We start from the raw sequence: 288,358 nt of genomic DNA on the forward strand, positions 1-288,358 counted from the left end.
GTTGTTTACCTGCTCTGTTTGCAGTCAATTCCTGCTCTTCACTTTACACTCCTACTGCATAACTTCGTATCAAATTCTCTGTTGTTTTTGAATGATGCATGAAGGCACCATGGAGATCAATGGATGCCTGATAAAGTTCATGCTGCATGTCATCAGTTTCCAAACCTTCATCACAAGACAAAGGGAGAGATGTTGCCCACACCTCAGAAAAGAACCCCCCCTTCCCAAGTTACATGCTATCTTAAATCTATATATACGTCTAGCACCATAGCTACGTGACCTGGAGATCTGGCTTCCGGTGTCTGTTTGAAAGGCTACCCTCTTTCTGTAAGGCTGATCCAGTCCAGGTCCTGCTGGTTAAAATGGGTATAATAGCATTTAAAACCTTCATGGTAAATGTAATAAAATCAATAGTGATTATAAGCCAATTAACATCACAAGCCCTGTTTTGTCCTCTTTTTATGGGGTGGGGGAACACATTCTTTCTCTCTTAAGTATGCTTTTCTTTAATTCTGGCAATGCATATGTGGCTATTATATTACTAGCTATGTTTTAAAAATATACTTTGACAAATATTTCAAAATAATAGACTTTGTGCTATAAATATAAACATCCCCAAGAATAGGACAGTATTACATTATTCATTTATTTTTCCTTTTTTACCCTACCTCTTCCAGATCCTTAAGATGACTCAGAAATTATGTAACAGAGTGTTTTCATCTTTGCAGTGCAAAAAGTTCAGTAATGTCCAGATGAAAAGTGTGTGTGGGGTGGGGTGGGGCTAGAGAAAGATAGGAGGTATTTTTATGGAATGGCATGACGTGGGGCTCATCTTTATGTCTGAACCATGGTGTGAAGATTCCTGCTAACCATTTTTAAAGGACTTGCCTCCTGATATCACTTTCACCTCATCTCCCACCCACCATGGAGGCAACATAACATTCATATTTAGTTGTTCCATGTTTATGTAGTGTTTTCCCTCTTCTCCTGACACAAGTCTTGCTGTATGGATTATCTAGGACACCTTCTTAACAATGCTGATAATGATGCAGTGGGGGTTAGGATCTTCTGAGCTTCAGTCAGCCACTTTAGCCTGCTGAGCTCAAGCCCCTCCCCTCAGGTCTCTGGGCATTGCCCTCCATAGCCACCTGGCCTTGGGCTGCAGGAGAGATGGGACATCTGGCTTCCACAGCGGCTTATGTGGAGTGCTTTCTAAGGGCTTGCTGGGCCTCATGCAGGCTCTTTAACATCCATGGGTTTACCACCCTATTGAAAGAGTGCTACACCTATTGGGAAAAACATTTAGTACTGTTTTGAAAGGACACCAGATCTGTGCTTAAAAAAGGACATTTATCTATATCTATTATCTATACCTACGTACCTAAATATCTCCATCTCCATCATCTCTATATCTCTCTATCATCTATCCATAAAATGCAAAAGCCGAGAGAAGCATAATTTTTTTCTGCTTCATTTCTCACCAGCTCCTCTAAGGAATTTCTCTGCTTGAAATTATTTGAATAAGGATGGGGGTAAAATCAATGGTTTACAATCCAAGTAATGGGAAACATTGATTTAGTTACATAATTTATATACTGAATCAGCAGCAACTAAGCAAAACTGTGTGACCATAAAATCATAGATAAAAATATACTGTAACTCAGAGAAAGAGAGAGAGAACACAGAACAGGACCCTAAAGAAATTCAGGTGCCATCAAGTTGCCCTATTCCTGTAGTGGGTAGAGGGAATGGCCTTGAAGGACAGGAGGAAGAGGCGCTACCAAAGCATGGTCAGATAAGAGGGCCTTGAGCTCAGGCCAATAAACTAGTTTGAGTGAGCATCTCAGACAGGCCCATCTCTAGTTCACATGAAGATAAAGTGAGGGATGGAGAAGCACATTCAGACTTGTAGGATCCTGGTACTACAGTATAGCTGTTGCAATAAAAGTAGTCCCGACCTATATGGAACTGGATTCTTAGTCTGGTTTACCTTGTTGGGCTGACAGTTCCTCATATTATCTATTCATTGGGACATCAAGTTAAGAAAGTACCCAGGATTATGAAATTAAGCACAATGCTGGATTTAGATATTGAGGTGTCTTGACATGAAGGTCTCAGTTGATGTTCTCCCTTGGTCAGCCCATCTCCTCCTCCTCCTCCTTGCTTGTTCATTCATTTCCTTTTTTTCCCTCTGGATCCATTCTATGCAGAGGCTCCCCCCCCCAAACATTTTGTCTTATGCAGAGCAGAAAGTGGGACCACCCACTCCAAGACTCATAGTGCCAGCAGGAAGCAGAAAAATTGGCATGCATCTATTCCCTCACTGACAAGAGAGAAAAAAGAAATCATGAAGGAGCTAAGTAGTGATTTGAAGTCATTGTTAACACACCCAAAACTTCTCTGGACTTAATGATAAGACTGGCCTCATATTCATGTCACTGAAAAAAACACGGGTTTTCAACTCTGGGCAAAGCATTCAAAGGGTGTTCAACCTTGCAAAACACATCAGCCTGAGCAAAATGCCCTTCTTCAAAGCACGAAAGGAGCCACATCCTCCAGAAGGCCCTGTGAGACTGCTTCCTTGGCTTTCCCTTCTTGTACCTGTGTGCAAGCAAAATGACTGGGTTAGTGGTTCCAGCAGAAGCAAGCAAGCAAGCAAACACAAGCATCAGAATGGCATCATAAGAAGCCTGATCTCCTGATGGGCAGCAAACAGGGTGTCATGCTAAACCTTCACCTGAAAGCCTGAGTGGTGTTGGATGGTGGGGCAAAAAGCTAAGGAGGATGAGTTGTAAACACTGGTATACAAACACTAGGACCTGGCATCTCCACCAATGGGAAGGTGACAGGGAGCCTCCTTGGGGTGGAAAAAAAAGCCTGACTGAAACTAGGACATTACACACCTGCAACTGGGAGTGAAAGGCTGCAGTTGAGTGGAGGTGAGGGTGTGTGTGGGTGTATGTGTGCATGTAATGACACATAAAAATGGCTGTCATGGAAAAGAATCCCCAAAGTTTCTGCAGTTGCAGATGTTACACCAAGGGTAATGAATTCTTATGAAAACTTGGATTTCTTCAAAGGGGAAAATTATGGTGGAAGAATGCAGTCATCAGGGGATTCACTGGCAGAATCAAAGAGTCATCTGGAAAGCCTCCATCATTTCTTTATTGGGTTTGGCAAGAGGAAAAAAAAAAGTGTTTTTACTGTCTGTTGTTGAGTTGGCAGCATCCAATTTCTTGTACTAGCCTTGCAGTTGTGGACAAAATTTTAAAAAGCAGTTGCAAAACAATATATTATTATGATATCTCATTCTCTTTTCTCTAGCAAGTTATTAGATTGTACAATTTATGCCAGGGTAAAGGTGTTGTATAAATGACTGGCTGCTATACTACAGTAAGATATATGGGCAATCGATCAAAATCCACCTCAGCAGGGATCAGCATCTTTCGGATCTTGGCTGATCTGGGAAGCTAAGCTGGGTTGGCCCTAGTTAGTATTTGGATAGGGGGACTATCTGGCAATTCCAGGGCTGTTGGCTAAACTAAGAAAGTAGTTTAATATAAGCCAAACTGTTTTCGAAATGCTACCACGAAATAGCTAGATATTGTCATTAGATGTTGATCTCGAGTGTCTTCACCTTTATCTTTTACCAGATCAAAATCCAGATGAGGAAACAAACAAAATTATGTGGAAGAGGTCATCTCTATCCAGCAGTGTCAGCTGGGGGGAGCATCAAAGGGGAGCAAGAATGACGAAAGCACTGTTGCTCCATCACACCTCCAGTGATGGAGGTACACCCCCACACATAAACTGCCCTTTTGTATGTGACATTGCATGGATGATACAAAGGAGTGCAGCCTGAGGTGCAGTGGTGTGATGCAGCCTTCAACATTTTGATGAAAGCAGCTAGAGCCTGTGGAAGCCCATGGGTTTCCTGCCCTACCAGACACTATAGTACTTCTTGTTTAAGAAGGGGAAATGTTCTCCTCCTGTCCTATTCAAAGCATCACTAAAAAAAAAAAAACTAAGGAAAACTGAACCGGCAATTTTGTAGGGACAGTTCAGCAAAAAAATCTACCTTCTTTCAGACCATGAGCCCCAGATATGGACTCACACCACTGGAGTGGGTTGACCGGCTGGAGAATTAACCTCTTTTTGTCCTAGTGCAGTCTTAATTGCACTGCTTGGACAACTTGGAGGCCTTGGAAAGTGGGGTGGGGATATTTAGCCCTAGCCTGAAACTGACCTCCCTGACAGAGGTCCCAAAGGGGTGTTGTGCCTCTGTGGGGAAAAAAAAGGATCTTCCCCTTTTATCAGGATCTGGGTGGTAGTGGGGACAGTTGGCTGTTGCAGGGTGGCAGGGTCATCCTTTAAGGCATCCACTTGCTGAGAGCTGGTGGGATGGTTGAATGGGGCTAGGATGAGAGCCTGCAACCTCCCTGCATACAGATAGGCTGGGTTTAGCAGGGCAGCAGGAACAGTGATGGGCTGGCTTGCGTGTAATAATGTCAGTGTGACTGAGAAGACATGGATTCCCTTTTTCAGCAGCTCATTTTTTTCTTAATTTGCTTTTCCATATTTTTACCCAGCTGTGTTTATCCTGTTTCTCTTCCTTTGTTTGTAGCGGTTTTCTGTGGCTTAAGGGAAGGTATTTGTGGATTGGTTAGGTGTGTTATAACTTTCCCCAATGGCACTTGTGTCCCTGGTCTAGTAAGGGGAACAGAGGGAGGTATGGTAGAAAGGGAAGAGGCAGATCTGTGAAAGGAGGCCAGGACCTATTCAGTTATGGTGAATATAATTGAGAGAACTAGATCAAGTTACCCCAAATTTACAGTCTGGAGGGTCCTCCTGGATTGCCAATCACATGTCATTGACAAGGGGGATCTTTTCCTGGTTGTGTAGCTGGTAAATCAACTGCAACTTCACTACGTTTTTGTGACTCACGTCCTGATAACCTCAAGGTTATTGAAATGTGCTTTTTGTGATCTCCCAAAGTCCCATATAATCTGTGTTGAATTTCACTTGTTCTTGGTTGCCTTTGGAGCCCAATTTAAGGTGCTCACAACAGTGCATAAAGTCTTACATGGCTTAAGGCCAAGTTAACTGCAGGACGGCCAACTCCCATGAAGTCTGTGCTGCATTCTTAGATAATCAGGCAGATACTTTTTGCAGGTCTCACTAAGCGTATCTCTGATATTGCTTAATTCTGTTTTCTCTGGGTAGGGCTCATAGCTAGCACTGTATTTCTGTAAATTGCAGTAAGCCATTAACGGAGTGAGTTTCATACACATTCTCTGAATAAATAAGTCGGCACTGAGCTTTTTTTAGTATGAATGATTTGACAATGTGGATATACATATTTCATTGACATGCTGCTCAGATACTATTACAGAATTTAGTAGGCTGGGCATTACTTCCTCAGAATCTCCATATTTGACCCCTTCTCATCTTTCGAGATACCTAATGATGTTTTTCTCCATCAACTTCCAGTTAATTCCCAGCGATGCATCATTTCCCTTTGACTGGATTTCAAATGGTTTTTAGATTATTTTCACTTTATTGTGTTAGTTATATTTATGCAAAGCACTGAAAAACAAGCTGCGAGTGATATAAATAATGAAGTTATTAATGACATGTGTGCTTTACTATTCTGCTTTATATGTTAAAAAGTATTTGGCTGCATTGAGTCTATTACTTAGCTGTTTGGATTTCTTTGGACAACACCCTGCTTTGGATAATATCTTATTTCTGTAATGAACTCACATATTGACCAGGGATGGTAAAATCCTCAGATAGTAACAAAAACAGTACGATCCTTCAGATGGCAGCCCAGGGCGCTGTGTGTGTGTGTGTGTGTGTGTGTGTGTGTGAGAGAGAGAGAGAGAGAGAGAGAGAGATTAAGAAAAGATGGCCAGGCCTGCATGAACAAAGCCCTGCCCCTTTTTTATGTGTGGAAATTATGATAATGTTTTTGATGTGAAAAGGAGTTGTAAATTCATTACATGGGATTCCTCAATGTTTAATTTTGGTGGTCAACCAAACATTTGGTCACCAGGACTCTTCTCTTCCCCAGATGATCTTGTCCTTGGGCATATGAGTTATGTAATGAATAAACCATGACTGCAGAGATGAAGTTTTTTTAGATTTGATACAGTAGGCTAAATATGTGGGCTAAGTGGTTTGGCAACATTTTTTTAAAAACAGTGAATTGATTCTAACTATAGATATAAAGAGAGATTGAGAGAGAATTACTACCATTTGGAGAAAGATGCATTCAGAGCAGCTCATATTTCCCTGCAAAGCAAGGAAGCATTTTTATTTTCCTGGGTAGATGAAGTATTTGCCTTCGATAATATATTTTCTAGTGCAGGAGCATTCAAACTTTGATTTCAGATAGGTTAAAAATAATGTGCAGTTTCTAAGTTAATCTTTTTGTTATTGCAGAAATGGAATTGTAACTTGGCCAACAAGTGCTTTGTTGATTGTTTGGCAAGATCTCTAAATTTTGGCCTGAGCTGCCAAATTACACCTAGATGAGTGCAGCATTCTCCACATTTCCAGAAATGTCTGCTGCAACACTAGAGAGAGAAAATTAGTTTTTAGTCTTCTGAAAAGCTGACTTTCCTCTCCCAAAAGTCAAAGAATTGGAGTCCCCTGTAATTCCTATTGCTAAATTAGAATCTACTTCTGCCAGACTGAAAATCAACTTCACAAGGAGCAGCAGTATGCTTTTTCCTCAAATTTCTAAATTGCTTTGCAATACAGAACATTTGATATGTTTTTGTCATACTTGGCTTGGAAATGACTGAGTATTGCATATGGTTCTAGGCAGCTACCTTTCAAGAATGGTTTTATTGGTTTTTCCTGAACATTGACATGGTGGATTGATGATCCTTGTGGTTCTTTTCACCATTCTTTGACTAGGAATTCATTAAAGGCCTCTACGGTTCCCTTACAGGAAGGATGAAAAAACATTTTTTCTTTCTCTATGGAATGCCAGATTCTCTTAGAAGGAATCTCTTGGGGATTGTATGGCAGTGGCAGATAGGGCCCAAGGATAGTGGAGTTGGAGCCATGATAAAAACTGGGTGTAACCAGCCCTTTTCACTCTGTTCTTTTCCATCCTTTCTAACTCTTCCCTACTTTTTCTTCCTGACTTACTCCCTCCTTGCTGCATGGAACCTGAGATCGCTCTTGCAAAAAATTTGAATAGATTTCTCAAAAAAAGTGTGATATCCAGCTGAGACTCAGAGAAGAAATGGACGGGAAGAAGCAAGAGTCAAGTGCCAGAAGCAGCAACTGTGAACTCCTTCAGAGATCCACTTACATAACTTGAACCAAAATCTTTTCCATCCACCTTGGCAGTGTCCGAGTTAGATTACGAAAGAACTGATGCCGTTTGTAGAAAATCAATGAGCTGAATGTTAGACTCCTTGGGAGTAATGGGTGCCAGCTATGAGTTAATCCTGTTCTAGCTGAGCTTTGGTAGAACTTGTGTAAATCGTTGGAAACAACCTCTGCAAGCTGCCACCTTATCACTCTGGACTTAGAAATTCAGGTATTTATTGATGTACATGGTCTTTTGGAATCCTGTACGGTACATCTACTGACTGTGCCAGCTGTCATAGTCCTCTTGACTTGGTATAGCACTGTTGGCTGCAATTTGTGGATGGATGGGACTTGGTTGACTCTTTTGCTTATTCCTTTGTGGTGATTACTGACTATCACCTTGGGATTGTCTGTATTCCTGGAACAGAACAGAGTTTGCTCTCTGACACTGTCTTGTTGAATAATGTTACGTTTAAAGTTACTGTTCAAACCAGTCCATCCTCCAGGAAATAAAGCCAGACTGCTCACTTGAGGGAATGATATTAAAGGCAAAACTGAAATACTTTGGCTACATAATGAGAAGACAGGACAGCCTGGAGAAGATGTTGATGCTAGGGAGAGTGGAAGGCAAAAGGAAGAGGGGCCGACCAAGGGCAAGATGGATGGATGATATTCTAGAGGTGACGGACTCGTCCCTGGGGGAGCTGGGGGTGTTGACGACCGACAGGAAGCTCTGGTGTGGGCTGGTCCATGAAGTCACGAAGAGTCAGAAGCGACTAAACGAATAAACAACAACAAAGTTACTGTTTGCCAACAACCAAACTTTCCTTTATTCCCAATCTGTAACCATTACTATTCTTCGTTTTTCCTTCAGTCAGATGTTTAAAGCTGCTAATTATAATTAAAATACAGGATACCGCCCATTAAATGTAAATTAAAACTAATGCAGATATGGAATTAACAGTTAAAGTCTCATGAAAGAACCCTGGCTGCTTTTCTAAATGCAGGAAGATTGGGAACCATTCCCACGAGACCATATTTTACAGCATAGAAGGGCCGTAGAAGGCCCTTTCCTCCATGCATCTTCAGAAGGGACAACTCTCACAGATTTTAACATCTGAACAGGCTCATAATTGATTATGCACCATCAAGTTGGTGTTGACTCTTAATGATAGATCTTCCCAAGATGGTCTGTTCCCAACATAGTCCTTCAAGTCTTGCAATGGTGCATTCATCACTGCTGGAATAAAATACTCATTGTATTAAAAGTTAACTGTTATGATCAATTTCTCAACCATATACAGTATAACCTTTTTCTTTGCCATCTTTTCTTAGCCTATCTACAATTATAGATGTTGACTTGGTTAATGTAATTTGTGTCTGACATAATATGTGAAGGGCTGTCACAGGGAAGAGAATGTGGATGTATTCTCTGTAGTGTTTGAGAGTAGGACAAGAATCAGTGGATGAAAGCTTTATAGTGAGAGATCCAAAGTTGGAATAAAAAGTAATTTCCTGTCGGGCTCAGCCCAAGAACAGCAAAGAGCCAGTACATTCAAACTCTAGTTCTTTATTTGCTTACACCATACGGACAGAATCTTGCCAGACTAAAGCTACTCTAACTAAATCAAGGGTAATCTGTGAGACTCTAAGGCGGAGCTACCTTGAACCTCTTAACTTTCCCAACAACTGCCTCAGGACTGTGAATCCTTTTATCTGTCTGGAATGTGCTCCCTCCCTCCTAGGAATCAGCAGCAGCACGGAAATCCACCACATTTCTTGACTGTAACCACTATTAAGCAATGGAACAGCCTACCCTTGGAGTCATGGGTGCTCCATTACTGGTGGTTTTCAAAGGTGGGATAGACATTTGGGATGGTTGGAGGATTCCTGCCCTTGGCAGAAGAGTAGATTAGAAGACCTCCAGGGTTTTCAGCTCTATGATTCTATGTCTAGGTTCCATATTTAGGTAGGAGGGATGTGAAATCCACTTTATCATTAGGCAGAATGAGATAAGATGAGGTTGATATTGAGGAACAGCAGCCAAGCCCTCATGTGCCATAGAAGATGTTTTTCCATGCTCATGTTGAAATTAAATGAAACTGCAAATCCAGTTGCCTTTTGTAAATGGAAATGAGAAAAGGGCACTTTCCCCCTTCATTACTGGCCCTGAAGTAAACTACTGCTTTTCACCATCTAGGTAGCTGTAACCCAAGACTCAACATCACCCTGGTCCACATTTATGTATGTTCTTTTGTGCTGATTCCATCATCAAAACTCTGAACAGCTCACAATGGTAACATAATACACAGTAAAACATGAATCATGCCAATCATATCTAGTAAATAACATAATTAAATCATAATCACATGAATGCACTGATTCAGTTTACATAATTTCTCCTAAAAGGAAACATCAGGAAGAGGAATAATAATGTGAATTAGCTTTCTGGTTGATTAAATATTCATTGTGAAGATCAAATGCACCCTGGAAATTGTTTGCATTGTGTGGATGAGTGACTGAGTTTGCCCTATCACCATGCTATTTCAACACTGGGAGACTCAGTCCAGGTGGATAACCAATTGTTCACAGTCCATTTACAATCAAACTATTATGTATTAACAATTGAAGTAAGATTTTGTATTGTTTATTGGCAGGTTTGTTTCTTTGTTAAAATTCCTAGCATAGATGTGTTGGCTGTGAGCCTAGTGTTGGGAAAAGATAGATAGATAGATGATAGATAGATAGGCCCGGGTTGTTGCTTTATTTTAGCAGGGACAGTCAAATTAACAAGTTCAAAATCTATGCATCCTTTCTAGGTACAGGAAAGAAAAATAATTACAGTACTCTTTTATTATCTCTGAATGTAATTGGAGTTTTTAAACTAAAGCTTAATTCAACTCCTGTTAAGGATGAGTAATCTAGGCAATTAATGATTGCTTATTTAACAAGCAGATATATTTTGGCTGTTTCTTTATTTGTGTGTGCCTATGCATGTATTTAGCTGCTTCTCTGAGAGTGAACCTGTAACATTTTAATTTCAGGAAGCAGGCCAATTTGAAGATAGCACAAGACCAAATGTTGCCATAAATTACTGAAACCAAAAATGTTTCTCTTCTGTCATGAAGTAGAAGAAAAACAAATTAAGAGACATAGGTTGTCTGTATATCTCATTTCCTGCTGAGGCAGCCTTTTAATTGGTAAGTTATTGACCTCTGAAAAATGGAAGTATGTAATGAAATACTGACAGATTGTAAATCAAAAGGGTGCTGCTTAGGTAGCGTGGACTGTAATTATGGGTACATAAATATTATTCTGCTATTCCTTTGCAAGAGCAGATGAAAGCAACCTGAAATCATTGTATGTCATGGAATTATCTACTAAGAGTAGTGACATATCCTTGAATTTTGGCTGTTCTGACACTACTATATGTCTTCTCCAAGTTATCAAAAAAATACTGTCTTCATTTATTGTTGCCTTGATACTTGTGTTCACATCAATAAAAATGGAATTCACATCTGAAAAACGTAGGCAGGGTATTGTCCTTCTTAAGCATTCCAGTTTCCTCCGGTGTCTTGGGCAATACTGAGGAGTGAGGGCTTTGAAGCTTGCAGCTTTCACCATCAGTCCAGATTCTCATTTCTCCTGATGATGTTGTTCTGTTGTTATGATCAGAGAAAAGGGCACCAAGACCAGATCTCCTCTGAGATCACTCTCCAGTGGTGGATGGGAACTTTTGATCCACCATACAGCATTTGAGATATTATTGCAAGTGCCATAGAGTTGCAGCAGGTTATTCATCAAATGATAAACTGGTACTATTAAAAGTTGACTTGACTTGTATGGAATATCACTACTTCTTTCACCTTCCACTCTATAGAATCCAATTTTAGGTTCCTAAACTTTCCATTCAGCTTTTAATTACCCTGCTCATCTTAAAAGTTTACCGCTAATGACACTAGCTAACTTGCTTTCATTTGGGTTTCAAAAAAACAAAGAACTCCCAACCCTAGACTTATTTTTGTCACCATCATCACGAGCTTATTTCTACCATGTCTCCGGTATATGCATGTATGTTTGTATTTCAACCAAGTTTATACCCAAAACACTAACTTCATTAATGTAGAATGTTCTTGTTTCCACATTGGAACTCTGACTGGATGCAGCTGTGAACTAGCCAAAGTTTTGAAGCACCGTCGTATCGATGTGGCATGCCTTCAAGAGACCAGATGGAAAGGTCAGAAATCCAAGGACATGGGAGAGGGTTATAAGCTGATTTATCAGGGCACGTCCAATAACAGTGATGTCATTGTCATGAGTAAGTACCTACGGACCTGCGTGCCTGAGATCCTGAGGTACTCTGATCGCCTCATGTCTGTCATTATTGACACCCCCCCCTGCCGACTCCAGGTGTTTTCTGCCTATGCTCCACAAACAGGTCTTGACGAAGATACCAAGGATCAATTCTAGAATGAATTACAGGCTAGAATCTCTGTCTGCCCTGAAGAAGAGCTTCTACTTCTTTGTGGTGACTTAAATGGACATGTGGGAAGTGCCTGGAACGGATACTAGTGTCATGGGAATCAAGGTTATGTAAGCAGCAATGAAGAGGAATTACAAATCCTTGACTTCGCCAAAGCCAATGATTTCATAATCTGCAATACGTTTTTAAAGGAACATTTAAACCATCTTATCACCTATACCAGTGGCAGAAATAGTAGTCAGACTGATTATATTCTTCTGAGAAGGTGTGATTTTCCTGTTGTATCTAACATGAAGGTTATTCCCTCTGACCTTCTTGCCCCACAACATAGGTTACTCATCACAGATTTAAAAATAACACACCATGAGCAAATGAGTGGTACCATGGGTCCTGAGAAGATCAAATGATGGAAGTTATGGAAACTTAAAGAAGTGACGATCAGGAAAATCACATTTCCACCTATTAATACTGCCTCGAGTGATACCACATGGACGGCATTCTGTGACTCTGTTACCACCATCGCCAGAGAAATCCTCGGCGTCACACAACCAGGCCACTGACATATTGATAAACAAGTGTGGCTGTGGACCAAACAAATACAGGAGAAAATGCAAGAGAAGAAGAGAGCTTTTAAAAAATGGCAGACAGATAAGACTGAGGAAAATTGGCAGTATTATATGGCTGCCAAAGGAGCAACTAAGAGGGCTGTTGCCAAAGCCAAGGCGGAACACTACCAAGACCTATACGATCATCTGAAAACAAGAGAAGGTGAGAAGGATATCTACCGCCTGGCCAAAGCACGAAAGAAGGCCACCCAAGACATCGAGCACTATACGTACATGAAGGACAAGGATGGCAAAAAGACTTCAGGGCAAGCAGGAAATTCTGCAATGTTGGCATGGTCATTTTAACGAGATCTCCAATATTGAATTCCCACACCCACCAATTCTGGTGGGCACACCAACCTATGGACCAATTTTGCCCATTAGGGCAACCCCGCCGACTGTGCCAATTACCGCCCAATTCGCCTCTTGTCCCATACTATGAAGAGCTTGGAAAAAACTTTGGACCAGCACATTTGCAACATCGTCCAACTCACTGTCAATCAATGTGGCTTCGTCAAAGGATGGACTACCAATGCCATTTTTGCAGCTTGCCAGCTTATAGAGAAATACTGAGAGAAGACCCAACCATTGCACATGGCATTCCTAGACTTGGAAAAGGCTTTTGACCATGTTCCACACCAACTGATTTGGTATACCCTTCGTGATCACGGGGTGCCTGAATTACTCATCGACTGGGTCAAAATGCTCTACAAGAACACTAGTAGCCATATGTGATGCTCAGCTGGCCTGACAGTTTTCCGGTGACGATCGGAGTATACCAAGGCTCCGCGCTGTCACTGCTCCTATTTATATTAGTCATGGATACCTTTACACGAGACCTGCAGCAAAATGCACCCTGGACCATACTCTACGCTGATGATGTCACGCTTGCTTCTGCCACTAGGAATGAACTGCAGTGGCAAGTACAGGCATGGAATGACCGCCTCAGCCATTTTGGACTCCACCTGAACCTAAAGAATACTGAGTACCTAGAGACTGTAACCACCAGTGGGAGGCTCCAAATAAATGGAGAAAACTTAAAGAAGGTGGATATCTTTCGGTACCTTGGCTCCCACCTCCAAGGTGATGGTGGCATCAGCGGTGATGTGCGAGCAAGGGTGAATGCGGCTTAGTTGCAGTGGCGAGAACTCACAGGTGTGCTTTGTGATAAATACCAACCCATCTCAAATCTAAGATCTTTAAGACAATGGTTCACCCTGTGGCACTGTATGGAACCGAGTGTCGGGCAGCAACAAAGTGTATAGAAAGCCGCCTCCATGTTATGGAAATGCATATGCTCCGTTGGATATCAGGCATCTCCTCGCTCGATCACATCACAAATGATGCCATCCGACAACAACTAGGCGTGTCATTAATTACAGAGACAATGAAAGCTGGCTTTGTTGATATGGACATATCCTTAGAGCAGAACCTTCCACTGTTGCTAAAAAAGTTTACCATCTTAAAATCGATGGCCGGCGGCCATGTGGGTGACCAAAACAGAGATGGCAAGACACCATCAATAATGGCATGCAAATTGAGGGTCTGCACCCTGAGGATGCGGACAATCGGGCAAAGTGGTGTTTCAGGATCCGAAAAGCGGGAAAATGCCAGGAAGAAGAAGAAGTTTTTGTTTCCTCAGAGATTATGCTACCAGTAATTATAATTAATTAATTTTCAGTGGTTATGTATTGCTCAATAACACTTATTCTGGGCAATTTACATATAAGAGAAACAGTGGAAGATACACATGGGAATTCCTATCTTCCATTAATGCATTCATTGATTGTGCAAAACAGAAACAATTATGTTTTTGTTTAATTTAGTGAAAAATGAGCTCAAAAAATACTTACAAACAGAATAGGAAATGCAGAATATATCTGGAAATTATTTTAATTATTATATAAATTATTTCCAGTATAGTATATCTAATGATATTTTATGTAATAAACCATGTATTTATTTATCCATACCACTTTTTATAGTGAGATGGGCAGTATATAAATTTAATAAATTAATTTATGCATTTGATTGTTTAATTTTCTACACTTTTGTAGTTGTTTCACCTTCATGGAAAAATATAACATTGATTTAATTCTTTTAAAAGTGTATTTCAATATTATTAGAGAAAAGAAAATGTAGCTTATGTAAATATTGTTATAAAAAGAAAGTTCTTTTTCCAATAAAACGACAAATATAAGCAAAATCTTGGAGCAAAGAGTTATATACAAATATTTCATCACTTCTATGTGAGAAATGTGTTTCTATTAAACACTCCAGTGATCCAGGATTCAGTCAGCTGTTATACAAGGCTTCTGTTAGCTATGCTGTTGTAATCCAGTAGCTAATGCTGCAAAATGCTTTTCTACTTTTGGAGATTATGCTATCAAAAGGCAAACTGTGGAAGGAAGAGCAGGGGAAAGGGCGCAAAAGGGCTAATAGGCCCGTATATACTGTCTTTAACTGGCTCAAGCATTTCCTTTTGTTATGGATCTCTCCCAGCCTTTTCCCAGAAGAGGTCATGCCTTGAATTTGCCTGAGAACCCTGTATGTAAAATCTAAGCTATTTCAGAAGGCTTGGACTGTCAGCAATGCCCAAACAGCTGATCAAAGAGATTTTAATATTTTGATAGTGCGTCAGGTATAGCTATAACCGATCTATGTATTCTATTTGGATCACATGCCCATATTTCAAAATTTTAGATTAAACTGTGGGATCTTTTCAATGAAAAGCTTAAAAAGTGGCATTTATATATTTATTTTATACAAATATTATTGAGTTATGAATTGCGGTGCAAAAGTGACCATGACATTTGCTGTTAAGTCAAGGCTATTAACAGTAGTCCTTTCCCACAAAAATTCATCACTACTTTCCCCACAATCTCTTCAAAAAATGTTCAGCTCCAAATATAGAATATTCATAAAAAATAAAGGTTATGCAAAGAAATATAGCAAAGTTCTGCAAAGAATAAATTAGGACAGACAAAAGTTTGTTTGTATCAAATCCTCATTTACACTTTTTAAAAAATGCCTCCCCTGGTTGGCTATTTTAAAGGCTGGATTCAGATTAGTTTAGCTTTTTTGTCAGTGGGTGAATTTAACTGCTTTTGTTTGGGAACGTACTCTTCTTTGTAACGACCTGCAACATTTCAGACCATGTATATTTCTACTCTTCACACATAAAGACACTATCAGGATTCCATTTGTTTACCTTTCTTGGTTTCCCTTGCTTTCCAAATCTGCATTAGGTGATTTGGAGACCATATGGATTAACCTTTGAGGATACACCAAAAGCTATTACGAGGGGAATTCTCCCCCTTCCAATTCCTCCAGCAGCAAGTACTTCCACTAATGAATGCTAGTTGTTGCTTTCACCCATATAATTTAATAGGCCACAGAACTGTGGCAGAGTGGGCAGAAGTTATAGTTGCTGATTTCTTGAGCTTGCACACAGTGCTTGCATACGTTGCACATCCAAAACTGATACTCTGTGATGGGCCTTCCTGTAGCAACACATGTTGGAAGCTTCCCTTCTCCCCTGTTAAACACAAGGAAGAAAAATAGTATCACAAGATGTCAGTGTTATAGAACTATATTAGCCGTTCATTCAAACCTAAGATTGCAAGTGTGAATTACTTATACCATCAGTATACAGCAGATCTAACTGGTATAAAAAAGAAGTCTGAATTGCAATGCATAGGACAATTATTTTTTAAATTAAAAATGCAGTGTACAGGTAGTCCTCGTTGAATGACCACAATGCTGGGATCAGCAACTCAGTTGTTAAGCGAAGTGGTCACTAAGTGAAACCACAACTGTGCTTACAATCTTACATCAGCTTTCCTTTGCTTTATAGACCTGCGAAGGTCATAAATGAGAGGACTGTTTGCAAAGTTACTTTTCCATCACTGTTGTAACTGCAAATGGTTGCTAAATGAGGACTACCTGTATCAAGAAAACTATTCAACACTAAACAAGAAGGCTTTCTGTTAATGCAAAGGGAGAATCCTGTCCTCTCCTTCTCTCATGTTTTTTTCCCTTAATCCAAACAGATTTTGGGGAAAGGCGGAATTGCAGGGTAAAAGAGAATCTGTACTACCTATAATATTTATTCTGCTGCTAGACATGCACCACTGATTTCCACCAATATCAGGATATTGTATTGTAATTACAAGAAAGAGCACTAAGCTTACTCTTCAAGAAGACCATCCAAGTCTGACTTTTTGCTGTCTTTAGGATAATGTTTTGTGAATATCTGCAGGGCAAGTTCTTCATATTGCTGCTTCTGGTCTGCACCAAGATTTTCTAAAGATTCCAGTTTAACAAAAGCTTTTGAACAGGTACCAAATGCTCTGTTAGCACATGCACAGAGAGCCAAAAGGGAATAGATTTCTACTGCAGGAATAATGTCTTCATAATCCCTCAAGTGAAGAGCTATTAAAGTAGAAAGTAATAGATTCACAACATGTCCATTTATTAAATTAAATAAACCGTTTAATTACATAAATATTAATATGTGAAAGGTGAAAGGTCCCCTGTGCAAGCACCGAGTCATGTCTGACCCTTTGGGGGATGCCACTTCCGCGATATTTTCTTGGCAGACTATAGAGCGGGGTGGTCTGCCATTGTCGTCACCTTCCCCAGCAAGCTGGGTCCTCATTTTACCGACCTCGGAAGGATGGAAGGCCGAGTCGACCTGAGCCGGCTACCCGAGAGAGAATCCAGCTTCCACTGGGATCGAACTCGGGACGTGGGGAGAGTTTCCGCTGCAATACTGCCGCCTACCACTCTGTGCCACACGAGGCTCAAATATTATTAATATATTTAATAACTTTAGTATATTATAAATATACCATATTATATATATAGTATAAATATATTAATATATTTAGTATAGATATTAGAGTTCTTCTGTATGTAGAGCTTTCCTGTTGCTTGTATTAAGCCACTTCATACAGTAGATCACAATAATTGGGTGCCAGCCAATTATTTTAATACATTAATACACATACGTATGACTGGATCTGTATGCAAAAATTATTGCACCATAAACCTTTGGAACAAAACCATGAATCCGAAGTGAAAAAAGGCAGTATTTCACAAGGAGTCATCATACCTGTTTTCATTGCTGTATCCACATAACCTTCATACAGCTGCCTTTGGGCAAGTATAAAAAAATGGTAAGCCTCAGCTCCTCGCCAAGCATGATCAATTAGGCGACTATCTGTGGAAAGAACATCTTCTTCTAGCAAGCTAGCTAATGCTGAAGTAGCCTGGAATAAAAGATGTGATAAAAGAAAGTAAACAAGTGATAGCAGGCCTATTTTCTGCATTAAGTTAGCATGAATTTCATGCATTGTAATAATGCAGTGCATGGTACATAACAACATAACTTGTACAGCAGCGAAGTATAAACAACAAGAAAAGCTTTTAAAGGCAAGTAGACTATTCTGATAAGCTCATGTTTATTTCTTGAACTACATGTGCATCATAAAACAAAACACATTTACTTGGATAATGGTCTGATGCACAGAACTCATTCATTTCAGAAGGTGGAGGCCACACTGTATATAACCAAGTGACAATAAAAGGGATCAAGAAGCTGTTTCACCCAAAGTTTTCCTCCTACTGAGTAGAATTTTCTTAAGAGAGATGTGGCACTGGAAATTGTGTGATTTTTCTTTTCTGTGGGAGATGTAAAGAAAGGAAAACTGTGAGAGGAGCAGCAGTGGCTTCTGCAAGATGGTGAGTATAGAGCCAAGTGTTCTGTATGTGCAGCAATTGTTACAAGCATGCAAAAAAGGGGCAGGGTCTGGTCCATCATGCTGTGTCCACCACCTTGCAGATATTGACCTCTCCCCGCAAGAATGCTCATGGTAAGAAATCTATCCTGTTTTGATATATGACTTTGACCAGATACATTTGTAAAACCATTTTCAAAAGGGTGTTCTAAATATTTTTGGATAATATTGATAGGAAACATGAACTGTCATATTACGGAAATACTTCACAACTCCATCCTGATAGGTTTTCCTTAGAGTCACACTGGTAGGTGATCAAACCTTTCAAAACTATACCTCTGAAGTCTTTCCTTTGACTTTTCCTCTCTGTGCATTTTTCATTTGTTCATGATATTGTTCAACAAGTAAAGCTGACATGACGTATAGTTTCTTAACCCGTAAAGGTTTAGCTCTCTTTTTAGCCTCTTCATCTGCAATCTTTAAAAGATAAACATTACAAATTAGATTTATTTTCTAATTACAATGCCTTATACAAAACTAAGGTTATAAAAGTATTTCGAACAACATTACAGATTTGTATCCTACTTAGACATTTGTGAAAAACTGACAATACTCCAAGCTGTTTTCCCCTTAATAATTTTCTCCCATGCCTGGAAACAAACAATTTCTTAATATAAGTTTTTTTTTTTTGCATTCTTATTAACTTGAATATAATCCATAACAAACACTGTTGCAGAATGAAAAAATAGGCATAATATGGATGCTTTTGGAGGGAGGAATATGTGCAGTTTCTCTTTAGTTGGGAACAAAATGCTAATTTGCACGTGGAAGGTAAATTTAATCAATTTTAATATCAGGCATACAATGTTAAAGATATCTTTGTAAGTTTTCATCCAGAGAATTAGGTGTCAAAAACCATACATGTGGTTAGTCTTCATGCTTGTGGCCGTGAGTTTCAGAAGAATGGAAGGAAAAACAAGCTGTACAAGCAGCTTCTAGGTCAGTACAATACAGCTGCTGCTGAACAAACAGATAAATGCTAATAATGTGCTCCAAATCTCCTCTATGCATATAAAGGCTTCAATAGATAAAATACATAGTATAACAAGAGAAATGTGTATAATTATTCCCAGGAATAAAGGGATCAATGGGTAAAATGAAAGATCTAGCATGGATGAAAACGGTCAACTTTTTAAATAGTTAGCATTAAGCTATGCCCAGTATTACACCAGTGGACTTTTGTATCCACCAAAACATGGCCCAAATCTGCAGCAAAAAGAGAAGAAAGAATCTATTCCACTGGCAGATACTAATGGATAATCACTGCTTTTACTGCCCCCCACCATCTTTCTTTTTTTTTTCCAGATATCCTATAATAATAGTACCTTGAACATCAGCTTGGCAGCGTCAAAGAAATAATTGGCTTTACGATATAGTTCAACAGCATCAAGAGGTTTATTCTTTTCCAACAATTGAGATGCATATCTAGCTAGAAGAGAACCAATCTCTTTCATGTTGTGTTCCTTAGCTAGTTCAACAGCTTTACTCCACTAGAAGAAAAAGCAACAACCATTAATCAATGCAAATCCAAATACTTAACAAGGAGCCACTCTTAAATAAATGTACTCTCTTATCAGATGAAATAATCTAGGAGGATTTAAGATTACTAGGTCACTAGTACATCTCATTTTGTAGTGATATATAGGGACTGTAGCCTTGTGGAACAGTTCCCATTGATACTGTTGTGGGAAACTAGGGCTAAACAAACTTGTGGTCCTAGTAAGACTTTAAAGCCACTGTTACTGTATGTCCTTTTACATGACTTCTTAAGATAATTATATGTCACAGAGCTACAAGAGATTTACTAAATGGTATTTTTAATTGAAAAGTCTGCCTTCCTTTTGTGATAGGGTGACAGCTTAAGTAGCATAATTCACTATTTGCATCACTGCAGCTGGAATTGAGTTTTTTATCTAAAAAAACAAAAACAGCAACTGAGGTCACTGAGAGATGGATGACTGTGAGAAAGAAAGGCTAGGGTCCTTGTAACAACCAAGCTCAGAGAGCACCAAGGACTCCACAGTTCAACCCTGAGCTACATTTATTTTTACATACATACATACACACACATCCCATTTCTTCACTGCCCATCTTGACAAGTGACTCTGGGCGAGAATATTCTCTTCTATTGAAAGGAAGTTTATTGTACATTTGTTGGTTTAGAGAAAACATGTGATAAAGAGAATAGGCTTGAATTACAGAATGTTTTGTGTGAATATAGACTTGAAGTTGGTTGCTGAATGCTAAGAGTGGTACATTATAAAATTAAATCATGTAGAAAATGAATAGAAAGCCTAGGGAATGGTTCAACACTTAGCAGAAAGTAAGACAAGTATGTGTGATGTTCCTTCAGTAGTTAAATGTATTTATGTATAAATGTTTAAGGAATGATTATGATAATATTAGAGGTATGTTTGTCAGGGACATGAATGTACATATTGAATGCAAGTCCCCCAAATAATGTCTCCTACATTATGCTCATATTTTTACCTGGTTGAGATTAACACAGACATCTACTGCATCCTTTGGTCTGTTACATTTCAGAAAGGCAGCTACAGCTTGTTCACACATCCCCACAGTAACAAACTTATGGCTTATGTCCTAAAAGATATGGAAAAGTATCATTAAATTCTAGAACAGTAGCAGCGTACAATATCAAAACTTCTTAATTTCTAACAAATTGACCGTGGCATGTGCTGGCAAAGAGCCTCATTTGGCACATGATAAATACAAAACATGATATACTGGTAACCAAGATTAATCAGGGGAATTATTATACCAATCTTTTCCAGTGTTTTTGTTCATACCTTTGATATTCTTATATAATAAGTTTAAAAAGTACATCAGGTTACACAAACATACAAAGTTATATAAATTTAAAGTGCTAACCTATGATATGCTGCTTTTGCTTTATAATATACATAGAACCATTTCACAATCACAGCCCCTTTGGGTATTCAATCTTAAAAATATGTTAAGGTTATGCCTGAAGTTATTTTTGTCCTAAAGATCATATACAGTTGTAATCGAAATTATTCAACCCCCATTGCGAATCAGGTTGATTGTCAAAACATACAGACTTTCAACTGTTTGCAATGAAAAAATCAAACAAAAGCAATTGAAATAGCTCAGCACAACAAATGCTTCAAGTGATGTCCCCAAATTCAACTGAAAATGCAACTTATAATGACTTCTCCAGTCTCAAAATTATTCAACCCCTTCATGGCAAGCAACTTCAGTACTGAGTAGAGCACCCTTTTGCTGTTATGACCTGCTGCAAACGAGATGCATAGCCAGACACCGGCTTCTGGCAGCGTTCCTGAGGAATCTTAGCCCATTCCTCATGAGCAATGGCCTCCAGTTCAGCAATATTCTTGGGTTTGCGTGTTGCAACCGCCTTCTTCAAATCCCACCAGAGATTTTCTATGGGGTTCAAGTCAGGTGACTGTGATGGCCACTGTAGAATCTTCCAGGACTTCTTCTGCATCCAAGCCTTAGTGGAATTTGAGGTATGCTTGGGATCATTGTCCTGTTGGAAGGCCCAATGACGCCCAAGCTTCAGCTTCCTTACAGATGCCATGATGTTTTCTCCTAGTATTTCCTGATACGTCAATGAATCCATCTTGCCGTCCACCACTGCAGGTTTCCAGTGCTAGAGGATGCAAAGCAGCCCCAGAACATCACCGAGCCACCACCATGCTTAACTGTAGGCAGAGAGTTCTTTTCAGTGTATGCTTCATTCTTCTTACTCCAGACATACTGCTGATCCATTGGGCTGAAAAGTTCTAGTTTTGTTTCATTGCTCCACAGAACAGAATCCCAGAACTTCTGTGGCTTATTTATATGATTTTGAGCGTATTGGAGCCGACTTTTCTTGTGCTTTTGGGTCAGTAGTGATGTACGTCTTGGAGTTCTGGCATGGAAACCTTCTGTGTTTAACCTTCTGTTTTAGTACGTGCCTTACTGTGCTCACTAAAACCTCAGTGCCTGTTGCCACCAAGTCTTGCTGCAGGTCTTTTGCAGTCACTCGAGGGTTTCTCTCCACCTACCTTCTAGAAATCTGGTTGCAGCCATTGACAGCTTCCTTTTCCTGCCCCGTCCAGGTAGTGTAACCACTCCTCCTTTAACTTTGAACTTGCGAGTTACGGTATGCTTCCAGCAGTGTCTCTAGGAACATTCAGTGCCTTTGCTATCTTTTTGTATCCTGTTCCTTGTTTGTGAAGGGCGATGATCTCTTCTCTTACCTTTTTTGGACCATTCTTTTGACTTAGCCATACTGTATTTCTAACATGCAGTCAAACGTGACGCTCAACAAACCCCTAGCCAGTTCAGGTATTTCATGTGTTCCAGCTCAAGCACACCTGGTGCAACTAATGAAGCCCTTGATTAGTTGCATCAGGTGTGCTTGAGACAACACTTGTTTTGCATACTGTATGTGTGCTGTTGTGATGGATTCTACTGAGGGGGTTGAATAATTTTGAGACTGGAGAAGTCATTATAAGTTGCATTTTCAGTTGACTTTGGGGACACCACTTGAAGCATTTGTTGTGTTGAGCTATTTCAATTGTTCTTGTTTGATTTGTTCATTGCAAACAGCTGAAAGTCTGTTCATTTTGACAATCAACCTGATTTGCAATGGGGGTTGAATAATTTCGATTACAACTGTATGATAAAAAATATCATTTTTAAAGTTTGAACGTCATGTTTTTTTCACTAGACTTTCCTTTCAACATGAGGAACAACCTGATTTTTAAATTTTCCATTTATGTCTTCAGTATTGTTATCCTCAGTACAATCAGACCACTGGTAGTAGAAGGTAGGTAGGTTTGTTTTTTTTCCAGATAAAAAACTTGCTCAAATTAACAAAATACAGAATACAACCATACACACATATACCCAGAAGCAAGTCTCCCGTAACACAGACGACATCCTTCAAGGTAAGCAGCTTACAGTGACTAATCCCAATAAGCAGCTTTTTAAACTCACTGGAAGCAACTTGTTATTTTCTGGAAGCGAGTTAGCCAAATTTTCTAAGGCTTGGTAGTCTTCCAGCATATAATAACATTCAGCCAAGCGTTCATGGTTTCTGCCCTGTACAAAATAGGGAACTGCATTTGCCCTACAAAGGAGAAAAAAAATTGAAAATCCCTGATGATTTGAGAATATTGTTAACTTGTTATGAATACTCAGGGTATAATCAAGTAAAGGCATGATTTCTGAAAAAATGTCCAGTTACTTATAATTCCGTATTGTCAGTACTTTAACAGAATGGATTTTGCATCAGAGACATTTTATGCTTCAGTTATCACAGCAGAATAATTCTCTATTTTCCTGCAATTAATTATTTTAATTAAAATTATAATCAGAGAAATACATCTACTGTTCCATTTTCATCACAAAATGCAAAAATGCTCCCATCTGAGTAAGTTGCAAACAGAATTGGTTACAACTGCAAATTACAAGCATACCATTTCTGTCTATCTGCAAAGTACTCTCCAATTTCATTGTGTGCTTGTTCAAGGAGGTTATCATCTCCATGGCCTGAGCCTGTTTGCAACAGCTGCACTACTCGAAACCCATTTCCTAGTTTCATTCGTAGGTCAACTGCAAGATCTCTGTAAATATGACAAACGTGCAACTTTAGCAAACAAAAGCAATGGTATTTACACTTAGTTAGATAGCAGAAGAACAGAGTACTGTAGCGATTCAAATCCCATCTCAACGTGTTCTTGGGCAAGTGATTTCCTTGGCCTTGGCACCATTTGCAATAATACTGGCCTGCTTTATATAGAGCAGTTTTAGAAATTATTGGATTATGGTTAGAAATGCTCTGAACTTTCTAAAGCTATGTCATACATATACACAGACATAGACATAATAGCTATTGCTATATAAAATATTCAGTTTTAAATAACGGATGATCAAGGGGGGCAAATGACAAAAGCAGTGTTGCACTGTTGAGTCATGATGTCACACACATGTACAAAAGGGGAAGGCCCTGCAGTGAAACAACATGATGCTGCTTTTGTCATTCAGACACCTCTGGACACCTCTGAAAATAACTTTACGTCAAACAAAAATTTGAATGCTTTACAAATTTAAATTAGTTTGACCTATCTCAAATTCTTCTCCATGTTTAAAGCTCTTGTTGTTTTTCTAAGGAGTCCAGTTTGGGAAATGCAGTTTATGTTGCTGATCACTCACACTTTTAAATTAATCAGTTTAAAATGAACATGCATTCCCACCATCAAATGCTATTATATATTTGGGATTTTTCTTCTTAATTTAAATTTATCTAGTGCAATTACCTTCTATCCATGTCCAAATACATTCTTTCAGCTTCTTCAAATTTTCCAAAATAAACTGCCACTTCAGCTTGCCTAAGTGATTCACTCTGAAGGTTGCGAAGGCGCTTTACAAACTTAATACCTTGATAATTTTTATAACGTACAAAAGCTTGTTCAGCAGTATGAAGATCAAGTTTTTGGAGAGCTGTTTCAGCCAGTAGACGCCTGTATAAAGTACACGTATTTTATGTCTACAGAGTTATCATCTTTATTAGGAATAAAATATAAATTGATCCTGTTACAGAATGTACCAAAATCAGAATTAAGTCAGATACAATTTCAAAGGTTCATAAATATTTCCTGGTCCAATACTGCTTTCATGAACAGGTTACAGAATAGGAATGTGTAGAGCTTTGATCTGAAAGCAATTTGATCAACTCACTCTTTCATCTCAAATCTTTGAATTGATTCAATGAGGCAAATTGATTCAATTACTTTCAAAGTGATTCAGCAGCTTGTGGATTTCTGCATTTGCATGCACACATACATCTTTCAATAAACTATTTGAATTGACAGTTCAAATCACATCTTATCTCATTTGCACATCCCTACTGTAGAATCCCTAGCCATTCCTTCATTAGAAGATTCTTTGAAATCTTATCACAGTATTCCATGAAAAGCTTCAATGCAGTATTTCAAAAAGTTTTAGTTGAAGTCTGTCTCTAGGAATGTTAAAGCTAACTGCAAATCTTGAAAAAAGAGTGGCTGCTTTAATGAGTAGCTAAGAAGAGTTGTGTGTGTAATTCTTCCAAACTAGTTTTGAAGCATGTACAGTCCTACTAAGTTTTTCCTTCAAAGTCACAAAACTGTAAGAAGTCTCAGGGATGTTCTAGTCCCAGTTTTACCTCTGAACTTGGTACTCTTTTGTTTATTCCCTTTTTTTAAAACTAGGATAACTGAACTTACTGGGAAAAAAAAAACCTGCCTGCCTGTTATAGAAGCAAGAAATGACTATTCATGGTTCATGAGGAACAAAGAGCCATCAGACTTTTCCCATAATTTCTCTATGTCCAATTCTCTATTCTCTGCTGGTAACATATTAATAATAGGAATTAATGCAAACTACCATTATGAATAATTCTACTTATAATACATAGAAGATATAGAAAAAAATGGAATTAGATTTTTACCAAAGTCTTGGATGTGAATTTTCTTCAATGAACTGGGAAGATTCTGTAATCCCTGCTTCTTTAACAATTGCCTGAGCATCTCGTAGTGATCTAATATCAAAATGAATTATGTAGTCCTTATTAGGGTGTTCAGGATTCTATTTAAATGGAGAAAAAAAATCTCTTACTCATTTCCAATCAAGCTATTATTTTGCAGATGGCATCTTCTTTAAAAGAATCTTTTACTTACCTTTAATATTTCATCCAATAAGACAGATTTAATTTCTAAATCTTCAAAGTTGCAAATGTATCCTGAAGTTTGAATGGGCTCCTTGGAATACATAAAGGTAATTAATGGTAAAAGAGTGGTGAAAAAACTTAAGTGCATTTTGGAAGCGCTACACAAAGTCTCTTTGAATCCTGCTTAAAAGACTTTTACCCATACTACTATAGTTTCAACATCTGCAATTAGAGCGCTCAAGGGCTTGAACAGTATCTGTACAAAGAAAGAAAACTAAATCATTTGAAGCTTTTCAGTTTAAAAATCAGTGATTAAGGAAGATCTATGAAATTAGAAAATACTAATCAAACAAGGTATGATTGTAACTGTTATGAACAGTTATCAAAGATGGCTTTAAAGACTATTCAGACAAATGGAGGCTATTCAATGGTGATAGCCAAAAGCTGTGAAAAGTTAATTTTTTATTACCAGATGGTTAGGATAAAAAAAAGAGCTATCACCTTCATACTCTACTTGTGACCTTCTGAAGTAATAGGTCTATTTTTTAGTGACACAATGCTGAACCAAATGTTGCTATTATCCAGTATTTTTATGTTCTTTCCACTTCAAAATTCAATTCATTTATCACTTTATAAATGGTCAGATGGAGGGCAAGGAAGTGGTGGTGGCAAAAATCGAAAGAAAGCCCAACCTTAGCTCCTTAAACTTAAAATGGAACTTTTAGTTCAGTTGTATGAATGTCACTTATTTTCTTTCTGAAATCCAAAGAGAGCGGGGATGATGGTGATAATAATTAAATTATTGCTTTTTCATTATTGTTAATTGCTCTACCTCAGGATCCAGGTTCCTGAACACATACATTCTTGTTTTCTCCATCATGGCAAACAAGTCTGGATTATCTTTGGCCCATTTCATATCCCAAACATCTCTGCGTTCCAGTTTGAGTTGTTCACCAATTCCTTGGCATCCTGAACCATCTGTTACTCGTGTATCCAAGTCAAAGAAAATCAGCATTCCTAACATGTCTATGATAGCAAGACGACTAAAAATATAATAAAGATAGAAGGAGAAAAACACTTCTTATTAACATTTCAGCATTAAATTAAAAAAAAATTCTCAGGGTACACCTTCAGCAATGGAATGGGTACAAAAACAAAAAGGATTCTACACTGAAGTTTGCTTTGTAATACAAAGATAGAGAATAGGAATATTTGTTTAAAGAAAAGGTGATATTCCCAACATAGTTGTTCTTTACCTTAGCTTTTAAAATCTTGTTTTCAATATAGTACATTGTCTACAAGCCTTCAAGACCTTTTAACCAATTTGTAAGAATTGTAAATAAAAAATTGAGAAGCAATTTAATAACAAACTTTTCTTTTCTTACCTTGACTTGCAATTCAAAGACATTTGATAGGGTCGACAGTTTAGGAGGTATTTTCGAATTAAACCAACATTGGGCAGCCTGTAACTCTGAATGGTGCCAGATTCTCTTCCCTAGACAAAAATAAGCATTAATAGTGAGGTAGTATGAAACAAAAAGGTTCCTCACTAGAGGCATTTAGTAATGCTTTTAGTGTATCATGTCATTTAACAAAACTCTGATGCAATTCAGAAGGGTTTTTGTATTAATATTCTGATTAAATTAGTAACTGGCTAAATGAGTAATTTGTGCATTCGAGTATGCATATGTCAGCCTAATAAACTGACATGGGAGATCTTTTGCCTACACATGTAGCATTCCTCTCTTCAAAATGCGTATCGATTATAGAGGATTTTTTAGTCCTAATTAAGAAAACACTGTTATCACATCTGGTATAAGCCAGATTTTTAAACTACAAAAGGCAAAATGCTTGTGCATATTTTCTCTTATAAAACTTAGGTAGTTCCCTAGCTGGGTCACTGTATTTCTCTCCTAAGTTTCCTCTAACATATTTATCTGTATACAAATAATTCATAGCTTTAGTTCTGCATGTCTGAAATCTTTTCTTTTATAATCTAGAAAAGTATTTAATGTGTAAAATTGTTTATATATGTGGTTGGACTGTTCTTTTTAACAGCATGTGATTGAATAACATGCTTCTATGTATGATCTTGTAATCTCTACCACAGTTAGGCTGAAACACTCACCCCCACCCCCAATTTTCAAATAAATTGATTAGAATGTTGTTAAAGTACTGTGCATCTGTGTGTGCATTGCTGCAGATTACCATTTCATTATCATTTTCCCCCTATTCATACCAAAATTCTGTTTGCTTATGTACAATACATAAAGTAATAGGACTATTTCCTTTCTGCTTTCTACTGGATTGTAATCTATATTGTTGGGGTTCTGTTACTTTCTGGGCTCTGAGACATCTTCAATATCCATATTGCTTTCAGAAGAACTCTCCCCAAAGTTCAACCTACACTGTCTATATTACACAAAAATAATTCATCACTATATTTCTGGGAAGGACATGCCATGGCTTGCCCTCAGAAGGAGAGCCAAGCTTTCATGATGCTTTTAAACAAACAAGAATTTTCTGCTACATTGTTAAAATGGTCTTATTAGAACAGTGAAAGCTCACAGCTTTAGAACAGAGGGAGGAAATCTTTTTATAAGATCTTTTTATAAGATGGAGGGTTGCAGCTTTAATTTCTATACATCTTTTGGCTCCTGGGGAGTCACTTCAAAAAGTTCAACTACATGGGGAGGGGTTCGAGGGGCTTAAGAGACAAAATACTCCTGAAGAAAAGAAAATGTACACCTTAGAAAATTAGTGGTTTTCTCACCAAATATCAGTGGCTGATCTGGAGTTGGTCTGGTGGCTGTAAAAATAAGACTGACATTGCTATGTGGGGCTCACAGGATGTGGTCTGCCCATCACAGAGTCTGGCTTATTGTGACTAAACACAAAAATGCTGCAAGTTTGATGAAGCAGTAAACCTGCAGGTTCTCTCTATATAATTTTCCCCAATGCTTCCAACAGCCATTATCTGGAGTCAGTCAATGTCATCAGCTCAGTGCAGGAAGGACAGGAAAAGTGTCAGGAGAAATGCCAGGTAGGTGGGGAAGAGGACCCTGAAAGGTGACTTTCTCCACTGCCTAAAGCCCCTCCTTCCCTAATGCCACTTCCAGGGTAGCTCCCAAGGGCTTAGTGAACACTGAACTGAACAGTGAAAGTAGGAGCACATCTGTCTAGGCAGAGTAAGTGCTGTGCAAACCTGAGTACAGTCAGACCAGGATATGCATCTATTTCCCATCTGAACATCAGAATTAACAACCATCATCATGGCTTTTTGTCACTCTCTGCCCCAATCTCTCTTCTTTTTGTCTTTCAGATTATTAACCTAAGGACAAGGATAGTCCAGTTGCTGGTTTCCCCCCCCCTAGATCTTTGTAGAAGCATTTTTGGTTGAAGAATGGTACATGGATTTTTAAATGTATAGACTGTACTGAAAGCATTCAAATCCATCATGGCCAGATGATACTATTTACCTTTGAACTAATTTTACTCTTATCAGCTGCTTTAAGGACCATTATATTTGAAAAGCAAAGAACAAATATTGTAAAATAAAACAAAGTCACATCTTTACTACTTACAATAATCAGTGTCTTATCAGATGCAGTTATTGAACAAATTGGATCCCTTGTTCCCTGAAACCATATAAATGATACTAATGTAATAGCCAAAATTTATTTCTCTAGAACAAGGTATATAGCAAGATCACTAGGATAAATGAAATAACATTAAAAAAATGTTGATGAGCTATGAAACAGAATATTTATTTTTTAATCATAAAAAAGTGACTTCATCCATCTTTAAGATAAACTTGGCACCTGTAATTCAGCGACTGTTTAAAAGGGGAACTCACTTGAAGGACCTTAGCATAGTCAAGAACTCCATCACCCGCTCCAGAAGGACTATCATCCACGTGGTAAATCCTGAAAGAACCAAGCAAATATTCCACCAAAGCTATACTGGAAAAATGTACAACCATTTGGGAGAACTTATTCAAATAAAATAGTTTTAAATTCCAATTATTACTCCTGGCATCTGCATACTTTCATGCATTTATTTATTTATTTATTTATTTATTTATTTAATTTATCTATCTATCTAATTTGTCCCCGCCCATTTCCTCCCATCGGGGGACTCTGGGCGGTTTACAATAGATTAAAAACAACAATCATAAAATACACAGTAAAAAATACAATAATAAATAATATAGATAAGAGTAAAGATAAAAAGTCCAATCGCAAAAGAGATCTGCTTACAAATAACAAATTATTTCAGCTGTATTAGCAATTATTCATAAAACAGCAATTTTAATTCTTTTTTTAAAAAAGATTTAAACCTTTAAGTTGCTCTTAAAACCTTTAAGTTGCTCTTGTTCTTTTAGTGACTACAGGAATGCAATCATATATGTTCTTGGCACCAATGTGGATGTGGTTTGCTACCGCCTTCTCCTGGAAAGCTTCCTTTCTTCTGCCAAGATTATTAATCAAATGTCATAAAGCCACCTGCAAGAGGTAAGATATACAGTACAGAGAAAAGAGGAAGAAAAACAATGGACAAACCTCTCCTTGCCTTCCTTTCTGGTCCGTGACACCTGATTAATTTCCATTGCTGTGAGCTTCTTGTCTACACGGTATTGCCAGATATAAAATGCTTCTTTTGAAGCTGCTATGACCTGGGTTTTGGTCATCGTAACAAACAGTGGGGCTATTATAAAATTCAGACCAAAAAAACCTAATTAGAACAGGCACATCAATACTTTGATACAAACTCATTTAGTATCAGATTGTGAATAATGAAAAGTAACACTGAACAGTGTTGTGCAAAATTGAAGTTCTTAATTAAACGTATGTAACTTAAGTTCTTTTAAAAAGCATAAATATGTTTGTAGTCTAAGGACTGAATTGCATTTTGGAAGAATAACAAGTCCTTTCATGTTATCCACCAATTCACAAGGTTAGTGATGTAAGTTACATTAGTTATATCAGAGCTTGTCTCTCAGCCTCAGTCCTACATGGACGGTAAGAATGTAAAGTTATTGTCCATCATCATCACTACCTGATCTAGCTTATTCTACACTGAACATTGTATGCGGTGTCCATTTTGGAACTGGTTCTAGGGAAATATATTTTATAGTTCAGAAATCAGCAAAAGCTAAGTAAAGCAACTTGTAACTTGCAACAAAAAGTTTGGCAAATAACTAGTGTTAATAAGGACAACAGACTGAGAATAATGATTATACAAACATACACAGATACACTTGAAATATCTGCTTACCAATATCTATATATTTTGGATCCAAGGGTGTACCAATGGAATTGCAAAGCACAAGTACATACTAGAGAAAAATAAAAACACATGCAATTGTCACAAGGGAAATCCAACACCCTCCAATGTAAGCCAAGATTCTGCATAGATTATATAAATAAGTATGTGAATAAGTAAGTATTTTATTGTTTGAAAATATAATCATGTTTTTAATCAGCTGAAGAAGGAAAAAGGAGTACTACCCATTTTTCATTAGTATCAAGTTAGAGACTTTTCAACTTAAAAAATAACCACAGAATGAAGAGACTCCTTTTCATAAATAAAAGCACCCCATATTATGTAAGGAGAGCTATCGGCCTCTTCCCTTGTACTACTATACACATTATATAATCCTACACAATGCAAAGCCCCCCACCCCCAAACTTTTATCACTTTGATAATCAAAAGTATCACAGGATCTCAAGTGAGAAAAATGAAATCTCATAAAATGTGACAATCTTGCAAAGAAATATTGGGATTCTCTGAGCACCATGCAGCAGTGCTACAGGACCCACAGGGCTCCTGACTGCCACACCACACAGTAACAACAACAAAGGCTTGGGTAACTTCTCTAACTCCACTAACTGCATAGAATATTTTGCAATAATGTGAGTGGGTTGTTCAGGCTATGACTAGAGACATACTAAGTGGAGGCTTTTTCAAAATTTTATTAATTTCAAGGTTTCCCCACTAAAGGCCTCTAGCCCCTTCGACCCCCCACCCCCAATTGTCCCTCAGGCTGCAGTTTATTCTGGACAGGGTCAACATCAACTTCCCAGTCACAGTTAGCCATCTTGGCCAGGTCACCAGTTCCTTGGTCTTCAGCTTATTTAGGCCTTTCAGGCCCTTTAAGTCTCCCAATGCTTACCTGGAGCCCAATTCTTGTCTCCAACCAAGGTTACTTGCCCACTCTTGGGGTTAGAGCAGGCTTGGCTTGGCCATCACAGAGTCTTCTGTTTCACTGTGGCTGCTTTCAAGCTGCAAGGAGTATTACTGCCAGGCTCCACACTCAGCTCTAAGCACGGTGGCTGCTGAGCATCAGCATGAACCCTCAAGCTGAGCTTCAAGCACTGCTGCTGCTTGGTGTGGCTCTTGTCCCAGCAGCTTCCGTTTAGGTCCTGGTCAGTCTTGCACAGTGGTAGCTCTTGTTGCTCAGGTCCCCCCACTGCCACCTCTACTTCCTTCATCTCTTCCCATTCTCCTCTCCACCTACACCTCCCCCTTTTTACCCTAAGAGTGGCGTGAGATGGTTATGAACACCTTCAGCTGAGGTCCTTCAACATTTATTGTCTTTACCAAAAATAAAGAGGGTAATAAACCACTTAAGCACATCTGGTTTCTACTCTGTATCTTTTTGCCACTAGGCAAAATGATTCTATTCTTCCTGATTTTATATTACCTTGTACTTTGTTTCTTGTTCATTTTACTATATTTTATTATTTAGAATTTCTATCATGAACCAGTCTAGAATACTTATTCTGAAGAATTAAAATAAAAGAAACACAAAAAGGAAACATTTTTTTTCCAGAGGACTACAGTCAGTTTGTGTGGATATATACTTGGGGAGGACTTGGCATAATTTCCCACCTTTCCCACCCATTTCACCCTACATAAGTAGATACCCATTTTTCTCATCTAGCAACATCTGTGAATCCAAAAAAAGGCAATTCCAAAAATTATAATGAACTGAGATATGATTTGTACTAATCACATACTAAGAAAATGTTCTTTTGATGGATATATTATCATATAATAACCACACTATCAGTTAAGGCAACATTTAAAATAATTGCTTTACCATTGCACCGGCAGTTTCTGTTTCATCCTCCTCCTTTGCAAGCATTGCACAAGAGATATGAGAAATACAGTAATGATTTTTTTTCTTCAGAAGGTAAAGCAGTAGCAGTTCTAGCTAAGTACACAATAGCAGAAGAACTTTCTTGTCTGAATCACTTGGACTTCTGAAGTAATTTGTATTTCCATATAGATGATTTTGCAAGGAACTAAGGGAGTTAGAGAAAATGCTTCCTTAGCTGGGAACTATTTTGTCTTCTCCTGCCCAGCCAGATTACATCAACCGAAGTAAATATAACGTTAACAGCAAAATGTTCCAGGTTGAATTCAGCCTGTGGATCTGTAATATGTTTTTTCTACACTGGATATGCAGTTTGTTTTTGTTTCTTTACTAAACAGTAATAATATCAGGTAAGGCATTCAATACTGAAGATTTTCTTTGCCATGACATGATTATAAAGTAACTCTCTGTAAGATTTCTAAATAAAAAAACGCGATTTATTTTTATGCTTAAAACATGCTTTTAATGTTTTGAAACAGGGTATAGCTGGGAAGGACTAAGAGACTGAGGGTACAGAAAGGGCAAATGATAATCACAGCACTGGCACAGTTAAACATCGTGTTTGGGTTGTCACTTTAGTGGTATCATGGTTTGCTGCAGATGCTGCTCCATGTGATAGAAATTTACAAATTTCTAAAATGTTGTCACATGCAGAAGGAGTGAACCTGTACTTTGTTGAAACCAAAGGTAATACAGAATCATGCTGAACATTAGGAGGAATTTCATGATGGTAAGAGCTATTAAGCAGTAGGACAGTTTGCCTAGAAGAGTGGTACACTCTTTGTTGGAGAAATTGGGGCAGGATGGCCACCTATCAGAGATGGTTTAGAGAATTCCTATACTGAGCAGAGGATTAGACTAGGTAACCTACAATATCCCTTCCACTTCAGGTTTTCCATAATACTAGGAACAATTTAGAATTTCATGATAAGACTTCAGTTACAGATTTAAAATAGTTCCAAAGATAGTTAATCAACTTTGTGATTAGTGGACATGTTGATCAAGTAAGGATGAACAGTTGGACTAACAGACAAGGTTATAAAATAAGCAATTATACCTGCAGTTGATTTTCATCTGCTTTAGTTGCCAGAATGCAGAAGTCCCCACAGGTTGTTATGGAGATTAAACTCTTGACAAATTTCAAATACTTTTCATTGTTTTTTATATCCCAGAAGACAACACAATATTCTGGACGATCAGGTCGGGTATATGCATACACTACTGTATTAGTGCAATATCCCCACTGTTAACAAAGACAACAACCTTAATATTCAATAACACTGTGTAATACAGTATGCACAAACAAATTGCAGAGAGCCAATACTGATGAATATTCTTCCCATACAGATAACTAATCCCATTTAAAATGTTGATTGCTTCAGATAATTATTTTTTAGTGAGAAAGGTACAGGATCTTTAAGGAAAAAAAACCCCTTGAACTGATGTTTCTAATAATCTCTAACTATTAGTTATGAGGGATGGGTCTGATGGGAAAAGTATTTCAAACATCAGGAAATATTAGGCTGACCACCTCAGTAATAAATAGTGTATATAGGCTTTCCAATGTGAGTATTCTCAAGAGAGTTTGTAACAATCATCATCATCATAAATAATAAAATTCATATACATAAAAAAAACCACAAAAAAGTACAAAGCGGTACACTAGTAAGCAGAACCTCAATGAAAACCAGTTCAGTGTCTGATGTTTTAACAGGTTCCTTACCTTGTAGTCTGGTCGAATATTTGCAAAATAAATACACTGATCAACAGCTAATGCTATTTTTAAACCTCCTCCTTCCCAAGATAAAGCTGATACTTGTTTCCCTGGAATCTTCAAAGTACGCAAATGCTGAAACGACACAATTCCGTTAATTAGCTGGACACTAGTAGAAGTACTTTGAAAATGGGATAACTGAACAGCATACTGAATATTTTCTTTGGATGTTACTGAAAGAGGTTAAGTGAGCTAAGGAAAGTTTGTGTGTTCTTGGAAAATATTTTTTATTATACTATTTTTCTTGATCCTTGAATTTCAAAAAATTGCACCTAATAATTTTACATACTCACATGAGTAAATTGTTTGAAAGTTGACTACTTCTAATCTGATCCTTACTTTTTTGAATAATAATTACAGGACTTCTGCCTGTAAAAAATCAGATCTTAAAAGGTCTGAACAACTGCAAAGAAATACTTAAACCCAGATGACAAAAATATCCTCTTAATCTTGTGAAAATTATTGAGAAGACCACACATATACTGGAATTAGATCAACATACCACAATGAAAACAATCTTAACTATTTTAAACAAAGTAACATTAGAAATGCTAATGTTAGAGGATATGAGTCATTCATAGTATCTTCAGTATCACTATAACTGTTTTATAAATTGAATTCTTGCTGCATATTCATACACTACATCTGTAAGAATGAGTGTGTTATATAAGCTGGCAGAAAGATTCAGAATAGCCTTCACCCCAACCTTGTAATATTGCTAATCTTCATAGCACAACTGCCTTACAGTATAAGAAGTATTCATTTTTTTTTAACTTTTGGAAAACACTTTCCACATTTGTTTATGTGCCAAGAAACTTGTTGAATGTCAGTTATCACTTGCATATTAAAAGGATGTTTTGTGCCCATATTTATGGGTACACAAGTTACAAAAGGCATTCCCCAGACTTTTGGACTGAGCCCCCCCAGATGTTACAGTGGAAAATTGGTACTGTGTAGCAAGTTAACTTTCAGGAAAGCTTCTCTGCCTTTACTGTTTCTGCCAACTCAGAGTTTCATGGAGCACAATTTGAAAATTTTGATTTTTCAACTATCAACATTTGGTTCATTTATTTTACACTGAACACAGGGTTAGGAAAATAAAATCCATAATTTTTACCTCACCAAATGGAGAATAGAACTGTACAACATTTATATCTTTATCTTGCACAGGTGTCTTCTGGAAGCCTGCAATTGCCAGCACATTGCCGCAGTGGTTCCACTGGATACTCACAACATTCAGAGATGCATCAATTAAGACAGGATCTGGTTGTTGTTTTAAATAAACAAACAAATACTGATATAAAGAGCATACATAAATATATTAATGGAAAGATAATCCAAGTTATATTTGCTCCTTGAATAAGATCCTTAAGCAACTGAATTTATGGTACTTCTTTACAGATCTTACCACAAGCTGTGCTTACTTTGATCATTCTCATGTCTCATTATTTGGCATCTTCCATTGTCAAAACAAATTGCAAGGCAAGGACAATCTGGTTCTACATAGCCCTCTGTTCCCGGATACCAATGTATTCCTGCAATGCTGAATGCTCCAGTTACATTCACCAAACAGTTCATTTTCATTTTCATCTAAAATAATAATTCAATACAAATATGTAAAATATGTCTTCACAAATCTAATTATTGTAAGATGGGCTCAAAATAGATCTGAAACCTGAGCCTAAGGAAGTGTATTTAAAATAAGAACCATTGGGTTTAACTAAGCTTACTCCCAAGTAAGTGAAGAAATCTGAATCACATAATAATACAGTCAGCTTAATATTAATATGTAAATCATGATGTTCTTTTTAAAAGTGAATTAAATAACTTTCTTTTTACATAAGATTTTTTACAACAGAAGTATTGTAAGAAAGAAAGAAATAGCTGCAGTTCACCAATCAAGATGACATCCCTGATCATCTTTACAAGTAGGCTAATTAGCTGCCTTATGTTGTGCTGTATTAAACACTGTGCTATACTACTTTAAATTCCTACGATGACTGAAAAACTCTTTTTAAACCCTGCAATTGGAGAAATAAAAACCATGATTTTATACTGTACTGGTAGTCCTTGACATACAACAACTGGGACTGGAATTTCCAGTCTGGACTGGAACGCGGTTGTAAAGTGCGACATCACGTGACCTCATTGCTTAGTGATGATAATCCCGGCACTCCCCACTGCTGTTGTTAATCAAATTCCACTGGTCATTAGCTAAGGAACCACCCCAATTCAAGCCATTTCGGGCTTGGTCCCTCCCAGCCCTGCACCTCTGTAAGGTAAGGGACTGCCTCCTCTTCAGCTGTCCCCACCCGCCTATTTCCCCACCCCCATCTCTGCCCTTTTAGCCGCCTTGCACTCTGCCTTGTAGGATGGCAAGTAGCCCCAGAATTGCCTGGCTCTGGGTCTGCTTGCCATGCTATGGCTCAGGGGCTTCTTGGCACGCTGCAGCTCTGTGCCACAGCCGCTCCTGGAAGCTTCGGCCGCCCCAGCCCAGCCCAGCAGTGCAGCGCAAAGGGGCTTCTTGGTGCACTGCAGCTCTGGAGCTGCAAGAAGCCCCTGAGCCGCAGTGCAGTGCGAAGCCACAGTGCCCAAGGACACCCCAACAGCATAGCACAAAGCCGCCACAACGCAGCACACCAGTCCCAACTACAGTCACCCTCGCCACCCTGCACTCTGAGGCCCCTGCCGCCCTGCGCTCTGCCACCCCAGCTGACCTTTGCTGTCTCCTTGCTCCCACTGCTGAGGCATACCCACCCTGGCCCTTCGCAAGGCAGCTGCTGGCAACGTGAGGCCATCTTCCCCAGGTCTCATGAGGAAACCGCCATCTGTGACCTTGGGAAGAAGCCTTGTGCAGCCAGCAACTGCCTTGGGAAGGGCCAGGCTGGGCATGCTTGGTCAGCAGCGGGAACACAAAGATGGTGAGGGTCAGCTGGGGTGGCAGGGGCCATGAAGTGCAGGGGGACAAAAGGGCATAGATGGGGGGAGATAGGTGGGTAGGGAGGTAAAGTCCCCTGGGGTCATAAGTGCCAAGTGCTTGAATTCTGATCATGTGACCGTGGGAGCGCTGCAACAGCTGTAACTTCAGGGACTGGTCATAAGTCCCTTCATTCAGTGTGGCTGTAACTTTGAATGGTCGCTGAACGAATGGTCATAAGTTGAGGACTACCTGTATCACTGCAGTTTAGGCTGGAATGTTTAGGAAAACTTTTGTAACCAAGAGCAACTGGATACTAAAACCATCCAAAAGGTGACTACTTAGTGGAATATATCTCTAAACTCACCATAAAAGTTCCATTTTTGTCATAAATGTGTATTTCTCCATTGGCCATTCCAAAGAGTAGAGTTTTACCATCTGGCGACCATGCAACATGGTGGAGTTGTACTTTTAAATCCTTTCCCCAAATACGATTGCCTTTTAAAGGAAAAGAAATTCAGTGTATCTCACAAGTAAAACAGAATGTGGAAAACTGAAAAAATTAAAAATGGAAACTTACAGAGGAATTTTATCTCTTATACATGCAGAGCAATAGAAAGCTTTATTTCTCTTTTCTCAATGCCTCCATCTAAGTTCTACTTCACAAAATTACTGATATAAGTTATTGAATATATCAACTTGGATCCAAATACATGATCCCTACTGTTGATAAGAATACCCTTCAGTCTTCGGCTTCCTTTTTGTGCTGCTGTTGTTACATACCATTCTGTTCCAGAGGATCATCTCACTCAGCATTAAATGTATAGAGAACATAGGGGATTGTGGGAAACAGGGAGGTTCCATTGTCTGAACACAGCTCTGTTTTTTTCATAGTAAGTAATTAGGAGACTAAGTGAATTAGGGTATTAACTGCTTTAAGAATACATGTCTAAAACTGAGATGGTATTATATGAAAATCATGTCACATATTATTTTGGCTTTATTATCTCCTGATATTGTACATACCCATAATTATACATTCATATACATTTATTCCAACCTATATTCTAATAAAGCTACTTGGGTTATTTAAAAATGATATTCATGTATTGGAAAAGCAAAACAAATATACCTTAATTTCAAATGCTGATCATTTATTATTTACAGATATTCTTAAAATATAGCAAATAACTATTTTTTTTTACTCCAGTAAACTTTCCCCCCCTTAACTTTTACTTTAATATGGAAACAAATGATAAAGTAAAATATATGGAAAATTCCTTCTCTGTAGTCAGATATTGCCAACTGAACCTAAGTTATTGCAAAATACTGGAGTCCAACAGTTCTTGTCTATAAAAACATTCTTTTTAGAGAGCTATCACTCCAGTGATGGTAATGAAATGTTTGAAGGGATATGTGGGAATGCATGGGTTAGCCTCTTCCACTCAATGATGTGTGAACCATTCATGTCCCCTGCACCTGTTTTGGCTCCTGCCCTCAGCTTTATATGTTGAACAGAAAGACCTGATGGGAAACTGCACATTTGGTTAAATAAGTTTAGTATCCTGCATGATCTAAAAATTACAGCTATTAGGAAGATCTTAAGTGCATTCAGCTGAATGTGTGGAAACATACTTTCAGTCCTTCCTACTCAAGACATGGGAATCTGGAGATGGAGCTAGTGGGGCAATGTGTGCAAGGGAATTATTTCTGAAGGGAGCTCACACTATAAGAATTATCAACACTTCAAGATACTGCGTATCCTGTTAATACAATTAGTACTTTACCGTCCACAGAACCAACGATCACAGCACCATCCTCATATATTATGCAAATTTTCTGCCCATCAGCATTCCATCTCATGCTTCTAACAACAGACTTATTTCTATTGTTGATCATCTCCTCATACCAAGCACCTAAAGCCAAAGGGGGGAAAAAATCATCCATACCTACAACACTAGTATTTTTCATCTGAACTATTTGTATTAAAAGAAACCCAAATGGAATCATTTGCAAACTCAGTACCTTCTATTGAGCTGGACAATGACTACTCACGGTTACTGTGTCACTGCCACAAAGCTGCTCTGGGGAGCATTCCAACACTGAGAGATAAGAGTTGGGGGCGGTAAGGAAGGAGTTCTTAAAAACTGCTCTTCCATTCCCTATTCCCCAGCAGAAGGAAGTTTTGACATGTATGTAATAACATATTTATCTGTTTCATTTAAAAAAAAAAAAAAAGCTCATACAGCTCTAGCTTTCATCTGGTAGTCTATGGTTTTTCACAACTTTGCTCCTAATCCATGGCCTCAGAGGCTGTGAAACTGAAGAAGCTTCCCAAATATTCTAGTGTCAGCACAACATGGTACTAAAGAAATGTATTTAGCTGGTGGGAAGAATGCCAACATGATATTAATTTAAGAATAAATATCTCAGAATAAACTGCTACATTATTATTTTTGAAATAAATAATTCTGCTTAGAGTCTTTTAGCCTGCAACTAAAGATCCAAAGGGGTACCGTAGAAATCTCTGATCCAACTAAGAACTGAAATGCCACAATTATACGATAGCCATGTCCAGCAAATCACCTACCTTTATACAGCATCCACACAATAATAAGCCCATGCTCATCACTACTAGTTAGCTTTTGATACTGTTCATTCCAAGTCACTACTTGCACAGCACCTATAAAATTGCATAATGATACTTTTGAATCACACTAACAAGAAGATAACCTGGGAAGAAAAGTAATGTATTGTTCTATTAAAAATAAGCATCATATATACATATATGAATTTATATTCATCATAATAGGATTGTGAACTCATTCATACATATACAAACACGCATGTGTGTATATGTTGATAAAATACGTGAACAATTCCATAGAATCAGACTTTGGAGACTAGAAATTAACTCTTTTCTTCCATTCACAGAAATCTCCACTGTCTTGAAGAACCTTACATCAATGGATAGACTCCACTGCATCCGGTCATTCTCATTATACACATACATGTACCATATAGAAATGTTTCTTAACAGGTTTTTTTCAATCCAACAATATTTCATTCCAGATAAAGCAAGTTTAACCATGTCCTAACTTGCTCCTAACATCATTTGGGCTACTTGTCCCAGCTTGAGCGTAACTTATTGTGCAGAAGGCTGAACTAAAATAAGAACTGAATATTCCACATTTTTCTATCTTTTGCTAGGATACCACCTTAGCATCATCTTCCTTAAGAACCATACTTATCACTTATTTCTTCTTTAATGCCTAATACAAACAAAGAAGTTCGTTTTGTTGTTTTTAACCCTTTAGAAGTCTAATTTCATTCTAACAGCCTTCCTTACAATATCATCACACAATTACCCCCATCTACCTACTCACATTGCCCTGGTATGTACTTTGCTGGCTCTTTTGTTGCCCATGATATTGTCCTAAGAGTAATTTGAGTATCTGGCTCAGAGCTTTCACCACCCATAGAAATTAGAGTAATGCTCTCTGGATCAGTTATTTAAAGTCTCTACCATTAAGGCCTTTTACATGATATTATAAGCCACAAACCAAGAAACCAGTAACTTTATTTATGTTCTGATAACCTACCTTCCTTGACAATGTCAAGCTTCAATAGTACACAGCATGTTATACTCTCCGAAGATTTCTTTTTCTGCTAGTATGAGTGGCTTGAAAGCACAAAAATTGCTCTCATATCTTGCACGCATGCCCCAAAATGATATGCCTTCCTTTGCTTCAGCAATCTCAGAGTAGCTGCAAGTATCTGCTGCTCCTCAAATGGCTTGCTAAATTGCAACCATCTATGTATTTTGTCCTTCAGCAAAGGATCGTTACCTTGTCGTGGTGCTGGAGCTTGAGCACCTCAACGATGCCATGAGCTAAACCATGAAGGGCCACCCAAGGCGGGAAGGTCATGACAGAGACGTCAGACTAAATGCGATCCCTGGGGAAGGTAATGGCAACCCACCCCAGTATTCTTGCCGTAAAAACTAAATGGATCAGTACAACCAGAGATATGTCGGTATACCATCGGAAGATGAGACCCCCAGGTCGGAAGATGGTCAAAATGCTACTGGGGAGGAACAGAGGATGAGTTCAACTAGCCCCAGACGTGATGACGCAGCTAGCTCAAAGCCGAAAGGACGGCTAGCGGCCGACGGTGCTGGTGGTGAACGGCGAATCTGATGTTCTAAGGATCAACACACCATTGGAACCTGGAATGTAAGATCTATGAGCCAGGGCAAATTGGATGTGGTTATTGGTCAGATGTCAAGATTAAAGATAGACATTCTGGGCATCAGTGAACTGAAATGGACTGGAATGGGCCACTTCACATCAAATGACCACCAGATCTACGACTGTGGACAAGAGGACCTCAGACGAAATGGAGTAGCCTTCATAATTAATAGTAAAGTGGCTAAAGCAGTGCTTGGATACAATCCAAAAAATGACAGAATGATCTCAATTTGAATTCAGGGCAAGCCATCTAACATCACAGTGATCCAAATATACGCCCCAACCACAGATGCTGAAGGAGCTGAAGTAGAGCAGTTCTATGAGGATCTGCAGCACCTCCTGGACAATACACCTAAAAGAGACGTTATTTTCATCACAGGAGACTGGAATGCTAAGGTGGGCAGTCAAATGACACCTGGAATTACAGGTAAGCATGGCCTGGGTGAACAAAACGAAGCAGGACATAGGCTGATAGAATTTTGCCAAGACTCTGCATAACAAATACTCTCTTCCAACAACCTAAGAGACAGCTTTATATGTGGACTTCACCAGATGGACAACACCGAAATCAGATTGACTACATCCTTTGCAGCCAAAGGTGGCGGACATCTATACAGTCGGTAAAAACAAGACCTGGAGCTGACTGTAGTTCAGATCACCAACTTCTTATTGCACAATTTAGGATCAGACTAAAGAGATTAGGGAAGACCCACAGATCAGCTAGATATGAGCTCACTAATATTCCTAAGGAATATGCAGTGGAGGTGAAGAATCGATTTAAGGGACTGGACTTAGTAGATAGGGTCCCAGAAGAACTATGGACAGAAGTTCGCAACATTGTTCAGGAGGTGGCAACAAAATACATCCCAAAGAAAGAGAAAACCAAGAAGGCAAAATGGCCATCTGCTGAGACACTAGAAGTAGCCCAAGAAAGAAGGAAAGCAAAAGGCAACAGTGATAGAGGGAGATATGCCCAATTAAATGCAAAATTCCAGAGGTTAGCCAGAAGAGATAAGGAATTATTTTTAAACAAGCAGTGCGTGGAAGTGAAAAAAGACAATACAATAGGAAGGACAAGAGACCTCTTCCAGAAAATTAGAAACATTGGAGGTAAATTCCAGGCAAAAATGGGCATGATCAAAAACAAAGATGGCAAGGACCTAACAGAAGAAGAAGAGATCAAGAAAAGGTGGCAAGAATATACAGAAGACCTGTATAGGAAGGATAACAATATCGGGGATAGCTTTGACGGTGTGGTCAGTGAGCTAGAGCCAGACATCCTGAAGAGTGAGGTTGAATGGGCCTTAAGAAGCATTGCTAATAACAAGGCAGCAGGAGACAATGGCATCCCAGCTGAACTGTTCAAAATCTTGCAAGATGCTGCTGTCAAGGTAATGCATGCTATATGCCAGCAAATTTGGAAAACACAAGAATGGCTATCAGACTGGAAAAAATCAACTTATATCCCCATACCAAAAAAGGGGAACACTAAAGAATGTTCAAACTATCGAACAGTGGCACTCATTTCACATGCCAGTAAGGTAATGCTCAAGATCCTACAAGGTACACTTCAGCAATTCATGGAGCGAGAATTGCCAGATGTACAAGCTGGGTTTAGAAAAGGCAGAGGAACTAGGGACCAAATTGCCATTATCCGCTGGATAATGGAAAAAGCCAGGGAGTTTCGGAAAAACATCTATTTCTGTTTTATTGACTATTCTAAAGCCTTTGACTGTGTGGACTATAACAAATTGTGGGAAGTTCTTAGCGGTATGGGGATTCCAGGTCATCTTGTATGCCTCCTGAAGAATCTGTATAACAACCAAGTAGCAACAGTAAGAACAGACCACGGAACAACGGACTGGTTTAAGTTTGGGAAAGGAGTACGGCAGGGCTGTATACTCTCACCCTACCTATTCAACTTGTACGCAGAACACATCATGCGACATGCTGGGCTTCAGGAATGCAAGGCTGGAGTTAAAATCGCTGGAAGAAACATTAACAATCTCAGATATGCAGATTATACCACTTTGATGGCTGAAAGTGAAGATGAACTGAGGAGCCTTATGATGAAGGTGAAAGAAGAAAGTGCAAAAGCTGGCTTGCAGCTAAACCTCAAAAAAACCAAGATTATGAGAACCAGCTTGATTGATAACTGGCAAATAGAGGGAGAAAATGTAGAAGCAGGGAAAGACTTTGTATTTCTAGGTGCGAAGATTACTGCAGATGCTGACTGCAGTCAGCAAATCAGAAGATGCTTAATCCTTGGGAGAAGAGCAATGACCAATCTCGATAAAATAGTTAAGAGCAGAGACATCACACTGACAACAAAGGTCCACATAGTTAAAGCAATGGTGTTCCCCATAGTAACATATGGCTGCGAGAGCTGGACCATAAGGAAGGCTGAGCGAAGGAAGATAGATCCTTTGGAACTTTGGTGTTGGAGGAAAATTCTGAGAGTGCCTTGGACTGCAGGAAGATCAAACCAGTCCATCCTCCAGGAAATAAAGCCAGACTGCTCACTTGAGGGAATGATATCAAAGGCAAAACTGAAATACTTTGGCCACATAATGAGAAGACAGGACACCCTGGAGAAGATGCTGATGCTAGGGAGAGTGGAGGGCAAAAGGAAGAGGGGCCGACCAAGGGCAAGGTGGATGGATGATATTCTAGAGGTGACGGACTTGTCCCTGGGGGAGTTGGGCGTGTTGACGACCGACAGGAAGCTCTGGCGTGGGCTGGTCCATGAAGTCACGAAGGGTCAGAAGCAACTAAATGAATAAACAACAACATGTATTTTGTCACGTTCTTTAAGGAAAGCACTGTGGCCTTTGAAACAACCACCTTCTTGCTCTCCTGAAATGGCCCTTTTCAAAACCTTGTGCTTACTGTTGTCAATAGAGTAACATCTGATACTGGCTTTTCGCCTGCAGAGTTGTACTGTGTAGGCACAGTGGGGCCTCCGTCATTGTAGAACCTTCCAGCACCAGAGGCTACAGAAGGGTATCTCTACAATCAGCAGCAAGTAATAGTGGGGCTTTGGGGAGGCAAGATTTCATTGTATTCTCTTAACCTTTTTAGAAGAACTTTAAGGTGATCATACCAAATGTGCAAAAAATCAATTTCTTAGTGCTATATTTCTGGCAATTTTTCTAACCTTTTCTATTATTAAATAGCATTGACATAACATTTTATTTCTGAGCTTCTTTAATGATCAAGTTTTATTTTTTCAAAAAGTGAAATAGGGAATTACATGTTCAATCATGAGGAATGAATCAGATATACTGAGTATTCTTGAATACTGTGTAAACATATATTCTGAACCCTGCATGTGCTATTTTGAAGTTAGAAGGAGAAATTTTTCAGTATACAATGACAGCTGAGGTGCAGATATATTTTCATTTTATTTGCACTAATTATTGCATATCCTCATATGTATCAAATAGCACTGAAATAAATTGTTTTCTTTTATATATGACAATAGAGCTTTCAATAATATTAATATTTTATTTCTAAACATGCCAATTCAAAATGATCTCCCATGAAATTCATTGGAATTTATCGAGCAGAAATTGAAAGTTCATCAGTGAAACTGTATTAGTTTCTGAACACATTAATCAGCAAGCAATATTATTTTAGTTGAAGGATAGTAACTCTTACCAGTGTGGCCCTCAAGTGTCTGATTCATCGAGAGATTGCTAGGTGCTGCAAGTCCCCTTAATTTGGCTTCTTCTAAAAACAAAAAGATTTAAGCACTATTTTAAGACATGAATCCTAAATAATATAGTAACTAGCATTTATAATTTTTACTATCTTACTCTTTCCATAAATAGTGCTCCCTTTCTGCATGTCATAGTATTTTCCTAGGCATGTCCCAACCTGCAGAAACTGATGAGGGACAAGCAAGTATTCCAAAGGAACTGAACTTCCTCTTTTGCTCATTAAAAATTAGTTAGAAAACAATGAATAATCTGACCTGTCTCTGTAATTTTTTAGAAAGTATGTTTATTATCTAATGTCGTAACAGGCAACCTCTATGGCCAGGTTTTATTTTATTTACATATTTATTTTCATCAACTGATGACAAGGCATCAAGTTATTGTGACTTCACATAAATGAGAGGGGGAAGATTTTCCTGCTTGTAAATTCTTTTATTGATCATTTTAAAGAAAATTATATATTTTACATAAGTACTTATAAAGCACAAAAGAGAACATGAAAAAGAAAAGAATATAATACAAATGAATAAACCACAGATCTAAAAATGTAATGGAAGTTATAGCTTTCTAATATATCATTAATTAATTATAAATCACTACTAAACTTGAGCTAAAAATGAATATGAAGAATCAGAGTCAGAACAATATAAATCACTGAATGGAATTATACACTATAATAAGTTCATTCCATATTACTAAAATATTCCCTTAACTGTATCTGAAATCCTACCCAGCATCTCAAGAAATAAAAAGATAATGGCCATAGCAATTAATCCTATAAAATAACATACTGCCTTGTTAGCAACTGTATTAAGATCTTATTAGCCTTTGAATGAAAAGACCTCAACATCTCTGTGACCTAGAAATGACATTTTCTTTATCAATGTCTTTAGCTGCAGGGAGGGGACGCGGTGGCGCTGCGGGTTAAACCGCTGAGCTGCCGATCGGAAGGTCGGCGGTTCGAAACCGCGCGGCGGGGTGAGCTCCTGTTGCTAGTCCCAGCTCCTGCTCACCTAGCAGTTCGAAAACATGCAAATGTGAGTAGATCAATAGGTACCGCTTCGGCGGGAAGGTAACGGCGTTCCGTGTCGTCATGCTGGCCACATGACCCGGAAGTGTCTATGGACAACACCGGCTCTAAGGCTTAGAAACGGAGATGAGCACCGCCCCCTAGAGTCGGACACTACTGGACTTTACGTCAAGGGAAACCTTTACCTTTACCTTTTTAGCTGCAGGGACCAGGATGTAGCTGAGATACTGGCTCAACTGATGTGGGCAGCTATTCCTCTTACCATTGCTTAGTGTCTTCAACTGATTCACTTGTTTATTTGTCATTATTTTGTATCCTATTGTCACTGAAGTTCTTTTTTAGCTTCCTGAATGTTATGTCTCCTATGTCTTATATTAACTAGAGCGCATGTAGCTGGAAAAGAGCAGCTATCAGTTTCAGTGTTTTGATCTTTGATTTATTTTCTATCCCACCTTTATTATTTCTATAAATAACTCAAGGGGGTGAACATACCTAATACTCCTTCGTCCTCCTATTTTCCCCACAACAACAACCCTGTGAGGTGAGTTGGGCTGAGGGAGAGGGAGACTGGCCCAAGGTCACCCAGCTGGCTTTCATGCCTAAGGCAGGACTAAAACTCACAGTCTCCTGGTTTCTAGCCTGTTGCCTTAGCCACTAGACCAAACTGGCTCTTTGGCTAATATTACAAATGGGAGGTGGGAAGATCTTTCTTCCTTTCTTCTTCCCCAGTAGAATACACTTATGATAGCTATCAACAGTCAGGCTGAACCTCATGGCATATACTAATCTGACCAAGTGCGGATTCTCAGCCTTTCTGCCAAGGGCTTTTCCCTTCAGCCCAGCTCTAGGAAAAAAACAGAAAGGGCAGCTATTGGATCTTCCTGCCCAAAGCAAGAAATACAGAACTTAATGAAACTGGAACACAAGGGTACCTATGTAATCATGCAGTCTTGTATGTGGAGAAGGCTTTAATGAGAAATCATCTCATTAGACCAACAAAGCTAAACACATCCAAAGCAAGAGAAGGCAGCAATCACACAAAATTCCAAATACGATCAATATAGTCAGCCTAGCTAAACTATAAATAGTATGCACCTTTCTTTGTATGAGCTCTTAGACTAAAGAGGTAAAACTGTTATTACATCATGCCTTCATACTAGAGATTTCATGACTCCACCACCCTGGGTAAGAGACCATTTCAATATATATTCCTGTGATTTTGCACATTACTTGACTACCAGAAGGCAGTGTATGACTGGTTTTGATCTTATTGGAGGGAAAGAAAAAAAAAAGCATTACATGCCCTAGGTTGCCAACAAATTTATATTGATACAAATGTCATTTACCTGTTTTTGTTTCTAACTTTAAAACTTTCAGTAGACCATCTTCACCTCCACAGGCTATATAGCCTTGGTCCTTGCTCCAACAAATAGATCTAAGTCTAACATTACCAGGAATTGTAATCTGAAATAAATACATTTTTTTTAAAAAATGAAAGCAATAATCACATTGACGTTAGGCTCAAACTGTGAACTGTTCCAGCAGTTAATTTAAATTAAACCAAATCTGGCATATATTTTCTTCATGTACAAAATGTTTTACAGAATAATATATAGAAAGAACAAGCTTGCAACAATTATTAACAATTTCCAGAGTTCTTGCCCTTTTAAACTATGCAACTAATTCTTGGTGCAGCATCATATTTAAAAGTAGGAAGAAATATCTGAAAAAAGTTTATTGACTGGCAAGAAGGTTTACTATATGGCAGCAGTTCTCAAAGTGTCTGTGAAGTCAAATAAATATTTTAAAATGTCTCAGATTACATGTCTCACAAATATTGATATAACCCACATAAATGAAAGTTAAGAATGTAAAGGGATCCTGAAACTGAAATGTTTGAGAATTGCTACTATATGGAATTATATGGAGTGTGCACATCCCTGGTTGTGTCACTTCAAATTGATCTGGAGTACTGTACGTAGAACCTAATGTTACGCAGAATTTTAGGCTTTGTTAGTTGTATTTTAATAAAGTTAATATTAGCATTTTAGCCTGGCATCCATGACTTTTTTTTTCTATGAGCCAAAGACATTTCCTTTGATGAAACAATAGGGCTGTATTCTGAAGTCCTTGATCAGTGTTAAAGAAACAAAAGGGGTGGGAAAAGAGATGCAACATATTTTAAGGGAAAAGAGATGCAACATATTTTAAGGGTGCTTGTCTTTTTTCATGTCTAACAAAACAAAGCCTTTATTGCACATCAATGTCTTTTATTGTTGATTTGTTGCTTTCTGATGCATCATATATATCAAATATATGTACCATTTGTTCCTGTAAACTATATAAAGACTTGATCCCTCCTTAATAAATGCTTTTTCTTTGCCTGAAGTACTTGTGGTTCATATTTGGGGGCGGGGGCAGGGCAAAAAAAACCACTTTGCAAAGGTATTGTGTGTTTCTTTCTCAATTCAGGGACTAGGTTCCTTCCAGCTCCATGCCAACTCAGGTGCCTGAGTTTTACAGGCAACACTATTTCCCCCCAGGTGGGGAGTTGCTCAGTCTCTTTGAATTCTAGTTAAAATAGATCTTATAATGCTCCTAAACAGTAGTACAATGAGTTCATAATGCTGTGACGGTAGTAGTCATGCCATAAATTGACATCAACAAAGAGAAACAAGAAATGTCTAAAGGGAAAATTGTAGAATTTTGTCCAGGTGGGAATCATGGAATTGGAATATTATGTATAATACACACATATACCTATTCTACCCATATGCATACAAATGTGTCAACATAGGTTATCTTACACATTGTTGTGAAGATTAAACGGGGGTGGCGAAGCCACAGTGAGCTTTTTGGGAAAAACACAGGAGATAAATATAGTTCATCCATACGTGAAGAGTAAAGAGAAGTATAATGCATTTATATCTACATGTACTGAGAAGAAAGTTTCACTTATTGCCAAGGATATGGACACAGATACGCAGACACAAAAGTATTCACATATTCTCATTTTAGAAGAGGCAGGGCTACGACTGGAAGAGCAAACTGTTGCAACTCCCTTCCCCTCATCGCCTTTTCGTCTCCCGTCTTGTCTACTTAAACCTGGGATGGTCTCATTTTAATCTGCACTGAGATTAATACATGCTCTTAATACATTTCAGGCAATTTAGCAATAACCAAGTCTAAACTCGGACACATCTGGAAAGAAATCGTAAGAAACACATGGCGAGTTACTGGGCTAAGAAATTCTGACCGCGTCAAATTTGCCCCTTCGGATTTAGACTGCTAACTTTTCCTGCTGGGTGGGGCGAAAAAACAACAGAAAAGCACCAACCCTACCTTCTTGCTCAAGTAGACAAACATCCTGCCCGCGTTTATCGCTCCTTATTGCTTCGCCGCCTGGTGCTCAGCGCCAGCAGGATAGGGGCTTCAACTCGCCAGGGCTGCTATCTCCATGACAACAAAGGCCGCCAAAGTGCGGCCGCCGTGGCAACCGACACTGCACCGGAAGGATACCATAAAGCGAATAGCAACGCTTCCGGGTTAAGGGAAATGGAAAGTTTTGTCCGTTCGAATCTTTAGCGCGTTAATGCCTCCCGGAACGCTGTTTCTGTGGGAGCGGGATTCCTTTCCGCGCGCTGTGAGAAGGAGGGACGGGGAGGGCGGATTCTGTGCTCTTTCCTTTACGGGTTCCCTTGGAAACTGCTGCTTCTGAACCATAGCAAAAGAGAAACATCCAAACAGGATGGATGGATGTTTGGATACTTGTGGAAGTCCTGTTCCTGCAATTTGGGCAGGAATAATAATAATAATAATAATAATAACAACAACAACAACACATTTATATGCCGCTCGACTCCTAGCAAGTCTGGGTGGTTTTCCAGCGGCAGCCACTCTCTCAGTTCGACTAGTGTTTGGACTCATTTTTTTAAATCCTGTTCAAGCTCTGAGTATCTTTAAAAAAAAACGGCGAGGCAGAATTTCAGCAGGAGCACATTAACTTGCTTCTAATATTTCTCTCCCTATCCTTCATTCCGAATTTGGAGGAAGAGAGCCTTGATTAGGAAAAAAGTGGGTGTGTGTGGGGAGGGGGTTAATATTAATTAGCCTGCATTCATCATTGCCCAAATTCATCATTGCCCCAACTCTGTTCACAGAGTTTTCCCCTTCATCAGGATTCTTTCTCCTTAGGCAGCCTCTAGCTGATCTTGAAAAGGTCAGACCTGGTTAGTAGGTGGATGGGAGACCCTGAGGAAATACCAGGGCTATATGGTTAGACTGAGAACTTGAAAAAACAGAGGCAACCAATACTGGTAATGTTGCCAGGAGCTGGGAAAGAGAGTAGGCAAGTAATAATCAGCAGAATGTGCTTTCCTCTGCACAGTTACAGCAGAATCCAGAAGTCATGCTTTGCTTGCTTGACCTCTCTTGTTTAGTATTGGACCTTGCTCTCCCCCCACCCCCCAATGAAGGTCTGTATGGCTGTGAATTTGCTAGCCTTTAGGAACATTTTAAAAATGGAGTTCTTCCAGCAGCCTTCTCATTTGAAGGATTTGCCAAAATTCTTGTGTTGTAACTCTAACCCTTTTTCCTAATCCTAATAATGAATTCAGAGAGACTTGTTGATCATTTTCAGACCTGATTATTGTTAAGGAAACCTGCCAATGTCAAGGACTAAGGAAGTTAGCAAGAAAACCCCTCTAGAACAGCCTTTCTCAACGTTCTGACCCTGGAGGAACCCATGAAATATTTCTCAGTCCTCAGGGACCCCCTGCACATTCAGGCTCAAATACAGGCTACAAGTTACAAAATTATAATATTTGTTTCATGCATAGGCCTATATATATGCACTAACAGTGTTCTTAAACTAAAAATAAAGAATGAAATTTACTTCTTTAATGTGAAGTTGCCTGAATTTAAAATAATTTTTTAAATAAATTGTGATCTCCCAGGGAACCCCTAGGGACCTCTCACAGAACCCTGGTTGAGAAACCCTGCTCTAGAAGGAAGACAAAGAGAAAGAAAAGGTCTAGGAATCAGATTGAAACAGGTTGCTATTCACTTTGCATTTTAAGTTGGAGTTGTTTTTTTTGTTGGGGGAATAGAATTTTGCATCCAACTATCCTTGGTTCTACTCAGCTATAAAAGCCAAAGGATGAATGTACTTCATGATTTTTAAAAAATCTGTCTGGAATTCTAGATCCTTCTGCTTCCCACCCATTTTTATTCTTTCCAGTTCATTTGAAGTTTGGAAAGAAATATGCAAAGGTGCTTTTATAAACAGTTGTTTCACATAAAGCACATTTGAATCCTTTGCATCTCAAATTTGAATTGCAGCTTGGCTGATTCTCATATGTTCAGTTAAACATGATTTGGTTAGGATCTAGATGGTAAATAATATGAGAGCTTCTTGTACTTAATTAAAATCCAGTTTATAAACAGTTTTAATTATTAATATTAATAACACATTCATTGATGTTAACATGACTCTTAAAATGTCTAATATAGAAGCACTAGTCATTGTGCTCCCCTATTTATAATAAATCATTTAATATTTGAATGCTTGCAATTATCAAAAATGAAATGTAGAAAATTGAATTTATAACCCTACCTGAAAGAATGTAGGTACTGATTCTGTTTATTTAGGGCCTTTATCCAACTGCACCTAACTAAAGCACAAACTATGGCAACATCTTGCTTTTAACTTGTTCTCAGCCCATGAGCGGGATAGCCTTAAGTTTGTTTTATCTGTACTCCCCTTTATTCTGACACTGTCCAGAAGCAGACAAGGTGTAAAAAAGTGATAATTATCACTCATTATCTTGGAGGAAAGTCAAGTGATTGCAGTAGGTGGGAACAAGTGTGAGGCAGGATATGGTTTGGCAATGGAGAGCAAATTTCATGCCTCCATAGTTTGCCTTACTAGTGTTCTTCAACTAATGCAATAAAGATGTTTAAGAACTACTATTTATATTTCAACTGGAAAAGAAGAATAATCAATTTTTAATATTGCAAGAGAAAGTCTCAGCAGTCACATGCAACCAGTTCATTTTCAAATTATAGTAACATTATCTCTGCATGCAGATTAACCATAAATTGCTAATTCAGATATCAAAGTAAAGTATGATTTATAAAAAACAGGAAGCAGAGGAGGCGATTACATATATATGATGTGGAGAAAGTAGATTAGCATGGAGACAATTTTCTAAAGAAAATGATCTAAATTAAACCACAGTTTGACATTCCTTCAGAATCACTCAAAGAAACTTGGCATTGGGACTTGGCGTTGTACATTCACAATCGTACATTATTTTCCTTTACAGAGTGAATTGTTTTTCTCTTTTTTGTGCTAGTGACCATGGGCAAAAATTAAAGCCATGAGTGAATGGCTGTGACTTACAGTTGATACAGTTATTCTAACTGAGGCCAAACACTGCAATTTTCCTTACCTTAAATTGGTTTATGCAACACGCTGCTTGGTCTGTTTGGGGGGTATTCTAAGTGGGGTTGTACCTAATTTAGGGGCTCAGGATATGCTCACATCCTTTTTTTCTTTCTATTCACAGAGTTCTTTTTTGGGTCCATATTGGGACTTTATGAGCTCACCCAATACCTTGGATCACCCCCTCTCTGCACTGTGTCTGCAGTAGGATTCAGTTGGTCAGTCCAGTACCTTGGAACAGTCCTTCCTGGCTTCCCACATTAGCAGTGTGAGCCCATCAGTCAGCCCTATCCTCCAAGGATATTTACCAAATTTGGCCCAAAGATATTTGTGGTACCAGATTAATCCTAAGATACTGTGAATTTGTGGATATCTTTACCAAGTCTGACCCCCAAGATATCACAGTAATAATTCTACTAAATTGGTTCCTAAGGCATCTTAAGGACATCTCTTCCACAGTCCATCACACATGGCCATACCATAAACATTCAAGTTAACATCCCTTTATGTTGCTTAAAATAAGCTATGTACATGAGGTTTATGAATCAGATCAGGTATCACCCTTCATTATGTCTTTACTTAATTAAAAGATTATTAAATTGAGCATCCAACACTTGGTAAATGATTATAAAATGTTGAGGCGGGGTTGTGCCTTCAAGTCAGTTTTGACTCCAGGCAACTGCCAGGACAAGTCCCTGCAGTTCTCTTCACAAGATTTGAGAAGAAGCTTGCCATTGTCTCCTCCCTAGGGTTGAGAGAGAGGGACTGGCCCAAGATCACCCAGCTGGCTTTGTGCCCAAGGCAGGACTAGAACTCATAGTCTCTCAGTTTCTAGCCTGGTGCCTTAACCACTACACCAACCTGGCTTTTTAGCTTTTTTAAAACTTTTACAAAGTTAATCATCCTAATTTATGGGAGGGAAGGGTGGGGATAGAGAGAAGTAAGGCAAGGAAGGAAATCTTTCTGGTGTATTCAAGCTGCAGGTTCATATTAAATTCTTGCCATCTGTTGTAAACTCCCTTAGTATTTCACTGATCTCTCAGAGTTAGGTGGAAGAAGGATGTTGTGGTAAGTGAGAATCAGTGGGATGATCCAGAATCATCATCTTCCCCATTTTTACTGGAGTCTCTCCTTTTTAAAATTAGGATGTGACACCATAAATAATAAATACATGTCATTATCTCTTGGCTTATCCTCCTTGCTTCATTAATACTAAGCAGTCATCTCAATATTTTACAAACCATCTATCAATATTTAGAGATACTGAATGAGATTACATTATCCTTATCTGACAGTAGTTATTGAAGATAGAATGAATCCGAATGCCCTGGAAACTTAACTATCAATTAAGGATATATTTCATGTACAGATTTCATAAAAATACAGTGTGAGAAAAAATATTTTGGTTTCTGCAGGGTCCATCCTGCATGGATAAAACTGATTGTATGGGGCTTTCTTAACATCTTCCTAGCTGAAATTTGGCAGTGTCATGTCAGGGTGCTTTGGGCCTCAGATGAGGGTTTGGGGGCAGAGATGGTTTCCCCTTGCATTACACCAAAATGTGGGTGGCTAGCTTGTGGCTGTGTGTTGTGTGATCCCATCCAGATGTGGGTAGATTGTGTTTTCTTGGGTTGTACGCGTCCAGACAGTTGGCTTAATTCACTCAACAATAATTTGCTTCAGCAGGGGTTAAAGCTTTGTTTGGACATACATTTATACACTTGGACCCATTCCAACACAGTTAAAGAGACATAGCTGTGTGCATGTATGTGCTTATGACTCCATTGAGATATATCAGTTTTAAGAGCCACAGCATCCTCCAATATCTAAATGAAGGTGATGCATATTGCAATCTTTGCAACAGCTCCTTCTTAACCCCCCTGACAGAAAAATGGCAGTCCTCAGGGTTCTTTGAGGGCAGGGGAACCTAATAAATGCTCTCTTTTAAAGCAAGCACATCGACCTAAACACATACTTATTTCATGGAGAACTGTAATGGTGAAGTTTTTTATCCTCCTGTCTACCTTTCTTCAAGGATATTGGCTAATGTTTCCATTAAACCTAGGGCAAAAACTCATTAACAGCTAATGTCCTGCAACATCATTAAATCATTTCATCTAAAAAGAATCATGGGCTCAGTGAAAATTGTCCATTAGGCAGGGTTGGGAGGAGAGAGCACAGAAAGACAATGTTGCTGCAGAAATCCAAAGATGCACTGTGATAATTCTTTGCCACATTTAAAATCATTATAGAGTCCACCTATTTTTCGTCTTAAAGAAAATCTTCTGAATGATCCAAACAGATGTCTAGCATCTCTACCGTATAATTTAGTTGCTACAGAGTATATTGGTTATTTAATGTATACCATCTAAAATGGTTAAGCTATGAAATCTGACAAAGCTATATAGCACCATTTATTCTCCAGGGCTTTTGATCAAGGTTAGATTTATTAACGGGGGGCTTTTGAAGTTAGGGAAAGGCTCCTATATGGCTTTGAGGCTATAGGGCTATATGTGGCCATCCTGGATTCTCTATCCTCAACACAGTCCAGGTTCTAATATTGCCACTTTTGCACAAACTGGTGTTATAAACAGCCCATCTGGGTACTTTCCATGTCTAAATTCCAGTAGAGCTATTTTACAGTTAATTGTCTTTCCTAAATAACAGCTTATTTTTATTTCGTTGTATTTTTTTATTTGTTTTTTAGATTTATATTCTGCCTTTCCTCCAGAAGCTCAAGGTGACATGCATAGTGCTCCTCCAGTTTTTTTCCAACCACAGTCTTAATGAGGTAGTTTGGGCTGTGCAAGAGAGACTGGCTCAACCTCACCCAGTGAGCTTCAGTAGCTGAAGGTGAATGTGAATGTTGGGGAGTCTCTCCAGCCATAATCTAAGACTTCTACATGAAGAAGATTATCATGCTCGTGTAACAAGATAGCTACATACTTGGTTGTAGTAGTTTGACAAATGGACTGGTTGATGTCTTCTTTCCATACTAGTTCTTTATGATTTGGGATGCATTTCTTCCTGGAGTTGAACCTTTTCTTGAAGATAATAATTTCCTTATAGCAACTCACATAACATAATAGAGTTGCCTGTGACAACATACGATCGCTATTGTGGAAATATAGGAAGCTGCTTTCTACCTTCTCAGACCATTGGGCCCTCTAGTTTAGCAGTATTTCTAGTTTAGCATTATTGGCCCTATCTGGCTTTCCAGGGGTTAAAGCCAAAGTTTTCCCTACCTGTCACATGGAGGGTTATAAAGAGGTTCTTCATTATACTTCTAGTGCTATTTGTTGGTCTTACATATCCAGGTACTCAGGAGGTGTAGAAATAAGTTTACAACTGCTATTGTTTACTTTTGGAATTAAGCTTCCAATCCTTCACACACAGACATACCCCCAACACAAAATCTAGTTGGTCATGAGTTGAGAAGAAACAAGGGAGGATGCCCATCAGGTATACCATCTCATTCTCTGTGGCAGCTCCCAAGGAGTTAAAGTTTTCATCCACTTTTATAATGTCTGACAAGGTTTGGTCAATCCCACTTTGCTACTTTTCCACCTGAGTGCCATTATCTTTTCCAGTTCATTTGAGAACAATTTCTTGTTTTGTGAACTGTCTGTTGTTAAGTTTTCTTGGAGATCTTCATCTAGTATTTTCCCATGCATAAGCTGACATCTGTCAGAACAAACTCTTCTGCTTCTATGGCTTGCTTTGAGTGGATCTCATGTATTCTATCTTTGATTGATTGATAGATTGATTATGTGCCATCAAGTCAGTGTCAACTCTCAGCAACCACATAGAGAGATTTTCTCCATGATGATCTGGCCCTAACCTGGTCTTCCACTGGTACACTCATTGCCACTCTGAGTGTATCTACCTTGCCACTGGTTGTCCACGTCTTCTTTTTTCTTCCACCTTTCCCAGCATTAGAACCTTCTCCAGAGAACTAGGTCTTCTCAGTATATGATCAAAAACTTCCACACAAATTCATGGAAGAAGGTACACAATGTGTGTAGAATCCAAACAACCACAGATTAATATATCCAATAACACAGGTAACAATGTGGTGCTATAGTAAAAGGTGCCAAAGACTGAAGCTAGCAAAGCAAAGACATAATTTCAGTCAAAATTGTCTTTTTGAGATGAAGGACAGGCATTAATCCCAAATGTTAAAACATGTTTCTCATTCCTAGAACACTCTATGTCTCTGAATCATACTTCCAACAGAGATCCATCAGGCTCCGTCATGAAAAGCCTTTATGAAAGTCTTAAATAATTATCCATTTTCTATGCCCTTCAGTTGAGTTTTGATGGAGCTCCTGGTATTAGTAAATTTAGTTGACTTTGATTTATTTTCAGTGACTTTAATTTTGATATTGACTATTATACTGTTTTATTCTGTCAGTAGTCTTGGAATGATTTCTCATTCTCCTTGCCTTTATCTCTCTCCCCCATGCCCCCCCTTTTTAAAAATATGAATTTAAACAATGAGAATACCAAAGGAAAATGGTGTGCTGTCTTTGCAAAAAGCTTAGGCTGGGAACAACCTTTGGTTAAGGCACTACTTGTTCAAAGAGCACAAATGTGTAGCACTTCTCTTAGATTTCAGTGAACAGAAGAACCCAGATCTGAAAGCTTCATATGGGAACATGGAGCATCATGATCCAAATCCTCAGAAAATACTTTCCGAAGTGTTTGGCTTGAAAACAGCAAATTACAGAAAATGACTTAGTGCATACTTTGGAGAAATTAGCATTAGTGTGAACCACAAAACCTTTTGAAATGAGCCTATAATTATGTCAGTTATATTATGCTTCTGGTTAAAAAAAAAATCCAGGGCTGCTGTTCAACTTTTTCTTTCACATCTAACCTTTGATTTAAAGGCAGTAATATCCCACTGCCCAAGAAAACCACTTCAGGAGGTGGAGGGTCCCAACCAATGCATGAATTCACCTCCTCTCCTCCTTATGTCTGATTCATTAAAGAAATGAAAAAAAATAAGCACACAGGCTGGGAAACACTGATTTAGTTCATGTGTAATAAGGGCCCTTCAGCAAAGGATCGTTACCTTGTCGTGGTGCTGGAGCTTGAGCACCTCAGTGATGCCATGAGCTAAAGCGTGAAGGGCCACCCAAGACGGGAAGGTCATGACAGAGAGGTCAGACTAAATGCGATCCCTGGGGAAGGTAATGGCAACCCACCCCAGTATTCTTGCTGTGAAAACTAAATGGATCAGTACAACCAGAGATATGTTGGTATACCATTGGAAGATGAGACCCCCAGGTCGGAAGATGGTCAAAATGCTACTGGGGAGGAACAGAGGATGAGTTCAACTAGCCCCAGACGTGATGACGCAGCTAGCTCAAAGCCGAAAGGATGGCTAGAGACCGATGGTGCTGGTGGTGAACGGCGAATCTGATGTTCTAAGGATCAACACACCACTGGAACCTGGAATGTAAGATCTATGAGCCAGGGCAAATTGGATGTGGTTATTGGTGAGATGTCAAGATTAAAGATAGACATTCTGGGTGTCAGTGAACTGAAATGGACTGGAATGGGCCACTTCACATCAAATGACCACCAGATCTACTACTGTGGACAAGAGGACCACAGAAGAAATGGAGTAGCCTTCATAATTAATAGTAAAGTGGCTAAAGCTGTGCTTGGATACAATCCAAAAAATGATAGAATGATCTCAATTCGAATTCAGGGCAAGCCATCTAACATCACAGTGATCCAAATATACGCCCCAACCACAGATGCTGAAGGAGCTGAAGTAGAGCAGTTCTATGAGAATCTGCAGCACCTCCTGGACAACACGCCTAAAAGAGACGTTATTTTCATCACGGGAGACTGGAATGCTAAGGTGGGCAGTCAAATGACACCTGGAATTACAGGTAAGCATGGCCTGGGTGAACAAAACGAAGCAGGACATAGGCTGATAGAATTTTGCCAAGACAACTCAATGTGCATAACAAACACTCTCTTCCAGCAACCTAAGAGACAGCTTTATACATGGACTTCATCAGATGGACAACACTGAAATCAGATTGACTACATCCTTTGCAGCCAAAGGTGGTGGACATCTATACAGTTGGTAAAAACAAGACCTGGAGCTGACTGTAGTTCCGATCACGAACTTCTTATTGCACAATTTAGGATCAGACTAAAGAGATTAGGGAAGACCCACAGATCAGCTAGATATGAGCTCAAAAATATTCCTAAGGAATATGCAGTGGAGGTGAAGAATCGATTTAAGGGACTGGGCTTAGTAGATAGGGTCCCAGAAGAACTATGGACAGAAGTCCGCAACATTGTCCAAGAGGCGGCAACAAAATACATCCCAAAGAAAGAGAAAACCAAGAAGGCAAAATGGCTGTCTGCTGAGACACTAGAAGTAGCCCAAGAAAGAAGGAAAGCAAAAGGCAACAGTGATAGGGGGAGATATGCCCAATTAAATGCCAAATTCCAGAGGTTAGCCAGAAGAGATAAGGAATTATTTTTAAACAAGCAATGCACAGAAGTGGAAGAAGACAATAGAATAGGAAGGACAAGAGACCTCTTCCAGAAAATTAGAAACATCGGAGGTAAGTTCCAGGCAAAAATGGGTATGATCAAAAACAAAGACGGCAAGGACCTAACAGAAGAAGAAGAGATCAAGAAAAGGTGGCAAGAATATACGGAAGACCTGTATAGGAAGGATAACAATATCAGGGACAGCTTTGACGGTGTGGTCAGTGAGCTAGAGCCAGATATCCTGAAGAGTGAGGTTGAATGGGCCTTAAGAAGCATTGCTAATAACAAGGCAGCAGGAGACGACAGCATCCCAGCTGAACTGTTCAAAATCTTGCAAGATGATGCTGTCAAGGTAAGGCATGCTATATGCCAGCAAATTTGGAAAACACAAGAATGGCCATCAGATTGGAAAAAATCAACTTATATCCCCATACCAAAAAAGGGAAACACTAAAGAATGTTCAAACTATCGAACAGTGGCACTCATTTCACACGCCAGTAAGGTAATGCTCAAGATCCTGCAAGGTAGACTTCAGCAATTCATGGAGCGAGAATTGCCAGATGTACAAGCTGGGTTTAGAAAAGGCAGAGGAACTAGGGACAAACTTGCCAATATCCACTGGATAATGGAAAAAAACAGGGAGTTTCAGAAAAACATCTATTTCTGTTTTATTGACTATTCTAAAGCCTTTGACTGTGTGGACCAGAACAAATTGTGGCAAGTTCTTAGTGGTATGGGGATACCAAGTCATCTTATCTGCCTCCTGAAGGATCTGTATAACGACCAAGTAGCAACAGTAAGAACAGACCACAGAACAACAGACTGGTTTAAGATTGGGAAAGGAGTACGGCAGGGCTGTATACTCTCACCCTACCTATTCATCTTGTACGCAGAACACGTCATGCGACATGCTGGGCTTGAGGAATCCAAGGCTGGAGTTAAAATCACTGGAAGAAACATTAACAATCTCAGATATGCAGATGATACCACTTTGATGGCTGAAAGCGAAGAGGAACTGAGGAGCCTTATGATGAAGGTGAAAGAAGAAAGTGCAAAAGCTGGCTTGCAGCTAAACCTCAAAAAAACCAAGATTATGGCAACCAGCTTGATTGATAACTGGCAAATAGAGGGAGAAAATGTAGAGGCAGTGAAAGACTTTGTATTTCTAGGTGCGAAGATTACTGCAGATTCTGACTGCAGTCAGCAAATCAGAAGACGCTTAATCCTTGGGAGAAGAGCAATGACAAATCTCGATAAAATAATTAATAGCAGAGACATCACACTGACAACAAAGGTCCACATAGTTAAAGCAATGGTGTTCCCCGTAGTAACATATGGCTGCGAGAGCTGGACCATAAGGAAGGCTGAGAGAAGGAAGATCGATGCTTTTGAACTGTGGTGTTGGAGGAAAATTCTGAGAGTGCCTTGGACTGCAAGAAGATCAAACCAGTCCATCCTCCAGGAAATAAAGCCAGACTGCTCACTTGAGGGAATGATATTAAAGGCAAAAGTGAAATACTTTGGCCACATAGTGAGAAGACAGGACACCCTGGAGAAGATGCTGATGCTAGGGAGAGTGGAGGGCAAAAGGAAGAGGGGCCGACCAAGGGCAAGGTGGATGGATGATATTCTAGAGGTGACGGACTCGTCCCTGGGGGAGCTGGGGGTGTTGACGACAGACAGGAAGCTCTGGCGTGGGCTGGTCCATGAGGTCACGAAGAGTCGGAAGCGACTAAACGAATAAACAACAAAAAAAATAAGGGCCACAAGAAGGAGGCCAAAATATTTCAAAAGGCTTCCCCACAGAAAAGTCTCTGTCCTTGGGGCTTGCTAGCCAAACAGCAATAAAGATTGAACAAAAGATTCTGAAGCAGTGAAACATTTGATTCAGTCTGACTACAAAAGTAAATTGGAGGATGAAAGTGAACACAGCAGTAAAGAAATGCTGATTCTTGAGCTCAGTGCTCCAATTCATTTGGAAACCTATTATAGATAACATCATGATCCAATGGATTTCTCACCCCTCCATCTGCTTGGGAAAAGGGGGCTCAGAACTCTGTGCACCAGGCATTCGCGGTATATGGCATCAACATGTGATGCGAGGATGGCTGGCTCTGAAGTGCTTATTAAATATGAAATGCATGAAATTAGCTAGGTGATAAAAAGGTGAAGGAATAGAATCAGGTGAATAAGCAAGGGATTTGCAAATGTGTTAAAACTGTAATTTTCCAATATTCCAATAAGTCATTAGAGATAACTGAATATATATCATTTAAAAACCTGAACATCATTATTAAACCCTACTCAGAATATAAATATCAGAAGCAATAGATAACACAATATTAGTCATAAAATGAAATTATGAACCCCAATTTTTTTTTACAAAAAAGACTATAAATATATATATATAAAAATAAAAGAATAAAAATCATAAAAACAATATTAAGAAACTACCAATTTGCAAATTATACTCTTCCTTTTCATAGTATTCTAACTGTTAATTGAAGCCCATATATTTGTAAGTATTAGGAATTATTTCTGATTTCTAGTTAGGTTCTTTCTATTTTTTCCCCTTAGAAACTGTACTTTAAATGTCTAAGTTTGCCTTGTGTTATGTAATATATGATATATAAGGGGGCCATTCTCGCTTGAATTTGTTTAAGCTTCTGTTATGAATATATACAGTTAGTTTCGCCATTGCTGCATATTCTCCAATTTTTAATTTCCCAATCTGATGTTGTCTGCAAAAATAGGCTGCTTTTTTTTTTACAACATTTAATGCTGTGAGTTTGCAATATTTCAACTGCTTCTATAAGCCCTCTCCAAGCCAAACTTCCAGTCTTCCCACAATGCAAACACATTCACAATCAGTATTTCCAGTGAAAGGGACTCAAGGATGTGGAACTGAATTCCTAGGCCCCTTTAGATCCTGTTCTAGGAGTGGGCCTAGGAATCTATTTTCCTCACCTTTTGCGTGGGACCACAATTGAACTGCCAGAATCAGTAGTCTGATTTTCCACTTTAGAAAACTGGATATTAAATGGACGAATGTGACTTTAAAATCAAGTGAATCACTTTCTTTTTAGGGTCAGTTTAAGTGGTTTGTTTTTATACCTGTTTAGCTGGGGATGGATAAGGTTACCCTTAGGTGGTTTTCCAACTTCCTGCAGTTCTAATCACAGAGAGACCTGATATTCAGGGTGCACTGAGGTGTCCATCCCATGCTCTCAGAGTACTCCAAAATCTAGAAAACAAAGCATAGTAACACCTGACTGATTGGCCAAAGATAGCAGAAAACAGGAATTTTAAGCGGCTGGCAGAGGGAAAAAACTATTCATAACATTCTCTCCAGAGTCTGTGGTAATTAAATGTTCTCCCCAGATGACACCATAATAGAGAAGTGATACTCTATTTTTTTACATTAATCTAAATGGAGTATAAACCAAAAATATATTTTAAAATTCTGGGTAGTCTCTGCTTGTAATTTATTGAACTCCAGCTGCTGCTAGCACTTCGTAAGTAATTGCTCCTTTTTTTTTCTTGGTGTCATCCTTCTGGATTGCTACCAATTTCAGCTGAGTTCTGTAATTTATTAAAGGATTTGGTGTCTAACTTTTGCTGCCTTCATTTTGAACAAACAATCCCATATAAACCTTTTTCTTCTCCTCCTTCCAGAACCATATTTCAGCTATTCTCAGAGTGGTCATAATATATGAGGCACTGAATCCCTGGCTTTGCAGTTCATACTGATTCTTGGAAATGAGCGAAGGAGAATGTGACCACTGAATATAGTCCCTGACAATCTTAACTTTTATTTATGTTTTTTAAAGCAAGTTCATAACTTTTCAGCATGCAAAGACAGGGCTGGATATAACTGTCCAGGACAAACAAAATCCCAGTAATCCACTGAGCCGGGCCTCAATATTCTTTCCCCTTCCCTGTCTTTTGTGGAAGAAATTGTGCAAATTAAACTCTCCTTTGTAAAAAATGAGAGCCAGATCGGTTTAGTGGTTTAAGTCACCATACTACTGTAAAAACTGGGAGACTGCAAGCTCTAGTCCCACCTTAGGCACAAAGCCAGCTGAGTGATCTTGGGCCACTCACTTCTCTCAGTCATAGGGAGAAGGCAACGGCAAACCACTTGTGTTACAACCCCCCCCACACACACAATTGTGGCATTGCACAACCTAGAATATATAGAATAATTCATGTGGGTTACTATAACCTGGGAAGTTGATGCATTTGTATAGATATATAGATCTGGAGTTGCTCAGACTGCAAAAAATGACTCATAATGTAAGTGATGGCTGGAACAACCAAACTCCAAGTTCAAATCGTGTCTCTGGAACCTTGCTCCAAGTTCAAATCGTGTCTCTGGAACCTTGCTCCAATCTAACCTCCTAGGGATAGCCTAGCAGTTTCAAAGTCTTGAGGATAAAATAAGGAAGTAGGGAACATCTGCCCCCCCCAATCTTTGGAGCAAGAGTAGGGTATTAATATTAATACTCTTAATAACATAAAAAGTTCCCTACATTTAGAAAGTTCACATTTCATAGAGAAGCTTAGGATCCCTGGCATCTAAATTTCTTTTCTAATGTAACTGTTTCGTTCAAGGCAGAACATTCAGATAACTCAACTTCCGACCTACAGACTGGAATGATAAAATCCAGGAATAGTTTGTGTGCCTTTTACTGTTTATGCATCACTGTCAATAGAATATCCACGTTCAAGAAGCATTACTTGCAGATATAGTGTGCCCCGAGTCAAACGCTACAGTCATGTCTTGGATAAAATGCCATGCTATGTTACTTTCTATGCCCTCTTGTTTAACACTGCTTGAAGAGAACTGGTTTGAGAAAATGATTCTTTAATAGTTTGGCAGCTGTCGAAAGAGTCAAACAGGCAATTTTGCACTCTGAAAATGATTACATCAAGCTGTGGAACAAAAAAAATATTCAGTAACCTCATCTCATACGATGAGAGATCAAAATGAAAAATAATGAAGACGTACAAATATGAAGTGAGACATTTATCAGTTTCTCAGGTACAACTGCATTGTCAATGGTTCCACTCCAGGAAAGGAAAAATCACTGAAGCACAGAACGGATTAGACTGTAGGCATCTGGCAGGTCAAAAATAGACATCTTCGGGGAAATATCTTGGGGCTGTGGGTGAAGGCACTTGCAGCCATCAAGGGCCAGAGAGTTCCTGGCAGTGGTGGACTGGGGATGGGGCAGACATTTCTGCCCTTTCTCCCGTTTTTTTGGACCGGGGATTTGTATTTATTTTGAAAAAGGATGCATTAATCCTATCAGCTGTTTAATGCACTTTAAAAAAAATGGAATGTCCTCTCTTCCTCCAAATTTCATGCAGCATTTTACTGCTTCATATAAAGTTCAAATAGCAAAAAGAAGTTTTGCAAAAGCTCCCCCTCAGCCAGCAGAAACATAACCTTTCATTTAATGGAAATCCAAACCATCTTGCAAAGAAGCATTATCAGTGAAATTGCTTGAGGGAGCTAAAACTGCTATCAAAGAAAAGAAAATAATTGACCAGTTTCAGCTGGAAAGTCTCATCGTCTTCTCAACAGTCCTGATGGTTTGGCAGATGATTGTACCACGTGTGTTACTAAGAGGTCCTAAGTTGTGCTCCTTCTCTGCAAAGCCACATACTTACTTAGTGATAAACTTCATTGGGTTCAGAAGAATATTTTTCTGAGTGGACATGCATAGGATTGCAATGCACATTAGGTGCTTGGTTGAACCGATGAAGGATGATAGTTCTCTAGCAGAGGGGAAACAGAACACTAGATGGAACAGACAAAATGTGAGATTTATCTATAAATACTGTAGTAATGGAAGTACTGGAACAGGGTAGCAGCAATTAGGTTAAAGTTTGAAAATTAACTTTAGATTAACAGAAAATTAAATCTCACTCTTACAAAGAATGGTGGCCCTATCATCTCCAAATTCTGTAACAAAATTGAGAATAACATGGAAAGTTACTGCAACATCATGGGAGGAATTTAATCTTCTTTGGCCTGAAGCTATATTGAATTCTGTTATCTTCAGTTTCTGCTTGAACTGATAAGTTGCAATGATTCAATTTAACTCAGGTGCACCGTACTGCCTTTTTTCCCATTTAAGAGGAAAAGAATTATTTTCAGATCTTCTTTCAGTTGATTTAGCTTCTGGCCCATCCTGTGCCAAATCTCTGAGAAAAGTGATTAAGGAAGGAAATAAGCATTTTTTAAAAAAAAATGTGTATCTGATATTATTTGAATGCTTGAAGTAGATTCCACGTTGGCTTAATCCTGATCACCAGGAATATGCTATAAAGATAAGTATCCCTGGTAGTCTTCAGCAAAGGGTCGTTACCTTGTCGTGGTGCTGGAGCTTGAGCACCTCAATGATGCCATGAGCTAAACCGTGAAGGGCCACCCAAGATGGGAAGGTCATGACAGAGAGGTCAGACTAAATGCGATCCCTGGGGAAGGTAATGGCAACCCACCCCAGTATTCTTGCTGTGAAAACTAAATGGATCAGTACAACCAGAGATATGTCGGTATACCATCGGAAGATGAGACCCCCAGGTCGGAAGATGGTCAAAATGCTACTGGGGAGGAACAGAGGATGAGTTCAACTAGCCCCAGACATGATGATGCAGCTAGCTCAAAGCCGAAAGGAGGGCTAGCGGCCGACGGTGCTGGTAGTGAACGGCAAATCCGATGTTCTAAGGATCAACACACCACTGGAACCTGGAATGTAAGATCTATGAGCCAGGGCAAATTGGATGTGGTCATTGGTGAGATGTCAAGATTAAAGGTAGACATTTTGGGTGTCAGTGAACTGAAATGGACTGGAATGGGCCACTTCACATCAAATGACCACCAGATCTACTACTGTGGACAAGAGGACCACAGAAGAAATGGAGTAGCCTTCCTAATTAATAGTAAAGTGGCTAAAGCAGTGCTTGGATACAATCCGAAAAATGACAGAATGATCTCAATTTGAATTCAGGGCAAGCCATCTAACATCACAGTGATCCAAATATACGCCCCAACCACAGATGCTGAAGAAGCTGAAGTAGAGCAGTTCTATGAGGATCTGCAGCACCTCCTGGACAACACGCCTAAAAGAGATGTTATTTTCATCACGGGAGGCTGGAATGCTAAGGTGGGCAGTCAAATGACACCTGGAATTACAGGTAAGCATGGCCTGGGAGAACAAAACAAAGCAGGACATAGGCTGATAGAATTTTGCCAAGACAACTCACGCTGCATAACAAACACTCTCTTCCAACAACCTAAGAGACAGCTTTATACATGGACTTCACCAGATGGACAACACAGAAATCAGATTGACTACATCCTTTGCAGCCAAAGGTGGCGGACATCTATACAGTCGGTAAAAACAAGACCTGGAGCTGACTGTAGTTCCGATCACGAACTTCTTATTGCACAATTTAGGATCAGACTAAAGAGATTAGGGAAGACCCACAGATCAGCTAGATATGAGCTCACTAATATTCCTAAGGAATATGCAGTGGAGGTGAAGAATAGATTTAAGGGACTGGACTTAGTAGATAGGGTCCCGGAAGAACTCTGGACAGTAGTTCGCAACATTGTCCAAGAGGCGGCAACAAAATACATCCCAAAGAAAGAGAAAACCAAGAAGGCAAAATGGCTGTCTGCTGAGATACTAGAAGTAGCCCAAGAAAGAAGGAAAGCAAAAGGCAACAGTGATAGGGGGAGATATGCCCAATTAAATGCAAAATTCCAGAGGCTAGCCAGAAGAGATAAGGAATTATTTTTAAACAAGCAATGCACAGAAGTGGAAGAAGACAATAGAATAGGCAGGACAAGAGACCTCTTCCAGAAAATTAGAAACATTGGAGGTAAATTCCAGGCAAAACTGGGTATGATCAAAAACAAAGATGGCAAGGACCTAACAGAAGAAGAAGAGATCAAGAAAAGGTGGCAAGAATATATGGAAGACCTGTATAGAAAGGATAACAATATCGGGGATAGCTTTGACGGTGTGGTTAGTGAGCTAGAGCCAGACATCCTGAAGAGTGAGGTTGAATGGGCCTTAAGAAGCATTGCTAATAACAAGGCAGCAGGAGATGATGGTATCCCAGCTGAACTGTTCAAAATCTTGCGAGATGATGCTGTTAAGGTAATGCATGCTATGTGCCAGCAAATTTGGAAAACACAAGAATGGCCATCAGATTGGAAAAAATCAACTTATATCCCCATACCAAAAAAGGGAAACACTAAAGAATGTTCAAACTATCGAACGGTGGCACTCATTTCACATGCCAGTAAGGTAATGCTCAAGATCCTGCAAGGTAGACTTCAGCAATTTATGGAGCGAGAATTGCCAGATGTACAAGCTGGGTTTACAAAAGGCAGAGGAACTAGGGACCAAATTGCCAATATCCACTGGATAATGGAAAAAGCCAGGGAGTTTCAGAAAAACATCTATTTCTGTTTTATTGACTATTCTAAAGCCTTTGACTGTGTGGACCATAACAAATTGTGGCAAATTCTTAGTGGTATGGGGATACCAAGTCATCTTGTATGCCTCCTGAAGAATCTGTATAACGACCAAGTAGCAACAGTAAGAACAGACCACGGAACAACGGACTAGTTTAAGATTGGGAAAGGAGTACAGCAGGGTTGTGTACTCTCACCCTACCTATTCAACTTATATGCAGAACACACCATGCGACATGCTGGGCTTGAGGAATCCAAGGCTGGAGTTAAAATCGCTGGAAGAAACATTAACAATCTCAGATATGCAGATGATACCACTTTGATGGCTGAAAGCGAAGAGGAACTGAGGAGCCTTATGATGAAGGTGAAAGAAGAAAGTGCAAAAGCTGGCTTGCAGCTAAACCTCAAATAAACCAAGATTATGGCAACCAGCTTGATTGATAACTGTCAAATAGAGGGAGAAAATGTAGAAGCAGTGAAAGACTTTGTATTTCTAGGTGCGAAGATTACTGCAGATTCTGACTGCAGTCAGGAAATCAGAAGACGCTTAATCCTTGGGAGAAGAGCAATGACCAATCTCGATAAAATAATTAATAGCAGAGACATCACACTGACAACAAAGGTCCACATAGTTAAAGCAATGGTGTTCCCCGTAGTAACATATGGCTGCGAGAGCTGGACCATAAGGAAGGCTGAGCGAAGGAAGATCGATGCTTTTGAACTGTGGTGTTGGAGGAAAATTCTGAGAGTGCCTTGGACTGCAAGAAGATCAAACCAGTCCATCCTCCGGGAAATAAAGCCAGACTGCTCACTTGAGGGAATGATATTAAAGGCAAAACTGAAATACTTTGGCCACATAGTGAGAAGACAGGACACCCTGGAGAAGATGATGATGCTAGGGAGACTGGAAGGCAAAAGGAAGAGGGGCCGACCAAGGGCAAGATGGATGGATGATATTCTAGAGGTGACGGACTTGTCCCTGGGGGAGCTGGGGGTGTTGACGACCGACAGGAAGCTCTGTCGTGTGCTGGTCCATGAAGTCATGAAGAGTCGGAAGCAACTGAACAAATAAACACATCCCTGGTAGTGGCATATATAAGAGTAGACAAGCTCCCAATCTAAAGGAAAACAGATTGCATGTCAATTTCACATGCACTCATGTCTGTGTATGTATGGACATGACTGAAATGTTCAGTAGTTCATGTCCTGATTGTTTGTCATGCAATTCCCTTCACGTTAATGAGGAAAAGGTATTAATAATTAGTCCATCATGTTTGATCTTATTCCATAAATAGTATTCTTAGGCTCTTTAGATCTCTTCATAATGAAGTAATATACCCCAGGTAGTACTGTGATGGACTCTGAAAGCTCTAAAATATCCATCAAACTGACGCAGACTCTAGCTAATTATTAGCACTAACCTATGGATGAATATAGAAACTTTCCTGGAATTTTCTTGGACTCTTGGGATTTGATCATAGATTGTGTTAATGCTGCAGCTATGATAATTATGAATCCAGGTGAAATGTTGTGATACTGTTGCAGACTATACTGCACTCTCTTGATTTGTGGGCATGATTCAGAGTATCAAGTTTGGCCTTTAGAGGCCTTCATGGTTTAGGATCAAGGTCTAGAGAGTTTGAAGGACTGTCTCAATAGGTACTTCTCCATGTATTAAAGCCTTCCCTGGAGGGCTGCCTCTATCTGTGATAAAGCAGGTATCTACCAAAATCAGGGCCTTCACTTTGGATGCGCAGAATATTCTCCCAAAGGATCATCTGACACCAACCTTACTGATCTTTGGACACCAGGTAAAAAACTTTGTATTCTCCTAAGCTTTTCAGGTACTATAATATGTGTGTGATCCTGCTTTTATAATTTTTGGGTTTTATTTTTAAAATTAACTTCTGTTTTATCCTTTTTTATATATTCTACTCAGGAAATTTTATTTCAGTACATTATAAAATGCATGAAATAATTTGCTAAATAAATTGACCAGTTAAGAAGGCTTGAGTGATGTAGCACGAGTGATGTAGCACTTATATATTCCTCCATTACCCGGCTGAAAGGTATAGGGACAATATCCTGAAATTAAGACTGATAAACCTTTGGCAAAAGTGGATATTGGATTATAATACAAATGAAGGAAGGCTGAGAGAAAAAAGAGAGCTTGTAACGTGTTAGATGAATATTTTACAGGCAGGTTGCATGAATAACAAATACCAGTCTAATGCCAAAAAGGTGCTTTTCTGCAAACACAGCACCAATCTGCAATTCTTTAAAGTAACTGCATCTTTCCCAGGATGGATGTGATCCCAGGAAATGGCATGTCATCTTTGAAGAGTTGCAGATAAGTGCTACATTTAGCTGCATCCTTGGGGCAGGGTGTGTGAGTCAAAATTGGCAAGATAGCATTGCTGTTATAAAAAGAGGAGGGCTTGCATCACACTCTTCCATCTTCCATGCTGCTGATTTTGATACCCCCCCCATAGGTGATTGATTGATTATGTACCATCAAGTCATTTTCGATTCCTAGCAACCACATAGCTTTTCTCCATGACAACCTATCCTTAACCTGGTCCTTTAGGTCTTCTAATGCTGCACTAATCCCCGCTGTAACTGAGTCCACCCACCTTGCTGCTGGTCATCCTCTTCTTCTCTTTCCTTCTACCTTTCCCAGCATTAGAGCCTTTTCCAGAGAGCTGGGTCTTCACATAATGTGTCTGAAACATTTTCCTAATTATCTCTAAGTGCTGCATGGTCCTACAAGTCATTAACAAATTGGTTTGGGGGATGAAGAGTTGGCAGCAGACAGAGACGCTGCTAGGACTCTATCTTGAGGCTGAAATCAGGGACCCCACAACTGAGAGACCCTCTAGATAACCACTTTGACAAAGTTAAGTGATCAGTATCATTTAATGTGTTAAGTTAGGGGAGCAACACATGGTCATACACATAGTTAAGTGATACTAGATTTTATTAGTTTTAATCCTAAAATATTTACTAGGGTTAGGATTTAAGACATATGCATGTCTTAAAAAAGAAGTGCAGGGGGAGGAAATTAAAGACAGTTAAATCAAGGGTTTAGAACTACCCTTGCACTGTTGAATGACCCAATGAACTATCCACTGCACTGTTGGCAGTAGAACTTACATTCTGCATGTTGAATGACCCAAGTGCAGCTAAAAATAATGTAACCTCATTTAATGTATCTGGGAAAATAATTTGTCTGGGATTTTAAGAAACCATTGCCACTTGAAGTAGGTAGTTGCTGGTAGATGCACCAGTTCTCTGAGCTCAGAGTAAGACTGATTTTATGCTTCAAGTAGAGGTGGTGTTCCCAGATCCAGATGGCTGGGAATCGTTTTCTTGGACCTTATCAGTGCAGGATTCATGCTAAGAATGACCCAAGGCATGCTCCAAATGTGGGAAAAAATATAATTGATGCCAAACTTAATGAGGAGTGAAATAAATGATAGAGGACTATCTTACTATGCAGAGGTTTCCAGGTTCAATCAGCCATGCTCAGACCAAGAACCTGGAGAATCGAAGCCATCAGCACTAGTTAGATGGACTAGTAAGGCAGCTTACAGTTACTTGCCTCTGGGGATAGGAAGTTATCAACAGAAAGTTATCAAGGGAGAAGGCTGTTGCATTTTACTAGCTTTTAGACTAAATAGCTCTTGGTTTGATCTGAGTTTTTTTAAAATGTTCTTAACATTATATCATGTATTTATTCATTTTAATGATAAACCTAATTTCAGAGGCCTGCTGGTTATGTATGCAAAGTAGTATATTGGAATGCCTTTGATTATAATCCATTTATTTGGACTGGAAATACACACTGTTGTTCAAATGTACACGACCAAAATGCTTTATCTATAGAAGGTACCAGAAATTTGGCAATAAGTAGTGGTAGGAATCATATGACTGGGAACAAGAACAAGGTGTTCTTTGCTATTGAAAGAGAACCTGTGTAGCTCTTACAAAACCTAAATACCTTGGAGAAATTCTATATTCATTTTCCTGCAGGCTTCATAAGCTTTAAGCAAATGTACTGTTGTGTCTGCCTGAGCTGGTAAGAATTCAGCAATAAAACCAATTAGCTGTGATAGAAGCTACAAATGCATCTCAGACAGCTCTAAATAATGCAGAGGACCAAAATATCATCAGCTCTATCACACAGAACAGTTTGGTTATATATTTTCATGCAAAATATACTCCCCCCCCCAAATTACACATTTTCTTCACAGTCTGAAACAAAATCCAGCCCAATTCCACTAAGTTAGAGAGACAGACAGTATATATAGACACATGCATGCACATAGAGAGAAATATAGCAAAATATTCAAATAGCTTATATCCTTATTTTATCAACCATCTGACAATGGATTGCTTTTCTGTTCTGAATTGTGAAACAATCCTAATCCCTTGATTGGCTTTTCCTCTCATCCTTTCTATGTAAACAAGTGAGTCCGCATCCTGGTGCACTCAGAAAATCTCTGGGGATGTGGCAATGCTGCCAAGTGGTACTTTCAGCCACAGTAAGGGTTAAGGCAGGAAGTCCAGGCATATGGATTGATGAATGATGCCTGGATTGATTAGTGATGCCTGTATTTGAAATTCTATCTGATCTTGTAGTACAGTATAGCAGCAGATCCAGTCTCTTCCCTGGACTTGCTCTCCTTTTGTATATAACCATTGGATGGTGGGACAAACAAGTGAACTGCCAGAACAAGAGGAGAAAACGGGCTCTGGTGATCTGCTGGACAGAATGGGAAAGAAGCCAATTAGATAGGAGAAATGGGAAAACAAGCCGAGATATCACATGAAGATGGCCGTACCCATTTAAACACCAACCTGTACAATGAGTACAACACCAACCTTACAATGAGTGAATGACAAAAAAGTACAAAATAATTCCACAAAATAGGACTATTCCTTTTATTCACAGATTGCTATTATAAAATCCACTTTTGTTCACCTAATGCAAAAATCTACATCGAAAACTTTTATGGACATCTTTTCTAAGTATTTCATTTCAACTGCTGCAAGGATTTCTCAAAATACATGGCATTTTGTTTTTTCCTAAGCTTAAAAGAGAACGACTTAAAAGAGAACAACTTAATCTACTGTATTGTATGGTACTTCCTTTTATTTTCCATAAATCATATTTATTTCATTTTGTTTTAAACAACTAATTTAGAAATGCTGCTAACTTGAAATTATCTAATTTTTTAAATCGATTCTTAACAGATCAGGACAATAAATATATATATTCCCTTACATAAACTGAATGTGTGTGTGTGTGTGCACACACATATATACAACCCCCCTTATATTTCATTGAAGGGAAATATACTTTTTCAAGCTGTTAACAATGTCTGTGGTTCCAACATATTCAGTGATTGTATCACAACCATAATAATTGAGCAATACTGGAATCCTATGAAGCTCAGCTCAAATGCAAATTGAGTAGCTTTTCTGAGGCTACCTCTATAGATCTGGGCTACCCATTTGTCCTTTTCTTTGGTGACCTGTCCCTTTTTTTGCTTTTCATTTCATTTATTTATTATTCAAATTTCTATTACCTTTTAATAAATATTTGAAAGTGCAATCAAGAAAAACCTCATAAAAAGGAATAAAAGCAAAAGGAAAAAAGAGACTGACAAGCTATATAAGACTGAACAAGAATTTTTGAAGTAACATGAGATTAATACTGCATGTAAAGATGATCTTATATCAGTTTGATACTTCAGAACCATTATTAAAATTAAATCAATATTCCATAATTAACAAGACAGCCAGTGTAATAAGAGTCATCAGTCAGAATAAATGATTTACAATTACTAATCAAAGAAAAGCTATCCTCATTTTAACACAACAAGCAATATCTAATATTTTGAAACCTTATGTTTAAACTTTAAACTTTATTTTTAGTCTCCAACTTGTCTCTTTTTTTAGTTTTGTTTTCAGATCTTCACCAAGCTTTTTGTGCAGCTGCAATGGCTTCTTCTCCTGTCCTCACTTTCCCCCCATATTTTCCTCACATTGTATATGTTTCCTATTGTACTTTTAGTACAGTGTTTCTCAACCTTGGTGACTTTAAGATGGGTGGACTTCAACTCCCAGAATTCTGAGAGTTGTACTCCACCCATCTTAAAGTCACCAAGGTTGAGAAACACTGTTTTAGTATTTTCTTATTTAGCAACTTCCTCCTGCTTAAGCTTCTTATCCCATTGGCTTCTCCTGCCATGGACTTCTTATGATTTCTCTTGATTTATTAAAATCTGCTTTCCTGAAGTCTTCAATACAGTATGTTTGCAGCTACATCCAGTCTTTTGTTTCCCTTAACATCAAGAAATCTAGTATTACATGGTAATGTTCCCCCTGTATTCTTCCCACTCACATTTCTTGACTAAATCTTCCCTATTAGTCTGCATGAAGTCAAGGAGAGCTGCTCTTGTGCTTCCCTCCACCTTCTGAAGGAGAAAGTGGTATCAACATAACCCAGGAGTTTCCTGGAATGAGCAGACTTGGCAGAGTTGCCTTGTGTGAAATGGGCGGCCATATAAACATGAACAATCAATCAGTCAAAATACATTTTCCAATAAAAGTTGCAATAATTAAAGTCCCTCATCATTAAAGTTTCCCCTGCTTAATAACTTCTTTGAAATACCTGAATTTGCTTTTGGGAAGCATCATCCACATATTTTCTTCGGCTGGGCAGGCAGTAGCAGCACCAACAACATACAGCTTTTATGTTTACCTCCACAGTGTTACAAGTACCTTCACTCATATTTTTGAGCAAGTATGGATTCTTTTAATATGCAGTGCAGCTCCTCTTTTCAGGCATTTCTGTTCTCTCTGAAGGAACAGACTTATGTTCTTCAGTTGCTGTATTCTCATCAATGGAGTCATGCCATAAAGTCTCGGTTTTCCTTTATGTCATGCTTGCCTTCTTGTACTTCAAATTCAAACTCATCTTGTCATTTCTCATGCTTAGATCATTAACATATAGGCAACAAAGATTGTGTGTTTTATGAGCCAATGTTCTTCCTGATTTTCCAAATGTAGCATAATAGGCCACTTCGAAACAACGTGGCCATTTCTTTCTACTACATACAAATCTTGCTCTGAGGTCCTTACATCAAAGTTTTCATCTCCAAGTCCTGAAAGAATCAGTTTACCACCTGAGTCCTAATTATACTTCGGTTGTTCTGTCAGGTAAGTGATTCCTGCTCTTGTCAGGCAGAACATTTTACAATCCCACTGACTGTTCAGCACACATTTGCTTCAGGTCCCTGGAGGCATCACTAACTACTATGCCTCTTTTCTTGGCTTTTTTGCTTTTTCTTGGCTTTCTTTTCTTTTCTTTCTTTCTTGCAGGGAATCACCACATCCCCCTTGCTTTTAGAACCCCAGTCTTTTCACTCCTGTTCAGACCAATCACTTGTTCCTTCCTCAGAGGCTCATTTCGTGTGAGGTTTTGTTCCTAGGTTCCGATTTTCTATCACTTGTTTCTGGTCATTCTTCTGGTCCACTGGGCTTGCTTCTTTATTTGACTGTCTACCTCATGTAGAGTTGCTTTCTTTGTTGCTCTCTGTTGTGGTCTCTTTGAAGTGATAAATTGTGTTTTCTCTTACATGCTAAAATATGGCCACTTCAGTCCTTTGCTTGTTTCTTCAAACACTGATACACAATATATCTGCTGCAGATCTGTGCCAGGTTGTTATTGGGCAGGAAAACAAACATACCATAAACTTTGCAGGTCATGACTGCAGAGGCATGTCTGTTCATCCTAGGACACATCAGTAGAACATTTTTATTTCCTCTCTTTTCCCTCTCAGGCTAGCCAAATACACATGGTTCGCTTAGAGAGAAAATTTGTTAGGAATTCTCCCATGAAAAGTCACTGTCAAACTATTTGCTTTCCTTATTAATATATTCAGTAGATTTGCTCCTTGGAAACTGTCGCCTTATATCCCTACAGCCTCTGCTTAATCATCTACAATAGGCAATCAGTAGCTCTAAGGACACACTCTTGCAATCAGCAGCTATTCAGGAGTTATTCAGGAAATAACTTGTTCACCCCTTGCAGCTGAGCATATAATCCATCAGAACACATAGTTTCTTTGGTCAGTCTCTTCTCTTTCTTGTCATTTCCTCTCAGTGAGCTCCACTGGCACACTCCTTAATGTTCACACACTGAAGTTACAGTGGAGCTGTAACTTGGAACACACTTTATACTTCTGAAAAGTTTCAAATTTAAACGATAAATGTCTCTAACCCTGGTCAGCTTTGGCCAGCAGGTTTTCCCCAGAGCCCAGCAACTTGAAGAAAGAGGAAAACTTGCTTTCTGCTGCAATTGTAGAGGTTCTATTTCTCAGTGGAGTTTTTATGCCTTCAAAAGGCTGGTGGGAGTGGGATGGGGTGGGATTTTCATTTCTTCTTTGGTTAGGAATGTCACCTTTTCCCCTCTTGTCCCCAGAGTATCCTCTCCTTCTTTCAACACCCTCCCTATCCTCAGTGGACAAGGCAATCTCTTTCAGTGGTTGAACAATGGTTTCCTCCCTTGCAACCAGTTCCTCTCTCCATTGAATAAATGCTGCCTGCTGGCACTGAAAATTGAGGAATGATGGTGATGCAGAAGTACATGAAGGGGGTGGTCCGGGACCAGGAGGGAAGGGTGAAAGGTTGGATGCATTTTCAGTGTGGCTTGAAGTGGCAAGCAAAAGGATTGCTCTGTGAAAGTACAGGGAAAGGTCTAATAAACTTGGCATACAGTTGTTAAGATCTTCACATGGAGAAGAGTAACCTTGTGGAAAGCCAGATGTGGTCTCCAACAGCAATGAAGAAGAGGACTTCCTAGTGATGAAAGTCAGCAGAGAACTTGTAGGCAGCTCTGGCACAAATCAATTGTTCTTTGATAAATTGTTGCGCAGCTTGGAGTTCCTGAAAAAGTGGGATTCCTCCAGGAACTGGAGACACTTGGGATGTATTTAGCAGCAGGCAGATGGAGCCTGAAATGGTGACAACTTGCTCAGTGGTCAGATCTCCATTACCGAGGCTTTCTAATAAGAATCTTCTCTGACACAGCACCATCCTGCTGAGGTTCGTCTGGCCCCCACCTTGGCTGTGTTTTGAAAAGCGTTGAAAAAACTTGGCTCTTCTCCCAGGCCTTGGGTTGAGTGAGTGGTGGGTCCCTGTAGCTTTTTTGATTATAATGGTTGTTTTTTTCTGGTTGTTTGGAGACTTCTATTCGTATTTTATCTGTATTTTATTAGTGTTTTTACTCTGTACTCTGCTCAGAGTCATTATAGAGTTGAGTGGCCGTATACATTTAACTAACTAACTAACTAAATAAATAAATAAGTTCTGATGGCTTTTAAGTAGAATGTGCTCTGTATTGTTTCAAAATTAAATGTGTGACTTCTCTACCCAGAAACCTCTTTGGAAGACAATCCCCTTCCTATTTTTGTCAGCCCATGACTGTGCATTTGTATTGTTTCATAATTGGTAAGATTTTGAATTTTAGCTTTTATATTTTTGGATTGTATCTTCTGCCTGTCAATATTTTAAATATTCATATTTCCATGAAGCAGAGGGAGATGGTTGAATTGGGTTTCAGAAGTCTATATAATGTCATTCACATGGTTTCTTTTCTGCCTAGGCAGATGTTAAAAGCGTTTAATGTACAAGTGATTTGATAGCCTTCCAATCTTCCTCTTTAATACATAAAACACATATTATGCATTGATTTTAATCTTTAAAACAAGAGAAAGCATTGCTCACTTCTGGAGATTGATGTAAAAAAAACCCCTATGCTTACACAATCACCCAATTCAAAGGAATTGCTTTGGAAGCTGGTTATAATTAAAATTAGTCTTCTTTCATAGCTTGTTTTAACTCTCTTGTTTATCAAGCTATGGCTTTCTAGATTTTAATGATGATGACATCACAAACTTTGTCATTTCAGCCTGAAAAAATGAAATAACATTTTTAGTTGATGTGGTTATTTTACATGGCCATTTGGCCAAAACCAGTGGTGGAGCTCCCAGATCTGACTTGCAACAATCTGGATGATTACTGGATGGCAGCCAAAAGAGTTTTCTGTATCTTTTTGCTGCAATCCACATTTTGCAGCCCAGATCTGGGAGCCCTAATCAAAAGAGAATAGGTATTTTATAGTTGGAGAGATATTCACAATAACACATATTCTGGGTGGAGCCATAAGCTTTGCCAGAACATTTTGATCCATACAATGTAAACTTAAAACAGTGGTTCTGAATCTGAGTAAATGCCTATCTGACCCATCCTCTTGTTTTCCTAGTAAAATGCTATCAGTAGAGAAGCTGATAAGCAGTTGTTCCTTGGTAATTCAGAAGCATGAATTCTAATTCTGAAGATAATACCATAATGAACAGTAGCAATCAATAATCTTTTTCTCTATTACAAGAGTATTTTCAGTTTCAATTCTGAAGGTTGTACTAAAAGGAATTCTGCTAAGAGAGCAATGTTGGGCGTTTTTGTGTTGGCAAAGTTGCTGACTTGAGCAGCACTGAAATTAAAGCATTCTTGATGTTCTGGAAGCAAAAAAAAAAGCGAAATGGAAGGAAATGGGATGCCACTCTTCTGTCTATTGTATTTTCAGTCACATAATTCCTGCATTGTCTGAAACAGCAGTTCAGCCTTTGTATTTTTGTGAACCATGTCAAAAGTTATGGCAAATCACCACGGCAACCAAGGTCAGCCAGATAATACCAGGCACCATGACACAGTAAAGTCCCAGATGTCATCCATGGCATCCCAAAATGAACTGAAGTTTCAATTTAAAGGGGTGAAATCCATCACCAAACTCTGCCTGATGTTGGTGAGGTCTGGGGCAACACAAAAGGCTTGCAAGATTTGAAACTGTGTGATGATGATGATGATGATGATGATGATGATGATGATGATTTTGGCGCCTGCACCAAGAAACTCCTACAGTAACTTAGCAAATCACCAGTAGGAGTACTTAAGAGATAGAATCAGAAACTGGCTTATCAGCAAGGCTGCAATATTTATAAGAAATTTGCTTATACTCTTGAATATACTGTATATCCTTAAACAGCTAATACAGCACATTGCTAAAGATTGCCATTTAACTTTCCCACTATACCCTAGGGTGATATTCCAATCGGAGTATCATAGGAACTTGAAATGGTGATTTCAAGCCATCCAGTGTGAAGGGCACCCAATGACAAGGCTGATGCCATATTGGAAAGGGCAGATATCAATCCCCAAACTGTCCCAGAATGCCACTGACTAAAGCTGGGCTTTCTCGCTTGGTGTCTTATCAATTGTTCACATTAAAACTTTCCACTTGGTGCCTACTACAAGTAACCAAAAGTTCTTTCACACATTTTGAGAGAAGGGGGTCAGTGATACTGCTACGTAATAACAAGAATCAATTTGAGAACCAAGTGGAAATGCTTGCTTTTCTGCAAGGACAAAAAAAGCAGACTAAGTCACCAGCATGATTAATTAGAACTGCTTTAGTTTTTCACTTTTTTGTCCAGCTGACAGGCACTTTCATTATTTCTCCTAAAAAAACAAAAAGCAAGACCAACTCATCAAGGAGAAAAGGTATACCTTGGAGAGCTGAGTTTTGGCATTCAATCATAACAATTGTATTAAAATTTAAGCACAAGATTCTTGAAAGTAAATTTGATTGGTTTCCAAGTAACAGGCAAGGTGACGGAGTGATACAGGGCAGAGGAAAAGGAAGGGCCCGCTGTTGGAAGATGTGAATTCATGGCTTGGTTCTCTTATCTGTGTTTAGATATTTTTCTGGCAGCAGATGCAGAAGGAGTTCACAATGTACAGATGCTTATAAACTCCGATTTTCCTTTTTTTAGCTGAATTTGCTTCAGTAATTTATTTCAGGAGAGATTCAGCAGAAATTTAGTGAAAGATGAGAATTTTTTTCAGTTTATTTGTTTTTTAAGTAGAACTTACCCAAATTTGCAGAGTTCTCCATAATGTAAAAATGTTTTAAAGTGAACAAAGATGAGAAAAAGTGTTTGGCATAACAGTGCAATAGATTTGATTCAGATTCCAAGACAATAAGCACACTAACAGGGAAAAGGTGAAGAGGTTTATTGACAGAAACAGAGTACTATAACAATCATGTGCAGAGCGAAAATAACCTAAATTCCCTTTTGCTTCTCAAGGATGTTAGTGAACAGATCCCTGAAGCAGACATGTGTGTGGCACTTTCCCAGAATTCAGATCTACCCTGAGAACCATCTTTGGAGGAGTGCTGCAGGAGCAAGGTTTTTAGATACGTGTATCTCTACAAAGTCTACAGTTTCTTTTTGAATTGTATTTTACCATTTCGGTAAATTGTATGCCCAATCATAACAGTCTCAATTTATTAGACCCTTTCTCTCCCAAGAGGAAGAAGCAAAAAGCATTCCAATTGAACTTGAAAGCCACAATTACTGATGCCTTTAAAAGGCTTCCTATTGTCCAAAGAAAGAAGCTGCAAGCAGCACTGAAACAGCTTCTGTTAATTTTAGCTCTCCTAATATAATTGTTGTCAGCTCTTCAAGGCAGACCAGACTAGGAAACCAAAGTTATGAAAGCTAGTACTACTTTTATTATAAGGTTGCAGTAGCAGAATCTTGCAAGTCTGAATGTGCCTCTCCACTCCCTCTTTTTATGATCAAGAGAACCAGGGAAGGTCAAGTCTAAGATGTTTTCTCAAATTACATTCCTGCCTTGGACTCAAATTTCTTTTATCTGACTGTTGTCTTGGTTGTGGCTCTTCCTCCTGCTCCTCAGGGTTATTCCTCCTGTCCATTAAAATTGCATATAAACTTGGTAGCTCGTGGACTTGGATCATCCTGGGAATGAATCCATCCAATCCATCTGGAGAGCATCAGGATGAGGAAAACTTTAATGACTCTTCCATAAGGATCTTGAGTGTTTGGGGTGGGGGCAGGGGAGGTTCAGAGCTCAGATCCTGAATATGTACATACAAGTAATTTAATCACCTGTATATGTTGTGTTTCTTGAATAAATTGAATCCACGGTGCACATTAACACTGGTATCAAACATCCTATCTGATTTGGAAAGCAAAAAAGTGTGAAGGAGTTTTTTTGTGAAGAAAAAAATAATAATCAGAATGGCTGCTGTTGAGAGAAGACAGTTCTTATTCTTTATTTTATTGTGAAGAGACAGAGGGCGTATCCACATTTAACCATTTTAAGATATTCCATGCTGGTGGGGGGAAAAAAAAACTCAGCAGCTTGAATTACATGTAAATACTATGGCTATGTATTCACAAAAATCCAATAATTCATATTTACTCCCATATTTTATATACTTGTACTATTATTTAATTTTTGTTATTTCACTAGTAAATTGTATTTTGTATCCTATATTATATTTGCATCTCATAGTTTTAATCATTTTAGAATTAATATTAATCAATTTCTGTATATGTATCTTAATGTTACAATATAGCATGTTAATCATGCTAATTTTTTAGCTTCCTTCTCATAGGGTTTTTTGTTTGCTTGTCTGTTTGTTATTTTTGGTATGACTGAAATCCTTACTGCTTTTATGTTGCTTTATGCTGGAAATATCCAAATAAAGGGTTGATTGATGGATTCGCATTTCCTCAGTTCAGTGTGGATAAAGTATTCAGTTTATTACATCAGTAATAATTTCTAAAGCTTGCAGCACTGTTTTACAGTTCTGAATAATAACACACTTTGGATCTGGTATCTTGGTACCACTCAAAATACCATTTTATATTAGAAAAAGACAGTAACATTTTTTGCATGCTGAGGCAAATATTATCTATAGTCTCCAAGCACTTCATGAAACAGATTAATTTATTTACTGTATAAACAATAAGAATAATCAATAATTGGCTTATAATTGAATAATTGCATCCATACTATAACTTCTAGTGATATCTGTGGGACTTAATTTTTACCTGAATTGCAACCAGAATTTGTGATTGATGAAAATAGCAAGTCATTAGAAACTCTAATTCAGGATGTATTTCAAGAAAAATGTGTCTTCTGCTACTTGTGGCCACATTGACGATTTTTTGTTGTTTATTCGTTTAGTCGCTTCCGACTCTTCGTGACTTCATGGACCTGCCCACGCCAGAGCTTCCTGTCGGTTGTCAACACCCCCAGCTCCCCCAGGGACAAATCCATCACCTCTAGAATATCATCCATCCATCTTGCCCTTGGTCGGCCCCTCTTCCTTTTGCCTTCCACATTGACGATAAATACATATATATTAAACATCACTTGCTAAATGTATGTACACAATCAATATCTCTTCTATGATAAATTTGGTTGGTTTATGGCTGCAATATACTATGACTGTCTTGATGATTTGGTGTGCAACTCAGGCACAAGAAAGGCAATAACTTAAAGAAATCACTTAAACAGAACACTGCTACAGCTGCCTACCTAGATAAACTGCAAGTCATCCACAGTTAAGTTCTGCATGGAATTTTCATTAGTCTCCAGATCTAGAAAATGTAAACCATGGAAAACCCCAAGTAAAATAGTTTACAAGCATTGTTGAGCCAAATCACTAATTTCACAGGAGAGATTACACTATAGATATAAATATTGCCTTCATTTTTAACTTTATACTACTTATGTGAGTGGATTCGCTTCATCAGGGAAGAAAGACGAAGATTCAAATCCATTCAGAGTGGGTCTTTCTCAAGAGACTTGAGCTTTTCACTGGCAATATAATTCAAATCATCCCCATAAGATTTACCTGTCTCCAATTTTCTGTGGAAGGAATACAATGAGATTATTACCAAGAAGCAGAAAATGCTTCTCTTCCATCCTGCTGGTATTTTACAGGATGCTAATCCATTGCAGGAAGCCAGCAGGAAATGTTGGAAATTGCGATCATGTGACTGTGGCTTGCTGAGATGTTGTAATCGCAAGCTGGGCACCAAGTGCCTGGATCGCAATTATGTGACTGTGGGGATGCTGCCACGGCCGGAACTCCGAGGACCGGTCGTAAGCCTCCTTTGTTCAGCACCTACTTTGAACGATTGCTGAACAAGTAGTCATAACCTGAGGACTGCCTATACCCTTGAATCATTTTCTAAGAGCAACTGTATAATGCCAGCCATTTCCCAATATTCTGAACATTTCTTTAAAGGAATGCAAGGACTAGGGGTTTTTCTATATTGATGTAGATAGTTACTTAATTGAAAATTCAAGATATACATTTCTGGAGGTTTCATTCAAGTAAATTTATATATTAGAGCTGGCTTAAATGTTATTTTTCTATATAATATATGAATGCATGAATGGGTGCAGTTATTTTCTTGGTGACATCTTTTAGATCATTCTGAAATTTTAATATGTAGAACCCTATTCTTGTTGGAATTCTCAGTGAACCACAAATTCATACTGATAAGTGGAAGTAGGCTGGAAGCTACTATAATTAACTAAGATAATATATTACAGAATGCGAAGAGGAGTGATGGAAAACTTTCCTTCTGTAAAGCTCCACAGAACAGGCTTTAGTCCATCCCACCCCAGTTTGGTGTTCTCCAGTGATCTACTATGCCTAAAATTCCCAACCAGTATGGCAATAAATAAAACTGATAAAACAGACTAGGGAAGACAGTTCAATCATAGTGGAAAATATCATGATAATACTATTTATCTTCACTCAGAAATAAATCCCAGTAAGCGCAATGAGATTTACCTCCAGGTAAGTATATGTGGGACTGCAGTCTAACTACATTTGAAAACCTAATGTAGAATGCAAATGCAGGCATTTGCAATTGAAGACTGAAGTAAATGTGAATATTTCTTTATACATGCATAATTAAGTATAGTAATTTATAGAAGAGATGTGTTACTATACAACAACCCATTACATTCTGTGATGTAGAACTTTTGTTAAATACCATGCTGACAGTGTTCACAGATTATCCTACACCACAGTGTGGTTTATTTTATTCATTAGATATATCCTGCCTTTTCTCCAGAAGCTCAAGGTAGCTCCCACAGGGCTCTCCATTCTATTTATTCATTTTGGTTTGTGGCTGCCCATCTCCCAACTTTAGTGAATCTGGATGGTTAACATTTATTTATGATTTTATTGAATTTTAAACTGTTTTATTGTGAACCACTCAGAGTCCCCCAGTATGAGGGAGATGGACGGTGATAAAAATATGATTGATAAATAAATAAACAAACAAACACACATAGTTAAAACTCAGTAAACAACCGAGAACAGTAACAATAAATATACATATAGAGGCAGCTGAGGAAAACAACAATCCCAACAATAGCACTCATCTTACAGTCCCCATTTTATCCCCACAACAACCCTGTAAGATAAGTTAGGGAGAGAGAGAGAGTGACTAATGATGGACTTGAACCTGGATCGCCCCAGTCCCCTTAACTATTATACCACAGTGGCTCTGGTTTGTTTAGATTTAGCTTAATTAGTATGAACCCATCTATCCTTTGTGGTTTGTAAACCACGGTTGGCTTTACTCAATTTGTGAATCAACCCATGACTGAGCAAATCACGTCTTACTTTAATGCTAGATCCAAATCGTGTGTGGGCTGCTTACTTTCTGTGTCATACTTTGTAGCCCACTTGCTAACAGAGGAGTTCCATACTGTGACATTGAATTGGACCCACTATATGTCAGCCATCAGATTTAAGTGCAGGATAACAGTGAAGAAGATTATGTCACTTTAATCCTTAATTTTATTTTAATGAATTCTCTTTTAGAAAACTATATAAATGTACATTTGATGGATCGGTTTTCAGGAAAAATGCACAGATGTTTTACAGCAGACACCATCTTAGAAGAGATGTCTCATGTGTCACAGATAAGTAAGAGAACCTTATCTGTTCAGAGTTTTTAAAGGAAGAGTTGTATGAAAATGTTTTTAAGGATATATCCTAAAAATACACCCTATTTTAGCTGATTGTGCTGCTGTAATGGTTGTTGCAGGGTTTGGGTTTGGGTTAGACCCCTATACACACCATACACTCTGACTTGTGATCCCATGCCTGGTGGGGAAAATGTTTGACAGGACTAAGACTCCTCTCTCTCTCTCTCTCTCTCTTTTAGATTTTTATCCCGCCTTTATTATTTTTATAAATCACTCAGGTGGTGAATATACCTAATTCTCTCTCCTCCTCTTATTTTTCCCACAACAGCAACCCTGTGAGGTGAGTTGGCCTCTTCTTCTATCCTTGTTGTAGAAACAAAGAAAAGTATAGGTTGATAGGAAGCTATCACTGCATGCAAAAAATTAGCCATGCCTACACTGATTTAAAACAAAATCAGAATATTCTGGGAAGCAGAGTGAATGAATTTGTCACAAAAGAGAAACCTGGACCATCAGTTTGGTCATTTCAAGGATCATTGTTCATTCCTTTACCAATTTACTGCTTCTTATGGCCTTTAGTCACACTTAGTCGAACTGTACATTTCAATAAATCTCTAGGTGAACAGAAGCCGACACAAACTCTATATAATACACAGTTAGTACAACATCTTTCTGTGAACTTATTATATACTGACTATTTAGGTTCAGTTGTTTACAGATTTAAAATAAGAAAACAACAAATACGGCAGGTGAAAAGAGCTACGACTTAGAGGTGCCAGATGTGGGCTGCAAAAATCCAGACAATCTCTAGATGGGCAGCGAAGAGATACAGAAAATGCCGATTGCTGGATTCTTGCAACCCTGATATGGTAGCCATAACAAAGGCTAACATACATATTTTGAGAAAAGTTAGATACATAGTATATAGAGAAGACGTATTTGTCCTTTAACTGAATGAGCCAAAACGCAAACAAGGTAAGTCATCAACAGCAGCAACAACTATAATGAACTGGAATGACATCAACATGGTAATACTCACCTCTAGTGATGTCATCATGCAAATACCACAATTATCCACAGTACTTGCATCATGACATCTGAGGCAAGTAGGAAAGATACAACAATTGGATGATGACTCCCTGAATGCATGTGTTTTGTTTGCCTTGTCCCTTACGCCCTGAGGACAACTGTGGATAAATCATTACTGAACACAGCTTTTCTGCATACATTCATTTGCAAAATGTGTAGATAAAATTATTATACATTTTATTCCATTGGTAGGCAGACCCTTGGACTTTATAGGGACATTGGGAATTTTGAAACATATTGTCACAAAATTGTTGCTAAGGAAACAGTTTCTGTTAACAAAATGGCTGCCATTGTGGACTTGGTCAGGGACAAACCAGTCATTAACCCAAAGTCAGACTGGTTTGAGACAGAATGCTCACAGGCAACGGGGATGCTCTCCACCTTTCCCAGCTTCTCTTTGTTTTTTGCTTTGGTTTTCTTTTCCAAAGGAAACCATGGGCAGCAACCATGTATAATGCTTTGGAACTGATGTCCTGATATATTCTTAGAAATATTTATTAGATGTATTCATTAGATTATAATATTTAATACAAAATATAATATAGTGTGAGAGCCAGTTTGGCTTAGTGGTTAAGGCATTGGGCTAGAGACCAGGAGTTCTAGTCCCGCCTTAGCCACAAAGCCAGCTGGGTGACCTTGGGCCAGTCACTCTCCCTCAGCCCTAGGCAGCAGGCAAGGGCAAGCTACTTCTGAAAAACCTCGCCAAGAACACTGCAGGGACTTGTCCAGGCAGTCTATGAGAATCGGACACGACTGAAAGGATTTTTTAGAAAAACGTAGTATAGAAAATACACTGGTGCTTTGCTTCCACTTTGCAGTATACCAGCTTTCCACTGAATTAAAAAAAAAGTTATATAATTTAGAGAGCTTGGCAGTTGTCAAGAAAGGCAACAGTGGGCCTACTGGTATTTGTCATCACCAGATTCTCTAGCCCTTCAGGTTTTCAAAAAGATCTATTCATGAAGGGAAGATAGGGGTATTTGTTTGGCTCCATCTCCCATCAGAGTATTGACTTTGGAGAAGATTTGCAAACTGCAACTGCATTTGACTGCTTATAGGTGTCTTATTTAATGGGGAGCCTTGGTGCAGTTTTGCTGCAGAAATCCACAGAGATTGGGGACAGAGCAAATGATGTATTTCCTTCCTAAGACACACTTTTAAATGTTTGAATAAGGCCTAGACGGTTGTTGTATCTGGATGATAGCATGAGTTGTGAATCTCAGCCAGGTTCTTGGCCTGTGCGTCCTTTAAGCATTTTCATGATACCCAGAATTCAGAACCAACATAGCATACCCAAATACACCCTTCAATTACCTTCTCTTTCTATACAGCAATTCTTTTCTCTGTCTTTTTCTGTCTCATATAAATATTCAGTTTATCATTCCTAGGAAGCTAGGAATCACATCCTTGCTTGGAATTATCTCAGTGGCAAGAAGATCTCTTCGGGTGAAAATTGGAATCTTAGTCATGGTTTCATAGGATGCTTCCAATTCAGCTTGGTAGGCTACAACCAAGGCAGAGTCCCCTCTGGTACAGAAATTGTGAAGGGTTTTGTTTTGTTGGCACAATTCAATCTGCTTGACAGACTGAAAATGTCTGATGCTGAGCCCCTCTGGGAAGTCACATCTTTCAGCGTTGCATCTTAATACTCCAGGGTTGTCAGCCTGGCACTGCCTGCCAGCTCAAGACAAATAATAAAAATGGAGGATATGGGTCAGAGGAATAGAGGAATCGCAATTAACACTTGCTTATGCTTCCCAGAACAGAAACAGTTCCTTTAAAGTAGTGTGTCTAGTCTGAAGTACCCTGATCAAATGTCCTGAATTATTAAACACAGTAAGAAATCAATACTCTCCAAAGTATTTTTATGTACAAAAACAACTTACATCATGTTTTATCCCTCTGCATTGTAATGTAGTAAATAATAGATTATCTTATAGTTTGCCCTATCCTGTAGCTTGGCTCCCCTCCAAAACTAAATTAACATGCCAAAACCATTTTTCCTAAACAAATCAGGATTCTAGTTTGTAAATCAATGCCCAACTTTTTCCAAGAATTTCATGTGTCATATATCCTCTCCCCTTTTCCCCAAGTCAGTGGGGCTCGTTTCTACTTGTCCAAGCATGCCAAAGCTCTGCAAAAGTCCTGCATCCTTGACCCGAACACTAATTTGAGTTTAACTTGCAGAATGTCAACTGCTTTTAGACCTCGCTGCCCAACTGTTTCACACCAAGCCTTAGTTCCAAATTACAGGCAGCTTTGAAAATGTAACTGTTTAAACCCAGAAAATAAAAGCCTTTTTGGAGATAATGACAATTATACATAACAAATCTATCGATCGATCGATCGATCGATCTGAGCTTTGACTAAATTTAAGCAAGAATGGCTTCCATATATATTATATATTATGCAGCAAGGTAAATACTAGCACTTAGACTATGATTTCTAAAGGTTACACCAATAGGTACTGCAAATCGGTTGGAGTACAAAGAAGGGGGAAGTCAGAAATTAAATATTTTTAGGGGTGTTTTTCTTTTTTTTCTTTTTAAAACATTTATAAAGAAGAATAGAAGTGGAGATTTCAGCATTAAGTTCAAAAAATCTTTTTCATGTCCTGAAAACAATTCAAGTATTCTGCTTGATATCTTTTACTAATGTTATATTGAACAGTAATTGAATAACTTCAGTAATTCTGTCTTCATTCATAGATAATATCTTTTTTGAAAATACACTTTTGTTTTAAATCAAAATAAAAGAAAAAGAAAGCTCCTAGAAGTTGCACTGGCTAATAATAATAATAATAATAATAATAATAATAATAATAATAATAATAATAATAATAATTCCTTCCCTATGTTGCAATATGACCTTTGCTGTTGCAAAGCTAGATCTCCCTACCTGCAGATTTCTCACCCCACTCCATCCTGACAATTTTTTTCCCCCATCCACAAAGTATACACAGTTGGAACAGGATCTTTTTCTCTCCCCCACCTCCTCCCTCTGGGCTATGGCTGCAGCCCCTCTTCTTTCCCTTAACTTCTCTAAGTGTTCTGTGTACTGCTGTCCCATCTTCACTCCTCTGGAGGTTTGTGGCGGAGGAGGAAGGGGAGTGGGGCAGGTCAGTACCACTACCGAAAGTATGTGGGGCTGAATTTCCACTTCTGGATGTCGGACCTAAGAGGCCCACTTGAACAAGCATGTCCTCATCCAGCAAAGGGAACACTTTCAGCCATCGAAACCATGGATCTTTCCCATTTATTTGCCAACTGTGAGGAGAAGCAAAGCTATTCCCATGGAAAAAGTACATAGTATTGGCCAGCATAAAATGTCAGTTTCATCAGGATGTATGATCACTGAACATTTTACTTGGAGGATGGCCAAAATATCAAGGCCATGTTTGGTCTAAAATGCTTCTCTACAAATTAATCCTAGATTCCAAGAAACGCCTATGATGCTATCTGATTCTCTTTAAAAAAAAAATGCCCTCAGAAGTTAGTCCCAACGAATCTACCTGAGCAAGGCATTCATTTTTTATATTTTGCCCAGTTTTATTAAGCTGCTTTTTAGTAAAGATTTGTGATTTGCGATCTTTGGCTTGAAAATGCTGTTCCAATAAAAGAAGGAAGCAGTGATGTAGTTTGGATTACATTTTATTTTTCACTGCAGTCAGCTAGAAAGCACAACTGAGGTACAAAGAGCCAACAGTTTGTCTCTGTGGTTATGGAGGATGTAGCTTTGCAGAGCTGAGAAGGAAGTAGGGGTACATTTTAGAGATCAAACTTTAAACAATAAAGACTAGATAGTTCTACACGAAACCTTGTGATTGCCCTATACATGGGTAAAGCCCCTCTTGGCTGTATAATATAAATCAGCACTCAGCAATGTTATTGTATACAGTACTGTATATGGTTTTGATAGGGACTTGCACAAACAAGAGATAAATTTATCTGTATTGATTGAAATCCTAGTTAAAAATCATAATCTCAGATCCTAAGATTAGAGAAGTTAAAGAAATTCATGGAAAGAAAAGTTTCCTTTTCTCATTTGCACCCCTGAATGTCTTTCCAGAAGACGAAATAGCCATCCTGGGAAATTGAAATGGGTTCGGGGTAGGTCAGGTCATATGGGAATAGTTCCAAATTAGTTAGGGGAAGAAATAGTCTGAGTGCAGATCACTCAGAGCACCTTCACATCTGGGACCTGAGTTTGGAAAGAGACCTGTAACAGTCAATATGACAAAGTACTAGCATCATATGATTATGTCAGCCAGTCAAGCTGCTCTTGAAAGAATTGGAGTTTCTAACCCATTTTCAAAGGCAGCATCCATGCATAATGCATTGCAATAAACCAATGAGAAGTTACTAGAATGTGAAAAACTATTGCAGGACTATCTATGATTAAGGTTATAATTGGCACATTAGTCTAAGTTGATAAAATGCACTCCAAGCTACTGAGATCACTTGACAATGATCGATCTGGAATGAGCCCCAGACTACACCCCTAATCTTTTGGGCATAGTGCAAAAAGATGAACATCACTTAACTTAGAAACATACAAATCCCTGGATTCCAATTTATAGGACTCCCACCCCACCTCTAAAATAGATGCATTTCAGAGCACAATTTTGGGACTGTATAAAAATCAGAATGGAATGGGCAGGAACAGGCACTTTTCAATTATTTAAGACCTATAGTTTTGTTGATGTCATACTTTATTTTACTTAAAAAATCACCCACCCCATCTGGAGCAAGGGAGTATTGCTAGATGACTTCCTGTGGCCTGCAAGTAGGTCAGGAAGATGAGTTGGAACCCACAACCCAGTAGAAATTATTCAATCCTGATTTAAATGAAAAATGACTTGGCTACCAAGAGTGTTCATGTTTTGGGTAGAGTGAGTCTCAGTTTATCAGATGTAACCTAGATTATTACTATGCTCAAAAACTATCTTGTTTAGGGTCGATAACTAGTGGAGTATCTAGTGATTGACATTGTGTGCAAAAAAGATTAACAGTTTGTGTAAAACACACTTTCTGTTTGTTTTTTTGTCTGAATTCATGGACTGACCACTGATAAACCATTGTTTGTCAAACAGTGAAGTATTTCTTTTGTCATTGCTCAAATAGTATGGAAATGCCAGGCCACTGAAAAAGGACAGAGAAATCCATACCTCTGAATTTTAAGCAGATTGGAAGCAAAAGCATTCAAGCAACTCAAACCCACAATTTGTATGTTGTATTTCTGAAAGCTGAAACTACAGCATAGATTCCTTACTGTGCTTAGCATTAATGTGAGTTTTCTCTTCCATGTGAATACAGGCAGTATCTCAATAACTCCTACAATGACCTGGTAACTCATTATTTTTAGATCCATAGTGGATAGTGCACTGGATAGTATACCTGAGGTAGAGAAAATGGAAATAGTCTGAGATGCCACATTTTCAGTTCAATAAACTATTTATTAAACCATACTTTCTTATAACATTTGAAGTGGAACTATGTTTTTAAATGGATAGATAGTCATATTTACGTCAACAGCATAATGACATCTAGATTATATTTGGCTACATACTGACTGCAGCATGATTGGTCCTTACATACAAGGATCAAACTTTCATTTGCAGTCTTAATTTATAGGAAATACTCAAACTAGTCAGATACACAAAGAGTAGAGAGTCTACTTTTCATTTCTGGACATGTATCATCTTTTTATTCTTGAAATATGCCATCTGGCTAATGACTTATGTAGGACTACCAGGTGAATTCATGTCTGAAGTAAGATTTGAACCAGGGACACTTCAACCCCCTCTTCACTGTATCAACAATTGTGTGATCAAATAAGCATTCTATTTATTTCTTTTTGATATAAAAGGGCTTCAGGATAACTAGTAAAATCTTTAACCGCCTCCAATCTTTAGACTTTTTTGCATATAAGCATCAAATCTCATGCAAGCAAGGCATACCATACCTGGACTGTTCAACCAGTCCATACAGCCAATAGATGACAGAAAAGACATATCCAAAATGCTAATCCTTTGTTGCCATCTAGTGGCTGTCTAGGTTTTTGCAGCCCATGTAACCCTATGGTGCTGCACTGTGTTGTTCTTGAGTTCTTTCTGGGTTGCTTGTGCTTAGGGTTGTATCTACGTTGTTCTCTCTGGAACACCCCTTCTCATTCTGCTGTTTTGAAGAACTGCTATCACTGGCAAATGGTAAGAACACACAAAAAGCCAACCCCACAAGAAAGATACAGTCCAAACACACAAAACTCCCAACTTTCTTCCTTTCTCTCTCTCTCTTTCTTTCATCATTCTTTGAACTATGCCCTTAATGGATTGTGAACATGCTTTTCTCTCTGCCTTGCGCCCATCACTGGTAAAACCTTTGAATATAATGATAGCTCTTCTCCAATTTATATGGCAGTAACACTGATATAAATATATATTGAAGGGGGAAACCCCCCACTAAACACTCTTAAGTTAGTTGATTATTGTGAGGAAAACGTTGATTTCCCTGTTCTGCCTTTGAAACCTCACTTGGAAATGTTTCAGCTCCATCTAGTGAGGAAGAAAGAGCTATGGCTCTGCTTATAAAAGCCCGAGATCAGCAATATTTTGGTATTCCAGATGGCTTTCAAGGCTGCTACTGAAGCAGCTCTAAAGGTTACATTTAGGTTACATTCATCACACAGCATTGGTTCTGATAAATGGAATGTGCCATCATAAAATGTAGCTATACTTCTAAAATTCTACGATTATAAGCAATGAGAAGGAAATGATTAATATCTTACACAATGGCATTATCCTTGTGCTCTTTGAAAGATGGCCCAGGCTGTCTGCTTTAGTGTTCTTTGCAATTTTCTAAGCCGATGGATTTTTGTGAAAGTTAGATTTTGCCAAAAAAATAAATAAATTAATGACGTATTTAGGAAAGAGAAATACTCATATCCTTATATATACCAATAATATGTCTTCAAGCACAACTCCTTTAATAATTAAAGTGGCACCATCCCCTCACACATAAAGAAGACATTGTAGGATACTTAGGGAAGTCCCAAATTGGAATGCATCAATTTGTAATAATGAGAAAGTAGTGGACATTAATTGTTGCATGCACTGATGGCTAGCAAATTTTATATTTTTCTTGCCCAAGGCCATAGAAGAGGAATACAAATTTGCATAGACTGAGAGAACACTAAAGGAGAAATATACAATCAATATCCACAGATTCTTACAGAAGGCAACATCAGTCAACATCTGTCAGTAATATATGCACATTGTTTTTGTTATATGCTATGACTATATAGTCTTATTAATTTCAGAAATTATAGGATTATCCAGATGAAAATGTAAATCCAATAATCCTTCAATTGGAACCCCTGAAATTTTCCATAAAATGCAAAAGGATATTAAAAAATAATTAGTTTGCTTTGATGAAGTATTATATAGCAGTTTGCCCTCATTTTCCATTGATTTGCTTAATTCTGAAACAAAAGAAAAAAAACTTCATGACTCATTTTTTATAACTACCAAACCAATAATACTGTAATAAAAACACAGCACAATCCGATTAGCATAAAAAGTAATTAAAAGTTAAAGCCCTCTATAGTTTTCCTTGTTTAAGTCTGGAAATTCTCTTCTGACAGTTGCGCACAGTTAAACAAATTCCTTTGCTTCCTATTTCACTGTAAGGGATATTTGGAAGCTTACAATTCAGACTTGCTTAGAATTTGGATTGTTCTGGTTACCTCTTTTCAGCCACTAAACTAGCTTCCCAACTACCACCATCAGAATGCAAACCCAAGTTTACACAGCACAGAAATTACATCTATCATTCTCCTTTCCTTTTCTAAGAATGTATGCACTCATACAATAACCCACTGTTGTTAAATTGCCCCTAGAAATGCAAAACAAAAAAAAGAGTAGGGTAGGGTAGAACAGAACAAACAGAACAGAACAGAGCAAATGGAATGGACATGGAATTCTGAGATGAAAATAATTTCATCACATCATGTCCCTCCCTACCTCTTATAAGTAAGATTTACTTGTACTAATTAGGTATGGAGGGACATGATGTGATGAAAGGGTGCCTTCTTTTTTCAGTGCCAAAAATCCCATGAATGAGGAACAGAACAAATTCTGTCTCTCAAATTCTAAGCTTGCTATTTTAAATAATAATAGTAGGAGTAGTAATATAAAGCTAAAAATGAGTAAGATGTTGAGTTTGCAAAATATATCCTATACTCCTTCACCCATTGTCTGAAAGATGGAATATTCAAGGTGAATGCATAAGGTGCTCTCAACAAATTAGAAGTGGGCAAGTAGCCAGAAAGGTACATTGAAGACTCAAAAACCAGGGAAGACTACAGTACATGAGATCAATAGATAGGAGATAGAGGAGAGGAGGTGAACATAATTATTTAATGATGACATGCCACTGTCACTTCGCAAGATTGCAATGCAGTCCTTCTTTGTTATTGCTGGTAAAGAAATGTTTGCAAATGGTCCTCTGTAAAGTGATTTCATTTAATCCTAGCCAAAAGAGTCTGACTAACGCTCACTGAGGAGTGGGATGGGAGACACAGTTCACTAACAACCATTTGTACACTTAAATAAAAGTAGTTCATTTTATTTTATTGTAATTTGATTTCAAGTGCTTCTTGCTTTCAGAATGGCCTGTTGTAAAATCCAATCCAAGAGTCTTTGGATTGGTGGGCTATAAAAATTGTTAACTCAGTCAATCAATCTAGCATCCAACAGTTCAAATATTGCTTTTGTAGAATGTGTCTATTTTTTTTAAAAATATAGGTTCTTCTTCCAAAAGAGATCTAAGAACAATTTGGAAGTCCAGACATTAATACATTAAAAAGGCAGATTGTAGTAGTATGAATAGAACAGAAAGATGAATCTCAATTTTCTAAGAAATGTATTTACATATTCAGACTTTAACAACTGAAATCTATTCATCAAAACTTGGTTAGATGATGTCCTAATTCAAGCCATCTTTGATTCTGTAGTCAGAAGGATGACATCTACTGGTTTAACTTTCCACATTTTCAGTTTTATCACTGGGCATTCATTCTAGCTGTTCTTACTGTCTAAAATAAGGAATTTCAAAATTTGACTCCTCTTTGGGCTCAACTTGAGAGTTGTTATTTGACTCCAATGAAATCCTAGCAATATGGGGATCCCTATTTGTCCAGGGATCAGCTTTAATAATTCTAAAGGGATTATCTTTGGATCCTAAACTGGTAACCTTTCTGTATAAGAAACTGAAGGAAGTGGAAAAAATTGTTAATAGTTGTTTACATGACCTTTGGAATAAGAAGGCTAAATGTCCTGTTCTGGTAAATCAATGGCAGATTACATTAAACAATGTGAAATTAAATTTCCCAAGGTCTTGAAATGAGGTTAAATACAACCACAACAAAATGGTTTTGTGCATACTGGATACCTCAGAGAATGTCTGTTAAGGTTGGTTACCCTGATACTGGAAACATAGCTTAGGAGTTGGAACATTAAATCATATGGTCTGATTTTGTCCTATTATTTTTGCGTTTTTGGCTGACATCAGCATCATTATTATTCTGGATCAACTGCTGTATGTTGAAGATAAGTATATATTCTTTTTTCCTTTTGCTTTCTCTCCAGTATTTAGAATCTATCAGGTTATCAAGAATTGTGGATTTTTCAGGCACGAGAGCTGGCTAAACGATTTATTTATAGAACCCTGAAAGGAGAAATCTGCAATTGATTTGCAGCAATGGATTGTTGATATATGTTGTTAGTCTACATTTGAATTAGTCTTTTATCAACAAAAGGACAAAGACAACAATTTTTTAGCAATAGCATCAACGTTTTGGAATTGTTCCAGTTCCAGTATATTTTAATTCCCACTTTTTCTACTTAATTCCTTTCCTTTTTCCTCTGTTTCGTTGCCATGCCTATTAATTTTGTAGTTACGTTGATCCTTTAATACTGCTGTATGTGCTTTTGTTCAAAATAATTTGCATAATAAAAAAATACAACACATTCATTGCCATAAATAGAGAGGCAGAGAGTAGATCAAATGGAATGCCATTTTTTAGGCGATATATGTAGTCTGGGGCAATATACAGTACATCTCAAAACTCAGCACATAAGGAATGTGAAAGTCATATAATTATTAAAGATGTATTTCATCTCCTCTTTTGGGCAGAGTTGCATAAATGTCCCATGCCCAGATCACCCACCAAACCTCAGAATCACTACCAACTCAATTGTTTTCTGATGGCTGGAAAACATGCCAGACGTAGAGGCTGTCAGGCAGCAAGTTAAATGGGATACCAGCAGTATCCCAAACTTGTCTTGCTATCTCACTGAAGAATTCATGAGAGATTCACTGTTCCTTCTTTCCTGCCCTTGGGATATGTCAGCACAGGCACAGTGGAGTCAGACTGATTTGTTCAACTAAGCTTCAGACATACAAGTCAATTCACGTTGTTCTTCTAGATTATATTTTGGATTAAAATTAAACAAACAAACAAGCAAAGGCACTCTTACCAGTTGTTAATCTGGATCTGCCACTGGGAAGCAGCATTTTATAAGAGATTTTCTCTACAGTGGAGCCATCTGGTATTTATAGGCTGCTTAGTATTGCAGGAAGAGGATATGTCTACCATAAGGTATTTCCTTTCTCCTCTTAACTAGCCTGCTCCTTCCTCCTCCGCATGCTACCCTCTGTCTCTACTTTTCCTTGTCCATGTTTCCACCCAACCTACGACTGGTCCAACTTAAAATAATCAGAAATACACTACGCTAATAATATACAATGAAGGTGTTATGTTCCCTTAGGGAGCTCTGCCAGCCAAACCAAGCAACTAATCAACGGAACACCCCAGTGAACTGGCTGAAATCTAAGGCTGGGAAACCGTTTCCAGGCCATCTCAGCCAGCCTAACCACTACACCTGGCAACCTCCAGCGGTGTAGTCATGATCCCTCCCTTTGGATTAGGATAGGCGACTCACCCTCTTCTCTTGTGTCAGCTCTTTCCTGAGGAGGACAATTGTCCTCCTTCCTAGGACATCCAATGAGAAAAAACAATGTCCTATTTCTAGTTGCAAACTTCTTTACAGAATACAAATGCTTGAAGCGTATAACGCAGCTGCAGTAGGAATTTTAACCAACATTAAGCTGTTGATTTCAATGGAGATGGCTCAGAGTTAGTTGTCTCCTTATACAATAGACTGAATGATCACCTAAAAGGTGCAGTACATGTCTAATGTCCAGTACATACTAAACCAAACCAACTCTCCCTCCTCCCTTGCAAATATGCACTGCGATTTATCACGGGATAAAGCCTCCTATAGCAGTTCTCCTTTCACTCTCATCCAGACTCCCTCTTTCTGGGCCAGACTTCCCATCTGCTTCTCTCAGCTTCTCTCCCTCTAGCCTTGCCAAAATACAAATTATTCCCCGCAGCCAAATCACAGATAAAACTTCCAGTTCCTTACAGTCCCCACTGACTGGGCTTCCAGCTAATGCTCTGGAATTTTCCCTCATGCTTTCTCTCCTTCCCCTCCTTTACAAGCAGCGGGGTGGAGTGAGGCAGCCTTGAATCGCCCTTAGCTGTACTGGTGTTAAAGGAATATTTTCCCCCTTCCTCTGCTTCCATCTAGGGGCAGGCCCCAACCGCATCTGTATAAAATCTGTTAAGCTTTGTCATCCATTTCCATGGAGGGAACGTAGGTGACTATCAAGACTGGGGACAGAGCCAGAACAGGGATTAGCAATGGGGCCAGGTATAGTTTTCTGCCAACTCAAGGATGGGGGTGCGAGGGGGAAGCATTCAGCTCAGCAGTGCAGATAGGCTTCAAGTCAACCACTTCCTGGGATGTGCTCAGAAAATTCCACTAGGTGGAGGCATTCTCTTGCTTTGCTGTATTGCTGAATTTCAAGGATGAGAGAGGATGTCACCAGGAAAATACCCTGTTTTTGAAGTATTTGTCCAAACAGAAAAATTAATAAAATTGGAGAAACATAGATGTAACTGGAAGCAAGCCTTGCCAACAAATGCTGTGAGGCAGCAGAGGGGCAGTGGGGAGAAAAGCAAAAGCAGGTGAAACCTTATTTTCTGTGTGAAGATAAAGCAGTGGTTATAAATCACATTCCACAATGTCATTTAATTAAGCATATATCTAAATGCTTAATTGCATGAGAGCATACTGCATACCATGGTAAGAAATGCAGTTACAGATCTCTGAAAGTGTTGACTGCTCAGGAGCATATATTACCAGACATTCAACTTTTAATTTGACCCAAATTCCTTTTTTTAAATATTTGCAGGGTGATTTGAGCTGTGATCGCATAGGCTTTCACCTGGAGGAACAATGAAAACAATTAGACCAATTTGCAAGTAAATATATGTAAGACAGTACTGCAAATGAGTTAAATTAATGGAGAAGGGAATAGTTACAACACAACTCCATGACCTACGCATGTTTTAGAGAAAGATTTGTAAGAAGTCCTCTGGGTTCCTATAACCTGAAATCAGTTCTCCAATTTCTTGTAGGTTTCTTTTTTTTTCCCCTTCAAAGAGGCATGTGGTTTTTTTTTTAAATCTCATTCTTATTGGGTTTTAGAATTTGTTTGGGTTGCACTGCTGAACTTAGTTTATTGCTTCAGAAGGGCTGGCATATTGTTGTTTCAGTTCAGCTTCACTCTGGAGCACTGTTTCTCAACCTTGGCAACTTTAAGATGCGTGGACTTCACCTCCCAGAATTCCCCAGCCAGCCTTGCTGGCTGGGGAATTCTGGAAGTTGAAGTCCACACATTTTGAAGTCGCCAAGGCTGGGGAACACTGCTCTGGAGGTTCTCTTGCTGCCTCTGATTTCAAACTTCTCACTTGCTTTCTTTTGTTAGGGATGTAATTGAGTAGGATGACACCAGAAGCACTTTTACTTGAGATATGTAAATTATTAGTTTGAGGGACTGGAGCTTAATCTTACAGGAAAGACAAATAATCTCACTCACTCACTCAGCTAGACATTCTTGGATCCTAAATAATTCCGATATTATTGTAGCTCAAGACTCTTGGGCCAAAGAATAAATATTCCCATCTGCATTGGTAAACTTCCCATAAGTTTCATTAGATATATGTATGGAGAAGAAAGGAGAAAAAAAATAAATTAATACTTCGTAAAATGTTGAACATTCATATCAAAACATATGCAGCCAATACCACAATGTTCATGATTAAAATCTGAGTAATTATTTTATTTTTTCTTCCAAGTATTTTATATACCCTGTTACCACCACTTGGGAATTCTGTAATAAGATTAGAAAGGCAAAAGCTCATAAATCTTTTTCCTCTAGGTTTATTCTGAATGTCAAACCTGCTATTTGGTGATGAGACTTTGGCTTACAAAATTATATAAGGCAAGTTTTGGAATTCAGTCATTTTTAATTTACTTGAAGTCCATTCCTCAAACGACTATAATTTAATTTGGACTTCAGCCAGTTAACCATTAATTTTTTAAAAATGCACTTAATATGTCTCCAGTCCTGAATAAATAAATAAATAAAAATCCAGCTGAGTCGGAAAAAATAACCCACACTGTGTGTATAAATCAGAGCTCAAAAAGGAGAATGAGTAAATCTCAGGGAGTTAGGACATTTGAAACAGAAGCTTTGAAAGCAAACCTTAATAAATCAAATCTCAGAATCAAAGGGAAAAAAATACAGTGATATTCTTGTCTCCTAAACTAAGGAAAACTACTCCCTAATGCTCTTAGGGAGATAAAGTCTCGACTTCTAATATATCCTGATATATTTATGGATGAATAGACTACAAGCTAAAAGTTGGCCAAAAAAAAAAAAAGCATGAAACACTGCTGCAATCTAGACATGCTTGACATTAAATAGTTTAACAGTCCAGTAATTCATAAGAATGTTTGGATAAACAGAGGGCAATCAGTGGCCCACACAGTAAATGATGCCCATGGAAGGGTCTTGGATGTACCATAAATTATACTGATTTTTAATTAACATTAAAGTCACTTAGACTTAAACGGTACCTGGACCATTGGTTGTTTCTTGAGTGGAAACAAATCTTTCAGCTGTTTATTAAACTGTTCATAATATATTAAAGGGAGGGGAAAGATCCATTGGAATTATTTCCCACTTTGGATGGAAAGCAGTGGTGACTTGTTTCAATTTTTATGATGCTGCAACATTTCTTCCCTCAGATCTCATCTGGAGAACCTATCTCATTGCTGCTTACCGGTTTTGGCCTCAACCAAAGTTGATAAATATAACTATCTGTAAACATAAATTGCTTAGATTTGGGAAGTAAGTGGGGGTCTTGTTTCATATCATCCTACATTAACTGTTATTTCTCAGCATAAATGCACTTGGGGTTGTACATTTTATGAGAAAGTTGAAATTTTGAATGTGCTTTGAGTGACTATTGTTGTTGCATACTGTCCCTGTTTTGTGGTTTGAGTTTTCTTTTCCTTTTTTTTCCCTTCAGAAGTAAAGTGCAGTCTCATTACTTAAGATATCTCTAAAGGATCTATCACCTCCATCCATCCACCCACCCATCCATCCAACCATCCAGAATATGGAATAACACAGTCTATGCAGACTTTGGCTAGAGACAGATAAATTCTTGCAGCATGAGGTAGATTAGGTAGGTAGGTAGGTAGGTAGGTAGGTAGATAGATATTGAATTGTTCAGCTTTCACATCATGCACAGATGAGATGAGATGAGATGAGATGGTAGCCAGCCTTAGGGGTAGCATTCCCTGCTCATGGTAAGATGGTACTAATTGGTATCAGCACAGTTAGAACAGAATGCTACCAGTAATAAGCACTTTAGTTTTGAAGGAAAAAAGGAAAACTCAAACCACAAGACAGGGAGAGTATGCAACAATGTTAGTCACTTAAAGCACATTCAAAATTTCAGCTTTTTCATAAAATGGTTACCACCAAAGCCCAGTTTTTTCCCCAAGCATGCTCACACTATCCTCTGCAAGCCCAAGAAGTGGCTTACCTTGCCTGCAATTGACCAGCTTGTTAAGTAGTCATGCATAGAAACTGCACGTTCTCATTGAGTTAATAGTGTTGTTGTGGAAAGCTTGGAGGACACAGCAGCCAGGAACCTAGACCGTGACTGCATCCAAACTCTGTGGGAATACCCTTCAAGGCTTATTCTATATGTTTCTAAATAGATAAATGAGAACTGGTTTGAGATTTATGGTAGTGTATGAATGGCTGGTTTTAGGACAGAATTCATAAAGCATGCAAAAGTAGTAGGTTAATTTAAAAAAACCCATAAGTAATAAGAGTTGGTTGGAGTTGGGCAGCATCCCAATTGAATGAATGAATAAATAAATATTATTCCCCCCCTGATATTTCCTCTTCTTCCTCTCACCTTTTTGGGCGACCTTCCCAGTGCTAACATTTGTGGTGTTCCAGAGCAACATATTAACTGTAATGTTTCTGAATCAAAGCAAAGCAGATCAGCCCCATCCTCTCCAATCTTTGACAAATCTTTGCCTAGAATTGAGCTTTTCACACTTTTACTAGCCCAGGTAAAATGCTTTCCATCACTTTCTTTTCTACTTTCAGTTTTTATATCTGTATTTTTGCATTTGCACATTATTTGGAAATCCGATTCAATCAGATGCTGCTGCAACATCTACAACTGAGAATCCATTGAGGGAATGTTAGTTGACATTTAGGAGTTCGAGACTGAGGTGTCTTTCTCTTCAGGAGATGATTACATTTAAAATCCAGGCAGTATTAGGGAGACAATGGTAACGGGTTAAAGGACTTAAAGGGAAGAACAATTATAAGGGGCGGGGTATCCTGTGGTGGTGATGGAAAAGGCAGCTTCAGGCCTTAGATAGAAAAGCCACCTTTCTAACCCCCACCTCCCCCAGCTTCAGTAATTTTGGAGAATTAATTGCAGAACGGTAAACACCTTGCTGGTGCCGCTAATGAACTTCAGGTATGTCAGTAGGAAGGTATAGGTAGACTTTAATCTTACCCTACAAAAGGGTGTTTATTTGGCTCATACTAATGAAATCTGGTTGGACAAAGGGATGTCTCTGTATCTTTCCACAATGTGTCCAGGAAAATTCGAGAGGCAGGGAAGGGCTATAAACATGGACAAGTATCCAGCTTAGCAGTCTTCCAGTTTCAATTGTCCATATCGGTACTGGAAATCTGAAACAGACTAGGGATTCTGTTAGTGCCTCACTTGCTCTACTGCCCAAGAGTTTGCTTTCCAGGGCTGACAGAAATTGTCTCCAACTTGAGAATGCTAAGGCCAAGAGTCTTTAGGGATGTCAACACTGACATCAGGATTGCCTTATTTGGAGTGGCTTAGGTTTCAAGCCAGTCTCAAATTATATCAGCCCCTGCATTTGGATCTTGGCCCATGTTGGATCTGATGCTATGTAATGCAAGAGAGAAAAAGCTTTGTGGGAGGATAAGGATGCAACCACTCCGTTGACATGGAGAGATCATTATCTGATCAGGTTGATTCTCCAAACTGCCTGTGACCTCTGCAAGGGATGGATCCAGTTTGTATGGTTTGCTGCTTGATGAATCCAGATGGAGATTAAGGAATCCAGATGGTTTTCTGACTTCTCTAGGGGCCTTTTTCTGTATGTGGGGCTGCTTTGAAAACAGCTTTGAAAATGTGTTCTCTCTGGCTTTTAAGTGAAAACTATTTATAGTAGTTGCAGCTGTTATCTATTTGAAAATGTATTTTAACTGGTTAGTATGATTTCTTAAAGATTTTAAGTGCTTTTTAATTTTGATTCCCAAGTTTACTACTTTGAATTGTAAGATGCTTTGGAAAGAGGGCGGTGTTGGAAATCTGCTAAGAAATACACATGAATGAGCAACAGTAAGAAAAGTGCACAAATGCAGGTTTTAGACTATTTGAGTTGGAGGGGACCTTAGAGGTCATCTAGTTCACTGTGCCCTTCAGTGCATGTTCTATAGTGAAGCTTTGATCAACGGCTGCCCACCCTCTGCTTCATTATTTTCATTTCATTATGCCCTGGTTGTTTTGTAACTAAGCAAGCATTTTTAGTCTTTCATCTGTCCAGCATTTCAGTTCTGAAAAAAGGGCATGTTTCTTTGCAAGAAAAGAAACTCTAGTCACTTCCGAAGAAAACGTACGTACAATTCAGCTGACATCCTCTTGTGCCATTGAATGGGTTATAAAAATTGGATCTGACTTCTGGAACTTCTAAATCTACTTGAAGGTTACGCATAACAAAATATGCCATTAGGTGCGTCTCCTGAGCCTTGTCTACACTACTAATTTACTGAATCCCATGCAGAGTCAAAGCTGATCTGTTTCCCAGCCATTCTGAACCTTCTAGCCTAAAAAATTCAGGGAACTTGTGAAGAGCAGTTTTTCTTCCACAGTGGTTTTTTTTTTTTTTTTTTAATTTGTGTTAGAGAGAACCAAATGCTTGGACATTCTGCTTACTTAACAAACCTGGGCCAGATTTCAGGGTTAGTGTATCTTTCTCTGTACTTTCTACTCCTGGTGCCAAAATAAACCACACATCTACTGTTTGACTGGATTTTGATAATATTTGGTGCAAAACTGCATTCATTTCTGAAGAATAATTAAAACAATCTTTTGTTGGTACTAAGGCTGAGTGCTCCGGCAAGCCGTTAAGTCCTGCTGACTTACAGATTGGCTGCTGGCAGGCTGGAGTTAAGTGAAGAACAGCCTTTACCATGCAAAGTAAGAGGAAATAAAGTTATTCTGGTCTCAGAGGCCCACTTTAGCTTTCCAGCTTCCCCTGAATTAAGGGCCAACCCAGCCTTTGTCAGGAGTTGCACAGCAAAAGTCGCCAGGGTCACATAAAAAGATTTTAAAAGTGGGCTGGGGGTGAACATTCACTAGTATTAATTAAATATTAATATATTTTTATATTAATGCAATTCTTTTGTAGTGAAACACAGACACACCCGGCATAACATACACACTTACCTTAGAGGGATTCTTAACCCTGCACATCTTGCTTGCTTCCCAGCCAAGAATGAAAACAAAACACACACACAAAACCACAACAGATTCTCTCATACTCTCCTGTGCAGGTACACGTAAGTCTCACATGCAAAGGAGAAAGTGACATGGGACCTGGAGGGATGTTATGGGTTGCAAGTTCTACACTTACGCTTCACTCGATGTTTGCTTCCAAGATCCTCTTGAATACAGAAATATGCTATGTCCAGAAGTGCTAGAGATGCCTTATGTCTGATGTATTTATAGAGTGAATATGTTGTATTCCTTGAGATCCAGTCAGCCTGGTGTGGGGAATTTTGCTGAAGATCTTTTTTTTTTTTTTATTTCCCAAGGGGCAGGTGGTTACCATTGCAGGGGACACAGGATGTACAGCATACTTATACACTGAGCTATGAAAACCTGCTGAATTGGTTTTCCAGGAACTAAGTGCCAGCACCAAAATCATTTATGCCTCAGGCTCCCAGACCAATTAGTTTGTCCAGGTCTGTTTTTATCTCATCTACCAGGAGGACAAGGTTTTTGGTAATCATGACTGATGAAATACTCTGATCTCCAAACCCAGTGAGGAATGTTGAGTCTAGAATCAGAATGTTAAATTGGACTCGCCACCTGAGAGCAAGCCAGTTGTGTGATTCACGTACTGCGCTGATTAAGTGCGTCTAACAGTCAGGAGTGAACGTCCACATTTTTGGATGTGGAAACCAATAAAGCTGGCTGCATGTCCCAGCCGTGGGATGACTGGAGGTTAGCTTCAGCTCCTTGGACTAGAAATTGCACACAAGAATGGGCTCCAGTGCCATGTTTATGAATACTGCACAGCCCAGAAAACACATACATTCCTATGGTATTTGAACTATTTGTGTTCTAGTCCTGGCTATGTGGCTGCAGGGTACATTTTCATATTCAGTCTATGGAGTCATCATCATCAAAGCCAACACAATTTGGGCAATAGCTTTAACCTGTCAATTCTAGGTCATTTTGAAGCTTATCTAGAATTCTGCAGTCATTCTGTAGGGCAATAGTATAGTAGTAGAACAGTACTGCCAGTCACTACTCATTAGGACAGAGATTCTCAAAATGTGGGTTGCAGCTACAAGGGGGATCATGAACAACTTAAGGAGGGGGACACTTTTTTTAAAAAAAAAGTTAAAAATTAGGCTTGCCTAGTCAAGACAGGTGTGCTGATCAAAACTTGTTCCTCCTCAGACTTGCTCAGACATATTGTGGAGCAAAGCCTGGAGTGAGTTTTGAAAACACTCTGGCTTTACCGGTGCATAAGGACTGTCAGTAAAAGCAAGGGTGCTATCAAACCCTACCTTTATTTCAGGTGATGTGTCCTGTCTGCTGACAGGCGTGACACATAGAAGACTGCAGTTTGGAATGGAAGAGGAATAAATGGTAAACAACATAAATTAATGAATGACATCAGTGTCATTAATTAGATAGGTTATTTATCTGTTAAAAGAAAGAAGGGTCTTAATGAGGGTGATCTGGCCTTATGGAGGGGAGCTGAGGTATACGCAGGGAAGTGACAGTGTAAGTTAATTAATTATGAATGAAAAGGCTAAAATAATATATCAAAAAGTATGAGTTGATGTTATCTAGGCTGTTGTAAGTGGGTATGAAAGAAGAAACCCATAGGTTGGTCATAGCCCTATGTTAGGCTCCTGTGAATGGGGTTAATGGAAGAATGAGAGATTAGCTTTAGTAAAAATTGTGCAACATTCTAAATGACTGTGATTCAAAGGAAAAAAATACTTTCAGTACAAGACAGTGCAGGAAAAGTGATTGGGCCATCCAAAGACCCAAGAACCAATGAACATAGTGACTGTTGAGTTCCTGCTTAGAAAAAAGTCTGTTTCAAATACATGGTTTAAGCATACTTGTATTCATACATATGCATGGAAAAAGAATGAATTAAAAATTAAATGAATCAAAACCATGATTGCTTTGTTAGAATAAAAGACAGAGAATTAGAGAAGGATACAAAGATGATGAAAGATTCTGAATGTTGGACAGAAAAGTGTGTTAGTTCGGCTCTCTGGGCTCCAGATACTGAGTCCTTCCTTCCAAGCCTTGCGAAAGGCTTAAGGAGAAGAGGAAGGTGGCAGCCAACAGTGAGTGCCAGGCAAGAGAGGGCTCTACTTCCACCACATGGTCTGGTCCCTCCTTAACCCACTTCCTGGGAATTCATAGCAGCAGAAACAGTGGCTCCTCCCTCCTTCCACTTCTCTTTCATGATATTTCTTTGCTACAACTCATATTGAGTCCCTGCCTATGAAACTAGGTTTGTTGAAAGGGTGGGGCAGGGGGATCTTGGCCTCCCTATGTCTGTAGGCCCCAAGAGACCCCCCCCCCCCATGTAGTTATGAAAATCACTGAATATTGGCTTAACATAGTTACCCATTCTCCATCCTTCTGGAAGTTCCATATCAACAGGGTATAATGGTATGGGGGAATGACCCTGGGAGACACAGGAAAAAGCCACAGCCAGGAGAATGGTTGGATAATGTAACCTGACAATAAAGTAGAATTAGTTCATCTGGGTGTGCTTCCAGTCTGGACTACCTCACAAGGCTGACACAGGGTCCCATATCTATAACATGCCCTGGTGGAGAACTTCCTTGTATTCTGGGCAGGAGTAAGTTTTATAGCCACCTCATGCTTCACAGAATTTACTGGGGATTATGGTCATTTGTTTGCAACAGGCAATGTCCAAATGGGGTAAGATAAGAATAGATGCACAGGCCTTTGCCTGGATTCTGGATGCATGCATGTCAGCTTGTCTTTGGTGTGTATGCCATTGGTGGGGGAAAGGTGCCACACATTGCCAATCAGATCAAAATATGTTCTCTTAGACATCTTATACCAAAACCCACTGTTGAAGTAACGACTCTCTTTTATCAGTTTCAAAAGAAGCGATAATATGAATCAAAACATTTCCATCTTTTGTTCTCATGTAATTATTTAGCTCAAAGTTTGGCCAAAAGGAAACACTGTAAGAAATACTGGTCTCAGACTCTGTGTAAATCAAATAGTTGGTCAAATTATTGGCTTTAGCGCATGCTTAGCAGATGACTCGTCAGTGGTGCAGTGCAGCTGGTTTACATTTGATGTGCAGGTACAGTGTGCTTGTAATTGCTAGCCAGCCAGCCAATAATCTAGTTTTGGCACAGTTTTGAACCAGATGTTTTAGATGGAGAAAAGCTAACTTTCATAAATGTGTTGTCTGCACTGTTTTATATGTCATTCTCAGCTGCGTTGTGTAGGAGCCTGGATAGAGAATTGAAAAACCATTCATTTTGAAGCAAAAGGGCATGTTACATGGTGAGCTTAGGGGTAGATTTCTTAGGACTGTCAGATCTGGGCTGCAAAATCTGGACAATCATGAGATGGCAGCAAAGAGATATAGAAATTCTCCCTCTTTCCTGCCACTGAGTGGTTGTCTAGATTTTTGCAACTCGTATCTAGTAGCTGTAAGGTTTCTCCTTTCAGTTGCATACCTGTAGTTAAAGCCAACTTTTAGAATCTTATTTATGAACATCGGAATAAACAAATTACCCTTTATTAAACTGATTTTCTATGGACTCTCATTAAAAATTTCTGTGAAGCAGCCGCAATGTTTTTTAATAGATTTTGTTTGATATCATCAGCAAAGAATGGCATGGCAAAGAGTAAGGCACAATTATGAAATGTAATTAATAGAGAATCCATCAGAGATTCACTATTTCTTTGGACATGAGTCAGAAAAGAGCAAATTGGTATCATTATCCTATACTTCACTCTGAAAAAGGAACAGGTGAACACTGCATTCAAAAAGATGCTTGTGTTTTTTCATGACAGGGTCTTTTTTCTTTTGCCATCAAGCTACAGTTATGCACTATAGTGGCAAATAATTTGCCCTGGACTTCCATCACATTTTCTCCCAGCTTGGTATTCCAAGCACCACCTAGCAATTGGATCTAAGTGCCATCCTAATTTCACAGTTGTAAAGATTTAGCTTTAGGGTACAAGGAGAAATTAAAATAGTGGTTTCCACTATCTGGTGTTGCTTTATGATTGTTCATCACTGATCCAAGTAAGCCTACCAAGTAAGCCACCCAAGTTGCAACTGGCCCCAAGTTTTCTGGTTCACATAACTGTACAAAATAACGGAATTCTTCACTCAGTCATGGGGGAAAGACCTCTTTACCTATTGCCATTTTATTTATTTGGAGTATTTCTATGCCACCCATTCCTATAATGGCTCAGGAAAGCTCAGAGAAATACTATTTAAAAAAATTAAAGCCAATTTTAAAACATTATTAAAACAATACATTATAAAACAATAAATACGAACCAGTTAAAATAATTAAAATGAAGCAATGAAAAGGCCAGGGTAAACAGATACGTTTTGAGAACCCTCCTTACTCTAATGAGGAGGTGGCTTCTTTTTGTTCCAATGGCAGTTTGTTCCACAGTATGGGCCTCACCACAGAAAAAGCAGGGACTGTCACAAGTATGTCTGGTGGGATCCTCAAAAGGTGCTCTGTTGATGTTCTAATAGTGTGGACTGCATAGGGGCAGGCAGTTCTACATATAGCTTGGTTCTAACTGCACCTGTGGGGAGCCCTTTCACAACCCCAAAGAATTCCCTTGGCTAGTTCACCACAGATACTACCAGATAAAAGATCTAATGCTGCTTCTCCTGATTGCTGCTGCCTAGATCTGAGGTAAATGCTGCCATTGTGCATCCCTAGACCTGTGTCATAATCAGTGAAGCCTCCTGCCATTCCACTTCACTGCTCAGAATGTGACAAAAGCCAGGACTTTGCCAGGCAGTTGGGGGGAGGGGGGGCTGTTATACCAGCAGAAACCTTGTCTTCACCTGATCATGAAATCAAGTCTTGGATGGGACTAGATGGGCTGGAAAGGGAGGTGGTACACATTTAGATGACTGCAACATCCCCTCCCTAACCAACGATCTGCATCATTCCCTTACAAACATAGTTGGTGAGAAATAAGGTAGCCCAAACAAGCCCTGCCAGATGCCTCTAAGGTCTAGATCTATTAAGACATTATGAATGTTACCTTTTTTATTAGGCATTGATCTATCATTCAGCAAGAGTGGAGTCAAGATCTGTGGTAACTCTAAGGGACTTCCTAAATTACTCCATAAATAGAGCAGGAGAGGTAGGGACAGTTATAACTGAAAGGACTTCCTTCTCTTCAGAAACTTTCCTTTTCTCTTACCACCATCTCTCCTTTCCCCTCTGCCCCACACAATTGTAATAGAGGCATCAGTGCCATTGGAGGAAGACATATAAAACCAGACCATAAGTCAAATAAACTCTTTTTGGAATCAAGCTTAATTCTTAGTGACCTCATGTAGTTTTCTCAGCAATGAAAAGGAAGTGATTTGCCACTGTTGCTTCCAGGATATTTTTCAGCTTTCCATTTTAGCCTACAGGCCTGGTGTTCCTTGGAGGTCTTCCATTCAAATCAGAAAAGTGGAGCAAACACAGGAAGAGAAACAGGATAAACACATTTGGGTAAAAATATGGAAAAGCAAATTAAGAAAAAAATGAGCTACTGAAAGTGGGAATCCATGTCTTCTCAGTCACACTGACATTATTACGCGCAAGCCAGCCCATCACTGTTCCTGCTGCCCTGCTAAACCCAGCCTATCTGTATGCAGGGAGGTTGCAGGCTCTCATCCCAGCCCCATTCAACCATCCCACCATCTCTCAGCAAGTGGATGCCTTAAAGGATGACCCTGCCACCCTGCAACAGCCAACTGTCCCCACTACCACCCAGATCTTGTTGAAACAAAGAGATCCTTTGGGGCCTCCTTCATCAGGGAGGCTGGCTTCAGTCCTGGGCTAAATACCCACTTCCTCCTTTCCCGGGCCTCCAGGCAATTGGAGCAGCAACAGTCACTTAATGTAGAGTGTAATCCTAGGCTGTGTATGATCATGAGGAGGAAGAAAAGGGAAGTTCACGCTGCATTTGCTCTCCAATAGTATACTGTCTCTCTGTTCCCACAATCAGCTCTTTGCTGTGCTGCCCCATCAAGGGTGCAAATTGCAATAATCTCTTTTCTGCCTCACTTATGAAGTACTGCTGAATGAGATCAAGCTCTTTTCCTCTTAAGTCTGAAACATCTCCAAATGCAGCTAGTTCCCATGGACAAGCTCCCGGTGCTTAGACACACTCCACAGATCAGGCAATAAAAGTGTCAAGGGGGTAGGGCTTTCCTTACAGCCTCAGGTGCAATGCAGTGGTAGAGCTGCCTGAAGGCCTTTACTCTATGGCTGTGGGGCATATAGTGAAATTCTGCTGCAAATGGAAAGGCAGGTGGTTGGCGCCTCCTCCTTCCATGCTTTTTCTCAGACAGACGAAACTGCTACAGGTTTCCAAAGGCTGCTGTTTGCTTTGGCAGGAAAGGCAGCTGTTTGACTGGCTTCCAGAGGCACAAGGATATGGACAAGTCACCGGCCTGCTGGCCACTTGCTTTATATAACCCCGGTGATGTAAACCTCACCCCAATCATTTTGGCCTGCTTTAGATCATGCTTCACACTCCCACCCTGAATCTTTATGGAATGGTAGATATATAGCACTTAACGTTGCCATTAATTGAGTGTGGCCATGAATCAGACTTTTAAGAAATAGAATCTTGTTCCATGTCAGTAATCTCTGCACTGGAATGCTCCTTTTATTTTGAACTGGCAACTGCTGCCAAGTTAGAAAGTACAGAAATATTTTAAATAGTTGTTTCAGGATGAGAAGCGCATTTGGTCAAATTTATGATGTTTGAGGGAAAAAAAAGAAAGTGGCAACAGGCTTTGAAACAAAACTGAGACGGAAACTCGCTTTCAATTATTATTCATTTCAAAATAATTACATTTAATATAATTATATTTTGGAATGCATAATAATGAGCTCTTGTTAATTTGCCTGAATGTGTGTTATGGATGGAGCCTCTGCCTCTGACTGCAGAGGGGGGAAACTCATCACTGGATTCCTCCCACCCATCCACACGGTGTAGCGGTGGCACCTCAGAAAGGGGCCTTATGAGGCTTGGACAAGGAGGAAGTAAGGAAGAGCCCAACTCTTGGGTCCAAGAGTTCCAAAGCTCTGCCATCTTCCCCCAGACTTATGAGCCACAAGAATATTGGCACTGTTCTGATCTAAACATAATTCCTCCTATTCCCCTCAATGAAAAATGTTTTTAAGGGGAAAAAACCCTATTGCCTCTTCTTTCCTTTCTTTTGCCCTGCAGATCTATCAGGCATTCTAGGGTATTCCAGGTTCATCTTGTCTTTATTTTACAAAATCTTTAAAAAGTAGTTAACTGATGGAGGATGGTCTCTCACTTTAATGTTGGTTTTAACAATTGGTTTACCAATGCTAAATTATAAGGGATCCCAGGGTTTGTCTGTAATTTGGAATCCATTGCTTTGGTTCTTCCTCTGGAATACAAGAAGACAAATATGTTTCATGATCCGGAGGCAGTTCTTCAAATATTTGAAAGTGTACTCTTAATTGTATTCTAAGCAGGTTTTATCATTTTAAGATTGGAGTCACTGGGATCCTCCTCCTCCTCCTCCTGTCTATTTTATCCCAGAGTTCTCTATGGAAAAAAGAAATGAACACAATTTAAAACAAGCAAAACTTTTGTATATAGGGAATCCAAATACATATACATGTAGATATTTATTGTAAAATGTATGCTTAAACTGGCCACTTCTGTTTTCAAGAGCAAGGTGCCAAGAACTCATTTAGAATACGAAAATTCTGCTTCTGTTTTTTTCTGGAGCAATAAGAATGATAAAATCTTCTGAGATAAAAAGTTGCCAACGGGGGCAATCATTGGCAGAAAACTGCTACAATCCAGATTGAAAGCATGCTCCAGATCAGCTTGCTGTTCTTTTTTAAATTTTATTTTCAAAATAAATTATCACTCGTAGGGTCATGAAACACGACTCTTCAAAAAGTAATGAAGTAGAGAAGGTTTATCATTAATCATTCTCAGTAATGGAGTTAATTCCATGAATGTCTCTTATAAAGAATATCCTGAGTTAGTCCTCCTTAAAATAAATCTATTGAAATCAGTGAGACTTACAATGAAGACTCGTTAAGTGGATATACTTTAAGTAAGGCTAACTTTAAATTTCACCCTGTAAAATCCAAATGCTTAAGTGTGTGACGAAGGAACAGATTTTCAACAGAGCTGTGATATATGGGGATTCAGTTTCCCTTTGCGATCAAATTGAGGATCTCTGAAGCTCTGATTTAATGGGATGGTGTGGGAAGTGTTAAAGTGATCAAGTTGATGCCTAGAGGTGAACGAGATACCATAGAAAGACAACAGATAGTATCAATATACGCCAAGACAGTACAAAAAGTTATTGAATGGCTGTATTGTGCAGTGAATAATCTGGAGCGACTGTTTAACACTCTTACTGTTAGGGAATTCCTCCTAATATTCCTCCTGAATCTCCTTCCTTTTAAACTAACACGTTGGCATTTGCCCTGCTCTTGAATTCAAGGTCCTTGCATGTTCCAGGCTTTCAGGTATTTGCAGCACAGCAATCCACGTGTGGTCTAACCAGTGCAGAGTACAGTGGAGCTATTATCTTTCATGGTTTGGGTGCACCTTGGTTGATGCACAAGCCTTTTTAGCTGAAAATCAAAAATAATTCAAACAGGTGGTCTTTGCCATGTTTCTATCACTCTGCTGCTTCATCCTTCTCTTCACAATTTCCTGTGGAAGGCATCCTTGTTAGAAAAGACCAGAACAAAAAGAGTTGAATGAAGATTCATGTATGAACAGGAAAAGATTCTCTGGAAGAGGAGATGTGGTGCATCTATCAGCCTGCCTGTCCATAAAGAAGCTGCACCCTTTCCTGGGCTTGCACAGTAGCCATGCAGTTCCAGGAAGATACAAATTTGAGTTTAGAAGGTGTAGGCTAACCATACGTCCCGTTTTGAACAGGACAGTCCCTTTTTAAAAATATTTCCTGACCGTCCCGTTGTTTTTGTCCCGTTTTTTAAAAACGTTGGAGCCATTATTGGGAAAAGTGGGGAAAAAATGAAATTGAAAAGGAGGCTGATTTGGCAGTACTCAATCCGGCGGGAAACCTAGAGCGGGAACCGCAGAACAGCTGATCGGCGGTGAGCAAGAGGAAGCGTCGCTGCTGCCAATCAGTGCAGTGGAAGACGGTCGGAAAAGCGCTCCTAGCAGAAAAGAAGCCAATTGGCTCTCAGGCCAAAATGATGGGAAGAAAATAAAATAAAAGGGCACGCCAGAGAGGAAGAGGTTGTTAGGGACAACCATTCACTAGACTCCTCCGTTCCTGTCCTCCCATCCCAGCTTGCCACCACCCTCAGCCCACCACTGCCCTCAGCCCTCTGCTTCTCCAGCCTCCTGCCACCTTGTTCCTCTCCTTCCATCCCAGCCTGCCACCGCCCTCAGCCCTCCTGCAACCTCTCCACCCAACGCCACCCCTGCACCAGCCTCTCCAGACCCAACCATTGCCGCACCTCCCCCTCCTACACCTTCCCAGCTTACTGTCGATAACCTTTTTTATCGTCTTTTTCATGAATACGGAATATTACATAAATTTAACCCCGTCCCATTTTGCCATCCCAATGTCCCATTTTTGTCTCAAGGAAATATGGTCAGCCTAAGAAGGTGTCAAGCATGTGGTAAGAAGGTCCACCTTCTCCATTTGGGATCCAAATAGCTGTACTTCTCTATAGCTGAAGAGTTGTGCCTTTTCTTTGTTGCCTGTTAACATGTTATCATCTTCAATGAGTAGTTTGTATACCCATTTTTTTTCCTTTTACAGTATATTGCTTTAGGTAGCATTCTTAGCTAACTTCCACCCATTTGAAACTCTAGCTTCCCTGACATTCTTTTTATAATTCTGGGCTACCTGTATGTACTTTTGCTTAGTGATCCTCCTTCCATCTCTTGTACATGACTTTTCCTTTTCGGAAATTCATTAAGCTTCACAGTGACTTCTTCTGTTGTCCTCCATTTCCCCCCTCACTATAATTATTTCAATTCTAACTTCTTTTGATTGTTTAGTGTCTTGAAACCATTCAAGCCCCAAAGCACTGTTATGATGAAATCACACATTGCTGGTCAGTGTTGTCCAGTACCAATGGAAAATAAGTAAATAAGTAAGTAAGTAACTAAGTAATGCAGGAAAATATATTAATATAATGCAACGTTTTTATCTTAACAAAGTTATGTAAATCTTGACATCTTGCAGACTTGCAGGACTACTTTAAAAAAGGGTGACTGGAGATTGATAGGGCCAAGTCAGGGTGTGCAAGGTCTCTAAACAAAGTGCCTTTTGCTCCATTTTAACTTCCCCCAATGCCCCACAGCAGTGTGGAAAAAGTAAATGTCCATGTATCATACCAGATTAATCCACAACTGGGGGCCCACGTTGTTGGTGAGCTGCAAGGGTGCTTCTGCCTTGACAGTTGACCTAGAACAAGACAGGGAATTGCTCCCGATGTTTTAGGTATACTCTCTTCCAACATGTCGTCTTCACTGCCAGTTCCTCTGTGAGTGTTCCTGCCATGTGGAGTATGAAAAATAGCTAGGAGTAAACTGAGTTTTTCAACTGTGGCACCCTTGATGGACTATCCTTCAAGGAACTGTCCACTTGAGGCTACACCATTGTCTGGAGAAAGGCAAAGCTCTTTTTATTTTCCCAAGCCCCTTTAATTGTATTATAATTTTAATGTTGTTTTAGCCCTGAAGATATTTTATTCCGCTACTCTTTATTCTCTCTGGACAGTTCTGAATTTATCCAGACTACCTCTTGTATTTTGGCTTCATCAATCAAGTGTTCCTCCCTGAGAAGGGAGGCTTATTATATTGTTTGGACAACAGAAAAGATTCAGCATCATTTGGCATGGCCACTGACATATCAGTGTTGGTCTTTAGAAATAATAATAATAAAGAATTAAAAGGTTGAGAATCTTAAATCATTGGTATAGGCAATGTTTAATGCTATCCCATGAGTGAAAGGATAGAGAAAAGCATGTGTTAAACACTTTCTTATTTATAAACATAAACAGTGTCTTTTAATGGAAGAGCGGGAGCTGCAATCCACTGTCTCCTCTCTGTCTCCTTCTCTCCTAAAACATGGTTCTATTTGTAGACCAAATTAAGTGGTATTGTTTGGTGACTTGTGCTGTTTCCTCTATTAACCGCCCAGAGTCCCCCGATGGGAGGAGATGGGTGGGGACAAATTGGATAAATAAATAAATAACCAAAATTAATTAATTAATTAAAATTTGGCTTCTAGATCAGTTTCATTCAAGGACACTGGGATACCTAGAAGTACACTGCTGTATTTAGAATTTGACAAACGAGTCAAGAATCAATTTTCATAGAAGGTTATGTAACTGTAATGCTCCTCAGGCATCATTAAACTGTAACCTCTATTCATGGATAGGGGAAAGAAGACAATTACACCAGATCCAGCTCACCCTAATTCCATATGTACAGGACAACTGTCCTTGAAAACCAGATTTCTCAATTGCATGGAAAGACTTCATGCTCAGCTTTGCATGCAGTTACCTCCTGTATGTAAACAGCAAAGATATTACCCAATTTAAGAATAATTGAAGGGGGCTTTTGTTAAAGAACTAAGTGCCAGTTTTATTTTATCTTGAACCTCAAGCTGCTTATGAGGCCAATCCAAATGACTGGAGATGACCTTTCTGGAGAAGAGTTGGGCTTTTGGCTATGGACAGGCCAACAGATCTTGCAATACACTTGCAATGAATATATATATATATATATATATATATATATATATACACACACATACATACATACATACATACATACATACATACATACATACCCTAAAAAGACTGGAGGATAGAAATGCCACATTGCCATTTATTAGAGAGAAAAGAATGGCAGAGAGCATTAATCAAAACCTCGGGAGTTTAGTGTCAAAGCCTAAAAAAGCTTGTTTAGCTTTTGGGTGCATGGAGGGGGGTTAGGCTGGTATTTTTATATTTGTTCCATTTTTGAAGTGTTGATTTCATGTTATGTTTTTGTTAAAAAGTTTTTTTTTTCTTTCTGCATTTTTATTGATGATATGGCTTTAAAATTTTGCCATGCATCTCTCTGGGGATTTTCAGAAGATATAGATGACAGAGCCTATTTGGTGTAGTGGTGAAGGTGCTGGCTTAGAAACCAGGAGTCTGTGAATTCTAGTCCTCCCTTAAGAATGAAAGCCAGTTGAGTGACTGGGCCAGTCACTCTATCTCAGCCCAACCCACCTCAGAGGGTGTAATGGTATATGGGAAAGAACTTGGGAGATGAGGTGAAGAGATGCTGTCTAGGGAACAGTCAGATAAGAGACAGCATAGTCCACAGCTCAACAGTGGGCAGGGCATGAGGCTCCGAAGGGTCCCTCCCTAGTTTCTCAGGCTGTAAAGAAGGTGTGTGTGTATGTGTATGGGGGAAGGATTGTACTTTCAGACTTGCAAGATTCTGTTAATGTAGCTTTACAATAAAGTAGAATTAGCTTATCTGGTTGTGTTTCCTGTCTGGCCTACCTGGTAAGGCTGACATCAATCTTGCAAGTCTGAAAGTACCATTCTGCCATCTCCTTTATAGCCCGAGAAACTAGGGAGGGTCCCTTCTGAGCCTCTTGCCCCTGTTGGAGTTATTAACAAATCAGCATGCCTCAATTAGCATATAGATGAGTTGATCCCATGATGCAATTCTCTATGTGAGAGGAAGTTGTTTGTTGCCACTCCCACTTCCTCTCTCTTCCTCCTTCTCACCATCTGGGAAGAAGCATGTTTTGCTTCTCTCTCCATCTTGGGCCTAAAGCCATATGCTTGCCCCTTTCTTCCACACAGCTCTTAGCAGCTATAGGGCTAAGAGTTCATTAAGTTTAGGGAACAGAAGAAACAAGGGACATAATTTTTCCACTGAAGATGGATGTAACTGAACCAAGAATAAAGTCAGTAAGACTCTTTTTACTTATCTTAAACCTACTTTGACTAAGCGTGTAATTCTTTATGCTTGGGAGGGCTAAGTGTGTAAGATCAATAACTATGCTTCTCTAAAGTGCTCATTAAAGCTATTTAAGATAATAGTTTTTTTCTGGGTACAGCTTCTCTGCTGTGTTAAGCTCTGCTCCATTCAGTGGTCCTAGCTGTCCACTAATGGCTTCAGCCTTGCTCACTATCCAGCTGCGGGCTATGCAGTCTCTTATCTGACCACTCACTAGGCAACATCTCTTCACCCTGTCTCCCAAGGTCTTTCCCACATGCCATTACACAGGGTTGTTGTTGTGGGGAAAATAGGAGGCAGGAGGATCAAGTATGTTCACCACCTTGAGTTGACCAAAATATATAAAAAAGGGGGGATGAAAATATAATAATAAGAATAAGAATAATAATAATATGTTTGTGCATGTATAATATGTGCTAATAGATATATTTTGTATCAAAGGAACATTATGTTTTGCTACTTGTATATAATAAGGCAACATTTTGCTACTTGTATATAATAAGCTTTTTGCAAATTTACATTCTTTTTTGTTTTTTTCTTTGCAATTGTCTGCTTCAAAGTCATGCAAATATACTTTGAATTTTTAAAATCTTCTATTTAAACTTTTGAACTTGTTTGAACAGGGTTTTTTTTTAGCTGCCATGAATATTGTGTTTTGTTTATTTAGGTTGCTTTATTATTCTAAGACATGTTGTAATAAGTTCAAAGCAAAACTGAAACATAGCACAGGGCTTCAGAGTTAGTTGAAAGGATTTATTTTTTATTTTTTGTAAAAGCATAGGATTTTAAGAGATCATCTATTGTATGCTACTGAAGAATTTTTAGCTGAGACTAAAAAGGAATCTTCCTTTGGTGTTTGAGTAAAAAAAAACACCCTAATCTGTAAGATACTGTACTGTGTGTTTTATCAGACCTCCAACTATCATTCCATAAAGAAATATCGTTGAGTACAAAATGCATTTTAATTACCTGTGATCTCTCAGAAGTTATGTTTGGTAATGTAAGATGAATTTGATTCCTCCCACAGGGTTTTTTAAATTTTTTAAAGTGAATTTTACAGACCATATCTACATGAAATGTTCTTCCTCCAAAGATGAATTGCTTAAGATCGTAGGAACAGTTTGCAAGATTTGGGGCCTCCTGTTTCACTGTGGAGCTGACTGATGAGAAGGGTGAAGTGCTCCTTAAATGCATCACATTCCCTAAAATGCAGCTGAAATAGCTTCTTCCCCATTTTCATGGGTTCTGCATTTCTGCTAATGAGTTAGTGAAGTGATAAGATTTAAATATTTGAGAGAGCTCTGCTTACCAGGTTTTTTTTTTTTTTTTGGTACCGGTTGATTTTTGCGTTTTGTAGTTATAGGGAGAGGAGAGGCTCTGTTACAAGCCCTGTTGTGGAGGAGGAATGGGTGGAAAATGTCCCCCCCACCCAGTAATCCTACCACTCTATCCCATTTCAGGAAAAGAATAAGAGAAATAATTGTGGACAAATGCTTAGAATTATTGAGTAGGGAAGGTAAAGAGGATGGGTGGAGGGAAGCAAGAGGAACAACCAAGATAACTATATAGTTTTTTTCCCCTACTCTTTAAGTACTTTTAACTTGTAGATATTTTAACTTCATTAAATTTGCTTCGTCTAGTTTCTATTTCCTTTTATCAATACACATACACATTAAGTAACAGTGCAATGAAGATCTTAATATTAAGTAATTGGTTCAAGACTGAAACTATGATCGTATAACTAATACTTTGATGTGAATTACAGTGGTTCTTTTTTATCTTATATTCAGCTTTGTTTTTTTATTTCTGTTTATTAAGAAATTTACATAAAGTAAAAAACAAATCTAAAGAAAAAGACAAGAAAGAAAGAAAAAAGTGCAAGACAAGAAAAAAATAAACTAAAATTTTATGCAGTTTACTGACTTTCTCTTCAACAGATAATTACAATCTTATAATCCTCCCTCCCTCTTAGATGTTATACAAATCCCTCCAGCCCCTCACTTAGTCCACATCTTGTTTAATCCTCAAACCCATAAACCATTAGTTCATTTTTTTTTCTTCTTTCAGCAAAAAGTCCATGTAAGGTTTCCAGTCTTTCAGAAAAGTTTTTGTTGTTTTTTTCTCTGACCAAACAGGTCAGCTTTACTATCTCTGCAAATTCTGACATTTTCGCAATCCATTCTTCCACTGTGGGAATTTCATTGTTCTTCCATCATTTTGCATGCAATAGTCTTGCTGCAGTTACCATATACAAAATCAATCTACTGTGAGTCTTTTCTAGTTCATTGTTCATAAGTCCCAATAAAAAGAGTTCTGGTTTCTTCACAGTATTTATATTTAAAATCCTTTGCATCATTGTATGAATTTGTATCCAAAATTTCTTAGCTTTCTCACAAGTCCACCATGCATGATAAAATGTCCCCTTGTGTTTTTCACATTTTATCTTATATTCAACTTTGGGTGAAAAGTTAAATAATCTTATGCTTGTAACACTGACATCCTTAATAGCAGTTAATGCTGATAGAATTTTTACTTTTTTATTTTCAAACCTTTAAGGTTTTTAAATAATAAAATTTTAATAATTTTTAATCATATTATATAAACATTACTGCATTGAAAGCTGCATTGAAATAATACAATGTATCATGATATACCACATTATAATAAAAGAAAAAAAAATAACTATATAGTTAGAAGTAAGTCTTTGAGTAGCAGAGAAGGAATGAATGAAATCCAGTAAAGGCATTAAGCATGGCAGAGAATTCAAGTCCATCTCTGGCTGCACAATGGTGTAGTGGAGAAGTAGGCCTCAAACTCTGTTATGCATCTTAGTGGGTCAGCTTTTAAATTAATACTGCTGTGTGATGGCAAAAATAGGCATTTCTCTCCTCTTTTCCTCTTCCTTTCTGTAATGTACCTTCAAGGCACTTCTACACATTATTGTTTCCACTCACTGATCCCTACAAAGTGTTTTGAAGTCGGCCATGAGTGGTCTTCCCATATGCCAACCTCAGAATGCCATAAACAGGAAACACCATGAGCCCATCATCTAATCCCTTCAGCTGATTGACAGAAGAGAGCAAAAAATCATCCTTCAGTCAGTGCCCACCTCCAAAGCTATGGCTGTCTTTCAGTCTTGACTCCTGGCGACTACCTGGACAAGTTCCTGCAGTTTTCTTGGCAACATTTTCAGAAGTAGTTTGCCCTTGCCTTCTTTTTCCCAGGACGGAGAGAGAGGGACTGTCCCAAAGTCACCCAGCTGGCTTTGTGCCTAAGGCAGGACTAGAACCCACAGCCTCCTGGTTTCTAGTCTGCTGCTTTTAATCACGACTTCAAACTGGCTCCCATGGCAGTCCTGGGGTAACAAAAATCCTTCTGTCCATGATACACACAAGAAGTGGAAAAAATAAATTGGTAGCCTCTCACCCAGAATTTTCAGTACATGCTGTATGGGATTGGATATTTTGCCCCCCCAAAACCAAAAGAAACAAAACAAAACAAGCAAACTCTAAGCTGTTAGTATGACGGGAATGTTTCCTGGCCACGTCTTTCTTCCTGCTTATAAATTATCTGGTAATTGTGATTGTGGCATGACACTGTAATTTTGCAGCCAGTCTCTTCTCAGTAGCACCAATCCTCCTTGTAGATTTCAGTCTCTACATAGGGGTGAGTGGTGAGTGGAAAGTAATGCCTTGAGGTTAAGGCTACAGACGAATAGGCAGGGCAAAGAAAGAGTGAGCTGCAGGCTACTTGTGTATTGTAGAATCAGGCTGGGCATGTTTTTTTACAGGAATTGTGAAACTGGCTCAATCTGAAGTTGGGTTTGCTGATAAGGTTGCTTCTGAAATTTACTAGAGATTTTGGAGATCAAGAAGTGAAAGTGGGGTGAAGGCAAAACTTCCTATAAATGGGAAAATGGCCCAGCCCACAAAAACCCAAGGAGCTACAGTTTCAAATCCTAATATGGAAACTTTGCAAATTGGAGTTCCATTTTAGCTGAGCTGGAAGAAAATCAGCTCAGCTGCTCAAGGAGTATGACGCTGTCTGAAAGCAGCAGCAAGGTGCCAATGCTAGATTGTCCCAAATGTTTCATTGTCTTTTCTCTCTAGTTTCCATCTTCTCTGAATCACTCAGAATCACTTCAGACCTTAGGTAAAACTCATCACTCAGTACTTTCCTCCTTAACATACAGCAGAGATGCTGATAATATGCAGTATTTGCTAGATGTAGACATTTACCTTAGGATTGAATATCTTATCAATATTCAATTCAACTGATATTCAGTTGATAAGATTGAATATCTTATCAATCTTAGCATTAGATAAGTTTAATCTTTTATTGCTATCAATAGAGGTGTTGTTTTGTTTTTTCAAACTTTCTAGCTACTATTTCCTCCCAGAAATGTGACTATGAATTAAGACCAATGGATGTGGGTCTATTGTTACAAGTTACAAAGGAAAAACTTTTTCTACTAACTCATCTGTTAAAACCATTTCTTTGATCTACTTGATGGATTAATATTTCAGCTAACATTAGTGAATGATTGCTGGTGAAGACTAGGGAATACAGAAGATAGGAGCCGTGCCATTAGCAAAATCTAACACTGAGGGCCATTTGTACCTAAGAGAAAGGGAAAAGAAAAGCCCAAGTTATTTAATTACATTGTCAATAATAATAACTTTGCTTTCCTGACTGAGATCACTAAGTCCAGGTTAATTAAGGAAGAGTCAGTTCATGTTAATTGCCTTTTCTTGGATTTATTATAGTGGTGAATGTCAGGCATGTCTACCAGGTAAGCTAAAAGTAATTTGAAGTCAATTTGTCATATGACACCAGACACGGCCCATAGCTTAACAAGAGGGCACATGACTGACACTAATTCAATCTCTGGTGCCTTCAGGCAGGATTGGCTGGGTTGGTGCATGAAGATAAGCTATAATGGTATCCGTTGGCTTAGTGTCATATGTGAATCAAGCTGGCTGTGGTTAATTCAACAAACCATGTTATTTTTGCCATTTAATCACTGTATTTTGTCTTTTAATGTTGTTATCCACCCTGGGTTACTTTTTTGAATAGAAAAATGAAATAAAGAAAAAAATGGCCCTGAGACTTGATCAGAAGATAGTCCTATTGACCTGATTTCCCATCAGCCCTGTAAATACATCCCGGAAGAACTCTGGACAGAAGTTTGCAACATTGTTCAGGAGGCGGCAACAAAATACATCCCAAAGAAAGAGAAAACCAAGAAGGCAAAATGGCTGTCTGCTGAGACACTAGAAGTAGCCCAAGAAAGAAGGAAAGCAAAAGGCAACAGTGATATGGAGAGATATGCCCAATTAAATGCAAAATTCCAGAGGTTAGCCAGAAGAGATAAGGAATTATTTTTAAACAAGCAATGCGCGGAAGTGGAAGAAGACAATAGAATAGGAAGGACAAGAGACCTCTTCTAGAAAATTAGAAACATTGGAGGTAAATTCCAGGCAAAAATGGGTATGATCAAAAACAAAGATGGCAAGGACCTAACAGAAGAAGAAGAGATCAAGAAAAGGTGGCAAGAATATACAGAAGACCTGTATAGGAAGGATAACAATATCGGGGATAGCTTTGACGGTGTGGTCAGTGAGCTAGAGCCAGACATCCTGAAGAGTGAGGTTGAGTGGGCCTTAAGAAGCATTGCTAATAACAAGGTAGCAGGAGACGACGGCATCCCAGCTGAACTGTTCAAAATCTTGCGAGATGATGCTGTCAAGGTAATGCATGCTATATGCCAGCAAATTTGGAAAACACAAGAATGGCCATCAGACTGGAAAAAATCAACTTATATCCCCATACCAAAAAAGGGAAACACTAAAGAATGTTCAAACTATCGAACGGTGGCACTCATTTCACATGCCAGTAAGGTAATGCTCAAGATCCTGCAAGGTAGACTTCAGCAATTCATGGAGCGAGAATTGCCAGATGTACAAGCTGGGTTTAGAAAAGGCAGAGGAACTAGGGACCAAATTGCCAATATCCACTGGATAATGGAAAAAGCCAGGGAGTTTCAGAAAAACATCTATTTCTGTTTTATTGACTATTCTAAAGCCTTTGACTGTGTGGACCATAACAAATTGTGGCAAGTTCTTACTGGTATAGGGATACCAAGTCATCTTGTCTGCCTCCTGAAGAATCTGTATAACAACCAAGTAGCAACAGTAAGAACAGACCACGGAACAACGGACTGGTTTAATATTGGGAAAGGAGTACGGCAGGGCTGTATACTCTCACCCTACCTATTCAACTTGTATGCAGAACACATCATGTGACATGCTGGGCTTGAGGAATCCAAGGCTGCAGTTAAAATTGCTGGAGGAAACATTAACAATTTCAGATATGCAGATGATACCACTTTGATGGCTGAAAGCGAAGAGGAACTGAGGAGCCTTATAATGAAGGTGAAAGAAGAAAGTGCAAAAGCTGGCTTGCAGCTAAACCTCAAAAAAACCAAGATTATGGCAACCAGCTTGATTGATAACTGGCAAATAGAGGGAGAAAATGTAGAAGCAGTGAAAGACTTTGTATTTCTAGGTGCGAAGATTACTGCAGATGCTGACTGCAGTCAGGAAATCAGAAGACGCTTAATCCTTGGGAGAAGAGCAATGACAAATCTCGATAAAATAGTTAAGAGCAGAGACATCACACTGACAACAAAGGTCCACATAGTTAAAGCAATGGTGTTCCCCATAGTAACATATGGCTGCGAGAGCTGGACCATAAGGAAGGCTGAGAGAAGGAAGATCGATGCTTTTGAACTGTGGTGTTGGAGGAAAATTCTGAGAGTGCCTTGGACTGCAAGAAGATCAAACCAGTCCATCCTCCAGGAAATAAAGCCAGACTGCTCACTTGAGGGAAAGATATTAATGGTCAAACTGAAATACTTTGGCCACATAATGAGAAGACAGGACACCCTGGAGAAGATGCTGATGCTAGGGAGAGTGGAAGGCAAAAGGAAGAGGGGCCGACCAAGGGCAAGGTGGATGGATGATATTCTAGAGGTGATGGACTTGTCCCTGGGGGAGCTGGGGGTGTTGACGACCGACAGGAAGCTCTGGTGTGGGCTGGTCCATGAAGTCACGAAGAGTCGGAAGCGACTAAACAAATAAACAACAACCTCTAAATACATACAGGGTGGTAGCATTTTCCCAAATCTGGTCCCAGTCTTTCATTCTGAACTCATCCTGATATAAGGCTACCATGTGTTTGGTTTCCATGAAATTGTTCTTCTGTCTTTTATATTGTAATGGCTCACACAAAACACAGTCTTGTGTGGTTTTCTTAAGTTTGCACCTTCACAAACAGCACTTGCTCTGCCCAGAAGTGTGGTAACTGGAACTCAGAGATCAAGTATGAGTCCAGTTCAAGTCTTTTGGACAAGCTATTGTACCTTACTGGGTTCTTAGTGTTCTCTAAGCTTGATTCACTTCCTGCAGCCATTCCTTTACCAGGCTGGCTGTGTGTATGTGGTAGCTTGTCCTACAATACTTGATTGGAGTATTTTTATTTCCTTGATTGATTTTTGGGTGAGGTATTGTCTCTTCTTTGATTGTTCTTGTTTATCTGGTGCTGGTTCCTACTTCTCTGGATGTTGGTTAATAGGTGTGGGATAAAGAGAGATGTGTTTGTTTGTTATCCTTTTTCCTTGATCTTTGGTTGCTTCCTTTCTTGAATGGTTTGTAGATGGAGCTTATCTCAATGTACCTGTTAAAGGCTGGTTCATCTGAGTGCCGTGCCTCTAGGAATTCTCTTGTGTTTTTGGGTCTGGCTTGGTTTAAGAGGTCTACAGTTTCCCATTAAATCAATAATCAGCTAAGCAGGAACCGGCACCAGATAGGCAAGAACAGTCAAAGAAGAAACAATATCCTAATCAAGGAACCATCAAGGAAAAAATACACACCCCAACCAAGACTGGCAGGGCAAGCTTTTATAAATAAACAACTAACAAACCCACTCCCCTGTGCACTGATGATGTTACCTAGCCTGGTAATAAAATGTCTGTAGGAAGTGAAACAAACTCAGAGAACACCAAGAACCAACAACTCAATCCTGAATATATACTGTATAGTCTCCTCTATGTTACCTTAGACTGAATGCAGCTTAATGTCAATTGCTGAAAGCTATAGGCAACATTCTTTCCCTAGTGTCAAGAACATCAGTTCGCATTGTTTTAAATCATAATGTCTCTTTAGTATGGAAAGAACATTTTTCATATAAATCTGCAGAAAATCAGCTAAGATAGACAAAGGAGCATGTGCTTACAGTTGAGGTTTTGGCAGCAGATATTCTGTGCAATTGATAGTTAAGATATTGTGGTTCAAAACTGGAAAGCAAATAATTCTTGAGTGGAAGGATTCTACAGTTCTGGGCAGCTGATCCTGTAATAAAATGAATAAGTAATAAAAATCCAATTCCTGTTTTGAGACTTTGTATTTCATACTTGCAAAATTCACCTATTAAATTCAAATTTCATGCTTCCATAAATAAACCTGGTACCTTGTAAAATACTTCCCCAGCTGTTTTAAAGTAGAATCATTTTATTTAATGTTCCCTTGGGATTTATACCAATAAGGAGAACCTAACATTGTTGTGAAGAACCTCACATTTTGACATGAAAAGAATACAGAAATATAATAAAGTGTTTCCCAAAATTCTGTTATATTTGAACGCTTTCACAAGTAATAATGTTTTTGATCATTTATTTACCAACTGAAAAAAAGGAGGGGATCTATTTCATAATGACTCTTGGAGTTCTAGGAAATATATTGGATTTCCCCCCTCAGATTCAACCATTTAGCAGATGCAAGCTTTTTTTTTTTTTTTAAAAAGTGTATTCATTCTATTAACAGCTCCATCTCATAAGAGTTCATTGTAAGAGACAGAAGAACTAACTATATCCCTCATCAACCAGCCCAGACCGAAAAAGGTTATTTTGGAACATGAACTAGAGAAATAGCACTTTCTTCTCTTTGCAGCAAATTTCCAATAAAAGTTTGCTGTTTGTTCATTTCACCCTAAATCATGTTCTGCTGTTTGGCATATCCTTGTATATATGTCTGCAGTGTCTTTTTAAAGTTGGGCATGAAGAAAAAGGCTTCAGCTGAAGATGCCATGGAAAATGGAAGTGGCTTTTAATTAAGAGAGTTTATGGCAATGAACCTGCCCCTAGAAATGAGGATAGCTCCCACCCTTTTTTTTAAATGTAACTTTTATTAAGAATTTTTAATTACAATAGTAAAAACTAATACAAACTAAACTAGGAGAAAGAGAAGAGAATGGAAAGAAAGAATAAAAAGTGCAGGAAAAAAGAAAAGAAAGAAAGAAGGAAAAGAAAATAATATAATAAAGAGAAAAGTAATATATAAAGAAGTGACTTCCAACCTTCATCACAACAAGTATAAACAAATTTAATAACTTTTCACCCCCTATAAGGTTCAACAGATATCTCTTCATCCCATATCCCATCCCTTATCTATAAGCAAATCCATAAAACATCAACTTTTCAATCCTGGTGTCAGCAAAAAGTCCATAAAGGTTTGCCAGAACAATACTTTAGGCAAAAGGAAGAATGTAATCATTCAAGGGAACGGCTAAGATGTCTGACCAAAGAATTGAAGGAGTAAAATGCAGTACAATAAAAAGAAAGTTTGGGAAGTGGAGCAATATCATTTAGAGCAGCAGTTCTCAAAGTGTGGTCTGGGGACCCCTGGGGGTCTCTGAGACCCTTTCAGGGGATCCACAAAGTCAAATAAATAAATAACACTTATCTGTTTTAATTTCTAATACAGTATATATCAACAGATAAACCAAGCTCTTTGGGCTCCTCAATCATTTTTAAGAATGCAAAGGGGTCCTGAGACCAAAATGTTTGAAAGCCGCTGATTTAGAGTATGAAGCAAGTTTAAGATGGGGGCTTGTGGTCTTCTCTTTAAAAGTAAGGAAAAAAAATGGACTCTGGAAAGGTGAAAGCATTCTCTTCAGAAATGACTATTAGTAAGGCATAGAAGCTATCCGATGATTACACTATAAGTATGCAGTCACCTGTTCTTTAGAGACTGAAAATGATTCATGAACAGTATTTTACAAAACCCCAAAAAGAAAAGAAAAAAGAAAATAAGCATTTAATTGGAAAACAAAGTACTAAATTGTTCTTTCCAAGAATGCGCGAGCTGCACTGGATGCCAGTTTGCTTCCGGGTTCAATTCAAGGTGTTGGTTATCACCTTCAAAGCCCTACATGGCATGGGGCCAGGTTACCTGAGGGACTGTCTCATCCCCATTACATCGGCCCGCCCCACCCGACCATCCAGAGAGGGCATGTTACGGACCCCGTCTGTAAGAGAATTTCATCGGGTGGGGTCCAGGAAACGCGCCTTCTCTGCAGTGGTCCCCGCCCTTTGGAACATCTTGCCCCTGGAGGTGAGGCAGGCCCCTTCACTCCTGACCTTTTGGAAGGCCCTGAAGACTTGGTTCTGCCGTCTCGCCTGGGGCGGGACAGTGGGTAATCATTCTTGGGGGTGGCTCGCACCCTAGAGTCCCTCCCACCAGCCTAAATGTTATACTCTCTTGGATTTTATATGTATTTATTTCATTTTATAATAATTGTTATGTGTTTGGTTTTTTGAGATTTTAACATTTAGGATTATAGTTGGATTTTATTGTAAACTGCCCAGAGTCCCTCTTGTGGGGGAGATGGGCGGTAATTAAATTTGAATAATAAATAAATAAATTGTAGGTGTTTCTGGTGGGTGCTTTCTTTAGAACTTGAATGGTAATATCACTTTGGGGTCCCTACCATTGTCAGTTAAAACCACTCAGATGCTGTCAGTGATTTTCAGCCCATCCTGAACAAAGACATTTTCCTCCATGCTGGGCCTGTACTAGCCTACAGCCAGCCACACAACCTAAAGCAGCTGCTTGGTAGCAGCAACGGACTATGCCATGGTACAGACAGAGGAACCAACTCAGTGGCAGACCCAGATGCTCATTCTGTTCCCCCATCTGCTTTGGCAATGCTACTGCAGCACTTCATAATATCACTAGGATATCAGAGAAACATTCACTGATTCATCCACCAGTGGGTTGCCTGCTATCATCTGTCAGTGATGCCCTGGTGCACTTTACACTGAACAAACTGAGCAATCGCTATGCAAAGCACGAAAGGATACAAACATGCGAAAACATTTAAACATTAATTAAAATTAAATTTAAACAAATTAAACAAATTAAAATGTGTTACTTTTTACTTTTAGATTTTTATTTTTAACTGTTTATTATTTATTTAATTATTTATTCGATTTTTTTTTTAAAAAAGCTTTTCAATATCCATAAACTGTGGGGGAAGATTTCAGCTTCCTAGAAGACACTGGGCACTTCCATGTAAAGACTCAACATGATTTCAAAAGTAGCGGGAGAGTTCTATGGTCCTAAGACATCAACCCTATTTGGCAGCTGAGCTGATTTATTTCATTATTATTATTATTATTATTATTACTATTACTATTACTATTATTAGTATTACCTTTGTCTCTCCTGTCCTTCTGGATCCTGAACTTCAACTTTCTGAGCAAGTTCTATATAGGGGAGTAGACTTTATTTAGCATGGATGAAGCAGAGAAAAGTTCTGATCTGTTTTCCCTTTTTTTCCCTGAGTAGGGGACCAGCAGATATGAAAAGAACTGAGCTGCCTGGTTTTTTAAAATTGCTTTTTGTTTTCTGCTTGTGTAGAGTGGGGATGTTGTTTACTCCAATAGAGTAGAAACAGCATTGGTGTGGAAGTGCCTTTATAATGTGTTCCTGCAACCTAAAAATACACAGTTCTTTAGAATTTATTGTCTCTTTCTATCCTACTTTCATTGCCCAGGCAGTGAACAGTTATGATTAGAGGCAGAAGGAAAAATGTCTTGTTGAACAATTGCTGGGAAATCAGTCAGTTCTGTAATTTATTATGCTCTAAGATCACCACTGGAATTTTTAAGACAGGGTAGCTATTGGTAACCAGGCAGCTTCCCTCCATTATAAATGCTCAGATGTTTTGTTTGCGAAGAGCAAAAGAAATGGACACCCCATTTACTGGAAACAGGGAAAGGAGAGAGTGCTAGCAATTTATTTCATCGCGATGTGTTTGAGATAGATGGTTCCAGTTCTAGACGTTAGTGTGTCCTACTTTGGAAGGACTGGGGACTAGATTCCTTGGGAAATAGCTGTAGTGACAAAGAGAACAAACTTTGTTATGCTCATATACATATATATGAAAACACACATACACACAGCTCAGCCTAGAAAAGCAATTATCTTTGGGCAACCATTTGTTTTTAAGACCAAGATTTTTAAGTAGTGAAGCTGTTTCCGAAACTTTCAAAATAGTCAACCATTTTGACACAAAATTGAAAAATTGAAATTACACTGAGTCCTTATGTCCGGGTGCTTTGATCCAGACTATAAGCAGCCAGACTACAGTTCCAAATTACTGATTTTTCAGTACACTGCTTAATTTTTTGGAAATATTTTTATTTTTTACCCTCACTTCTACGATTGACACAGACCCACCATTTCCATCACCCTCAGACCAGCTTTTCTTGGCTCCAGGTCTCCAGAAATGATATAATATCCTTTTACACTCCAAGACATTTAACATACTGTTCCAACAGCTGAAATCATTTTTTTTTTGTTATTGTTGTTGTGGTTTGGTCTTGCATTTTTAAGATCACATTTAGCTTAATGAAGTAAGGGCTTTGGCATTTCTTCTATGGAAATTTGTAATGAGATGACACTCCTGAGTATTGAGATAGGGAAATGAAATAAAAGGCCACAAGATCAGGGCACAGTTCTATGTTTTGATAAAACAAACAAACAAACCTTTGTCTTTGGTTGGAATCTAGTGATATACTTCCATGAGCAGGCTTAAAGACTGAGCTATTGAAAGAATGGGTTTGTTTAAAATACCATTTTATGTTTCATTTTAAAAACTGAGTTGGAGTTCTATATATTTTTAGAGATCAGGAACCAGGGAAGAAGTCAACTAAATGGAAATGCTGAAGCTAAAGTGAAGCCTTTCAAATATTTTGCTGAAATAACAAATACTACCTTTTAAAAACCCTTGTCCTGACTCATTTTCTAGTATCTTGCTTTCCTTGACTATACTCTGATAACTTTACTTCTGAGCTCTCATAGTGAATTTGTTATTTTCCAAGCACTGAGTATGCTTCCTCCCCTTCCATCATTCATTATCAAATTTCCATCTTTTCTTCCGATAGCCTTGATCTGTCAATCACCTGCTTCCTTCCGTTTCTCCAGCTGTTTGAACAATGCCACCTATAATGTTCCTTAATGCTGCTCACTGTCAATGTTCTTTCCCCCACACAGGTAAGGAATCTTACGTCTTTTATTCATCTCAAGCTGGAGCATTATTTAACTTGTCTCTGAAACAAGAGTCAGACTGCTTGTCTTGACCTCATCTTAGCTGATGCTTCTCAATTACAAACTTTGCAACCATTACTGCTACAGTATCTGATGTTATGACTGACACAACATAGAGCTCTTTTAAATGAAAAAGAGCTGTATAAATAAGTGAAAACTTTTCAGTTCCACCTCTACACTATAAGCAACCCAGATATTTTAGAATTTCATTATTGTTCAGAGGGCATTGCCAGATGGGTTCCTTCACTTTTACTATTCTTAAAGTAATGATTTATTCTGCTTTTTGTGCCATTTTTAAACAGCCACATATAAGAAGCAGCAATACCTTGCCCAGTAACAATAATCATGTAATTTATTCTGTAATTAATGCAAGATTATCTAGCTTTAAAAACAACTTTTACTCTGTGCTTTCATGAAGGCTTAATTTGAAGGGTCCACATTCAAAACAAAACAAATGGTTTATTTCAAAGGTGAATCGATATGTAAATCAAGGAAAGGAGTTCTTAGATGATGGGGGAAGCATACATACAAACACACATTCATACACTTTAATGGACCTTACTGATATCAAGAAATACATTTCCATTTTTCTTAAGATATTGCGATATTTTCCCTTTACTCGAAAGCTTTAAATTTGGATGTAAGTGGAGACACTTCTGTCGGAAGGAACAGGAGCTGAAGGCTGATAAAAGTTTTTTAAAATATAGTGAGGAGGTACCTGTGTACAGATTTACAGATTTGGCTTAATCTGATTGCCTCTGGAGCCAGATTTATTTATTTTTTTACTTAGGCCAGTCAGTCTTCTGATTTCCTTTCCCCAGCATGTAATCTTCTCCATTCCTTCTCCTGTAGTTTATGGCAGACTTTGCTTGGTTGCACTGCCTGGAGGCCTGATGTCCACCAAAATCTCTGTAGTATGCCATGGTGCTGCTTGTAAGAAATAGGGATTCCTTGGGGAGTGTACACATTAAAATGTTGGAGAAATGGCTTACATGGCCTACTGTCATTCAAAATTAAAATAATAAAGTCCAATAAGTAACTGAAATGCTTTAAATGCAGCAACACTAATGGGCCAATCAGTCATACTGAATATTCAGTGTTTTAACATTTGGGTTGAAATAAAAAAAAAGTTAGAACCTGGAATTTCAGGGCAGTGTTTCAGCTTTAAATCCTTAGTGAATTTTGAGGAAGAGGGAAGCACCGAGTTCAGTTTTCAGCGAGCCTGCAGGTGTGTAAAATGTTTTGCTCACAAAATGACCTGAGCTTCAGCTCTGCAACACAGCATCACATTTTTATGTAGCAAGCAGGATTTAAAAAGTGAATGACTATTGGTCACCCCAGGGTCACACCTGAGAGAAGGCAGCAAAAACAAAACAAAACAAAACAAAACAAAAACCAAGTTTACCATTCCTGTACAAACGAATTAGTCCATGGATGATTTGGGGGAGAATGAACTAAGTTACTTCTTTTTGAATATGTGATTTTTGGATGTCTGGGAAGGAATAAACACTGCTTACTGAGATCCTCTCAGACAGCAGAAAGTTGAATTTGGGTGTAATTCATAGAAGGGGTGTTTGTTTGCCCTGTTTAAAAAGGATGAGGAGTATTGCACACCACACAACAAGAGCCTAATGTTAGCAGAATTGGTAGTTTGTTTCAAGTGTGTCTGGTGCCACTATCCTCTGTTCCTGAAATCCTTTCATCTTTGTCCTGATGCTTTGTTATTTTTTAATGTTCTGTGAGGTTCACGCATATATGTGTGCAAAAGACTGCTCTGTAAGACTGTGATGGATTATTGCCAATATATTGCATTCAGGTTCAGATGTAGAGTTAAAAGCCAGGTTAATAGAGCACTGTGAAAAAGGCATTAAAATTACATGGAAACAGGGAACTGAACTTTCCTGATCACTAGTGTGTGTGAAGGAAAAAGTAAAATCTCTGTATGGCTTATCAGTAACATTCAACATATATGGTAGAATTAAGTCATCTTCATTAATTATATATATCTTATATATGCTTGAGGATCTTTACCAGAATAGAAAAATGAGAAGATGCAGTGTGCAGTGGGAGTGGCTTTTCTATTGTGTTGTAAGATTAAGCTGTAAAACTTCATGTCAAGCAAAAATAAGGACAGGCAGAGCAAATCGTATACTAAGCATTTTCTCCACATCTCCGTTCTTGAATATAGAGGAAAAGCCCACCAGATGTCAGCAGAGCACTCTGTAGGCTTCAGCTACCAGTTCCTTCCTGCCTAACAGAATTAAAATTTTTATACAGAGAAGTAAAAAAAAAAAAGGTGACCAAAGAAGCAATCTACAAATCGTTTTGGATAGCACACGCTTGGATTGGATTGGAAGAAGAGATTTATTTCCTTTTGGAGTCTCTTACTGGATCCATGTTTCCTTATTTGCTTCATATTAACTAACTTAAAAAATTATTTTTCCATCAATAAGAATCCCAACACAATAGAAAACAATTTGCTCAAGTATCTGGAAGTTGGTCACAGTGAAATGAATGATGGACTTCTTAGGTTGCAGTCCCGTTCTTTCAAATCAAGGGAGAGTTTTGTCAGAATCAAAACCTCCCAACATATTACCAAAATCATGTTGCCTTATTCACTGATTAAGCAGGGTATAGATGTCATGGTTGTCTCTTGGTAGCCTATATCTTTCCTTACCATAGAAAATCTGTTGAAGAAAAAATGGAACAACAGCATGACTCTTGGCTGAAGTTGCCTAGAGACCTTTGACAGATAAGGGCCTTGTCATTGTGGTTTGAAGGCAACCAGCTTCTTCACCAGATATGGTTGTGCTCCATATGGCCCCTACCTTACTGTGGCTGATCTCAGGAGGTCAGCCCTTGGATAGATCACCACCTCTGTAATGTTGCCAAGGAAACTGCACAGATACAATCTCTAGGAGGTAAACATGACTTAAGGGTGCCTTTATTAGGGTGCCTTTATTTTTAAGCTGTGCCTACTGTGCTATGGTAAATCAGGTTCCTACCATTTTTAAACAAAATGTACTGTAAATGAAAACTTAAATCTAGAAATTAACAGACAGGACAATTCACAACTGGTAATTTTAGTGCTGTTGTTAGCAGTTAAAACAATTATTCACAGAATTAGCATTCAATTAGGAATCACAGAGGAACCAAGATAAGTGCTCTATTGCTCATTCAAATGAGGCTGAAGGTGTTTGGGTAACTTTTATGCTTTTTTGTTCATCAAGGCTACATTCGATACTTTTGCGGACCATGGCATAAGCGTAGGCAGATTATCACATACACTTCTGGTTTTGAGCAATATTTAAATATGTTGCCAAGAGTAGCAATAATCATCTGCTCGACTCCTAGTAAGGCAAGCTGCCTAATCTTTTTTCTTTGCCGCTGCAGTTTACTTATATTTAAATATCTTCTGAAATGCTTCTTTCTCAGCTATGCATTCAAGTTTTGTGCACACAATCTATAGTTTTCTAAAGGTCATACACACGTTTTACTCTGGATGGCAGTATAATATTTAATATAACACATACAGCAATGTTTCTCAGAAATTGCCCTACATTCTGTGTCACACAACTTACAAATGTCTAGTTTTGTATATTTCTTATACCCCAAACGTCTTTCCAACTTTTGCTTCCATGAAGTATCACAGGGAACACCACTGCTTGCCCTGGACTAGTTCATCTTCTTTTAATTCCGCTTCCCTTAACATAACTTCAGCACGTAGGCTGCATAAATAACCTGAGAGTATACTGCGTTGTCTCCTTTGCTGAGCTGCAGCCAGTCTGTTTTACCATGTTCTGTCCAGGATGTGGCTTCCTGACCTTCCTGTCCATAGATTTTGCATGAGGACCATGAGAAGTTCTAGGATTCCTATTTTCTTAAGCACTCTTAACAGCTTGACATAGCTGATTCAATCTAGGGATTTTCTATAATCAATGAAGCATATATTAAGTTATTTCTGGTATCCTTTGGCTTTCTCAATTATCCTGTCTGCATCAGCAGTAATGTCTCTTGTTCACCGGTTCTTTTAAACCCAGCTTGAACATCTGGCATCTCCATTTCCATATAGGACTGTAATCTGCATTGGATAATCCTAAATCTTGTTTTGCTACCATGAGAAATCAAGGATATTATTACAATAGTTTGTATGCTCTATTAAGTCTCATTTCTTTGATATTGGTATATAGATTTACCTCTTCCAATCTGTTGGCCATTTTCCAGATTCGCTGGCATAGTTTGCTTAGAACCTTTACAGATTCTTCTTCTGTTGCTTGCCATGTTTCTGTAGATATTCTATCAGTTCTTGTAGCCTTCTGACTTTGCAATGACTGAAATAGTGATCTAACTTCATCTTCTAGTACTAAAGGTTCTTGCAAGTAGGGAATACCTTCTAAAGTATCCTGGTGGTTGACATCTTTACTGTACAGTATTTCAATATTCTCCTTCCATCTTTATCTGATTTCCTTGGAATCATTTACTATCTGTCTGCTGGCGTTCTTTAGCATACCAATTCAAGGTTGGAGCCTCTTCCTGAGTTTGGGAAAAACGTTCTTTGTTTTCCGGTGTCTGTTCCCATCTTCAGTGTCTCTACGGTTGTTGTAATGCTGCTGCTTGTCTCTTCGAACAGCTATCTGAAATTCCTTCCTGAGATGTTTGCCTTTCTTGGCTTTGGCTTTTCTTTTTGGCAATTTCCACCATTTATTCTGACATCTAGTTAGCTTTTTTCTGTGTCTTGGCATTTGGCAGTTTCTTTTCATGTTCATCCTTAAAAACGTCTTTGATTTCATTCCACAGTTCCTCTAGTTTCCTTTGAATTAGGTTCAAGACTTAAAAGTGATTCATGTTGTTCTCCTTCAAAATGGTGGATATATGCTTGAGGTCATTTCATGGAAACTGCTTGGCTTTCCACTTCCATTTTAGCTTGACTTGGAATTTAAACATGAGCAGTTCATGATCTGTTCCACGGTCAGCCCTGGCCACATCCTGGTTGTTATAACTGTGCCCTTTCACCTCCTTGTACCAACAATATGGTCAGTTCGATTTTTGCGTACTCTCTCTGGTGATGTCCGAATGTATAGACATTGTTTTGGTTGTTGGAAGGCTCTGTTAGCAATGGGCAAGTCATTAAATTGGCAGAAACTGATAAGTTGTTCCCCTGCCTCGTTTTTCTTTCCTAGTTCATACAGTCCAACTATGTTTTCCTCCTAAACATTACTGGCCTTGGTGTTCCAGTGTCCAACCACAAGCAGCACATCTTCCTTGCATGTTCTGTCGATACTTTATTGCATAAGAGCCATGTGAGGGAATGAAGGTGGGGTTGTTGTCTGCATTTGGGAAAAGCAGCTGCAGCCAAGCAGAAATACCTCCCACCCCCACTTGCCCAAGGCTCAGCTCAGTTCGGCTCATGCTTCTTCTCAAAGGGCCATAAGCATTTACACCCCTAGAAACCTGAGAGGAGGTGGGCTCATTCATTCATTCACTCATTCATCTTCCCTCCTCACAGTTTACTCACAAGCATCTACCCCGGTGTTCCAGGTATCTGGCTAGTTGAACCACACCCTGGTGTTCTTAGGAACGTGCCGATATTCATAGGCAGCCTCGCCTCACCCTGGCCCTTAGCCTACAAAAGTGTGGGTGTGTAGGAGAAAAGGTTGAGGTTGAGAAGACAACAAGCACACAAGGAAGTGATGTCTGAGAATGTATAACTAATACAGGCAAGCAAGAGAGCTATCAGTCAACTGCCAGGACACAAGCTATGGGAAGCATCTTGTTGTGGTGGGATTCCTGCCTGGAGCTCGGCAGCAACCAGAAGAGGAGCAACTACACTGAGACAGCCCCTCGTCCAGACAAGTGCAAGAACTTTTGGCGGGAAGCAAAGGCTTTCTGCCACTTTACAAACTTTAAGACTTGTACTTGTTATAAGGACTAACCATCAAAGACTTATTTATGTGGCTACATCAACTTGCAAAGCCTAGGAGGATGGAGTTAATCCAGGGCAACAGCCTATTGTTAGGAAATGTATGTGGTACAATATTTTGTACAGTTATTTTCTATGCTGTGGTGTGTCCAGTCCTTGGAAAACAAAGGACCCTCACAAGTCATGAAATAACACAGGTAGCACTATTCGTCCTTTCCTGCACAGGAAGGCTGTCTTCAGCTTGATCATGGATATCAGAAATCTCTGCTATTGAGAATATCCAGGATTCCATGTTCACAGTAAAGGCCAAATTGTAATGCACAAGCCACAAAGCACTGTAATCCCAACCTACTTTTCTTTCATTTTGTCCTTGCAGATCAAAAATATTGCTATTTCTTGCTGAATGAGTGTGAAATGCAAATTGAAATGTGGGGGATGACACTCTGTCAATGATTCCAATGAAACAACGAAGCAGAGGAAACAGCTACATATCCCACCCAGTGCAGAAGTGAAAGAAGAGAGTGTTTTTTCTAAGTTTGCAGAGAAGGCAAAGGCTTTTTTACAACTTGCAAAACATGAGCAGTAGTTTGCAGCTGGCATTGTGCAACTGACTGTCATGTATCCAATAGCAGAGGTGGGTAGTATAGTACCTTACTGCATAGTAAGACTTCATGTTCATCCTGCTGAAGGAGGCCTGAAGGACTCAATAAGTAGAGTGTCCTAGGATTTAAGGCAAACCATTCATAGGCTGCAAAAATCCAGATGACCTCTAGACTGCCCCAAAGGATTTTCCACACCTCCTTGTTGCTGTCTAGTGGTTGTCCAGATTTTTTTTTTTTTTGCAGTTCTGATATTCCTATTTTCTCTCCCTTCTCCTTCCTTCACAATCAGAAAGGAAGAGGAGAGGAAGAAGAGGAAGAAGCTGGCAGGCAATGATGCTACTGCTCCTGAGACAATAGCTGTCTTGAAGCAGCAGCAGAGGATGAGGATAAGGATGTAGTAGTAGGCTCTTCCTTTACTTCCACTTTCTTTCCATACACAATAGCTTCTATAAAGGACTCACACTTGAGCTTCCATGCCTGGGATGAAAAATAATCTGGGTGACCGCTAGACTTGGCAGCAAAGAAATACAGAAAAGTGGCTAGGTGTTTGGAAAAGTGTTTGGATTAGGAACTTTGGTTTCTCTTCAGATCCTATAAATCTTTCAACAGTTGAGTATCTCATTAACATCTCAGGTAAATATTTGTTATTCTATACCACATTTTTCTTTTCCATACTTCTGGATCACAGAAAAGTTCTATCAAATACATGGAGCAGGAAAATGTTTAAGGGTGCTCAAATGTTCATTAGAGTTCAACTGATTAATTCTCTCACTCCCCTCCCAATAAGCCTTGCAAAATGTGTTATTCCAGCAAATTGTCAGTATTGCTTGGCACCAAGTCCTGTGAAAGTAGCATTCCTGCATTAGAGGGCTTTTCCCTGAGTTGGGCTAAATGAAACAGCCATGGACGCATGGAAGACAATCCCTTGAATAGCAAAATAAACATCCAGAAGCACAGGATGAACTGCTTGGGATATAAGTCCCATTGATCTCTGAAGTCAGGGAGAGGAAATGCAAATTGTTTTTCCAAGGGCGACAAGAGGTCAAAGGTTTTGGAAATGTGCATCTCATCAGGGCTGGCTTGCAAACGTTACTGTGCAGTCAAAGAGGGTGTATGTGGTTCAAGAGGTGGGGGGGAAATCAATACCTGGGAATGCTCAAGAAGGGGAATGGATCAGCAAAGAATAAGCTGAGACAGAAAGAGCTGCAGGACAAAACACAACACGATCAGATGCGAAATTATTAAAGAATAGTTATGTTCCCAAACTCCTGGACCACTGACCCACTCTACCCCACATTTTTCTGGCTCCCCTCAAAATCCTTTTCCTTTGGGTGTCATGACTTTTAAATTGTAAAGCAGGTTTGATATGTTGCATTGGGAGCTTCTTTTGCAAGTGAACACAGTACAGTAACTGCACTCCGAAAGTCACAGAGTGCCAACTCTCTTAGCATCATGACAACAGGAGAGCTCCCCCTTACCTTTTTAGTTATGATTGGTGGTGATGAGCTGCACGTGCAAAAAGCTCTTTAGAGCTGTTAAATCATGCTGCAGCCTCTCAATTGCTTTCCTCAACAAAGGCAGTTTACAGATTCAGCTGTGAGTCATCTAGTAACAAAGCAGTGAAATGGAACCCCATATTAGACACTAGGCTGCTCTTTATCAGATCTGTAGTTTCCAATTCACCAGAGAATTAAAAGTAACATTAATTTGAAAATTACAACTATACAATAAGAGCAATAACCTAGTAACTATAGTTTGACAAGTACAAAGCGACTGCAAGACCATTTTTGATGAAAAACCTGCAATGTTTTCTATGTTCTACCTGCTTCTGTACTGCAATGCTAGCCTTAAAACTTTGCCAGTTTTAGAGGTGCTGGGAAATTCCTGTTTTTGTGAGGTTCTGTTTCAGCTGCTAGAAATAGTGATGAAATCAATATCAAAAAGAAGCTGCTTTGACATTCACGAGGAAGCCCCGTTCCATCTTAATAACTCCATGAGAATATAGACCTGTTAACATATGGGGGCTTAGAACTTCTAGAATCCTAAAAATTGTATTATATGGCCTGAAGTCAGAAAGAGAAAAGAGAGAGGGGGTTGATAGAACCTGGCAGATAGGTTTTAGAGTTTCTAGTTGTGCACAGCAGGAGGTGGAATTTAGAGCAGTCTTTCCTAACCCAGTGCCCTCCAGATGCAGTACTTTAAAGCCCATAATCCCTAGCCTGCATTTATGATTGGTTTCACAGATTCTTGCATGGCATGTAACACCTCCTATAAGGTTTGTATGTATGTGCCTTACATTATGGGCCCCTAGGGGATAAGATTATCCCTCTTTTGAGGGAGATGGGTGGTGACAAAATTTGATAAATAAATTGCTTTCAGTTTACCAAATTGATAGAATAGGAGCCAAATAAGGGATGTGATGAAATACAAGTCAATTACATTAAAGAAATAAACTGATCAGGCCCAGCATCAGTACTAGTACACTTGATCCATCCCCCACATACAGCCCATTTGGGGTGATACTTTCAATGTCAGTTAGCCATTAGTCCCCAGTCTGGCTTTGCAGATAGCTTTGTTAAAGTGCTGGTTACTTTCCCTTGGGCTTAAATAATGATAGCTCTGGTTATGATTGGGAATATATGCAGAAGTACACCTAGCCTTTTTTCACATTGGATCATTGCTATCCTCCCAAATGTCCACTGTGTTATGGGAATTGGTGTTGATTGAAGCTGGGCATTAAAGCAGTCCTGTTGCCACAGAGACATGGGAAGTGGAGAATGTTGGGCAAGGCAGGGCTGTCTGGGGAACAGGTCATGGTGGATGAAGACAACAATGATGGTCAGGTTGGCTGTAGAACTCCTGTGTTGCAGAGAGTTGGCATGAAGAGGTATCAGTTGCACAATGCTGAAGATCCAGCCCAGTCTAGGGTCAAACCATATGTGGAGAGATAGAGAGGGAGAAAAAGTGAGGGGATCAATTCATAAAGGGAGAATCAGGTTCATGACACTAGGCTCTGTCGGACACCTCTTCATGTTGATTGATTCTGCATACATAGATCTGTGCATGCATGAGTTATATACGCACACCCTTTCTCCCTGTGATCTTTTTAGGGCTTTGGCAAAGGTTCAGTTTTCAAGTAATGAGAATGGTTGTTTTCCAAACTACTTTTAGATACTATCTGCCTTCATCCAGTCCCAAAGAACTAAAAAGCATTCTCGTAGAAATAAATGTTCACAGCTGAAATGGGATAGAACACGTGCTGGTAAATCACACATGAAATGAAAGAGCAAGATACAGTTCTGTAACACTGGACACATCTGTTAGGTGTTCATAAGCAAGCAAAAAGTTGCGATGTTCTTGCATCACTACAGGAATATTTTATCAAAAAGCTGGCTCTGCTTCTGCAGGTTAAGGAGAGATTGCAATATCTCTTCCAGATGTGCTGTGTTTCAGATCAGAAAACATTGTTGCTTCTCCATGCTTTGTAGAGGCAACCCCTTTCACCAGAGTAGACTTTGATTGGGGGCTGCATAGATTTTATTTAGCTACTTCTGCACCAGGGGGGAAATCCACTTTGGTTGTGGCCTGAAGCAATGTCAATTATAGAAAACTTCAGCCCTTTGTGAAGGCCATAGAGGACAATGAATACACATTATTCCACACTTGTGTTTGGAGCTTCTGAATTCTAATAAACACTTGCTGTCAAATTAGAAATGGGGAAAGCTTGTCCGTGATCATTGCTTTAGAGAAAGAGGCTGAACTTCTGGAAACTAAACAGAACAATAGGTACAGTGTAATGCTACTGCAGTTGATCCTCAATACTTTCAGAGCAATTGCATATTTATTTGGCCTATTTTTTAAAAAAAAAAGATGTCAGATCAGAATAAGGGGATTTATAAATATAAAATTTAAATCACCATATTAGATTAAAGTGAGGGTGGAAAACCTGAAGCCATCAGATACTGAATTGCAACTTTGCTGATCTTTTCCTATGGCCACCTTGGCTGGAGGTCCTCTGAGATGTCATTCAGCAATATTTGGAAAGTCAAGGTTCCTGACATCTAAAGTAAAGGTTAAATTATTTGTTATTTAACTTGATGGAGAAGAATGGATATAACAAACAAAATGGGGGCTACACACCCTTCCTCCCTATCTTTTGGACATGACCAGAGTAAAATCTAGATCCTTTCTTTGGCTCATCCTATCAGGGGCCCTCCAATGTTCATCTCCTTAACAGTGGACTTCCCCAGCTCTACTATTGCTCCTGAAAGGGCAGTTTTGCCTTAGAAATAATCCCAGGCACTGCTTTGCTTTCCCAAAATTTACCTACCAATCAGATCCCTAGGATTGCCTGCCCTGTAGCCCCCAACTTCTGTCAAAATCTTTGCTTTCTCATTGTTTAGGGTCCCTCTGTCTTGTAAACCCTAACCCAATGATTGCTGAATAAATGATTGGTTATTTCTCCTCAGTGTTGTGCTCTGTTCTTCTGAATTTCCCATCACAGTTAGTACAGGTAGTCCTTGCTTAACGGCCACTTGTTCAGTCACTGTTTGAAGTTATGACAATGCTGAATGAAGATCCTTGTAGCTGAGGCCATTGCAGCATCCCCATGGTTATGTGATCACAATTTGGGCATTTGGCAACCAGCTCACAATTACAACCATCACAATGTCCTGTGGTCATGTGATCGCCATTTGTGACCTTCCCTGCCAGCTTCTGACAAAGTCAATGGGGAAGCCAGAAGGAGGTCGCAAATGGTGATCATGCGACGTCATGCTTAACAACTGCATGGGATTTGCTTAAGTTGCTGTGCCAATTTACAGTGGCAGTTGCAGCAGTTCTGGTTGCTGCATGGGACAGCAACCAGAACTGCTGCAACTGCCACTGTAAGTTGGCACAGTCATGTGATGTTCCACTTTATGACCGCATTACTTAGTGATGGAATTGCCAGTCCCAATTACCATAGTTAAGCAAGAACTACCTGTAAATGAAAGTAACATAGCAACAGTTTTTAAAGGCTAGGAGTTTTTACTCTTTTACTTTTATATGATGTCCTAATTTAGCCATGAGTCCAGTGTAGCACATATTTATCAATTAAATTATTTTCCCTGCACTATTTGACATATAGGTTTCTGGGAGTTGATTCTATCAAGGTATAGAATACTGAAATTTATTTTCCAAAATATTTTGCATAAAATCAACATTGGCAAGTGAGATCATGACAGTTTTTAATATATGTGTGTTTGTGTCTGTCCATCCATCCATCCATCCATCCTGAGAAGGTAGTAGCACTTCAGAAGCTAAACAGAATTGACCTTGATTAATACTTGATTGGGAAACTGGCAGGGAATCCTAGGACTCTTGGCTAGATTGGGAGGTTGAAAAAACATGCCAGAAGGCAGCGGTGGCAAATCACCTCTATTATACTGCCAAAAAAACTAGATGGATGCAGTCATCAGAAGTCAAACTCAACTTGATGGCATCTTTACCTTGTATAACTAATAGTAGCCCTGAGTGTTCTTCAAATTAGATTTGGATTACTGCATTGGGAGGGGGTCATGTTTTTCTGCCACATTTGTTTTTCATTTTCATTACCTCTCAAAGCTGCTAAATTTACAGACACTCACCTGATATCAGAATGTTTTCCCAACAGCAGCAGTAAGAACAAGACTTGTTTAATCTGGAAATTGGAAAGGATGAAAGGTTAAAGCTGCCCTCCACAGGACTCTGGGCTCAGTCGATGAAGGTTAAGGACTCCCCGTGGCTACTATATTTTTTACTTATTTATTGACTTACTTACAAAACTGCCTGTGGTTGTGTAATCTTCATTATGTCCAGATGCTCCCTACATTCTTAAAAATCAGAGTGGTCTTTATTTATTTTGTACTGTATTTAAATATGGAATTGAATGCAAGCGTATTCCCATTACGCTATTCCCTTTGGGGATAAGCAGTATTATGCTGATTGCAGAGAAGGCATTAGCAATAGTAAGCCAAAGAAGTTAGATATAAGGTAAGAAAAAGAAAAGGAAACAGAGCTGAACTAGTTTACAGCAATGCCATTTGCTGTAACTTTCCATGCCATTCTGTCTTTGCTCCCACCACATCCCTATTCCGCTTAATACGTTGCTTTTTATTCTTTAAGTTTCTCATCTCTCTCTTCTTGAGGATCTCAGCTCTGTCCAGCCACAACCATCTCAGTCTTTGCCTTCCTCTCAACTCCTTCACTGTTCCTTCGTATGTTTGTTTTGTGATTTTGTCTTCATTCATTCTCTCTATGTGGCCAAACACTCCAGTGTCAAACACAACTATACTGTCTTTGATTATATTAATTTTCCATTTCGTACTACTTGTTGCATCATGAAATCTAACATTTGGTGCAAATGATTCAGCCAACAATATGGCATCATCCACAAACAAAAGGGCACCTCCCCAACCGATAAACCTCTAACAGCAAAGAATTTCTTATACATTTACCCATGAAATACATTAAACAACATCGCATATCTTTGTCTTACTTGCTGCTCAGTGATGAACCATTTGTTAAGCATGCCATTTATCCTCCCATGTGCTTTACTTCCATGATATAATATCCTTATCATAAGGATATAAACAATATCCTTATCATATCATATTATCATATTTAGCAACAAAGCTTCAAATCCACATTCAGGCAAAGCGTTTCATAATTCAAGGCTATTCACTTTTTATAGGCTTTCTATCAGTCAACAAACATACAATAAATGACTTCATACTTTCTGACATACGTTTCAGCCCTTTTCTTTATAATGAAACCTGCATCTTCACTTTCCTGCATATATTCATCAACTCTGTTCCACAAGATCAGAGCACCTTCTCCTAGTTTCACAGCAACACAGCATATTTAGTTTTCTTTCTTCACTAGGTTCCTTCACGCTCTTTCCCAATTACTCCTTTTACATGCCAAGTCACAGACTTCTATGACATGCTTGTCACCATAAATATAGACCTCCATCATTGCTTTTCAGTTGATGCGTTTCATTGAATGGTAAAAAGGTAAAGGTTTCCCTTGACGTAAAGTCCAGTCGTGTCCGACTCTAGGGGGCGGTGCTCATCTCCGTTTCAAAGCCTTGGAGCCGGCGTTGTCATAGACACTTCCGGGTCATGTGGCCAGCACGACTCACGGAACGCCGTTACCTTCCCGCCGAAGCGGTACCAATTAATCTACTCACATTTGCATGTTTTCGAACTGCTTGGTGTGCAGGAGCTGGGACGAGCAACGGGCGCTCACCCCGCCGCGCGGTTTCGAACCGCCGACCTTCCGATCGACAGCTCAGCGGTTTAACCCGCAGCGCCACCGCGTCCCTTCATTATAAAGATCATTGAATGATCTTTAGTAAAATAGAGAGGGCTACAAGCCTTAGCTGTATGTGTACCACATGGAACATTTTCTGCTCACAGTTATTACTGGTCAGTTCCGACACACTGTGGCCAGTAAAGCTGTTTTACCACCGTGTCTAATTTAGAGCTACCTTGGAAGCCAGCATGCTGACTTTCACATCCCACCTCTTGGGAGACAGATGCAGTGCACTCAAATTCAGAATGCAGTGAATGGATGGTCATGTTTAATTAATATAATGACAGTGGATTTGTAATGAGGATGTATTTTATTACTACTCCACTTTTCTTTCTGTTATAGGCATATATATTCACAGATGGTTTGCCTTGTGGAAGGGATGACAGGTTTAACCAAATTCCAATCCCATTTCCTTTTTTCTGTCACTCAGTAGTGAATGGCCATCCACTATTGGAAACAATAGCATTTTTTTTGTTAACATCAGATTTTGCTTTTCTTTACTGAAATAAATGGTGGCTATTTCCTTTAGTGGGGGGTATGTTAAAGGGTGCACTTGGGACACCACTGGGAAGAACTTAATTTGTTCCCTGTCTTTAACGGCTCCAGCCAATATTAATCAAGCCTGGACCTATTTATATAATTCAATTATAGATTTTTCCCCCTTCTTTTTGTCACTGTAGAATATGGCAAAATAATGGGTAAATGGGATGATGTGTTCGGCCCCAGTTTTTATATGACTTCCCAACCACACAGCTGGTCCAGAAGGATACCGTGATCAGTGGTATCGAAAGCCACTGAGAGATTAAGAAGCACAAGAATGCATGCATGCACTCTTATCCTGGTTCCACCAAAGGTTACAGACCAGGATGACCAGTGCTGTCTCCATGCTGAATCCTGGCCTGAAACTGGCCTGAAACAGATCTAGATAATCCACTTCCTCCAGGGTTCTCTGCAGCTGCTGTCCAACCACCTTTCCAACATTTTAAGAAGATGATTGGACTGCAGATCTTTAATTCTTTCTTTTTAAGTTTACAAGAAAGGATGTGAGGCAAAAAGATTATTTGTGCCCTATGATTAAATGTTGGAATTCTCTTGCAATCCATATTTATGACTTATATGATCAGCTGATCTCACTGTAGGCTGCTTGAAAAAGATAATCAAGGCTTGGCCACAAAATTGGTTGGCTGAACCACTTGTTCTTTTCCATATGATCATTAAATATTATGCTAATTGGCTCAGATTCAGGCTCAGAAAGCCACATATATAGAAATTGCAGGTTGAGAAACTGGCCTAAAAATACATAATTAAATGTGCAGGTATGAAAGCATCGTAGAACTATACGTTGTTTTGATTATGGGTTGATACAGGGTTGGTTTTCTATAAAAGAAAGGGCTCGTTCTCATTCTTTATTTATCAAATTTATACCCGCCTCAACTGCCAGACTGCTCTGATGAGAGAACAAGATATTGTTTCCAGATTTCCTCTGCAACAACTATGTGACACATTCTATCCTGTTCTCTAGGGTTCACTAACCTTCCAGAGTAGCTTGGCAATGGGATGTTCAAGAAGTTTGCAGATAAAAAGGAAAAATTGCTTCTTTGGTACATATTTCCCAAATTTCTTACTGGGAGTGCAGTTCTTTTTATGTGGTCTTTCTGCCTGACTGCATGCAAGAGTGACAACTCTCTGCCTACATGATTGCAACAGATGCCTTTGTCATTAGCAGCATTTGGTCTCCTGTGTTTCATCAAACAACAATCAACAAGGGCATTGGGAGAGGTACAAAACCATGAGTTCCCCTGTCCAGTGGCCTTTCCTGACTAATGGGACTAAAAGACGGAGCACAAATGTGCTTGAGATAGGGCTGCCCTTGAAGGCCATTTGGAAGCTACAGCTGACCCAGAGTACAGCAGTGCAGGCAGTGATGGATACACCACAGGATACCCACGTGTCACCACTGCTTCGTGAGATGCACTGGCTACCAGTTGGCCTCTGGGTTTAATTCAAGATGCCAATTATCACCTGTAATCATGGCATAGGGCCTGGTTATTTCAGGGACTGCCTATTGCCAATAGTTTCTACCTGCTCACTAAGAACAGGCCGGGTGGGCACCATTCCAAGCCCCCTCAATTATCTATCAGATCTGGGCAGTGCACCTTCTCTGAGGTGTTGTGTTTTTTCCAGGTGCTTGTGGCTCTTTATTCTGTTTTAGTGTTTCTTGTCCTTGGATGTAAATCACCAACAGTCGCCTAGGAGGTCGGTGGCTTCCAAATCCAAATAAATAAACAAACAAACAAACAAATAAGCAAGCAAGCAAGCAAGCCTGCTTGTAACCTTATTAGTTGCCAGTGTTAAATTTCAGTTGAAGTGAAGAACCCAGCCTGGTTAGTGAAAGAAAAATGCTTTTCAAATGTTCCACCTCCAAAAATAACCTGTTAGGTGCCCTTCCCAATATTTATTGTACGATAGCACCATCAGTGTGACTGTGTTGAGGTAGCACAGACACAGAAGCCTAATGATCTCGTTGATCTGTACATAATGCAGTATTAAAAGCCTGTATTAGAGACGGAATGATCCTTCCTGTAGCCACTGATTTCCCATAACCTCAGTGCACTGTGATGCTTCATCTCCTCCTCCTTCTGCAACAGCATCACTCACCACAGAAAACAATGTAAAAAGGAGCACACCCTTATTCCCATCTAGAAAGAAAACATGCTTCAAAACAGAAAACACTCTTTATAGCGCCAACCAAGGTGAAAATTCATAGAAAGATTTTTTTTAAAGCCACATGAACTGATAGGCTTTCCTTTCAAGCTATGCTGTCATTTTTGCAAGCAGAAAAATTTGGCTGTTTGTGTGGGTATGCTTAAATACATAATATGCATGTCGGCGTGCATAAAAAGTTTGGTTGTATTTTTAAATTAAATATTAGATTAATCATTTGTATCAGCATCAGGCCACAAAGAACGGTTGCTGTTTAATGGTTAAATGCCCCTTAGAATTCAAAGGCTTTTATTTATTGGAAGAAACCTGCTGGGCAGAACATACTGTGGAGCTGATTAATGTCAGTTGCTGTCATCGGTTTCCACTTAGATTCTTGGCCAGCTCCAGTATCTCCTCCCTTAAGGATCCAGAAGAATTCCAGGCCTGATCCAAGAGCTGTGCTGGCATGGGGTTTGCAGAATGTGGCGCTTGCAAAATTAGGAAGATGAATGGAAGTGGAATTTCATGTTCTCTACTGGACTTGTTTATTTGACTCATTTCTCTAGAGAAAGCAGACTAATACCAGGACCACACCAGCAAGGGAAACAAATCAATAGCATGTTCACTGGGTCTGTTACAGATGTCTTGCATTTCCTTTGCTGTTTTTATATGCTCCCTCGTAGGTTGTCAAAGTGGAAAATGTCTAGAGCAAAAAACAGAGCTACCACTGCTGTGTAGATTTACATTCATCCCTGAACTTGTATGTTGCCTCTTACAAATCAGTTGATTGTATGTGCTGATAAAGAGATGAGACATCCGTTCTCTAGACTGGATTAGTAAAATAAGGAAGGGGAAATTTTACTAAATATCTGCGTATGTTATTTAGAAAGGTTGTATTTTATATATTTGGGGATGTGTATATAGAAACATACACACGCACATGCTTCTGATCCTTGATGCAATTTCTAATCAGTTGACATGAGAGTTACATTTTTCAGGACAGGACAGAATAGTTGGAAATCTGAGCTCCATCCCTCTGTCGGTAATATGTTAACAGTAGCCTTACTGTATATAAAACGAATAAGTCTGATATAAAACAGAACGTATTAAATACTGTTGATAGTTCAGTATATCTTCATCAACTTGAGTGAATCTGGAAACCAGGAAAATGATGTCATGGGTGCAAATTGTACAATTTCACCAATTTTAACAAATTCCTGAAGGGTAACCATGTTGGTCTCTTTGCTGGCATCTAGTGGCTGCTCATATTTTTGCTGCCCAGTTATGGAAACTCTAGTTTAGGAGTACCTACAGCAGGGTTTCTTAAAGTGTGGTCCTAGGACCCCTGGGGTTCCCCCAAGACCCTCTCAGAGGTCTGCAAAATCAAAACCATTTGCCAGCCTATGTTGAAAAATAATACAATATTAAAATCCCATCAAACAATTGTGAAAAGTGGTAGCAGCAGCAGATGTGCCAATTTAAATTTTTAATACAGTAAATATAGATGAATAAAACCCACACAAACAAAAGCTCTTTTGGGGTCCTCCATAATTTTTAGAAGTGGGAAGGGGCCCTGAGAGAAGAAGATTTAAGAAACACTGCCCCAAGGAGTAGCATGTTTCTGATAATAATAAGTAGCCTTCAAAGTGCCAGAACACAGTGGTAATTAGTCTTTACTTATGGAATAATTGCAGCAACTAAATTGTCCAACAGAATCACTAGGGGCTTAAGAGCATATGTAACACATTGCACAATACAAAAACAGTAAAGCCAATAGGTTCTTTAGTGATACTGTAATAATATTGATTTTCCCCCTTCCCTCCAGGATACTGGCCAAATGAAACCATGTTTAAGGGTAATTGCTAAAAATAAACTATAAAAAACCAATACATTTAGCAATATAATTCTACTGTGAATAATCTAATGGCAATAGCTTGTCAGCAAATTAATATTTCATGTATGGATTGTTTCAAGATTGCAAGCTGTGTACAAACTGAAGAGAATGGATCTCTTTGGAAATGGATGCACCATATTCTGTGCAAACAATTTACTTTCTATGATTAAATCTCATGAAAAGTAGTTTGGAAAATCTAATGATGTCATGAGGGAGGGACCACAGTTCAGTATTAAAGCACAGAAATGCAAAAGGCCCCAGATTCATTCCCTAACACCACTAGGGTGGAAATGATGGGACTTGAAGTCCAAACGTATCTAGAAAGCCTACTGTATTTCCAGGGTGGCTGCAAGGGAAGAGGGGCCACTGTGTATGGCAGATACTCTTTCATCTTCTCCCATTCAATTTGCCAGATGTGACCTGGATATTTCTTTAGCACCCTGATAGTAAGAGTGCCATTTTGGGCCTGTTTGTGGGTATGGATGGAGGTAAAGGGTGAATTGTTTGATAGGCTGCTGGAAATACAGTAGGAGCTTAAAACTGGCACATACAGTGAACAGATAAAGATGGTGAACAATGGCATAAGGCCCTGGTATATCAGTAAGTTCGTCAAGAGCTCACTCTTATAAAAAATGGGTGCCAGGCTTGGATATTCAGAGGGAATGATCAGAACAGTCTCTTCTTTAATGAAACTGGTGGCAGAATACAGGCTATGAGAAAATAGCTGAACTTAATCAGGACTAGGGACAAGATAGGGTTCTTGGTAGTCCTTCCAGATGGATGCCCTCCAGTGATTGAAAACCTTCTACTATTAGAAAGTTAAAAATCATTCTCTTAAAGCTTTTTGAATAGAAAAAAAAATCTGATATAAAACAAAACAAGCAAAACTCTGCCAATAGTTTGTCCCAGTGCCCTCTGAGTGTGTAAATATGAGATGACTTTGATCTATTATTTTAAAGCAATTCATATACTTTGGTCCACTGCCTGCCTCCCTGAGGAATTATAAAATACATTTAAATAACTGCCATCTTTCTTGTATATTTTTGATTCAATCTTCATTGAGTGCTGAAGGTTGAACTACATCTTTAAATGTGAAGGTAGCAGTGAAGTCTTTTATTTTAAGTCAAAATAAATTAAGTCAAGCCTCCTGATACTCTGATTCCTGTTCAGATTAGCACCTTAGGCTCTGCAATTTCCATTTGCAAAAACCAATCCACTAAAATACCTAAGTACAGTGCAGTTGCAGGTGGAGGTCAGGAAGAAGGACAGGGAGAATATTGGCTTTGTTTTCCAAGAGAGCATGTTTCCATAATGGATAACTAACATTAAAAACAATTATCAATTTCACATGCCTTTTCTCTGACCTAAAACTGCACATATTGATTCATGTGGTGCTTTGATTCTCAGATGCACCAGATCAATTAGAAGGCTATCTCATTAAAGCTAGAAAAGGCTGGTTAGAAGGAGATTATACCTCTCAAAAATAGAAAGCAGTAATCTATAGTTTACAACCAGCAGTATTGTTTTTTAAAACCTAGCAGATGGAACAGCTGCTTAATAAACTTATTCATTTCCTAGACAGAATACCAAGTACTTAACAATCTGACATAGGACAAGATGTAGTTATGTGGTCATAGATATTCATAGTCGGTCCATCAATGGTGTCAGCAGGACTGATTTCTTTTAAGAGGCTGCCCATGTAGTCCTGCTCTTTGGAATTGGTAAAGCTACAACATATTTTATTGGCATATCATGTAAATTCATAGTAGGTCTCCATTCCTAATTGATTTGTTGTTTATTCGTTTAGTCGCTTCCGACTCTTCGTGACTTCATGGACCAGCCCACGCCAGAGCTTCCTGTCGGTCGTCAACATCCCCAGCTCCCCCAGGGACGAGTCCGTCACCTCTAGAATATCATCCATCCATCTTGCCCTTGGTCGGCCCCTCTTCCTTTTGCCTTCCACTCTCCCTAGCATCAGCATCTTCTCCAGGGTGTCCTGTCTTCTCATTATGTGGCCAAAGTATTTCAGTTTTGCCTTTAATATCATTCCCTCAAGTGAGCAGTCTGGCTTTATTTCCTGGAGGATGGACTGGTTGGATCTTCTTGCAGTCCAAGGCACTCTCAGAATTTTCCTCCAACACCACAGTTCAAAAGCATCGATCTTCCTTCGCTCAGCCTTCCTTATGGTCCAGCTCTCGCAGCCATATGTTACTACAGGGAACACCATTGCTTTAACTATGCGGGCCTTTGTTGTCAGTGTGATGTCTCTGCTCTTAACTATTTTATCGAGATTTGTCATTGCTCTTCTCCCAAGGATTAAGCGTCTTCTGATTTCCTGACTGCAGTCAGCATCTGCAGTAATCTTTGCACCTAGGAATACAAAGTCTTTCACTGCTTCTACATTTTCTCCCTCTATTTGCCAGTTATCAATCAAGCTGGTTGCCATAATCTTGGTTTTTTTGAGGTTTAGCTGCAAGCCAGCTTTTGCACTTTCTTCTTTCACCTTCATCATAAGGCTCCTCAGTTCCTCTTCACTTTCAGCCATCAAAGTGGTATCATCTGCATATCTGAGATTGTTAATGTTTCTTCCAGAGATTTTAACTCCAGCCTTGGATTCCTCAAGACCAGCTTGTCGCATGATGTGTTCTGCATACAAGTTGAATAGGTAGGGTGAGAGTATACAGCCCTGCCGTACTCCTTTCCCAATCTTAAACCAGTCCGTTGTTCCGTGGTCTGTTCTTACTGTTGCTACTTGGTCGTTATACAGATTCTTCAGGAGGCAGACAAGATGACTTGGTATCCCCATACCACTAAGAACTTGCCACAATTTGTTATGGTCCACACAGTCAAAGGCTTTAGAATAGTCAATAAAACAGAAATAGATGTTTTTCTGAAACTCCCTGGCTTTTTCCATTATCCAGCGGATATTGGCAATTTGGTCTCTAGTTCCTCTGCCTTTTCTAAACCCAGCCTGTACATCTGGCAATTCTCGCTCCATGAACTGCTGAAGTCTACCTTGCAGGATCTTGAGCATTACCTTACTGGCATGTGAAATGAGTGCCACTGTTCGATAGTTTGAACATTCTTTAGTGTTTCCCTTTTTTGGTATGGGGATATAAGTTGATTTTTTCCAATCTGATGGCCATTCTTGTGTTTTCCAAATTTGCTGGCATATAGCATGCATTACCTTGACAGCATCATCTTGCAAGATTTTGAACAGTTCAGCTGGGATGCCGTCTTCTCCTGCTGCCTTGTTATTAGCAATGCTTCTTAAGGCCCACTCAACCTCACTCTTCAGGATGTCTGGCTCTAGCTCACTGACCACACCGTCAAAGCTATCCCTGATATTGTTATCCTTCCTATACAGGTCTTGTGTATATTCTTGCCACCTTTTCTTGATCTCTTCTTCTTCTGTTAGGTCCTTGCCATCTTTGTTTTTGATCATACCCATTTTTGCCTGGAATTTACCTCCAATGTTTCTAATTTTCTGGAAGAGGTCTCTTGTCCTTCCTATTCTATTGTCTTCTTCCACTTCCGCGCATTGCTTGTTTAAAAATAATTCCTTATCTCTTCTGGCTAACCTCTGGAATTTTGCATTTAATTGGGCATATCTCCCCCTATCGCTGTTGCCTTTTGCTTTCCTTCTTTCTTGGGCTACTTCTAGTGTCTCAGCAGACAGCCATTTTGCCTTCTTGGTTTTCTCTCTCTTTGGGATGTATTTTGTTGCCGCCTCCTGAACAATGCTGCCAACTTCTGTCCAGAGTTCTTCCGGGACCCTATCTACTAAGTCCAGTCCCTTAAATCTATTCTTCACCTCCACTGCATATTCGTGAGCTCATATCTAGCTGATCTGTGGGTCTTCCCTAATCTCTTTAGTCTGATCCTAAATTGTGCAAGAAGAAGTTCATGGTCTGAACTACAGTCAGCTCCAGGCCTAGTTTTTACCGACTGTACAGATGTCCGCCACCTTTGGCTGCAAAGGATGTAATCAATCTGATTTCGGTGTTGTCCATCTGGTGAAGTCCATGTATAAAGCCGTCTCTTAGGTTGTTGGAAGAGAGTGTTTGTTATGCAGAGTGAATTGTCTTGGCAAAATTCTATCAGCCTATGTCCTGCTTCGTTTTGTTCTCCCAGGCCATACTTACCTGTAATTCGAGGTGTCATTTGACTGCCCACCTTAGCATTCCAGTCTCCTGTGATGAAAATAACATCTCTTTTAGGCGTGTTGTCCAGTAGGTGCTGCAGATCCTCATAGAACTGCTCTACTTCAGCTTCTTCAGCATTTGTGGTTGGGGCGTATATTTGGATCACTGTGATGTTAGATGGCTTGCCCTGAATTCGAATTGAGATCATTCTGTCGTTTTTTGGGTTGTATCCAAGCACTGCTTTAGCCACTTTACTATTAATTATGAAGGCTACTCCATTTCTTCTGTGGTCCTCTTGTCCACAGTAGTAGATCTGGTGGTCATTTGATGTGAAGTGGCCCATTCCAGTCCATTTCAGTTCACTGACGCCCAGAATGTCTATCTTTAATCTGACATATCTCTGGTTGTACTGATCCATTTAGTTTTCACGGCAAGAATACTGGGGTGGGTTGCCATTACCTTCCCCAGGGATCGCATTTAGTCTGACCTCTCTGTCATGACCTTCCCGTCTTGGGTGGCCCTTCACGGTTTAGCTCATGGCATCATTGAGGTGCTCAAGCTCCAGCACCACGACAAGGTAACGATCCTTTGCGGAGTCCTAATTGATAACTTGGTAGAAATCTTGTCAAAGAACTTGTAAGGAAAGGTATGATCATTGGCATGCCATTCTTTGATGTTCTAGATTTATATCATCAACCATTATTTTAAATCCAAACCTGGTTGAGGGCCTAGAGGATGATGAAATGAAAAAAATTGGGTAGAACAGTATTACTACAGTATTTAGCATAGGAATATATAAATTGGAAATACCAATCTATTAGAACTATTCCTCACTTTATCTTTCTGGGATTGTTATGCTCTGTGACTGAACAATGTGGTGGGTGGCGATGTGTATGATTCTTTTGGTAGTATATACACCAAAAATACAGAAAGGGGAAGGCAGCATGTGGGAAAGCAAAACACTATCAGCATTAGAATGTGTCTGGCCACACAAAGGAATTGATAGAAAATACACATGATGGGTTTCTGCAGCCCAGCATGTTGGAAAAATTCCCATTTGCCTGGAGGAAAAAAACACCAAGATATTATACGGCATCTTAGAGCTAGGAGGGCTGGCCAGATAAAGTTGCTCTGGTTTAATTTCTTGTAGGGCTACCAGATCTGGGCTGAAAAAACAAAGATGACTGCAAAGATTTAAAATGTTTGTATCTCTTTGCTACAGTCTGGTGGTGTCTGGATTTTTGCAATGCAGACTAAGTAGCTCTATTTCTGGTAGAGATTTTTCTGTCATGGTCATCATGACAGCCTTTTTGTGACTAGGCAAGCCTCTCAAGACAACTGTTTTGTAAGCCCACCCCATTATTTGCTCTCCAAATTCCAAATGTGCCCAGGCACCCAAAATGTTTGTCTACTTATGTTCTATAGTTATAAGGAGTTGTGTGTTTCTCATATATCTATCCATGTTCTTTTATGAAAAGTTATGATGGAGAAAAAGAACAATCTGGGACAATCATGGGTGGCATTGCCCTACTGAAGAGCTCAGGAAGCCACCATGTACTATTGTTCTTAGCTGCAGAGAACAATAGGAGTGGGGTTTGTGTTTGTGTGTGTTTGTGGAACTATGTGAGAGTAAGTAGCTTAGTAGATGGCCAGAAGAAGAAAGCTAGGAGGAATGTTGGAAGGAACATAGAAAGGAAGGGAGTAGGAGAAGGTTAAAGAGCAGGAAGGACAGAAATGGGAATGTGTATTGGAGGCTGAGAAAGTGGAAAGAAAGGGTGACAGAAACGAAAAAGATGAACATGTGAAGGATGTACATGTGAAGGACTGTCTTCTCCCAGTTGTTTCTACCTGTCTAATTCAATCTGGTAGGTTGGGTATGCTACGGGTCCTGTCAGCCAGGGAGTGTTGGTTGGTGGGAACTAGAAGGCGTGCCTTCTCTTCTGTAGCACCTGCCCTCTGGAACATTCTCCCTCCAGAAATTAGGATGTCTCTGACCCTGTTGGCCTTTCATAAGGCCATGAAGACCTGGCTATGTGCCTGGGCCTAGGGCCCCAAGCATGTGAATGGTCCCGTTTCTTGGTTATATTAACATCCATGCATTGCTTACTTGGTAGCCATGTATATTTATTTTGTGTTTTAATTGTTTTAATTGTAATTGTTTTAACTGTTGTACAGCTTTATTGTTGTAAGCTGCCCAGTGTCCCTTGCTGAGATGGGAGGCTATAGAAATCGAATGAATGAATGAATAAATACACTCCCAATATGCTGGGGGTAGTTAGAAGAAATGAAGAAAGCTCAAACATTCAACTCTCTTGACCTTTAGGAAGTATAGGGCAACCTAACCTTAACCCTTGTCCCTGAGAAAGCAGGAGAGAGCAGTAGATTTTAGTGGCCACTTTGAGTTACTGTCACTGGATGCTATTAGCATGCCCAAATATTCTATTATTCCAAGATATTGTTGGGGAGGGGGAGGCCATTTTTAATGGCAGACTTCAGCCCTCAGAAAGGCACTAAATGATGCCATGTCAAGGCTACATCACAGGGAAAAAATGGCCACTCATACAGGATAAAGAAAATAAAGGAGGAATAGCAATGAAGAAAGCAACTATGAGTAATGAATTGAGATTAACTTGATAAAGGAATAGCAAATTTAAGGCATTTTAATGAGAGATTAAATTGTTTATAGTTAAAACAAACTTATTTATCCAAAGAGAAAGATGTTTTGTATACCGCTGGGAAACGTGATTGATACCACAACGAAAATAGTCGCTTTCTAATCCGTCTCAACTCCTGATAACTACAGTTTTGTTGACAACACATAATACAAGAATCGTTTGTCATTGCCTTCTTCCATGATTATTTTTATTTTTACTTCCCAATCTAATCTATAGTTTTAGTCTTCTGAGAGAGTCTCCCTTCCAAGTAATAACCATGGCTGACCTTCCTTAGTTTTTAAATTAGCCAAGGTCAGCTAGGTGTTGCTACCTGAGTGAACATTGATCAAATGAAGCCAAGTAAAGTGAAATCTGAGAGCCAGTCTGGTGTAGTGGATACAGGTACTGGGTTAGAAACCGGAAGACCATGCGCTCTAGTCCTGCCTTAGGCCCAAAGCCAGCTGGGTGACCTTGGGCCACTTACTCTCTTTCCGCCCTAGGAAACAGGCAAGGGCAAACCACTTTCAAAAACCCTGCCAAGAAAACGCACACAGACACACACACACACAATCTGAAACATGCACAGAAGGCTGAACACAAAGAATTCATTCTGGGTATCTTGCTTGATTTTAGTAAGGTGCAAGGCAATAGAAGTAACACATGAGCTTGGCTTATATGTGAAGCATCTCCATCCCACCAGAATTTAGGAACATTTGCTGCAAGTAAGATAGTTCAATTATAAAGCAAGCCTTGCTTTTCATGACTGTAGTGTAAATCTGGAATAGAGACACTAATGACAAGGCAAAGTAATTAATATGAGTGCAGTGCCAATGTACCGGTAAGCGTGGAAGTGGCAGGAGAACGAATCCAGTAACTGGAAGAATAAAAAGCAATTTGGCTTAGACTGTTGGCCTGCGAAGTTTCTCAAAGATTAAGATGGACTGACCTTGATTGTATAAAGAAGTATAAATGCTAGGAGATAATTTTTTATAACTATAGATATATATACCTATCAAGACAGATTCATAAAAATGGACATTAAACCCAATACCTCTGTTTCTAATTACTCTTTATAAAGCTAGAAAGGGAAGCCTAAAGCTTTGTAGCACCAGAAATACGTTTTAACACTATATCTGTAGCTGTCACAGTAGAAAGGGCCAATTCTAAAGCAGGAATGGAATTTCGCACTCATTTTTCTTACTAATTTTACATGTCAGCCTAAGCTTTTTGATCATTTGAATGGACTGGGATGAAAAGCTCTGAAATATATCAGTAGGGGAAGATGTATGAAAGGATGTTTGACATGAGTGGTTGCTAAAAATTGTTGAGAGGCAAGAATGGGAAGTGGGAACATGGTGATGCAACTTATTGTTACGATTGTAGTATAGGTAGTTGCTGCTTAACGACTGCTCTGTTTAGCGACCATTTGAAGTTATGATGGTGCTGAAAAAGTAACTTTACGAGCAGTCCTCACATTTCTGACTGTCGCAGAGCCCCTGCAGTCACATGATCAGGATTCAGGCACTTCACAACTGGCAGGCAGTCTAGTGGTTAAGGCAATGGGCTAGAGACCAGGAGGTGGTGAGTTCTAGTTCCGCCTTAGGCAGGAAAGCAGCTGGGTGACTTTGGGCCAGTCCCTCTCGCTCAGCCCAACTCACCTCACAGGGTTGCTGTTGTGGGGAAAATAGGAGGAGGAAGGAGCAGTAGGTATGTTCACCACCTTGAGCTATTTATAAAAATAATAAATTGCTTTTTCAGGGCTCTTGTTGATTAACTTCTATTATATCTTACTTCACTATGTGTTACTTCCTGTTCTAGAGCATTTATGAGGGGGCCCTCCTTCATTCTGATGAATGAGGCCTGCATATTAGCCCAAACCCTGCCTTGACAGTGCCACTATTCTAAATGGGTAGATACCTTACAGGAGAAGGATGATTAAATTGCTCGAAGGCTCTAATGTCCTTTCCTGTCGCCGTTGTGACAATCGTCACCAGTAACCCAACCTGGGTAGACTTTTCAGTTGGTTTGAAATGCCAGACCCTACGGCACTTGTATGGGGTTAGAAGGATCCTGGCGTTCTATGCAGAGAGCCAGACTGTACTGTCTTAAGACTTTGGGGTGTTCCGTGTGCTCAATATTTTGACTGCACGGAGTGTTGCTGGTAATAAATCATTGCCATGGGGGAGGGCAGCTGAGGATTATCTTAGTGCATGTACCCTTCCCGTGTGACGAGATACTTAGAACACGTGGCTCACACTCTCAAAGATGGTGTAATCCTTCACTTGTCAGCACTGTGCTGAAGGTTGAGTCTGGTCTTTCTCACTCTGCAAACTTCCATCTGTCAAAGGATGCTTAATTTGCAGCTTATTCTCACATTTACCCCAAGGCTGTCTACATTTAAGAGCTGCCAGTTGTTGAGCTAATTCATCTGAGAAGAAGGGTATGTGTGGATGGGGTGGGGAGGAGAACCGGCATTTTATCCCCTACTGTGTCTGAATCAAAGATTAAGAAGAACCCTGGTTTATTTTCCTTTGAGGGCTTTCCAGCATAACTGAAGAAAGAATGGATAGCTTTGCTTTCCAGCAGTGAATGCTATCAGGGAATGTCCTTTTGAACTGCAGTTTTTAAGTTTGCCTTGTAATTTACAGGGACATTCAAAGGTTCTGCTCTTTTACCACTGCTGTCTAGCATGGTCCTGAAGTTTCTGACCTGCCAAACCCTCAGGGAGCAGAATCTGCAAATCCCATCAGGTAGGGATAATTTTGCTGCCATATCAGGGCTGCAAAAGACAGGACCAGGTTGGCAGGAGCATCATCAAGGGTCCAGGGGGAAATAATGTATGTCAGCTGGCCTATATCTGAATTTAAAGTTGAAAGATTCAAAATTGTGCAGGTATATACCACTGCCTGCCAGTTTCCCCCCAATTTTTCTTCCTGTGCAAAAGAAGCTTCTGTTTTTCTACATCATTTTCTGGATGCTTTTCTATCTCTTTAAATGTCTTTTTAAATTCCTTGGCCAATTCTTACCTTAGTTATTAAGTAACATACAGTTTTAAAGGTAGAGTGGGGAAACTTCGGTCTCTGTCTTTAGCCATCAATCCAATCTGGGTTTCTGCTGGGATTTTTTCCCCCCTGTAGCCATCATCATGATGAACTGAAAACAGTGACCAGCGTTTGCTGATTTCCCTTCTTCTGCAGTACAAAACAAATGATCTTGAGCACATTCTCTGGGAAGGAATCAGATTCCTATTTATGTGCAAAATTCTAGCAGTGGTGTGGAGGTGTGAGTGGATGTGGATGCAGGTGTCCAAACCCTACTCTGACAGTCACTGCACTCCTGGGGGTGGAAAAACTTGCCCACCGTTTTCCTTCAACGAAGCTTGGTATTTGAAGGTTTCCACTATCTTGGCATAGGCAAAGTAACACAGATGGCCTCCTGATATAGCAGGCAGTCGTTAGCCCAAGGTGTTTCTTCCAGTGCTTTCCAGTATGGTAGCAACCTAGTACTTGTCTAGGTCGTGGTTTGGATTTTCTGATAAAGTCGCTTTAGGGAAACAGCCTTAAAATCAAATGTGGTCGTTCAGTTGCATAGCCCTGCGGTATACACCAGAAGCTGTGAGATTGTGGTGGAACTGAAATTCAGTAAATAAATACATAAATAATCAAATGAGTGAATAAAGAAGTTAATGGGTAAAAGGGAAATTAAGGCCTCTTAATTACTGATCTCAGTTATTGGTTCAACCCATGTACATACATGGTGCCTAACCCTGGTTGGTTTATTGTAAATGCAGTAACGAAACACAGCAAGACCAGTTCTTGTCCTGTGCTCAGACAAAGTTTTATGTTCTGTCATTTTTCAGCATTGCCTCAGCTGCCCTCTGCATAACTGGTCAGCTGTTCCTTGTTAGTTGTAAGAAGCTATTCATGAGAATGGGCCCATAAACAAGCCAATTCTGAGAAGCAGCCGCCGCCTTCCATGCTGCTGCATGAACCAGGCCATGCAGATCGTAGGGAGGAAGAAAATGCTGTTCGCTGTGTCGCTGCTCCAACAGGTCCTTAACTGAATTGAGAGCAGGCTCCATGCAAATACCTGGACCGCACTGCGCACAAGATTATTCATATCCCCAGCTTCAGCGTTGGCCATGTCTTGTTCTGATCTTAACAAGTTCCTGTAAACACCCACATACATTCATAAACCACCCTACACAGCAGCAGCTAATATTTTACATGTCAAGAAAGCCTTACACTTCTGCACTGTTGCTCTCATTCTCTCTCCTTCTGGTATACGTGGTGACAAGACCCAGTTAAGAAAGGAGAGGAGGGAAAGAAAAACACAGCGCATTGCCAAGAATGTCTCCACAAAAAAAAGCATCTTTTAATCACAAATGAAAAAAGTAAAAGAAATCTCTCTCTTTCCTTCCACTGCCACCCCCTTCAATCTTTCCTTTTGTTTAAATTTCCCCGTGGACGCATTCAGAGAGGGTCGTTTACTCTTCCCTACTTTAGTTCACAACTAAAAAATATGTAAAAACCAGCCAATATTAATTGTAGGCACTGTAAATGGATACTCCTACATGGCTACTTTTTTTAGGGGGGGAAAAAACACAAATCCCCTTTTACCCCCTAAAAATCTTTCTCTGACTTGAATTTCTTTCTAGAGTGGTAAACAAATCCTCCTTCCACTGATTTACTCTTTTTCCATTTGGCAAGCACAACTCAGGCTGTCTTTCTCATAGCATTTCTGCCAGTTGGATCCATTTTGTTTTGTTTATTTCCTTCCTTTGGGGCTAGAAATCATCAGTAACAATGCCAATCTCTTGTCTCCTCTCCATATCTACCTTCTCATCATCACCCGTTATGAATGTAATCCAGATGGATTTCATAGAGGTGTTCAAAAGAGCTTTTGCTAACTTGAAAAATAATTTGAAAAAAAAATTAAAACTCACTAATTATTATTGATGCATGCATCTCTGGCCTCACAGTCATTCCCCCTGAGGGAGCTTGAATTCCTGAATGTCTGAATTAAAATGACCAGGTTAGAGCAACCCCATAAACGGCTCCTTTTACTGTACTTGACTCTGCTGTACAGTGTCAAGTTAGGAACCGTTACTTGTACGGAGTATATCAGAGAGTGCACGGCCTTGCAACAACCTGAGAAAGTACAACTAAAATCTCATTAAGCCTTAAATCCCATTAAGCTCTTGGCTATCAGAACTGATACTGTGGTGAAATCTGTCTTCCAGACTGTTTTCTGCCTGGCAAGATGTTTTAAAAACCCAAAGCTTTGCTCTTGTTCTCTAGTGGCAAATGGAACCCCAAGTGGCCACCCATTCTTCAGAGAAGCGGCTACTTTTCACAGGTGTGCATCTTATTACGTTCTTTGCGTGCCCTGAGCAGCTGAGCTGGAGATGCTGACCTCTTCCATTCATTGCCCCTCTATTCTGAAGCAGCCAGTGCAGTGTTGCCCACTTCCCTCTTCTCCTGATACTTTGGAGCTGCTCAGCAATCTGTTTCTTTATAGTCCGGACATGAAATTTTTTTGGTTGTGTGAAACAACGCTTAATGGCCAAGGATGAAGGGATCTGGATGGACTCCAGTTGTTAATCCTATCTGCTAACATTGGATGCCCTTGTGTAAATAAAGCTAAATGCTTAGCCATGTTCTTGGTGCATTTTGTTTTAACAGATGAATAGGTAAAATAGAAAATCAATGTCATTGTTTTTGTTACAATTATCAAAGATGTAAAATAAATACGCATATCTTTATAGAGTTTCGCAACAACCTAAGGACTTTTACATTTCTCTTCTCCCAAAGCAACATAGAATCAGTTGGAACATCTTGGAGTTCAAACACTGCTTGCTGGTTACAAAATCAGTAGCATGTGAAACAACTGATTCCCTTAGTACAAACAGAAAAAATTAGGAGAGTTATTCAGGCTTATTTCTTTAGAAGCTTCACAGTCACAAAAAAGAAAATTAACAGAAAATCTGCCAGTTTCCATGTCCCCAAAGAGGCCAATCTTGGGCGAGTTAATCTTTCCATGAAAAGGAGATCCCGTATTATAGTTATCTGAATCAAGCTTCTTTAAAATATATTTGAAATGCTTCTGCTTGGCCCTTATAATGCAACTTCATCTTAGCAGCGTTTTTGGAATATAACGTTATGCACATGTTACATTTTACTACAAAACTGTGTGCATGTTCAAATACTCTTTGTAGTTAAAATTATATTAGGAAAATTGGGGATGACCACACCAATCACTTCCATTGCTTTCCATGAGTCCAAGGTTGATGTCTGCAGGAGAGAGAATGGAATTTGGAAGGACCATAGCTTGTAGACCAGAAATGTTGTGTGCAGAAGGTCCCAAATTCAATCCCTGACATCTCCACGTAGGGGTGAAAACTCCCGTAAAAGTCCTGAAGAGCCACTGCCAGTCACTTGTCGACTGGGATAGATGGAGTGATAGTGTGACTCAGTATAAAGGAGGTTCCATGGTTTTTCATTTAGGGTGCTGAAATCCAGGGCTTTAATAATGGAGGAAGCCTCCATGAGAATGTAGAATCAGCAATATGCCATATGGAAGGGACAGAGCCAGCAGACTGACTCCCCAGAGCTAGTTCACTTTTCCCTGTAATTTGTCATGTGCCTCCAATGGCATGGGAGATCTGAATGTCTAAACAGAATTTGGGTTAGGAGGCAGTGTGAGAATCTTGAGATCAATAGAAAGAATTGGATTTTTTGTCAAGCTACTGCTGGACAAGTGGAACCTAATTATGTAGAGTGAGAAGATTCTGGACCTTCAAAGAAAAAAGGGTGTTAGTTTTCCCCAATGGAAGAATGCGCAATCATCTACTCAATTTTAGTGCAACATATTTAACTGAAAAACAATCAAATGATATCCCACATCCTAAAATATATGCAGTTGTATCAGATGCTGCTTGCCTTAGCTAGTCTGACTCCATGAGTAAACACTGGCCCAGAAACATGCATTGCAGTGAAATAATATAATTTCAGGGCCTGATGTCTGTCTGCATGGACTTCTTCATATGAACACATGTTGGAAATGAAGAACCTGAATATTGGTTCCATAGTTTGGTCTAGTGGTTAAGGCACCAGGCTAGAATCCAGGAGACCGTGAGTTCTAGTCCCGCCTTAGGCGTGAAAGTAGCTGGGTGACCTTGAGTCAGTCCCTCTCTCTCAGCCCAGCCCACCTCACAGGGTTGTTGTTGTGGGAAAAATAGGAGGAGGAAGGAGTACTAAGTATGCTTGCCACCTTGAGTTATTTATAAAAATAATAAAGGCAGGATAGAAAATAAATAAATAAATAAATAAAATTTTAAAACTTTATTTGAAACCTGAATGGCAACTCAGATCAGGTTTGCCTAGTGTTTCATGATGAAATTGTCAACCAAATATTGTTGTCAGACATCAGACACTGATGTGACATGTCACGCAACCGAAGCACAAAAAAGAGATTCATGATATTAGAGATTCTGAATGCTACACATTTTACTGCTAAATCATTTAGTTTGTTTTGTAATTTTAAAAACACAAAGTTATAGACAGCAGGCATAATTCATTGGAAATTTGCCTTCTCAGGTCACATGGAAATTGATTTCACTAGTGATTTCACTATGGTTTGCACAGGAGTACTTTCCTTTGGGTTATGCTGAGTATAAGTTGGTGTGCCTTGAGTGTGTATTAAAGCAATTAAAGTTATTTGGTGATTGTCAGCAAACAGAACAACCTAGCACACCTATTGTATTAATCCAACCATTTTGGATAACTACTGGCCAATCTCCAACCTCAACTTTTTAGGGAAGGTTTTGAAGAAGGCCATGGAGCTTCAGCTATAGAGAGTCATAGAGGAAACAGACTTTCTGGACCTTTTTCAGTCTGGGTTCAGCCTGGGGGAGAAGCAGCATTAGTCACCGTAGTGAATCACTTTTGTTGTGCTGGTTAATGACCGCAATAGACTGTTATTGTTGAATCACTTTTGTCAGGTCTTGGATGGCAGGAAAGCATTCCTTCTAGTGCATTTATTTGTTTGTTTGTTTGTTTGTTTGTCAAATTTATACAGCTGCCTATCTCACACGAAGTGACTCTGGGTGGCATACAATAAAACCTCCAATTAAAACATACTACCAAACCAATTAAAAACAAATAAAACAATGAACATAGATAAAAACAAGACCACAAGCAGGGGAATTAAACAGCAATATAGAATGTATTATTACATATTATATAAAATATCCTGTGATACAGAGGGGCCTCAGCCTTCCAGCCTTTAGAAAGGTGCTTATTATTTCACAGGACATTTGGGCACTAATTATGATGTGAGTGCCTTTAGTCAGTTTTGAGGGATTTCATTTGGATTTGTATGCTTCTCTTGGTGTTATTGTAAACCACCTTGTCCTAGGAAGTAGGCAGTATATTAATATATATGATATGATATGATATGATATGATATGATATGATATGATATGTGTACATACACACACACACATACACTCTTCAGTTAGCAAACAGTCATACCTGTGCCTTGTTTGGCCACTGTATTTTTCATATTATGTGAGATAACAGCCAACGGGGCTTATCCCCCAAGGGGCTATCCGTCCCTTAACATACTCATTCGGAGCTTGACACATGCTGAAGGCAGTTATGCAGCTCACCTTCAGCACAAATGGCAGAACTCGGACTCAGCGCAGCTAAATTCCTGCCATTTAAGGAATCTCTCCAGTTTGTAGCTTTTCTCATAAAACAGAGGAAATAATTTTTCAGAGCTGCCCACAACTGTACAGACCAGGTTTGGCTTACTTCACAAGGAATCTTGTCGAAAGGCTTTAAGTCTTGCATTTGGATATGATTGTTCGTCTCTGGAAAACATTACTTGTGCTTCCATCAGTTCTAGTTTTTTCCCCAAAGGATCTTGCACATCTCACATAGCCAAAATCCCCAGTTTTATTCTGTTCTTAACACCACACCCTTGAGTAAAAATACACAAGCTATTCTGGATTGTGTTTAAAAATCCAGCAATTTCCACAGCACAGTTCCACTTTTGCAGTGTTTCTGTATGACAATGAAACTACATCTTGTTTTCTCTTTAGTGGACATAAAAGTTCTGGGAAAAAAAATCAGTAAGCAGAGGACTGCAGTGAAATGATCATAGTTGCAGCTCACAAGCCAGTAATATTAAAGATAATCAGGCTACTGGCATTTGCACTACATGCTAACAGATATCAGGGCTGGCCAAAGACACAGTGCTATTGTTGCCCAAGGATGCAGAGCAAATCTATGTCTTCTCCTGTGCTATGTGCAAAGCTGGCTAATTAAATTAGAGGACACAGCACAGGCCTATATCCTTTAACATCCTGCTGCCAGCTCCCAGCATCTACCATGTGGTGACCACCTCATTTTGCCTTATATTAGGTCCACCCTGGCTCATTTACTGGCAGTTTCATTCTAGTTTCCGAGCTATAATAGGATAACCAGAGCCACTGTTTTACCCTCTGCTGATTTGAGTCAAGAACATCTGGGTGAATTTATTGCCTGTACTCAAGGCATCTACAGCACTTGATGTACTCTCATTTCTTTGGGTAAGTTGATTGGTGTGACTGTATTTGGCTATTAGTATGGAACTGTTCTGGAGTGCAGGAATTTACTATAGGGTGCTGCAGAGAATGGACCATGGAGGACAGTAGCGTGATTTACTACCTATATTTAGATTTGATTCACACATTGCAATGATCCATGTGATGTGGGTTGCTGCAATTTCTGTCCATTTTGACCAAGTTCAGCTACATGGACAGCCTGCAGACTGAAAAAGACATGACTAAATTTCCCTTGATCTTATTTGGGCTAATAGACTTTTTAAAATGGCACATACTGTAAGGGAGGGGACAAATAACTAAAATGGACCTTATCTGGATTGTTTGACATGTGCATTCTTCAGCCACTCATTTTTAGGTAGTCCTCAATGCAACCTAGTGTTTAAATACATTATATGAAAATCAGCAATCATATAGCAAAATAGTGACCTTACTTGTTTAATCTCACCTGTTACTTGTCCTAATTTCCTGCTAGTGATGCCATCATAGTGCGTCTCACTACCTGATTCCTGACTGGGTTGGATATATGTTTTGGAGTTCCAAATTTACAAGTCTGAATTCTGAAGTGAACTGATAGTGAAAAAAAAACCACCATCAGTTTTCATATTCTTTATCTAATTTGTATACAGACGATTGTGAATGAGCACTTTGCCAAAATTCTTTGTTACTTCATGTCTCTCCCCACCACAGGGTTTCTCAACCTTGGCATGATGTGTGGACTTCAACTCCCAGAATTCCCCAGCCAACAGTTCCTGATAATCCAGGAACTGCCCCTCCATCTACTGTATATTGTTAATGCAAGGTACAGCTAGAGAAAGAACACTGCAAAAATCCAATCTTGATGTTGGTTGCATGTACAGGTATTCCCTAAACAGGAAGAAGGAAGGCAGGAAGATGAAAACAGGGGTATAGAAACAGAAAAAATGTTTTGGGTGTGTGTGAGTGTGGAAGAGAGACAGAGGGTTGAGGTTTGGAGAATTGGATGGCAGAAAAGAGATGACTTCATCTGCCATTGCTGGCTTTGCTCGACCTCCTTATCCAGCTGTGACCCCCGAGACATAAGCTGGCTACAAGATCCACCAGTCATGGATCACACACTCAGTGTGATGTTCAGGCAGCCACTCTTACTTCATTGTGTGACTGATACCGCAAAACTAACCCAGAATGAGAATAATGCCTCCTGCCCCCATCTTGAAATTATACTTTAGCCCCTATCACAATATTACAGTACCTCAACTCACCAAAAAGGTAAGATTTTAGCCTGAAGCCTGAGATTCACCCCATTTTGTATCAACCAGATTTCCATCTCCATTCTCAGTATGCTTCTTAAATTTCTCAAAGCCTAAGAAATATATAAGCTCCTTTTTTTTCTTGTTAGGGTGGAGACTACTGAGTTGTGTTCAGTATCTACATATTCAGGCCTCTAATCCTATTGTCAAAACAATTTTAAAAAAAAAATGGCATTTGCAGTGATTGTTAAGGGTCTGGATCCAGATGTGAAAATTCTGGCAGGTTTCTGAAATATGCTACACTTTGGACCAATCTTCTGATGAGGTATGCTCCCTGAACAAATTTTTGCAATATTTGTATTCTTTCACTATTCCATCTTTTTCCTACTGAACCATTTGAACTCTGCTGAGATTCCTTGGGTGCCCCAAATGACTGCAGTTCTTGGGAGGGTGTGAACCTTTTTTACCCCTGGGAAGAGGGACTAATGGATAAAATATTTTTCCTGGTCAGCACCCACTCATGTCACTAGCTCTTATGGGGAAGTCACGCTGGGTGACTTAAAGTGATGCACAAGGTTACTTTGAGGGATGGGGGAAATCCCTATCTAGTGGCTCCATTTCAACTTCTGCCCATGTTGGAAAATGGCATCCAACTCTCCCTGGAGCTGGACTTGTCTGATTGGCTTCTGAGGTCAATTGAAGGGCTCTTGACATTGCTGGACAAATTGCTAGTAACATTCTTTCCATAACCTTGAGAGCTGATTGCTTTAATTGGTACCATATACTCTTAAAAACAGTGCAGAAGAGTCTGTTAACAATGCACAGTGATCCTGAGAAAACAAATTTGGAAGAATATTTCAAAATGATCACCTTGCATGCAACTAAACTGGTCTATTGCTCAGTCTAACTCCAAAGCATACATTTCTGCATATGCCACATTGTTTATTTTGTATGCAATTAATTAATTGATATTGCGTTTCCATACACTGCCCGCACAACTGAATTTTGCATAGTTTGGTTGTAGGTGATAGCATTACCAGTTTGTTAAAATCATGTTTGCTGAGTATCAAAATAAAATATTTATTTACAAAAATAAATGTCATTCATTAAAAGGTACCAAAAAGATTAGCATGTTTATAGAAGAATCGCTATCATTCCTACGGTTTAAAGAATAGAAGCTTTGTTTGCATTTTCTTTGCTGCTATTTCCCTCTTCAAACTTTTCCACCTATATTGCATGTGTGCATGATCATTCACATGGGATATTACATAAAACAAAATCTGCTATAAACTGAGCAAATTTAGTCTTTTTATCCCTGTTGGAATGTGGCATAAATACCAGCACAAACAAAACCTGCTGCTCTTTCTTTTTTTCCCCCTGATAATCCATGAATGTGTCTAGAAAAAAATAGCTGATTAAAGTTGTTTGCAGACAGCAAGACTTAAGTCTCAGAAAAGAGGGGACATTGGGAAATGTTGCTTGTTAAATGCCTGCATCGGGGAAATGTTATGTCAGTGGATGACAACAATCTGATTTGCATTACATTTCCATTAACAGTTACAAAAATTAAAGGTCGTGTACAAGGCTGTCATATATGGCAGGATATTGCAAAAGTAAACAATCACCGTTTTCCCTATACACAGACATACACAGAAACACAACCCATACATATTCACAATGCCAGAGCTGAATAATGCTTTGCTGACAGTAAAGCAGACAACCGGTTTTCTGAGTTGCACATTCCTAGGATGCAGGCGTGTGTGCTTGTGAGTATCTATAAGTGGAAGTACTATGCACATATGTATTTTATATTTCTGGTTAGAACTTATAACTTCTTTGCTTTTCCTGTTCAGCAGCATATTTTCAGCAGACTTGGGATTTTTCCAGGGTCCTGGTGCTACCAGTCAAAAAGCTTTGGAGAGTTATTGTCCCAAGCTGTTGGGACAATAACTTTGGTGAATTCTTCTGTAATATTAAAAAAAAACTGGGAGAAGAAGTAGGAAAAACAGAAGGGCTATAATGAAATATCGTATCTGTATCTGCTGGTAAAATTCCACAAATTAGGCACCCCATTTTACGCAAGAATGCGCTTGAGTAAAAGCAGCCTTTGTTGTGAATCTTCCCAGTGAACCTGAGAGGTACAGACATTATATGCACATTGTTATATGTCCAATAAACGGCAGTACATGCTTGTAACATTATGTTTGCCTAAATGGAAATTTAGTTCCTGGTCCCCAAATAATATACCCTTAAAATGGGAACGTTATGTTAGATGGGCTGAGAATACGGCAGTGAAGCCAAACAATTTCTTCCTTTCAGATGTTCCTTGCAGAGAGGAACATCTTAGATGCAGGGGTGCCTCCCTTTGGGGAAAATGTATTGTTAGAAGCCTAAGAATGTTAGAGATGAAGGGTAAAGGGCACACTCATAACCCAGGCAGAGGTTGGTGAACAGCTTGGTCACGAGCACATGAAAACATAAGAGCAGCCCAGCAAGGTGAGACTTAATGGCCCAGTGCCGTGTTCTCTTCCCACAATAGCCAAGCAGATGCTGATGGGCAGTAGATATTGGGGTAAGGGTCTTAAATGCATCTAATTGCTTAAAATACTTTAAGTTGTCTTTTGCCTTAGATCAGTGTTTCTCAACCATGGCAACTTGAAGATGGGTGGGCTTCAATTCCCAGAATTCCCCAGCCAGCAAGGTTGAGAAACACTGCCTTAGATACTTCTGGTTTGAATATATATTTACAGCAGATTTTAACAGCAACAGGCTTTTAAAAAAAATCAAACAAGTGACCTACTTGCTCACTGTGACTAGCAGCCATTCACAGCTTTCCTTTCCATGAATGGCAGCTGTATTACAGAAGTACTTCCTGTTGTCTTTGTAGAGTCTCTCACAATCCATCTGTAGTTTCCAGCATTATGAGAAAGAGGGAAATGTTTCCATTTTTCTACTTCCTCTATACCATGCTTAATTCTATGTGGCTGTATCAAATCCTGGTTTGGATGCCTTTTTTTATGAGCTGAAGAGTCTACCCATGATGCTCTTTTTTCATAGAGGAATTGTTTTTGTCCCTTGCAAAGGTACCACGGTCTTCTGCACATTTCTCAGCTTCAGATATTCCATCTGAGATGTAGTAAAGAGAAGTGTGTATGGAACAGGTGTTCTACTATGGTGATTTACCCGATGCAGTGGCCAAGACATTTTTTCATTTATAACCAACCAACCACTAGGCCAGTTTGGTCTAGTGGTTAAGGCAACGGACTAGAAACCAGGGGGCTGTGAGTTCTAGTCCTGCCTTAGGCATGAAAGCCGGCTGGGTGACCTTGGGCCAGTCCCTCTCTCTCAGCCCAACCCACCTCACAGGGTTGTTGTTGTAAGGAAAACAGAAGGAGGAGGGAGCATTAGGGATGTTCACTGCTTGGAGTTATTTATAAAAATAATAAAGCCGGGATAGTAAATAAACAAATAAAAATAAAATAAATAAAAATATTTAGTTATGTCATTGCCTGTACCCATTTTCCCCTGAGGAATTTTATTCCCACTGGCATTATGAGAGTCTGGGACCACTGGCATTCAGAGCTTATCCTAAAGCTATGCACAGTGATTTCTTGACATTCTTCCTATTCTTGCGCAGAAAAATGGGAGCGGGGCAGGGAATTTCACCAAATTTATCCAGGTAGATGATAAATTCTTCAAATAGGGTCAAAAGTATGACTTCTTTCTCCCTAACCCAACATTTTGTTTGTTTTTGCAACTGTAATTAGTAGCAGCAGGATGCTGGTGTCTGGCCACATTTTTTCATCATACACAATATGCTGGACTAAGGATTTTGGGTGGGAGCGGTGCTGGCCACCATGGAAACAAAATGGTGGACAATAATTGGATCCAGTTCTGCAAAGTATCCTTCTCATACTAGGGCTGAGGCAAAAAAATGAAATGAAATTTCATCTTCTTAAAAGATTTTGCTCAGCTTTAGCTAAGTCACAGAGGACAGGGAATGCAGTTACAGAGGGTATGCGCATGTGTGCATATGTGTCTTCATGGAACAGTAACTAGTTTTATACTACTGTTTAAAATGAGAACGCAACTGCTTTTCATGTTTCTTTTTTTTTTCAAGCTGTCTTTTGGAGGAAGTGGAACTTAACATGATTAAACTGTTGGGGGATTTAAATTCAGTCAACTTATGTTCATTATAAACAATCCCAAATTCCTAAGCTAGTATGGTATGACTAACATATGTCACACACTACAGTAAGGCTGATGTACCCTTTAACATTTTAACAGTCCATCAGACATTAATGTGACTTAAACATCAAAAACAGGTTCATTTTGCCATTAATATCCTGAAACAAGAACATCTAATATACACATCCTGAGATTTAATCTGTAAACATAACCAAAAATGTCTGGGGTAGAGGGAGTTTTGTTTATATTTCAGTAGTGCTACTTCCATGAGGCATGAGTGGGCTATCTTTAGGGTTAACTTAAAAGGGTCTCTTTGTGATAGACTTCTGATGTTATAGAAGCCTTCTGTTGACATCCTAGCCCTTTCGTGGCGGCACCATCATTGCAGCCAATGATAAATGTGGCTAATCTCCACAAGGAAAATGTCAGCAGAATAACAGCACACAGGCAACTTATGTGTGCGATTGTACGTATATCCTACTCTGTGAACTGGATGTGAAAGGGAGCCAACCGCAAGAGAAGCAGCTGAAAAGAAAACACAACAGTAATAGTTAACAAGTAGAATCACAAGCTCAGATAATTTCTTTAGTAAGTAACAAAAGAACAAACACAAGAATTGTGAATCCGGATATTTACAGTCCAGTAGCCTTTTACACTGACTTTCCTGAACATGGATTCTTCCACATGGGTTGGGACTGCTAGTTCCTAAATTCTCTGCCAACATGGTAAAAGTTCTCTTGGCTGGGAATTCTAAGAGGTGTAGTCACTCATCTGGGGACACCAGCTTAGGAAAAGTCCAGTGTTTTGGATCTACTCTTTGTTCAAAGATATAGTCAACTGGCCACCAGTTCTCCAGAGACAGAGAGAAGTTTATAAGGTTACAGCAGTGTCTCTCAGCCTTGGTGCCTTCAAGATGGGTAGACTTCAACTCCCAGCATTCTGGGAGTTGAAGTCCACCCATCTTAAAATCGCCAAGGTTGAGAGACACTGGATTACACACTGGATGCCTCCCGTAATTTAATCAAAAGCCTAGAACAGGTTTCTACAACATTATGCCCTTCAAGTATGGAGTTTGGAGCACTTTTGCCTCCCGATATCAGGGAAACATCAATTTGGGGAAAACTAATCTGCCTAAAAGCAGAAGCGACTTGCTCTTAAACTCCACTTACTTTCGTGTTGGGATTTGTACAGTCTGCTCTTGAGGATCTGTTTAATCAGATTCAGGCAGTTTGAAATGGAAGAAGCTGTGAAGAGCTTCAGTAAACTGAGAATTGCAACAATCACAAAGCATCTTCCTTTTTCTTCAGCTCAAAAACAAATGTGTAGACAAGGTGAAACAACCCCAAACCTCACAGGTGTGTTGTTCCTACACAACTTAAAACTCTTGACTTTTGTCAGGAACCACCCCTTTCAGTCCAGCTGTAGAAAAATAAACTAAAAACTTATTTTGGATTTTCCTGCCACAAACACAGAACCATATAACATAATGGATTTTGTGCAAATGCTGGAAAGAAACAAGGGGCAGCTGTACAACTCAGCAACCTTGCTCATGAAGATGATTTTAATGATAAATTCCCATTTAAACTAATAAAGCCAAATCTTTAGATATAAAAAGGAGTATTTTTGGAATAAAGGGAGAAACGAGAGCCACTTTGGCGTAGTGGTTAAGGCTTCAGGTTGGAAACTGGGAGACTGCGAGTTCTAGTCCCACTATGGGCACAAAGCCAGCTGGGGGACCTTGGGCCAGCCACTCTCTCTCAGCCCTGGGAAGCAGGCAAGGGCAGACCACTTCTGAAATCTTGCCAAGAAAACTGCAGGGACTTGTTCCAGGCAGTTGCCAGGAGTCAAGACTCACTTGAAGGCACCCAAAAAAAAAAAAAGGAGAAATACCAAAAAAAAGAGAACACAAGAATTACACTGATAAAATTTCTAAATCAAATCTGTAAAACCAGCTTAACTAAACTACTTGCTTGAAAGAATCTTGAGTTTCAGGACAGATACAATACTCCCAGGCAACAGGTGTTCTTCCAGAGAATGAATGACATCCATCCATACCCATCTAAGCCAGGTAATACATATCCTTCCCTTCCCCTCCCCTAAGGGCCAACTCCAAAGAGTGTGGCCATGACAAAACAAAAACATGGTAATTATGATTATTCCCCATATACTCAATTATTCTCTCCTCCTCCAGTTTTCTGTTCTATTAACAATTACAATTCAGTGGCAAGATTTTTTTGGGGGGGGGGGCTCTGGGGAGTAAGCTCAAAATGTCATGCACCCTTCATCTAAGTATATGAGTTTCTTCTATAGGGCTGCAATTTTAAACAAACTTTTGATTAAGCCCCATTGAAATTTGTGGGGCTGCCGTGATCTTTAGATACAAGCTTTGTTCAGTCTTGTGGGTGCCACTTCTGAACAAGCGTATAGAGAATCTGGCTTTAATAACGCAAACCTGTATGATCCTGTCAGAAATTAGCCCCTCTGAATAAGATCAATGGGATGTTTCCAAGTTAGTGGCATAAGAGTGCAGGGTAAAACTGTGATATTGTTCTAGCTCAATCAGGCTTTTTTTGTATGATTTTGAAAAGTACAAGACATAATTAATAGTAACCTGAAGGATTGGAGTGATATGACACATTTCTCTGTGAATATATCTATTGGATGCTATAAAACAGGAGTTGGAAGGCAGGGAAAATCCACTCAGCCTAACCTTGTCATGATATCTTCATTATTTTACTTCACTGTTCTCGGGTCACATCCTGATTTGGCAGAAAAAGGTTAACCACAGTGCACATAGACATCATTTCAGAGACAAGTTTTTCAGACTTGCAAATCTACACTCCAGGCTGTGTCAGATCTAAGTCTCTCAATTCAGGTTTTCTTCTTTTTAAAAAAAAGGCCCTTGTGGTTTAAATAAATTGGTGATTCCATCTGATGTCTTGGGATGTTTGGACTTTCAAATTCAGCATTGTCGAATCCTCTGTTTCGTGCCAAGAACACAGGTTAAATAAAGGTCAGGGCTGATATATAAGCTCAGGAGGCTGAATTTAGATTAGCATCTTTCAGGAAATTTATAATGGCTGTGCTACTACTAGTCCAATTTGCTTAATGATGATGTAGTGTGCATATAGATGACGATGCACAAACACATATGCACATGCTCACACTTAAAGGGACTGTAATTGGCTTTCTTTTCCAGTCTTTCATATCATTTTCTCAGTGTCACTTTGTATTTCTGATGTTGCCAGCTGTGTATGCTTTGTATATGAGTTTCATTTATTCCTTCATTGAGGCTGAAAATCAATACAGTGTACACACACTTACTTAGAAGGAAGGCCTGTTGAAGATAATGGAACTTCCTTTTAACTAAACATGCATTAGTCTGCACTCTAAATGTATTTTCTCTTATACCCAATTTGAGACCTTAAGGCAATTCACAAAGAAATGAATCTGATTCCTCAAAATTCCATAAAGTCTACGTAACAGTCGGTTTTACAAAAGAACGTAGCTTAATATAAAGATGGATGGAAGGATGTGTTTGCATATTTTGCCGCAGCATGCTCTCAGATGTCTATGAGAAATACAGTAAGAAATAAAAAGGTTTCACTGCTTCCCTAAAGCCAAAATAAGGGGGGATGAAGGCAAGGAGATCTTTCTTCACATGTTCTATAAAGCCGTTGACCCAGCGGAATGCAGGGAAACTGGAACTTCGGGGGAAACAAAAATAAAACCTACATTTTTCTTCAGACCCATTCACCAACCCTAAATCGATTCCTTCTTATACATTCTTATTCCATTCTTAAAGTGTCTAAATTTAATTTTAATTTATTTATTGAAAATCAGAAGCTGCTGAGGTATGGGCTGGTATGCAAAAGAAAAAAAAAACATGTTGTGAAGGGACCTTGGCTAGAGATTAGGCACCACAAATTTAAAGTAGGATTTGACAACTCTGCCATCTCTAGGAAGCACAGTCAATTGTGAGGGGCATTGGGAGTTGTCTGTGCAACATCTGAGTGCCACAGATTGCTTTCTCCAGCCTTAAAATATCGCTGGCTCAACACTAAATAATGCCTGATTCTCCACCATAGGTATTATTCCGTAGGTATTCTTCCTCTTCACAAGGGCAGTACATTTCAAGCAAGGTTTCTAACTCCATCTTGTCCATGTTAAGACAAACAGAACTGATTCAAAGCAAATTGCTGCTCTTGGCAGTAAACATTTGCTCTCCATTTTGCCAGGAACCATCAGGCTACTGCAAAGGGAAAAGGGGGAAGTGGAGGCATCTTATAAAACTAACTCCTTTCAGGCTTCAAGTTCTGCCTAAAAGAAGCACGTCATATTTGGTCCTTATTGTGCTAAATCTGTTTTTTTTTTTTAGTCCAGAAACTAATATAAGCTTGCATAGCTGTCAAATCAGTCTTAGCTTTCACCATGGTTCTGCCAGTCCACTGGGGCTACAGTGGAAAATTTATTTTTACATGAATCTGAGTCAAACCTAGCAAGGCAACGTCAGTCTTGGATTTGTCTTTTGGGGATAGCACAGTTTACAGGATTGCTACTTTCTTTGTGACATGGCTTTCATATGGGGATAGAACTAGAATATTAAGATCATTGCTTCCAGATGCAAAGGTTTGAGAAGACCAAAAAGGGAGGAAAAATTGGCAGGGGAAAGATGGACAGACTGGTGGGATAGAGCTAGGACATACTGAAACAATCTAGGCAGAAGATACAACATTAGCCAAGGCTGCCAGAGGAATGCTTTCTGTGTATTCTTTGCTATAAAGTATTGCATCTCCTGCAAAATCTTCCAGCCAAACACTGAGAAATATGCATACTAAGGAAGGTTTCCTTGTTTGGCTTCAGTTACTTAGAGTAAGAGTCTAGTATATATTCTTGGGAGTGAGTGCCATTGTTTGGGAAGGAACTTACATCTGAGCAAATATGAACCAGGTTCTACTGCATTTCTCAGCCTATTGGTATGCCTGCCTTTGGGTACTTTGGGCTCACTTTTTCATTGCAATATATCCTTCCTTTACTTCCAATGAACTCAACATGCCATGTAGTCCCACCAGGTCTCCCATACGGAATCAGCCCTGCTTAGTTTTAGCAAGATTGTTTCCCCTGGCTGTTCAAATGATGTTTTGGGAGAGATTGTTTATACTTACCAGATAATGCATATCAAGCTAGCAGTGCTTACATGACTGGAGGGGCTTATAGGGAGGATATATGTCTTTGCTGGATGTTGAAGCAATTGAATAATGTATTAAATAATTCTGGGGGTTTGATTCTATACACTCTTGGTCGAAGTATGTCAATCTTAGTTTAACATATCAAGATATGAAGGAACCCTTTGCCTATGCATATACCTCTTTCCTCCTATATTTCCAATGCACCAAGACTCCAGGATTCAGTTAAGCATGGTTTCCTATAACCAAGAGATAGAATAAGCCAGGACTTAAAGCAAGGGATGTGCACATCCATCCATATCCAGTCTGTGTCTGCATCACATGTAGTCAATGGTCAGGCTATTTCATCAATCTTCTGCATGACTGTACCATTTTAATCATTTGTTTTCATCTCCAGCTTTCCTTAACATGCACATTTGATGTTGTGTGCATGCTGTACATATTTGTGTGCATGCTGTACATACTTTTCTATATTTTTTGTAAAGAAGTTTCTCTGATATGTATATATTTAGCCAAATATATGCTTTTTTGCATACAGCTGCCCCTTAAATAGACTTTTTTGTTTGCATTTTCTTTAATTAGAGCTATTTTGTATGCACATTTTTCAACCCAAATTTAGAGGTGGTCTCTAGGAGAAACTGTGGATTGTACATGCTTGCTTGTGCCATGATGGATTCCTGTTTGGCAGAGTGCATAATTTTGCATGAAAAGAAATCCATGGCAGACTACTTCAACATCCCTACTTCCCCAACCTCAACCCATGGTTCAAGTTCCTGACTCATTCTTAGCTTGATAACTGTTACCCTCTCCCACTCAATCTCCCTTGTCCTATATGATTTAAGATAAACCTGGTGAAAAGCCCCAGACAACTTGACAACTTTCTCATTGTAAGTACCACATTATGGTTGATCCTGCTGAATTGAACTTGGATGGTTCTTAACAGTTACATGTAGTTTTGTTTCCAGTAGGGGTCACCCAAAGCACACAAAATTAATTACTTCTGTTTATTATACAGTATGTATATATTTTCCAGATGGTTGTGTCAGTGGAAAATGCTTAGGGCTCTCTTAGTTTGAATGACATTACAAGGTATGCAGCATGTATACCAGCTGCCAGTGTAGCAGCTGAGTTTTAAAAAATGGGGAAAGTTCTCATTCTCAACATATCATTACTATCTTTAAGTGTAAAGTACTTGCTGTGTTGCAGATTTGTTGTGTTCCCAAAAGGATAGAACAAATCACTTTCAACAGAGACAGTAAACTGGTAAAACAAGTGCATATGGATTTACCGTTTTACAAAATGTCTTTATCTTATTCATTTCTATTAAAATATTTCCCTTCTTCATACTCAAGGTAATTGAATACCTATGAAAGCCAGTTGTTGCTCTATACCTTCTTGTGTTGGAAGCTGAAATGTTCAGTGTATGTGTGTGAACAAGCCTGAGAGCAGGACTCTGACCTGAGCAATAATTAGTAAATCAGATGCTATAACTATAAAAGAAAATAGGTTTCTTTACAGGAAATATAAAGTTGGGAAAAGCCTAGCATCAACTAGCTACAGGCATCAACTAGCTACAGTTCATCTTACCAGGAGGAGAATCAAAAGAGCACGTGCTCTGTGTGCGCATGTGTGCCTGGGAAGGAAAGTAGGCAGAAGTAAGTGACCTCAGATTAATACTCTCTTAGGCAAAAACCAGGCAGAGAAATAGACAAAGAGGGGACATAAAGTAAATCCTTAACTTTTTGTCTAGACCACGATGCCCCCTTGTAGCTAGCAAACCACGAGGTGCTGAAGAGTAAGTGCCATTAGGTTTGCACCTTCAGCATGGCTTCTCGTTGACTTGTATGCCTATCCACGATTCCTATCATCTCTCAAAGGGTTCTGTGTCAATCTCCGGGTAAAGGCTGAGTGAGTGTATCTGCTGGTATCTCTCCTGATGGACATGACTGAGACTCTCTTCTTGATCATTTTGCATACTTGGTGTCTGGGCTTCAGTCTCTTCCTTTGCAGCCTTTCTCCACTGGTCTCCTTCAAAGCTGTTCCCTGCGCAGGGTTCTTCCATTTGTTCCCTCTTGACAATGTAGGGCTGTTTCATTGCAGAAGCCTTTTGTTGGACATCTTAGAGCATCTGAGCTGCATTCCCTCAATTTCTCTTTCTGGCTCTACCATGTGGTCAGTTTCTGGGCCTGTGATGATGATCTCCTTTGAATCTTGTGGTCTCTGCTTACCCTTGGCCTGAGCACAGGAAAAAAATCTGACAAACATGACTAATCTCTATTTTTCCTGTTCATCAGAATAAGCAGTGATGTGTAGTTTAATGGTTTGTGTAGCAGGATCTAGGATCCTGTATTCCTTGCAGTATTGTGAGTATCCAATTTTCACACCCTTTTCTCACATCTGCAGTTCAGTTTAGTTGTTAGTTTGGACGTCTTTTTGTGCCTTAGCTCATATGGAATTGCATCTGTGGCTTTCATTGGGACCTTGTTCTCCAACTACTTGGCTGTATGGACTGTTTTGCCTCAGTATTTATCTTATAGTCTGCATCTTGCAGCAGACATTTCATCATCTCAGTTGGGGAATGATTTCTCTGCCACACCATTCTGTTCTGGGGTATAGGCCACAGTGTGGTTTCATGCATAATCCTTTTCTTTTCCAGGTAAGTTTTAATGTTGCATGCTGCATATACACCCCCATTGTCTGTGGAAAGTCCTTGAGGTTTTCTTCCAAATTTATTCCTTACTAAAGACACGTATTCTTTATCTCTGTTTTCCAGCACTTGTCCTTCTTGACTGAGCAAGAACCAAAATAGGTATCTTGTGTAATTCTCTGTGAATGTGCGAAAATATACATTTCCACCAGGTGTGGTGACATGCATTAGCCCACAATGTTATTGTGTTCTAGGGGTTTCTTTGTCTTTTTTTTTTTCCTCCACATTTCATGGCTTAGTAGCTTGGCCTATATGCAACATGCACAACTGGACTGATTTACACATAGCTGTAAATTTAGTTCTGTGTGATATATTTTACTAACAGCGGACTTACATCTTAAATGTAAGGCAATCTCTCCTTTGCCTAACCTACAACAGAATCTTGCCTCTCACTGCTCCCAGTTGAGATGATCTCTTGCTATTAGCAAAGTAAATGACTGATGTGTATTGACTGAGTTCTGTAAAACTTTCTGTTTGATAAAGTTAGAGATTGCTGAAAAATCCAAACAGATGGGCCATTTGATGGCCCATATGTTCTGGAATTCATTGCTGTATCTGCTACTTGGCCTTTTCTTTTGCCGGGCTTAGGTGAGTCAATGCCTTTGGACTGCAGTCTAACAGGTTTGTATTTTCTCCCTTTCTTAGCACAGGAGGTTTACAAAGGACCTGAGCTATTTGCCTATGAAAAGCTTCCTTTCTTTCCTCCTGGTCTTACAAGCAGATTCCTGACTGAGAATTGCATCTTGCTCTTCAGTGTTAGGCGAATTACAGCTTTATAAGCAATTTATCATGAAACTGCTTGCTTCATCTTTTGCCTCTATTGCTTGGTAACTTCTAGGCAATAAAATTTTAATTTATTATTTACAATGATGGCAACTAGGATTTCTTGCTGCATTGACAAGTTTAGTCACAAGCTGACTGGCAATACTTTTTATTTGATTTAAATACAGATTTAGATCCCCTTCCCATGCTTGTTGCATAACTTTCTGAAAAGATGCACTTTAGAGACTGTTTATTTTTCCCTGTATAAATCTGAGAGGGTTTTTCAAATCTCTTTGCCTTAATCTAAACCCTTTAAATGAACAGTAATGAAGTCATTCACCATCAGGCAGATCATTCCAGCTGTTCTGTTGTTTGCATTGTCCTAAGCTCTCTGCTTCTGTGGGTCTCTCTTTGTCCAGTGCAAAGGCAAGTCCTTGAGACTGCAGGAGTATTTTTGTCTTGAATAACCAAATGGAGAATTCTGGCTCTTCCAGCTTCCCTACAGGCTGAAACTTTCCTGATTCCATTTCTGATAGTTTTCAGCTTTCTTTTCTAATCTCTCCTTTATGGAACTGCTTTGCATATTTACTTTTGTCCTTGGAGCCCATTGCTTGATGGAAGTTGAAAGATCTTTGTATGCTTGTGAAGGAAGTGATCTCAGATCAGCCATCTCTTACACAAAGACTATGCAGAGTAGCGGATGAAGAGGGAATACAGAGAAACTCCTTAATTCTTTATCTACACCCTACTGCCTCTTGTGCAGAGTTGGCACCATTGCATCTGCACCTCTGAGATATGGAAAGGTTATATGCCAACAGCTACAATTATAAATTACATGTGCCTGTCCTATTAGGTCCACATATCCAAGAGACAAGTTAATTTCATTAAAAGAAAGAACCCTTTCTTTTAGTGACCCCTACTCCTGGTTGTCTCCTATTCCCAGATGTAATCTCAAATGCCACCCAGACCAACCTGACAGTCAAAAAGGGATGTTCATATCCATAAATGCAGAGTCATTGAAGGTTTTTCAGTATGGAATGGCTGCTTTTACTCTCATGTTTTATAGTGGCTTTTGCAGGGTTAGACCCTCCCAAGTCCAGATGAGAGATTCCACAGAAGGTTGTGGAGAATAACAGGGCTAGGATCCAGTGGGACTTCCAGATCCAGACAGACAGGCAGGTACTGGCCAATCAACCAGACATCATGGTAGTAGACAAGGACAGTGGTGGTGATAGATGTAGCAATGCCAAGTGACAGCAACATCAGGAAGAAGGAGTATGAGAAGCTGGAGAAGTACCAGGGCCTGAAGGAGGAACTAGAGAGGATGTGGAAAGTGAAGGCCAAAGTGGCCCCAGTGGTAGTAGGGGCACTCGGGGCTGTGACTCCTAAGCTGGGAGAGGGGCTCCAACAGATCCCAGGAGCAACATTGGAGCTCTCTGTCCAGAAGAGTGCAGTACTAGGAACAGCTAAGATACTGCGCAGAACCCTCAGACTCCCAGGCCTCTGGCAGAGGACCCGAGGTTGAGGAAGACACATACCACCCATAGGGGTGAGAAGGGAAATTTATTTGAATCTTGAGTCTCGAAACAACTTGAACTGAATCAGCTTGCCTTCAGTCTTGAACCATAAACTTGAATTGAATCCTGTTCTCTTTGACTCTCAAATCAAATCAGGGCTGATTCAGAGAGGCCTATTTTTCTATTTATCATCCATCTATCCATCTTCTGTGATTAAGAGGAGACTGGACAGTGTTCACTCACTGTTTCTCAGTACATGCAGATGGTGTCAGCCCAACAGGGTAGACCAGACTAAGAAACCAATGCCATGTAGGTCAGGACTACGTTTATTGCAACAGGTATAGTAACAGAATCTTGCAAATCTGAATGTGCTTTCCCACCCCTCACTTTGTCTTTGTGTGAACTAGAGAGGGGCTTGTCTGAGATGGTTCCTCAAACAAATTTCTTGGCCTGGGCCCAAGCCCTTCTTATCTGGCCATTGCCTTGGTAGCAGCTCTTCCACCTGTGCTTCAAGGCCATTCCCTATTCCCCCTACACACGGCTTGATATATCTTTATTGATGAGTCACAATTGATTATATGTACTCCATCTGTTCTGTATTGAAAGTGGCATGAAATATCTGACTTTATTGGCTGTTTTGCAGATGCTGGTAAAGTTCAACATGGGGGATATATTTCCATTGTTCCAAATCTGGGTGGAAAAGCACAATTCATTAGTATGCATTTTGGATAAAAGGACTGGACCTTTTGGATAAAAGTTTCAGACCGATTTCCATTTTTGTTGAGTTTGGGATGTTAAGGGGCAAGGTGGGAGTCTTAAGCCTTGTGGACAATCACTCCTTAAAATCTCCACCTCCAAGGAAGTCCAAGCCCTCCCTACTTCAGGAGTGCAAGATCTGAGATGAAATGGAAAGCCTGGAATGACCACAGGCTTGCAGAAGCTCAGCATTCTAGACCCAAACTCTATTTTAGTACAGGAGTAGGCAATGTATGGCCCTCCAGGTATTGATGAACTCCAGCTGCCTTTAGCTCCAGCCAGTATAGACAGTGTTATGAAGAGCTGCACCTGTTGGATGGACACATGTTGGCTATGTGTTCTTACGTTATAAGGAGAACACACACCTTGTTGTTCTGGAAGCTCATCAATTTAAAGATTTTATTTTGGTCATAGGAATTTACTGTGCAATCCTGAATAAAATCCTTTGGTAGCTCTCAACAAAATAATGTGGAAGCTCTAAAATGTACTGCAGCAATTACAGTGTCTAGGATATGTTGAACAAACGGCTTTTTTTCGAGAAAGAAAAGCAATAACAAAAAATAACTTCTGTGGAGATACATGCTAGGTTACAAGCCAACATGAAGGTTACCTGTAGACTGTATAGAAGATGACCTTGAAGGAGAGAGGGAAGATCTGTTATGAATGCAATGACAGATAAACATGTCTTAAGCCTATACAAAGAGAGATATTTATGAAAATGTCTCAGACATGCACCCCCCTAATTCTCAGGAAGATAAAAGAGGAAGGAGGGGAAGCATATTCAGACCTGCAAGATTCTGTTAATATAGCCATTCTAATAAAAGTAGTTTTAGGCCTATATGGCATGTTTCTTTGTCTGGTCTACCCTGTAGGGCTAACAGTACCAGATAGGAGATTATCTTAATGTTAAGCACTGTTCAGGTGGTGACACTCAAAGAGATTGTTGTGCTTCCAGTGTACATCTGTCTTTCATTGTCCTCAGTGTTGACATGTCCCAGCCTTGTTTTGTTCCTTTCTGTCCCCACTGTAAATAGCTCTGGATATACAACTACTGTAGAATATGCAATGTTTATTGCAGGAGTTGAACTGTGATTGCACATCAAAACGTAGTTGCAGTTTGAAAGCAACTACTTGGACAGCTTTCTACAAATCCAGTTTAATGTAGAAACACTATAGCATGAGCAAAAGAATATATTATATCCAGCCATTTACATAAGCCAATGCAATGAGCTTCTGTAAGGGTGTTTTATTTCTTGTAAGACATGTAGGAAACTTGTTGACTTAACCTTGAAATTGATCCAGATTTTCTGAATCCTGGGTCTTAACCTCCATAACCATTCTTGTTCAAAGGTGACCATCAAGATGAAATCTGCTATAATCAATTTTTTTATTCCACTGTCTTAAAAGCTTATATCTAGAAACATTATTTTGAGAGTTCATAGGATTCCATTTCATTTTACTAGTCTTGATCACACACACACACACACACACACACACACAGTTTCCTAAGATCATCTTTTTTTCACACGAACTGTTTAGTTTATGAATGATCTCTCTTCACTGAATGTTTCAGCCTTTCTATGTTTTTAGAACACATGTTTATAATCACAAAAAAAGTATGAGCAACTCCAAAAGGCTTTATTATCTCTGAAATGAAATTTACCCAGGAGGGCTGGCTTCCAAGAGAATTTAGTCAGGATTAGAAAATGGAATTTGCTAAAGCTCCAATACTTTATTTGCCATCATTTTCTGTCCCCTCCCCCCCCCAAACTTCTGCCTGTTGCTCTTTTGTACTTTGGAAGTTTAGAGTGTGAAGATAATGGGAAGGTGGTCAATCCATAGCAAGAACAAGAGAAGGAGAAAAGTCAACATGATTTCAAGCATGCTAAATTTAGTGGAGAAGATGGCTGATTGTGGGTCTTCAAAAGTATGAAAGAGACAGAGAGGTAGAAGAAGAAAATACTTGAAGCAATTTTAATGACCAGGGTGGAAAATCCAGCTGGCTCTGCTTCTAGCTGTACCATACTTTTATGCAATTCTTTTTTAAGCTAATAGCATCTCGGGTGGAAAAGGTCCTGAAGAATTTTTCTTCCACTTGTGGGGAATATTCATGTGAGTTTCTATTGTGCCAGCATTCTGTTTCATTCATGGAATTTCTGGTAAGGTCCATCTGGTTGATACTGTGATCTGCTTGTCATGAAATCTTATTTCTCCTCTGTGGATTTTGTCCTTTTTGATACCTACCAAGAGATCTAGTCAAGGGGAACAGAATGGAGCAGCAGTGCAATTTTTCAGTAAATATGGGTGGAAAAAATACACAACTGGGTTATTGTCTCTTGCGGAAAAAGTTGTGTAGGCTTTCTGTAAGAAAGAAATCCTCTTATAGATGCTCAGTCATGCATTTACTTTTAAAAGGTGAAAATTCATTTTATTGGAACACAGATAGTCAAGAGGTGCCTATTTGATTCATTTATTTATTTCAAAGAAAAGAGAATCGAAACTGACACACATCTTGTTAATAAAAAATGCAGATAAACTTTTCAGTAAATATATGAATTGTTGCTGTTTTCTTTTTCCTTTTAAAGAATTAGTAATGGGAAAAGATGAATCAAATAAACAGTTTCAAATGTCAGCAAAGAGGCATGGGTGTGGGAGTTTTATTTTTGCAAATTTTTGTTGATAAATTTTGGATGGACTGTGAAATTGATTTTTAAAAAATTAGAAATTATAGCCCCATCATAAAGTTTCCCTGTGAATATTTTTTTCTTCACATATATTCAACATCCCATTTCTATTGTGCCTGTTCTTTTTAAATAAATTGTAGCCTTCCAGTTTTGTATTCCAATCACGAGTATCATCCCACCAAGTTTCAGTGATGCCTATCAAATCATATTTGTTTTCTTGAATAAGGATCTCTAGTTATCCCTGTTTATTTCCCTTTAACAGGGGTAGAAACATCTGAGGTTTTGAGTGCTACATACTTGTTTCTGTGCTGGACTGTCCTATGAATCCCTAAGTCCCCATCCTAGCTTCCTCCTCCTCCGTCCCCCCTTTGTATTCTGCTTTCTTGGCCCTAGTCTTTGCCTGCATATTTGGTTGTAGTCTTATGTGGCTGCCCCCCCCCCTCTAGTTAATGCCATTCTAAAGAGTTTGGTGAGGCATCTGCCAAACACTTCCTTCCCACTTGCTGTAAGATGCATCCCATCTCTTCCAGGGGTCCCTTGTGAAGGTAGCATAGGCCTTTGTCACCCAATCCAAACCCATTCCAGTAACATTTTGCATAGCCAGTTATTGATTTCTAGGATTGTATATACTCTTCTTGTGCCATGACCCACAACTGGAAGAAATGATGGAAAAAAAACTACCTTTATTCCCAGTCCTTCACCTTCTGGCCCAAGTCCTCATGGTCTCCAGAAATTCTTTCAAGTTTTTTTCTGGCCATGTTATTTATCACATGAATTAAGAGGAAAGGATAGTTGCCAGTGCATTTAACTGCACATAATGATATTGTATCCCCATCAGAGGGGCTCGTCTGCCTCCACGATCCACTCTTTTCTCCAGGTGAATCTTGGATTTCTTTGATCCATGAGGGGCTAAGTGCCTTCCACAATGTTCTGTGACCTGATTTGCTCAGATGGCTGTCAGTCATCCTCTAGAGGAAGAGCTTGGTATTAGTTCCTGAGCTCCACTGGTACTAAATGTCTCTTGAATGTCTTGCTTACATGGATCGCATTCTTCCATGTGATTGCCTCTGCCAAAAGCCTCCCCCCCTCTCATTATTTAGTACTGTCTTAACTTCTCTGCCCCTCTTGGAGAGCTTCAGCTCTTTGTGGGTTTGTAAAATATGTTCACCCATCATACTGGATCTGTGTTTGTATTTACACCTGGACATAGTGCTCATCTCATATTATCTTCAGTAGTAATGCATTTTTCTGGATCTCCACCGAGACTAGGAGTTATTAACTTTTTCATAAATTACCTGGAGTTGGAGGCAAGCAATGACAAATTTCCAGATGATACACTGGTTTGGCTCACCTTCCTTATGAAGAAAGCCTGCAATGCTTTAGGCTTTTTAGCAGGTTTTCTTTTGGTTTGGGGTGGGTGGGTGGAAGAACATGACTAAGTGGGAACATTATACAAGGTTTTGATGTTCTGCATGGTAGAGAGAAGGGGAAAACGTGGATAAAACTCTCCCTCTTTCTCATAATACTAAAACTCAAGGCTTCCATGGCAATATATTCAGGACTGGGAAAAAAGAGAAAATCCTTCACATGCAGTAATACAAGCTGAATGTTCTAGAGTTCCCAAGAAGCAGTGACAGCCACAAAGTCTGGAAGGCGTTAAAAGTAAATGAGACAAAATTCTGGGAGGAAGGTAGTTCTATTGATGGCTATCAACTATGGCAGTTAAGTAGATCTTTCAGATTCAGAATAGGGATAAAAAATCTTTGTATAAACGACAACATTGAATTTACTCTAGCATTCTTCTTTCTCTAGGAAAAAAAGTAAACAAAATCCCATTTGTTCGTGAAATATGCATCCAAAAGTTCTATAATTTCTTTGTTTTCCCAAAAACTTTATTAATTTTCAAAGTATAGTTAAAATTCAAAATGTAGAATATAGAAAAGCTAGAAAACAGGACTAAAGAAAAAAGGAAAACTATAGAAGTGCAGAATTAGAGAGAAGACAGAAAAAGAAAGTGACTTCCGACCTTCTCCAATACAGATATAAATGCATTTACAAATATAATCTCTTGCCATTAGTTAAACCTTAGTAACATTATTTCTATCAAATCAAACCATTTAACCATCAAAACCCAAAATCAAAACTTCATTTTTTTCTGACACAAGCAAATAGTCTAAAAGTGGTTGCCAAATAGAGACAAATCCAGACACAGTCTTTTCTTTTTTCAACGCTGTCAAAAGTTCTATAATTTCTTAAGGCTGATCCAAAAGGGGCTGTGTAGAACTTGAAAGATGTGCTTTACTTAACAGATACCTCAGTGAAGCCAGTGGATGCTGTGATTCAAATCAGTCAAGTTATTTTGCTTTGCTGGCAATAGGAGCTGTTGTATACTCATACAGAAACCACTCACAAGGTGGGCTATTTGATCAAGGGAGATTACCCCCTCCCCCCTCCAACTCTTTGTGGAGATGCTTTTGCCAGATCAGAGGGGTACAACATGCTTTTGATAAGGTGAGGAACCACATCATGGTGGATCAACTAAGATCCACATGCCTTCAGTAAGTGACATACAGAAAGAGAAAGTGTTCGTTTACATTGGGGAAGTTTTAAAAAACCTTGAATCAGGTAAATTTGTATGAAGGATAACATTAGGGAGATTTGTATTGGAAAGGTATACTGAGAAGATTTATATTACAAACTGGATAAAGGGGTTGTGCACATAAGCTCTCTATATTAGGGAAAGTGTGTAAGGTAAATATGATTAATCTTTAAAAATATATTTAAAAACTCAGGAAAATTACAATACAGCTCTACTATGACAGACAGTACTCATCCTATTTAATCTTTGAATTCTTAGTTAGGGAGCCTGGGTAAGATACAACCATACCTATGGCATGAACCTTCTAACTAGTTGGCATCCAGTTGGCTATTGTGCAAAGCAGGAGAATGAACTTGGTGGCCCATGATGGGAACTTTTTATAATCTGGTGACTTTAAGAGAGAATGTGTGGAAGGAAGACTGAAACAGAGATCAACAGCAATATCATATGCCTTAACAGGATGGTGGTGGCTTTGTTTTCTAAACAAATCAATAAATAATACCTCTTGGACTAAGAAAAGCAAAGGATAAAAGAGAAACCTGCAGCCATTTGACAGCCCTGAAGATCTTCTCTTTTCTTAATGCTGTATGTTTCTCAAAGGAAATTCTATTTGGGACTGTTCCAAAAGAAAAGTCTGATCAGTTATGTGAGTTAAATCTACAGGTTTGAATCAAGCTCAAATCCCAGACATTAGAACAAGAAAGCTAAGCCTAATAAGAAATTAATGGGTCTTTGACATCCTGCCTATGAAGGTATTTGGAAAAAGTGAGACGGTGAGCAAATCATTTCACATTAAGAACTCTTTCATATGGTTTAAATATACACTACATTTTAAACATCTGCCTGGTTAAATGCAAATGGTAGAAGAGGACTTTCAGATGTGGGATAGGTTTGAAATATTTTATGTAACCTTCATGTGAAGATCCTTAATTATTCTAAGAGGTTTCACATATAATAATAGCAATTAAAGGTATTATGGAAAACAAATGCAACCTAACATTCCCATTTATATTTCACTGGCACCATTTCTTCTTTCTCTATGGGTGTGTTCATCACAATCTTGCCTTCTGTTGAGCACCTGTGGTCTTTGTGGCATTCCTTGACTTTAAAATGTTGGTCAGCCAGTTGATATGACATGACAGCAATTCATATGAATGGAGCAAAATATCTGCTTGCCCCATGCTGTGGTTTTCACATGGATTTTATCTCCAAGCTTCCTTCCTAACTTTGAAGGGAAGCAGGCATTAGTTTCTGCACTGTTTCACATGTGATATTTTGATCTGGTTAGCAAGTGATTTGTTCTAGGCAGCCAATCAGGCTGCTTAGATTTCTAAACATTGTCTGCAGTCTGCAGTAATTAAACATCAAATGGAAAGGAGAGGGTGATGCTGGGATCCAATTTTAATAATATTAACTTTTTATATATTTCTGTACCTGGGGAGTTGTAGCATATTGCTTAGGAATGCTTTTAGGCTTGCTTATCATAAGTTGTCTCTTTTGTGATCCAGTTAGGATGAAGTAGTTCCATTTTACTTAACAAGTCTATGCTCTGGATCCAAACTGATCACAGAATATCATGAAATATAAAGAGGAATAATTATGGGTAATATATACATATACCTTTCCAAACCCTTATAGGTGTTTAAATAGCCGGGAATTGAATGTGTGAGATGTAAAACCACAGTTGTGACATAAAGAGAAACATACAACCACTCTTCCAGCATTCCTTCCCTCACACTATGAAAGATCATGTGAGGGAGAACGGAAGCATTCTCTTCCGTTCATCTGTGGACCTCCATGAATCAGAGGATGTCCACAAGTATTTTGTTTAATAAAAATTGTGTAGAGATCCTAGCCAGATTCCCGTAGAAACCAAGCCATTGTTTCAAATACCAAAATAAATAAATAAAAAAACCTTAAGAATTTGAGATCTGTTCATGTATTTCTATCCTCCTGGGTAATCAAGCTCCAAGATAATAGACAGTATGTGAAACGTGAGCAGTAAAAATGCTAAACTTTGCTAATATCCTCAAATATTCCTCATACAGGACATGCACCTATTGAAAATGGATCAAGGGTATAACTCAGCATTTCTCAAACTTTTACTTTGTACCAAGTTTTTTGTTAACGCCTCTTGTCCCTGTGTTTGTGTGAATTATAACTTTTTTTAAAAAAAAAATTGCACATTATTTCTTTGTAAACAATTTTTGCAAACTAAAAGTATTCTTAAAAATAATGAACACATGCCATTAAAGATTTAAAAAAATAAAAATAAATTATACAGAAATTGGTTTATCTTTAGTGGAAATGTAAATAAAAATTTAAAACTATCTTGATTTTAATGTACAAATATACCCAGAATTAAAATTAAAAACATATATATATACACACACACACACACACATATACATACATGTACATATACATACACATACACACACACACACACACACATACATACAGTGTGTGTGTGTGCATGTATGTATATAGAAATATATAGTATATATTTCTTACCTAAAATGAAACAAAGTTCAGTACGAAGACTGAAACACAGTGATGTATCTACATTTAAACAGAATAGCTCAGTGCTGTTATGTTTATTTCTAAATAACCGAGTGTAACTGGGTGTGCAGCTCATGTTTTTGTGAAGCATACAGTGGCGCTAATACCCAGAAGCAGTCCAGAGCATGATACTATTTTGAGCATTCTAAAGTTTGATATATTTATAGTTATTGAAATATATGTTTACAGCTTTATTCACTTAATAAAATTTGTTGGATAAGTTACATGTAATCTTCTGTTCTTCAGCAAAGGATTGTTACCTTGTCATGGTGCTGGAGCTTGAGCACCTCAATGATGCCATGAGCTAAACCGTGAAGGGCCACCCAAGACAGGAAGGTCATGACAGAGAGGTCAGACTAAATGCGATCCCTGGGGAAGGTAATGGCAACCCACCCCAGTATTCTTGCCGTGAAAACTAAATGGATCAGTACAACCAGAGATATGTCGGTATACCATCGGAAGATGAGACCCCCAGGTCGGAAGATGGTCAAAATGCTACTGGGGAGGAACAGAGGATGAGTTCAGCTAGCCCCAGACGTGATGACGCAGCTAGCTCAAAGCTGAAAGGACGGCTAGCGGCTGACGGTGCTGGTGGTGAACGGTGAATCCGATGTTCTAAGGATCAACACACCATTGGAACCTGAAATGTAAGATCTATGAGCCAGGGCAAATTGGATGTGGTTATTAGTGAGCTGTCAAGATTAAAGATAGACATTTTGGGCGTCAGTGAACTGAAATGGACTGGAATGGGCCACTTCACATCAGATGACCACCAGATCTACTACTGTGGACAAGAGGACCACAGAAGAAATGGAGTAGCCTTCATAATTAATAGTAAAGTGGCTAAAGCAGTGCTTGGATACAATCCAAAAAACGATAGAATGATCTCAATTCGAATTCAGGGCAAGCCATCTAACATCACAGTGATCCAAATATACGCCCCAACCACAGATGCTGAAGAAGCTGAAGTAGAGCAGTTCTATGAGGATCTGCAGCACCTACTGGACAACACGCCTAAAAGAGATGTTATTTTCATCACGGGAGACTGAAATGCTAAGGTGGGCAGTCAAACGACACCTGGAATTACAGGTAAGCATGGCCTGGGAGAACAAAACGAAGCAGGACATAGGCTGATAGAATTTTGCCAAGACAACTCACTCTGCATAACAAACACTCTCTTCCAACAACCTAAGAGACGGCTGTATACATGGACTTCACCAGATGGACAACACCGAAATCAGATTGACTACATCCTTTGCAGCCAAAGGTGGCGGACATCTATACAGTCGGTAAAAACAAGACCTGGAGCTGACTGTAGTTCCGATCACGAACTTCTTATTGCACAATTTAGGATCAGACTAAAGAGATTAGGGAAGACCCACAGATCAGCTAGATATGAGCTCACTAATATTCCTAAGGAATATGCAGTGGAGGTGAAGAATAGATTTAAGGGACTGGACTTAGTAGATAGGGTCCCGGAAGAACTATGGACAGAAGTTCACAACATTGTTCAGGAGGCGGCAACAAAATACATCCCAAAGAAAGAGAAAACCAAGAAGGCAAAATGGCTGTCTGCTGAGACACTAGAAGTAGCCCAAGAAAGAAGGAAAGCAAAAGGCAACAGTGATAGGGGGAGATATGCCCAATTAAATGCAAAATTCCAGAGGCTAGCCAGAAGAGATAAGGAATTATTTTTAAACAAGCAATGCGTGGACGCGGAAGAAGACAATAGAACAGGAAGGACAAGAGACCTCTTCCAGAAAATTAGAAACATTAGAGGTAAATTCCAGGCCAAAATGGGTATGATCAAAAACAAAGATGGCAAGGACCTAACAGAAGAAGAAGAGATCAAGAAAAGGTGGCAAGAAAATACAGAAGACCTGTATAGGAAGGATAACAATATCAGGGATAACTTTGACGGTGTGGTCAGTGAGCTAGAGCCAGACATCCTGAAGAGTGAGGTTGAGTGGGCCTTAAGAAGCATTGCTAATAACAAGGCAGCAGGAGATGACGGCATCCCAGCTGAACTGTTCAAAATCTTGCAAGATGCTGCTGTCAAGGTAATGCATGCTATATGCCAGCAAATTTGGAAAACACAAGAATGGCCATCAGACTGGAAAAAATCAACTTATATCCCCATACCAAAAAAGGGAAACACTAAAGAATGTTCAAACTATCGAACAGTGGCACTCATTTCACATGCCAGTAAGGTAATGCTCAAGATCCTGCAAGGTAGACTTCACCAATTCATGGAGCAAGAATTGCCAGAGGTACAAGCTGGGTTTAGAAAAGGCAGAGGAACTAGGGACCAAATTGCCAATATCCGCTGGATAATGGAAAAAGCCAGGGAGTTTCAGAAAAACATCTATTTCTGTTTTATTGACTATTCTAAAGCCTTTGACTGTGTGGACCATAACAAATTGTGGCAAGTTCTTAGTGGTATGGGGATACCAAGTCATCTTGTCTGCCTCCTGAAGAATCTGTATAACAACCAGGTAGCGACAGTAAGAACAGACCACGGAACAACGGACTGGTTTAAGATTGGGAAAGGAGTACGGCAGGGCTGTATCCTCTCACCCTACCTATTCAACTTGTATGCAGAACACATCATGCGACATGCTGGGCTTGAGGAATCCAAGGCTGGAGTTAAAATCTCTGGAAGAAACATTAACAATCTCAGATATGCAGATGATACCACTTTGATGGCTGAAAGCGAAGAGGAACTGAGGAGCCTTATGATGAAGGCGAAAGAAGAAAGTGCAAAAGCTGGCTTGCAGCTAAACCTCAAAAATACCAAGATTATGGCAACCAGCTTGATTGATAACTGGCAAATAGAGGGAGAAAATGTAGAGGCAGTGAAAGACTTTGTATTTCTAGGTGCGAAGATTACTGCAGATGCTGACTGCAGTCAGGAAATCAGAAGACGCTTAATCCTTGGGAGAAGAGCAATGACAAATCTTGATAAAATAGTTAAGAGCAGAGACATCACACTGACAACAAAGGTCCGCATAGTTAAAGCAATGGTGTTCCCCGTAGTAACATATGGCTGTGAGAGCTGGACCATAAGGAAGGCTGAGAGAAGGAAGATCAATGCTTTTGAACTGTGGTGTTGGAGGAAAATTCTGAGAGTGCCTTGGACTGCAAGAAGATCAAACCAGTCCATCCTCCAGGAAATAAAGCCAGACTGCTCCCTTGAGGGAATGATATTAAAGGCAAAACTGAAATACTTTGGCCACATAATGAGAAGACAGGACACCCTGGAGAAGATGCTGATGCTAGGGAGAGTGGAAGGCAAAAGGAAGAGGGGCCGACCAAGGGCAAGGTGGATGGATGATATTCTAGAGGTGATGGACTTGTCCCTGGGGGAGCTGGGGGTGTTGACGACCGACAGGAAGCTCTGGTGTGGGCTGGTCCATGAAGTCACGAAGAGTCGGAAGCGACTAAACGAATAAACAACAAAATCTTCTGTTATTTTAATCCTAATTGCCCCTCCTGTCACACCCTTGCTGTCTAATGCCCCCCACCACTTCCTTAATGTCTAACCCACCTCTGAATAATTCAGACACCCCCCAGCGGGTGGTATCGCCCACTTTAGGAAACATTGGTATAACTGAAAGATCCTGTAATGAACATAACACAAACCAGCAACATATATGTTCAGATCAATATATGTGAGGAGTAGTAAAAAGTTGAGTAGCATTAGGGGGTTGGTTTGGAAAAGGACTGAACAGATGAGCAGTTGTAGTGTTGCCAGCTATTAGATCAGGGTTTTTCAAACTGGGTGTTGTGAGAACTTGATGGAATTTCCTAAGAGACTAAGGGGAAAAAAACCCCACTCAACACAGACAATTTTCCGTCACCAGAGGTTTGCTTCTTGATCAGGGTTCCAGGATTTATTATTATTATTATTATTATTATTATTATTATTATTATTATTATATTATCATTATTTTTAACAAACAGTTTATGTGGCCTGAACAAGTTTGAACACCTGGGACAGCAGCCCATCAACTGTACATTTTATGGGTGAGTGCTTGATTCAAGGACAAGATACTAAGCATGAAGTCTGCCTTCAGTTTGAAATCGATTGCATCAGTTCCATGCATGTTTTTACTGACCCAGTTATACAGAAGGGGGTAAGAAAACCGTGGTAATGATGGAGGACTTACTTATGAAACGTGCAGACGGCTTCAGTCTCAAGAGTTTAGGAGACACCGATTTGGGGAATCACATAAATCCAGCCACCTTCATGTATTCCCTGTCTGTGCTAGCGTGTGGATCATGTTGCTACAGGGTATTGGAACAAGCACAAATAGTTCAAGCATTCTTTAGCACTGCTCTCCCTTTTCTGTACTGGTACATAATTCAGTGTTTCCCAATCCCCTGGCCAGTGGCGTGTTTTCCCTACTTGCTTACAAACTGCAAGTAGCACTTTAGCAGCAGCAGCCTGTAAGATTTTGAACAGTTCTGCTCACATTTCATCAACTTCTGCATTTTTGTTTGTTTCCTCTTTTATTGTTAGCAACATTCTCTAGGGTCCACTTAACTTCTCTTTCCAGAATACCTGGTTCTACTTCAGTGAACAACCCTTCCCATGCACTATCGATTTCGGGATTTTTTTTTTAGTGCATTTCCTCTGTATATTGTTACTACCTCTTCTTTCTGTCTTCTTTCTCCAGTAGATCTTTGCCTTCTTTGTCTCTTATCCTATATATCTTTGCATAATAGTTTCCCTTGATTTCTGTAATTTTCTTAAATTAATTTCTTGTCCTTCTCTTTTAATCATCATCATCATCATCATTTTTGTTTGTTTGTTTGTTTGTTTTTGTATTGCTTGTTTAGATATATTTCCTTCTCTGGACCACAGTGTTTAGTTAGGCAATTTTTTCTCTATTTCTGTTGTCTTTTGCCTTTTATTTTATTTTTTTCAGATACTTTCAGTGTAAGCAGACAGCTGTGCAACATTTTATTTTTGCATTTCAGGATATTTGGTCTGTTTCATTTTTAATGATGTCACAAATTTCACTTCTAGAGTTTTGCAGGCACTCTTTTTTATAAGATCTAATCCATCAAATCTATTCTTTACCTTTGCTGCATGGATTGCTGAGATCATATTGTTGGTCTGATTTTTTTCCTTTAAGTTGTAATGTTTGAAGAAGGAGTTTGTGATCTCAGTCAGAGCCCACACCAGCTGTACTGATAAAGGATGAGATGTGGGAAGAAGAGGTTTCCCCTTTTTTGTTGATTGAAATACCTGAGAAGGTGTCAAGTTACTGAAATCGTTTATATTTGTCTAGAGGGAGGGGGGAGTCATCTTTTATATATCTGCCTTTTCTCTCTCTCTCTTCTCTCTTCACCTTCTCTCTTCTATGTTTTACTTCTTTTCTTCTCTTTCTTTTTTCTTTTCTGTACCTGTTTTAATTTGTATTCGTTTTTTGTCTTTGCATTTTAAAATTCTGATAAAAATTATTATTTTTTAAAAAATGAGTTTTCTCATCAGAACTCTACATTGGCATATCTCCTGCTTCATTTTCTACACCAAAGACACATTTTCCCATTATTCCCGATGCTATTTTACTTCCAGTTTTAGCATTCCATACGTCATATGATGTCTTTTAATGGGGTTTTCTCAGCAATGTTGTGCAAGGCTGTATAGATGTCATGCACTGCCTACCGCCGAGTAATACACAGACACTGGTTCAGTTGAAGCAGGCTCTGGTTTATTCATAGCGTAGTGCCAGTTGTAGAAAAAAGCTGAGAGTGACAGGAGCGCGCCGGTGCGGGGTTTAAATACCCCGCGCCGGTCAGCGCCCCCTCACTCGAGGTTACGTCACCCCCCCTTTGTCCAACATGCTGTCTTGCCGGTAGGTGAGGGGTTGCGAGGCCCCGCTGGCGCTCCGGGATCGCCCATCATCGGTTTCCCTATTCCTCCGGTGATTGCTGTCAGCTGGGCGATCTCCGTTGCGCCAGCGCTAACAGCTTGGGTGTGCCTCGCGATCCGCTTAGCCATTGTATCTTGTTCTTGAGTCTTTGTGAGTTGATGGCTGCTTATCTTGAGCCCCTTCCCCTGTTTCCTCGTTATTGTCATGTGTGCCATTGCGCTGATGTCTTCAGCTCAACGGCACTCATGACAATAGAACTGTTCAACTTTTGCTTCCTCTGTATCTGTGATTGGAACATAGATTTGGATCACCTTAATATTTATTCATCTGCCTTGGACCTTATTATATATACTTATTTAAACAATTTATATGACTGCCCATCTCACCAAAGTGACTCCAAGAAGCGTACAAGAGTTAAATTCAACAATTCAACAAAAACCATAATGTCTGAGGCCACAATACAACCCAATTCATTAAAAAATAAAATAACCAAGTTTAACTAGCAGAGTTAACCATCTGGCCCAAACATCTGGGAGAAACAGCCATGTCTTCAATGCCTTATGAAACTCTAACTTTATCAATTGTATACCAACTATTCTTTAATCAGGTTAATAGTTTAAAATAAAAAGGTAACTTCTGTTTACCTATATCTTCTTCAAACAAAAAATAACTCAAATAAAGTGAAACATATCATCAGTTATGTTATCAGTTGTGTCAAACTTACATAGCTAGAAAAATATTCCAGGCATTCCAAGGCCTTAATTGGAATGTTTTCATAACTGGACATTTCTAATCTCCTTGAACTTTTGAGCAGATGTTTGTGACTTCAAATAATTCCCTTTCAAAAGAAATCACGGGGCTTATTATAATATTTGTAATATGTTTCTTTTGATCCCAATATTGTGACATAGTTCAGGCATCTTTACTGTTTGCATGCTGTTTCTCCAATGCTGGTGACAGATGATATCATTCTGACCTTGATCCAGAAGGCAGCTTGTGGGGCATTGGCCTATGTTTCCTGCTGCTTGAAATCAGCATGCCTTGCTTAAGAGTTGTAGGACTGGAGTTCCAAAATTGCCAGCAAAATAAGAGAGTTGAGGAGAAGATGGCTGGGGGAAAACTTCAGTGATGATAACTGTAGAAATTGGAAGAATGAAGGCTATGCAGATGGTGGGCTGCAGTTGTAGGAAAGGCAGAGTTTGAGGAGAGAACTGGTGGTACAGAAAGACAGAGTTCACAACAAGATGCTTATCTTCAAAACTGATGAAGAATAAGCGTTCTGTTCCTTTGATCTGCCTATGCATTTAGATTCCATAATTTTGAACTTTTAAAGTATTAAGCTTAAGGTGGAATGCTACAGCAATTGAAAAAAAGAGAACGAAACCATAATTTGAAAAGTTTTCAATACCGGTACTATAAATAAATATATTCTATGGTGATATTGGAGGAGCGTGTGACATGTATCTTCACAATTATAACACAGCTTCTCCACATTTTGGACACTTCAAGTTGTTTTGGGACTCCAACTCCCTGAATTCTCAGCCAGCATGGTGAAAGGCTTGGAATTTTGAAAATTATAACCTTATGACATCTGAGGATGCTTAGTTATGGAACCCAGCTGTAATGTCTTCACTAAACAGACACTGTATATGTATAATATATAATGTTATATATAAACAAGAACAAACTGGGAACATTTTTGTTATACAGGACATTGACATCTATTACAGAAGGAAATGAGTCAAAGCAATGTTCACTTCAAAGATACAGAATTATATAGATTTATTCCTCCATTATCTCAATGACTCTCTCAAGAACACCCCTTAAATGACAGGTGTACTGATTGTGAATTTTTTTCTCGACCAAATTCAAGCATAATCCCAGAAACAAACAATCCTTTATTTGCAAGCCTCATACTCACTCATATGAATTATAATATTGAAGACTAGGTGACTCCTTCTCTTTCTCCTATATAATCAAAGGGTTGCTATTCACCCTTTGGTAACAAGAGCCTTGAGAGCAGAACTAAACCCAACATTGTCTAGTTCTGGGGATATCATACCTGGGCTGTAAAAAAGTGCTGCCATCTAGTGATGTTCTGGATTCTTGTAGGCCAGATAGGGAAGCATCAGGGCTCTTCTCATAGCCACTGTCAATGTGCATTCCTCCCACCCTTGAGTTGGCAGACATAAATTGTGTTGCTCCCAGAGAAGAGGCCTAGGAATGGTGCATCATTGCCAGCAGCAACATCAAGGCATCATATATTGTCCAGCAGGATTTGTAACAGTAGATGAGGGAAAACACCACTTTAATAGTGGAACAACAAAAAACAATTTCAGGCTGCCTCTGCAGTGGGCTGGGGATGGGGTGGAGGTGATGTCATAAGGACATGCTCCTTCAAAATAATTATCTTTGTGCCATGGTAAGTGGGATATGAGGATGAACCTCTAGTATGACTAGAGGTCATAACAATATATGCTAGGTTTATGTTTGTAGGGAGTTCTTTGGGGATGGAGTAGCAATACAGTCCACTGACATGTCAAGTAGCCAGCCCAGACAGAGGCTTAACCATTTTTATCACTGCAGTGAGAGGGAGGTCTTCATGGCTGAGATGTTGCTCATCTTATAAAATGCTATATGAGGGAACTGACCCAAATACTTCTTTAACCTGTTACTCATATTCAACTATCTTTAAAGATCAAATGTTGAAATCATGTTTTCCTCCTTGTTCATTGTACATTAATTCATGCAGACATAGCAGAAAGCCCTAGTAGGGTTAGACCAAAGCAGGGCTCTTGTATCCAAGAGAGTGTCATGTTCACTGTTTCAATGTGCACTGTACATCGTAACGTTTCACATGCCATGGTGCTGACGCGCGTTTCTGTTGGGAGGGAGCTGCTGTGAAACCTTGGACCAAGCTCTGTATCTGTGTTCATTTCAACGGAATGTGTTTGGGTTATGTGCTCTGCTCAAGGACTTTTCCCACGGACCATCAGAAGCCGTTAGGAGCACCTGGGATTGTGAGCTTGGGAAGATTCTACGGGGGAGGGATCTCATTTGTACCAAGGGTTTTTAGTTTGCATTTGGTGCGCTTTTTCCATTCTCAGCTTTCTTTGTGATCCTGCATACTATTCTTTAATAAATCAGATATCTTTATGAACCTGTTCATGAGTCTGATGGTGTTTTAGAATAGGCAATCCTTACATAAAGCTGAGAATCACCAAAGTTGTACCGTTAGCTCCTGCCAAGATTAGTTTCTTGTGAGGGAATACAGTTAACGATGGCCAAAGCCAAACCCACGACCAGGAGACTCGAGGAGCTGACTAGCTTGATGCCCAAGTCAACGGTCAGGAGCGAAGAACGGAGCCTCACCCCAGAACCTTCAGCTTCACGGCAGCATTTGAGTTCCAGCCCAGAGGGAGAGGGATCCGAAGAGGGGAGAGTACCAAAGCAACCGGCACCCAGGGAATCGCCCGCAGAGTTGATCACCTGGGATGAAATGGGAGAACCCCAGCCAGGGATGTCCCAGGCGTCCTGGAAGTATCGGTTCCCACTGGCCCCAAACATAGAATCTACCACGGTATCAGAAGGGAGTCAGCCTAACGCGCGAGGGAGGGAGGAATCTCAAGCCCCTGAAAGGCTAAGAGTGGTAGAGGCCAAATTAGAATTGATGGAGTACATGCTAAAAGCCCTGTCTCTGTCATGCGGGGGGGGGGGGGGGGAGCCGAGGCACGAAGGAGATTCCAGCTCCACGCAATCATCCTCCATCCCCTCATCCAGGCCACCGGCAGAGCGGGGCCAGAGACGAAGCCAGGATGAATCTCCACCCCGCAGAGCCTGTCCATCAGTGTCCCCACCCCGAGACAGGAGAACTATTGTAACCTGGGGCCCAACCACTCAAGCAGCCACTAATTCAGCTCCAACAGGAGCAGGGGTGAAAGACTTTTCTGTCAAGTTTGTCGGGGATCCAACTAAGTTGTCTTTCTTCTTCACTAATGCAAAAAATTATATGAAACAGTTTGGACCCTGCTTCCCTTCCGAAGAGGCTAAAATAACTGCCATTGCCACCAAGCTGAAGGGACGAGTGGCTGATTGGTACGTTCAATTAAGCGAGGCTAGGTCCCCTGAGCTTGAGGATTTCAAGGAATTTATGTGGGCATTAAAGCTGCATTTTGAAGATCCGCTAGCCAAAGCAAGGGCTAAAAGGGCACTGAAGGATCTTAGCCAGGGCCAACTGTCTGTAGCTGATTATGCCCTGGAGTTTAAGGCTTTAGCTGGGAAAATTACCGACTGGTCCCAGTCTACCTTAATAGAACAATTTAAAGAGGGACTCAACAGGGACGTCCTGCGGTGGGCATTGTGCAGAGACGACCCAGAGACATTGTATGAATGGATCTGTCTGGCCGGCAAGGCTGAGCATGCCCAGCATACCTACATGCAAACCAAACGACCTGAAAAGCAACCAGCCACCATGAGGAGACCCCAAAGTGCTGCAACTGCTGCCCGGCCAGGCTACAGAGCCTGGGAAGAGGAGAGAGATTGGCGCTATGCAAAGGGTCAGTGTCTCCGATGCGGAAAGGAAGGACACCGAGCAGCTGATTGCCCAAAAGTCAAGGCTGGAGACCGAGCGGGCAAACTGCCAGCCAAATCGCTGCCCTCATCGTGGCAGATGACGGCAGCCAAGGGGGCAGCCGACGCTGAAGAAGTACCCTACTTCTTCGGAGAGGTTGAAGATGACTCTAAGGGACTGGCGGGAATCGCCAGCCACCTGCCTTGAAAAGCGCCTGCAGGCAGATAGAGGAGGATGGGTGCGAAGATGCTATGGTGAGTGCTGACTGTCCAACTCTAGGAGTAAAAGTAAAAATGGGCTCCCACACTAAGACTATGAAAGTCTGGGCTTTAGTGGACTCTGGGTGTTCCAGGTGTATGATGCACCCTGATCTGGTTGCTGCTTTGGACCTGCCTAGCTTTCCCCTCCAGCAGCCTTTGATCTTCACACAGTTGGATGGTTCAACAGCGGGGGGTGGGGGTGGCAACCCATTTCACTGGAACTGTTGCGATGCAAATGGGCAGCCACCGTGAGACTTTACAATTCGTAGTAGCACTTATTGGTAATCGCTTGGTAATTCTGGGGATTCCCTGGTTGACCTATTGAAGCCCATATATAAACTGGGAACACAGAACTCTGACTTTTAAGGATGGGTTTTACCAAGCCCCTACAGCGGAGAGAGCTTCACGTGTGGGGGTTGGAAGGGCTGCAATTGCCACGCCGTGCCTTAGCTTGGCACATTTAGAAGGCTTGCCAGATCGATACCAAGACTTTGCAGATGTCTTTGGGGAAATGGAAGCTGATCAGCTACCCCCCCCCCATCGGAAAACTGACTGTGCAATAGAGTTGGTTCCCAATGCTCAATTGCCCAAGCCGAAAATTTATCCAATGACCCAGAAAGAGCTTGAGGCATTGTGGGACTTTATTGACAAAAATCTGTCAAGGGGGTTTATTGAACCTGCAAATTCCCCAGTTGGGGCCCCTGTGCTTTTCCGGGAAAAGAAGGATGGCACGCTTAGACTTTGTACGGACTATCGGGGGTTAAATACCATCTCAGTCTGCAACAAATATCCTCTGCCACTAACGAAAGACATGTTAGCCCATTTGTCCAAGGGCAAGATTTTTTCCAAGCTTGACCTTCACGAAGCCTATTTTCGCATCCGCATACAAGCTGGAGACAAATGGAAAATTGCGTTTAATTTCCCATTGGGTTCATTTCAGTACAAAGTCCTCTCTTTTGGGTTAGCAGGGGTGCCCGGGGTCTTCATGCAATTGATTAATGAAGCGTTACATGATCATTTGTTTAAAGGGGTCCTGGTTTATTTAGACGATGTTCTCATTGACACTGAAACCGAGGAGGAACACGAACGCCTCCTCAAACAGGTGTTAAGCAAGCTTAGAGATGCCAAACTCTATGCCAAGCTTTCCAAATGTGAATTTCACAAAACCCAATTTGACTATCTAGGCTATAGGGTATCTGACAAAGGCATTGAGATGGACCCTGAAAAAATTCAGGCGATTTTAAGTTGGGAACGCCCCCACACCCAGAGGCAATTACAAAGTTTCTTAGGGTTCAGTAATTACTATTGGCAGTTTATCCAGGGATTTGCTGAGATTGCTTTGCCCTTTACTGACTTACTACGTACCAAGGGTTTGGGAGAGACACGCAAGGTGAAAAATCCTGGGGCAGTGCTGAATTGGACACCTGAATGCCAGGCAGCATTCGAAAAGTTAAAAACCCTCTTCACTGCTGAACCTATTTTACAGCACCCCGATCCTGACCGCCCCTTTGTAGTCCAAGTTGATGCTTCTGACTTCTCAATTGGGGCTATATTGTTACAGAAAGATTCTGAAAATCACTTAAAACCCTGTGCTTATCTGTCCAGAAAATTTTCTGAAACTGAGCGACGGTGGCATGTTTGGGAAAAAGAGGCTTTTGCTGTAAAAGCTGCTTTAGAAGCATGGCGTCACCTCCTGGAAGGTGCTAAATGGCCTTTCGAGGTTTGGACTGATCACAGGAATTTGGAAGCCCTCTGCACCCCCTGGCATCTCAGTCCTAAACAAATTCGCTGGGCTCGATTTTTCAGTCGCTTTAACTTCCAGTTAAAATTTATTGCAGGAAATAAAAACTTTCTGGCCGATGCTTTGTCACGTTTGCCTCAGGATTCTGACCAGGTGGCAGATATAGTTGGGACTGTTCTCATTGAACCACAACTGGGCTTGGTTGCAGTCACCTGGAGCCAGACCCGTGCGCAGGCAACCCTGCCCCCAGCTCCGTCTGGGAAGTGGAAGATGCAAGTTCCTTGTCAGTTACAAAAAGACTTTCTCCAGGCACTGAAATCTGACACTTGGTTGCTAGATAATAGAGACAATGTTTCTTTTGAAAACGGTCTGGCGTGGGTGGAACACCTCCTTTATGTGCCTGACACTTTGAGGGCTGATGTTTTGCAGCGTTCCCATGATGACAAACTTGCTGGACACTTTGGTTCTGTCAAAACCTTGCATTTGGTTTGCCGTCAATTTTGGTGGCCGACCTTAAGACAAGATGTAAAAGACTATGTTGCTTCCTGTCCTGTTTGTGCAATGTCAAAGCGGAAAGGGGGTAAACCACAGGGCCTTCTGCAGCCAGTGGCCAGCCCATCCCGTCCCTGGGAGGAGATTTCTATGGATTTTATTGTGGACCTGCCTCCCAGTCAGAAGAAAACTGTCATTTGGGTTGTAAAAGATTTTTTCTCCAAACAAGCCTATTTCATTCCATGTGCGTCCAACCCATCAGCCCCGCAGTTGGCCGGCCTCTTTCTCATCCACATCTACCATCTCCACGGTAGCCCCTCCTGTTTGGTCAGTGATCGCGGGACACAGTTCACTTCCCAATTTTGGAAATCATTTTTAAAATTGATTGGCACCAAACAGGTGTTGTCCACATCCTCCCATCCTGAGACTGACGGATCTACGGAGGTTTTGAACTCTACCCTTGAACAATTCCTAAGGGCATACATAAATAACCATCAGGACAACTGGGTTGACTTGTTGCCCTTTGCTGAAGTGGCTTACAACAATGCTGTCCATCAGAGCACTGGGTATACCCCTTTTCGTGTGGTTTCTGGTCGTGACTTTGTTCCCATCCCTGAGCTGCCACAAACCCCTCCCCAGTCCTGTTCTGCCTCTGACTGGGCTGTTCAGCTGGCTGATTCCTGGCTGGTAATTCAGCAGGCTTTGGCTGATGCCCAATCTGCTTACAAATTCCACGCCGATAAACGCCATTCTGTGCAACAGGATTTCAAAATTGTATCTATCTACCAAATTCATCAAGTCCCCACAACCCTCTAAAAAACTTGCTCCCAAGTTCGTTGGTCTTTTCCCTATTGTTGGTATTGTCAATCCAGTTACTGTTAAGTTGGACTTGCCTCACAATTTGAAACACTTGCACCCTGTTTTCCATTGCAGCCTGCTCAAGCCTGTCCAGAGCTCTTCCCACTGGCATCCCCAACCTCCTCCTCCTGCTCCGATCATGATTGATGGGCAACAACACTTTGAAGTCAAGGAGGTTGTTGATTCTTGCAAGCTTCGAGGCACCCTCCAGTACCTGATCCGCTGGAAACACTTTCCTCATCCTGAATGGGTGCCTGCTCGCCACGTTAATGCTCCTGATTTAGTTAACCATTTCCACTTAGCTTACCCTTTGAAGCCTGCCGCTTAGAATTTTCTTTCTTTTGGGGGGGCGGTATGTTCACTGTTTCAATGTGCACTGTACATCGTAACGTTTCACATGCCATGGTGCTGACACGCGTTTCTGTTGAGAGGGAGCTGCTGTGAGACCTTGTGCCAAGCTCTGTATCTGTGTTCATTTCAATGGAATGTGTTTGGGTTATGCGCTCTGCTCAAGGACTTTTCCCGCAGACCAGCAGAGGCTGTTAGGAGCACCTGGGATTGTGAGCCTGGGAAGATTCTACGGGGGGAGGGATTTCGTTTGCACCGAGGGTTTTTTAGTTTGCATTTGGTGCACTTTTTCCATTCTCAGCTTTCTTTGTGATCCTGCATACTATTCTTTAATAAATCAGATATCTTTATGAACCTGTTCATGAGTCTGATGGTGTTTTAGGATAGGCAATCATTACAGAGAACATCTGGGATAGCTGCTAGTTACAATCTCGTTTTTTTCTTTATTACTTTTCCAGAAAGTACATTCTACAGCCCGGGTGACATAGGAAGTGTGGTGATGGGAGAATGGCCAGGCGAGTGTGTATCTCTGTGTGGATGTGGATGGAAGGGGTGAGGGTGCGGGGTGGCCAGAAGCAACTTTGCCAAGGGCTTCCACACATGATGATGGCTCACATTTGTTTTGTAAGAGAAGGATGGCATGAGTAGACAGCAGAAAGGAATTAAATCCTCCCATTTTTTCTCTCCCTAAATTGCTTTCAAAAAGCTGCCTTTCTCCTGCTAAAGCTGTATGCAAAGTAAACCTTACAAACCTCACTCAGAAAAATTGACAACAAAGAAAACAGTTTCAGGTGGATACCCCTTGGTGAGAGGAACATGGCATTTTCTCTTCTCCTACCTTAATTGTACTTTCATATCCCGCCGTTTTATAAGGCTCTGGTCAAATTCTCCATGGGATCTGCCCTTGCTGGCTCACTACACCCTGAACACTGCCTTGTTTGCCTGCTAGTGCTGTTCCAAAATTGTGGCTTTGCTTATTATTGATTGTCCTCTCTTTTTATTAGTATTATTTCTGGGTCATGTGCCAACAGCTTCTGCCAGTACTTCAAAAATAGCAAGCAGTCTGACTTGTTGGAATGAGCTGGCTTCCAACACAATGAGTCTAGCCAGATGGTGGATTGCTCTAATGGGGCACATTTGTAATACTTCAGGCACTGAATTAATAATCGTTAGTTTAGCCCAATGGGAACAGAACCTAATAGAGTGTCTCCTCAGCGTATCTGGTCCCCATCATTGTGATTGCTTTGTGCCTGTGAGGTTTTCTGTGAGGCTTAAGGGTGACTGCTCGAGGATTTGGGGAGTTAACTTTGTAATACATGCAGAGGGCTGGAAAAATAACAGGTAAGGGTCGAAGTATGCATTTTTTGCACGCACAAATGAACAAAATAAAAAATGTGACTCTTGAAGGCTTTTTCATCTCTGTATCCTCTAAGGATATTTCATTTTATTTCATGCCTTAGAGAGGTGTTCAAGATCTGCAAGATGATGGCCATGACATTTTGTTCATGCAAGAGGGCAAGATCTTGAACCTCGAGGCCACAGCCACCCTCTTGCAGATGTTGATGCTGCTGGCAAGTCCCATTTGTGTTGCCTTCACTGCGGGGAAGGAAAGGTTTGTGAATTTTACTATATTTAATGTTTCTGCTCATGTGTAGGGCTAACATGTGTATGGGAATGTGAGTATGCTCATAAGCCCATCCTCACATGCTTGGCTCCATAAAGGAATCCAAACATGTTCTGGATGAAGGGCTGCAAAAGAATTGCAAATGACCTTCTCTGATGATGTTTACAATCCTATCCCCAGTCAGAAACTCTGATTCAGTTGGGCTCCTGAGTTCCAGAGCTGTAGAAATCATTACCTTCTGGTGATTCCAGTTTTACTTAGCATTTGTAGAGTTAATGCTGCTATTACAGTGAAGATTTCTTTTCTGTACATTTTCTCATCTGAGTCTGATACACTTTTTAGTTTTAACAAAGCCATTTTTAATGAGTTTGCATTGAGCAGGATGCACTCAGCCAAATATAAAACAGAATTTAAAATCCTGTCATTTTCTAGCAGTGTGAAAACATCTCAGAAAAGCAAAGACAGTGAAGATATGGCTTTCTAAGTTGTCTTAAGGGCTCACCAAGGGAACAGCTCATGGCACCAGCTATCTGTGAGCTAATTTAGAGAGTAAATGGAATAAAAGGAGGCAACAATGAAAAGAGTGGGGAGATCACCTAGAAGTTTTGGCTAGGACAGCTCAAAAGGCAGCTGGAAAAAATGGTGGTAGTGAATACTGGGTTTTAAAAGGGGATTATTTTATTCTTGAGAAACATTTAATATAGTAAAATTCACATACCCTTCCTTCCACATAATGAAGGCAACACAAATGGGACTTGCCAGCAGCATCGAAATCTACAAGAAGGTAGTTGTGGCCTCAAGATTCAAAATCTTGCCCTCTTGCATGGACAAAATGCCATATCCATCATCTTGCAGATCTTGACACCTCACTTCCAAGGACACTGCTGGGATTTCCAAACCTTCCCTTTTCTTCCATAATAAAGGCTTAACTGAAACATGAGGTTTTAATGTTTCTTCCCAAAGTCTTCGATGAAAACTTTTACAGACCTTTACTATGAAGTGTGAAGATTTTTTATGATTAAGATTTATATCCTGCCTTTCCACGATATGGGGACAGGGCTTCAGTGTGCCTGCCTATCATGCACATTTCTGTACGTACTTTATTAGTACTATGTGTGCACTAAGCTTCAATTTCTCATATTGGCTTCATTCCATTTCCCTATCAATTTATTTGAAAGTTTACATAATTTTAAAACACAGCATAACATTTTCTGAATGTACTTTTTCATAATACATGTATTTTTGTATGTAATTACCACTTACATAATGTATTTTTGTGGGCTACTTGGATATTCCCTTGGGCTTTACAGCATACTTTTCCAAATGTTGGAAGATAGTCCTTCTTAAGTACATCAGAATATATATCCAAAATATTTTCAGTGAGAATATGAATTTAAATATGTAGTCTGAAGAAAAATTTGAGCATACTTAGGCCCATTTAAAATTTTAAAATTCCCAAATTAATTGTGAAAGAGAATGAAATCAGTAAATTATGCAAAAGTGGCATGCTTAGATTTCAACTGATTTAGGAGCCCCAGTAACTGTGAAGGATATACTTAAAAGATGGATTTGTTTTTCCACCCCAGTTGTTCATTATAACTGCTATTTACTTTTACACTCAATTTTTAAATTTTAAATTGGCAGATACTTTTATTATTTGTATGTAAACTACTCTACAGATATTTATAGTTGAAGTGCATGGTAAAAATTATGTGTGTCTTTGTGTATCAATCAATGACAACATGTTCTCTCAAAAATAAGCTGAGGAGATATAGCACATATGAACCTCTAATAATACATACATGGATTATTCATAGTAAGTTTCATCCTATTATCTTAAAAATTGACAAAGATTCCATTACACATGCAACATACATATACTCAAAACACACACTTTAAGAAATAAAATGTCTTAATGTGTCATTCTATACATAGCAAACCATTAGCCTGTGTTTGAACATACAGTATGTATAAACAACTAGTAGCAAAATCAAATTCCTTCAGGTCTGAATTTCTACTGTCAAAGAAGAGAGAAGGCAAAGCAGGAGAAATGCAGAAAAATTAGCAAAACCGAGCAAATCAAATGTTGCTCTTATCCGAATAACTGTTTAAAGAGCCAGAAAAATGCTAACTGGGTAATGAGTGAAAGCTTGAGAAAGTAAACACAATCCTTTCTCAGAAACCAAATCAAATAATAAGACCAAAGATCAGTAAATTAGAAACCGAGGAGAAATAACACTGTAATGCATCGATAAAAAGCAGAGCCATCCATTAGGCTCATGGGCAAATAGGCAGCCATGCCCCAATGCAAACTTTAAAACAAACAATATGCTTTGCATGAACTTGCTCACTCGTTCCAGGGAACACACAAGCTCTTCCAATTTGCTGAAAGTTTCCAACTTTGGATGGAAGAGTTGGGTTTGATGTTAATTGGTTCAATAAAAGCCAGGGCTTCACACTCCTGGATTCGGAAGAAACCCATGATGCAAAGCAAGAAGCAAGCAATATTTGCCAAGAAGCGCAATGATTCCTCAAAAGCATGCATTCCTGTGGCCCAAAAGTAACCTGCTCCTAAACAAGATTTCTAAGCAGTTAAGTCTCAATGATGCTGCTTTCTGAAAGGATGGGAGGTACATGAAAGGGTTTAAAAGTAATTTCCTCCAATTTGATGCCAATCCATGTTGGTTAACTTTATGCCCAGCAAGTGGCCAATATGGGATGATGGAAGCTGTAGCCATCATCTGGAGTTCATCATATAGGAGAAGGATGGTTCACAAAATTCTCTTGGAGGAGTATACTGGATGCCATGTACCTGAGACGGGTCTGCCTAGTGCTATTTAATGCTAAATGCTTTTTAAAAACTACTGATTCATTTTAATCAGTACTCCTGATTTTAAGTACTCTTGCACTTAGAATCTCAACGAGCTGGAAAAGTAGTAGAATCCTCCATCATCCTAGAGTCAGAGAAGTTTTGAGTAACAGGATAGCACAGCTCACAAGAGAGATCCACGTTACATCTTACATTAGAGCTACAGCCGTAATCCATGTAGATCTGAACATACTTTTCTATTATGAGCTTTGTTGCTACTGTCAGTTTGATAGCTGATGAATACAAAATATTTTTTAGCTAGGAATGTTATTCCAGGTCTTCAGGACTGGTCTACGGGCACCAGATAGGGATGTGAGCCTGCGTCTCAAAAGCCAGAGTGTGGTGCTTAGAACTTTCTCTGAAAGATCCGGTTCAAATCTCTGTTCAGCCATGAAACTGAGTGGCTTGGGCCAGTCTTGAGAGTTTCATAAGCATCTAGACGGTCACTGTGGCAAATGTAAGCAGCCTTTGGTTTTATCCAGCCTTTGGTCTGCATCACACTGGCTATAATTTGCTTAAAATCAGTATTTTAAAATTTATTATTCTGAAATGGAATAAGACAATTTGCTGACCTTGGAAAAACAACTATAGCACTTGCCTTCTGAGGAATGATCACTAACAGAGCACTTTACTTCTTTTTCTGGGTGCTGCTTAGGATATTTGAACACTGTTTAATATTCGAAGAAGTTCTTAGATCTTTGGCCAGTCACAGCAGACCTGAAGGTGCTGGTGGTTGCTGTGAGACTGGGTGGAAGAAGGCCATTTTCTTCTATAGCAAACAACAGTTCCATTCTCAAAAATAATACCCTGCTGTTTAGATTGCTTGAGCTGTTTTGCCAGGTGACAAAGACATATAAGATTGGCTTTGGAAAAAAAAGCGACATGAAAAGCAAAGAATGGCAAAGATGTTGATTTGCATTTATTTGAAATACTTTTGGAATTTAATTTTTTCCATCACCTTAAGTAGAAAAGAATTAAAGTAGCTCAACTGGAAATCAACTCATTTCCTGACACCCTGTTTTTAAACCTAATTCTTAGAAGGAAGCCTTGCTGTTTCAACAAGTACCCTCATAGAATACTTGATGAATGGAAGACATATGACATACAGAAACAACCAAGCATTCCTGCTCTTTTTTCATCAAACATTCAAAATTGCTTCAAACTGCACCGGCAGGGTATCATTCAAAACATGAGGGCATTCAGGCACAAGTGGCAATTTGAAAAAAAGAGGCTTTATTTTTGTCTGGCTGCCAATTGTAATATCCCTTCTCACTCAGCTACATCTTTCTTTAAGCTGCCAAACTATTCTCTGCAAAAGCATTGCCTCTTTAGAGTATGAGGTTTTATATTTGAAAAGAGCCAGTTACCTTTTCAGAACCACACATGTATATTCCCTGTTATAAATCTCGATACAGGAGTAAGGGTTCTTCTGCAAATAAAAACATAATTCTGAAATAATTTATACATGTGTGTATCTGAGCATGAGATAAGCTGTAATGAATCCTTTTGTAGTTCTGGAATGTCTACATAAATCTATTCAGAGGTGAGATGAACAGCACAGTCTGCATCTTCAGAAATAAATCCTGGAATTCAATGGGATTTACTCATTGGTAAAGTATAGTATATCTATCCAGGAATAAATGCAAATGCTTTGAACAAATCTTACTTCACATATGTCTGTGACATAGGCTGAAGATACCAAATTTAACAAAAGCATTACTTTTAGGAAAAAGAAACCAAAAGCACTGATATAGGATGAGTAATAGTAAATAGGTTAAAGTGGTATATATAACTAGTCTAGTTGATCACAGGTTGATCACAGTGAATTGCTAAAACAGCAAAGGCAAATTCAGATTCCATCCACAAAAAATATGATTTCCAAATCATGGAAAGTAATGGTTCTGCATATCGTGCATTACTTACTTAGACCCACCCCAAGAGCTGTGTTCGGCATCACAGTTGAAAAAAACAAATCAGAGAAACTATACCAGATACAGAGAAAGGACCAGCATGATTATTTGGAGGCGGGCCTTCTCTGCAGTGGCGCCCGCCCTTTGGAATATTCTGCCCCTGGAGGTGAGGCGGGCGCCTTCGCTCCCAGACTTCCAGAAGAACTTAAAAACCTGGTTCTGCTGCCTTGCTTGGGATGGGAAGGGCAACAGCTCTTCCTGGGGGTGGTTGGCACCTTAGTGCCCTCCCCATTGAATGAGAGCTTTTCGCCACAAGGGTCGTATATTTATCTATTTATAATATTTTGTATTGTAATTTATGTTTTATGGTTTTGTTTATTACTTTGTAAAGTGCCCAGAGCCCCCTTTTGGGGGAGATGGGCAGTGATAGAAATTTGAAATATAAATCAATAAATGATTAGGGAATGAGAGAGAATGAGGGAACTGGATTAATCTTAAGAAACAAGGACTGATTCAGGATATCCAATCTCAGGACCTGCATATGTATAAGACTCAATCTAGAAAAGGCATCTGCCCATCCAATGAGATTGGAAAGTGAGAGCTTACTGAGGGTCTGTTTTTTGAGGGAATGCCATCAACAAAGACCTAGGGGTGAGGTTTCTTAGTAATAGTCCCCTGTCTGTGAAACTGCTTTCCTCCAGATATCTGATCAGATTTCCAAAGGGCCTTACGGAAGACTAGTCTTTTTAGGAATGAATTTGGGGATGTGGAGGTTTAACTTACATTGAGGAATGGCACTGTTATGGTGTTTTGGTTAGTGTTTCATGTGCTGGGTATTTTTAACCCATGGCTGGCTAGGGAATTCTGGGAGTTGAAGTCCACACTCCTTAAAGTTGCCAAGGTTGAGAAACATTGGCTTAGAGGCTACAGGAATTTAGCAACGCAAACACCTAAGTGAGTGTGTGGCTGTGGCTGATTTGTGTGTGTGTATACACATATAGTAGCACTTTTGAAATAACCTAAAAGAGGCAGCATGTTCTCTGCTATTGTAGTGTTCAGGACACAACACAGAAGGAAGATCATGGAACCAATTACCAGAGAAGTGGCAGGCTCTCATGTACTGGAGACGGTTATGTGGAGGCTAGTCAGCCACCTGCCAGGATGCAATTCAAGGTGCTGGTTATCACCGTTAAAGCCCTTCATGATACAGGTCCTGGCTATCTGAGGGACTGCTTATCTCCAATTGTTTATGGCTGTCTGGAACAATCAAGCAGGATGGGTGTGCTCTGGGTCCTGTCAGTTAAAGAGGAGTATCTTACAAGACCCAAGAATCACACCTACTCTGTTGTAGCCCCTGAACGATATCCCCCCAAGAGATCTGTGCAGCTCCCACCCGTGTGACATTCAGGACACTACTAAAAACCTGGTTGTTCTCCCAGGCCTTGGGACTGGATGGTTGTGGAGCCCTCTTCAGTTACATTTGGTTTATAATTGGGTGGACTATTCTCCCAGGCAGCCAGGATCTCTTTTTATGTAATGTAGTTTTCTTGTTATCATTAAATCACCCAGAATCATCATGGAGTCTGGCGGCCTCGAAATTGGATAAACAAATAAATAAATGTTTTAATTTGGGCCCGAGCAGGGCATGGACTGAAAGGTCTACATGGGCCCCTTCCAGTTCTATGGTTCTGTAAAAGTAAGCTGCTTCCCCAGATTAACATGGGAAAACATACAGTTGAAACTTTTTGTTAGTTTTTTAGCACAATGGAATGAGATTTGGAGGCAAGTTAGAAGGTCAGGAAAGGATAAAACAGTATCAATTTTCACTGTAATTGGGGTAGGGGTTTTGGAGGTATGTGCTTTCAATATGTTTTTTTTTTCCAGTTAGAAAAGAGATCAAGTGTTCTAGGTGGGGTAGACTTTCTGACAGCAATTAATTAAAATGAGCAAAGAGGAAGTAATAGTCAGGTTATGACATGAAAGCAGTGGCAGACAAAAAATGGCCGTATGAAAAGATTTTATGAAGGAAAAAAAAGTTGATTATGTTTCTTGTTGAAGGGTCTGTAAAAGCTTATCTCTTGATGAGGTATCATGTGAGCTTTAGCCTGAAGGGGAAAAAAATCTAGGAAGTCATCATAACAGAGAGAGATGGGAAACAGAAGCACTTAGGCAGATTTTCCCCCTCCCAAAATCTGGAGTCTTTTTTTGGCTTCAATAACTAATCTCTTGGGATTAAAAAAAAGTCTTGCACAGCAGCTGATATTTGGGTTTTTCCCATCAGAAAGTGAAAACAAAAACAATCTGAGCATTGTATTTTCTTATATTTTTCCCCCTGATTTTATAGACAAATTCTTCATAAGAAAAAAAGAGCAGAGTAGAATTTAGACAGCCTGGTCCCCATAAAAGGGATTGCTTTGGACCCAAGCGCCTTAACGGGGAACTGTCTTTCCTGAGTCCCAGATAATAGACCTACCATCTGTGCGCACGTGTGAAAGAGAGAGGATCTAATCAGGGTAGATTCATATGTTTGTGTGTCTTTCAGCTCTCCACTGCTATTGCATGTATTTTGGTGTTGTGGGAAGCCCAGAGAAGCCTGCAGATGCTGTGCCCTGAGTGACATGACCAGCAGAGGAGGAGGTGGGGCTTAAAATGGAGCAGTGCAGCATTCTGAGCTGTTGTCCAATTGCCTCTCCTGTAGCAATGAAGGGGGAGTTTTTTCTCTGCAGCTTCTGATTGGATCCACCCCATTCTCAAACTCAGTCACAGAGGGAGGTGAGCCACCAGCAGATCTTTCAAATAGGTGGGTGTGCCCATATGCAGGGCATGATGTGTCAACACCATCAAATGGTCCTGGTCTCTTTCTTGAATACCCAACCAGTGTAATGTGCAGCAATAACAAGTACCAGGGCTAAATAAGGAAAGGTCAGAATAGTATGAACACCGGCATTCTGGACACAAATCAGAGTGGAGAGTGAGGTTTTGGGTAATCCAGCCAACAGGCTGCTACAATAACCCAAGCATGGCACAACCAGGGCATCAACCAAGAACTTGGCTGTCTCCAATGGATTTTGCAAATGTTCATTAAATGGAAATAACAGATTTTAACCGTTTGTTTTTTCAAATAAAGGTTTTAAAGATAGCTATCATTCATTTGGATTCCTAGGTTCCTCATGACTGGGGAGATCCTAAACTTGAGGCCTGGAAACTCAGTGTAAGGAATGAGAAGGGGAGGAGCAGGATGATCAGGGTGGAGTACAATAATTTCTTTTTTATCCATGTTCAGTTTAAGATGGTGGGGAGCACTTCCAATCCAAAATGCTGTCTGGGCAGTAGGAAAGAGATCTCCACATCAAGACAGATGAATAGTTATGAAACTTGTCAGTGTATATGTGGTAGTTAAACTTGGAATACAGAATCAGAAAGCTAAGGGGAAGAGTATATAAAAAGAATAATAAGGGGCACTGTAGTGAAACCTGAGGAATTATTGACAACAGGAAAGCTCAGGAAAAGGAACCATTCCACAGAATCAAGACTATCCTGTGAGAGAGATAAGCCTAAATCCACTAAAATGCCATATCTACAATGCCAATGGAACTCAATTGTGACAGTAATCTGTGGTGGTCCAAAGTGTTAAAAGCAGCAGATAGCCCTAGTACTAACAAAGAATGAACACAACCCAATGCAGATGCCATAGAGCATCCCATGTGAAACCTGACTGGAGTGGGTCTGGAAGATTATTGGTAGAAAGATGAAGGAAGAACTGAGAGAAAGCTATTCTTTCAAGAATTTTGAAAAAGGAACGAGAGATACTGTACTGGGTAGAAGTTGGAATAAACAGAAGGATCAAGGGAAGTCTTTAAACAAATAAGCATGTTTCCAGACTTGTGGAAAAGATCAATGGAAACAGAACAAACTTTTAACAAAAGATAGAAGAGAAGGAAGGGAAGATGAAGCAAGCAAGGAAAAGGATCAGAATGACTGGTAGTGTAAGGAGTCTCAGGGATCACTTGGGCTATCCCCTCTTCTGAATCTTGAGACAAGGAAATTCCAACATTGAGTAACTAGAATTACCACATTCAAGAACACTAGAAACCAACACTGAAACTTGAATCAACTTCATTTTTGATAGAGAATAATTACCCAAATAATCAGCTTTAAGCAAAGAGGAACATTCCTTAGCAGTGGTCCCTAAAGGTGGAGATAGAAGCAATCAAAACATAACAGATAACTGTTTGGGAAGCTTTGCTTGAGTGGATATTAAATTTTGATAGCGATTTTTTTTTTGCCTGCTCCAATAAAATATAGACACAGTGGAGTCCACAGGAGGAAGGCAACCATGCCAAAATGGAAGGTGTGACTGGGTAATCAAAGCCTTTTTGATTTTGATTTCCTTTTTACATGTGTACAATTTGTACACATTAAAGAGAGATTGCTGTCATGCTTGCATTTTGAAGCTGTTGACAGTCTCTGCAGACCCCACTGGGGAAAGGGCTTGTTGGAAAGCTTCCCACTTAGAAAGGGTATTTCCCATAATCTTTCCAATTTCCAAACTTGACAATGAATTTTACATAACTCGTTAACTCAGATGGATCTTTCTATGGGGAGTTACTTTTTCTTCTGTTGGAACTTTTCGTGGATTGGAAAGAATAAAAATCTTTGCAGACAAAGATGTGGTTTGATTGCAATGGTTAAGGCCAACTATTCCTTCTCTTTACACCATTTTTACATAATACAGTCATGAAAGTTATTGGCTGTTCTGGTGACACTCTATGAATTATGAGGTTTCTTTAAAGCCAAGATTCAGAAACAGAATGAGTTCATACTTGTTTGTTTTGCCCTGGCTTGTGTGAAAATCTGTTCCAAATCACTCTGCCTCATTTTGTGTCCTGGGCTTCAGCCAAATGCCTTGCACTCCTTTTATCTGTCCACTATCTATTAAGAAGAACTCTATTTATTGTCTATTTACTGTCCCCACACCAGCCATATTTTTTTCCACCCCCCACCCCCGCCCCTTCCGCACTAGGGAGTCCAAAATGCTAAAACTTTCCTTTTGTGATTTTAAGTGCCCTCTTTGGCACACAAGGGCATTACCAACTTCTCTATTCTTATCAAACCCACTTGAGTTTTTGAGAGACACACGATGCTGCTTCCATCCCATCCGCATCCCACTGCTGAATCAGCCAAGAGCTCTCTTAGCTGTTCCAAATTCTTCACCTGACATAAAAGATGAACAATCTAGATTGCTCTGGGGACAAGCTTGATGATGATGCAGTTAGCAACTGTGATCTCCTTAGCTCCAGTTGGCCTGGCAAGTTGCTATGCTTCCACAGCCATTTTGAATTTGGCCATGGAAGACCAGACACCTGGTTTTTTTCTTGTTACACTATCAAACTTCCAGTATATTGATAGATCTGTCAGCCAGGAATCCTGTTATTTGGTGTGGGTGTTATGTTTTACGTGCTTGTATCCAATTTAAAATTTTTAACTGGTACACACTTCCACAGCCAGATTTTCTTTGGAAGAACTCAACATCTTCTCCCATCCCCTAAGTCTACGTGAGGGATCTGAAGGAAACACACACAGAGAAGTCCAAATCAGAGAGCTCTCAGTGCCTCTGGATGCCTTTCCCTTTCTTCCTTCGGAATCATTTTTGACTGGGCAAAAAGTCTCATTTCTCTCCCACCCATCCCCATTCCACAATTGTATATATGTGTCTATGCATTACATCCTTTCTGTATTTTATGATCTCCCCAGCACACACACAAATGCGTAGCACTTTTATCTTTATTTGTTTAGGGATTTTTTTTCTCAAACTGGATACTCCAAAATCCTGCCAACTTTTTAATTGAAAAATTACTCAGTTGTCTTTTTATTTATTATAGCATTCATATTTTGTCTGAAATATCCTTGAATTCATCCTTTCTTATAAGACAAGGTTTGTATTGTAATATTCTGTCCCTATCTTTCTCACACACACATACACAAGGCTGCAGATTAGAAATGTACAAAGCTTCTCATTTAAATGAGGAAACAGAATGTCATGTTGATATACTTTTTATTTCAGATATAACTGTATTTATAAAATGTACATAGTACGTAATTAAAGTAAAAATGAAATATGTGAAATTTTAATGACTCTGCATGGCAGAGAATCTATATGAAGACTTTTTAGCTGATGCAATTCAATACTAGTTTAACTATATTGTGAAGGATGTGCTTGTGCATATATGTGTGTTTTGTATGTGCGAGTGTGTGCATGTATTTCATCCCTGTTCCCTTAAACCAATTCATTTATACAGAAAACAATTTATCACTTCAGTTACTGTGGAAGACAGGCTGCATACTAGGATAAGGACCTAGGAATCAATCATGCCCAGTGCCACACCTTTTGAGATTTAATCTTTGGAATACATTCAGTTTCACTGCAGCAGTACTTAATAGATCTGCCAAATGGAGATAGGCCAGCTCCAACCACAGTCCACAGCCACTTCCTCCAATTACTTTTAACAGTCCACTTTTACATTTATGCATTAGGTGGCAGTCCTTGTGGTTTATGAAAGGTAGTTTCTGCATAATTATTTATGCATTGCTGACATTTGATGATTAAATGCATTTGGACTAAATTCTAATTTCTAGTTTCATGTGAAAGTCCCATTCATATTTTATTACTATATATTACTCAAAATTATTCTGAAGACACCAGACCCAAGTGATAAGTATCCTAATTTTTTTTAAAAAAGGAAAGGAAAATAAAGAGAAAACTAAAAGAATGAAAAGATAAAAAAAAAAGGAAAACAGTTTCCATAGACTTTAGTAAAAGTTACTTACATACAACACTACTTAGGCTAATAGACTTGTCAACAGGTAGCAGTTGGCTACCTTATGGCTCACTGATTCTGGAAAAACAGTTCAATCTTAGTAAGTAGGCAGGAGGGCTGGGTGGATTTGTATTCTGAATATTTTTAAGGCTTTAACCCAGTTTCAAGAATTTACCCAATGTGTTCTGTCCCGGACTGCTTGGGGATTCTGGCATTTGTAGATCAGGAGAGCATGGCATCTACAATACTAGCTGAATGCTTGAGGAAGTGTATTTCTGAAATAATGCCATATAGACCAAACAGGTTATATTCCCAAGAGGAAAATGAAGGACAACACAGGATTTATAATAAATGCACCAGGATACACCCTCAACAAAAAAGAAGGCAGCAATAGTATTTTTTAGATGCAGAAACAGCTTTAACTCTTGGAGTGGCCTTTCTTATTAGCAGTTTTAAACAAAGTGAATCCAGGAGAAGAATTTAAAACCTGGATGGAGAGCATATATCAATGGCAAAGATCACAACAAATGGAACACTCTCCACAAGTTTTCCAATAAGCAAAGGCACCGGGGAAGGGTGCCCACTTTCCTCTCTCTTTATTTGTAATGGCTTTAGAAGTTTTAGAGGACAGGATTCAGCTAGACAAACAAATACTTGGGAATAAGATTCAGGGAGAGAAGTACAAGATGAAATGCTATGTAGACAATGTAAAATTAACCATTATGCAACCACAGAGCACTACAAGACTCTCATGGCAGATCAGAAAGGCTGGCATGGGGTATCACAAGCCAGATTTTCCCTTTACAGTTTTTGACTAGGCTTCCTAACTAAAGAAGAAATATATGCCACACTGAATGAGACATAAAAAATAGGTCTCTCTCTTTTGTTTTTTCTTTAATAGAACAATGCTGCAACACAAATATAGCACCATGCACAGCTAATTCAGATATGAAGCACTGAACTCTCAGCACACATTTCAAAAATAGCCTTTCTTCCTTTTTTTTAAATTTTCATGGAATTGTACATCTCTCTCAAAATATATTAACATTTTTCTTAAACTCTAACTCTTTTCCTTAAATATTAATTTCCTTTATATTGAGATTTTTGTTTTTAAAAAAACAGAGTGGAAAGAATCAAGATTCGCCATAGATTGCTCTGAATCCCCAAGTGTCTCAACTTGAAAGACCAAGGGAATGAAGTACGGCGGGGGGGGGGGGGGAGGCAGAAAGTCTCAAAAATAGCCTTTTCCATTATTTCAGTAAAGTGCTTCTCCTTGATTATTTTAATAACCCAACCATCACCTCACTGATATCCCACAGTTTTCTTGCAACCAAGTCATCCATGGCCTTGGGCAACAATTGCTCCTCCTTACAGTCTCCAAAATATTTCCCAGATACACCCTCTACTTCTGGAGAAGATGCCAGATAAACAGAAGTCTGGGCTCCTTCTGACGGAGATTTGAAGAATGCCCAAGATACCAAATTGAAAAGGGGCTTGGCTAATAAAGGAATATGGATGTACCTACCTAGATTTGTTCTGACAATACCAGGATGTAATACATTCACAGTGACACCTGTGTTTTCTAGGCGTCGGGCTAACTCCCTTGTAAACATTATGTTGGCCAGTTTACTTCGACTATAGGCAAAGCTTCTGTTGTAACATAGCTCACTGTTTAAGTCATCAAAGTTGATTTCTCCATATTTGTAAAGCTTGGAGGACACTACTACAATCCTGCTGGGAGCAGAACTTTTTAGAAGACCAAGGAGAAGATTTGTGAGCAAAAAGTGACCTAAGTGATTGACACCAAACTGCATCTCAAAACCATCCTCTGTCTTCATATAAGGACACTGGAATATCCCAGCATTGTTGATCAGGACATCCAGCCTCGGCTCTTCCTGTACCAAAAGAAAAGAAAAGAAAGAAAAAAAGAGGGGCAAGTCTGACATATGAATATAGTATGAAAATCGTTCATATCTTTGTTTGAAATGTGAGGTATTAAAAATCTTGTCTTCTAAAGTAGAAATAGTAAAAGATTGTTACTATTCCATGCTCACAAAGCATTTTTGATTATCCTATTTTTTATTTTTTACTTGCACGATTTTGAAAGACTGTCAAACTTAAATAGTTCCTGAGAGAAAAAAGGAAGTGGGTCTAAAGAAAGCCATGCACCACAACTCAAAAGTAACACATCCAGTCCTCACCATTTCCTTCATGATTACCTGATTCTTATGCACTTAAAAAAAAAGTTATATTTGTTAGAATTACATTGCAGCTTTTCTTCAGCAACCTGCATGGGGATCTCCATCTTAGTCCCACAGCAGCAACCCTGTGAGATTGGCTGGGCTGAGAAAGAGTGACTGTCTCAAAGTCACCCAGTGAGTTTCCATAGATGGAAGACATTTTAGAACCTGTGCTTCTCATGCTGGCTGTAGGAACTAGGATATGGGTAAGGAATGTGTGACCATCCAGTTGTTACAATTCCCAGGAACCCCAGCCACTGTGGGCATGATGAAGTGTATTGTGTGCTGTAGTTAAGCAACACTTATGAGGGTCACAAGTTTCTAACTGCCCAGCATTTCTCCCTATCAGCCATGCAAATTAGGGCCAGGAAGAGCTACAGCAGAGCAACCACTGGAAGCAGGCACAAGTTCTCTGTTTCTGCAAATCTATTAGTAGCTGAACTTCTATCACAAGCAATGGCAAACCCAACACTGCCCACATATCTATTTGCTAAGTATTTTTGTAATTCTCTTCATCAAAACATTCCTACATCTTAGTGTGAAGCCGTCTTCTCTGCATTTGATTAAGATAATTTTATAAAAATCACTCTCCTGTTTCTTAAGATATAAACATAATTTACATCTCACAATTTGTATACAAAAGAAGCCAAGAAGCCTGAATGACCAGCATATCTACCTCATCTAGTTTTAAATCAACAGATGATTGTGCCTGTCTTAATTTTATAGTATCAAAGTGGTGCTTGAGGTTATGGGTCATTCAATTATACAAGGTCTTCTGGGCTAGTCTGCATTTCAGGTCTCACATCCTGTCCTCGCCACTCAAAACACTCTGCACTGCTAATATAAATGCTGGAAAGGCTATTTGCTACCATACAGCTTGCAGAAATAGCTACCTTAACTCCCCACTGCAGGAATGCTCAGGTCTCTATATAAAATGCAGGCAGTACAGGGGCCTCAAATGCCATTTTGAAAAAGACAGCAAAAGAAAATTGAGAGGACACTCACCAAGTACAGATGGGCTTTTGGTTGTTTTTGTTTTTTCAGCAATGTCTGAAAAAACTAGTCTCTTGATGTTGCATACTCCCAGTGGAAAATCACAACCAATTTTAGCCTACCAACATGCGTACCCACAATGCAACGTATGTGTTGATGTTCTTTTCCACACCTGCTGCATATTAATTCTCACAAGCTGAAGTGGTTTCTCTGGAGATGCTAGGGGAAGGATCTGAGACTTCTGTCTACATGTGCAAAGCATACACTCTGTCTCTGAGCAATCCACACACATCCTTCCTTATTGCAACTCATGGGGGGGGGAGGATAATCAATGCTCATTATGCTCATTTTGTATTGATAAAGGCTAGATAAAACCTGGATTCTTAAAATGCAACACAAAGGATTGATTTCATGATTTTTATATAACATCTACCAGAATCCAATATTAAACAGTAGATCAGTTGTGTTGTTGCATAGCGCATTTTAACTATCACAGATCTGACCATTTTCAGCATCATCATGCCACAACAATATTTAACTAAAGAATGGATCCTCTTAATTTTGTATGATTTTTACTTGGAATCCATATGCAACTATTACATTACAGATCACATCCATTTACAAGCAATGAGTAATCTCACTCATGGAGCTGACTGTTTTAAGTACCACCTGTAAGAGATGCTTCACATGCTATTAGGATGTCCAGCAGCTGTTTTCAGAACAGTCAACAGGTGCAGAGAAGTCTCCTCTCCTTTATGTAGGAGGCAAACAAGGGGGGGGGGAAAGCAGAACTTAAACAAGTTTCTGTATACATGTTTTGCCTATGTATAGACTTTTCGTTTGAGAGCACTCACTGGAATTATTGTATTGTTATTTAACCTACTTCTTAATAAATCTTACTAATCAGAACAGACACACTTGTTCTTGGGACTAACTGCTTCAACAATTTTCAAAACATCTCCTATGTCCTTTGTCAGCTGGTTCTGAAAAGAACTGTTATTTTTATTATCGGTGTGCATGCTGCTGCTTCTTGCTGGGAAATCCCTGTAAGGTCCAGCAGCCGAAATAATAACAACAACAAAACTTTACATCACATCGCGATGGAATGTCCCTTCAGAAGGTTTCCTGGTTCCCTGCAAGAACTACATCATCTCGAGGGCACTGCTGTCCAACGGCTAAACGATCTGGATATCCGGCCATAGGCTTAGATACTTTAATAACTGCTCATACATAATTTATTCATCATTTTATTCATCATTTGTATTGCGTGTTTTTAAAATAAATTTATTGTCCCAATGTCCTATATCTTGTACACTTTTATATTGTTATATATTGTTATATGTTTATATTGTTTCTGTGATTTTTATGCAACAATGCTGCATTCTGCTATGCCATACAAAATAAATACTGCTTCAACTACAGGCTACAAAATAAATAAATACTGCTACAACTACAGAATCCAGACATGATCAAGAGGTTCTGTATTTAGACCCCATGTTTTTCTGTCATGGCTGAGCCTACAATGGCCTGATCTACTTGAGAGTGCACTAGGTTTTACAGACATAATCTATTATTTGATGATGGCTTCAGGTGAATGAAGGTGCAAAAATGTAGTTCTAAGGCATGGGCCCTCATAAATCCACATATTTTTCCTATGATTCTCATGAAAACTCCATCACACTGAATGCAATGTCTACATGCAATGAACCATCACAAATATGGATCTGAAATTCTCAACCCCACAATGACACAATAACCTTTGGAACTGTTATTTATGACTTGAGTACAGATGGATTTAATCTGTGATTTGACAGCTTTAACTGCAGTTCATGTAAAATCAGGCAAAAAAACGTTCTATTCTTTGAATACACATTTTTTTACCAGTCACATCATTACAATGTGGTTTGTGACTTAATGGTGGTTTCATGTAGATCGTATCACATGGATTTGTAATGATCCATACTGCCAAAAATGGTCACATCATGACTGTTAGGGTTCAATGTATGCAGGGAGATGTGTTCTATTATCTGATCATGGTTTCATGTGGCTAACATGTTTTTGTGTCACAGAGGTGTCAACAGTGTGAGATCATTGTTGGCTCATGGCTTGCACATGAACGTGATCTTTGATGGGATAGGGTCTCAAATGGATTCCATGTAAAAAAATGTGGATCATGCATTCATTGATCATATTTATATAGCCACCCATCTCACGAAAGTGACTCTATACAACATAGATCTATGATGATTATGCCTCAGACTTATATGTCTTTGTTCCATGCTGCCAGAACCTGCATATGATATTCATGGCAGTGATGGCTCACTGTGCAGATGGACATGCTCATGATTTTATGAGGATTACATGAAAAAATTATGAGGATCCACAAGGCTGAGATTCAAGTATACATGCATCAAATGCCTTCCAAATCTTCAGATCTATGACAGATAGTACATGGAGGTGATATGGTTTGACTTTGTTATGCTCATAATTGATCCTAAGTAAAAATCATGCAAATGAAGACGACCCATTCTCCAGATTTGTACTTTTACAGTACAGCAGTGACAAAAATATTCAGAGACATAACTGTTAGCCTGCATGCTGTTTGGAAAGATGATGAAGTCCATGCAAAAGTGATGTGAAATCAAGACGTTGTATATTTACAACCCATGTTTTTCTGTCATGGCTGAGCCTAAAATGGCCTGATCTGTTTGAGGGTGCACTAGGTTTTACAGACATAATCTATTATTTGATGATGGCTTCAGGTGAATCCCTTGTAAAAACCCGTATCAAATGAGAAGATCCGTGTTTCGTTTCAAGGGCTGCAATGCAGACCCTGACTAGCATAAACTGCTGCAGAAGGAACGTTGCTGCCTCGGGCCCTGTGCCAGAATGCAACGGACGAGGGGCCTCTTTACCTTCCAGGCTCACGAGGCGGTCAAGCGGGATCGTGGCCGTCACACGCACGAGGGATTCCTTCAGCCCCTTTATGTCAGAGGAAGCGACTTTTGCATCCCCCTCCCTCTTTTCCTGCCGCAGGGCGAGTCCCCCGGAGGTGAAATTTCTTCCCCTCCGCTCCCACCCGCCCGTACCTGTAGCACCTGCTGGCAGAAGCTGCGCACGGAGCGGAGCGAAGCCAGGTCGAGCTCACGCACCACCAGCTCCCCGCGGCACTCGCCCCCCCCGCGCGAGCAGAGGCCCAGCTCGGCACGGAGCTCTCGGGCAGCCTCCTCCGCGCGGCCGGAGTCCCGGCAGGCCATGATGACCCTCGCGCCTTGCCGTAGCAGCTCGGCCGCCGTGGCCCGCCCCAAGCCGCTGTTAGCTCCGGTGATGATCGCAGTCTTGCCCTCCATCGGGCCGCCGGCGGGCATCTTCAGCGCAATTTTTCCGGCCACGGAACGGAAGCACCGCGCGATGAAAAGCAGCCCCCCCCCCAGAGCGGCGGCCAGGAGGATCCCAGCCGCGGCCATCGCCTAGAGCCCCAGGCTGGACGGGATTGGGCGCGAGCTGGGCCGACTGAGGGATCACCCGGAGTTACGACCCAATGACATCACGCTGTGGGCGGGCGAGGTGAGGGGGGGAACAAGAAACCTTGGCAGTTGGATGAGTAGGCCGGTTCGTTTCGCTTGGCATTCTGGGAAATGTAGTTAGCAGGTGCAAAGCCGGGGTTCGATTTTTGTCTGTCGCTCATTCTGCCCCATCCTGATTGGCTTTTTGTTTTTTACATTTATTCTTTATAATTTATTGTGGTTGATCGCATAGTCAGCCAGATCTTTAGACTGGATTTGGCATTTTTGTCCACCTGTCGAGTCCTTCCCAAGGATCTGGGATAGGCAGATGTTGTTTAATAATATTAAAGGTATCCTTGCAGGATGTAAGCTGTTCCAAGTAAAGCTGCCTTTTGCAATTGACTGATGGAGATTTTGTCAATGCCAATGGTGTTAAAGTGGTGCTCCAGATGTTTTGGAATTGCACCCAAGGTGCCTATTACTATTAGTACTATCTTTGCTTTCTTTGCCACAGTCATTCTACTTATATTGCACGTCTTTATGGGTTGTGATTTTCTCCAGTTCTTTCTCTTCTATTCTGCTGTCTCCAGGTATTGCAATGTCAGCTATCCAGACTTTTTAAATTCTTGTTTTATTAAATCATTTATTTATTATTTATTAAATTATTATTTATTCATTAAATTATTAATACATGATGATTTATTATTATATTTTGCCTTTTTATGCTTATAAAAAGAGCCCGAATGAATGAATGTCCTCTTGCTCGGGTTGTACTGGTGCAAAAAGAAACTGTATTTATTTGCTAGGCACCCATTCTTTGGAGAGCCCAAGGCAGCTATCTCTATTTTTCCCTTGCAACAACAACCCTGAAGAATGGGCTGAGCTGAAAGTGAGTGAGCCAGACTGGCATCAAAATCACCAGGGCAGGAAATTAATTGGCTTAGCTGAAATGTTTATGCTTTCATCAGTGTCTATTGCTATGAATGGTCCTTATAATTTGTTATTTCTTCACGCTCCACTCCCATCTGACCTGTTTAAATCTAATTTCCATCTGCTTACATTTTTCCTCTGTACCATGTGTAGAGGATAACACTTAATGTATCTGATGAACTGGACTCTGTTGTACAGTTTAAGGTATAATAAAATTATAGTGTTTAAAATTGCCATCAGATTCTTCTTTTCTGTTTGCAGCATAAACATAGAAAGATTAAGTTATTCACATCTTCTAGTTTCCTGTTTGATTTAGGATCTCCAGTATACATAATTAAAGGAGAACAAATTCCAGATGTCTGCATTCAATTGTTTGGGGGTAACGAAGGTCAGCTTAACTAGATTTACTTTTACTACCTGGGATATATTTTGTTTAATAGCTGTTGTTGGAAATTCAACCAATGATGTGTGTGCATGTGTATGTACTACAAAACACTTATCTGTAATCACATCCCCTGAAACCTCATTTACTGAACTAATTGGGCAGAAAGGGTTCTATTATTGAGGAACATCCATTGGATTGAAAAGGATGGCATGGAAATTTTTGTCATTTGGATGATGACATCATGAAACAAATTACATCATTTATGTCAGGTGTGATGTCATTATACACATTACTAATTGCTGCAAAAGATGTAATTTGTGTCACATAGAGGGTATGAATAACATCATTTGCACTGTTTTTCTAATGGTGCTGTCAGAGGGTGGGTCAGGATAGGACAATTTTAGCAGGTAGACTAAAAAGTATTTTACAAGAGTTCATTCATGAGGACCAGTGTGGATTTCTATCTAAAAGACAATTAAAATATAATGTTAGAACAATATTGGACATTATAGAATACCTGGAACAGCATAATGAAAACAAGTGACACTAATTTTCTTAGATGCAGAGAAAGCCTTTGACAATCTAAATTGGGTTTTTTGCTGCCAAACAAAGCCTTTAACTCACACAGTTCCACTGTCTAGTATCTGAAACTCCTTAAATATGACACAGTCCATTCTCCTGGTCTTTCCCTGTGTTCACAAGTTACTCCAGGATTTTCTTTCCTGTCTGCCTCCTTGTCTCAGGGCCAGAATCTCTGGATTTGCAGGCTCCACTTCACTCCACTCCACTTTCCCCAAGTGACATCCTCTCCAGCAGCATGTCCTACAGCATCTACAATTTTAAAAACCCCTTCTCTGCTTTCCTGCCTCTTTTTTTATCCTATATCACGTGCCACTGTACAGGTACCTTCCAACATTTTCCCCTTCTTGCCTATGTGCTTGTGGTCTTGTGCTGAGTCATCTGCCTTCCCTAAAAAAAACATTACCTGGGCACAGACCCAACCACTTTCCTTTAGCCAAGCACTTCAACGTGCCGGAGATGCCTTGAGCAAATGAGGTAAATTGCAGCAGAAGTATTTGTTGTGTCAATGTCTGGTAAAACAAGCTTTCATTGCAATTCCTTTGGATAACAGCATGAGACAATAACCCAGTGTCATGAGTAAGGATGGCGAGCAGGGGGCTCCCACCCAGACTGTCAAGCGCATGCGTAGCACTGAGGAACTGTTCAGCCATTCAAAGAGACACAGATCGGAACCGCCTTAACCTTTGGGGTTTATATGGCTGGGTTTTTCCCACGCTTCCTCAGTTTGTTAGGATTCTTGTTAAGTACTAGTAATAAATATTAGAGACCAAGTCATTGTCTCAGTGTGTTTCCTGGTAGTCAGGACACCCAGGGTTGTTATAACTCCGGTTTTATCTAGTTTGGAAAAAAACAACTCGGCTATATGGCAGTGTTGTTCTGAACTGTTCCCTACTCCTTGCCAACCTCGCTTTTAATTTATAATATCAACAGTAGGTTCTATGACAGGTATGTCAGAGACAGCAGCTTGTAGCCTTTGGTTGTGAGGATAGCCCCATTCCAGCCCCCAGCCAATGCATACTTCCTCAGGCTCAAAGCAGGATTTTCCCAGGGGTGATACTAAGCAGAATGAGATTCCCCTCAACCCATTCCTCCAAAAAGCTTCAGTTTTTTTGAAACTGAGCAAGATCTTGTACGGAAGGGAAGAAAGCAAGTCATGTGTGCCGGGATAGAAGGTGAGAGCTGAAACTCTGTCCAATACCTGATTTCAGTTTGGAGTTTCAAAGAAAGGCAAGAACAAGAACAAGGAAAATTGAATAAAAAAGGAACTGTAGCTTGGGTAGACATTGGTAAATGGCTAGTTAGCATTGCATTGTAATTCTTTATTTTCTGTGTGCTAGCCAAGGTTGTTACTACGTCTGAAGTTTATTTTGCCTATATAAACTCAGTTATTGTATGTGTGATGCACCCTTGGATAATTAATTAATTTCCATTTATATGGCTGCCCATCTCAAATTCATGACTCTGGGCAGCTAACCATGTTAAAAGAAAATATAAAAATATAAATACAGAAAAACAGAAAATCTACACATATAGAAAGAGCAGCTGGGACCAAAACAGACTCCTCAGTCACAAATCAGCATAACCAATGCATGGGCTCAGCCTCACCTCCTGACCCCCAGGCCCTATGTCACAAAATCACCTGTATTATTAGCCAATCCATCCTATCCTGTGATCTACTTAGGTCACATGTTTAGTAGTACTATCTTAACATTTTCAATAATCATTTGTAGGTCTACATCTTTACCATGCGACAACTTAACACTTTTTAACTAGAACCTCTAATAATGTATGCTTCTCCAATTTCCTTGGATAGAAGATGAAAAAAATAAGACTTTTAAAGAAAGACACGTACAAACCCTTAAATTTTGGCCAATAGAAATGGTGGAATTTAAGGTTGTTTGCTCCTTATATTTGAACTCCATGGGAAATAAGCAAAATGCAAGTCTGGCATCATCAGTTCATCACAGAGATCACCATTCTATCATGCACAGCAATAAATATATTGGAAAATCCTAATTTCTTTGTGAGAGATTATGGCCAAATTATGTAAGATGAACAAGTTTGAATCATGTGGCACAGAAATCCTTTGCTTAGCCTAAATTTAGGAGACCTTTCCTTATCATAAGTTTCTCAAATTCTTTCTCATCCTGAGTAGCAATAGTACTTGTACTAAGGTAGAGGGAGAAATAAAATGTCTGTTCTATCTTTTGTTACAATAAAATATTATTTCTTAGAAATTCTGTTCTTTGAGAGAGCAATCATTCATTTACTATCAAAAAACAAAATACATGCAGAGTTTAATTCTGTTAGATAATTGGTTAAAAGTTTGGACATTCTTTTATAAAAGATTCCTAAGTAGAAAAACACTGAATGTCTAGATTTTATTAAGGTGGGAAAGTAGCTTCAAGCAGAGAAAGTCCCCTTATAAATAACAAGATAATAATTCTGACATTTTCAGTTCATTAACATGATAATTCAGTAGGATAAATAATGTAATACATTTAAGAACACATAGGGATAAAAATAAAGCTACATCTGATTCCATTGTGTGAAAACCCTAAATTGAGGTGGTTTGGTCATACAGAGAACGAATGAAGATCAAACTGCAAAATAAATAGGAAGAGTAACTGGGTTGAGAAAAAGGGAAAGACTGAGAAAGTCATGGCTAGATGGAACTGATGAAGTCCTGAGACTGGGAGAGGTTGAATAGTTTAATGAACAAAGGACAATAAATGAAACCATCTATGGAAATAATGGACTCAAGGATGGTTTGCAAGGCTAGAAAGATGGGGAGTACTATAGTCTTGGTAGAGACTAGCATTACCTTTATTTTCCTTACTTTTTCTTATCTTATGCCTTTAATTTCTTTGACTGGTTATTTCTTATTCCATTTCTGTGTTCTGCATAATGCTACTTACCATGAAAGAAAATAGCACAATGGATACACAGTATATTTATGTTTGTATTATCAAAGTGCGTTTCAATAGTTTTTGAACTCTGATAGGAATCCTGCAATGGTCAAATGCAGTGATAAATATGGAGCTGGAGCAGGATCAATTTAAGCATTCATTTGGCAGTGTGCTTTTAAGTTCTTGTAATTTTTTTTCTTCTTCCCAGTGGAACTGGTACTAGGGCTTCAGATCCCACAAAAAGCCACACTCTTTAAAGATTTATAGACAGGTTCTACATTTGTAGTTAGTCCTTTTAATTCTACAGGTCACTTTTCAATTCTTTTGGAAGGTGTTGGATGACAGTAAATTCTTAGTGTATGAGTTTGTGGCTGTAACAGGCTTCTACAAAGCCAAGGTAGTGATTAGACAGATCTGAGTATTAATTTTCAGAACAACTGGACTCAGGTGCCCAATTACTGCCCCTTGGGAACTACTAGGGAGCTACCTCTGCAGAGTGCAACCATCTCCCAATCTCTAAATGAAGGAAGGCTTTCACTAGGCCCCATTTACTTACCCGTCCAAGGCAGATTCCATCAAACTCTAGTCAGAAAAATTATAATCACCCAGTATACAGAGAGTGGAGATGCTCTTATTCTACAACACAGAACTTTCTGCCACATTTCTCATTAATGTGCCTGATAGGGCCAAAGAACTTTACTTGCGGCGTCTCCTGTGTGGTAATTAATGAGAAACGACAGTGACTACGGCTAAAACATACGCTACCATACTCATTAAGTGAGTATGTTGACCTAAATGCTAACCTCATGACTCTGGGTGGTGAACAGCAAATTTAAATGTCAACGGTTTTCTTGTCTGAGTAGGAATAGTCCCATTTCATCTGTGAAATGCACATATATATTGTGCCAAATTGCCATCAGTTCCACAAGAATTTTGCCCTCTGAATTTGTTGTATCAGCCACCACGGAAGCATAGTTGTCCTTCTGTATTTCCCAGCTGATTAGATACAGTGTTTGGTTTTTAAGGGATCAGAGTTTCATTGGTGCTTGGGTTCTAAACCGAGTTCCTTTAGATATCCTTCTAGATTACTCTTCCTGTAGCCTTAAGAGCAAAAAAAAGTATTCCACTATAAATAGTCATACATAAAACCTCTGACAGATTTTAGATGGTTGATCTTGGGTAAGTGGCACAAAGGGATCCTGCTGCAACAGGAAGTCCTAAACTGCATCACACACAGAACATAGATCAGCTATATCCAGCTTATAATGAATTTAGCTACCTTAATTGCACCCTATTGACTTTGGGTTCTACTGGGTACAACAGACTGCATCCAACAACGCAGTATCCAGTAGTAGGCAACAGTTTCTTTTCCCAGCTGATTTTTAGAGCTATCATCTATCATCCGGTCTGTCATCTGTGTCTGTCTATCTGTCCGTCGATCTGCCATGCTGTAAAGCAGAGCACGAGCTTCCCATAACACTTCTTTGCAGCAGTACCTTGGGGCTCACTGGCATAAGCCAGGGCATCCTGGGGGGCAAGTTCACCTTTGGTAAGTGGATGTTTTGTGATTGGCCATGCCAGAGGGCAGCCATTCTGTGAAGAGGAAAGCCTTCCATTGCAGCTTTTGTGTGTGTATGCCCCAAGATGTGCCCCTTGCTCTACAGGTTGCCCACCTCTGCAACAACATAGGCAAAATCCCATGAATGAATGGATGGATGGATAGCTAGCTAGCTAGCTAGCTAGCTTATGGGCAATTATCACTTGCCAATTCTGCTCTGTGTTGTACAAGTCTCATAGTTTTTTATTTCCCAACATTAAGGAAGTCAAGTCCACGCTTTGGAGAATTTAAAGTATTTTATTTTTTGTACAAAAATGTCCATATTAAATTGTGGCCCCCAAAATAAATCACATCAATGTAGCCTTGATACAAATCCACATGTGGGAATATTAAATTTAACAGCATATTTATGGTCAAGTTAATTTTTGAACTAATTTTTGGCTGGGCTCTCTTTCAGTTTGGATTTGTGGTACTTCTGTCCAATGCCATACGGTACATGTGCAGCAATAGTCCCCAGCTGCTGTGCTCCTTCGATGTGAAACATCTGATCGTCGAAGAAAATGTGAGGTCTGATTTTTGCCAAGACTGGACCCTTGGGTGCACCTGCAAGGAAGAGGGCTTCATCAATCTGCACTCCCCAGCTGCGAAGAGTCTTCAGCACTCTGGCTCCAGAACTGGCAGCACTCCTGGCAGTCACCAGGTAAGTCCTGATTGGCGAGTCCAACCGTTCGTTCTTCATGTAGAACTTCTTCTGGAGCCTTCCAAGGTCTTCCAGGAAACATTTCAAAGGACCCTAAAGGTGTAAAATATCAAAAATACATTTAGCATATGGAGACCAAGGAGTTGGAAAGGAAATCTGTAGTTGTAAAATTTAAGTAAAGGAAAAGGTACACGGGGCAGTTCCTTTTGCCAAGGAGGATCCTGGGACTAATCACCTCATAGTATCTATACCAGAATGGAGGTTGCTGAAGTATTCTCACTTTCAATGTAACTTTTCAACCACATCTATTTAAATCCCTTATGCATGCTTATATGGAAAGTATTAGGTAATAAAACTAAACATTGAGAATTCTACACCATTCTTCCTTTAAAGAAAGAGGCAGAATTGTTGAGCATTAATGGGATCTTCAGTGCATAGCAAATGTGATGACTGCAGCACACATCTAGATATATCTAACCTGCAAGAACTTCATTTGTAATTTCAGTTGAGGGGCCAACTCCATGGGGGCAAAGGCTTTATAAACAAAATCTCTCCATGAAATAAAGGATGCATAACCTATCAGAACCCAGCATTGTCTCTACATTCAGGTCATTTATCAACGGGAGGGGATGGCAATCTGTGGTTTACATGTGGCTTTCAGCTCCTGGAGTACCCCACAATGCACCATCAAATTTCAGCAGCCAACTGTGACATCTGACAGAACGGTTTTGATCTTTTTATCTTTAAGCGTCAATGCTCTTGCGATTCTTTCTGTGTATTTTAAAAGTTTTTATTCATTTTATTTGGTTTTGCTGTATTACTTTGCTATAGTAACCCATTATAAGACACTTTGGACTGGTTATAAATATTTAAAATAAATATATACATAAATAATGAACAGGCTGCTTTATGCCTGACTCTGCCAAATTATCTGCAGCTCTTAGAAACTTCATCCTATTTCTTTTCAGAAAAAATAATCTTGCTTAATTCAATGTGTTTTCCTTGGAGGCTGCAAGCAGTCATCTGATAAGGTTACCCTGCTTCCTCAGAATAGAAATTATATACTGATTGTGATGTTTTAAGACTCTTTTAATATTTAAAGAATATAGGATAGTTTTACAAACAAGGAAGAACAGCTTTGGTGACCAATGAATCAAAAGTTTGTTTATTTCAAACCACCTAATAGCCAATGCTCTCTGAGCAGTTAGGGTTATAATAAAACACATTAAAAGACACAATTTGAATAAAAACATATACACATAAAATCAAAACGCAGTGTTCTATATTTTGTATTTTAACTTTACTCTGAAAATCTAATGAAGTTCTTTTAAAAAATGTAGAATGAAAACACTGTGCAAACTAGGCAACATTTATTATGAGAACAAAGAAAATGCAGAAGATGGCCACTCTACCTGTGCCAGAGGGGTATTCTCATGGATCTTCTCATGCTCAAAAAACCTATCCAGGCCATGTTCTTTTACAATGATTTCAGACTCATCAGAAAAAAGAACAGCATCTCCATCAAAAGCCACCCGGAGTTGTTTATCATCGTAAGGCACATTTTTATTTCCTGAAAACAAAGTGGCAGCAGCAATTCCTGCAAAAGTAGTGCAGAAACAATTCAGGATGTATTCTGCTAAATCTAAAGGCCAGTGTTAATGTATACCTCCAAAAGCCATCATCAGTATCAATCAAGTATGCACAAAATTGTTAGCTAGCTTTGTGAACAAAATTGCAAGATCTAATAAATAGTTTTCTACCCTTCTCAGACAACTAGAGTTGCCATTATGAACGTGCCTAGTAAGAATAAGTTGAACGGAACACATTTTTTAACTATATGCGAAAAGAAAAGAGTCCAGTATAATTTAAGACAGAGGACACAGCTGCATTACTTTTGTATCATTAACCTATTCTCAAGTATGTAGTACCAGATCCATCTGTTTAAATCTCTAATCCAGGTTTGGGTATAACTAAAAATTTCAATTTCTTTAGATTATCAAATTTAAGTTGACCCAATGAAAGATTTTATTTTGGGGATCAGTAGGAGGATATTGTTACAGCACTATAGTTTGTATTTATGGCCACTGTGTTTTGCCTCCCTGGGAGTCTTTAGGGCTTTTTTTAAAAGCTCTTTTGCCTCTTTACCACTGGGGCTATAGTAATACTAATTTAGATCCAACGTCAGCTATCTGTGGCTGAATGAGTTCCTCTTTTACTTCGTTTTCTTTCAAAGGCGATACAGCATTTGTAATGGAACATTTATCAGGGAATGATACTCCTCACAGAAAAGGAGCAGAACCCAACCCAGATTGTCTTTATACTGATCTACTTGCTTAAAAAGATGTTCTCCAACTTGGAGTTAAACAGTGGTGACCACTCTCTTCAAATTTTTGGTTTACAAATTAGAATCTCTCCTCTCCCACCCCCCATTCAGGAATTTCTCAAGCTTGGTTTCTTGAATTACTCTGTGAAATAAGATCCAGTGGAAAGAATGTACTCTTGAGCAAGTGTACGTAAGGTCAAGATGTGAACAATCTAAATGAAGCTAGAGATAGTCTAGAACAGCCTCCCTGGGTGATTGGAGAAGGCCATTCTAGAGCATACTGAACATGGTTAGGAAACCTATGGAACCATAAGAATGTCAACAGTTGTGATCAATGAAAACATTTAAATATTGGACAAGAGGGAACATTCTCAAAACTGTCTCATGATTTCAAAGCTAACGAAATATGTCTCAGAATTTCTAACTCTCTTAAAATTGCAGCAACAAAACCCTATTGAAAATGCAAATAATTCATCGGTACTTTGCTTAACACGCCACCGAAGCAAAGAAAAACCGAATCCAAACCTGCTTCTATGGCTTCCTGGACTTTTTCAGAATCAGCCGAAAGATACAGATTGGTAAGGTATCCTTTCAGGTACCCGATAGGACTCTTTCCTCCAGTCATACAGAACCGTTCAATTAGAAGACCTAGATATTGGAGAAGAAAAGTTCTCAGTCCCAACTTATGCAGAAAAACTCTGGTTTGTTGTTGTTATTTATGCAGTAGTTCATATGGTAGTTGTATTCCAATTAAGAAAAAATTAGAATCTACTTTAAATTTTGATAACTTGATGTTATGTTTATCTGTGATAGGTCTAACATAATTCTAGCTGCACAATGCTAAAAGAAATCAGCTGAAAAGGACAAGAAATTTCTTGTTGAAAGAAGGCATTTTCAACTAGGTTGGAACAATTTTTCTCTGTATCAGGGTTCTATTCAATGTTTCAGGAGAAAAACTATTTTTCTCCAGACTGATATTTTGCTAATATTACTATCTAGCAGTATAACCCTGGGGTGGTAGTTGTGGCATAGAAATAAAAGGAGTCAAGAAAAACTTGCCTAAATTTGGAGTAGAGTACCATTTCTAGGCAGAAGACTAGTCTGCAACCAGTGTCTAGGATGAAGTTTTATAACTCCACTGTTAAGTATAGGAACAGGCCACATGTAGCTTGCCAGCATACCTTTTATGGCTCAGAGTAATTTGGGTTAAATGTCTGAGCATCGTTTTTGCATTTGGGGACTTAAAAGGCAAAATAGGGGGCCTAAAAGACAAAATGCTTTCAAAAGATCCAGGCTCTCCTTACTTTGGGGGTGGGGCCTTTGACATGCTACTTAAGCCTGGTGAAACTCTTTGGCCACCAGGAACTGCATACAATGGTGCACCGCCCTGCATTATATCAAGGGTGTGTAGTGCCATTAAATCCTTATCCCACAGCTTTGCTTTTTACACATAGTAATGAATCAAGCACCCTTAGTGTACTTCATCTTGGACAGAATCCTATACTATACAGAAAGATGAAAGGCATCACTGTAGCCAAGCCAAATGCGGAGACATCTAGACTTCAGACTCACCATAGTGGTTAATGCTGTTGATAAGCCTCACTCCCACTTGGGCATGGTTATTAGTCATGAGCACAATATCAAACAGCTCTTCCTCATTAGGATACAGTTCACGAAGTCGTGCATTGACATGTTCCACTGCCTATGGGGAACAAGTGGATAAGCACATATGTTAGCTCAATTATTGGTTTTCATCAAGAGGCCTGGGTAGGATATGTAAGGCTATGCCTAGAAGAAGAATGCATTTACCAGTCCAACCTGCCTAACATGTTCTAATGACTTCACTTCTTGACCTCTCTGCAGGAACTGCTAGGGCTTGAAGAGGTAACAAACCCAGCTGTCTTTTAACAATGATAAAACACACACAATTGCCAACTTGCAATTGCAAAAATGTATTACTCAGTAACTAAGGCACTCAGGAGGATAAATAGGGCTGGCTTCACTAAGCAGAGTGAGATGGGTGCCCAAGCAGCAGATACTGATGTAAAGCAAGCAGCAACCAGTGGTGGACATAGGTGACCTGCCCTGTGTTCCTTGGGTTAACTTGTTCTCCAGGCATATAGAGGAAAGTGATTCATTTGCATCACTGAAGACTCAATTACTAGTGTGATTAACTTCAGCACATGGAATGGGTGGAGGATATCATGTTGCCCTTTGCCTTAGGTAATAAAAACTATTTGAAGCTGGCCTTGACAACTCTATATTATAGGCACAGACTGGAAGTGACTCTTCAGCATTTCAGACACAAGTCTTTCTCAGCCTTACCTGGAGGAACAGGAGGCTGAGCATGAAACTTTGCCTGATCTACTTCAGCACAATTTCCCAGTTCCCGTCACCATCTATTTTCTGCTTTTTTCCATACTAATAGTGTAATTCTTCTGATGAAAAAGAAGGGAAAGATGGAGCTGTAAACTAGCTAGGTTCCAGTTGGATGAAATAACTAGGAAAGGGCTCAGCGGAACCGCACATAATTTGCATGGTAAAGATGGATATCTCCAGCCACTGCTAGTCAGTGTAGGTATATTGAGTTAAATGCAGCACTATCCCAGTTTAGTTTAAAGCAGTTTTTTATGTTCCTAAATAAGACAGTCATGGCTGAAGGGTGAAAATGATGCAATGGCTCAAATAAGGGTAAGTATTGAGAAATGAACGGAAAAAGCGTTGATAATGAAGTGGTGAGACGTTGAGAAAGAAAAGGGCAGCAGAAAATATCTCTTCTAGCCAGTGATGAGAAGCTGTGTACCTCTGACTGAGGAAGCTGAGGGAACACCAAACAGGGACTGACTCTGGAATGTGGTGCAACTGAGCCCATGTTTTTACACAATAATTTCTAGCAGATCAAGCAGGAGGAAGTAATGTATGAAGGAAGTTCTATAGGAAAAAAAAAAGCGACAACTCCAAATTTAAAAAAACCCTGCCCCATAAGCCTCTTTTGTTGGAATGCTGAGAACAAAATTACAAAATTAAGCATCTAAATCCTTTTAAATTACAGGAACTGGCAAATTTCTAACCAGTTATTTTGCCAACTCAGATGGTCTTATTGCCCACCTTTGAGTGCTGTCACACAGACCTTTTGACACAAGAGCTGCAATGTTAGTCTAAAAAAGTTTTAAATTCTGTTGAAATCCATGAGAATTGATGGCTGTATAGAAAATTGCCTTTTTGACTTAGATAGTATGCCATGTAGTTTATGCTTCCATGCATTTTTAAATGTATATTATTTAATAGATAGAATGACTTAGTGCTTTTAGCTTCAACTGTTCCTTTTTTCAGAAAACAGAAGGAAGAGTAAAGGAGAAATCATTGTTTATTTATGTGCAACCATTCATCCCATTTATAACTCCAGTGACCAAGTTCTGCAGGCTGAAAAAACTGTTTAAATTAGGGAAGACAAATAGGAAATGTACTTGTTTACATTTGCACAAAGGAGTGCATCTGCCATTCTTAAATACCTCAAGTCAAGAGGTGGCCACTATATACCTGCTGCGCTCAAAACTATTTGAAGCCAGGCCAATAACACAACTCCTTTATGGTGCCCAGTTTGGCCCCTTCTCCAATTTTGCACCATTGGAATTTGTGCAATCCAAATTTCTAAGATTGGCCCTTCAAGTCCCAAAATGTTTCTCTAATGCCACCCTGAGACTAGAGACAGACCGACATGAAAGTGGAGGCTAGGGTGTGGGTGGTCATACTCAACTATTGGCTCAGATTATCCCTTTTTCCCCTTGGCCTTGCCCCATTAACTATGAGGGATGACTTTCAGTCCACATGGAAACAGGCAGTGGCAACTAAATCTCATCCCTAGGCTTCTCTCCAGGTCTCCTACTCAGCATGGGATATGATCAGGCCAAAGCATTAATTAAACAGCATGTAGCAGACACAGAGCGCCAACTGGATTTAGCCAGGTCCCCAACCTTTATTGCCAGTGAATCCAGCAGGTATTCTGCCTCCCCTCTGACATACTTAACTAAACTCAAGGTACCCGACCATCGGAGGGCCTTTACTCTGGCATGTTGTCACACCCTCCCCTCAGCTGTCCTTGAAGGCCATACAGGAAGGTTCCTTACCCAGAGAGACAAGAAACAGCAGAACATGTGCTCCTCCAGTGCCTGTATTACAGAGACATTCATACTAGCTCATCTCACCATTACTGCAAAAATACCCAGGGCGCTCAGGACAACTGTGTACCTGCCTGCTGTCAGATTCCAACTCTGCTACAACGTACAGCATTGCCAGGTTCTGTGCAGCAGCACTTAAAATTTGTCAGATGATGCCATAAACTAGCATTTATTTTAATATACTAGAGTACTGAATTTACAGTTATACTAACCTTTATGCTCCCCACACCCATCTAATGGTCCTACCCCTCCCTCTAGATTTTCTTCTTTTCTTTTTCCTTTTCCCCTAGACTTCTGTGTTTTAGCTTTTCATACCAGATTTTAATGTATTTTTGTGTTTTAGGTTTTTGTTTATTAGATTTTAATAAATCTATGCTTTTAACTTACTGTACCCCACCCTCCTTATGGTGGTCTTTGACCATAATAAAGATTTGTTTGTCTTGTTTACATCATGGCAAAACCCTGAATCAAGGTCTCTTAGAAGAATGAGCCTAGTCATTAGAAAATCTAAACATACTCACTACATCGCCTCCTTTAATTTGATTTAAAGATTTTAATATCATTTTTATTGACCAGGAAGTTCCCTTTCCATTACAAATATTGGGGAGGCATCTTTACTGCCTTAACTCTGAACTGTGTCCATCAGATGGCAGAGGTATGAAATGCAGTCAAGTTGTTTAGCAGTCAAGTTGTTTACTGTGCGCTTCAGGAGAAGGAAGGACTAGAAGAGGTAAATAAAGGCAGGGAGGAAAGCAGCCTGGCATGAGATAAATAGAAAAGATTTCCAGTGAACTGAAGGGAGTTTACCTTCACAAAAGCAAAAGCAGGCCCAGGCTTCAGAGTGACATTCTCGTTTGCCTGCTGATATTCCACATACTTTTCCAGACCTTGTTCTTCATAAATTTTCCTTTCCTCTACCATATCAAAGAGAGCTCGGGAGGACACCGCGATGGTGATGGCATGTTGAGGCTTGGGCTGGAGGAAACAGAAAACGATGAGGATGACGGGCCAAGGAGGAACGAAGACGGGAAAGCCGGGAGGGCCTCCGGTCGTGGAAAGGTCAGCAGGAGAGGATAAAGCGTCTACAGAAGAACCAAGAGCGGCGGGGGAAAGACACGCGAGGGGGCGGTCCACGGAACCCCAAGGCCAGGAACAGGAGTGGCAAGGAGAGCAAAACGGGGGGGGGGGCGGCATTTATGGTGTGGAGGGGAGAAAGAAGGAAACCCCGCCACAGTCCCTGCCCCCGCAAGTCAGTCGGGTCTCCGCAGCCGGTCCCCTCGCGCTTGGGCTCGGAACTCAGCCCCAGCTACCCTTCTCGGTGGAAGCTGCCCACCTCCTTTCCCCCGATACTCACCGGCCGTGGTCGCTTGGTGCTGGTGAGGCTCTCGTAGGCAGCCCTCGCCGCCTCCCAGTCCCGCTCGGCTCCATCGACTTCCTCCCGGGAAAGCTCCATTTTGCTCGCCGCCGCGCTCTTCGGGGGTTCTCCTTTGTCTGGGCTACAGCCACTCATCTTCGGGTTCGGCGGCCGCCGGGCAGACAGGGAACCAGATCTTCAACGGGGCAGGGAGAAGAAGCCGCACCCGAGAGGCAGGGGGGGAAGCGCCAGGCATCCCGCGGCCCCGCCCGCTCGAGCGGGAAGCGGCACAACCGGCCCTTTCGCGCCTGGGGCGGCGGAGTTTTTCTTTAGCGCCTCTGTTTACTCTTCGCTTCGCCGCACCCTTGGCGCTCGAGTTGGCGCTGGGCCTGAGGCGGGGAAGGGCGAGTCGGGCGATGCGGGGGGGGGGGGGGCTTCAAGCCCAGCTGAGCCCCCAGGGCGACTTTCTGGTTGGTTTTTTTCTTTTTGACTTTAAAGAAAGGAAGCATTAAATAGCCTGTCTGAGAAAAGAGGTAGTCGTGGTTCCTGGCTGTTGGGTTGGGTTAGAAACTTTTTTTAGGAAGAAAGCAGTGGAGCATCTTTAGGACATACCGACTTAGAAATAATCGCCACTGAGTTCCATAATGAGGTCCTCTCAGGAAAATGGGAATAGGACAGGATTTTAACCTCAGAGGTGGAAAATCGCCTGGAAGCAATTTCTGTTTCTCTTGGTTCCTCTCACCCCCTTGGGTCTGACTGGCTACTTCAGCTGGGGGTATATAAATATGACTGCAGTAGCAGCAGCTGCTGCTATTGGTATTGTTTGTACTTTATTAGGTTGTCAACTTGCACTTCAGAAAGCAGCAAAAAGTCTGATTTGTGCCATCAAGAAGTTTACTAACTAAATGGGATTGCTTCTGTGTCAATCTTCCCCAAAAGGGTGTTTTCCAGATGGGCTAGACTGTGTTGGTGCCTGCAGAACATGGGAATTACAGTCCAACGCATTCAGAGGGTGATAAATTGCATAAATTAAAGCCATAAAATGTGTATGAGAATGTTAATAGTAGATCTATAGTGGTTATATAGCATTGAAATGCCTAAGATTACAGAACATAAAAGATGTTCATGGTAGGTCTGGGAAGAGATGACTCAGGCCCAGATAGAATAATGTCTTTGAAGGTGTTTTAATTTTGCCTAATAATGGAAAAGTTATAAGATCTCTGAGAGGATGATTCTGTATGTGTATCGTTTGGAATTAATGGTGCTTAATCCTTAATACAAGAGCCAGTTTGGTGTAATGGTTAAGGCATCAGGCTAGAAACCAGGAGACCAGGAGTTCTAGTCTTGCCTTAGGCACAAAGCCAGCTGCATGATCTTGGGTCAGTCACTTTCTCTCAGCCCTTGGAAGAAGGCAAGGATAAACCACTACTGAAAATCTTGCCAAGAAAACTGCAGGGACTAGTCCAGGCAGTCGCCAGGGGTAACAAACTGACTTGAAGGCAGTTTTTAAAATCCTTAATACATGTCTTTAGGATTGGTAGTGAAAGGTAAACTAAATAGCTGAGGATAAAAGGAAGCTTTCTTAGAAGAGTCTGGAAAATGTGAACTCTCCCTTCACCTGTACAGTATGTGTACAGAAAAGCAGAGCTGTAATACATTGGAAAGTACAGTCTTCCCTTCCCCTGCCTGATGGGGAGAAGCCAAGTTTCTGAAACAGTAGGTTGACAAGTGTTCTAGAAGAAAGAGGAATCCCTGTAACTTCTCTACCTACTTTCTAGCTGCTAAATGATAACAGAAGCAGAGTGGCTGGTTGGGGGGGAAGATTTATTTATTTTATTGATTTATTGCAGTTCTGATGACTGCTCGACTGAGTGGTTGATGTGATGGAGTGTGAAGTATGTTGGAAGCGCATATATTAGCCTAGAGCAGTGTTTTTCAAACTTGGTAACTTTAAGATGAGTGGACTTTTTTTTTTTTGCACTGTCCAACTGGTTAGCTGCAGTTATTACTGATTGGTTTGTGAGGTCTGGAGTAGTGAAAAGCATCACATAGTTGGCTTCAGAGTGGTTTGAATGGAGTGGAGAATGGAAATGTTACAAGGAAAAAAAAGATTCAGGAATAGCTGAAATTAACTGATAATACTATAAGCCAATGTTTCTCAACCCTGGTAACTTTAAGATGTGTGGGCTTTAACTCTCAGGATTCCCCAGCCAGCATACTGGCTGGGGAATTCTTCAAGTTGAAGTCCACACATCTTAAAGTTGTCAAGTTTGAAAAACATTGGCCTAGAGCATATTGCTTCATCTAAAGAAGACAGAAGATACGAGTCTGGGAAGAGAATGATATGGGACAACCAGGAGGAGAACTCAGTTGTGAGACTGACAGAAAGCAGAGTCAGCTGAAAGCTTATGCAAGTAGTTGTGAAACAGACATTAGCCTGAGATAAAAGGTAAAACGCATTTCCAAGTAACTCAGCCATCTGGAATCTCTGAGAGAAAACAAAATTGCTGCCACAGGGAGCCCCTGGGCTAACAAAATACTGTACTGGGTAAAGAGACTGAAAGTGAAAGCAGTTTAGAAAGAAGAGGGGAAAAAATTCTCTACAGCATTTTACAGAGTAAGGGATTGATTATGGAAATTGCTGTATATTCTTGCTGTTAAAAGTCGGAAGTCACCTCTGTATGTAATCTTTAAAATTCTTTTTTCTTGTGCTTCACACTTTTAGTTTTTTTCTTTTTGTAGTTTTTCTTCTTTTTTGTAGTTTTTTTCTTTGCTTTAAACTTAATAAAATTCTTATAAAAATGTTAGATCAGCTAAGCTAAAAAATGAATTGACAGATTTGGATAGGCTTCCTCTGATTATACTGAGCCTGCGATTCCCAGAATTTCTTGCCAGTAGTTATATGGGGAGAGGAAGGATGCATGATGTTGAGTCCTAATTTCTTAAAGTTCAGTACCTTTAAATAAATATATTCCGGCATAACTCTTCTATGAATTGGGCTCACGGATCAAATCTGGGGTAGTGACCAGCTTTCCAAGTGATTTCATAGATTTATCAGCAAATATGTTTGCTGTTTCCCCAGGTAAAACGTGAAATAGAAATAAATAGTCAATGACACTTTCCTTTTTTCCCTTCTGGCTTTAATTATCTTACCTCACTAAAGCTTCTGTGAAGTCTGAAAGCTGTTAAATTTTAAAAGCTGCAGTGGGCATAATAAAGTTATTAGCCCTTTAGATTTGTGATATTTGGTTTTGGGTTTTTTAAAAAAGCTATTGCTTTTTATACTGCTTGGATGATACCAAACTTGCTATTTAAAGATAGGATTCTTCACAGGAGAATGAACATTTTGCATAATCTGTGCTGGGCCTCTAGTATCTGAAGGGAAATATCTTCCTACCACTACATTTTTTGTTTGTTTGTTTGTTGATTTATTTATGGCCAGTCATATATAGTAAAATGCATCCCTCTGGAATCTGAAGCATAAAATAATGAAACTAAAGCTATATACCACATCCATATTACTCTATACAGGAAACTCGTACAATCCTGTGTCTACTTGCATTGGAAATTGAGCAGAATTTTGCAACTCTCCTGAATTGATCATTGATATATTGGCTAAAGGAGAAAAATAATGTCATTTTCTAAATTCCCATGGCAGTTGATTAATGGATGCATAATTAACTCTTCATGTCAAATTGAATAAAAAGGCCAGTGGAGAAGAATGTGAACAAATGATTCACCTTCCCCCAGGGGACAGAGGCAGAGATGTTACTGCTACAAAGGGATACCATTAAATTTCCCTTCTACAACCAATGAAGGCAACACATCAAATTTGAAAGTGAAATCTTGGTTATATGTGGATAGGAACTAGCTGAAAAAGGTATTTCAAACAAGCCTAAGCCATAATTTGGGCCAGAACTTAGTTTTTTAAGAATACAGCAACTTCTCCCTCCCTGTCCATTGTGACCTTGATATGTCTGTCTCTAAACCAGTTGAGCCAAACTTTAAATAAAAATGTCACACAAGATTTAAAATCTGAATTCATCTCAGTCATCCACGGAGATGTAAAATTATCCCAGTTGGTCATGGATATCAGAGGGCTCTCAGAATAAACTAGTTTGAGCCAGTATTTTAAGCAGTAAAGCTTAAAGCTATGTTGAAACCAGGCCATAATGAGGACTCCCACCTCAGTGTAATTTTATACAGTTTGGTGTTGGTTGGCTCTGATTCCTAGTAAACAGTTGAAAATATATTTTGCTCTGTGAATATGAACATCGCCCAGTTGACATCTCTTCTCTTCCAGTGAACTCAGTCTATATACTTTTCACTGTATGGAGTCAGTTGACATCTTTTTTTTTGCAGTTGTAATTCATATTTTCAAGAATATGGACCTTAAAAGAATTCCTTGTTTCTTCCTCCCAGCCATCTTAAGAGACCCTTGCTAAAATCTAACATTCATCTCTGCCAAGTAGGAGCTAGTTTGCATGATTGAAGGCTCTCTTTCTTAATATACCTGGGACTGTGACTTAGTACAGGAACAGCTTTTGAAGAATGACCAGACTGCCCCCCTCCCTTTTGTTAACCATTTAATCTGAGGGATTATTCTGAGAAGCTTGAAAACATTCAATTATTATAAAACTTTGGTTGGCCTAATTGGTATGTGGTCTGGTGGATTTATGGTTTGAGATTCTTTATTAATAATTAACATAGCTTTTACTGATTTCTATATAAAAACCTAACAATTTGTGGTGAGCATATGCAAGGAAGCCCTAAATGGCTGCAGCTCCTTGATATATGCTCTTTGTATGTTTGACACTATATGTTTCCACTTACATTTTTTACATTCTTAATTGGAGTTTAGCCCTATTGCCTTCAGAGGGACTCACTGCCAAATTACAACTTAAGAAGTTTGTTATTGCAGACATCATCTGCAGTGATAAGTATGCTTACCATGCAGATGTATTGCAGTGAGATTTAGATTTGGTCTGAAGGCTCCCCCCCACCCCAACCCTGTGAGGTAGGGTTGTAAAAGATAGCACTAGACTATGTGAAGCCCAGGTAATAGCTGCCTGTGAAACTGATCTTGAAAAGCTAAGAGGGCAGTGGCACCCCCTTCTGTACTGTTGCCAAGAAAACTACATGGACCTCTGCATGAAATCACCAGGAGTGAAGCTGTACTTCATTTTTACTAGAAAGTCTCAAACTGATTAACCAATTTTCTTCTGGCTATTTCAAGAATTGCGAATAGCCTCAATCTTGGGTTTCCTAATATTGGACTATCATTAGTCATTGCATGGCTAATATTCAGGGGTGATGAGGATTTATGGCAAAGCATTTTGGGGATCCAATCCTTTTTTTAATAAGAATTTTATTAAGTTTAAAGCAAAAAAGATAAAAACTACAAAAAAGAAAAAAAACTACAAAAAGAAAAAGAAAAAATCTAAGAGTGAAACACAAGAAGAAAAGAATTTTAAAGATTACATGAAGAGTTAACTTCCGACTTTTAACAGCAAGAATATACAGCAATTTCCATAATCAATCCCTTATTCTATATCAAACCAAAATCACATTATTTCGATAAATCATTCCATTAGCACATTATAAAAATCACTAAATACAATTGTTCCCTCCCCTTATATTAAAAAGAAACATATAAACCCTCCTACTCAACTTCCTCCCCCAACATTTATTTAATTATTTCCTTTTTACCACTATCCTATTCATTTCTGTCTACTATAATAGAAATCAAACTGAAAAACATAAATTATCTATTTTTATAATTAATAATAATATACCAATCTTAACCATATAAACCCTAAAACCAAGCAATTATTATTATAAATCTTAACAAATCATTAAGAAGGAAGAAAAACAAGCAAACCTTAAAAGCAATCCAATTAATCTTAATTCAAATCGTTAAAAAAGAATAGAGTCATACAAGCCTTAAAAGCAGTCCAAATAAACCTTAAATCTTTACCCCACTTCAAAGTATACCAGAGCATTTATATATCTCCATAATACACACAAGGCATTTTTCATAAAAAAGTCAAACAGCCCAACTGCCCCCCTTAGAAACTCAGACTTCTCATCAGAAAACCTCCCACAGAGCAAAGTCTCTTCTTTCCCATAACATTCCACCAGAAAAATAATTCATTTGTGATTTGCGATTCAGTCTGTCCCTTTAACTCCTTCAGCACCATAATCTGATCATCATCATCTGGCATTTCAACAGAGGCTTCAATTTAGCTGTCAGTTGAAACATCTCTGTCTTTATTAGGGTCAACTTTTTCCACAACCTCCTCAGCCAGATGACACATTTTAAATCTGATATTTTCCACAATGTCCCAAATATCTTGCATACTAGCTTGACAGGAATCAGAAAAAATCTGTTTGATATCACAACGAAGCTCTGAGAATATCTGCTTAAAATCCTTCATTTGTAGACAGTAGATTATGGTGCCCCCTAGATACTTATCTGGCAAAAGTAAGAGTTAATAGAAGATTTCCAGAAATGTTTACAAAAGTAAAAGTGATAAGGAGCAACTTCCCAGAGAAAGTAGCAACAGAAAGCTGAAGATTCAAAACAGCAGATTCAATGTGTAGGAAAAAATCAAATTCTTCGAATTAAATACAAAAATAATAGCAGGGATGCACTTATTTATTCTCAGTCCTCCTTAATATTTAAATGAGGAAGCAAGCCAAAACTTAGAAAGATTTTTAAAAATTAATCCAAAATGATAACGATAAGCACCAAGAGAGATCACTCCTCCTTGCTGTAGAAAGCCTCTCTTGGTACATAAACTTGGTACATAATCTTAAAAAAAATATAAATTGGGTGATTTAGAAATGGGGTGGCTCGACTTAGTGTCCCTTTAAGGCTACAGCACAATTTGGAAATGGTGACGTCCCAGCCTCCTGGTGTCTCTTACCAGATTAGCGCTAATGCTGTTCACAATCCTCTGGCTGCAAGGCGCCATTCTGGAGTACAAATGGGGTGATTCCAAGCATTTTCTATCCATGAAAACACTCTAGGACTTCAGGAAAAGCCTGACTGAGCCCCCACCCGCCAAAAGCCGCATTGTCAGATCTGCCTGCGGAGCCTGCTGTTCAGTCAGCCATGTCGCCATCGGAAGTTGGGGATCCAGTCCTGAGAAAGGCTAAATGAAATTGCAAAATATCTAAATCCAGAGTACAATTAAATGAATGCATCCCTAAAACTGAATGTATCCTTTTGATTGGTAGTTCATATGTAGTGCCGAGCCATAATGCAGATTCTTGGCTTTTGCCCTGATAATGATATGATATCCAGATTACTGTATTTTGTAAGACAGTTTCTTTCTTGGGGAGCATTCACATATCATAATGGCCCCAAACCCATAAGTCACATGATGGCTTAATCTTATGTGCAAATTCTAATGAAATGACTTGATTGTATAAAAGTGCATTTTTACCCTGTTGTTTATACATTTTGTTTGAAAGGGTCTGTTTCTGTAGCCAGCCAAAGAAGATGGATATAGGATCTGAACAAAACAGGGATTGACTATCAAAGGTAGTCTAACATCCACATAATTTATTCACTTTTAAATTAAAGTCTATCTACTTTAGGATGTTCAATGTTCTTCAGGCCAAGTTCCATACTTGGCTTTTCTGGGCAATTCTGCATGGCAGCCTAAGCTGCTTGTCTCCCATGCTGTCCCCAGCTGTTTCATAAGCCGAATTCAGAAACTCCAGTCTGGACTGCAGTGGGTTGGCAACAGGCTGGGCTGGTGCTCAGTCCAGGCTATGGCCACTGCAAGACCTCACTGGTCATTCCCATGCTTCTTGCTCTTCCCAGCCATGCAGGGAAGGCATGCCTCACTGGTTGGCTCCTGCATGGACTGGCCTATCAGTGGCTGCCTTTTTCTTCTCACTAGTCCCCCTGCTTTTCCTTTCCTTTCCCAGATGTTTGCACACGTGGATGCCTTCCCCTCCCCTCCCCTCCCCTCCCCCCCCTTCCTACATTATCTCTTTTGACGTTAAAGCAGACCCTTTTTTCCTTTTTCACCATTATAGTACCATCATGGCTCTGATGCTACAATAATCAAAGCAATAGGGAACAGGTTGTTCTTTCAGTCCTCCATCCTTTGATAGGCCCATGGACAGTTTGTAACAGGGGAAAAATGATAGTTTAGCTACACTGAAACAAAGGAGCAACATTTCTATGTTGCAACTTAAGGGTGCTTAAAAGATGGAATGGGATGGAAAGCCTTGCAGAACTGTGGTATAGGGGAGGAGGGTTGATTGAACAGGCCTTCGTTGAATCAACTGCACAATTATTAAAACAAAACCAAACAGAACGTAGCACTCTGGCAGCCTCGGATGAAATGGCTGTCCGAGACAGCAACCAGCTGCAGGAGGAGAGGGACTCTGCCAGGCACTGCACCCAATCAGAGCTGCAGCTTCTATTGGAATGGAACAAAGCACTGGAGACCATCTGCTCTGAAGGGCTTAAGACAACTCAAGATAGAGAACATCAGTTTTGAACTGAAGCTGGAAAACATGGGCACGTGGTGCCTTTGCAAAGGGCTGGAAGTGGGAGGAGGATGAGGTCGTCCATATCTGCATTCAGAAAGCAGTGAGTGGCCACTCCTGGTGATGGGCCAAGCAGAAAGAAACTGGAAGAGCCAGTTTGGTCTAGTGGTTAAGGCTCCAGCTAGACACCAGGGGGCTGTGAGTTCTAGTCCTGCCTTAGGCATGAAAGCCGGCTGGGTGACCTTGAGCCAGTCACTCTCTCTCAGCCCAACTCACCTCACAGGGTTGCTGTTGTGGGGAAAATAGGAGGAGGAAGGAGTATTGGTATGTTCTTTGCCTTGATTTATTGATAAAATAATAAAGGGATTTAAAAAATCTAAAAAAAAGTGCCAGTCTGCCCTTAGTGGTATGCTGGGAACTACAGTCTGAAAAAGTGGATAGAGCTAAGGTAAAGAAGTGGACAGGTCTACAGATTGGATTTTACTGTATTTTTATTGATTTTATTTAAATTTAAGGATATATAGTTAACATTATGCCCTGAGTATTTAACAAGTGTGTGCTTTTACTTTGCATTTGAATGGGCTCTGAGGACTATACCCAAAGCTTTTGTGGACTATGAGAAGGTCTGAAGCTTCAGGAGATGCATCCTTGACTTATTTCTACCTACTGTCTGACAGTCCTATGGCAGGCAGCAATCTTAAGAACATCAGTTTCCCCAAGGGCCTAATTTATTGCAGCTAACTGAGGTTTATACTGATGCAATACATCTGGGCTGAACTTCAAGTTGAGCATTAGTAAAATAAGTATGAGCTTAATTCATCATGGCTGACATCACCAATTTCATGCTGCCTACACATTTGTCTTGCCAGTTTGGTCATCTGGATTGGCCTTTAATTGTAAACATGCTTCCAGGTAAGGGCTTATCCCCATGGCCTAGAAAAAAATGAGTTGAGAGGTCTGTAGGACAAATGTGGAATGAGATTGGCTATATTGTGAAGCAGCTGTGCAATTTTATGAGAGTGGGTTGGATCCAGAGGTTATCATAACTAGAATAGAACTCTTGAAAGCAACTGGAGTTAAGTTAGTCCTAAGTAAGCTAAATTCTATTTATGGGATCCAACCCAAAATGCTTTTAAATTCCCAATTTTTTAGTGATATTTTACTCTTATCTTTGTGCTGGCAAAATTGGGCTTGTGTATCTAGTTTGTTTGTTTGTTTGTTTTAAATTGGTTAACTCTAATTACATGCAGTTGATTTTTGGGGCAGGGAAAGGCTAGACTTTTTGTAATATTTAGTATGCTGGGAGGGGGAGAGACAGCTTTCTCTTGCCAAATATCTGAACTGATTTTGAAGAGGCTTTTGAAATGGGGATGAAAAATGGCTCATTCTTGCTTTAATGGCTCATCTTGCTGTATTACGTGGCTGATCCAGCATGTGCACAACAATGCCAGGAGTTTGGCCCAACTTTGCCCAGGCTATCGGCATTTGGTCCCTTTTATTCAAATAAAGCAAAATCCTTATAACTGAATTTGGTTGGCTTGAATAGTCCAGGGCAGGGTTTCTCAATCTTAGCAACTTTAAGACGTGTGGACTTCAACTGAGCCTTTCCAACCTGGTGCTCATCAGAGGTGCTGTTGCTCTAGCTCCAAGAATTCTCAGCCAGTATATCTAGGGGATTCTGGGAACTGCAGTTCCAGCAGCGTAGTACGACGCAACTTTCATTGGGTCAAGGGCAGTACCAGCCTTTGCACAGCATATTGAAGGCTGCACTTCAAAAGTGGGCAAGCCAGGTTGTTTTAAAAAGTGGACTGTCTTAACCACCTGGAGGCTTAAGGCACCCATTTTGCCTCTTAACCCTCCAAATGTAAAACATAAGGATGGGTCTGGTAGTAACCCTTTATCTTGAAAACACAACGTGAACACTTCCTACAAACTTCTGTTTTCGACATCAAAAGTTCTTACCTTCACAGTTTCAAGATGTGTTCAGTCATGTGAACCATATTATCCACCTCTTCACTGATATTAGCATACTGTGGCCTAACTAAAAAAATAAGCATACGTAAATAGGTATGTGTATAAGTTAATTGTATATATCTTTAGCTTTAAAAGACAGCAGCCTCCCTCTCCCTGGCAAATGATTAAGACTGAATAATTGTAAGTATTTGCATGACAGAGTAAAGAAGATGATAGAACAAATCCATCATTTTGGGGAAGGCCAAGATAATCTCAACACTTTGTGAAATGAGTGGGGAGAAGGAGGAAGTTATGCTAATAAATATAAAAATATGTAGGCATTTACACACCATATTAAAGCAAGAACTGTTTTCAGTAAGTACACACTGTACTTACAAAATGCCTTGCTATTCTAAATGCATATTATCTGTACTGAATTTTTAAAAATATCTATGAGACATTAATACTCAGTTACTCAAAATCACTTAATATAGATTAGTTGCTTCTTGTCACAGTCGGAACAACACTTTAGATAATAAGTTACTTCCTTTGGGAATAGATAATTATTTCCAACTGGGTAGGTCAACAGCCTTTTAGTCTTCCCCTCTTAAGCTATTGGCCGATATGTAGTCTCATGCAATCTTCAGTAAACTAGTCAGTTTTGTTTATTAACTTGCAAGGTTTTAGCTTAATACAAGCCTAAGTATGTTCATTTGAAATAGCCTCCACAATCCTGAATGGGATTTAGTCCCAGGGAATGGGAAGAGCAACCTTAGCACCTTCTCCAATTTAAACCAGCACACTCCAGCTGTGTGAATTTTAACTCTTGCAATGCCCCAGACACCATGCCCACTGCTGAAAATTCTGGAAGCCAGAGAGGATGAAATTTTAACACATGTGCTCTTGTTTTAAAATATTTCAGTTTAAAAATCTAAAATAAATATACAATAGTCCAATATGAGTAAATGCCACTACTTACAAAGTACGCAGAACGTAACTCTTTCCCCAATCTCTTTGTTTAGTAAAATCTGCCCCGTGTACTATAGATGCTCAATTTTTTAAAAAAATCATTAGTGCTTGACCCTGGGTGGAAACCTACATGTAACTGTGAATTCTGATCCATACATCCTATACAAGCTGTTTCTTGTTCAAGCATAATACTTCAACATGGGCACTCAGCTGTGATATTCACTGGGTTCACACCGCATTCTAAGCCGCGGTTTGCATTCTAAGCCACATTCTAAGCCACGGTTTATCATTTATTGGCTAAGCTCTAACTGTAGTGGTAGGTACATGTGAATCATGAAGATGAAATTGATTAGGTCCAGGTTCATGAAGGGTTCCCTTTGTGCAATTGACTAGAGTCTGTGCTTTCTTAGGGAAATTAATGGAATTTATAGCCCAATTTGTATATAAGTTTACCCATAGATAAGTTTAGCTGTAATACTGTCATCATGTACTTCAGGATTTAAAAAAAATAATTTTAAAATAAATTTGGAATAATGAAATACATATTTCAAGTAGTGTAAAAATGAGCCTTTGAGCATTTTTACTCGGAGCACAAATGTGAGAACAATTTCATGTCCAAGCATTGAGCAAGGAGTGCACTGAGCAATCAGATAGCACCTACTAAATATTGGGAAGAGGGGATATGGACAATATGAAAGCAGAAAACTGGCTGTCTCAAAAGGAAGCAGGAAAAGAGGAAATTTGGTTTGCACATTTCAGAAGAAAAGCCATAAAGCTTTGCAACATCACAACCCGTTAGATTTGTAGCATACATTGAAGTCATTGCAAACCCAAATTGGGTTTGCCTCTCTTGATCCCCCTAATATATTAATTGTACTTTTGGGGCAGAAACTCATTGCTCTGTGGAAAAGTTTGCATTTATTACCGGTGCTTGCTTACTTTTGCTTCATTCCACAAGACAACAATGAACTGTGCTTTCTGGGCCTAGGGCAATGGAAGGAAGCAAAACTTAATTCTTCAGCCATGAGTCTTTTGCTTTTTACTTGCAGCTGTCTCTGCTTTACAGCTGGCATTGTGAAGCCTCAGGATGTGGACAAGTACTGGCACTTCCCCTACTTGCAGTAGATATCATATATTTTAGCATTTAAGATCCTTTTATCTCAAAGTGCCCCTACAGATCTGTAAAGATGACCAAAGCCTTTTTACTTTCTGAACTGCCTAAGCCCCCAACCACAAGGCATCCAAATAATCAGTATCATTCAAGAATTGAGTACTCTATAAATTATGGCTGTAGTGGTATTCAAAGGTCTGCTGCTAGAACCTTCCTATCTAACTCACAAAAATAGTTTTCTCGCAATTTCTGTCAAGGTGGAAGAGCTAGTGACCTCTTGTGGAACCCTAGGGTTCCATGGAATCCTAGTTGAGAAACCCTGTCCTAGAGGAAAGGAATAATCATAACAACAACTTAGTGAGAGACTTGGATTAGAGCAGGTTGGTACAGTTTGGTATTTACTGGAGCTTGGCTGGAACACTGGAATTTTGGAAGTTATGTACCCCCCGTCTACTATACCAGTTAAAATCCTTTGGTAGAAAAGGTTCTAATGCAGGGAAATATGGAAGGAAAGAGAAGAAGAGGATGACCAGCACAAGGTAGAAGGACTCAGTTACAGTGGGGATATGATGCACTACTGGAAGACCTGAAAGACCAGGTTAGGGATTGTCGTGGAGAAAATCTATGTGGTTGCTAGGAGTCAAAAATGACTTGAAGGCAAATAATCTGTCATCCTAAATTCCTCTGCTGGGGAATCAGTCCCATCAGCTCAGTTCTGGGAAACTTAATGCTGTACATATTTTGCAGAGGGTTACAATCTGTAGTTCTAGTTTGGACTCAATTTAAAAGCCCATCAGAGTCCTGGCCGGGTATGTGTGTGTCTCCATTGAAATGTTCTGGATTTACCTTCTCCCAGTGAGTATATGAACTTATGCCTGGCCTGCATTTTGACCCCTCTTGATTCACCAATGTGCAACTTTTCCTTTTAATATTGCAGTGGTCATATGGGAGAGAGCAGCTACGCTGATTTGAAGTGCTGAGAACCTCATCAACTTTTGAAACGGATCAGCTTGGGAAATATAAGGCAGTATTAAAGAGAAGATAATGCTTATGTTGTCAGGAAATTCTATCCCAGCCTAGAGAATGCTTTATCAGGAAGGAAATCCTCCTCCTGAACAATTTGCCAAAGTAAATCTCTTCGATGAAAATGAATCACAAAGGCATTCCTTTCAACTTATTCTTTGACAACCTGGCACTTTAAATATGTCAAAGCCAACAGTTTGGCTCATGTAATACAGTACTCCAGGCATATGATTCTGTGGGTTTCATACAGTCCCTGTCAAACATGAATCTATATAATATTCCCAGTCTGCAGAGGCTGTCATACTCACATTTTAAGTCACCTACATAGTTCAACTTTTAACCCGCTTGGCTTCCTTTTTGCCATTTGGAGAGAGTGAGCCTTGATGTGACCAACAAATCCTGATCTTCTAAGAAAGCAGTCTCATTTGCACTGCAATTAATAAGATCCCACTGCCTATTTTGATTATTTTGTGATATGCTAACTGAGACTGCAAGTTTTACAGCAAGGATAAAGAAACTCTTACCTTTTAGAAGTTGCTGAACTACAACTCCCAGCATTCCTCACCATTGGCCATGCTAGCTGGAGCTGCAGCAACCTTTGGGGGGGCATAGCCTATCTCAGTAGTGCTATGCACACTTACTTTGCAGGAAGTCCTACTGGACACAGGGAGGTTTTCTTTTATTTATTTGTTCAATTTATATAGGGGCCATCTCACGTACAGTATGTGATGCTGGACAGCTCACAACAGTTAAAAAAACATCAAGAACAATGAACAGTACAAATAAAAACAACCAACATACAAAACTGTACAGAAAAACCATTATTAAAAACCATATTAAAACCAGAAAAACAGTACCAGAAAAAATCTTCTTAGCAATTGCCAAGTATGTATGCACAGGCATGTAGTCTAGTGGCATTAAGAGATAGAATTAACAGAAAATTTAGAGTTGATTAATTGGAAGAAAAACATTTTGAAAAGGAAATAGTTTTTTTTTTCTTTTTAATTGATGAGATTGCAAACTGTGGCCACACATTTATTATGTGGTCCTGCTGCATTTTTCTGACAGACACAAAAATAGACTTAATAATTTTTATTTATTAAACTATAAATTCAAATATCTTTATTACAGTCTTTGGTAGCCTTTACAATAGAAGAAAAGTAGTTTAATCCAGCAATTTGTTATCAAGAAAAAGGAAAACAATAAAACAGTGAAACAATATATCTAATTAAAAGTTTTGTGCAATTGTATAACTTGATAAAAAATATTTGGCCCCCTGGTGTGTGAGTGTAGAGTCAGCATCCCTTAAAAACAAATAAACATAAAATCAATCAGTGTGACCCTCAAATTTAGAAATGATTGGGGAGATGGAAGCACTGCAAATAAATTCAGCATAGATAATAATGCATTTATTAAACTGTAACTTGTTAGACGTATTTTTCACTCTGTCCAAATGTTCACTTGGGCTCAAGTTTCAGCAACTTTCACCCTTTGGTTTGGATAACTTGTTAAAAGGCAGAAGAGTGATCAGCTGGTACTTCAAATCAGTTAATTAACATATTCAATATGCCAAACTGGTAAATAACATTTTCTGTTGCTTTCTCATGATTAGCTTCTGCAAATGATTGAACAACATATTTAGTTGTTGATGTCACTGTTTTCCTTTGTAGGGAAGGCCGCCTCTTCTTTGCCATCTGGAACAATTTTCCTAGTTTATTTATCCTGCCATGATAATGACAGTATCACGAAAGGGTACCTTTGAAAGCAACACTCTCTGCGTGTATCTTAGGCATTCTACTGTTCTTTCATTAAAGACATCTTCATCTCTCCAAAACCAGATTCTTACAATAATAAATCAGCAACACCTCAAGGCTGTGCCAAGTTAAATATCTACAGTTTCTGGCCATTAGGTAATTTCCAGATCTGCTACAATGGCTATTGCTGATAAGTTGATCATCAGAAAAAGAAACGTTCCAGACCAACCTTTATTACCGCGTCCTTCACTGATGTATGTAGAACAGTCTTTCTGTTCTCTGCGCTCGCTCACTCTCTCTCTCTGTCTCTCTGCGCTCGCTCACTCTCTCTCTCTTTCTGTCTCTCTTAGAAAAGGGGTGCAAGAGAACATAATTGCAGCTTTCCTCTCTTCTGAGTGACTCTTCATCATAACAGTTTATATCTGGAAAATATCATAGACAATGTGAAATGGAGGTAAGTTTAAACCAAGAAACCAGGCCTCACTGTTATTAATAGAACGGTTCAAAAATATTTCTCGTGATGGGTCTGTAATAGTTCTGTCTCATAATAAAACTCAACAGTGATGTATTTCTGCCCTTCCCAGGTTGATTTGGCATTAGGAGGCCAGACAAAAGCAATTTGTAATGAGGTCCCTGATCCAGTCCTGCAGCATGCAGAAGGGCTCAAAGGGCTCCATGCTCGTTTAAAGCTCTTTAAAATGATTAATAGCTAAAATGCATTGCAAATTATCAAGTGCTTTCCATGGAGAAAATGAGCTTTTCAAAAGATTGCCACAACTTTTCCTCTCCCAGTAACCAAGGGTAAGAAATTAGACAGAATTAGCAATTGCAGCACATGAATGAAACAGAGCATTTGTTTCAAAAGTTAATCCAGTGGTGTTTCCCCACACCCCCCCATTCAGTTAGTATGTTTTGTTTACAGAAGACTCAGCTGTCATCAGCAGATGAGAAAGAGCTTACAACTAAACAGAATGAATGAACAGATCGTGAGACAGAAACATTAGCTGAGCTCCATTCTGTTTGAAATCAGTGGAACTTTAGTTATGGAGCCATCCCTTGTGGGGTGAGGGGGCAAGTAAAATGGTGGGCGATACGCCACTTCTGAGGCTCCACTGGCTCAGACCTGCCAGAGGTTTTGCTAGAGGTCCCCAATCTTTCTGGGCTGAGGGACATTTGGGGATTTAGGAAGCACGTTATGGACGCTCTCATCGACAGCTGCCATAGCGGTGAGCAATCAGGCATAAAACACTGATTTCCTAAAATGCAAACTGATGTGGTTGCTTCGCTTCCAAGATAGCTTCTGCTTCTTTACTGCTTACTTTTTTGCTGGGTAGGTAGACGTATTTATTTAAATAAAGCTTTGGGCTGCACCTAGTCACTATTTGGTTTTCTAAGAATGCCTCTGAATATAGGTGGGGCTAGAAGAAACGGGACGTGGCGCTGCGGGTTAAACCGCTGAGCTGCTGAGCTTGCCGATCGGAAGGTTGGCGGTTCGAATCCGCGTGACGGGGTGAGCTCCCGTTGCTAGTCCCAGCTCCTGCCAACCAAGCAGTTCGAAAACATGCAAATGTGAGTAGATTAATAGGTACCGCTTTGGCGGGCAGGTAACGTTCTGTTTAGTCATGTTGGCCACATGACCACGGAAGTGTCTACGGACAAACGCCGGCTCTTCGGCTTTGAAATGGAGATGAGCACCGCCCCCTAGAGTCGGACACGACTGGACTTAATGTCAAGGGAAACCTTTACCTTTACTTAGAGGAAACACAAATTATGCTTGTAGCTGGAACTTTATTTTGCAGCATGCTAGCCAACCATTCTTTTAAGTTAAAAGAATCTAAAAACAAAAACAAGATAAAATAAGATAAAAACAAATCTAAAAACAAAATCAAAAATCAAAAACAAGACAAAGTAAGATAAAATAATGAAGTGGGACAGAGAGCCCAAGGGCAAAGTCATTGAGCATGTTGTTGCCCACGTTTTGAGGATCCAGATGCTAGAGAGTTCTCCAAGATTATTCCCTTCAGATCGGTTTCTCCCTCCTGGTTTCAGTGAGGAAGAAATTGCCTCTGCTGGGTGGATCCAATCCAAGGCTGGATTACTGCAAATTGGTCTTTGTGGGATGGCCCTTGGTGATGGTCCAGAAATTGCAGCTAGTCCAGAAAGCAGCAGTATAGATGGTGACCTGTCATACCTCCTCTGTGTAGAAACAGCTACCTTAGTTGTCAGTTGCTTTCCAAATCCAATTTAAGATGCTCATTATTGTGTACAGAGCTGAAGCCCAAATTACCTACAGGATTGTCTACTCATATACAGTTTGCCTGCACAGTTAGGTCTTCAATAGACCCCCTTTTGCAAATCCTGTCGTAGTTACATCTAACATCAACAGTGGACTCTGTTTTTTCCATGGTGGAGTCCATAACTGTAATAAATTGTCACTGGAGTTGAGGCAGCCCCCCTTTTTAGCCAGTTTAGATTTAAAGTTACTTTTAGAATGTTTAAATGCTCTTAGAATTATTTAACATGAAGATACTTTTGTAAGCTTCTAGTCCAGTGACTAGAAAGCATATAAAGCTAACTATAAATCAAAATATATAAAACAGCAGCAAATGATTAGTCATTGTTTTAATTTTATTATCAGGAAGAGGGAAAGGTACATGTGGGTTTTTCTGTCTTAATGTAAAGATTCCCTTGAGGTGAGAGTGAGTCCCTTGGGTGTACATATACATGCAATGTTCTTGGCAACAGAAAAAATGGTTGACTATTGTCTTCTGTATGTTTTTCCTTTTTTTTTTTTAATGTAGCCTACAACCACAAAATTCTCCAGTTGTCTGCCATCTAAGTAGTCCCCAGGCTTGATCTTCTTTAGCTTCAGAGCCCATATAAAGTCAGCTGATTCTGCTTCCTGTTTTCTTGGTTTCATAGTTTTTATTGCATGAGTGAATATGAACATATTGTTCTTGTTTTTAAACTCTTGTATATAATGTGGACTATTCCTTTATATCATTGTGTGTGTGTGTATTCAACAGCAATAACACACTTTCCTCTCTGGCTTAAAAAAATATTGTATGAACAACAAGTAATGTATGATACCCAGAAGAGGCTAACCTTGCCAATGAACCATGCCAACAAGCCTAGTAACCCAGAAGAGCAAATGATCAGAGGACAGTACACTTTCAAATCTTTCATAAAAATTTAGTTTTTAAAACATTTTGACAGTTTTTATTTTGCAGAAGGACTTTTTATGCATTGCTTCTGCACAGCTTTTAAATAGGCTCTTTCCTGGACAATTTGGAGATTGCTATATTATCTTTTCTTCTACCTCTGTCTTAAAAAGAGGTGCAGGGAAAAAACTTCAAAGATGTATTTCAGTAAAACCCTTGAAGCTGTCTGGCTAAAACTTTGCAGAATCAGTAACCTGGAAAGGGTCTCCCCTTGTTTTTCTTTTTAAAGCATGAAATTCATTAGCTTTACCAGCAAATGCTTGCTAGCCTGAGTTTGGAGCTCTCAGGTGGAACTTTGTGCACCCTTGAATCAACCCCCTCTTTTATGGATGACTGGCAGACAGTAAATAACAATTGGTAAAGTCCTCCTCCCTTATGTCTCTCTTAAATCTCTTTCCTGCTTTCTGTAAGTCTCATTGCTATTTTTCTCTTCCTGTTTCCTCTGATGCTGAAAGCTCCATGGTGTAGCTGAACCACATATTCTGCTCCCTCTTCTCACCATTGATCGCTTTCTGTTTCCTAAGGTTACCTTCTGCAGAACCTTATTTTTCAAAATGAAGGAGCAAAAAGTTACTCACCCTTGGTACCTACAGACTTTGGTTGGTTATCTAGTATTAGACAGACAGCACCTTTTGCCCCCCTTTTAAGAATTAAGAGAATGATCTGCTAATTAATTCCAATGGAAGCATCACCAGAATACTCTTGACAATTTTAAGTCAAAGCCTGATTTAGGATAGTTTGCAGGATAAACCAAAGATAATCTATCTGTGACCTTACAGATATTGTTAAACAACTTCACACAGCAGTCTCACTGATATGGCCAATGCAATGATGGGATTTGTAGTTTGGCATCTGCAATATCTGAAAGGCCATATGTTGCCTTGAAAGCAGATTATAAATGCTTGAGGATAAAATGTTGTAAAACAGCTTCTTCTCCCATTAGGGATTATTTATCTTTAAAATATCAAGAAATGTTGTTTTTTTATCTTTTGAATGGCATGCCTTAAAGCAATTTTTTTTTTGCATTGCATGCCCCTTCGATTTTTCATATAGCATGTTTTTTTAAAGTATAGTTTGTCTTAGAAAGAGGCCTCTGTTGTTTTGTTTCTCCTCCAGACTGAAGAGGTTTATTCTGCGAGGAAGCACAGTGCCAGTGTGTCCCAGGTGTGCAACAGCTGTGCAGTGGCCAGGCGAGTGGAGGAGCAGAGAATGGAGTAGTAAAATATACAAAATGTTCATGGAACAACACAGGGGTGAGATACATTACTGTGTGTTAGGAAATGGGTACTAAAGCAGTCCCGAGGAAGAAAAGAGTATATAAATGGAAGGGAATGTATGTATGTATGTAAGTTTATGCAGATAGAATGCCAAAAACATAAGAGAAAAGGCCAGACAAAATTACAGTTAAGAAAAAAGGCAACAAATATATCTTCTTAAGTTTCTCTCAACTGCATATGAGATACCAAACACATTATTACCATCCTTTATTTCATTGATTGAAAACATCAGCAGCCAACCTAAAAGTTCTAGAACAGGTAGTAAAAAACAAGTAGGGATAATCTTGACGTTGACATTAAGTCTAGTCGTGTCTGACTCTAGGGGGTGGTGCTCATCTCCATTTCAAAGCCGAGGAGCCGGTGTTTGTCCGTAGACGCTTCCGTGGTCATGTGGCCGGCATGACTACACGAAATGCCGTTACCTGCCCGCCAAAGCGGTACCTATTAATCTATTCACATTTGCATGTTTTCGAACTGCTAGGTTGGCAGAAGCTGGGACTAGCAACGGGAGCTCACCTCGTCACACGGATTCGAACCACCGACCTTCTGATCGGCAAGCTCAGCAGCTCAGTGGTTTAACCCGCAGTGCCACCACTTCCCTCTAGGGATAATCTTACTGAGGCTTTTTATGACAACTTATAACATCTGCCTCTCTGTTCCTCCTGCACTGCAGGCCAAAGATCAATCTTTCAATCTGAGTGGTGGTAAGCGTGAATCCCTGAACGGGTAAAAGAGGTTGTAGGATTGAGAAGGCTAGTCTTGGCTTTGTTTATTTATTTAACTGAATGTGTACATGGCCCAACTCCCAACAACTCTGGGTGGTTTGTTGTTTATGGACGCCCCTGCCATTCAGAGTACGTGGAGAACAGGCAACATGGCAGATGACTATACTGGTAACAAGAAGCAGGGCTACTCAGTGTATGGAGAGGGCTGAACAAGTCTAACTGCCCCCACCCCCCTATGAACCCCTTCCATGATACTGTATATGCTTTCAACCCATCTGCTTCCATTCATTACTGTATGAAGACTTTTGTTTTTTAATTCCTCTTGAGTCCCATTCAACGGTCAAGATCAGAATGATCAATGTATAGTTGATGTAAATTTCAATACACTCTTGATAAGAGTTTCAGTTTTGGAATATGCTAGTTTTATTTATGTGCCTAAATTGATAAGTTAATAACATACCGTTATTCTCCAAGCTAAATGGCGTTATTGTTTTATCTATACAGTATTGCTTTATTGAACTAAAGTGACATTCATGATGGTGTCAAGACCAACACAGTTGGAAGCAAGACCTACACAGATTTCATTAAGGTATCTTTAATGCAAGACTGGGGTATATCCAGAGTCTTGGAAATGTCCCAGGCTCCTTTATAGACTATTCATTAAGGTGAAGTCTTTAAATAATTTGAAATGCTTCTTAAATTTCTTCTCTCCCGGGCTGGGTTTCTGCTTATGAGATAAACTGCCAACAGACACATCTCCTGTCTCTTGATTGTTTATGCTCTCTTCCATTCCTTTCCCAGCCTCTCCACAACATTACAACTTTACAAAGGTTCTACACTTATAAAAGGATAATGGCAAAATAGCAGTAAAAAGCACGTTTTAAAATATGGATTCAAACATTTGCCTGAAAAGCTTTCCTGGGCTCAGCAGTGCTGGCATTGCCAATGGTGATGCTACTGATGGAATAAGACACTTCTAGCATTGTTCTTTATATTGTAGAAACAAATAGGCATTCCACTAAAGTTGTAACAGTTCTCCAAGACTGCATCCCCAGTTCCCAGATGAAAATTCCTAATCCATTCCATTCCATTCTTCCCCGATTCATTGTTTATATATAATTTTATTAAAGAAATTTTTGAAAGAAGGAAAACCATGCAACTTTTGAAAGAAAAAAGTAAGTAAAGTAATAAGTAAGTGAAAAAAAGTGCAAAGAAAGAAACAGAAAAGAAGGAAAGAAAAAGTTATAAAGAAGTGGCTTCCAATCTTCTTAACAGCACTTACAAGTACATGTATATTTTACCCCTCCTTTCTAAGGTTACAACATAATTTCCTTCTTTCCATAGTCTACTCCTTCTAATCATCAAACCCATAAATCTCAAGGTCATTTTTTTCTTTTTTCAAAGAAAGGCCATAAGGGGTTGCCAGTGGATGTTGTTACTGTCCTTTCTCTAACCAAACAAGTCAATTTTGCCATCTCTGCTAATTCTGTCATCTTCACCATCCATTCCTCCATTGTGGGTATTTCAGTCTTTCCAATTTTGAGCATATAATAATCTTGCAGCAGTTATCATATATAACAAAAATATCTTCCAAAACTCTTTTCTAACTGTCTATCCATTAGTCCCAACAGGAAAAGCTCTGGTTTCAACTGAATATTAATCTTTAAAATTATTTGTATCACTGTGTGTATCTGAACCCAAAACTTTCTGGCTTTTTTTGCAAGTCCACCAGGGGTGATAAAACAACCCTTCACGTTTTCCACATTTCCAACATAAATTTGAAGTAGCTCAGTCTTCCTCCTGATTCATACTGATGGGCTTGTTGCCTAAACAGTTGATCACTGCCTCCAGGCATGGGTGGCCTGTTGGCACTGCTGTCAGCACAGTGTCTGAATGGTGGAGGATTGTGATGTTTTTAGGGATCTTTTGAAAGACCCTGAAAACATGGTTTGGCCCTTATTTGTCAAGACTTTTTATGGTAAATAAGGAAAAGCTAATACTTGAAAGTCTCTTGTCTGCCTCACTTAGCTCACCTGGAAAGAACTTCTCAGGCAGGGCAAGTTATGGCCCATAGTGCTACATATACTTACTAGAGAACAAGTGAACTTGCCTTGGATGAGAGACCACTAAAGTCTCAATGTGTGTTTGGAATGTTTGTTTTATTTATGCTGCATGAGTAAAGCACAGTGGAGGCAAACAGACATTCCTTCAGCAGGCAGTGGATCCCCCAAACCTTGGTGGCAACTTGAGGCAACCCTTTAAGATCAGCTGGTAACTAGAAACTCTGATCTCTTTCCTTCTTTTTCTCCATCTCTCTGAGACTTCCCAAACCTGGTGGAATGTGCTGGATTGCAGACTCCAGAATTCCTAGCCAATGGTTATGCCGGATAGCAATTTTGTGAGTTGACATCCAGAACATCTGGAAGGCAGCAGGTTGGGAAAGGCTGAAAAAAAAAGTTTCCCTCACTCAAATTTACCCCACCTAGACTGAAGCCCTTTCCACTATGCAGAAGAAATAGCCAATCCAACATAATAATTTAAAACGTCAAACTCCTAATGTACATAAGGATACATACCACCTCACCTCCCATCTTTGTTTCACTTCTGCTGAAGATACAGATAGAACTTTGGGGCTCTTTATAGAGATTTTATGAAAAGCTTGTAGTTCTTACAAGTTGACAGAATGGCTGGTTTGTCTTTCCCATTCTTTTTCTGACATTAAACCGCCCTACCCTAACTTGGGTTTCAGCAATTGTAGCCCCAGTGGATTTGAAGGCACTCCGTTGGGCCAGGCTATTTTAAGCATGCCACCACATTCAACAACTGATTGTTGCTTGCTTTAAATGTCTTTTCAGAATGGCTCTGCATGTCATCATGCTGTGATGTTCTCAACCCTATTTTTTTAAGCAACTGAGAAGTGTGCAATAAGTTGCTTTTACTTAAAAGAAAGAGAAGACAGGAAGACCACCCAGCTATCTCATCAACTGGAATCTGATCCAAACTTTTTCTACTACCACCCAAATATTTGTCTCCCTCTCTCAATCTTTGGATTCCCCCCTCCCCTCTTATAAAGTTCTTATAAAGTTCAAGCAATATGTGTGGTTTAGGACAGCCCCAATAACAAAACTAATCAAGCACCATCAGTAGCATAAATGTGTTCATTATTCAGTGTTGTGGTTGTGGTCCAGTTTGGGTAATACTTCTCAAAAATATAGAGTGAAAAGTACCAAAAATATGTAGATGAATTCCAGTTCATTAATAATAAAAACGTTGCTGAAAAATGTACATTTTGGAAACTCCTAAATATCACAGTTAGGGTGTCTCTTGGGAGAGATATAAGTGTTCCAGAGGATGTGCTGTATGAGCTTCAATATGAAGCCATTTTCTTAAGAGTCCAGTATGTTTGTCATATCATTTTGAGTAGGTAAGTCCTAAAATACAAACAAACTGAATTTACAAATCTTTAAGATGTACAGAAAGAGTCCACTGCATGAAGAATTTATTACTGGTAACTACCAGTTACCATTTATTACTGGTAACATTTTCTAACTCTTTTTTGCTTTTATGATTTGTAGTTGTAATAGTAGGCAATGAAATATATTCACACAGATTAGAATATTTTATGACGTATACATCCATAGAGTTAGTCTGCAAAACGTTGAGATATTTTTCCTACTCTTTCAGCTAAGGATAGATGGTTTCAGCCACTTTTGCATTTTGAAAGTTTTCTTTTCAGTTTGATGCATTGCTTTATGTATTTCTTCTTACAGTGTCCATTTTGGTACACATTCTTGATTTGCAGAACTCTGTATAGTGGATATTGGCATGCACATCTAATTTATGTATAGACTTGGGATTTGCAAATTGGCTGCATTTGTATAAAAATCTGGCCTGAACATATTTCTCTTCCATCCTTATTTTAGGGGTTCTCAAACTGGGTGGTGACCTTGGGGGGCGTGGGACAAGCAAATTTGAAATTCTGCAGGCTTGCATACTTAGGGCCGGGTTGCTGTCTGTAATGGTATGCGGGAAAGACCTTGGGAGACGAGGGGGGGGAAGAGGTGCTGCCTAGGGAATGGTCAGATAAGAGAGGGCATAGCCTGCATTGCATAATGGGAAGAGACTCAGAAGGCACCCTCCCTAGTTTTTTGGGCTGTAAAGGAGATGGTGGGAGAATTGTACTTTCAGACTTGCAAGATCCTGTTAATGTAGCTTTACAATAAAGTAGAATTAGCTTATTTGGTTGTGTTTCCTGTCTGGTCTACCTGGTAAAGCTGACACTGTCAGAAGTTGTTTTTACTGTGCCTGGGCACAAGCTTGTCCAGGCAGAGCAGGAGTGGGGTCCATCAGGGTCCAGTGTGGTCTTGCAGCGGTGAACACCCATGGCATGTGCCTCTGGTTGGATTACTGTATATATGTGGGGAGGAGAGGCACAGCATGGTCCTGAAGGATTCAACCCAGGGCCTGATCTTGTGTGATTGCAGCCTGGGTACCCATGGAAATTAAAATGAAATTATTGAGAATGGACGGCATGCTTATTTCTTGAACAGCCCTATCCCCTCTGAAGTCATTGCTTTGGTTCATGGGATTGTGTTTGTGTGTGGGAGTCACATGGGTTCATTTGTCATTTGGGGAGGTTGCAGCACCACAAAGTTTGAACCCCTATTTTTTTCCAATCAAGTATTTTTCTTGAACATATTTTTTGCTCTTTCTTCACAATTATAAGCTTAAAATCTGCATCTAATTATGCCCTCCTTGCTGAAAGAACACTGTTTAATCCACAGATAATTCTGTGACTAGAAGCAGAGGGGCATTTCCTTTTCAGATGTTTCTATTTCCTCTGAAGTCCTATGAGATGACAACATTGTTTGTACCAGACTGTTGCAAGATCCACATATAAAATTTGAGTTCTGTGGCAATGATTTAATGCATAACCACCAAGCTGCCTGTAACAGTTTGCTGATATTTATTATACTTTTATCTTCTACTTCTTCAATGATAGTTAACATCTGAGACTTGCATTCCTTCTACCACCATTTATCTGTACAACAGAAAGAATGGAATATTTCAACTTTTTAATGTTAATTTATTCTACAGTTTGCACCATGAGTGTCATCTGGGCAGAAAGATAGGATAAAGATCACTACCATTCATAATCATCGTCATCACCACCACCATCATCACCATCACCTTCAAAGATCATCATCATAATCTTTGACTTACTCTCATACTTCTTTGGGATCCACTTTTGGCTTCTTCTCACCACAGTTTAAAAAATGTCTTCCCTTCTCCTTCCTCCACCGTATTTCAAATCTTTTGGATATCTTTGGTTAAATTATGAAGTTCAACTTTAAGTACCAGGTGCATCGAAAACAGAGATGGGTGACACTCAATTATTGGATACGAGCTTTTTGTGAAGAAAATTTGCAACCACTTCAAGCCTATTAGCCACTACTGCCTGACATGGGCCCATTCATTCATTCATTCATTCAATTTCTATGGCCAGCCATCTCAGACAAGTGATTCTGGGCAGTGAACAATCATAACATCCGTTAAAACCAAGTACAAATACAGTACAAAAATAAATATATATAGCAGCCAAGAAAAATTATAACCATAGATGCCATGTTCTCTTCACCCCATCTTGCTCTTCAAAGTATGTGTTATATGCTTACGTCTAGTGGAGTTCCACCCTTACATGTCTTAGGAAAGCTCTTCTGATCTTTATGAGTTGAGGGAGGAGTGGGAAAATGCTGCCGCTGTTATGTCTGAGAGAGTTTATTTTCAGGGTCAGCTGGCAGGCAGGGCTCCAAATTGTGATCCCACCAATTCCCTCTCCCAGTGGAAATGCTGCATAGATTCTTCAGTTGTGTGGTCTGGAGCATATGGACCTCCTGCACATTGCTAGGACCAGGACGCAAGGAATTATTTATGTGCTTTAATAAAATCCTGAAGCACAACATGACCCATAACATAATCCAAGTACATATCAGCATGATATTTTTCAAAATATATCTAGCAAATAAGGAGAATGGAGCAGCCCAGCCGTCTTCTTATTGCCAGTGTTGTGTGAAAATAATAAACTTGGAAAAAGACAGAAGGTCGCCCCACATTTTTTTTTGCCAGATCTCAGCATTATCTCAGGCTAAGAAAAAGGATGATAAATTTGTAAGGATGCTCACCAGAGAGCCTACTTGATTGTGATCTGGCCTTGCTCTTAAAGAAAACACAGTCCAATTCTCATCATGCAACAGTCCTGTTGGAAGCAAAAGGAATTTAACATAATAGCACCTCATTACATTTGAAAAGGTTGCAAGGACTGGAGGAAAGGAAAGAAAAAGGAGGAGGGGAGAATGAAGCCCAAGAAATGAATGCTGAAGAAAACACAACAGACAATTCAGCAGGGTCAGAACAAGGCTGGAAAGACAACAAAATCAGAACGTTTGCATTCCAAAGCCATTTCTGTTGGTCATATTTGATGTTACGTGGAATATTACAGACCAGGATGAAAACCCTGTAGCATCACAGAAGTGGAGGGCTAATGTGCCTTGGAAAGTCAGCAAGGTTCATGCCAGAAGGTAAAATGAGAGTTTCAGGGCCAGAAGCATCTGGGGAGAAAGATGGTCCTCCCAGAGTGTTTACGAAACAGCCACCCAGACATGTGCATCTCCTAAAAAGAATTCTGCAGTCACCACTGAAGAGTAGATGCTTGCCAGATCTTATGGTTTTGAAGATAACCACAATTCATTCCTTTTCTTTGGCCACACCAAAGTGTGGGAACTGCTGACAAGTCCTGCTGTAGCTGTAAATGATGGTCGTAGCTCTTGGCGAGAGTTCCTTGGAAACATAACATAACAAAACAAAACTGTAGTACATTATCACAACTTCAGTATTTGTTCAGCAAACAAATGATGTAAAAGTAAATGGAGAATATTGTGGCATCATCCCTAACCCCAAATAATGTGTGTTTGTAGGAATTGGGTTTGTCTCTTGTTAGGATTCAGAGATTACATTTTTAATTATGCTGATTCCAGCAGCTTTCAAATTGTGTTTTTGCTTGTTGTATATCAATAGGCAGGAGATAACTGCAGTCTAAGGAGAAGAATCAAAATATAATTATTAAGGGGAAAATCTATTTGCAGCATTAAGCTGACTTTTGATATTTTAGACATAATGTTAACAGAGCACAGAGAACAGATAAATGAAGTATCAAATGAAAGCCCTGAAAATGGAAATTTGCAGCAAACATTATGTTTGCTGGGTTATCCCCAAAAGAAACAAAATAAAATACTGACCTAAAAGCATAATGCAGTCTTTGAACTATTGGCTAGGAGAGTCATGTGCTAATTTGGTTGAAATAGGCCTTTCATAGCCATTACCTCAGCTACAGAGATGTTAATATTTGCAAGCATGTTAATTGCTCAGGAATTTTTAAAGCCATCCAAATGCAGGGCAAGACCAGAATGGTATAATCTTCAATGAGGTAATTCACTAAAGAAAGGACTATGAGGTAATGCTGAAATTACTGGGCACCTTAGATCAGGGTAGAGAAAATTTTCTGAGGTTAGTAGCCTCATTCATTCATTCATTCATTCTTTAAGCAAGCCAAAATTGCATGGGCAATATTATGATCAAATAACATCCCTGAAGAGGGTGAAGCCAATATCTGAAGCCTGTTAAACTCCTTTTATTGTGGTGGTGGTATTGTTGTTGGTATCTGAACACACTTCTTTTCATTTCTTGCCAGAAATGGATAAAGAATTACTCCATCATTCTTTGCTGGTTTGCCACTGAATTCTAGCACTGTGATAGGGGCAGAGGGGAAGTTTATCTGAAATTGTTTGTGATAAATCCCACTGTGTGGCCTGCATCTGCTGTGGACCCCTGCTTTATTGCCTATCTCTCCTGCCGTGACATCTTTATGTGACAAATCCATCAAAATGCATGCTAACTAATTTCTACTTGCTCAACAAAACTTCCCCTTTTTCTTCTTTCCCTCTACACCCCTGACACTATGCCAGAAAGAAGATTGGGGTGGTGAAGCTGCAAGGCTATCTATGGTATTAGTGCTGTTGATGGATGGATAGTTGAATGCTTCCTTGGACTATGTATGTACAGTATTACCAAAATATACCTTAATTGCATCTGTGAGTAGCTGTACTGATTGCCTATCCTACTATACTCAGACTCACAAGCAGGAGCTTAATAATATCTGGTTTATTAAAGAATAGCATGCAAATACAAAGAAAGCTGAGAATGAGCAAAAGCGCACCAAATACAAACTAAAAACCCTCGGTGCAAAGGTAATCCCTCCCCTCGCCCAACTGTTTCAAATTCCCCACCCCAGGTGCTGGTAACGAGTTCTGCTGATCTCCTGGGAAGAAAACCTTGAACACACTAGATAACCCAAACATATTCCATTCCACTGAATACAGATAACAAATCCAGTAGAAGGAGTCTTCACAGCCCCTCCCAAACAGAACATGCATCAGTAACTTGACATGCGAAACGTTATGATGTACAATGCACATTGAAACGGTGAACATGACATACCGCCCCCCCAAAACAAAGTCAAAACATCAAGGAGCAGGTTTCAAAGGGTAAGCTAGATGAAAGCGCCTAACTAAAACAGGAGCGTCAACGTCGCGAGCAGACACCCACTCAGGGTGGGTGAAGTGCTTCCAGTGGATAAGGTACTGAAGGGTGCCATGAAACCTGCAGGAATCAAGGACGTCCTTCACCTCAAAATGCTGCTGCCCATCAATCATGATCGGAGTAGGGGGGGGGAGGCCAGGCATGCCAATGGGAAGAGTGGCTGACAGGCTTGAGCAAGCTGCTATGAAAAACAGGATGCAAACATTTCAGATTGTGAAGTAAATCCAACTTAAAAGTGACTGGATTTACAATGCCAATAATGGGGAAAGGGCCAATAAATTTCAGGGCTAACTTTCGTGATGGCTGTGGGGACTTCATGAACTTGGTGGAAAGATACACCTGATCACCAACTTTAAAATCAGGCTGAACATCCCTTCGCTTGTCCGCGTGCAATTTGTAAGCGGACTGGGCATCAGCCAAAGCCTGCTGAATCACCGGCCATGAATCAGCCCAATCAGAAGCAGAACAGGGCTGGGTAGGAGGTTGTGGCAACTCAGGAATGGGCACGGTCCCGCCCAGAAACCACACGAAAAGGGGTGTGCCCCGTGCTCTGATGGACCGCATTTTTGTAAGCCACCTCAGCAAAAGGGAGCAAATCAACCCAATTGTCCTGTTGGTAGTTTATAAATGCCCTTAAAAATTGTTCAAGGGTCGAATTTAAAACCTCCGTAGATCCGTCAGTCTCAGGATGCGAAGCAGTGGACAATGTCTGCTTGGTGCCAATCAATTTCAAAAATGATTTCCAAAATTGGGAAGTGAACTGTGTCCCGCGGTCCATGACCAAATGGGAGGGGCTACTGTGGAGCCGGTAGATGTGTATTAGAAAAAGGCGTGCCAATTGTGGGGCGGAAGGAATAGAAGCACATGGAATGAAATGGGCTTGCTTGGAAAAGTAATCCTTGACCACCTGAACTACTGTCTTCTTCTGGCTGGGAGGAAGGTCAACAATAAAATCCATAGAAATCTCCTCCCAAGGGCGGGATGGGCTCGCCACTGGCTGCAGGAGTCCCTGCGGTTTACCCCCTTTTCGTTTTGAAATGGCACACACAGGACAGGAAGCGACATAGTCTTTCACATTGCGCCTCAGAGTGGGCCACCAAAACTGGCGCCGAACCAGGTGCAACGTTTTCACAAACCCAAAGTGCCCAGCAACCTTATCGTGAGAACGGGTTAGGATTTCAGCCCGCAACTGTTCAGGCACGTAGAGGCGGTTTTGCCTCCAAGCTAAACCACTGTCAAAGGAAACATTGTCTCTGTTCACCTGCAACCAAGTATCAGATTTCAGTGTCTGGAGAAACTGTTGTTGCAATTGAGAGGGAATCTGCATCCTCCATGCCGGCGACACCGGGCATGGAGGCAGCTGCGCACGGGTTTGGCTGCGAGTTACAGCCTGCAGACCCAGCTGTGGCTCCGTCCACACAGTACCCACAATCTCAGTCGCGTGGACAGAATCTTGGGGTAACCACGAGAGAGCATCAGCAAGGAAGTTCTTCTTACCCGGAATAAACTTCAGCTGGAAATCAAAACAACTAAAAAATTGAGCCCAGCGAATCTGTTTAGGACTGAGTCTCCAGGGGGTGCGGAGCACTTCTAAATTTTTATGGTCAGTCCAAACTTCAAAAGGGCATTTAGCCCCCTCTAAGAGGTGGCGCCATGCTTCTAAAGCTGTCTTAACTGCAAAAGCCTCCTTCTCCCAAACATGCCACTGCCGTTCGGTCTCAGAAAACTTCCTGGACAAATAAGCACAAGACTTCAAGTGATTGTCAGAATCTTTTTGCAGCAAGAGTGCCCCAATTGAAAAATCAGAAGCATCTACTTGAACCACAAAGGGTCGAGTGGGATCGAGGTGCTGCAAAATGGGTTCAGAAGTGAAAAGCATTTTAAGTTTTTCGAAAGCTGCCTGGCATTCAGGTGTCCAATTGAGCACTGCCCCCGGGTCCTTCACCTTGCGTGTGTCTCCCAACCCCTTGGTACGTAGTAAATCAGTAAGGGACAAGGCAATTTCAGCGAACCCCTGGATAAACTGGCAGTAGTAATTGCTAAATCCGAGAAAACTTTGTAGTCGCCTCCTGGTACGTGGGCGTTCCCACCCCAAGATCGCTTGAATTTTAATGGGGTCCATCTCAGTGCCCTTGTCAGATATCCTATACCCCAGATAGTCAAGTTGAGTTTTGTGAAACTCACATTTAGAAAGTTTGGCATAAAGTTTGGCACTCCTAAGCTTGCTAAGCACCTGCCTAATGAGGTGTTCGTGCTCCTCCTCAGTCTCCATGTAAATCAAAACATCATCTAGATACACCAGTACCCCTTGAAAAAAATGGTCATGTAATACTTCATTAATCAGTTGCATAAACACCCTGGGTGCTCCTGCCAACCCAAAAGGTAGGACTTTGTACTGGAAATAACCCAATGGACAATTAAAAGCAGTCTTCCACTCATCCCCCTCTCGTATGCGGATGTGGAAATAGGCTTCCCGCAAATCCAGCTTGGAGAAAATTTTGCCCTTTGACAAATGGGCTAACATGTCTTTTATTAGCGGTAAAGGGTACTTGTTTGATATTGAGATGGCATTTAACCCCTGGTAGTCTGTACAGAGTTTTAGCGTGCCATCCTTCTTGTCACGGAACAGCACGGGGGCTCCGACTGGAGAACTTGCTGGTTCGATAAACCCCCTGGCCAAGTTTTTATCAACAAAGTCCCGCAGTGCCTCAAGCTCTTTTTGAGTCACTGCATAAATCTTTGGCTTGGGCAGTTGAGCATTGGGGGCCAACTCTATCGCACAGTCAGTTTTTCGATGAGGGAGTTGGTCCGCTTCCATCTCCCCAAACACATCAGCAAACTCCTGGTATCTATCCGGTAAGCCCTCCAGAGGTGTCACACTGAAACATGGGGTTGTCACCGCAGCCCTCCCCACTGCAGCACAAGGAACTTGGTCTGCCGTAGGGGCTTGGTAAAAGCCATCTGGAAAAGTCAGAGTCCTGTGTTCCCAGTTTATGTAGGGGTTTCTTTGGACCAACCAGGGAATCCCTAGGATGACCAAGGGATGACCTACAGGTGCCACTACAAACTTTAACCCCTCATGGTGGCTACCTAATTGCAACCCCATCGTTCCTGTGAAATGGGTCACCAGCCTCCCCCCCCCCCCATTGTTGAACCATCCAGTTGGGTGAAAATCATGGGCTGCTGAAGGGGGAAGCTGGGTAGGTCCAAAGCAGCAACCACGTCTGGGTGCATTAAGCACCATGAACACCCCGAGTCAATTAACGCCCAAACCTCAACAGTCCTCGTGCGGGAGCCCAGCTTTACCTTCACATTCAGAGTGGGACAGTTAGCACTCACCAAAATATCTTCGCGCCCGTCCTCCTCCACCTGCCCACAGGCGCTTTTCAGAGCAGGTGGCTGGCGTTTCCCGCCGGCTCTTTAGGATTGCTTTCCTCCTCTCCACCGAAGCAGGGTACCTCATCAACTTCGGTCTCCCCCTTGGCCGCCATCATTCTCCTGGTCAGCAATGGCGATTTGCCCGCCGCTTTTCCAGACCGATCCACTGCCTTGGCTTTTGGGAAAGCAGCCGCCCTGTGGCCCTCCTTCCCGCACCGGAGGCACTGCCCTTTGGCGTAATGCCGCTCCCTCTCCTCCTCCCAGGCTCGATACCCTGGCTTCACAGCTGCTGCAGCGGTTCGGGGTCCCTTGATGATCGCTGCTTGCCTTGCCGCCCTCTTGGTCTGCAAGAAGGTCTCTTGGGCATGTTCAGCCTTCCCGGCCAGCTGTATCCATCCATACAGGGTGTCTGGGTCGTCTCTGCCCAACGCCCACCTCAGGACCTCCATATTCAGACCCTCTTTGAATTGCTCTATTAAGGTAGCCTGGGACCAATCATCAACCTTCCCAGCCAGAGCCTTAAACTCCAGGGTGTAGTCTGCTACTGACCGTTGCCCCTGGCTGAGAGCCTTTAAAGTCCTTTTTGCTCTTTCCTTGGCTAATGGGTCTACAAAGTGCAACTTCAATGCCCACAGGAATTCTTTGAACTCATCAAGCTCCGGAGCTTCTGCCTCACTTAACTGAACATACCAGTCATCTGCCCGCCCCTTCAACTTGTTGGCAATGGCATTTATCTTGGCCCTTTCGGAACGGAAATATGGTCTGAATTCATCCATATAATTCCTTGCATTTGTGAGGAAGAAAGACAACTTAGTTGGATCCCCGTCAAATTTGACTGCAAAGTCTTTCACTCCTGCTCTGGGCGGGCCCCGTACAACATCTGGTCAGCCGGTCGTGCCCGATTGCTGGGGATCTCCATTCTCGAGGGGGGGATTCTGAGAGATGAACTCTGTGAGGACTTGGCTCAGCCCTGTGCCGTCTCCTGCCTCTCTCCAGCGGTGGTGCCGCCAAGGGGGGGGGGAAGGGGACGGGTACCTGGTGCTTGATTCCCCTTCGCTCCTCACCTGGGGCCCCCATGCCATTGACAATGTCTTAAACATATACTCCATCGACTCCAATTTTGCCTCCACTACCCTTAGTCTTTCAGGGGTTTGGGAGTCCTCCTTCCCTTGTCCGTCTGGCTGCTTCCCCTCTGTCCTTACGATGATTGGGGATAACGGGTACCACTGCTTCCAGGACGTCCTGGACGTCCCTGGTAGGGGTCCCTGCCCCTCATCCCAGGAGATCAGCTTGCCTGGCAACTCTCTGGTGGTTTCGGGTGCTCTTCCTTCTCCAACCTCCTCTTCCTCCAGTCTGGAACTCGAACCCTCCTGTACCCCTGATGGTTCTGGAGTAGGGTTCCTCTCTTTTCTCCTAACTGTGGAATCGGGCACCCCATTGCTCGCTTCCTCGCTTCCACCGGTCTTGGGTTTGGGTTTGGTCATCGCTAGCTCTACTCCCTCACAAGATCAAATCTGGAAAGGGGCTAACGGTAAAACTTTGTGATTCTCAGCTTTATGTAATGATTGCCTATCCTAATATACTCAGACTCACAAGCAGGAGCTTAATAATATCTGGTTTATTAAAGAATAGCATGCAAATACAAATAAAGCTGAGAATGAGCAAAAGCGCGCCAAATACAAACTAAAAACCCTCGGTGCAAACGTAATCCCTCCCCTCGCCCAACTGTTTCAAATTCCCCACCCCAGGTGCTGGTAACGAGTTCTGCTGATCTCCTGGGAAGAAAACCTTGAACACACTAGATAACCCAAACATATTCCATTCCACTGAATACAGATAACAAACCCAGTAGAAGGAGTCCTCACAGCCCCTCCCAAACAGAACACGCATCAGCAACTTGACATGCGAAATGTTACGATGTACAATGCACATTGAAACAGTGAACGTGACAGTAGCATGAATGAAGATATCTATGTATCTGGGAACATGAGAAAGTGAAGATGATTGGACCCAGGGAAGATATTTAAAACCACCCAAAAATGTCATCTATGATTTTTTTCAGGGAAAAATTGTATCATTTTAGAATTTTGTTTATTTCAGTCTATATATGAGACTTTACAAATCTTCATTAGAATATGCCATTTGAAATGTAAACATTTTTGAGATTCATTTTAATTTCTAGATCCATTTTCTGGACCACATTTTTCTAGATTTATTTTCTGGACTACTTTTTCCTGGACTTTGGGAATGCTGTTTTTTTTAGTACTGTGGGATAACATATAATGAGGAAAATATGGTGGAATACAATCCTATTCGCCAGGAGATACCATCAACCATCCTAGTGGGGGGAATAGAGTGTTAGGGCTTTGAAATACTACAGTTTGGTGATATTTGTAGTGTGGAGCATCTATATCTGCATCGATTATTGATTCCAGAAGATGGCACCAAGGCATTTTGCGGTGTCCCTTAACAGCTAGATAACATCTATGTGAAAGTTCTGGAAAAGGAAATATGGAAGGAAATTTCAAATGTTTTGAAACAGTTTAAACATTTTAATATAAAAATGATTTGCCACTGCCTTCTTCCAGTACTGTATGCTTTTTTAACTTCCTAGTCTAGACTTCAGCCTGAGATTTTCTGGTTGTCTCCCATCCAAATACTAACCAGATCCACCTGGGCTTACATTTTTAAGATCAGCCAAGTTTAGATAGATGCTGCCACCTACCTGGGCATCCCCTCCCCCGCCACTCTGATTAGTGCCTGATTCCTATGTGAGCTTTTCAACATTAAATGAAGATTTTTTTTTTTAAAAAAAGGTTATATATACTTTTAAAATATTTTATGGTAGTTTTATATTTTATGATAGTTCAGTTTTTAGACTGCTTTTGATATTCTGAATCAGGGTATACATTTGAACCCAAAATCTAGCTTTTTTGCATGTCCACCAAGCATGGTAAAATTGTCTTTTTTGTTGTTCACATTCCAACATAGATTTGAAGTACCTTTATACATTCTAGATAATTTTTCTGGTGTCATATATCAAAGGTACATCATTTTATAAAAGTTCTCTTTAAGATTATAAGGTAAAGGTAAAGGTTTCCCTTGACGTAAAGTCCAGTCGTGTCCGACTCTAGGGGGCAGTGCTCATCTCCGTTTCTAAGCCTTAGAGCCGGCGTTGTCCATAGACACTTCCGGGTCATGTGGCCAGCATGAACCTTCCGATCGGCAGCTCAGCGGTTTAACCTGCAGCGCCACTGCGTCCCTTTAAGATTATACCATAGTGTAAATTGCAATCCCTTCAGCCAAATATTTTCCCATTGTTCTATCTGTATATTATAACAAAATTTTTAGCCCATTTTATCATACATTCTTTCACTTGTTCTTTTTTTGTTTCAAATTTTGATAAACGTTTATACATTTTTAGCAATCACGTATTCATCATTTGTACACAATTCCATTTCAAAGTCAGTCTTAGAATATTCAATAGCATAAATTATTTTGTCTACTTTGAATCTTTCTGATAACTGTAAATAAGAAAAACATTGACAATTATGCCCCTCTGCCATCAGTTGTCCTCTTGATTTTATTTTGTATTGCCCTTGACAGAATTCTAGTATTTCACAGTATGCTAACCATTTGTATTTGCCTATACTTTCTCATCTATAAAATGCTTCTTGTGCTGAAAGTCACAAAGGTGTTTTCGGGCACAACCTGGATTTGTATCTATTCCATAGATGTGGCAAGTCTAACATAGTGATTTTTACAATCTACATTAACCTTAACTTTATCTTACCACATATATCCATGCCACCCAAATGTCAGGTCACGTCCTTCTATTATACCCTTGTACCTTTTTGCCACTGTTTAAATAGTGCATCAGTTGTCAAAACCGGTATTGTCTGAAACAAGAACATCATTCTAGGCAAAACGTTCATTTTTACCACAGAAATTCTCCCCAACAATGACAATTGTAATTTCTCCCATCTTAACATATCAGTCTTTCTTGCAATTGTCTCTGCTCAAAAATAAACATATCCAATTCTCTTAACACCTCTACCCACCCACCTCTGCAAGACTGAGATTCCAGTTTGCTGATCAATCTCACTGATCGTTTGAATCCTTCTTAAAGGTGGTGGCTAGAATGAAACACAACTGTTTTATGTAATCTAGAGCAAGGGAATAAAATCTATAGCATGTTGGGGGAGGGAAATCCATCATGGTGGGAGGAGGGTGTAATTGCCACTTGGCACAATACTCCAGCACCTAGATTTGTCACCTGTCTAAGCTCCTATGAATCAGAGAAGCAGGAGCAGAGTGGTGTTTGAGGTGGAGGCCATCCCATCTAAGATTTCACTTCCCTTTTAACTGCAGCAAGAAAAGACAACAACTTCACAACACCACCTGCTGTGCTGCCCGTTTTGACCTGACCCCTTTCCACTTCTCTTGTTATTATAAACAGGGAGCCCTTTAAGTAAGCACTGTTTAAAGGACTGGGGTCCCTAAGTGTTCCTTCCTGGAACCCAGAGGCAGGGGGAGGCTGGGGAGCTTTTTGATCTCAGTTTTATGAGTGTCTGATGAATTGCCTCTGGCACCTGGCAACTGAAATTTCACTATCTGGAAATGTCGCCTTCTGTCAAACAATGTGGCAAATCTCAGAGTATGAGTTACACTAAGCTACAGTTATTTTATTTTATTTTATTAGTTTTTTCTTTTTTAGCTTCTAAGAGTAGGGTACTTTCCAACACTGCCTATGTCTACACACACAAAGGCTATGTGCTATGACTATATTCCAGTGGAAATCAGCATGATTATACAAGTAGTTATTGCAGTCTTTCTTTGCTTAACTTAGTGGGTTTGGCAGTGTAAGTTGACCATCTAGCTTTAAGACTAAGAAGCAGCAGGTTGGGAAGTATGGGAGGTGGAATTCCCACACAGATGGGGGGTTGTATGCGGTTTGAAATCCAACACATTGGAAAGCTGCACACTTGGGAAGACCGCCTTGACTGCTTCTGGCTAGATCATGGGGCAAAATATCCCTAGCCAAAGAGAAAATAGGCCTGTTGTTAGAATTCAGCCATGCCTCTAAAAGAGACAGCGCATATCTGTTTGAGTCTTGATCTAGAAGCCTTTCCACCATGTCAATTGTTTACAAATGTTGTTGCATGTGAGAAGCTGGGTACTGAGCTCTGGCTTTAATATTACTGAATTTGAGCAAATCCATCTTTTTTTTTTTCAATCCTGACGGAAGTGTATAACTTATTTTTAGTACCACTATGCGCTTTAATGGACTAAGTTAATAGATTACTTTTAAGGGAGCAATCCAGCCCTTGGCTTAAGCTTAGGTGGCAATGATACAGTCAGTCACTCCAAAAAAAATCAGTACTGACAGAGCTGAAAAATAGATTTACACAGAGAGTTGCCACAGGATAGTGACACTAGAAGCTTGTTTATACTGACTCAGGTTTACACAAAAGAAGGGAAGCAACACCTCTGGAGATACCATCATCATCATCATCATCATCATCAGACCCAAGTGCCAACAAATGACTCCAAATTTAAATAATGGTTGTGCTAACTCTTTCATGAGTTCTTGTACTGTCATTAGTGCAACATATCTTCTATCTACTTCCCAAAATACACAAACCAGGTAATCCAGGCCATCTCACTGTCCCAAGCATTGGAACTATTACAACTGGAATATCAGGTTTCATGGGCACTAATTAGACCTTAGGCCACCAGCACTTCCACACCACAAACTTCCCAAGAAGACTAAACTCTCCCCAGCAACACCATTTTAGTCACCATGGATGTTGAGGTGCTGTACACTCACATCCCCCATAAATATGGACTTCAAACCATCAACAACATCATACCTGATGCCAAAACAGCACACTTTGCCACCAGACTGTGTGACTTTGTACTCACTGATGACTACTTTGTTTTTGGCAATAACATGTACCTGCAAATCAGTGGTGCAGCCATGGGCACACATTTGGCTCCTCAGTATGCCCATATTGCCATGGCTGACCTGCAGCAGCACTTTCTCAGCTCTTACTCCCTGAAGCCCTTCCTTTGCTTGAGATCCACTGTTGGCATTTTTATCATCTGGACCCATGGAAATTAATCATCAAATTCCATCATAACATCAACAACTTCCACCCACTGTCAACCTCAACCTTGACTTATCTATAAAGGAAGTCCACTTCTTTGATGTCACAATAAAACTACACAATGGACACATAAACATTATGTTATATAGGAAACCTGCAGAGTGCCATGCATCCCCACACGCTTCTACGTTTCACCCAGAACACACTAATAAATCTATCATCTACAGTATAGCCAGGCTTTACACCACAATCACATTTGTTCTGAGTCACCTGACAGAGATGCTAAACTGATGGAATTAAACCAGGCACTCAGGGGACTGAACTATCCACCCAAATCAACAAAGCCAGATTGATTCCCAGGGAGGACCTATTAAAAGACCAGAAAAGCAGAACAACAGAACACCTCTGGTTCACAGCAAAAAGCAGTCAGATGCATTATTAATAAACTATAGTCCATTTTGGACAAGGACACTGCCCTTTCTCAGGCACTGAATGGCAAGCTCATACTTGCATACAGACAACCACTTAACCTGAAGCAGATTCTCACAAGCAACAACAACAACAAACAGGACAATGATGCTGATGTGGGAACCAGACCCTGCAACAAATCCAGATGTCTACTTTGCCCCCACATCTACATCAACAGCACCATTAGAGACCCCAACAAGTACACACAGATGATTAGAGGCGCCTTCACATGTTCTTCCTCTAAGGTGATATATGCCATCATCTGCCAGGATGTCCCTCTGAATTCTACATAGGACAAATGGGACAAACTTTGCACAAAACATTAATGGACACAGGTATAACATCAAGACTCAAAACAAGGACAAAGTAATTTCAGAGCATTTCAACCTCCCAGGACACTCCATGGCAGACCTCAAAGGGACCATCTTGGGAAAACAAGACATTAACAGCACTATTGAAGGAGATATTGCTGAACTTACATATATATCAAAAGATTTCAGGTCTCAAGCACAATGAGTTATTAACACATTACTGTAAACTGATATACTTGTAATCTGTCTCACCTGTAATATGCATCTGCACCTGTCTTCCTCTCCCTTCCCCTCCACCCAATTTAAATCCTACATCAGTCTAGCCACACCATGCATATTGTGAAGTGTGCTGCAACTCACAAAAGCTCATACCTTTTAATAAAAAGTGTTAGTCGGAAAAGATGCTACCAGACTCCTCCTGATTTTTTGCTACTATAGACAAACACAGCTATCCTCCTTCAGTGCTATTTATTTATTTGTTCCACACCCTGAACATTTTGGAGGCTCAATTGGGACCTCCTGAATAAAGGATTGGGAAAAGATAGTACTAATACAGTATATTCATTCTGGAAAGGCGCCTGGTAAGTTATAGTAATAATGGCCCTTAAAGAAACCCAATAAAAGGTGAACTCTGAAGGCTCAAAAGATCATGTGGCTTCATTGTACTTTTTTCCTGGCTCTTGACTTCCCCATATCCAGCTTGTTGGCAGTCATTGATAATAAGATGCAGAAAACACACAGTGCTATGAGATGAGGATTGCATGGTAACTCTAGGCCACCTCTGGATCTTTGATTTGGCAAGACACAAGAGAGTCTGTCTTTGCTCTCTTTCCCTCTCCTGCATTTGTTCCTTTTGCCTAGACTGCCAAGAAAGGCGTTCACCACTGGCAGTTTGTTAATATGCTATGTGACTTGCAAATATTGCTGGTGAGTTCTGATGTGTTGTGCAAGTGAAAATCGTGAATTAAAAATAAAAAAATTAAACATGGATTGTTATTATTATTTCACTGCAGCCCAGTGGATGAAAGACTCGTTTCAACTCACAAATGTCCTTTTTGCTAATACTAGGAGCACAATGGATACATCTGGGTGCCGAGTTCAAGCAAAGTGCAGTGTTGTTATTATTTTTATTCTCAGTCTCTCTCTCTCCCCCCCCCCCACTTTGGAGTGAGTGTCAGTGTTCTCTATCATGTAACTATGATATATGATAAAGTGGGGGTGGGGGGGATGGCAGCCAAGCTCCACTGTGTTCAAAGCAAGGTGCTAGTGAAAGGAAAGGATGGAAAGTAAGCACTAATGGATTAATGGCCCATGATAAATGTTTTAGCTAGTGAGTGATTAGATAATTCTTGCTTCCAAAAGTAGGATTTAAATATTCCTGTCTGGCATGCTACCAAAATAAATAAATCACTTAACTATCTAGTTTATATGAACATGCGTACTCATACACACACATATACTCGAATAGAGTAAAAATACCGTATTGTCTTTTATACAGTAGGTGCTAGAAATGCTGACAGCTCCTGCATCACAACAAGTTACTGTTTGGAACTGCTCTGACATGGGGAGAGAGAGAGAGACAGACAGACAGATACATACATATACCAGAGCAATTTTATATATGTATGTGTGTGTGTGTGTGTGTGCATACATGTATCTGTGTGTGTGTGTCTGTATATACTATATATATGAATATGAATATGAATATATAAGAGCCTCATGTGGTGCAGAGTAGTAGGCGGCAGTACTGCAACCGAAAACTCTCCCCACGACCCGAGTTCGATCCCAGTGGAAGATGGATTCTCTCTCGGGTAGCCGGCTCAGGTCGACTCGGCCTTCCATCCTTCCGAGGTCAGTAAATGAGGACCCCCCTTGCTGGGGAAGGTGACAGCTGGGGATGGCAGTGGCAGACCACCCCACTGTATAGTCTGACAAGAAAACGTCGCGGAAGCGGCGTCCCCCCAGAGGGTCAGACATGACTTGGTGCTTGCACAGGGGACCTTTCACCTTTCACACAATTATATATATTTATGAATATATAACTATATATATAACTATATATATATGAATATATATACATATATATATATGAATATATAACTATATATGAATATATAACTATATATATATGAATATATAACTATATATATATGAATATATATACATATATATAAATATATATATACACATACATACATATGAATATATATATATATATATGAATGAATGAATTGGTTATGCAAATTCTGCTCATCCAAGCTGACAGTTCAATTGAAATCACCTGCCTTTTCCTGCCTGTTAGAACAAGGAACCAGGGAGTAATTAATAAACTTTTCACCCTCCCACTCATCGCAGGACTGCAAAAAGCCAGAAGTAGGTCTGACTGTATTCATCAACGTTCTCCAGTGGCTGGTCCTTAGGAAGAAGATTACAAACCTTTGGTTGCTTGGTTCAGAATGCCCCATTCCCATGTACATCAAGGTGTCTTCTGCTGAAGGATAGCAAGGATATTCTGATTTCCACAGAGGCAGGGCTGGGGCTGGGGCTGGGGCTAGCAGCTGTAGAGCAGCTCCAAATGTCTACCTGGAATTTGAAGCTATACATCCCTGAAGGCTACACCAACTCTCCCAGCTGGATTTAAGATTCAAAATGTGGAAGAGACATCTCTTGATTTGCATTGGCCCCATCCAAATAGCTCCATCTACATCATGTCTTCTCAGAAGTAAGTCATATTGAGATACATATGATTTATTCTGAGAAAGAAAGAAAGAAAGAAAAAGAAAAAGAAAAAGAAAAAGAAAGAAAGAACAGACAGACAACACTTCATGGGTATCATACAGCACTGCCTCTCCCTCTCAGGAATAAAGGCATAATGAAAATGGGCTACTTGAAAGGCTGCTCTGCCAGCAGTTAAACTATCAGAATGATTTCTTAAAGGTTTACAAACTCCATAAAAAACACATTTTTAAATGAAATAAAATTATACAAAGCACATTCCTGTCATTCTCATTGGCTGTGGTCTGCAGCTGTATATGCTACCCCCCCTAAAGTTAGATTAACATTCTGAATTTCTTCACAGTTCCTGTGGGTAGGAGCCACAATAAAGCTTGGATTCAAAAAGAATCAGGAAGTTCTTTTGATAGATTTATCTCCATTGTGATTTCACTGGCTTCTCACTAGAAGATGGGAGAAGGTCCTTTCTCACAGTGATTGGACACAATGGCAACAATATGCCAGTTTTTCTCAGAGCTAGACCTTTGTTCTCTTTTAATTTGAAATTTTGAAATATGAATCAATTAACCAGTCTCAAGAGATGGTGGATTGGAGACTGTACCTTGAGCAGGGCCCCCATGTTGGTTAGAGTCAGCATTTATTTATGTATTTCATTGGATTTGGAGTCCGCCTGACACCCAGATGACTCTCAAGGACAAGAAATGATAATATAGAGAAAAGAACCATACGCATCTGGAAAAAACACAACATGCCCCCCCTCAAAACAACAAAAAGATTTGTCAAGGGCTTGGCAACCACCAGAACCCCAGGCCTGGGAGCAGAGCCAAGTTTTCAAAGTCTTCTAGAATAGCTGGAGGGGGAGCCGTACAGAGTCCTGATAAATGACATCATTTATGTTGGAAGTTCTGGCAAATCCAGCATGCCTCATTTGCATGTGAATTAACATGTAAATTGAGTTGTCCCACAATGCAACTCTGAGGAAGCTGTTTGTTGTCACTCCCACTTCCTCTTTCTCTCTCCCTTCTTCTCCACCAGAAGCAACCATTCTGGGCACCGTGTGGTGGGCCTGGAATTCCCCTTTCTTCCACGCAGCTCTTGGCAGCTGTAGGGCTGAGAGTTTAGGGCAAAACTAAGTATTTAGAAAGGAAAGAAGAACAAAGGAACTTCATCTTTTCACCAAGATGGATGTACCAGAACAAGCAAGAATAAAGTCAGTAAGAAATTCCTTTTACTTATCTCAACCTAATGTGTCTAAGCGTGTGATTCTCTATCCTTGGGAGGGCTGAATGTGTAAGAGCCATAACCTGTATTTCTCTGGCATGCTCACTGAAGCTATCTAAGATAATTTTCTTTTTCTGTGCCAGCTTCTCAGCTGTGCTATGAGCTCTGCTCTATTTCAGTGGTTCTAGCAGGCCACTAAATTGGTTTCAATTTAATTGAGAGGAACTGACATGCACCCAATCTGCCAGATCTTAATGGGTAGGCAGAAACTCTTGGTCCCTCAGATAACTATGCCTTAGGCCATAAATATAATCAATTTATAATATAACTAAAAGTAAAATAAATGCCATCGACATTTAAAGCTGCACTAAAAATAATACAATATTCAGGCAGCTGTTGTTGTTTTCAAACAAACATGTTTCAGCATAAAACCATGGGCACTGAAACTGAAAGTAATGACACCTTGTGTCTGGGAGCTGGGAGGTTAGCATCTGCAGCGATGGTCATTCTCTTCTTTCACGGGCACTTTCTTCCCATAGTAGTAATCTGTGCTGTATTTGCTCCTCTTTCTCCTTGCTTCATTGTGGCAGTTCTCTCTGGATGGCCTTGTCCCAATACCTCATATCATTCCCTTCTGACAGCTGGCCTTCATGTTCTTCAGAACCAATCACTTGGCAGTGGAGGAGAATTTCTCAAGGGTATGTTTGAACCAGAGAGTAGGACACAACTGCACTGACGCACAAATTGATAGGATTGGTCCAGGAGGCAGAATAGAGAAGCCTAAAGAGGGGTGGAGTTACAAGTCCTCTTTATAGGTTTATAAAAATTATTCTTTTATTTGATAAATTTTAATCCAAACTACAGGATGTTGTTAGTCATGTAATTTGGCATGACAATCAATGAAATGATAAGATTATGCCTAATTCATATGCATACTGGAGGCAGGGAAAATGAGATAATATGTCCCCTATGCAATGGATCCTTCACATTAAACGAACGGGTGTAAGATTTGGTGTCTGCAGTTGTTATTTTAGTCTAGCCCATGGGTGTCCAACCTTTTGGCTTCCCTGGGCCACACTGAGTGAAGAGGAATTGTCTTGGGCCACACATAAAATATATAATATAGTTAATGTATATAAGTAATAAAACTTCATTTATTTTTAAATATTTTTATTATAAAATTTTTAAAAAGAGGGCAACGTACAACTAGTGGGATATTTGACTTGGTTTTTGTGAAACTAATGCATCAATGTCTGGTTCGATGAAAGTGGTTGCGATTCTCAGTGAGTTCTCAAGGTGCTCGTCAGAAATTTTAATTCTAATTTTACTTTTTGTGTGCTTCATCCTTGAAAATAGCTGCTCACAAATGTACGTGCTGCCAAAAAGCGATGTCGTGAGTAAGGCATGATTGTGAAGCGAGGGATATTTTTCTCTGGGAAAATAAAGTCCATTAGAGAGACATGATCAAATTTTTCTTTGAGTTGAATGTCTGATTGCAACTCTATGCATTCCAATTTGAAAATGTGGAGGTAATGTAGTTATGTCAAGTGAAAACAGAGTCAAAAATATACCAAAATATTGATGATTTTTCTGGAAACCTTGAAACCTGTTCTCAAATTCCTGTATCACTGTTTCTCACTGTTCACAGGACTGTGTTTAGCCAACGTATTAAAATGTATAAAATTATTTTCCAGAACTTGAGCTTGCCATACTTTAAGTTTCATTTCAAACGCTGTTATGGTTTGAAACATTGCAGTGGTAAGTTGGTTTTCACCTTGAAGAAGTATGTTTAACTCATTTAAATGAGTGGCCAAATCCATCAAAAATGCTAAATCTGTGAGGCATTTTTCATCTTCAAGTTCTGGCACAAATTTTCTTTTTGATTCCATAAACAACTTGATTTCATTTCGCAAATCATAAAATCTTTTCAGCATTTTACCCCACCTTACTTCAGAAAAGTAAAAGATGTCCCCATAATCAGCATTCATACTTTTAAGGAACTCCTGGAACCGGCGATGATTCAGTCCCTTGGCCCTTATGAAATTCACTGCTTTAATGACAATTTGCATGACATTATCCATTTTTGAAGCTTTCGCACCTAAATTTTCTTGATGTAGAATACAGTGATGCTTCATCAAACATGAGTTGCTGGCAGCACTTGCATTGTCTTCTATCAATTTTGTAAGTCCCTCACTTTTATCAACCATCGTCGGGGTGCCATCAGTAGATATACTAGATATATTGACAGTGGTTAAACAAAATCGCTTTAATGTCATTTTTACTGTTTCATACAAATCAAGAGATTTAGTTGCGTCTTTTAATGGCACCAAAGAAGCCATTTCTTCAGTGACATATTTGTTATCAAAACCTCTAATAAAAATGGCAAGTTGAGCCATATCTGTAGCATCAGTACTTGCATCCATCGCCAAAGCATAAAATTTGAAATTAGCAGCTTTACTCTTCAAACCTCTTTCGATAGATTTTCCTGTTTCTTCAATTCGCCTGGCTATAGTCTGGTGAGACAAACTGATTTTAGAAAAATCACTCTTTTTATCAGGACAAATTATATCTGCCACACTTTCCATACATTGCTTAATAAACTCACCATCGGTACATGGTTTTGATTTTTTTGCAATCAGATTTGCTACCAAATAACTAGCTTTTATAATACAGTCCTTTTGAGTAGTGACTTTTTTAAAAAAAGAAATTGTTGAGACAACAGACTTTTTTTCAGTTTCTCCAACTTGTCTTTACGAGAAATTCCTTGATATGCTTCGAATTTGGCAGCATGTTTTTTCATATAACTCCTTTTGAAATTGTAGACTTTGAAAACTGACACATTTTCCTTACAAATTAAGCATAGTGACTTAGTATTTGTCTCGATAAAAAAGTACTCATCTGTCCATTTTTTGTTGAATACTCTTCCTTCATCAGCAATTTTTCTTTTTTTTATTTTCTTTTTTGGGTTCTGTTTTCTGTTGAAACGATGTTGAAGCCATGCTGGAATAAATTTATTTAGGAATAAATATATTTTTTTAAGGAATAACACAACAAGCCCATCGTAAATTGTTAGGTAGGCAAATAAACTAAGCAAAGTTTAATAATCAAATAAGAAAACTTACATGTCTACTTAATAACAATAAATGCTTGTCATCACAGAACACGTGTAGGTAGGTTGAAATATTATATATAATGCCAAGTTGCCACAAGCTGAGGTGTGTAGTGGGTGGCGTCGGCGTTAGCACTGCACTGCCCCCTCCCCTACACAGCATTCCGTTGTTTCTACCTACGCAGTCTGCGCTCAAGCACCGTGCAATTGAGTCATGAAAAGAATTGCAAAATAATGTTAAAAGTTTATGATTTTTTGGGGCCGCATTACTAGCTGTTCAGGGCCGCATGTGGCCCATGGGCCGCGGGTTGGACACACCAGGTCTAGCCTTGAGTTAGACTAATCTAAAAACCTTGAGTTCCCAGTGCTAATTGTTAATTCTAAGTAGCTCAGTCTGCATACTTGTGATTAACCCTTTCATGTATCTCATTAATGCCTGTTACATTCAGAGTGGGTGAGAATTCCTACCTCCTAATTGCATTTTAGCTGTTTTATATAATATATAAACATATTTCTATTTATAATATTTATAATATAATATAAAAATACTGTTTTATATAAAGAATATGTGTGGGTTAAGGTCCTAAGATGGACCCCTTAGATGTTCTACACTGGGGATAGAGGAAAGCCTATGGTTTAGATCAGGGTCAGCAAAGTTTGTTTTTGTAAACATCCAGATCCCATCCCTCCTCCACCTCTGCAGGCAGGGCTGACAGGTTATTGGATAGCGCCAGCCCGATAGCAAGCAGGATGCTGATAGGCCACTGCCGTCACCTAGGATGAGTGGCCCCTTTTCCATGGCCCTGTCCCTCGCCTGGGAACTCGGCTGAGTCTCCAGCTGGCACTCTGCTGCCCACCCACCCATCCATTCTTAGCTCAAGGGCTGTATAAAAACAGGCAGTAGACAGGATTTTGCCTGCAGGCCACAGTTTGGCAACCCCTGGTTTTGACCAAAGTTCTCTAATCTTTTGGAGGGAGTCTATCGTTCTTTTCTCAATATTAGGACCACTTTGTGGGTGCAGAATTCCCTTTGCCATCACTAATAAGGAAATCTTAGTGTCTGCACATGAAGACATACGGTCATAGATATGTGAGAGTACAGAGCAATCCCACCCCATTAGACCGTTCGTCATCCTTCCTTGTGAAAATAATCACCTTCTTTTAAAAAAAGAAACTTTAGGGGCCTGATGGCTGCTCCACATTATATTCCCTCAGATATCGCAGTTCATGGATGTACTAGACTTTTACACTCGCCGTGTGCTTGTACTTGCACTTTGCCCCTCTGATGTATCACCCATCACTTCTTTGGCAAGTTTGCTGGGAGGGGAGAAGGCTTTTCCCTCCCAGTCACATGCTTGCAGATCACTGATCTCCCATGGTGGCAAACCAGCATTTTAAGAGGGGTCACAGAGAGAAAGGCAGTGGTCTCATTCTTCTCCCTTCCAGCAATTCAACTCTGCATCACTACTTCCCTGTATCATTTCTTCCAGTGATTAGTTATTGGACTGAACCACTAGCAGCAGGAAAAACAGAAGGCGTCCCTGTGGCTCTGTGGACTGGACCCTTTTGGTAGTCAGATGCCATGGATCACCCATGGAGTTCAATTGTCCACCACTGGTTACAGTTTTGTCGTTGCCTTCTAAATACAGTTGACTGATGTGTTTCATTTATGTGCCAAGGTCCAGGAACAAAATTTGCTCGCCTGACCACGGCGTTCCGAGTCGTCATGCTGGCCACATGACCCGGAAGTGTCCCTAGGGACAACGCCGGCTCCAAGGCTTAGAAACGGAGATGAGCACCGCCCCCTAGAGTCGGATTCGACTGGACTTTACGTCAAGGGAAACCTTTACCTTTACTTTACCATTTTTGCATGTAGTAATTTATTAGTGGTAAATACATATGAGCCAGTCACATCACTATCTCTCAGCCAATCTCTCCCATTGAGGGAAGGGAGACCGGGAGTGTTAAATGCACCACTCTGAACTCTTGGAGTTAACGTGGGATGTACATCTAAGGATGGGATATGAAACTATTATTCAAAAACTCATAGTGGAGTAGGCCTGTCTCGCTTGATAAGGAGGCATTGGGTATGAGAATGAATATGATAGGACCATATTCTGAGATATTCTTTTTTCAACATGGGTTTTTTACTTTAAATTTCCCCTGCTACCCGCTGAAACCCACCAGTATGTAATCCGACTTTTTTGTCTCAGGCCTGATGCCTCCTTGTGATGCCTCCATGCCTCCACAAAATCTACTCCAGAGGCTTTCATTGAAATGTGAGAAATGTAAATTGAAGGTGGCTCAAGAGGAGCCATGGGGAAGGGGGGCTTTCCATCAGTGGGAAGTGCTTCCATTAGCGAAACACGTAGTTGGCTTTCAGCCAGTGTCTTCCACAGCAGATTACTAAGTGGATGCTTCTTCTCTTGTTTTCATCTCCTGCAGGAATCTGCCAAAGATCCCCACAATAGCACTTCCAGGTGCTGCATTGTTGGTATCTCCAGGAAGCAACTGACAGTCAGTCCAACCTTGCAGACTGTCCCCCCCATCACTCTTCCAGCTGCGCAACTGCACTGCCCTGGCGGGTTTTGGCCACAGGCCAGAGTTTTACCCCAAGCAATTATACTCTTTTATTGCTTGACACAAAAGCAGAGGCAAAGTATGAAAAACAACCTTCTTTTTAATGTCAGACCAAAAAGGTTGGAGCAGATGTTTTTAAGTAAACATAGGCTCTTGTTATAGATTGTTGAGAAGTCAAGAGTAACCTAAAAAAAAAAATCAGAAGCCAGGGAAGTCTGTAGATTTAAAGGCATTTTAAACACTAAACTTTCCCATAAAGCCATAACCTACTGGCAAAATGACTGGGAACCAATCACAGAGGAATGAACCTGAATATATTATAGCTCAGTTTCCCAATAAAAATGTCAAGCTGAAATCAGAAGTGGGTAGTACTAGAGTCTCGCATGGAGCATTTTTTTAAAAAAAAAA

General features: G+C 39.7%; 3 protein-coding genes across 5 annotated transcripts; all 3 read right to left on the minus strand.

Moving 5' to 3' along the window:
• Positions 1-15,159: 15,159 nt before the first annotated feature.
• On the minus strand, positions 15,160-50,262 carry WDR35 (WD repeat domain 35). 2 transcript variants are annotated; one of them, XM_063314830.1, is made up of 28 exons: positions 50,109-50,262; positions 48,113-48,230; positions 45,678-45,749; positions 40,358-40,450; positions 39,555-39,683; positions 38,135-38,265; positions 36,275-36,440; positions 35,968-36,113; positions 34,800-34,925; positions 34,134-34,319; positions 33,020-33,052; positions 31,192-31,252; positions 30,477-30,621; positions 29,771-29,840; positions 29,499-29,552; positions 27,300-27,409; positions 26,747-26,957; positions 25,925-26,005; positions 25,696-25,832; positions 24,527-24,730; positions 23,687-23,833; positions 23,205-23,337; positions 20,709-20,819; positions 19,544-19,708; positions 18,495-18,635; positions 17,534-17,690; positions 16,611-16,851; positions 15,160-15,955 (listed from the first exon to the last, which is right to left on the minus strand). In XM_063314830.1, exons 1-28 carry the CDS (start codon positions 50,130-50,132, stop codon positions 15,802-15,804), a joined length of 3,546 nt encoding a protein of 1,181 aa, XP_063170900.1. In that variant the 5' UTR covers positions 50,133-50,262; the 3' UTR covers positions 15,160-15,801. The 2 variants fall into 2 exon arrangements, with proteins under 2 accessions (XP_063170900.1, XP_063170908.1); XM_063314838.1 differs by lacking the exon at positions 33,020-33,052.
• Positions 50,263-56,199: 5,937 nt separating this feature from the next.
• RDH14 (retinol dehydrogenase 14) lies at positions 56,200-223,948 on the minus strand. Of its 2 annotated transcripts, XR_010068712.1 has the most exons (3): positions 223,506-223,948; positions 216,564-219,078; positions 56,200-56,212 (listed from the first exon to the last, which is right to left on the minus strand). XR_010068712.1 is itself a non-coding variant. In XM_063314862.1 (2 exons), the coding sequence occupies exons 1-2, from the start codon at positions 223,881-223,883 to the stop codon at positions 218,461-218,463; spliced, it is 996 nt and encodes a 331-aa protein (XP_063170932.1). In that variant the 5' UTR covers positions 223,884-223,948; the 3' UTR covers positions 216,449-218,460. The 2 variants fall into 2 exon arrangements, 1 of the variants encoding a protein (XP_063170932.1); XM_063314862.1 differs by lacking the exon at positions 56,200-56,212 and having other exon boundaries at positions 216,449-219,078.
• Positions 223,949-230,563: 6,615 nt separating this feature from the next.
• Positions 230,564-239,079, minus strand: NT5C1B (5'-nucleotidase, cytosolic IB). The gene is made up of 6 exons (XM_063314851.1): positions 238,842-239,079; positions 238,295-238,462; positions 234,882-235,011; positions 233,835-233,957; positions 232,399-232,583; positions 230,564-231,079 (listed from the first exon to the last, which is right to left on the minus strand). The coding sequence occupies exons 1-6, from the start codon at positions 238,995-238,997 to the stop codon at positions 230,717-230,719; spliced, it is 1,125 nt and encodes a 374-aa protein (XP_063170921.1). The 5' UTR covers positions 238,998-239,079; the 3' UTR covers positions 230,564-230,716.
• Between the last annotated feature and the right edge of the window lie 49,279 nt (positions 239,080-288,358).

Source organism: Candoia aspera, chromosome 1 (genome assembly GCF_035149785.1).
Source record: "Candoia aspera isolate rCanAsp1 chromosome 1, rCanAsp1.hap2, whole genome shotgun sequence".
Lineage (NCBI taxonomy): Eukaryota > Metazoa > Chordata > Lepidosauria > Squamata > Boidae > Candoia > Candoia aspera.

Excerpts from the sequence above, each read along its gene's own strand:
- RDH14 (XM_063314862.1), bottom strand. The coding sequence starts at position 223,883 with ATGGCCGCGGCTGGGATCCTCCTGGCCGCCGCTCTGGGGGGGGGGCTG. Across the intron at positions 219,079-223,505 it reads TCTGCCAGCAGGTGCTACAG|GAAGAGCCGAGGCTGGATGT; the intron begins GTACGGGCGGGT and ends CTTTTGGTACAG.
- NT5C1B (XM_063314851.1), bottom strand. The coding sequence starts at position 238,997 with ATGAGTGGCTGTAGCCCAGACAAAGGAGAACCCCCGAAGAGCGCGGCG. Across the intron at positions 233,958-234,881 it reads CAACAGCATTAACCACTATG|GTCTTCTAATTGAACGGTTC; the intron begins GTGAGTCTGAAG and ends TCCAATATCTAG. Across the intron at positions 231,080-232,398 it reads AGAATACCCCTCTGGCACAG|GGTCCTTTGAAATGTTTCCT; the intron begins GTAGAGTGGCCA and ends TTACACCTTTAG.
- WDR35 (XM_063314830.1), bottom strand. The coding sequence starts at position 50,132 with ATGTTTGTCTACTTGAGCAAGAAG. Across the intron at positions 29,841-30,476 it reads AGAAAGGAAGGCAAGGAGAG|GATTTACCACGTGGATGATA; the intron begins GTTTGTCCATTG and ends TGGTTCTTTCAG. Across the intron at positions 29,553-29,770 it reads ACTATGCTAAGGTCCTTCAA|GGAACAAGGGATCCAATTTG; the intron begins GTGAGTTCCCCT and ends ATATGGTTTCAG.